Consider the following 285,458-nt stretch of genomic DNA (forward strand, 5'->3'; position numbering starts at 1 on the left):
CAGCAACATGTGTGGGGTATAAATAACAGATTATTATTATTATTATTATTATTATTATTATTATGGTGGACATTTTTACAGCTTGGGGTCGTTTTGACAGCTTAGGGTAAGCTTGGAAGTCACAGGCGGGCGGTGCGCCAATGTCACCCCCCTCAGCAAAGATAACCGGGGCAATCTGCCCCCACCGCACCCCCCTGCCTGGAACATGCTCCACAGCCTTCTATATCGAAGCGTATCATCTGTTTGTCACCAGAACCCTCCATTGCAGAAAGCTCCCCACCCCATACCTAACAGGGAAAAGAACAAGCCATAAATTTCCAACAATTTGTTTATTTCGAAGGGTCGGACACATCCAATGCCAGCTTCTAGGAGGATCTGGAAATCGGGGGGAGCCGAAGACGGGAGAGGGCCTCAAATCACTCCCGGGCCCCCCAAGCCAACAGCGGCCCTTGGGACGAGAAAGCCGCTGCCTCGCGCCTCGGAGCGCTCGCCGCAACTGGCAGCTCATTCCTTGGGCTCCATAACTCGCTTGCGCAACAGGAAGCTCTTGAGGGTGGGCTTGACGACGCCTTTGAGGGTTGCCCAGCGCTTGGCTCTCCGGGTTGCCCGGTGCTCTATTGCGGCCTGGGTCTGCAAGGACTCGGTCACCAGGTCCGGGGTGTACGCCTGGAACATGGGCTGGAGGTCTGTGTACTGGATGCAGCGATAGATGCGGGGCTGCAGAGAGAGGAGGACTCAGTCAGGGAGCCCAAGAGAACCATGCGGATCTCCAACCCTGTTTTAGCCCAAATGTGTGTTTTCTTTTTATTTAATTCTTTGTTTTTAAAAATTCAATCGGTTTATCATTGCACGAGCCAAATGCCACAACGATTTCATTGCAATTTTGCAGTACAGAAACCTACAAACCTAGAATTAGGACCCTCGTACCTATGGGGCCGCCTCTCCTGGTACGTCCCACGGAGGACCTTACGGTCTTCAAATAAAAACATCTTGGAGATCCTGGGCCACAGGGAGGTTAGGCTGGCCTCAACCAGAGCCAGGGCCTTTTCGGCCGTGGCCCCAATCTGGTGGAACGCTCTTTCACAAGAGACTAGGGCCCTGCGGGACTTGACATCTTTCCTGCAAGACAGAGCTGTTCCACCAGACCTTTGGCCAAGGCACAGCCTGACCCGCTCCTTTGGTAATCCTCACAGAACTCTAGCCCAACGATTGCCATTAATTTGCTTCTGAATTGATTTTAGAATGAATTGATTTTAGAATGTATTTCAATTAATTGACTGTGTTTTTATGTAAACTGTGCTATTTTTACTGTTGTTAGCCGCTCTGAGCCTGGCTTTGGCTGGGGAGGGCGGGATATAAATTTTAAAAAAAATATTATTATTTATTAATATAATTACACACACACACACACACACACACACACATATATATATATGCATTATATAATTACATCAGTAATATGAGTTGCCAACAACAAGTTCAAACCTAGCTCAGCTTCAGATTAAACCTCAGAATTTCGAAAGCAACTTATGGCAATGCAGGGTGATTCATAATGCAGTATACGGTTTCCAGATGCTGTAAGACAGTAACAGGCGATGACACGGACCACAACTGCAAACCATGAGGGAGATGTGCTCATAAATTTGTGTTCCACTACTGGGGGAAGTGACGTAGGTGATAGCGCGCCTGTCCCATGACTAGTCAGGCAAAATGGCTGCGCCTGCAGTGGAGAGGGCGTTTTGTGTTCTTGAACTGAGCAAAACGCAATCTGTAACTGTTGTGTGACAGCATTTTAGATCGCGATTCAGAAGAAAACATCCAAGCAGAAAATGTATCTACGATTGGCATAAGAAGTTTGAAACTACGGGCTGTTTGTGCAAACTTAGAAGTCCTGGACGACCACGTGTATTGGAAGAAGTCATCAATAGTGTTTGCGCTACCATTCAATGAAGCCCAGGAAAATCAACATGTAGGGTGAGTCACATTTGGGCAGAATTGGATTACTGATTCGATGTGTGTTGTGTGACAAAGGCTGCAGACATAGAACATCTCTGACTGTTTCTAAAAAAAAACTTTAAACATTCCCCTACAATTCTGTTACAGGTAACATAAGATATATTACATTCTTCTTCTTTTTATAGTGCGTTGAAACTGTATACTTCATTAAGAATCACCCTGTATTATCCAACTCTCCCATTCCTCATCTCTTTCTTTCTTTCTTTCTTTCTTTCTTTCTTTCTTTCTCTTTTTGCTGCCAGTGCACAAACAGCCACTTTATGTGTCAAAAAATTATTAGAGTCACTCAAAGCGAACTGAACCTTTTCTGCAGAGTTTACCCATTTCCGTAAATCAGCATATCAACTTACAATCACAGTTCACTGACTTTCAGGTGGAATGAAGACACCCCCAGCAAAGAATGAGAAGCCAGAGGGATAAGGGAAGCTCCCTCCTTGTTGCTGTATTTGAATAATCCATATTATCCATTTTAGCCTCGCCCCAGAGCCACCCGCCCATGTCTTGCCAAACGTTCTGACGCAGCGATGTTCCAGACATTGGGGAAACAAGTGGCAAAGCAGGAAATTCCTAGGCAGTAACTAACTCAGACCTTCCAAGTGTCCCTATTTTCCAGACAATCCTGGATTTAGAGAAGCCGTCCCGGTTTCCGATTTGATCCCGGAATGTCCCGCTCTTCTTTGTTGTTGTTGTTTAGTTGTGTCTGACTCTTCGTGACCCCCCTGGACCAGAGCACGCCAGGCCCTCCTGTCTTCCACTGCCTCCCGCAGTTTGGTCAAACTCATGCTGGTAGCTTCGAGAACACTGTTCCACCATCTCGTCCTCTGTCGTCCCCTTCTCCTTGTGCCCTCCATCTTTCCCAACATCAGGGTCTTTTCCAGGGAGTCTTCTCGTCTCAGGAGGTGGCCAAAGTCTTGGAGCCTCAGCTTCAGGATCTGTCCTTCCAGTGAGCACTCAGGGCTGATTTCCTTCAGAATGGAGAGGTTTGATCTTCTTGCAGTCCATGGGACTCTCAAGAGTCTCCTTTAGCACCAGAATTCAAAAGCATCCATTCTTCGGCGATCAGCCTTCTTTATGGTCCAGCTCTCATTTCCGTACACCACTACTGGGAAAACCATAGCTTGAACCATACTACTTTTTCTTTAGGACGTCGCTATTTTCATTGGAGACATGTTAGAGGGCATGGGGTTATTTGAGCTCCCACCACCCCTTCACCCCGCCGACTCTCATCTTCTCCTGGAGCTCACTTACCTGGTCCTTGTGGGCTACGTAGGCCTTCATTTCCGGGAGCTGCTTCAAGACGGGGCGCGGAAACTTCTGCTTGTAGGCACTGCCCAGGATATCGCTCTTCTGCGCTCACCGAGAGATTTAAGCCAGAGAGGTCACTTAGCTGGGCCCTCCTCCCTTCCCCTGCCTCTGGCTCCCCTCCCCTGAACTACCCAATGGCCCCATCTGCCTTTCCCGCCCCTTCCCTGCCCTGCATGCCTTGGAGCCATAGAACCGCAAAGTTGGAAGGGAACCCCAAAGGCCATCCAGCCCAACCCCGGCAATGCAGGAGCGACAACTAAAGCATCCCTGACAGGTGACTATCCAACCTCTGCTTTGAAAACTCCGACAAAGGAGAGCCCACCACCTTCCACCTTTTGAACTGATTTTAGAATGAATTGATTTTACAATGCATTTCAATTAATTGATTGTGATTTTATGTAAACTGTGTTACTTTTACTGTTGTTAGCCGCTCTGAACCAGGCTTCAGCTGGGGGGGGGCAGGATATAAATAAAATTTTATTTATTTATTTATTTATTTATTTATTTATTTATTTATATTTATATTTATTTATTTTATTATTATTATTATTATTCCAAGCGAGTCCGTTCCACTGTCGAATGGCTTGTAGCGTCAGAAAGCTCTTCCTAATGCTTGGGCTGGAATCTCCTTTCTGTGAGATAGCCAGCGTCCGATAACCAACGTGCTTAAGTCCAATTACTGCATGAAGGGGTTAACCCCATAGAGCAGCAGTTATCAAAGGGTGTGACGTGCCACCCTGGCGTGGCAGCAGAGGATGGCAAGTGTGGCAGGAAGATTCAAGAACAATCAAAGAAATATCTAAACATTTCAGTATAGGTTAGTATCAATAAAAAAAAATGAATTGCAAAAAAAGATACAGAAAAACTTTCTGACCACAAGAACTGTTTGACAGCGCAACAGATTCCCTCAGAGGGTGGTGGGCTTCATTCGGAGGTTTTAAACAAAGATTTAAACAAACCTGCCATGGATGCTGTAGTTGTGAATCCTGCATTGCAGGGGGTTGGTCTAGATGACCCCCAGAGCCCCTTCCAACTCTTCAATTCTATGCCACATCAAGGCCTTCACCTGGAAGCCCTATCCAGCTCTGTTAGCTGCAAGTTTCAGTGGGTAGATGGCATTGACTGACGTTCTAGCGCTCATTGGCTGGGTGTAGCCAGGGGGCAGCTGCCGCCCCCATCAAGTAAATAAATATAAAAACTTAACTAAAAGTGGAAATAATCAGAATATTTGATATTAAAATGCTCAGGCCACTCGGATGCTATTGTGGCGCCTTCTAGCGATGTCACTGACAACCCGACTGAGAGATAGGCGTGGCCATCGTGTCACAGGCAGCTCGGTTCTGGAACAGGACAAACAGGTACCCTGCCCTCTCCCATGTGCTCTGGACACTTTTTAGACAGCAGATGACCCGCCCCACCCTGCCAAGAAGCAAGAGATCTTCCTCACCAGCTTCCCAAACTCTTCCCACTGCTGATAAGAGGCCTCAATTTGCTCGTCTGTGATCTGGATGATTCGCGTCTCTTTATGCATCATTTCATGCATCTTGCTGGCAGCGTCGTGGGACGACTTGACGTGCAGGAAATCCATCAGCATGGACTGCTGCCTCCTCTGCTGGCTCAGCGTCTGCACGATGTTGCGGGTGCTCCTGCAAGCAGAAACGGGGCGGGGGGTAGAAATAATGACCCTGGTGCATGCAAACAAGCACCTCCTCCATGCGCCTCTGTGAGAGGTCCCTCGGTGGCAGCACCAGAACAGGGCCTTTTCTGTGGTGGCTCCTCACTTGTGGAATGCTCTGACACCTTTGTTACCTTTCTTTAGGCACCAGGGGAAAACATTCCGCTTCAACCAGGCCTTTAACTGTTAATCCCAAACCCTCCAAGTGTCCCTATCTTCCAGAAGCCATCCTGCTTTCTGATTTGTGTGGGATGTGATCCATTGGTACAGTCAAATTAACATTCCCTGCATGTGACCTGGGAGATGGGCATGGGCTGGGCTGACTCCATAAAAGAGCCAGGTCACGCAGCTGTTTTAGTCTAGTTTAGTCTTACAGTTTTGTCTTCTTGAAGTTGTCTTGTTCTCTCTCTTGCTGCAATGCTGCTCTCCTGCAGCCATTTTTTATTCTACTAATGTAATTTTGCTGTCTGCTGGCTCTCAGCCAGCAGCACATGAGTTCAGTATCCCTACTGTATGAGATGAACTCACACTGTAACTACCAAGTAAAGCCTGCCTTTCAGGAATCAAATGGTGAACTGAAATGTGAGTAAACTTCTTGTTACAGTGGACCCTCAGGTTACGTTTAGGTAATGTAACTTTCGGTTTGTACCTCTTAAAAATGGGATGCGGGTGGCGTTGTGGGTTAAACCACAGAGCCTTGGACTTGCCGATCAGAAGGTCGGCGGTTCGAATCCCCGTGACGGGGTGAGCTCCCGTTGCTCGGTCCCTGCTCCTGCCAACCTAGCAGTTTGAAAGCACGTCAAAGTGCAAGTAGATAAATAGGTACCGCTCCGGCGGGAAGGTAAACGGCGTTTCCGTGCGCTGCTCTGGTTCACCAGAAGTGGCTTAGTCCTGCTGGCCACATGACCCGGAAGCTGTACATCGGCTCCCTCAGCCAATAAAGCGAGATGAGTGCCGCAACCCCAGAGTTGTCCGCGACTGGACCTAATGTTCAGGGGTCCCCTTTACCTTTACCTCTTAATTGAAAAATCTGCTGCTTGCGGTGGCAGTGTGTGGCTTCGGCTGCCGGGCGTGTTAGAGCTGTGAGCAGACTCAAGCCTCTTCATTCCCCGACGCAGCACCGGCAGCCGGGGGGTTGGATTATGGCGAGTTACCAACGCTCCGCTGGACCTCCGGAGTCCCCACTATTCCGTGGGGATTTGGGGGGGGCACCTAGCCCTGGCACTCACCCCCAAAGCCATGACACCCTGGACCGTGTCCTTCCTTAATAGGATGACACAGAGCTTGCCGCCATTTCCCTTGGCAGCGGACCGGAAGTCCCAAGATTCCCACAATTTGATCCCGGAATGTCTCGCTTTTCCTTTTTTCATTGGAAAAATGTTGGAGGGGATGCTGTTTCTAGCAGCAACTAGCTGCTGTGTTCTCCATAGCGCTCGGGGGGGGCACTATTTTCCGTGCTGCAGGTACAAGATTGCAGCAAAGGGGCCCCTCCGCTGCAGGGCCAAGAAAAGGCGTCCGCCTCTGTTTACTCACTCCCAGTGGGGCTGCCGGCCTTCGTTCAGAACCTTCAGGGTCTGCAGCGAGCCTGTTCGGCGGATGTCCTCAGGCACTTCTGCTGCCATCATGGACTGCAATTCCAGCCTCCACACCGCCTGCCCAAATGTCCCTGTGAGAGAAGCACCTAATCTGAGCACCCTCCCTTTTGCCAAATCACAACCCATAAGCCAAAGCAGAACACGCACACTAGACACTGGATTTTGGTACTGGCTGCAAAAGTCAGCGCCTCGGGAAATCTCAGCCTGGTGTTATTTTTAGCCAGTTTCCCGTCCCTAATGGCCACGGAAAATAGACCAAGGTTTCGAGAGAAGCTTAGAACTTGCCCCTAGTGATATATCCCTGAGGGCAAATTAGAGTCTGAGCACAACTTCCAGTGGTGAAAGGGAGGCTGCCCTACATAGTTCGTTGGCCTAGCTAGCTGAAGACAGTTTGCAATCTAAGAAAACGTATGCAAACTTTCTTTCTTTGCGTTGCATGCATTAGTCAGAGAATCCAGCTGATCTCAGGGCAGAAGAAGGATTGCCTTGCTGTGGAAAGTGTCAAAGGGGTGTGTGTCAGGGGTCCTATCATAGAATCATGGAGTTGGAAGAGACCCTGAGGTCCAGTGCCAAGGGCCTTCTGGTGGTTCCCTCACTGCAAGAAGCCAAGTTACAGGGAACCAGGCAGAGGGCCTTCTCGGTGGTGGCGCCCGCCCTGTGGAACGCCCTCCCACCAGATGTCAAAGAGAAAAACTACTACCAGACTTTTAGAAGACACCTGAAGGCAGCCCTGTTTAGGGAAGCTTTTAATGTTTAATGCTGTATTGTTTTTAACACTTGATTGGGAGCTTTTGATGTTTAATAGACTATTGTATTTTAATATTTTGTTGGAAGCCGCCAAGAGTGGCTGGGGAAACCCAGCCAGATGGGCGGGGTATAAATAAATTATTATTATTATTATTATTATTATTATTATTATTACCCCCTGCGATGCAGGAATATCAACCAGATCATACCTGGCAGATGAGCATCCCCCACCTTATAAAGACTAGGACTAGCCGCTTGAGAAAGAGCATCTATCCAAATGCGATTTTGGTTTTAAACGCAGTGTAAGCTAGTCTCTGTGGGAGTATATTGTATTTAATTATGGGGCATCAGAGTTTTTAGGGGGCTAACCAGGTTGGGATAGATGGGATAGCAGGCTTGTTGGTTTTTGAATGTCTGGTGTAGATTTTCTCAATTTCGTTGTTCTGTATGGGACAATGACAATAAAGATTATCGTATCGTAAATTACTTTGATAAAATACATATTTTGTTATGTGCAAATGACTTTAGGTACCTATTAGGTCCATAAATTACCATACAGCATATATTCAACCCAAAAAACAGCGACAATTTGTTGCTGACAAAAGACAGCTGGACATATAAAGGGCCCCATTACCTCCAGGAGCTGAGGGCCTCATCAAACCTAAATCCGGCCCTGATTCAAAGTGCGGAGAAGAAAACTTCCTGGGCCTCCAGGAATCACTCGCTGTCAGGCCTGGGACCTAAATGTGGCCCTCCCAAACCCTCTATCTGGCCCCTGAAACCTTCCCCAGGCCACACACCTTCCTCCCACCCCAGAGCTACAGGCACATCGACATGGTGCAGGTTTGGAGATGTGGGCAGTTCCTTTTCTTTCTGCTGCCCGACTGCAGCAGCTCAGGGTGAATGGACTTCCGGCATTGCAGCGGGCTGGGCTGGATGATCCTCGGGGTCCCACCCAATTCAATGATTCCGTCGCTCTGCTCCCCTGCCCCGGACCAGCCTCCTGGTCTCCCACGACACCATCCGAGAGAAAATGCCTCACCCACGTGTCTCCCCGAGAGCATCCAGAGCTTGATTGTGCTGTCGTGGCTGGAAGTGAGAATCGCCCTGAATCTCTCCACGTATTTGATGCTGCCCACGTTCTTCAAGTGTCCCCTCCAGGAGCTCAGGCAGACGGGGGGAATCAGAGAGGTGAACCAGCCCTCATGTTCCTGCCGCAGAAAATTAAAGAGGCCCCTGTTACACCGGATGCTGAAGCCCGTCGTCAGGAAGGCGGCAGACCTAAACGGCCTCGGTCCTGTATCCCTGAAGGAGTGTCTCCACCCCCATCGTTCTGCCCGGACACTGAGGTCCACCTCCGAGGACCTTCTGGCGGTTCCCTCACTGCGAGAAGCCAAGTTACAGGGAGCCAGGCAGAGGGCCTTCTCAGTGGTGGCGCCCGCCCTGTGGAACTCCCTCCCACCAGATGTCAAAGAGAAAAATAACTACCAGACTTTTAGAAGACATCGGAAGGCAGCCCTGTTTAGTGAAGCTTTTAATGTTTGATGTATTACAGTATTTTAACATTTTGTTGGAAGCTGCCCAGAGTGGCTGGGGAAACTCAGCCAGATGGGCGGGGTATAAATAATAAATTGTTGTTGTTGTTGTTGTTGCTGGGAATAGTTCCTGGTTTGGAAGGAAATCTTGTGGGGTGAGGGAGGACCCTTCTGAGTCTTGTGGGAGATGGGCTAAAAGCTACCAAAACTTGCAGACTTTATGTCTGGGATGCATGAGTTAAAGGAGTGTTCTGGGGTCAGACGGCGAAGTAGAATCAACAATAAAATGGAGAAAGCTGTCATTATTAAATAATCACACAATCCAACGTGTGCCATGTTGCCCAAACACTTCCTCTCACGCAGTCCCATTGGTACAGCTTAGTACCTCTCTGGAAAAAGGATGTCACGCTTCTAACCTCTTCGGTTATACCGGAGGAACTGAAGTCCGAAGGAATTCTGCAGTAATCAGGGATTAAGCCGCGAAAAGCGTTCTGGCTCAGCTGCGGAAGATTCTCGTCGCTAATCTCTGACTCAGGATCTATCTCCCCTCTCGGTGTGCAGTAATTCATGATATCCCAGATCTAGGAAAAAGGGAGGGAATGGTGAGCAGAGGAGCCTGACTCGGGATCTTTCCGCGCCAGGGGTGCCTCCAGCCTTCTCGGTACGTTGCAGGAGAGATTCAAGAAAATGCCAGAACTTTAGGCTTGCACAGCTAATAGTGGATAAAAAGGCCTCTGTTGTCCTAGCGCAACAAATCAGCTTTTAAAAAAAAGAATAGGACTGTTTGCGGTCTGGAAAGCCACAGGGAAATGTACTGGGAAATGTGCAAAGGACAAGAGGCTAACAGAGAGGTGTGTGAACGACCCGCAAGAAAACCCAGAGGAACGGTACAAAAATTAAAAAGACCAAATATAATGCAAATAAATAATTGTTTTGAAACTGCATCAGGAGGCTTAACCCCAGTCAAGCTGGCAAAAATTTATCATTTGCCCGATAACAAATGTTGGAAATGTAAAGAGATTGAGGGCACATTCTTTCACCTTTGGTGGACATGCCCAAGGATTAAGGCCTTCTGGGAGATGATTTATAATGAAATGAAAAAGGTATTTAAATATACCTTCCTGAAGAAACCAGAGGCCTTTCTCCTGGGCATGGTCGGCCAATTGGTGCGAAGGGAGGATAGAACTTTCTTTATGTATGCAACAACAGCATCAAGAATACTCATCGGAAAGTATTGGAAGACACAAGAATTACCCACCCGAGAAGAATGGCAGATGAAAGTGATGGACTATATGGAATTGGCTGAGATGACTGGCAGAATCCGGGACCAAGGAGAAGAGTCGGTGGAAGAAGATTGGAAAAAATTTAAAGTATATCTTCAAAAATATTGTAATATTAAAGAATGTTAGAAAGATGTTGGAAAAAGAAAATTAGGTAGTTTTGGTAGATATGATATAAAGGATTAAGCAAAAATGAGTTGATGAAATTGATGAAAGAGAGGATGTTAAATTATAATACTTTAAATTAAACTACGTAAATGAAAATAAGGTTGGAAGGACTTGCTGAAAAAACGATCTGAACTAGAATACAAAATTGGGAGGTGTGAGGAGGTCAAGGAAATAAGTAAAGGAAAAAAGTTATGTAAAGGTTTAATCTGTTCTTGTTCTATTTCAATTGAATGTATTTTTATACCTTTTTTTCCCCCTTCCTTTTTTCTTTTTTTTCTTTTTTCTCTCTTTGTTATTGTTATATTCTTTTTTGTATTTTGTATTGTTCTTTTTTCTTTTTGTAACTTTAAACTTTGAATAAATATTATTATTAAAAAAAAAAGAAAGAAACTGCATCAGGAGGAAGGGCAGGATACGAAATACAGTCGTACCTCAAAAGTCGAACGGAATCCGTTCCAGAAATCCATTTGACTTCCAAAACGTTCAGAAACCAAGGCGCGGCTTCCAATTAGTTTCCAATTGTGCAGGTGCACCAGAAACAATAGCGGAAGCAACACCAGACACTCAGCTTCCCAGAAAAGTTCAAAAACCAGAACACTCACTCACGTTTTTCGATCATTCAGGAGCTGGAACATTCGACTCCCAAGGCTTTGGGGAGCCAAGGTACGACTGTATTTCAAAAAGCAGCTTGCAAATTATGACTGTGCATCATTAAAATGCACAACAATTAACATGCACAATGAAAACAATCCCATTAAAATAGAAATGTCTACGGTGTGCTTTGCTCACTCCCTGTCTGGAGCGCATCCACGTGACTCAGCAAGCAAATCGTGGCGGCTTTGTGTTTGCCCCTTGGCTCTGCCACCCTTCTCACAACGCAGAACGTCTGGCATTTTCAAAAAGGGCAGAGCGGCTGCGCAATAGCCACAGGCACCGCCACCCTTGGTGCAAGCCACCTTCCTTTCATTTTCCGCAGGGGACATTCAGAGGGTGGAGCCATGGCCAGTACCTGAGCAAACATTTCATATCCTGCTAACTGCCTTCACAAGGTTACAGTGTTCTCCTGCTAAATTTGCCCGTTTGCCCTCTGACGAAGAAATGGCTAGTCCATAATTTTAATGGTAGGTTTATTGTAGCTGCGAGAGACAGAATGACAACAGGAAAACCCCCCAGAAACCCAGAAGACAAAAGTCAGAGATCGGAGGGCATTATAATGAGTGAAATAAGTATTTGATCCCTTTGCAAAAGATGACTTAGTACTTGGTGGCAAAACCCTTGTTGGCAATTACAGAGGTCAGAAGTTTCTTGTAGGTGGCCACCAGGTTTTGTCATTTCTGGTCATTTCTTCGTCAGAGGGCTAACGGGCAAATTTAGCAGGTGATCAAATACTTTTTTCCCCTTCACTGGATATACCTGAGCAGCTGTGTCAAGCACAGAAACCCAGTGGAGTAGCGAGTGGGGAGGGCAGCAGGGGCCGGGGCCCCGGGCACATTTTGAGGAGGGGTCAGGGATGGCTGCCAGCACCCAGAGCATGGAGGAACGAGCTCCCTTAGCCCCAACCCCATGAGGCATTGTGGCCAAGGGAGCTCATTTCTCCCTCGGCATGCCAGGTGGGCAAGGCTGGGCTGCCTCTGTGGGCTCCTTCACCCTCTGGGCCCCACCCACTGTGGGTTCATGCAACGCCCCTGCAGGAACCCATAGGGAAGCTGTGGGACTGGAGGCAACAAAAGCACCATGGAGTTTGGGAGCAGAGAAAGGACAAGGAGAATTTGATTCTATTCACATTTAAAGGCAAACCTACTTAATTCACACCATGCAAACCGAAAACACAACCATCCTTTGAGATTCGCACTCCTCCGAATTGTCTGAGCTTTCAGTTCTCTGTGTAGGAGATGAAGAAATAACCATTTGGGCTTCAGGTCCCACCAGCCTCAGGCATCACGGCTGCGATGGGAGTTACTGGGAGATCTGCATTGGCTCCCAGTATGTTTCCAATCACAATTCAAAGTGTTGGTGCTGACCTTGAAAACCCTAAACAGCCTCGGTCCAGGATACCTGAAGGAGCATCTCCACCCCCATCGTTCTGCCCAGACACTGAGGTCCAGTGCCAAGGGCCTTCTGGTGGTTCCCTCACTGCAAGAAGCCAAGTTACAGGGAACCGGGCAGAGGGCCTTCTCGGTGGTGGCGCCCGCCCTGTGGAACGCCCTCCCACCAGATGTCAAAGAGAAAAACTACTACCAGACTTTTAGAAGACACCTGAAGGCAGCCCTGTTTAGGGAAGCTTTTAATGTTTAATGCTGTATTGTTTTTAACACTGGATTGGGAGCTGCCCAGAGTGGCTGGGGAAATTCAGCAAGATGGGTGGGGTATAAATAAGTTGTTGTTGTTGTTGTTGTTGCTGTTGTTGTTGTTGTTGTTGTTGTTGTTGTTACAGTCCAGAACATCTGGAGGGCACTGAGGCAAACAGGCAGCCAGGAGTTGGAGGTACCATGCCCAGAATATGGAGCCATCAACTGCCTAGTCCCTAAGCCACAGGGAAGTGGGAGCACTGACCTTCAAGTAGCCCAAGGAATCCCCAGTGAAGAGGACTAGGTTCTTGTCATCTGTGCACATGGAACAGACCACGGTGTCCTGGGCATGTCCGTGGCCTCCTCGGAATTTGCCCAGCATCCCTCCTTTGCCGCCGAACGTCCAAGCGTAGATGTTCCCGTCGGAGCAGCTGGTCAGCAAAATGGCTGTGTGAGAGTCTCGCTCGCGAGCTTTCAGAAAGAGGATCTAGAAAGGCAAAGACGGGTAAAGCGAGAGACCTTTCAGAATCGCAGTGACTGCGGGGGTTTTCCCAGTGTGGTGCTTTGCAGAGGATGTGGTCCAAAACTGCCCACATCCTTGACCACACTGGGTGTGGCCGATGGGAGTGATAGTTCACAGGATCTGGCGGGCACCAGGTGGTTGGTAATTGGTCTCAGGGAGGGGCCCAGTTCTTTGGCTAACACCCTCTTGGAAGCTGCTAGGAAAACTTCTCCAGCTGTGAGTGCACAGGGTTGGACCTTGGAACCCATTGCAACTCTGCGATTCCATGTGACAGTGCCGTACAATGGCGTCAGCCAATGAGAACCGTACGTGTGGAGCTCATTCCTGCACCGTGCGAAATATTCACACCGTTTTGGACACGGCAGGCGTCAATATGATGACGCCTGAAGCAACGAGAGCAATTGCATCTTATCATCATTGCCCAGTGCTTCCATCTGCTTCCAGTTTGACAGCTCTATTGCTGTCCTCGTTGTAAACCTTCCCTTCCTTGATCTCGCCATACATCTCAATCTCAAATTTATGTGGCTGGGCTTCCAACAAAATTTTAAAATACCGTAATGCATCAAACATTAAAAGCTTCCCTAAACGGGGCTGCCTTCAGATGTCTTCTAAAAGTCTGGTAGTTGTTTATCTCTTTGACATCTGGTGAGAGGGCGTTCCACAGGGCGGGCGCCACCACTGAGAAGGCCCTCTGCCTGGCTCCCTGTAACTTGGCTTCTCGCAGTGAGGGAACCGCCAGAAGGCCCTCGGAGGTGGACCTCAGTGTCTGGGCAGAACGATGGGGGTGGAGACGCTCCTTCAGATATACTGGACCGAGGCCGTTTAGGTCTGCCGCCTTCCTGACGACGGGCTTCAGCATCCGGTGTAACAGGGGCCTCTTTAATTTTCTGCGGCAGGAACACGAGGGCTGGTTCACCTCTCTGATTCCCCCTGTCTGCCTGAGGGCGTTCCACAGGGCGGGTGCCACCACCAAGAAGGCCCCCTGCCTGGTTTGGATTTGATATCCCGCCTTTCACTCCCTTTAAGGAGTCTCAAAGTGGCTAACATTCTCCTTTCCCTTCCTCCCCCACAACAAACACTCTGTGAGGTGAGTGGGGCTGAGAGATTTCAAAGAAGTGTGACTAGCCCAACGTCACCCAGCAACTGCATGTGGAGGAGCGGAGACGCGAACAGGGTTCCCCAGATTACGAGTCTATCGCTCTTAACCACTACACCACACTACACCGCCAGAAGGCCCTTGGCGCTGGACCTCAGTGTCAGGGTAGAATGATGGGGATGGAGACGCTCCTTCAGGTTACGAACACTCCATTCAGAGTGAAAAGAAGCATTTAGCGGATGAAGGGGCAAGGTGGAAGACTGTGATGCACTCTGGGGAAATGGCAATCCCACGTTGATAGAAAAAAATATTTCCTTGAGTAAAGAAACGAGCGCAGAAATGAGCGCTATTAAAAATTGGAGTTTGCGCAGGGCTGCTCTTGGCCGAACCCAGACCCCATGCTACTGGACCCGTGGCAGAGGAACCGGCGGCACTAACCTTCTCTACACCAACCCGGCTGGCGATGACTTCTTCCTGCCATGTAGGGGTCTCGGCCTTCGGTGAGCCAGTCTCAGGGGCTGCGTGAGCATGAGAACCAGCGGCAGTCTTGTCGCTTCCTTCGGGTTCCCAGGCTACCTGCAAAGTCGAGAGAAACATCATCAGGCTTTTTCTAAGAAGGTCCGCTAGTGCTCTGGCCTGGCTGCTTGTGAAGACATCTCAAATCCGCAGCATGTGCCTCACCAGGGACCATTGGTGCAGATTTTATAGATTCCACCACATACAGGGTTAACCCTGTTGCACCCTGCCGAGATCATAAAAGTGATATTGGGCTGTTATTAATTTTATTAATTTATTTGCATTGCATTGCGTTTCTCTCCTTCCTTTGATGTTCTTAAGCAGAGGTTGAATGGCCATCTGTCAGAGACACTTTAGCTGAGATTCCAAAATGACCCGTGGGGGTCCCTTCGAATGCTACAATTCTATGATTCCATGAAATTAGAATTCTTCCATGGAAATCTAGCCATGGGAAGAGCAATTAATCAGCTGAAAATAAAGAAGGCAGACGAGAGGAAGGAATCTTGAGGTTAAAAAAACCCACTACCAGCAAAGCCAAAAAGCAGCTGCAGACTCACACACACTCGTGCTTAAGATCTTTAAGGACCAATAGTAAATACAGTGGACACTCGGGTTGCGAACGTGATCCATGCGGGACGCATGTTCACAACCCGCAGCGTTCGCAACCTGCATCTGCTCATCTACGCATGCGTGGGTTGCAATTCAGCGCTTCTGCGCATGTACAAAGCGTGATTTAGCACTACTGCGCATGCGTGACTGCCGAAACCTGGAAGTAACCCGTTCTGGTACTTCCGGGTTTCGGCAGTCCACAACCCGAAAAAATGCAACATGAAGCGGCTGTAACCCGAGGTATGACTGTATACAAGAAGCCAGAGGTGGAGAAGACAATTGGGGGTTGCACAATGCACATAGGTCTGGCTCCAGGCCAAGATAGGAATCGCACTGAGAAGGGAAGGGTGTCTAAGAGAGAAAGACCTGCCTGGGTTCCCTGTCTTCAGGCACAAGCCGGCAGCATAATGCACCATGCCATGTGCTCGCCAACACTTTGCACATTAACTGAGCAGAGAAAAGCAGGGCTGCCCACTCCCCTTGCCCCCCACATCAGCCCCAAGGAGGTTCCCCCCCCCAAAAAAAAAACCTACCTGGGGCTTCATGATGTGGCTTCCGGGAACGGACGTAGCTGGGCGCATGATGCGGTTTCCGGGCATGGCTGAAGCCGGGCGCCTCTGGGGAATAGGAGATGTCACCTGGTGCGACAAAAGAAGAATGGCAGACGAAATTAATGGACTACGCAGAATTGGGTAAAATGACAGGAAGGATTCGAAGCCTGTGGGACCGGAGATTCACAGAAGATTGAAAGAAATTTACGAATTATTTGAAGAGCAACTGTAATCAACAAATTACGCTAGTAGGACCACAAGAAGGAGGAATATATGAAATATTGCAAAGACGAGAAAGAAGAAAGATATTAGTTATGAGATTGAAATGTAATAGTGAAAGTAAGAAATGTAAATTAAGTGGAAAGATTGGAAAATTTTCAGATGTGATTGATGGAAGTCAAAAAAATTGTACAGTGGTACCTTGGGATGCGAACGGGATCCGTTCCGGAGCCCCGTCCGCATCCTGAAGCGAACGTAAGATGCGACTGCGCAAATTGCACAGGTCGCATTTCGCCGCTTCCGCGCATGTGCGCGACATCATTTTGCGCGTCTGTGCATGTGCGAGCGGCAAAACCCAGAAGTAATGCGCTCCGTGACTTCTGGGTCGCCACGGAGCGCAACCCGAAAATATTGTAAGCTGAAGCGTATTCATCCCGAGGTATGACTGTATAAGATATAAAAGTGTGTTTAATAATTGATGGAAATGATACGTTAAAAAACCAATATATATATATATATAAAAGAGATGTCACCTGGTGAGTCTTTGCGCTGGCCGGCCGCTGAGGGATGGCAGTTTTGAAGGCGGTGGCCTTTCTTGAGCAGGCAAAGCACTTCTTCATCGCCTGCCGATGGTTGCAGCCTGTCTTTTTGGGGCTCTTGTTCAGCAAGGGGATGTCTGGGTCCGAGGAGAACTCCTGGTGAAAGGGGATGCCATTTCAGTGCAATCAGGCACACCGCTTGCCCCACCGCCCTCACCCCCAAATATTGTAGGGTGGGAGCAGGCCAGGCCAGCTGCTCTCCCTTGGAAGAGGAGGCCTTGGGATCCCTTGGCCTCATCCCAGCAAAGGGATGTGGTGTTTCTTCCCACCATCAGGAAAGCCCACGTTGGGTCAACAGGTGAACTTTTAAATGGTTGGTGTGAGAGAGAGCATCTTGCCAGATGCATCCCATGACATAGGAAAAGAAATTTCATTTTGGAAAGGGGCCTTCAAGATTTCCAATGTAGAAAGATTAGAAATCCAAATGCAATAGTAGAAGCAATTGTACGGATTTTGTTACTTCCCCCCCCCCTATGAAATCATCTCTATTTACACATTAAAAACTATGCATAATCACACACATTGTTCTGTTACGGAAGAAAAAGAATGTACACAAGGAGAAAATAGAAAAGAAAAACAAGAAAAAAGATGGGGGGGAAATAGAAAGTTTAACTAAAAATATTATCCACGACATACAGGTTTTTAGGAATTACAAACCATCATCGACATTCTTTTAAACATATAAATCTAATAAGAGTTCGTTTTATCTTCACCTTATCAATTTTGTTAAACCATTTTGTTATTGCTAAACAACTGGGATTTGTTTAATGACTTCCTTCTACCACTATGCGGTTCCTACATTCTCATCTCTTAGACTTTCTGTGTCCTTTCCTGTTCTGCGGGAACCTTTTCTCTTATCTCTGTGGAATTTAGTCTATGCTCAACCAAGAGCAATCATTGGAAACATACAACATCATGTAATTTTAAAAAACATCCCATTCTTTCTAAATTTTATTTCTCCAATTTCTTATTGATTCTGTTAGTTTCGCTAGTTCAAGATATTCACATAGCTTTAGACACCATTCTCCTCTTCCAATATTTTGCTACAAGAATCCTGGCAGCCGTATTGGCATAAAGAAAAACTCTTTTATTAACCTTTGGGATGTTTGTTGTAAAAATACCCAATAAAAATAATTCTGGTGCTTTTGTAAATGTGTATTTTAACATTTTCTTCAATTCACCATATATCATGTCCCAAAATGATTTAATTTTGGGACACGTCCACCACATGTGGGAAAAGTTTCCATTTTCATGCTGACACCTCCAACACTTGCTGCTGTTTTATTTTTTATTTTTTTGTTAATCTTTGCCAGTTTTGATGGAGTCAAATACCACCTGTATACCATCTTCATAAAGTTCCCTTTAATCAGGTAGCATTTCAGGTCCCATAGGAATGAGAGACCCGGGCACTTCAGGAGACTTTCTGAGCCCAGGGATTGGTCTTCAGAAATGAAATGAGCTCAGGTGGAATAAACCATGTTGTTATTGCTAAACAACTGGGAGTCAGACGCTCTTGCTGATCTCCGGCAAACCTGCCGCCCAGAGATCTACTCTCAAATCTGTCTCATGGGGCATTTTCCCTGAGCAAAACTGCACAGCAGCCAGCAGTGGCAGGCGGAAAAGGCTACTGCTCTCTGGAGTGGGAGTTTTCACTCCTCTGAAGCCCCAGGGAAATGCCAACCGCCTTGGTAATTTACAAAAGAGAGCCTTTGTGGCGTATGGGGCTTTGAACGTTACCCTTTGGGGAGCAAGGATCAAGGGGCTCTCGGATGCGTTGAATCGGCAGAACGCCTGCCCAGAGTGGACGCTCCACAGGACGATGTCTCCGTTGCAGGAGGCGGTCGCCAAAAGATTCTTGCCATAGCTGTCCATGCACGAGATGTCGTCAGAGTGGTAGGACTTCCAGTGCTTGCACTCAATCACTTTCTCATCTTCCTTGTTGTCTCTGGTTAGGAGAAATTAAGTAGCCCCATCGCAGCTGTCCAGGGAGAGGAGAGGAGCAGGAGGCAGAATCCTCCCCTTACATCACAGAAAAGGGGGGAAGCCAATAATAATAATAATAATAATAATAATAATAATAATAATAATAATAATTTATTATTTATACCCCGCCTATCTGGCTAGGTTTCCCCAGCCACTCTGGGCAGCTTCCAACAGAATATCAAAACACAATAACCTATTAATCATTAAAAGCTTCCCTAAACAGGGCTGCCTTGAGATGTCTTCTAAAAGTCTGGTAGGTGTTCTTCTCTTTGACATCTGGTGGGAGGGTGTTCCACAGGGCAGGTGCCACTACCAAGAAGGCCCTCTGCCTGGTTCCCTGTAACTTGGCTTCTCGCAGGGAGGGAACCGCCAGAAGGCCCTCGGAGCTGGACTTCAGTGTCCGGGCAGAACGATGGAGGTGGAGACACTCCTTCAGCTATACAGGACTGAGGCCGTTTAGGGCTTTAAAGGTCAGCACCAACACTTTGAATTGTGCTTGGAAACGTACTGGGAGCCAGTTTAGGTCTTTCAAGACTGGTGTTATGTGGTCTTGGCAGCCGCTCCCAGTCACCAGTCTAGCTACCGCATTCTGGATTAGTTGTAGTTTCCAGGTCACCTTCAAAGGTAGCCCCACATAGAGCGCATTGCAGTAGTCCAAGCGGGAGATAACTAGAGCATGCACCACTCTGGAGAGACAGTCTATGGGCAGGGAGGGTCTCATCCTGCGTACCAGATGGAGCTGGTAGACAGGTGCTCTGGACACAGAATGGACATGCGCCTCCATGGACAGCTGCGAGTTCAGAATGACTCCCAGGCTGCGCACCTGGTCCTTCAGGGGCACAGTTACCCCATATTAGCTCTTTGTTAAGATCTTAGAGCAGCCTCATGTGCATAATGGGGGAACTGTTATCATCCCTGCAAACGGCACGAAAACAGACAGGGCAAGTACGAACAGGCTTTCATCTGCATGTCATTCTTCCAATCAAAATCCCCCCCCCCCGAAGCCGCTATTGACCTCAGAGGGGAAGAAAAGTATACCAGCAAACGTCTCCTTTCTCATACTGGAGGGTTTTATGCAAATGTTAATTTATACCGTATTTTTCGCTCCATAAGACGCAGCTTTTTCCTCCTAAAAAGTAAGGGGAAATGTCTGTGCATCTTATGGAGCGAATGCGTGGTCCCTGGAGCAGAATTGCCCAGGAGCAAAAAGCAGATCGTGCTTTTTTTTTTTTTTTTTTTTTTTTTAGAAAGAGGGGAGGGGGTGTTGAAACAAAGCCGCTGAGCAGCTGATCGGCAAGCGATCAGGAGGGAGATAAGGGACTCTAGAGATAAAGGAGGTTGCCTTGGAGGAGGGAGGTAAAAGCATATGGATCCTCAGGATTTTTGCATCGGGTCACCCCAAATTCACCATCAGATCGCATAGCCAGTGGCGTAGCGTGGGTTGTCAGCACCCGGGGCAAGGCAAGTAATTTGCGCCCCCTATCCCGTGGATTTTAGCACTCGAGTGCGAGCGCCGCCCCCCCAGATGTTGCGGCCAGTGCGGCCGGCCCCCCCTGCACCCCCCACGCTACGCCACTGCACATAGCATGTCCATGGCTATAGCCTGCACCAAAGAAAATCACGCACACACTGTTTCGTGGGGCTGCAATGGCGCAAAAACGTGGTTACCAAGCACAGATCCACATGGATTGTCAGGATTTTTGCATTGGGCTATCCCAAACTCACCATCAAATCACATATCATGTCAGTGGCCACAGCATGAACCACAAAAATCATACACCCACTGTTTCATTCAGAATATTTTTTTTCTTGTTTTCCTCCTCTAAAAACTAGGTGCGTCTTATGGTCAGGTGCGTCTTATGGAGCGAAAAATACGGTGTTGCCCGGGTCTTTAAGTGTCTAGCAATGGCCTGGCCTTGAAGTGGAGAACATTGGAAAACCCCCATCCCACCAGCACTTGGTCTCTACTTACAGGTACCAGGTCACTCTCTTGCTCCACCCAGCCACGAAAATCTTCTGGTTCATGTACAAGACGCAGCCGATCTATTGAGGAGACGCAAAAGTGCAGAAAGCCGGTTATGCAGACAAACAAGGTGCACACAAAAGCCCGAGTTGAGGCGTTGGAGAGTAAGAATCAGGCTGGGCAGATGAGAGACAGAGCTACGCCTGATTTCTGCTGAAATTTCCAAGGCTTTGGCTATGGGAGAAGCCAGTCCCTTTTGGGGTGTTATTGCATCGTCAGTGCGGGTTGTATACTATAATAATAATTATTTTTATTATTTATTATTTATACCCTGCCCATCTGGCTGGGTTTCCCCAGTCACTCAGGGCAGCTTCCAACAGAATATTAAAATGCAATAATCTATTAAACATTAAAAGCTTCCCTAAACAGGGCTGCCTTCATGTGCAAATAAACCATATATCCTAAAGACACCACAGTCTCCCCTGTCCCTCATTCTGGGGAGATTGGTGTGGCGCACGAGAGTATGGCGGTGCAGTTCAGAGCAGGAATTCCTCACCAGTATCAGCTGCAGTTCTGGGTGTCTCGCTCTGGATAAAGCGCCTTGCCCAACCCCTTCCTCCCTGCCAGGTCAGACCCTGAGGGCAGAACAGAGGGTGCCACTGCTCCTGCTGAGAGGGCAGGGCAGCTCCTGCAAATCAGATCAGCCATTGCCCAGAATACTGCGGGGCATGGACTGGGCAGCGACTTGTAAACGCAGCAGATTCATAGAATCAAAAAAGTGTAGAGTTTGGAGGATTCGTGAAAAGGTTTCCCAGTATCCCCAGAGCACTTGGGAGGGAGTTGTGGCCGAGGCTTATGCCCCTCGTATCTACGGGACCACCTCTCCTGGTATGCCCCACAGAGGACCTGAAGGTCCATGAATAACCATAGTTTAGAGGTCCCGGGCCCTAAGGAAGTCAGACTATCCTCCACCAGGGCCAGGGCCTTCTCAGTGATGGCTCCGACCTGGTGGAATGCTCTGTCCCATGAGACCAGGGCCCTGCAGGATTTAACCTCCTTCCGTCGGGCCTGTAAGAAAGAGCTATTCCACCTGGCTTTTAATTTGAATTCAGCCTGATCTTTTATTTCCCTTCTCTTCCCTCCCCCTCCCCTTTTTATGAACATCACCCGCTCTGAGACCCCACAGCTAATTCTCCCCTGGTCTCCTCACTGGCCCAAATAGGACTGATTTAGCCAGCTAGCCCTGGGGATTCATGTTTTTATACTGTATTTTATGCTGCTTTTACAATTAAATTCGTTGTTAGCTGCCCTGAGCCCGGTTTTTGAACTGGGAAGGGCGGGGTATAAATAAAAAATTATTATTATTATTATCATTATCATTATTATTATTTATTATTCTGAGGTGGCCAGTCACTGCCTTGTGCATCCCCTCCAGAGCAGCAAAGGTTTCTCTGGCTGAGAAGGGTCATCCAACCAGAATTAATGAGAAGATGGCGACTGCCAGCAGCGAAAAGACTTTGGGATTAATTCGGCAAAAAGACCAGTGTGTGAGGAGATGTTGCAACAGACAGAGGGGAATCGTACACCTAAAATCCACACAGAAACGCATCATTTTACTTCAACTCACTTGTGGGAACATCTCAGAGGCCGTGAAAGAAGGAAGGTTAACAACAGGGAGATTTAAAGGAACTATTAGAAACGACTATCAAAAGCAGTAGAGATATAAGATGATCAGTGCCCCCCCGAACTTGAAGCATGGGAAGTCCCAATAAAAATTTTTATAATTCAGCAGAATATTTGGATTATTCGATATGTATAGGTATAATCTGGAATATTTAATGTGATTTGATTGGATTGTTAAAATGGAAAACCTAATAAAAATGATTTTAAAAAGAGAGAGAGAGAAGGGTTATCGAACCAGATTCTCATTTCGCCCCCTGCGCTGACCTCAGCCTTGTCGTCAAAAGGTAGCTCTATCAGGCAGGCGCCGTTGTTGAAGTTCCACAGTTTGATGGTCCCATTTTTCAGGGCTGTGATCAGCCGCCTCTCAGGGGTATCAAAGGTCATTGCCGTGATTTCCACCGGCTGCCCTGACGAGGTGGAAAACTCCATCACTTTCTGCCCGGTCATGATATCCCAAACGGTGATGACCCCGCTGTAGCAGCCGCTGACCACCTGTGGTAGAAAACCAGAGGGGATGGTTAACTCGAGAAGGTTGGTCAGATTCACAATGTGCATTTGCACACCCACTCTCCGTTCGTTGAGAGTTCTCGCAACCAGAAAAAGAATTTAAAGCAAGCAAGGCCATCCACCTTCAGGGACAAACACGCCGGCAGGCCAGCCTTCAGAAATGCACGGCACGGCAATGTTTTGTTGCTCTTCCCAACTCTAGAACGAGAAAAGCAGGAGGATACGAGATAGATGCAATCATCCGGAAAAACTTAAAAGAGCAGCAGGGGACAATTTAAAAGAAATCATTGCAATTCGAAAAGTTGCAAAGCTGTTTCAAGCCTAGGGGAGCAAGCATTGTTCTCCTGACGAATAATAATAATAATAATAATAATAATAATAATAATAATAATAATTTATTTCTACCCCACCCATCTGGCTTGGTTTCCCTGGCCACTCTGGGCGGCTCCCAACAAACGATTAAAAATACAATAAAACATCAGTCATTAAAAATTTCCCTAAACAGGGCTGCCTTCAGGTGTCTTCTAAATGAATGGTAGAGAGGTTGCCTGACTTCTCAGGGAAGTGTATTCCACAAACAGGGACCCGCCACTGAGAAGATGCTCTCTCTATCCTTACACAGCTCTTAAACTGCAGGTAGGTTCATACAGAGAGAAACTGCATTCCACAGGACGTTCCACAGGGCGGGTGCCACTGCCGAGAAGGCCCTCTGCCTGGTTCCCTGTAACCTCGCTTCTCGCAGTGAGGGAACCGCCGAAGGCCTTCAGTGCTGGACCTCAGTGTCCGGGCAGAACAATGGAGGTGGAGACGCTCCTTCAGATATACAGGACCGAGGCCGTTTAGGGCTTTAAAGGTCAGCACCAACACTTTGAATTGTGCTCGGAAACGTCCTGGGAGCCAATGTGGGTCTTTCAGGACCGGTGTTATGTGGTCTCTGCGGCCGCTCCCAGTCACCAGTCTAGCTGCCGCGTTCTGGATTAGTTGTAGTTTCCGGGTCACCTTCAAAGGTAGCCCCACGTAGAGCGCATTGCAGTAGTCCAAGCGAGAGATAATACAGTGGTACCTTGGGTTACCTACACTTCAGATTCCACACGCTTCAGGTTACAGACTCCACTAACCCAGAAATAGTACCTCGGGTTAAGAACTTTGCTTCAGGTAGAGAACACTTTGGACATGCCCCTTTATTGTCCCTCTCCTCTCTGCCACCATTCCTGCTGAGAACGAACCAACCTGCCTTACAGCAGCTCACATCATTGGTCCACCTAGATGGTCCACACTTTTTCCTCCCAGGTAAACATCCCCAGGTGCTTCCCTCTTCCCAGCCAGGTGTTCACCTGCTTAAAGTTCTTGTTGTAGAGTGCACAGCACACCGGCTGGTCCTGGGTCTTGGCATCCAAGTCGACATACTCCACGCCGTAGAAAAAGCCAAGCTGCAGCAAAACGACACAGGAGATTTTCCCAGAGGAGCCAAGCATGGGCAGAGGCACCTCGGAGCAGCTCCCCGACAGGAGAAATTGCCTAGAGGTGACCGTTCGCCATTGGATGCCAACAAGCCCCACCCACCGCGCAAAAACTGTGCCCTGCAAGCAGCAGACAGGCAGCAGAAACCCCAAAATTCTTTCTTCTTTCAATGAAAGAATGGCAAATTACAATTTGTGAATATATATACATCTGGCAAGACTCACAGCATTTATAAGGGGACAATCGTACCAAAAATTATTAAAAGAATGGGGATGTGCTAAAGAGTATATGAAAAAAACATTGTTCTGGAGTAAGTATATCAATATGTAATGAATGATGGTTTGCAGGGTTAAAGAAAGAAAAAAATGGTGCAAAAAGTATAAAGATAGAAGTAATCTACATTAGACACAACAATTTAGAAAGAGTAAAAACTTCGAGGTCTTAGAACAAAAGAATGAAGTCAATATGTGTATATGTACGTAATGATTAGAATGATGATACGGTTTTATTTGTTGATGTGTGTTTTAGTTTTTGGTTTTTTTCTTGTGTTTTTTTTCTTGTTTGTACTGCTCTATTTTGGATTCAACGTTTGTAATTTTTGTTGTAATTTTGCATTGAGAATAAAAAAAATTAAAAAAGAAACCCCAAAATTCAAAATTATGCTAATAACTCAGTTTGCAAACTATGAGGTAGCAGCAGCAGCAGCCCAAGTCGAGAGAGGAGCCATTTCTCGCCTTCTGATCCCACGGTCCTTCACCGGCCCCCTCCTCACCGTGTAAGTGGCGCAAATGATGTAATTGCAGGGCCGGTGGTAGTAGGTGGCCGAGATGGGGTAGTTGCCCAGGGGGACATTCCTGCCGTGGATCGACTGCAGGCAGAAGTGATCCAGCAGATCCCAGACGCGGATGTTCTGAGAGAGAGAGAGGAGAGGGGAAGGCAGAGGGCCTGAAAGGGCTGGAGCAGGGAGTCAATATAAACTCTTTATATCATACAGAACATTGAACCATATGAAATACGTACTCTCTGCAGAACCAAATAAACAGAAACCTTCTAAATCTCTGAAAGTCACAAAATATGCATAGAATGTTTTCTAGAGAATTCATCAAGAGTGCATATTTTGTGACTTAGAAGGTTTCTCTTTATTTGGTTTTGCAGAGAGTGCATATTTCATATATTTCATATTGTTCAATTACAGATAGGTAGCCGTGTTGGTCTGCCATAGTCAAAACAAAAAAATTCCTTCCAGTAGCACCTTAAAGACCAACTAAGTTAGTTCTTGGTATGAGCTTTCGTGTGCAAGCACACTTCTTCAGATACACTGAAACAGAAGTTGCCAGATCCTTCTATATAGTGAGAAGGTGGGGAGGGGTATTACTCAGAAGGGTGGTGGGAATGGGAGATTGGCAGATAGCTGAGATGAGCCTGCTGACGACTCTTAACGACTGCAATAGGTCTTACAGGAAAAAGCAAGGGGTGAGAAGGTGAGAAATGGCTTAGTCATGTATAATGGGATAAGAATCCAATGTCTTTGTTCAAACCAGGTCTCTCCATGGTTTTAAGTTTGGTAATGAGTTGCAATTCAGCAGCTTCTCTTTCCAGTCTATTTCTGAAATTCCTTTGTAGTAAAACAGCTACTTTGAGATTCCCATTTCTATACAAGATCTCAAAGTAGCTGTTTTACTACAAAGGAATTTCAGAAATAGACTGGAAAGAGAAGCTGCTGAATTGCAACTCATTAACAGGCTCATCTCAGCTATCTGCCAATCACCCATTCCCACCACCCTTCTGAGTAATACCCCTCCCCACCTTCTCACTATATAGAAGGATCTGGCAACTTCTGTTTCAGTGTATCTGAAGAAGTGTGCTTGCACACGAAAGCTCATACCAAGAACTAACTTAGTTGGTCTTTAAGGTGCTACTGGAAGGAATTTTTTTGTTTTGATATTGTTCAATGTTCTGCATAGATTATATAAAGAGTTTATATTGACATCGCATTATTGTACTTGGTCATCGCGTTGCCTTTGGATATTACTGATATTTGTTCGCAACACAGGGCTTTAATTGTTTGGCAGTCCTTGGTGGGCAGAGTTGCTCGGGTGCTGCTCGGAGACTTCCCATAATGGGCCCCTGCTCAGCCACTGGGAGCATCAAAAAAGATCCTGGTTGCTGGATGAGGCCAATGGCCCATCTTGTCCAGCATCCTGTTCTCACAGCAGCTGTTGGAACAGTCGAACTCTGCTCCAGGGCGGGTTAAATTAACCTCCAGTTAAAAGCTCTAGGCCTCCAGTCCCACCCTTCCTTTTTTAAAAAAATAAATTTTTTTTATTGATTTTCCATTAAACATGCATGCATACATACATACCTTGTACAAATAAATCTCATATTTATCTAAGCTCTGCCGAACATCGGACTTCCCTCCATTCCTTCGGTAAGTATCATATAGTTTCTAACATTGTGCATTTTGTATATTTTGCTTTGTCTATCATACGCTGTTAGAGTTATTCTAACCCTGCCAGTGTCTTTAATGTTTTACAATTGTCTCTTATATACCTCAAGTATTTACTCCAACTTTCTTGAAACTTCTGTTCATCCTGGTCTCTTAGTTTTCCTGATATTCTAGCCAGCTCTGCATAATTCATCATTTTGACCTGCCATTCCTTAATGGTAGGTATTACATCTGTTTTCCAGTTCTGGGCCAGCATAGTTCTTGCCGCCGTCGTGGCATATAGCCCCACCCTTCCACTTCCTGGGGATGGACGGACAGGGTTCCCCCACATTTCCAAGCAGGTGCAAGGGGCATTCCCTTTCCCTGCCTCTCGCACCCAAACCCCTACTTTGTCTTTGGAGACGCTGACGATGGTGTTCCTCTGCCCGTTGATCATGATGTGGGTGACAGCCGTGGAGTGGCCCTTCATCTGCGTGATGGGGCTGCTGGTTACATAGGGGTTCCAGATGCGGACCAGGGGCTCGTACCCTCCCGTCACTGGCAAAAGACAAAGCGCATCTCAGGAGCTCTGGCGGAATCGCTCCGCTTTTGCCAAATCCTGTATACCAGAAGGAGCATCTCCACCCCCATCATCCAGCCCAGACACTGAGGTCCAGCGCCGAGGGCCTTCTGGCGGTTCCCTCACTGCAAGAAGCCAAGTTATAGGGAACCAGGTAGAGGGCCTTCTCGGTGGTGGTGCCCACCTGTGGAACACCCTCCCACCAGATGTCAAAGAGAAGAACAACTACCAGACTTTTAGAAGACATCTGAAGGCAGCCCTGTTTAGGGAAGTTTTTAATGTTTAATAGGTTATTGTGTTTTGATATCCTGTTGGAGGCCGCCCAGAGTGGTTGGGAAGACCCAGCCAGATGGGCAGGGTATAAGTAATAAATTATTATTATCAGTACTTTTTTTCTTTAAAAAAATGTTAAGGGGTACTCTCATTTTCCTACTCATATTGAAATACTGCCCCTCAATGAGGCCAAACTTAGGTTCACAAAATGTTTAGGGGTATGCGCACCCCCAGAATAAAAGCACTGATGATGATGATGATGATGATGATGATGATATTGTTGTTGTTGTTGTTGTTGTTTTATGTTCTAACTGCAGCACTGAGGGAACATATTTTATAATGCAATGATGTTAGCAGCTAATCATGCCATTGCATTAGAAAATACATCCCATCAGTGGCACCGTTAGCGGGACCTGCAGCCACTTTTAAGGGAGCCCAGCCAGATGGGCGGGGTATAAATATATTATTATTATTATTATCATCATCATCATCATCATCATCATCATTTGCGGGGTGCACTGACTGATCGATCTGCGGAACTGTCTGCATCGCTTTCTTGGGGCAGCCATCGCAAAGCATCAGCTGATGGCAATAGTGCAGAAGGATTGCAGCAGACACATCAGAACAACACTAGTCCCTCATCCCTTATTTAGAGCCTTCAAATTTAAAACAAACACCTTGGATTAGGAACAGAAAGGAGCCAGGAGCCAGTTCAGTTGTTTCAAGGGCAGTGTTTTGCCTCTGCTCTCCATCATCTCAGACCTCCAGAGGGATGCTGAGACATTTGGAGAATAAATTTGCGGTTTTATATTTTGATTTTGTTCTGTGAACCACCCTGAGAGCTCATAGGGCAGTGTATATAAATTCAATAAATAAAATAAAATAATAAACTAACTGGGTCACACCCTTCTTCCCGGTTAACCACCAGGGCAGCAAGGCCGTTTCAGTGCCTCGACTGGGTTAGAAACAAGACTCGACCGGATCCAGGTAAATCGTTGCCAACTGAGGATACCTGAAGGTGCCGTTCTCTCAGGCACCTGGTCCCCAAAGAGGATAAAGGCTCCAGAAGGAGGCGGTTTTAAGGAGCCGTTTCTAAAGAACGTACCGAGGATGTTCATTTCCGAGGAATAGTCAAAGCAAAGGATGCCTTTCTTCAGAACGATCACCGCTGATCTGGGACAAATGGAAGAGCAGAGGTGTCGATTAAGTACGCCCGTCTCTCTTCTTTTTCTTTCAAAAATAAATGGCTGGCTGACTTTCTGAAGGAACGGGCCAGAAAGACATTTGCCCAAAGCATGGTGGGCCGCAGGACGTTTTGCTAGAGACACCCGATCATGATCCAGGAAGGAGCAGAGGCGCAGAGATCAACCTGGATCTCTGCAGCAAGTCTGCAGATTGCAAAGTGCATTAGACCATCTGACCAAGTAGGTTCTTGCCTAAGAAACCTCAAGGCGACGTGAGGCCTGTCCTGTGTTTAGAAACCAAGGGGCCAAACCCTTTCCCTTTCCTGTCTGAAAACCCACTCTTTACTGCTGAATTGGAGCAAACGTCAATCTGAGGAAAATCTGGCTGAAGTTTTCTCTGATTCAGCGGTAGAGATAAGGTTTTCCAAGGGGGAAGATGCAGGGCGAGTGGGAGTCTGGATGAGCTCTAACCCTGCTATCTTTTAAATCAGTGTTTCTCAACCTGTGGGTCCCCAGATGTTGTTGGACTACAACTCCCATCATTCCTAGCCAGCATGACAACATCTGGGGACCCACAGGTGGAGAACCGCTGCTTTAAATGCTTTCATTTCACACTTTTCTACTATGAACTGAAAACAGAGATGTTGGATGCACCCTTGTTAACTATGAAAATCCTTTTCATAAAAACATTAAAAAAACAAAAACAAATTATTGCTCCTAAAGAGAACAATGAAGTGCAACACCACCATCTGCTGTCCAGTTCCTGGAACTGCAACCTTGAACTTTTGGTGATCGTAATTCCTGGCTCTTGCAGGCTGTGAAGGATATCATATGCACAATCTTGTTGCAATCCTTGGAACAACCTTGTAAAGCAGAAGGCCACTGACATTATCCCCCCTTATTTCAAGCCAGGGAGGCGGCTGAGACGGAGCTCGCCTAAGACCGCTGAGTGTGTGGGAAAGATTAGATTCAAACCAGGGAATTTAAGATTCAGAGCTGGCTTAAAGGTAAAGGTAAAGGGACCCCTGACCATTAGGTCCAGTCGCGGCCGACTCTGGGGTTGCGGCGCTCATCTTGCTTTACTGGCCGAGGGAGTCGGCGTACAGCTTCTGGGTCATGTGGCCAGCATGACTAAGCCACTTCTGGCAAACCAGAGCAGCGCACGGAAACGCCGTTTACCTTCCCGCTGGAGCGGTACCTATTTATCTACTTGCACTTTGAGGTGCTTTCGAACTTCTAGGTTGGCAGGACCAGGGACCGAGCAACGGGAGCTCACCCCGTCATTGCGGGGATTCGAACCGCCGACCTTCTGATTGGCAAGTCCTGTGGTTTAACCCACAGCGCCGCCACCACCAAACTCCCTAACCAAGTTTGTCCAAGGGAATCATTTGCCCTGCTTTGCCCATGTAAACCAGAAACAGGGCCGCCCCGGAGGCAAGGTGAGGAGGATGCCTCAGGCGGCAGGCTCCGGAGAGACAGCAGATCCCAAGGTTGATCTCTATTCCCTGCTTGTTCCCAAGGTAGATCTTCAATCACTCCTTCTCCTCATTTTGTGCCCTGACAAGAAAGGTAATGCCTTCTTGCGGAACAGACACCCTTGTCCTGATTTTGCAGAGAAGGGGAGAGGAGAGGGCAGCTCTTCCCACAGGTCCTTTGGGGGCGGGAGGCCAGCTCATGTCTTCTCCCCATAGGAGATGCAAGCATTCCTCAGAGAGAGAATACCAGCACCTTGTCGATTTCACTTCCCCGGCTGAAATCAGTGGAGGAGAACCTGGCTATACCTGCAAATCCTGGGAGGTTCTGTCCTCCCCAAAGTAACGTTAAAAAAAAAGACCTCCAGATTTAAAGATTTAACCTTTAAAGCCCTATGCAGCCTAGGACCCTCGTACCTACGGGACCGCCTCTCCTGGTATGTCCCACGGAGGACCTTATGGTCTTCAAACAAAAACATCTTGGAGATCCCGGGCCACAGAGACGTTAGGCTGGCCTCAACCAGAGCCAGGGCTTTTTTGGCCGTGGCCCTGATCTGGTGGGACGCTCTGTCCCAAGAGACCAGGGCCCTGCGGGACTTGACATCTTTCCGCAGGCCTGCAAGACGGAGCTGTTCCACCAGGACTTTGGCCAAGGCACAGCCTGACCCCCTCTCTCCTTCTGTAAACCCCATAGAACTCTAGCCCAATGGTTGCCATTAATTTGATTTTGAATTGATTTTAAAATGAATGGATTTTAGAATGCTGTGTTACTTTGATTGTTGTTAGCCACTCTGAGCCCGGCTTCGGCTGGGGAGGGCGGTATATAAATAAAATTATTATTAGTATTATTAGTATTATTAGTATTATTATTATTATTTCCCAGGGACCCAGGTTTCCCATTTGAAAGGTCCCTTGGAAACTCTTGTGCATTTACAGCCTCAGCCACAAATTCCTGATGGATACTTCCCATATTTTATGGCTCTCTGAAGTTTCTGACCCTTTCCCTACCCACCTTCCGGTGGAAACAGTAACGGCGTTTCAATCCCACCTTGGGTTCATTTCCAGAGCAGAGAGAAAAAGGCCTCTCTTACTGGGTTTTACCAATGTTATGCAGCGGGAGAGAGGTGAGGGCCATGGCAGTCTTCTCGGCTGGCGTGCAGGAGGCGACCAGGTTGAGCTGCGGGATGTACTTGATCTGTTGGCACCAGTCTCCGTGCAAAGCCTGGAGTGGAGGGAGAGGAAGAAGAGGAGGAGGAGGAGGAGGAGGAAGACGACAACTAAACTTTGCAAAAAAAGAAAGGCCAGAGAGCTGTTAACTAAAAGGAGCGCTCTATCTGCCTGCATGCCATCTTTTGGAAATCCCAAAGGAGATGTGTACGTGTTAACCTGCTTAAAACGCATGCTGGGTCCTTCTTTTTCTCAATTCAGTTCAAAGCTGGTTTGGAGGCAAATGCAACAAAATGCAGTAGTCCATAAGAAAAGACATGCATTGTGGCTAACATCGTGCGTGAGCCTCTTCCCAAACCAGAGAACTGGATGCAGATTACCGGTAATTGAAGTGTGTACACAGCCCTTTAGATTCCTCCCTTGGCCAGAAACCTCTCACTTTCTAAATTAACAAGAAGGAGAAAGGTTGCTGTTTTCATTGTAATGGAAATGCCGTATTTTTCACTCTATAAGACGCACCTAGAGGTGGAGAACAAGGAAAAAAAAATTCTCTCCCTCTCTGCGCAGCACCCCTTCAGGGCTATCCCTGAACGGGCAGCTATCCCTGAAGCCAAGAGAGCAAGAGGGGTCGATGCACACCGCCCCCTCTTGCTCTCCTGCATTCGCTCCATAAGACGCACACACATTTCCCCTTACTTTTTAGGAGGGGAAAAGTGCGTCTTATAGAGCAAAAAATACGGTAAATGCGTCTTCGTCTCCCATTTACCCTCCTGCTTTTCTCCAATGTCATGGCTGGTCATATAGGTTTTGCAGGGTTTTGAAGCAATTCCAGAAGATGCAAAACCCGTATGCCAGAGGCAAGAGTCTCTGCAGAGCATGAGCAAAGATCCCTATTTCAAACTCCCTGGAAGACAGCTATTGTACGTCTCCAGCCTTAATCATCTGTTGTCTCGGCGAATTTGTAAAAGGTGTATTCATTTTGGCTTGAACCGCACAGACATAATAATCAAGATCTTTGAAAACTGGGAGTGGGAGCCTGAACGAGAGACAGAGAGGAGAACTAAGCAAAACTCACTTCCTCAGGACCTTTCCATTATTAGGCAATTCAGATTATAATGGCAAGGCCAGGAGCAGGTACCTGGAATAGCCAAAGCCCCGCAGGTTGGATGAATACTGGCTCCAACCACCACTTGCCCATCAGTGAAAAACTTAGTGGAATTTAAGCCGCCTCTGAGGTACAGCAGATGCCAACATCGTACCTGTTCTTCCAAGATTTTACAGGGAACTTGAATTAGCAAAGAGAACTGCAAAATTTAGTTGTAAGTCTGCCGCCTTATTCTATTTTATTGTGATATTTTAATTGGGGGTTTTATCACACACTTTTTTTTATTTATTTTGACCATTTTCACTGCGGTTCTTAAAAAAAATAAAATTAAAGGTTAGGATAGAAACACGTTTAATAAATCAATATTAAAAGCAGGGAGCGCCTGGCAGAAATCACACTAACTCTGGAGCAGGCAGGTTCATGGGGAAAACTCACAGGGACATGGAAATTCCTGTATTGTTCGGCCTTGTTTTTCAGGAGGATGTGGACGGGGACTCTAGACATGCCACCTGTGAGGACAAGATCCAGGGAAAAACATTGTGCGCCAGCAGAGCCAAAATATAATGCATTGGCTCTACTCCCTCATTTGTGATTGTTAATCCACAACAGATTAGTAGTAATAATAATAATAATAATAATAATAATAATAATAATAATGTATTACTTTTACCCCACCCACCTGACTGGGTTGCCCCAGCCACGCTGAGTACCCTCCAAGAGAATATAAAAGAACACACGATACATCCGAAATTAAACGTTTCCCAATACAGGGCTGCCTTCAGATGCCCACAAAAGGTTGCATAATGGGTTACCTCTTTGACATCCGACTGGAGAGTTGAGAATTGGCTAAAAGCACAAGTTGGAGTTCATAGTTTTCGCACATTCCACTAAGCCATGGTCTGTTTCACAAACTATGAGCTGTCCCACAGCCGACTGAGGAAACATTGGCTTGTTTCTCCAGAGTTTGCTTTGTTTTCCAGCTGCTAAACTACCTTTGTAGTTTAGTTTAGTGAATGTCTGGGGTGGGGTATCTGTGTGGCGTAGGAAGGGGGGTGCGGTAGGGCCGGTTCGCCCCGGGTGTCACCCAGAGGGGGGTGACAAACTGGAAAAATAAGTACAGTGGATGCTCAGGTTGCGAACATGATCCATGCGGGAGGCATGGGCAGGGTTCCCATATGACGTTGGGCCATAGACCTGTAGCTTAGTAAACCATGGGATAGCATTACATGTAAACAAAACGAATCTCTCTCTGAAGGTCTGATCTGGAGTAATGGATCTACAACCTTAACAGAGTCCTTACTTGGCGTTCATTTGCTACCACTGATGCTCAGCATATGAATAAAGCAAATATTGCAAAGGCATCCCTACCGCTCAATCTCTCATCTGAAAGGAAAGCTCTGTCGGTGCTCAGCAAAAGGGGGAGCACCAAAGATCAAACATCGCAATAAGGGTCGACTTGCACCCCTTTTGTGGAGGCTCAGGGACCTGCAGCTCCCCCTCTGCCTGGCCAGTGTTGTGAGCTGTCGCCTGGACCAGCCTGGACCAACTTGGCTCACCTATGTAGCTGCGGACATTGAAAAGCCCGTTCATCACGACATCCGATGAGGTGAAGATCAGGACGTTCCCTTTCACGTCCCCAACAGAGAAGATCGCTTTGCGGCCATCGGTCCTAGTTCAGGTAGGAAAAGAAAAGGGATGAAAACCTGCAGGTGCAGCACAGGTGCAGAACAGGTGAGAGCTTGGCCTACCTGGGAAGCAGGTCAGCCTTGGACAGAAGCTCTGCCTGCTTCTTTGCTCCAGGTAGCAGAGCAGAGCGCTGGAATTGGGATCCAAAATGGGCATCGCTCCAGATTTCCTCTGGCCACAAGGCAGGAGCATAAAGTACTGGGGGGGGGGTGAGTTGTTTTGTTTGTTATTATTATTAAAAAATTGTCCAGTAGCACCTTAAAGACCAACTAAGTTTGTTCTTGGTATGAGCTTTCGTGTGCACACACACTTCTTCAGATACACTGAAACAGAAGTCACCAGACCCTTATATATAGTGGGAGGGTAGGGTTTTTCTCAGGAGGGTGGTAAGAGATGGGTGATTGACTCAATGGGTATGGTAAACCTGTGGACGACTGTTAACGACTGCAATTAGTCCTACAGAAAAAAGGAAGGGATAGTATGCAGATAACCCCACCCTCCCACTATATATACTGGTCTGGTGACTTCTGTTTCAGCATCTGAAGAAGTGTGCATGCACACGAAAGCTTATACACAAAACAAACTTAGTTGGTCTCTAAGATGTTGCTGGACTTTTTTATTATTATTATTTCGACTGCGTCAGACCAACACGGCCACCTACCTGAATCTAGAATCATGTTACGCATTTTTGCATTTCTATACTGTAAACTGACCTATGATCCTTGGGGAAAGGGTGGTATATACATCTTAAAGAATCTTAAAGAGGAATATCAGCATGTAGCTGTTTTACTACAAAGGAATTTCAGAAATAGACTGGAAAGAGAAGCTGCTGAATTGCAACTCATTACCAAACTTAAAACCATGGAGAGACCTGGTTTGAACAAAGACATTGGATTCTTATCCCATTATACATGACTAAGCCATTTCTCACCTTCTCACCCCTTGCCTTTTCCTGTAAGACCTATTACAGTCGTTAAGAGTCGTCAGCAGGCTCATCTCAGCTATCTGCCAATCTCCCATTCCCACCACCCTTCTGAGTAATACCCCTCCCCACCTTCTCACTATATAGAAGGATCTGGCAACTTCTGTTTCAGTGTATCTGAAGAAGTGTGCTTGCACACGAAAGATCATACCAAGAACTAACTTAGTTGGTCTTAAAGGTGCTACTGGAAGGATTTTTTTTATTTTGACTATGGCAGACCAACACGGCTACCTATCTGTAACTGGAAGCATGTTATTGAATCAACCAAATCCACTGATAAGCAGAAGGAAGGGACAAGCCTTGTTCTTCTGTATTGACATGCGCAATAAACTCAAACCAGACTTCTGCAAATCTATCCTTTTTTGCATTGTCCCCTGGAGACGCGTAGTTTGCCGCTCAACTTTTCTAATACTGTAAAGCAAGTTGCCAAACTGTGAAATGCCAAAATGAAATACTGGCTCCATTTAGATCTCTCCTGACATGGGCCATTGCAACTCTAGTGGCCGCGCCCTCCCCCCCCAAAAAAGCAAGAAGGAACAATTAGCTCTTCATTATGTATATTAAGATCAGCTTCCTCAAAAATAGGTAACAGTGTGAGCCGGGGAGAAGGGATAAGACAACAATTTGAAACTTGTATTGATTTCTTTAAAAAAACGCAGAACCGAAGGTTTGTGCTTTTCCCCATTCCCACCGTAAATGAATAGGGGATCCAGCAACTGGGCAGCCCCCGTAATTCTAATTGCCAAGTGTGGTTGCGTCGATGGTTAGCGTGGGCCGGGTCTGGAAACAGGGTGTTGGTTGTGGCTGGGGCTGGTCTAGCCTGTGTCTGGGGAGATGCTGAGAGGGGGGTGAGAGGGGAAACGCCCCCAGGGTCTTCTCTTGACGTACCAGTAGTCCATAGCCGTGGCACACCCTTCCAAGTCGACGAGAGTGAAGATCCGGTCGCATTTATTGCCACCAATGTCAAAGAACTCTGGGTGGAAAGAGGGAAAGCGGAACACTTTATTCGAGGGCCGTGTGTGCATCGCTCCCTTTCCCAGCTACAGATCTGAACTGACTCCACTGAAAGGCATTGCGCTTTGAAGACATAATGGAAGCTGCATCAGAGTTTGACCTCCAGAGTCTCTATTCGCAAACACAAAGCACCACTGGATGCGCCAGTCAAACATCTTCTCCCTTTCCCCGTAACACAGCTTCCCCTGTGAAATTGATGGGAAGTTGACGCAGAAGTCCAGAACATGCAAAAACTAAGTTCCCCTGGACACAGTTTGGAACCAACCTGTGGAACTCATGGCTGCATGGTGCGTATTTTGAGCAAAAGGGTTGCAAGCTCAGCATACAGAGGCACGCACTTGATTTGGGGAAGCAGGGATTGCAAGGCAATTGGGCGGCGGAGGGGACCTTCCCCTTTGCGTTCTGCACTTACCAATATCCTGGTCTGTCGTTGCAACCGCCAGTAAGTTGATATTGGTAAGGCACACCATGTCAATCACCCAGAGTTTCAAACTGTGACGTCTTTTGCTCTGGTCCAGCTGCATAGAGAGAGGGGGGTTCGCAGAGCAAAAAAAGTGATGGGGGAGACAGAAGGAAGGAAGGTTTGCTGTTTGCACATCACGTATTTCATGTCTGGAGCCTCATACTGCTGGCAGGCTCCGAGACAGGAGGAGGAAGATGAAGAAGAACCGGGGGGGGGGCGTATGATGGGGGGGGTGGACCTGGCTCGGAGGGCAAGGAAACGAGGAAGCAGGGATGCTTCCTCCAACCTTCCTGTGGAGCAGAGAACCTCAGCTTCTCGGCTTTCGTTGAAAGATTCAGGACATAGAAATGAAAGTCCTTTCCTTCTTTTTCTTTTTCAAAGATTTTATTGATTTACAAAAGTGTGTGCAATGTCTCTCTCTCTCTCTCTCTCTTTTCCCAAGTAACATTTTTTACAGATCAGTTTCATTTGTTGAGACATTAGGAAGAAAAGGGGAAAGAGGTGGAGGGGGGAAATGTGAGTGGGGATGGGGTCAGGTGGCGACGTTTCTATTTTACTTACTACATGTAGGGTTTGGTGCCAGCGTTTCTTGTGCAGGTTCTCTGCTGTTCACTTGTGTTCCTTTGGTGGTGAGAGAGGCTGGGGTTGGCCAAGGTGTGGTTGTTCATTTGTGGTTGGCTGTGGTGGTCTTTGTTTTCGTGTGTGAGTGGGGTGGGTGGGTGTTTTGGGTCAGGTTAGCCATATTGATCAGTATGCTGTTGGTGGATTTTTGTCATTGTCTTGTTGGGCTGTGTATGTGATAAAGGGGAGTCATACCGGGGTGAAGGCGTCTTCTTCTATTTGTCCCCGTGGCAGTTTCAGTTTATTGGTTAATTTTTCTATTAGGGCTGTTTCCCATACTATTTGGTACCATTGGTCCATGCTTACTCCTGACAGGTCTCTCCAGTGTCTGGCTATGATGCTTCTGGCTGCTGAAAGTAGGTGGATTATGAGTTCTTTGAGGTGTAAGTGGGCATTATTGTCATGAAAGTCCTTCTTCAAGCAGTGCAGCGTTAATCTAGGGAACTCCCTCCCGCAGAAGGCAGCAATGGTCTCTCTCCAACTTGGACAGCTTAAAGAGAGGATTAGACTAATTCATGGAGAAGAGGACTATTGATGGCTACTAGCTGGGATGGTTCTGCTCTGCCTCCACAGATTCTGAATACCAGTTTACCAGAAACCACAGGAGGAGGAGAGAGTTGCTCTTGTGCTCGGATCCTGCTGTGCTGGTTTCCCACTTGCATTTAGGGAGAGGCTAGGTTTGCATATTTAAAGTATATTAAAGCACTTCTATTGCCTTATCACAGCAAATCTGCCTTCTGAGGGTTGCTTTTTAGTTTGTTTTTAAATAATAATAATAATAATAATAATAATAATAATAATAATAATTTATTTATACCCCGCCCATCTGGCTGGGCTTCCCCAGCCACTCTGGGTGGCTTCCAACAAAATATTAAAATACCATAATGCATCAAACATTAGAAGCTTCCCTAAACAGGGCTGCCTTCAGATGTCTTCTAAAAGTCTGGTAGTTGTTCTCTTTGACATCTGGTGGGAGGGCGTTCCACAGGGTGGGCGCCACCACCAAGAAGGCCCTCCGCCTGGTTCCCTGTAACCTCACTTCTCACAATTAGGGAACCACCAGAAGGCCCTCGGCGCTGGACCTCAGTGTCCGGGCAGAATGATGGGGGTGGAGACGCTCCTTCAGGTATACTGAACCAAGGCCGTTTAGGGCTTTCAAGGTCAGCACCAACACTTTGAATTGTGCTCGGAAGCCTACTGGGAGCCAGTGTAGGTCTTTCAAGACCAGTGTTTGGAAAATAAAGGATAAATGTTTTGGCGAGTGCAGGATGACTAACGCAAAGAAGCCTTAAATGCCCCTCATGCAAATCAGGATGGGTAATCATTGTCATGCAACCTTCACACATTCAGATCAGAACAAATGTTCAATAAAGACCAGATGCAAGCTAACTTTCACCTGGGTTTTGTAAGTAGGTCTTCTAGAGGGGTCCTGAGAAACATGTTAAGCCACCGTGTGATTTCATTTGCTCTCCACTCACTCAACTCCACCTTGGAGCAAATCCTGGCTTTAAAATCCTGGCTCTGAATGCCACCAGCCATAGCAGAACATGCCCACTTGGGACCAACTGACCTACAAAATCACCTTGCCCCATATACGACCCCTCAAAGGCTTCGATCGGCGGAAACGGCACGACCGACAGGCCCCACTTGAAACCCTTTTTGTAAGAACTCAGTTGTTTAGTCTGGCAGCACCGAGACTTTGGAACTCCCTGCCTATTGATCTCAAGCCGGTGCCTTCGCTGTATTCCTTTCGGCGTCTGCTAAGAACATTATTGCTCAGACAAGCCTGCCCAGGGGCTTAGAAAGTTGATGTGAATTTTCACCTGCTTTAGTACTTCAACTTTACATTTTTTTTCTTGGCTTTTCTTGGGAGACTCAAGAGAAAAGGAGAGTCCTCCGTACCAAACCACCATCCCAGGCTGGCCAGGCTACCTACCACAACAGTACGAAGCCTTTTAAAGGTGTCGCTCCAGTATTGCAGGATCCCGTCCCTGCTCACGGTCAGGAATCGCCCAGACGGCGATCGGCTTTTCCTCGCCCTCTCCAAAAGCCCCCTGTTCTGGTTTGGGAAAAACTGGATCTTGACAATTTCCTCAGAGTGAGCCCTGGAGGAAAAGGAAGAGGGGAAAGAAAGAAAATGACTACAGACACATATACTGTGCTTAGGAACATAGCAAGCAAACTTAAAACCTTAAACTTAAAACCTTTAAAAAAATATTATTTTTTTATTCCGTCAGGCCTCTGCAGGCAGTTAAGAATACATCTCCTGGCAACAGTTTATTGATGCTTAACCTTTTTTCTACTTTTAAACTGTTTTAAAGTTTGTTTTCATGCTTTTATTGTAGGGCTTCTGTTTTTTAGCACGGTGAACCGCTTTGGTGTGTTTTGTGATTATGGCATATCAATGCTTTTATAAATAAAAAACAAGAGATCTGTACTCCTGTGAGATCAGAAAACCATGCAAGGGCAAAGGTGCATTTGCCATCAGAATTCATAGGTGAGCGTTTTGAGACCTTGGAGAGCACAGGATTCATTTCAGTCCAAGCGGAAAGCAATTCCACCATCCAGGAGAGCTCAGGGCTTGTCTTAACTCACCCCAGGCTAAGTTCCCATCAGTGTGTCCAGTCCCAGCACAGAATCACCTCTTAATGTATTTTATTTTTTTTAAAGCAATTTATTAGGTTTTACAATAAAAATAAACATAATAAGCAATATAACATTGATCTTAACATATTTTCACATTTTCTTTGGACTTCCTCACATCTCCCGCTCCCACTTTCATCGTTGTAACATTTGGTCAGCAATTTATCATCTTATTTAAATTCTTATATCCCTTCTATATTTCATAATCTTATAATTCTCAGAAGGAGCTAAATTTCACAGTCTTACTTATTTTCTTAAAAACTTCTAAATTTAGTGGTGCTCAGTTATTTTGATCTAGCATCTTATTTAGCATTCACTCAGATTACAATACTTTTGTAAATAGTTCTTAAATTTCTTCCAGTCCTCCTCAATCCTCTCTTCTCCCAGGTCACGGATTCTGCCGGTCATTTCAGCCAGTTCCATGTAGTCTATCAGTTGCATCTGCCATTCTTCCAGTGTGGGTAGATCTTGAGTTTTCCAATGTTTTGCGAGAAGTATCCTTGCTGCTGTTGTTGCGTACATAAAAAATGTCTGGTCCTTCTTTGCCACCCCTTGGTCGACAATACCCAAAAGGAAAGCCTCTGGTTTCTTAGTGAAGGTATATTTAAATACCTTTTTCAGTTCATTATAAATCATTTCCCAGAACGCCTTCACTTTAGGGCAAGTCCACCAGAGGTGGAAGAACGTTCCCTCGCACTCTTTGCATTTCCAACACTTATTATCAGACAGGTGGTAAATTTTAGCAAGTTTGACTGGGGTCATATACCATCTATAAATCATTTTCATTACATTTTCTTTCAGAGCGTTACATGCAGTAAATTTCAATCCATTACTCCACAACCTCTCCCAGTCCTCAAACATGATATTGTGCCCAATGTCCTGTGCCCACCTTATCATAGCCGATTTAACCGTTTCGTCTTGTGTATTCCATTTCAACAGCAAGTTATACATCCTTGAAAGTACCTTAATCTTTGGTTCTAGCAATTCTGTTTCTAATTTCGATTTCTCCACCTGGAACCCTAGTTTCTTATCATTTTTAAAAACTTCTTTAATCTGAGCGTAGTGTAACCAATCTCGCACTTTGTCTTTCATTTTCTCCAAACTCTGCAATTTCCAATTGTCTCCATCCTTTTCTAGTATTTCCCAATATTTTGGCCATTTAGCCTCCATATTGGGTCTTTTTCGGGCCTTGGCTTCCAAAGGTGAAAGCCACCTTGGTGTTTTATTTTCCAGCAAGTCTTTATATTTTGTCCAGACATTAAACAATGATTTTCTGACAATATGGTTCTTAAAGGCCTTATTTGCTTTAACCTTGTCATACCATAAATATGCATGCCATCCAAAGGCATTGTTAAACCCTTCCAAATCCAACACATCAGTGTCTTCAAGAAGTAGCCAGTCTTTTAGCCAGCAAAACGCTGCGGCTTCATAATACAACTTTAAGTCTGGCAGGGCAAAGCCCCCTCTTTGTTTTGCATCGGTTAAAATCTTAAACTTAATTCTGGGCTTTTTGCCCTGCCAGACAAACTTAGAAATGTCTCTCTGCCACTTCTGGAAGCACTCCGTTTTGTCCAAAACCTGAAGTGTTTGAAATAAAAACAACATCCTTGGCAATACATTCATCTTGATAGCAGCAATTCGGCCTAGCAAAGAAAGTTTCAATTTTGACCAACTATCTAAGTCTCTCTTAATTTCTGTCCAGCATTTTTCATAATTGTCCTTAAATAGACTTAGATTTTTTACTGAATCACCTCTTAATGTAAATTGGTTATTGTATTTTAATATTCTGTTGGAAGCCGCCCAGAGTGGCTGGGGAAATCCAGCCAGATGGCCGGGGTATAAATTATTATTATTATTTGAACCTTCCTCCGCATGACTGTGGTCAGCCTCCTCAGTTTCTGGTGCCATCAGCCTGCCCCTTTGCCCTTCCACATCACAGACGCAGAATCTCGTCCTCTCTCTTTTATGAGGGTCAACCAAAAAGTCACAAAATAGTGAGTACTGCAAGGACCACAATAGCTCCAGGACCACCTCTCTCCAGATGAACTGGCCCAGACCCTGTGATCAACTTCTGTGGCCTTTCTCTGTGTGCCTCCTCCATGAGAGACCCGGAAGGCTGGCACCACAAGAACAGGGCCTTTTCTGCAGTGGCTCCCTCTTTGTGGAACACTCTCCCCAGGGAAGCTCGCCTGGCACCTTCAGGCGCCAGGCAAAAACGTTCCTCTTCAACAAGGCCTTTGTCTGATTGACACCTGATGCACTTTTAAATGTGATGTGGGAGGGGTTACTGGAATGCTTTGGTTTTTGTTGTGTACTTTGTGTTTTCTACCTTGCATTTTTATGTTGCAATCCGCCCTGAGGTCTACAGACGAAGGACAGTAGACAAATTAAATAAACAGCAAGTGAGATTTCAGGTTCTTGAAATTTTACTATGTTTTGATATTCTGGTGGGGGCTGCCCAAACTGGTGGGGAGGCCCAGCCAGATGGCCGGAGTATAAATAGTGGACTGATGGTGACGTTGATGATGATTTTGTCGTTTGTACCCCACCCATCTGGCTGAGTGTTGCCCCGGCCACTCTGGGAGACTTCCAGCATATATTTGTTGTTGTTTAGTCGTTTAGTCATGTCCGACTCTTCGTGACCCCCTGGACCAGAGCACGCCAGGCCCTCCTGTCTTCCACTGCCTCCCGCAGTTTGGTCAAACTCATGCTGGTAGCTTCGAGAACACTGTCCCACCATCTCGTCCTCTATCGTCCCCTTCTCCTTGTGCCCTCCATCTTTCCCAACATCGGGGTCTTTTCCAGGGAGTCTTCTCTTCTCAGGAGGTGACCAAAGTCTTGGAGCCTCAATTTCAGGATCTTTCCTTCCAGTGAGCACTCAGGGCTGATTTCCTTCAGAATGGAGAGTTTTGATCTTCTTGCAGTCCATGGGACTCTCAAGAGTCTCCTCCAGCACCAGAATTCAAAAGCATCAATTCTTCGGTGATCAGCCTTCTTTATGGTCCAGCTCTCACTTCCATACATCACTACTGGGAAAACCATAGCTTTAACTATACGGACCTTTGTCGGCAAGGTGATGTCTCTGCTTTTTCCAGCATATATATAGAAACATAATTAAACATTAAAAACATGCACAAACCTTCACCTGCCACAGATGTACAGCAGCTACCTTTTTGTGTTTTTATTTTGTAAACTGCCCTGTGGTCTTCGGATGAAAGGCGGTATACTAATTAAATAATTATAATATAATACAGTGGATGCTCGGGTTGCGAATGTGATCCGTGCAGGATGCACATTCGCAACCCGCAGCAGCACGCCTGCACACGCGCGGATTGCGATTTGGCACTTCTGCGCATGTGCAACTGCCGAAGCCCGGAAGTAGCCCGTTCCAGTACTTCTGGGTTTCGGCAGGTCCATAACCCAAAAAAAACACGACCTGAAGCGTCTGTAACCCAAGGTATGACTGTAATGTCTTCAGCAGACTGCATGTCAACCAAAGAAGCGACTGGGGGTAAAGGTAAAAGTAAAGGGACCCCTGACCATTAGGTCCAGTCGTGGCTGACTCTGGGGTTGCGGCGCTCCTCTCGCTTTACCGGCCGAGGGAGCCGGCGTACAGCTTCCGGGTCATGTGGCCAGCATGACTAAGCCACTTCTGGCGAACCAGAGCAGCGCACAGAAACGCCGTTTACCTTCCCGCCAGAGCGGTACCTATTTATCTACTTGCACTTTGACGTGCTTTTGAACTGTTAGGTTGGCAGGAGCAGGGACCGAGCGACGGGAGCTCACCCCGTCGCAGGGATTCAAACCACCGACCTTCTGATTGGCAAGTCCTAGGCTCTGTGGTTTAACCCACAGCGCCACCCATTGCAACTGGAGATACCAACAGAGGGGAAAAAGGTTTGCCATCGACGCCACAAAGTCTGTATTTGTTGGCAGATTTAAGGCGGCGTGTAGGAGGTAATAGCAGAGTTGCACAAGAAACTCAGGGCGGCCTTTTGCAAAGTCATCGAGAGCAGGGCTGGATTTTGCATTCATCCCTAGAGGGCACAGAGCAACATTCCATCAGCATCAGCAACAGGCGGGACAGGAATCCTTTGCTCCTGGGGACCAGGAGTGGCAAATTCTGTCTGAAAGGTGAATGGGAAAACCACCTCCGTCAAGAAGTTAAACCAGGGGTTCCCAAAATGGGAGGTAGCACCCCACAAGGGGGCAGTAGGATTCCCGGGGGCTGGGGGCTGGGGGGGGACAAGGGCAGCAAGTGGGTGGCTTTCAGGTTTTGAAAAGCTGGTCTTGCTGGATCAATTTCTTCAGTTTTGTTAAAGCAATTAAACTGAGTAGTTTCGATTGGGTTTTGAAAAAACGTGCAATTATTTTTTTTAATTTTCAATGCAACATTACAACAAAAATTACAAACATAAAGTCCAAAACAAAGCAGTACAAACAACGGGCAGGGGGGGGAGAGAGAGAACACACATCTACAAAGAAAACCGTATTGTCATATGTACGTAATGATTAGTATGAAAAAAAAGTGCTATTAATCGTTCGTGTCTTGAATTTGATTGTGCTATGATCTTCCTTCAACATCAAAAAAACTAAGATCATGGCCACTGGTCCCATCGCCTCCTGGCAAATAGAAGGGGAAGAAATGGAGGCAGTGAGAGATTTTACTTTCTTGGGCTCCATTACCACTGCAGATGGTGACAGCAGCCACAAAATTAAAAGACGCCTCCTTCTTGGGAGAAAAGCAATGACAAACTTAGACAGCATCTTAAAAAGCAGAGACATTACCTTGCCGACAAAGGGCCCTATAGTTAAAGCTATAGTTTTCCCAGTAGTGATGTATGGAAGTGAGAGCTGGACCATAAAGAAGGCTGATCGCCGAAGAATGGATGCTTTTGAATTCTGGTGCTGGAGGAGACTCTTGAGAGTCCCATGGACTGCAAGAAGATCCAACCTATCCATTCTGAAGGAAATCAGCCCTGAGTGCTCACTGGAAGGACAGATCCTGAAGCTGAGGCTCCAAGACTTTGGCCACCTCAGGAGAAGAGAAGACTCCCTGGAAAAGACCCTGATGTTGGGAAAGATGGAGGGCACAAGGAGAAGGGGACGACAGAGGACAAGATGGTGGGATAGTGTTCTGGAAGCTTTGAGCATGAGTTTGACCAAACTGCGGGAGGCAGTGGAAGACAGGAGTGCCTGGTGTGCTCTGGTCCAGGGGGTCACGAAGAGGCGGACGCGACTAAACGACTAAACAACAACATGTTCTTCCTTAGTGGGTCGTGCAAGCCAGCATTGTGAATTATGCATTTTAATAGGGTAAAGTAGGAGGCGCTGAGGGTGAGTTTATGGAACATGAAGGGCTTTGCCTCAATAAAGTTTAGGAACCACTGAGTTGAAGAGTGCCATTTGCTTCTCTTCTCAGTCTGCAGCCTCCGCCTCGGAATTTGGTCTCCAAATTGACCTCAGGGCCACAGCTTCCAGAATCCTCATTTCAAAGAATCAAGGAGCTGGAAGGGAATCTGAGCATCATCTAGAAGTCCAACTCCCTGAAATGCCGGAATATGCAGCTGCCCCTTACGGGGATCAAACCTGCAACCTTGGCGTTATCAGTGCCATGTTTAACCCGACTGAGCTCTGTACTTAAAAGAAAAATCCTTGCTCCTCCTTCCCCCCAGCCACCCACTCCTTGCTTTGTGTAACGCCTTGACTGATGAAGAGTCCTCTGCCCCATCCTGACTATTCATTTATAGCAATATCATATCACTTTAACCATCATGGCGTCCTCCAAAGAATGGGATCTGCAGCTGGTTAAGATTGCCTTGGCCCAGTATACCTGAAGGAGCATCTCCACCGTCTAGCTCCGAGGGCCTTCTGGAGGTTCCCTCCTTGCGAGAATCAAGGTTACAGGGAACCAGACAAAGGGCCTTCTCGGTGGTGGCACCTGCCCTGCGGAATGCCCTCCCATCAGATGTCAAGGAAATAAACAACTATCTGACTTTTAGAAGACATCTGAAGGCAGCCCTGTTTAGGGAAGTTTTTAGTGGCTGATGTTTTAATGTATTTTTGATATTTTGTTGGAAGCCGCCCAGAGTGGCTGGGGAAACTCAGCCAGATGGGCGGGGTATAAATAATAAATTATTATTATTATTATTATTATTATTATTATTATTATTAGACACACACACACCCCATTCCCCTCCAGAGCTGCAATTCCCAGGGAATTCCCCTGGGAAAAGGGACTGGCTGTTCAGCCACTCTAGGAATTGGCAGCTCCACTTGGCCTTAACCCCTTCCCTCACGCCCAGAGGGCAAAGGGACCCTTACACGGAAACCGGTTTCATGGTCGTCTGGAACTCGGGAAGCATCTTATTTTTCAGCATGTCGTCCTTCCCTCTGTATTCACGCAGCATGTAATTCAGATACTCCTCCTGCAGGGAGAGAAATTGCCGTTGTCATTCTCACTCTCTCCGCCAGCACGGTGCTTTTCCAAGGATTCTCTCGGGCCCGGCTAATATGTAACCCAGCCGATCCCAGTCTCACACGCCACCCCAATCTCTGAGTGGAGAGAGACTGCTGGAGTTCCAGGCCCTCACCCAAGTTTGGTTTCCTTGGGGTGAAGGTCAGCAGAGACTGTGGTATCTATAGGACAGAGTTCCCCAAACTTGAGTCTCCAGCTGTTTCTGAACTACGATTCCCATCATCCCTAGCCAGCATGTCAGGGATGATGGGAACCGTAGTCCAAAAACAGCTGGAGACCCAAGTTTGGGAAATCCTGCTTTAGGAGCATGTGGTGTCTTTATGATTGTTATAGTATTTACACATATATGGAACCTGAGCATAGGATGGGAACAAGCTTGTTTTTGTTGAGATTTCGATTTCGCCTTAAGGAACAGACGTGTGGAATTGTTGCATGTCACATGTCTGTTTACATTCCAGCACAATATGCCAGGAACTTCCGTTGTGTATAGTTTTTGCTTTTCCCGTTGTCTCTGAGATGACATGAGAGAGAGAGACGACATGTTTCTTTGTCCTGATTTATGATTAATAAATCTGTAGTTGTAGTATGCTTCCAGAAGCCTCACGCCTATTCTGTGTGTGCAGTACTCTCTGCTGATAGCGTGCCCTGGCTTTGAAGCCCGGGTCGCTGATTTACGTCGGAGCTGGGGTCAATGGAAGAAGACGGCACAGCTGGGGCTTGCCAGCTGGCCTCCCAGCCCTCTACATGTCGATAGTTTTCTTCTGCTCTGGACGGTAGGACTTGAACCAACGGCTTCAAGTTGCAAGAAAGGAGATTCCGACAGAACATCAGGAATAACTTTCCGATGTCAAGAGCTATTTGACTGTGGAACAGAAGGTTGTGGGCTTACAATCTACAAGGCAGCCATGGGGACAATGTTGGGGAGTCAGCTAAGGCAAGGGTGGGACAGGGAGCTACAAACAGAAAGTCTTGCTGGGAGAGGGGGTTGTAGACCCAAGTGGGAAAAGACTGTAAGTGTTTTGCCAAGCTGGTGCCCTCAAGAGGTTTTGGATGGCAACTTCCATGAGCCGAGGCCAGAGGATAGACCAATCCATTTATAGGATTGTTACAGAAATTATGGGGGGGGGGCACATCTTTAAAGTTAAATGTTACAAATATTACGCCTGAATGTATCCTTTCAACTTGACAGCTCAGGGAAGTTACCTAGCTTTAAAAATAATATAAAATCAACTCCTTTGCCAGTTTCCTCCATTCCAACACTATTTTGCCCTTGAAAATTAGGGACTCCAGGAAGTGCCCAGAGGTGACAATTGCTGAGCTGATTGTTGGCCAAGGAAAGCCTAATCCCATCACTGGACTTGCCAAGGGGCCAGGCATGCAAAGGAAGTTCTCTTGTACTTTGGGTGGTGGGACTTCAGAGGTGTTTGCCTATGCTCATCTTATACCTGGGTCTTGCCCTGACATGTCTACTTATGCTAATCATGTACCAAGGACTTGCCGGGACATGTTCGCCAAGGTTGAACTAGTGTAACCCCTGTCTACCCCTCCCCTTTGGTGGCATGTCAATGATGTAGCAATGATGCGGCACGAACTGTATTCTGGGATATGGTGGGAAAGTTTTAAAAGTCCTTGTCACCCCATCCTCGGGGTTCAAAATTCCTCTTTGAACCTGTTGTGCAATAAACTTTGGTCTACAGCTACAGTGGTGCCTCGCAAGACGAAATTAATCCGTTCCGCGAATGTCTTCGTCTAGCGGTTTTTTCGTCTTGCGAAGCAACCCTATTAGCGGCTTAAGGGATTAGCGCTATTAGCGGTTTAGCGGCTATTAAAGGCTTATCGGCTTAGCGGATTAGCTGCTAAAAGGCTATTAAAGGCTTAGCGGCTTAGATAAAGGGGGGGGAAAGCGGAAAAAAAAATCTCAAGACTCGCAAGACATTTTCGTCTTGCGAAGCAAGGCCATAGGGAAATTCGTCCTGCGAAGCAACTCAAAAACGGAAAACCCTTTCGTCTAGCGGGTTTTCCGTCTTGCGAGGCATTCGTCTTGCGGGGCACCACTGTATTTGCTCCGGTTGGTGGCTGGACTCCTTCCTTTATTCCGAAGGGAGCCGCGGGCTCTGCCCGACCAGCTGGGTGACTGAGCAGCCTCGCACCTAGATTGTTCCATAACAGGATGCTGAGGAGCAGAGGAAAAGCCCAGGGCGTGCAACGCAGGGCGTGCCATTCAGCATCCCGGGAATCTGAGCTACCATTTAAAAACAGCAGAGCGAGTTTCTAGCCCTGAGGGTGGCAATGATATTCTTTACAGCGCGGAGACCAGAAGCCAGAGGGTGGCCAAGTCAGATTTCTCAGGGAGCGCTGAGCATCTGTGCCCTGCAATAACTCCTCGCCCCACCTGTGCCAGCCAAAACCACAGGAGTTATGCAGAATGGCTTCTCAAAACATTGCAGAACAAATGAAAGCAGGCACTTGCCCAGTCCACGGCGCCATCACAGTTGGTGTCCACCTTCATGAAAATCACGTCAATGTCTTCATCGGAAACGTCCCCCATGATCTTCTTCATGGCGCTTCGGAATTCTTCCATGTCCAGACCTGAAAGGCAGGAAAGCAACTGTGTAATTAATTTAATTGTAATAATAATAATAATAATAATAATAATAATAATAATAATAATAATAATTTATTTATATCCCACCCTCCCCAGCCGAAGCCGGGCTCAGGGCGGCTAACAACAATAAAATAGTACAACATTGTAAATTAGTACAGCAGGTATAAGTCGGAAGTTTCTTTTCTTTGCTGATTCAAATAGTGGATGTCATTATGCCTTTATTCACACTTTCATTCTTCTTTCTCTTTGTTTTTTCTTTCTTCTGTTCTTTTCCGTTCTTTTCATTTTACAGTCATACCTCAGGTTACAGATGCTCCAGGTTGCGTTTTTTCGGGTTACGGACGCGCCAAAACCCGGAAGTATCGGAACGGGTTACTTCCGGGTTTCGGGTGTCACGCATGCGCAGAAGCGCTAAAACGCGCTTTGCACATAAGCGCGAATCGTAACCCGTGTGTGCGCAGATGCACCGCTGTGGGTTGCAAACACTGCATGTTGCGAAAATGCATCCCACACGGATCACGTTCGCAACCCAAGTGTCCACTGTATATTTATATTCTCTATAATCTTTATAACATAGTGAATGCTATTTTGTTGGTATTGTATGTATTTTAAGAATCTGTTTGTCTAATAAAAACTTCAATAAAACATGGGAAGAATGGCAAACCAAGATGATGGACTATGTCGAAATGGCACAATTAACCAGAAAGCTCAGAAATCAGACTTCCGGGGTGGCACCATCGGCAATGGCGGACTCCCTCTGAACTGGAGGGACTAGCTCCGCGCGAAATGGGTCTTTTCCGCTACGGCGAAGCGGAGACCCTTTTAAAAATCACAGGCGGATGAAGCCTGTGACCATGGGACTCGGCGGGCACCCTTAGCGCCCCCCCAACCCGCAAAGGAACCCACTAACGGGCTCCGAAGCGAAGAGGGGGAAGCGGCGCGGTGCTGTGAGTCAACTGCTATTTCCGGGGAGTGAAGCCACATAGCCGTTGCCGGAGAGCACTGCCTTTTTCCTGGGACAATTTGGCTTCTAAAATAAGCACCCGTGAGTACTTAAAACTTTGAACAAATTGGACTTTAAACAAGGATTTGCGAGCAGAAAGGAATTGGATTCAAAAATTTACTTCAATTTGGTACTGAAACGGGAAGGTCTAAACAGGAAGTCAGCCTTCCGTTTCTTTGTAGATAGAATAAAGCAAAGACAACGTAAACTAGAGCTTAGAAAATCGCTTCTAAAGGATCGGCTTTCATCATTTAAAATCCTCGAACCCCCCTTCGGCAGCAGGAGAAAAGGGGGAATCTTTTTCGGACTGTTTAAACCTGCAGAAGTGAGTTTAAAGTAAAGTAACTTTCCACTGTCCTGATCCTGGAGCGCGGTGTCAGGACTGATGTTTGAAGCTCATTGACCAGAGACAAACGTTTTTGACAGATAGCTAAAAGAAGAGAAACATAGTGATTCCAATGATTCCTTTCGCATTTTAAAGGAACAAATATTGACAAAATATCTCAAAAAAGAAACTTTGTTGCAAGAACAATTAGCAGTTTTCCCCCTAGAGGGAGACTGGGAAACTGTAACTAATTGCAGGGAGCTTGCAGCTGTCACAGATTACAATCGTGGGAAAAGGCTTGTGACCTTGTAGGACAATGTATTCAGAAGCTCTGTTGTGTGCTCTCTGTAAAATAAATGCTCTACTGGAACAGTTAACCGAGAAGACCGATTTGATGACTAATGCGGCCAGAATTTGTGAACAGGCAGTGGGAAACTATATGGAGCCCACTCAGGAATTAAATCAGGAGTGTGCCCTGACAGAACAGATGAGAGAAGAGGATGTTGCGGAATCTTGGGCGCCAGAGATGGAGGGAGCTGCGGCCCAGCAGGAATATGAGCTTTTGGATTTGACAAATGAACTTGGAAAAAGCCAGATTAGGAAAGATAAAGTTTGGACTGATTTGGAAATGGGGGGTTGGATAGACCCCCCATGCAGGGATGTTTGGACTTTCCGAGTCTGGCAATGGGCCGTGAGATGTTTGGAGCTGTGGGGGCTCTCAATTTTGGAGGGATTCTGAAACATGTCTTTAAATACTACATGGAGTTTAGTCTGGACTATGGAAAAGGAGCTGATTTGTTGAAAAGGGTCAAAAACATTACCAAGCTGGAGTTCCCACGAGTGAAAGGTGAATATGAAGAAGAGCTGCGGAAGGGACATGGAAGAGACTTAAGGGCCTCGGATATAAGGTTACGAGGTTAATGCGATAGATCGATGGGATAAAAAGGACTGACAAAACCCGGGACCAGGAGGAAGGGACGCTGGATGAAGATTGGATTGTTTCTATTTCTTTTTTTTTACTACTAGGATTGTTTTATAAAACTGATGACTGTTAGAAAAATGTTGGAACGAAATTACTTGGCTCTAGCAAAAATGTTTAAAATAAGATTTAAGTTTTAAGGTTTTTTATAAGATAAGATGAAAATAGATAAAGGTAATGTAATGACAGAATATTATGAAATATGGAAAGGATTTGCTGCGATAATTAATAACTGGGATACAAAAAAAGGGAGGAGGAGGAGGTCAAAGAAAGAAGGTAATGAAAGTTGAAGATTTGAGAATGTTGGTTTTATTTTTATATGTTTGTGGTGTATTTTTGTTTTTTGAATTTGTATTGTTGGATGTGGTTTGTTTTTCTTTTTCTCTTTTTTGTTTCTTTTTTCTTTTTCTGCTTTCTCTTTTTTTCGTAATTTTAAAAATTTTCAATAAATATCATTTTAAAAAAAACAGAAATCAAGAAGATAAGAACTTTAAATAAAAAAAGAAGAAGATTGGGGAAAGTTTATCGCTCCCCTTATGGTCTTGATTTATTGGCTACTTTTAAAATGAGGCTGCATTTTAAATTGCATTTTAACCTGTATTTTAAATTGTGCCGTTGGGGTGGCGACGAGATCGCACTGGCCTATCTATTCTGAATGTATTCTGAATGTTCTTATGTGATGCCAATAAAGGTTACTTGTCTTGACTTGAAATTGGTTTTTTCCCCCCATCATGTTTTTTACTGTGATTTTATTTGTTGTTAGCTCTGGCCAGGGAGGGCGGGGTATAAATAAAATATTATTAATTATTATTATTATTATTATTTACTTACGAGGCCACTGCAAGCAGGTTAAAGCATTAGCAGGATTCTAACCACACTTGTAAAGTAACGGAAAGTATGGGTAATTTAGAAGGATAAAAGTTTGGATAAATATTGATATGCAGTTGTAAATATTAACATTAGGACCCATGAAAGGGATTGGGGTGGGGGGAGCCAGGACATTCAAAGCACTCTCGATATTTGGATTTTGAACTGATGTTTGTAATATATTTACATTTTTTAAAAATCGAATAAAAAAATCATTTAAATAATAATAATAAGAGCTCCCCTCCCCAGGCACAGAACGTTACTCTGCAACCAGAAGGGAAAACCAAAAAACGGAGGATCCTGAGGGAAATGCCCCCAATGCTGGTAGGACACCTGCCTTGCCTACCAGATCCTCAGCGTCCCCAGGGGATAGGACTCAGCCTGGAAGCTTAGAGGGCGGCTGAATTTAATCCATCTTAGTGTTTCAACTTCTTGTAAGTTTTAAAGCACTGCTGTAAATCTTTCTCAGGATTTTTCTGTGTTGCCTTTTTGTAAATTGCTTTGAGGTGTTGGTGTATTAGTAGTAGTAGTAGTAGTAGTATTATACATGTTATTACAGTGGTACCTCAGGTTAAGTTCTTAATTCATTCCAGAGGTCCGTTCTTAACCTGAAACTGTTGTTAACCTGAAGCAGCACTTTAGCTAATGGGGCCTCCTGCTGCCGCCGCCGGAGCACAATTTCTGTTCTCATCCTGAAGCAAAGTTCTTAACCCGAGGTACTATTTCTGGGTTAGCGGAGTCTGTAACCTGAAGCGTGTGTAACCCGAGGTACCACTGTATTACTTACTTACTTACTTACTTACTTATTTATTTTTAATTTTCCAAAAGCCAAAGAAATACAAAAAAATACAGAAGAAACAAGAAGTTAAAAAAAGAAATAAAAATACAGAAAAATTAAAAAAAATTCACAGACCAAACCAAACATTCCCCTCCCCTCTTTCCCTCCTTTGAGATGTATGTAATGAATGAAAAAGAAAAATGAATAATTTAAAAAAAAAAAAATGGTTTGTGGGTTTGAAAGGAGCCCACAGAAAGTAGCCTCACCTCCTCCGCCATCGATGTCCGCCTCGCGGAACATGCGCTCCAGCTTCCGCAAGTGGTCATAGTTGATCTGGTCCTCCACCTGCTTGGTGCGAGACTCATCGTACAAGCCGGCAGCCTTCATCAGCTGCCTGTGGGATGAGCACACCGGGCCCAACTTGCTCAGGAGACCAGGAAGCCTGGGCTGGGAGGAAGGAAGGAAGACAGGGGGTCAGTCTGTCACCGAAAACACCAGAATTACGCTGCATGCCCTAGGAAGAAAGGGCCTGAGCAGCCCGCCATTTCCCTAAGTCATTGGTCCATTTCTTCACGTTTGGTGGGAATGCCCTTTCCTTAAAAGCTTTTGGAAGTGAAATAATAAAATTAAGTTTTTATATGTATAATAAGGGATGTGGGTGGCGCTGTGGGTTAAACCACAGAGCCTAGGGCTTGCCAATCAGAAGGTCGGCAGTCCGAATCCCCGCGACGGAGTGAGCTCCCGTTGCTCAGTCCCTGCTCCTGCCAACCTAGCAGTTTGAAAGCACATCAAAGTGCAAGTAGATAAATAGGTACCGCTCCGGCGGGAAGGTAAACGGCGTTTCCGTGCGCTGCTCTGGTTCGCCAGAAGCTGCTTAGTCATGCTGGCCACATGACCCGGAAGCTGCACGTCGGCTCCCTCGGCCAGTAAAGCGAGATGAGCACCACAACCCCAGAGTCGGCCACGACTGGACCTAATTGCCAGGGGTCCCTTTACCTTTACCTATATATTATGAAAATGGCCAATATACACTAAACAAGCAGAAACTGCAACTGCCCTCATTCCCCCATTGGTCAGCATAATTGTTGTTGTTTAGTCGTTTAGTCGTGTCCGCCTCTTCGTGACCCCCTGGACCAGAGCACGCCAGGCCCTCCTGTCTTCCACTGCCTCCCGCAGTTTGGTCAAACTCATGCTGGTAGCTTCGAGAACACTGTCCCACCATCTAGTCCTCTGTCATCCCCTTCTCCTTGTGCCCTCCATCTTTCCCAACATCAGGGTCTTTTCCAGGGAGTCTTCTCTTCTCATGAGGTGGCCAAAGTATTGGAGCCTCAGCTTCAGGATCTGTCCTTCCAGTGAGCACTCAGGGCTGATGTCCTTCAGAATGGATCGGTTTGATCTTCTTGCAGTCCATGGGACTCTCAAGAGTCTCCTCCAGCACCGTAATTCAAAAGCATCAATTCTTCGGCGATCAGCCTTCTTTATGGTCCAGCTCTCACCATAATATATATGCTTTAGTAATATATATGCTTTAGTATATGCTTTCGTCTTGCGAAGCAAGCCCATAGGGAAATTCGTCCTGCGAAGCGCATTGAAAAACAGAAAACCCTTTCGTCTAGCGGGTTTTCCGTCTTGTGAGGCATTCGTCTTGCGGGGCACCACTGTATAATGTATATGTTTCAGGGCTTGTACAGATTCAAGAATGGTGTATGCTACATAGGAGAATATTTTGAGAATAAAATGGCAAAGGCATCTTTTATTATCCAGATGGATACCGATATGATGGAGGGTGGGTGGAGGACCAAAGACATGGAAGTGGCTTTTACTAAAATGTAAGTGGAGACAGATACGATGGATAGTGGTTCAATCACTACAGGCATGGGCAAGGTACATATCTGTATCAGAGCCAAGAGCCACATTCACTCACAGTCAAATCTTCCAGGGTCCGTGCATTGGTGGTGGGTGAAAATGTGGATGGGGCTCTTGCATTTGCACAACAGGCCAAGTTCAAGCCAATTCAGTTCCAGAGCTTTCTGCACACAAATCTCCATCTAGGTAAGTTAAGAGGCATCATCACAGTTCAAGGCCACTTTGCAGCCAGGGGAAAGCACTGGCTGTAAACCAGAAGGTTGATGGTTCGAGCCCAACCAGGGACAGCTGTGGGCAAGATTCCTGAATTGCAGGGGGTTGGACTAGAGGACCCTGGTGGTCCCTTCCAACTCTACAGTTCTATGAAGCATGGCCAGAGAAGGCCTGGCAGAGAGGCCTCAGATATCCCAGATTACAGCTTGCTGTAAACCGCTTTGATATATTTTCATGGCATACGTACATACGACTTTTGACAGATGCATAAATAAACAACAGTACATCTTCCCAACTCATACTTACTGGGGCGGGAGCTGGTGCCGGAGGAAGCTGCTGAGTGGCAGGGTCTTTCTCAAATTCGAGGCCTCCCCTAAAAATATTGGAAAGAAAGCAAAACCAATGAGCACTTTTAAGTATTTGAAAGACAAGGTCCCCACTCCTTTGGATGGATTCAAGGCTGTGGGCTTTCAGCTTCTCTGAGATTTAAGGAGTGGTCTTGGGTGTGTTCCTCGTGCTCTGCCTCAGTGCTTCCTTCTGTAAAATGGGTAATGGTCACTCAACCAGGAAGCTCACACTTAGCTAGGAGCTTTATGGCACGTAAACCGAGGTTATGGGCACAATGATGGAATGTCTAGGTGCACTTTTTAATAACAAGAATGCAAAGCTGAAAATGAATTAACTGCAGCTAAAATATTATGTTCATTTTTTTACATGGTCTAGTCCTTCCCCTGCCCACCCCCCTAATATTCTTAAGAGGGTCTCTTCTCCAGTCTTCAGAAAGTAGCTGGAAGTGGGCAGGCAGAAAAAGGTCCTCCTTTCCTTCCATGCAGCAGTTTTAATCTGAAATCTTAGGCACAGTACTGCACCCAGAGCTCAAAAACTGCTCATGCTACTGAAATTCATTATTGCAAAACGTGCCTAGGACAATGGGAATTTTGAGGGGAAGGGTTGCCAACTGACCTGAGAAAGGCCTCCTCCTGTGCCTTGAAGAACAGCTTGATCAACAGAAATCAGCAAGTGGAGCTTTTCCCAGCTTGCAAGAGAAGCACCAATCCATGTTTCATTACGATCCCACGGCAAATAACCCTCCTTAAAAGTAGTATGAGAGATTGGCACAGTTGCCTGTTAACAACAGCTGATCAAAACTGTTGTGAAAGGCACAGGAGCGGAAGCTGGGAAATAAAGTTGGCAACCTGAGCTGCAAGGGGAGCCTCAAAGAGGAGGCTGCCGGGAGGATGGAGAGCAGGCAGGTGGCAATGGGCACAGGGATGGTTTTCCCAGTAGTGATGTATGGAAGTGAGAGCTGGACCATAAAGAAGGCTGATCGCCGAAGAATGGATGCTTTTGAATTCTGGTGCTGGAGGAGACTCTTGAGAGTCCCATGGACTGCAAGAAGATCAAACCTATCCATTCTGAAGGAAATCAGCCCTGAGTGCTCACTGGAAGGACAGATCATGAAGCTGTCTAAGACTTTGGCCACCTCATGAGAAGAGAAGACTCCCTGGAAAAGACCCTGATGTTGGGAAAGATGGAGGGCACAAGGAGAAGGGGAGGACGGAGGACGAGATGGTTGGACAGTGTTCTCGAAGCTACGAACATGAGTTTGACCAAACTGCGGGAGGCAGTGGAAGACAGGAGTGCCTGGCATGCTCTGGTCCAGGGGGTCACGAAGAGTCGGACACGACTAAACAACAACATGCCAAGCAGAGGCAGGTATGCCAGGTAGTGAAAGCAAGGCCTGGAGTAGCTCGTTGCTGCTCCACAGAAGATGGGCGAGAGGAGGAGGCAGCAAAAAGAAGGCAGAAGCAGATGCTTGAAAACGAAGAAACTTTAAAAGCATTTGTGTGCACAAGTTTGCATCAACTGGAGCAAGAAGTGGTACCTTTCTGTTCAGCTCCGGTCCTTCAAGATGCTACAGCCGCACTCTGTGCAGATCTGCAAATTCTGGGAGATGCTTATGGGTGCCCAGTGATTAATCAGAAACTGATTTTTTTTTCTAACGGCGTTCACTACTGCCCACAGGGACGTAGGATCGCCAGCATGAGCCAGAACTTGCCGCTCTGCTCTGGCCAGTAAAACTGTTTTCTGCCAGGGATCTGAAAAGCCGGTAAACTCCAGGTTCCGTCCCCCCCTCCCAGGCCCCGCCCCTGAGATCCACCTGCCCCTGCTTTGGGCATTCCAGGCAGGCTGCAATCCCCAAGGGCAAGCGGCTTGGATGGGGCCAAAGTTCAGCAGGCAAACAGCAGCTCTGCATGGCAAAAGAGGGGGCTCTGTCCCTGGCACCCCCTGCTAAGCGGGTCAGGGAGCCTGAAACTATGGAGTTCTTGCTGGAAGGAGTAGCGGGCAAAGCCAGGCTCCGTAGACTCCAGATACAAGCACTGCTTCCTAAGCCAGCTCACTGCATCCCTGGTTTCCCTTGACTGCAATCCCTCGCCCTGCTCCTTTTAAACTGTAGAGTTGGAAGGGACCCCAGGGGTCATCTAGTCCCACCCCCCGCAATGCAGGCATCTTTTGCCCAGCATGGGGCTCAAACATATGACCTTGAGAGCAAGTATCTCCAGCGAATGAGCCATCCCAGTCCACATGTTGTTGTTTAGTCGTGTCCGACTCTTCGTGACCCCCTGGACCAGAGCACGCCAGGCACTCCTGTCTTCCACTGCCTCCCACAGTTTGGTCAAACTCTTGCTGGTAGCTTTGAGAACACTGTCCCACCGGACTTCCGGGTTAGCGCCATCGGCGAATGGCGGAGTTCCTCCGACTGGAGGAACTGGCTCCGTGGAAACTGGGTCTTCCCGCCGCGGCGAAGGTGGAGACCCGCTAGAAATCCCAGGTGGAGGAAGCCTGGGAACGTGGGGTTCGGCAGGGCACCAGGAGCGCCCCCCTACTCACGGGGAGCCCCATTTCGGGGTTCTGGAGCGAAGTGGGGTGAGCGGCGCGGTGCTGCGAACTGATTGCTACTTTCACGGAGTGAAGCCGCATAGCCATTGCCGGAGAGCACTGACTTTTTCCTGTGAACAATTGGATTTAAAACAAGTACCTGTGAGTAGAAACGGAAAATTGGATCAAGAAATATCTTAATTTGGCACTGAAGCGGGAAGGTTCAAAACAGGAAGTCCGCCTTCCGCTTTTTGTACATAGACTGAAGCAAAAACCTTGTAAGCTAAAGCCTGGAAAGTCGTTAAAAAAGTCTAAATTTCCTTCATTTATAACTACTGAAACCCCCTTGGAAGCAGGAGAAAAGGGGGGGGGCTTTGTTTAACGCCTGCAGGAGAGGGAGTGAAGAAAGATAAGTTTCCACCGTTTCTAACCTGGGAACGGGGTGTCAGAGACAGAAATTGCTGGAGAGGTTTATTGACTGTGAATGGAATACTTTGACAGATAGCTAAAGAAGAGAAATAAACTTATTACAATGTTGCCTTTTGCATTCTAAAGAAACAAAATATCTGGAAAATGAAAGTAATTTTCCTTTGTTGGACTTGCCTTAAAAAGATGGATACAAATAGAAATTGTCTCCTCTAGAGGGAGCTTGCTAAATTGTTGCTGCAGTCTACTTGAGGACTCTACAGCTGTGAGATTAAGATCGTGGGACCAGTTCCTTTGACCTTGACTAAACATGAGCTGGGAGGAAGTTTTGGTGCTTGCTTTATGCAAGACAAGTGCTTTGTTGGAACAGATGCATGAGAAGGTGGATTTGATGAATGAGAAAATGGATTTGATGACTGTTGTGGTCAATAACTGTGGACAAACAGGGAATATTGATACAGAAATCATTCAGGGACCAAATCAGGAACCTGTATTGATTGGGCAAGCGCAGAAGATAATGGAGGAGGTTGCGGTTCCACCTCAAATAATACAAATGGAGAGACCCGAGGTCCTACAGGAGCATAAGCCGCTGTTCTTGAAGATTGAAGTTGGAGTGGGCCAGGGGGAGTTTGGAGCTGAGGAGGTTCTTAACTTTGGAGAGACTTTGAAATATGCTCTTAAATATTTTTTGGATTACATTGATGACTGTGGGGAGTGGGACTGTGGGGAATGGGCTGGTTTGATGAAGGGAGACGGAGATAATTTTGGGTTGGAACCTCCCAGAGACCTACTCCTCAATGAGAAAGGAAAGAAATTAAGAAAGAGACCAACAAAAGACAAGGAAAAGTGCAGGTATAAACAAGAAGAAGAAGATCTGCAGAAGGGACATGGAAGAGACTTAAGGGCCTCGGACATAAGACTACCAGGTTGCTAGACTAGATGGAATGGACAGTAAGGACTGACATGACCCAAGACCAGGAAGAAGAGACGTTGGATGAAGATTGGAAGAAAATTTATAAAGAAAAATTTTTATTTAGGGAATTAGCCTAAAATTAATGAATATTAGGGAAAATGCTGGAATGAAACTATATGGCTCTAGTAGAAATGATATCTGGAGTTATGTATAATTGAGTATTAAGTTTCAAGCTCTAAGGTATTTTACGGTAAGATAAGGTTAAATAAATTAAGGTAATTTGAATAACAGAATATGGGGAAAAGATGGAAAGGATTTGTTGAGTTAATTAATAGGTTAAATTGTTAAGATAAATTATTTAATAAAAATTGAGAAAGATGGAAAGAATTTGCTGAAATAACTAATTAAACTAGAATACAAAAAGGGAGGTGTGAGGAGGTCAATGAAACAAGCAAATGAAAGTTAAAGATATGTAATATGGGATTTGTGTCTTTTTTCTTCTTCTTTTTTCTTTTTGCTGTATTGTTGTATTGGTTTTTAAGTTTTGCTTTTTTTTCTTTTCTATGTATTGTAGTGTTTTGTTTTTTCTTTGTTTTTTTTCCTGTAATTTTGAAACTATCAATAAATATTATTTTTTTTTAAAAAAGAGAACACTGTCCCACCATCTCGTCCTCTGTCGTCCCCTTCTCCTTGGGCCCTCCATCTTTCCCAACATCAGGGTCTTTTCCAGGGAGTCTTCTCTTCTCATGAGGTGGCCAAAGTCTTAGACAGCTTCATGATCTGTCCTTCCAGTGAGCACTCAGGGCTGATTTCCTTAAGAATGGATAGGTTTGATCTTCTTGCAGTCCATAGGACTCTCAAGAGTCTCCTCCAGCACCAGAATTCAACAGACAAAGAGCATTCGCTGGATCATGCCAATGGTCTGCTCCCATCTGTTGATCAAAGACCCCTCCCAATCTCTGGGCATCTGCTGGATCAGGCCAGTGGCCTGTCTATTCCAGCATCCTATTCTCACAGGGGCCAACCAAGAGGACCCAAAGGGAAACCACCCCCAGCAGGATCTGAACGCAAGAGCAATGAACGTTTCCAGCAATAGGGATCCAAAAGTGTTGCTGCCTCCAGCCGAGGAGGGAAGAAAATATCTTTCACAGCCAGTAGCCATTGACATCCCTTTCCTCTGTGAATTGGTCTAATCCTCATCAAGGGTAGTGGCCCTCACTACCTCCTGCGAGAGTTCCACAGTTTAACTATGTGATGCATAAATAAGTACCGTGGTACCTCGGTTTTTGAATGTAATCCCTTTGTGGAAGACCATTCGACTTCAGAAATGTTTGAAAACCGAGGCGCAAAGGGCGGTCTGTTAATTCAGTCGTGAAAATTGTGAAAAACAACAGGTACACACAGCGGAAGCCGTTCGACTTCCGAGGTGCGTTTGAAAACGGAAGCATTTACTTCCGGATTTTCGGCATTCGGAAACCGAAACGTTTGGCAACGGAGACGTTGGAAAAGCAAGGTACCACTGTACAGTCAAACCTTGGGTTACAGATGCTTCAGTTTGTGCATTTTCGGGTTACGGACGTGCCAAAACCCAGAAGTACCGGAACAGGTTACTTCTGGGTTTCGGCGCTCGCGCATGCGCAGAGACGCTAAATCGTGCTTTGCACATGCGCAGAAGAGCCGAATTGCAACCCACGCATGTGCAGACGTGGCGCTGCGGGTTGCGGACGCTGCAGGTTGTGAACGTGCCTCCTGCACGGATCACTTTTGCAACTCGAGTGTCCACTGTACTTTATTTTATGTCTCCTGTCCACTCAACAAAACTCTCTCACACACAACCCTGCTCCTCCCCATGTGTGAGCAACCCAGGCCCTCCATAAATCTGGGGGTAACTCCAGAACAGATTTGGGGGGCACAGAAGGAGGAGGAGGAGGTCTCATTGCACAAGCGGTGATAGGACGCTTACTTAGCACAGCATTGAAAATAAGCCACTCTCTCTTTAAGACATAGGCTGCATCCTGTTCCTTGGGCAGGGCTCTGTTTTCCAAAGGGGCCTGACAGGCTACATGGACTTCCGAGTGCACTCAGCAAAGCCTTTGATGGGCAGAGGTTCAACAGGTGAAGCGTTGCACAGCTTGGAAGTGCGGCAGATGGGAGAAGCTGCACCTGTTGGTTTCTTTGGCTTGCCATTGACAGCCCTCTCCTCCCTGTGGTGGGTGGGGGCTAACTTGTTAAATCTTTATTTTTTATCTAAATTTAAATCTGAATCTAAATTTTAAAGGATTCATAACCTTGTTTTTATCCTGCCATATACTGCTTTGATGGCCGCAGGCTGTGAAGTGGTTTATAAATTTGTAAAACAAATTATAAATGAATAGCTATTTTCCAGGGAATCTATGTCATCTAGGATGTGCTTGCTGCTCAGGGTACAATGTTCACCTGGCTCTTGTGGGACCGCAACTGTGATAGGAATGTTATGGTCTTAGATATATGGTAATGTTCATAAGTGTACCAACCAAGCACGTACATAGATCAGCACAGGAAGACCAACCTGGAACCATTTTGATTCCTAAACTGAGCCAATGTTTTCTCTGCAAGGTCAAAGTGGGAAACCTCCCATTGTCTCTTTCCTCACAAATCCTGTCTTAAGGGCACATTTAAGATATGAATAGGGTGTGAGCCTGTGACCTGGCTCAGGAACTAAGTATTTATCACTACAAAAGAATGGCCAGGCTCCCCAGGCTATCCAACCAAGTAACCTGCCAGACAGGAGATAAACAACGACAGGAGAAAAACAACATTCAAATTTCTGTTTTAAGACCGCCTTTTCTGTGATGTAGGTATGATGTTTCTGGGGTTGGTCTTGATCTACAGGGTGGGGATTTCAAAAGTCTTTATAAGGCCTTGCACGCCATTTTTCTGGGTTCCTCCTCTCTCCTGCGGGTGAGGGGAGCACCCTGTTGCAACAGATCAATAAAGACCAAGCTTACTAGCTGCTTTGCTTCTCAATATTCTCGGGTTGGCCTCTGTTACTCTCTCCTACCAATAGGGAACCTATGTAAGGACTCTATATGGGCTCTTGGATACCCCATAAGGGGAAAAGGGCAATTTTTGTTTACAACACAACTCTCATAAGTACAGCTGCGTCGGCTTGGGACTGATGAGAGTTGCACTCAGGCAACATCTGGAGGGCACCAGGTTGGCAGACGGTTGGCTGAACGCACAGGATGTGACAACCTTGCAAGGGCAAAGCAGGTCAGAGTCTCAGTTCTGCCTGACACACACACTCAAGATGCTGCCTTCAATCAATCAATCATGTAAGGTAGCCAAGATGGCGGTGTTGGAACTACAACTCCCAGAACCCCCAACTATTGGCTGGGCTAGCTGGGGCTGATGGGAGCTGGAGTCCAACAACACCTGGACACAAAAAGATGAACAGCTTATGAAAGCTGTTTTAAGAGATGCCACGCTACAGCCAGACTTTTGCAGGTTCTGTTTTGCAGGATGTTGTCTTCCTTCACCTGTAGTCAGACTCAACGGGGGCATTGAGGAGCCATTGCTGCTGAGAGAGTTGAGGCATCAGCTGTCATGACACACACACATGTGCTTTCGCATATCATGTCTGGGACAAACAAAACTGTGCCCCGCATCCTTGGCCCATCAAGCCCACTGTATCACCTGGTCTGACTGGCAGCAACGCCCTCTGCAAGGGAATCCCAGGAAGACCAGTGACTCTTTGGCTGGGTCGTTCCCACGTTTGGGAAATTGGTAAGTTACCTGAAGGAGCAAATGCATAGCTTAGAGGTACTCCTGGGAACATCTTTGCTGCTAGAGGCCCAAGTTTCCTCTCTGGCTAGGACTGCCTTTTATCAGCTTTGTTTGGTTTGGCCATTCCCAGACAGGCATAGCCTGACCACTGAAGTCCATGCATTGGTAACCTCAAGGCTAGACTACTGTAATGTGCTCTCCGTGGGGCTGCCCTTGGGCCTGGTTCAGAAGCTCCAGCTGGCGCAGAAGTGAGAGCTTCTGATCAGAAACTTGTGGCACCGTTGTTAAAGCAGCTGCCCTGACTGCCCATCGACTACCAAGCCAGGTTCACAGAATGATAGTATCATAGAATTGTAGAATTGGAAGGAACCGCAAGAGTCATTTAGTCCAAGCCCTGCAAGGCAGGAATCTCAGCTAAAGCAGCTATGGCAGATGACCATCCACCCTCTGCTTAAAAGTCTTCAAGGATGGAGAGTCAACCACCTCCCAAGGGAGACCACTCCACTGTCAAACAGCTCTGACTGCCAAAAAGTTTTTTCCGTATGTCTAGCCGGAATCTCCTTTCCTGCAATTTGAAGCCATTGGTTCGAGTCCTACCTTCCAGAGCAGGAGAAAACAAGCATGTTCCCTCTTCCATGTGACAATCCTTGAGGTATATGAAGATGGCTATCATATCTCCTCTCTTCCAGATGGGTGACACTGTGGTCTAAACCACAGAGCCTAAGGGCTTGCCAATCAGAAGGTCAGTGAGCTCCTGTTGTTTGGTTCCAGCTCCTGCCAACCTAGCAGTTCAAAAGCACGTCAAAGTGCAAGCAGATAAATAGGAAGGTCAACAGCGTTTTCATGCCCTGCTCTGGTTCGCCAGAAGCAGCTTAGTCATGCTGGCCACATGACCCGGAAGCTGTACGCTGGCTCCCTTGGCTATAGAGCGAAATGAGCATGCAACCCCAGAGTTGTTCATAACTAGACCTAATGGTCAAGGGTGCCTTTACCTTTTATCGTATTTCCTCTTCTCCAAGCTAAACATACCCTGTTTCTTCAACCGCTCCTCACAAGGCTTGGTTTCCAGACCCTTGATCATCTTGGCTGCCCTCTTCTGCACACCTTCCAGCTTGTCAATACCCTTGTCTTAATTTATAAAGCCCTGAATAATTTAGATGCAGAGTACCTTAAGGATTGCCTGAGCCATTCTATCCCAGCTCGATCAGGGAGAGAGGGCAGGTAAACAGGGAGTGACTATAATACACAGGGACACCTTATTATCTACCAGTGAGCTTCATAGAGGGTAACAAACAAGCAGCAGAGAGGACCCTGCCTCCAAAGAGCCTACAATCCACATTTAGGACTGCCACCAGCCAGCTGGGTCTAGTGGGTGGGGAGGCTTCTTAAGCACAGAGCACATTCTCCATGCACACATAGGCAGGCATTGGAAGGGGAAGGGAGAGCTTTTCAACAAACGCATAAGCATATTCTGATTTAATGTGAATTTGCATTTCTGCTTGGTACCCAGGTAGGAAGTTGGGAGCAGACAAACACATTAAGGGAAAGATCCGGTGGCCCTGCCCCAACACTCACCAGCTCACGGAGGGGTGGACGCTGAGTTTCCGGGGTGTGCTCAGCAGGGAACTTGTGGGCCTCTCCGTGCTGCTATCTTCATACCTATTGCCCTCCATCTTCAGCAAAGAGCTCAGCAGTCCGCTTGCTTAGTATCCAACCTCTGCAGGACTCTGCAATCAACTTGCAAGGATTCAGCCGCTTGAGTGCCAATAAACTCAACTGTGATGTCACGCTTCAGAATGATTACCTCATTTCACTGAACTTCAGGAAGAGACAGCCGGGGCCTAGAATTCTCTCTGCTAAGCATGCACTTAAAATATTGGTTTGAGATGAGGGTGGGAGGTGTGAGTTCAAGGACTAGTAAATGAATAGAATGTTAAGACAGGGAATGTGCGGGGGTAACAGGCAAAGGCAGGCTGGAATTTTCCCCCAAAGACTATGCTTACAACAGAGGATTTGAGGTGGTGTAGGCCTCTTCTTCAGAGGAGTAGCTCCTGGTAAACAGAAATGGGAGGTGATATTTGGGGCATATGGGCGTGCATAGGGAGAGGGGCAGAGATGCAGCAGCCCAGTTGGAAATGATCTTCCGGAGCACTCAGTAAAACCAGACGACAAAGGAAAGCAGGTGAAATCAGAGGTGGGGCACAAAAATGTGTTATTTGCAAATTATAAAAGGGACACAGAAAGAAGAGGAACCACAGTCAGAGTATTGGTCAGATATTTTAGTATAGATTGTGGTTCCATGTTGTGATGGGTTTGGGGGACGTTGGTGTGTGTGTGTGTTAGATGCCTTAGCAGGGCTTAACCTGAAAGCAAAAAATATTCCAGTAGCTATCAACTACTAGGCAGAATGGCTTTGCTCTAACCTCCACTGTCAAATACCAGTTGCTAGTGATATTCAATTTCTGCTCAGTATAGACCTATTGAAATTAATAGACCCAACTTTGTGGGTTTCGTTAATTTCTTTGGGTCTACCCTGAGTAAAACTTAGTTGACTACCAACCACCCCTGTTATCCCAGGTTCTAGTCAAACACTCAAGTGCTGTACCACATTGACTTTGTGTCCCCATGAATTCTTCCAGTCTTTAAACGGCTTTGCCACACTAGGCAGGGCAATGTGGACGTCCCGTAGACGGGGACAACCAAAACCTACTTCCCAAACTGCAGGTCCCTTTTTCTTTGCGTTCATTTAGGATATCACAACTGGAAGAACTTTGCCCTGGATGACTGCAAACCACATTAGCTAAACTTGAACGTTGCTTGTCCAGATGTTGACCATGGAGCCCAACTATTGAGTGTACATCTGAGAAGGGAAAGTTCTGTCCTTTCGAAATAGGTAGGATTCTATAAGTGCATTCTGTTCCCCCCAGGATGTGCAGGACAGATTGAGATGCTCGTGGGGCAACTTCATGATGTCCTGTACTCTAGGTGAGGGCATCCCTGTACCACATTGTGTTTACCTCTGAAGGCTGCCTTGGCTTGAATACTATCACAGCCACAACAGGAGAAGGGTGGGGTGCAGCCCAAAAAAATGAGGCATGTCACATTCCCAGAGGCTATTATTGCATGGTCTTTTCTCCAGCACTGGGCTTCAATTCTAAAAGCACTGCATTTTTATGTAGTGCCTTCATTTCACTCTCTTAAATGGAGGTGTGTCAATCCTAGATAGCCAAAACAAGTGGGAGGAGAATAGCAAGCTTTAAGAAAAAAAAGGCTATGCATGTTCCACTGTGGTCTAGGAGGCTTATTCTCAAGAAAGTGTGTTCCAATTCAATAGTACTGTGTCCATTTGAAAGCTGGGAAAAGGGAACTGGCTAACCCCGTTAGTTTAGGGAGATTACATTTAATCACTGGGTATCATGGTAGCAAGTGAGTCCCTTTGAGCCAATTCTCAAGTCTCTGGCATTAGGAAGGGCCATGACCTGGCTGTTAGCTTTCTGCCACTGGGAACAGGATGGGCATCTCGTGGCCAAATTCTCTCCATTCCTGGAGTGGAAACATTTACAACCTACTTCAGTGTTGTATGGGCCACGATCTGTAAACTGCTTTGAACACTGCAAGTTTCAAACAAATCTTTACCCAGCCAGAGAAATCACGATTCTGTGAAGACAATATTTTAATTGAAATGCTTGTAGTTTTATTTTAGTCTTGGAACAGTTACAGTAAGAATTGTCATTGCAAGTAAGAAGGTTGACAAGACTGAACAACAAGAGTTAAGAAAAGATATCCTGCAAGCCCACTTGCAAGACCAGACGTACGCTGTGGGGTACAGACAGGTCCATGTCTTAGTTTTTGGTTGTTCTATTTAGTCTGCCTTCCACGTGTCTTCAAAAAAGGCCAAGATTAAGGCAGGCTTGCTTGCATTTTTATTTTTCCCCAAATGAAAGGATCCTTTCAGCAGGAGAGGACTTTGCATCAGGTACTGTACCAGAAGAGCAGATTTACTATCATTTTGGGAGGAGAGGTTGTGGCAGGTCTTGGTCCAGATGACACAATGAAGACTTCTTACATATTACACGCAACTCATTAAAATCTCAACACTTCTCTGGCCAAAAAGTGGGAGTTCTACACGTGAAGCTGCTACACGCCAGATTAGCTATCTTATTCTGGTGAAGACACAGCAAACATCAACTGTACGATGCCATAAAGGCGTCACCTCTAGGACAGCAGCTGAGATTGTCACAGTTCACCAGGTAAACTGACCCACCTGCCTCTCTCCCTCCACCCCCCTTCAGCAAAGACAACCCTGTGGCACAAACACAGCCAAAATAATGATGTTGTCCTTGTGAGATAGGTATGAACTAGGCGGAGCCTCCTACTATCAGAGCATCAATACCTTGCAGACAATACATTTTCCTTCACGTGTGCAGGCAGCCAAACAGCAAAAAGATTTGGTGTGTCATTTTTAAAAACCCCAGCTAACTTCAGTGGATTGCTACGTATCATTTGCAAAGAGCTGTTACTCTTATAGTAGTCTTCAGAACCAGAGAAGGTATCTTGGGCAGTTATAAATGAAGAGTTGTCTCGTGGAACAAGCAGCCTCCATTGCCCATCTGTGCAGGCACTCAAAAAGTTTAACATGTGATAAGACATCACAGCAAGCAACTGCCTCTACATGAGGCTGCTTGTCAAAGACACTGACAACACACAGACAGAACTATCTACATGAGTAATAAGGTAACCCGGTGTTTTGTGGGCAGCAAGCCGCCACAGAGCAAGCACACAGAGTCACAGCAACTTTTGTTGAACAACCCTATTGCTAGCAAGGGATATCGGGAGGAACACGCTGAAGCTCATCCTCAAGACGTTCTTTCACAAAATTGGTACAAATTGTGTCCACAGGGTTGCAGTGTGGTGCCCTTAGTAGCAATCTGATGCTGGGCAACTTCCAAGCAAAGAAACTGGGATCTTTGGGGGCCCAGAACAGAACCAGACCCACAAGAACATGACACTCCAGCAGACAGTTGCATTCTTGAAATAACAGAACTTTATTTAGAAACTGTTTAAAAGTAGAAAAAACCCTGTCAAGAGGAGTCTGGGTGGAATATGGTTTAGGGCACAAAGTATCTAGAAGGCCACAAGAGAAATAGCACCTCTGATGTTTTAAATAATGGCTTGCTTTTTTTGGCATTTGATGAATTTGGGTCTTCCTCTGAATTTCCATAGGGATTCATGCACTACACAACAGTTACCATAAAATGCTTTGCTTTCTACACACATTTAGAACACATAACCACTGGAAGCAAATGAACAAGAGCACACCAAGCCCAGAGGCTCAGTCTTAGCTGTGGCTGTGGGCAAGATCTCAAGAGGGCCCTCCCCAAAGAGCAGCAATCGACCGGGGGGGGGGTAGGTGGGCGGGATTTGCTCCACGTAAGAGGGACAGGGTCAAGCATGAAATACTGTAATCGAGACTCATCTGAGCGCTGTATTTTCTGCAATATTGGATTTCCTATTTAATGCACACCAATCAGTGTTCTTTGCCAGGAGCACTGGCAAAGGCTTAAACGTTGGGAGGCTAACTCAAGGAGGACACACACAAACAGAGAGACAGTCTGGAGATCAAGACTGGCCTCAGTGCAGCACTGCAAAACAAAACTACCCAAATCAATACAGTTTAGTCAGCAGGCTTGGAAGAGGAGGAGGAGGAAGGGGGCGCAGAGAGGAATAGGACCCACAAAATTCAATGGACCAGAGACACAAAAGCAGGTGGTGGGTGAGGGAGGGGGCTGGATGCAGGCTGCGAATTAGGTGAAGAGTTTCAAAAGGGATAGCCTTTTTGGTTTGGAAGACACCACATGCCATTGGCCACAGTACAGCAAAACCGAGAGGCCTTCAAGCACATCCGTATCTTACGCATTCTAGTCTTGCAACAGGCTACATACAGTAAAGTCTTTCCCCCTTACGACAGTCAGTGATCAGGAGGGCAGCTCTGAATAGATATTGGGCTGTTCTAATTACCCCTTACAGAGCCCTTACTGACTTGAGGCGCCAAGCAAGTCCTTCCAAAACAAGAAAGCCAGATGCTCAAACCCTAATATAGAACACACAAAATCTCTCATCACATTACTTCAATTTGGCATCTGGAAGCACATTTTAAGCCCCCTTAAGGCATCTCTTTAATTGCAGAACACATTTCATATTTGCTCAACCTTCCTGCGAAAAAGTCAATCCTGAAATTGCTCCACTACATACTCCCCACAGCCCACAAAAAGAAAAGAAAAACAGTATAGCAAACTCTCCACAAATCAGTGCCTTACCAGCAACCAAGCAACTCTGCAAACTCCAAATATTCAACCCCTTGCTTCCAAATTACACCAACTAGATGTTAATACTGCTCTGCTACAAAAGTGAGAAAAGAGCTCTCAAATTAAACCCATTGGAGGGGGGGAAGTATTAAAACTTACGCAAAGTGCACTTCAAGAGGTACTTTTTACTTATGAAAAGAATAAAATGGAGTATTTTAAGCACATGATTGGGGAAAGCTGATTTCTGAATTCTGCTATTGCTGCTCTGCTGGTACAGTCGGTGGACCACTAATACTCCTCTTGCTCCTCTGGTGGCGCTCCTTCATCTGGTATGACAAAACCTTCCTGAAAGGGAAAACAGAGATGCAGAGACCACTGCATTAATCAACAAGGAACAGGGGGCAAAGGCAGGATGCCACCTTCCCTTAGAACAGGGGTTGCCAACCTTTCTAAACCAGTGGGCACACTGAGATTTTTTAAGTGCACTGTGGGCACCAGTCACAAAATGGCTGCCATGGTGCAACATAAAATTAGAGACGAGTACTGTGCTGGTAGGTCTTTCCTCAAAACTGCATACTCAAAGAGGTGTAACCTACTGAATTTCTGCCTGCCACGCAGTTGCTAATGGCACAAGAGTCCTATTTTTCCCCAGTGCCAACCCTAAAACAGAGCCTAGCCTGGGCAGATGTGTATACCATTGTACTGCAAACTGACAACACAGTGAATCCTTAATGAGTGGCCGGCTTTTGGTTCTACACAACAAGAGACTCACATAAGCTTCCCTGCAAAATCTGCGCATTTTGCATTTGCCACTTTGCCTTTTTTGTAAAGTGGGTGAGAAGGACACCTTTTCTGTTGTGGCGCCCGCTCCACGGAACCACCTCCTTTCTGAATTATGCTGGGCGCTCATATGAATAGTATTTTAGCACCTGCTGAAAATTCATTTATTCCCAAGTCTCTGCTAACAATTAACACGTCTGTTTGTTTGGGTTTTAGTATCTACATGGTTATTGTTTAGGTGTTGGTCTTGTAATTTTTGTACTGTGCTGTATACCACTTTGTGGTTTTCAAATGGAAAGTGGTATATTATTATTTTAAAATAATAGTTAAATAACCCCCACTGAAACCAGTGAAAACTGTACAAGAATACTTCTGAGTGGTTGAGGAGCTGAACTTCTCAGTGGGGTTTGCACAGGAGGGATCTTCCTAACTAAACTGTGTCCCAAACGCTGCTGCAGGAGCAAGCATAGGCATGATCTGGAATGTCTAAGCCAGAAATTGGGGAAAGCATTCACCAGATACTTACATCCGTGGCATAAAGAATCTCCACAATCCTTTGAAGAACAGGGTCACTCTCTCCTTCATTCTCCTGACAGATCAGCTCAATGTTCCTCAGTTTTCCAAAGTAGAAGTCTCTTTCCTTCTCCAAATCTTCCACAGTCATCTTTAATACATTGATCTGCCAGAGAACAATTCACAGTGCTTCTTACAGAGAAAATGCTTGTGCCCAAGAAGGAACAAAGGGGAGGGCTTGCACATTTAAGGCTGCAATCCTAAGTCTCATTAAACTCAATAGGGCTTGTTACCAAGTAGATGTGAATAGGATTGCATTGCAATGTTGCTCTACCAATGAAATGCAAGCGGTTTTTGTGGGTGGGTAACTAAGAGACAACTTTGTATGTTTTGAGGTTTTAAGCAACACTGTACTCCTCTTAAGTTAGATGAACCAATGGTGTGCAGTGTAATGGGTGGGCAGTTTAAGCAGCAGTTTTCAGCACAGCTCTTGTGGTAAGAATGGCGTGGAAACAACTTCACCAAGGTCCAGTCCCAAAGCAACATCTGTAAGGCAGCCAGGGCAGTCACCATATCATGTGGTTCTACTTACCAAGACCAATTTGAGCAACATAACCACTGCCAACAACTCTCTTCCGCTACACATTTGGAGTCTATAGCTCATGAATGTAGATTATGGGTGGAATTCAATGTCACGCTAAGGCATTTTTGCTTGTCAGGTAGAACAATCTTACTTCTCCCCCCATATGCTATTCTGGGGGGGGGGGGGGGTTGTTTCCTGATCCTCCCAAGATTTGGGGAGCGCATGGGGGTGGAGGCAAAGGGGACTACTGTTGCACTAGCAGTACTTGTGCTGGCTTCTAAGAGCACAACCACTTAGCTGAATCTGGCCCGATGTCTAACAATACTGTTCACATCTCCATTACAAAGACGTGATCAGCACAGAAAACTCCAAAGTATCTCTCCCACAATCATGTTACTTTGTGATAATACACTGCAGTGCATTTGAGAGTCAAGACCACCCATGCCGTGAGCCTCTGCTGATCGGTGCAGCCTACTTGCTGGAAGCCCACCTGCTGGATCAGTTCAGCCGATTCTTCTTCCCCAATTCCTCCAGGAGCCTTTTTAACCATCGCAGGTCCAGTTTTATTAGCCACTGTTGTTCTCTGTGCAACCATGGGCCTCGCTGGAGCTGCAACACAGAAGGGTATTAGCTGCAGTTCCAAAATGCCCATTCCACACACCTGTGCTCCACATATTGGCCAACTAAAGTGAGACAGCACCCAAAGTGTACCATCCGGTGTGCAGGAAAGCACCTTAACCCTATAGCCTCAAAGAATGCCACCTCCCTGTGAAGTGCTAAGTACCGAACACAGGCTTTACAACCGCTTTCTGTAAGGAAGCAGGGCGCTCTACTCTTGCTGCCTTCAGTTCTTGAGTTCCCACAAAACTGTGATCTACAAAAGGAAAGCATTTCTAGCTGTTATATGCTGAACTGAATTACACAGTATACCACCAGATTAGGAGCACCTGGTCACAGGTAAGACACAAGGCAATCCCCTTCCTGCTGGGGAGGAGCAGGATTAAAGGGCAGTCTCAAGCAAAGGGTGTTTGTTTCCTGACTGGAGACTGGCACACCCTTGTGAAATATAGGAAGCGACAAGTTTCAACAACAGCCTGGATTTCAACAGTGACTCGCAGGCATACATTAAAAGGGCTGTGCAAGTGCCAGAGTGTGAACACATCTTCACACAAGCACAACCTTGCACCACCTCTCAGTGCTAAGCATAACTCCAGATATGAACCTGGATGGCACGTGGATGCTCATGCTATGTATTCATACTGGCACAAGAGGCATGAGGAGACAGAGCACACAACAGTGAGTCTCTGCCTCCAACAGAGACTTCCTCTCCAGGCTGCCACCCAATCCTCAGGTTCCTTGCTAGCAGCCTCTGGGCAAAAGCAGCCAAAGAATCTGGATCCCGCAAGCCCCTCACCCATACACAACGCGAAGGCATCCGATTATGAGAGCCCTGAACCACGAAGCTGGCCTGGTCAGACAGATTTGTCAAGAGCTTGCCTTACCTGTGCCAGTAGAGCTAAGATTCTTTTTGGGTTTGTTGAGCAGGGGTACGACAAGAGCAGGGGCTGGTGCCGTCTCCTGGCCTTGCCGAGCTGCCACGGGGTCATAGTCTTTCCCATCGTAGTTTGCATCAAAGAATTTTTTGAACCACTGAACAAATTCAAAATTATCCTGGAATTTTCCTTTCACTAATTTGTCCACAGGAATTATCTGAGGGAAGAGAGGAGTATATTTAGTCCAATGAGAAAAACAAAACACTCAAGATGTTTCTGAGATGAGTGGACAGAACTTGCCGGCTCCCGTTCAAGAGATTCCTCCAGAAACTTGAGCCAGGGGTGAATAGGTAGGCCCAAGGTTTTCTGCACAGAGGTCATATTCCAACAAACTCTGGAGTGCATGCAGAACGCCAATAAGGAAGCAAGCACGGGAATGATATCAAAATAATGTTACAACAAGGAAAGCCGGTTTTTATAATATTCTCTCCCATTCAGAGTTTAAAAATTGTGATGCAACAATTGTGTCTGATGTTCTTCTGGCCCTGTCAGCCTCTTACCTGCAGTCTTCAATACACACTGTACATGTTTGAATATGCTATTCTGCCATTTTTCTGCTTTAAAGTCAGGTGCAATTGGTAATTTTAAAGTGATAATTTAAAATAGTGGTACCTCGGGTTACAGATGCTTCAGGTTATGCGTTTTTGGGTTGTGCACTGCGCCGAACCCGGAAGTACCAGAACAGGTTACTTCTGGGTTTCGGCAATCGCGCTTTGTGCCAAATAGCAACCCGCGTGTGCACAGACATGGCACTGCGGTTTGCAAACGTGCCTCCCGCACGGATCATGTTCGCAACCCGAGGTTCCATTGTAACGCAATTTTAAATTATGATTAAACTCAATCTGCCTTGCTCTCCACCACCATCGGCCACAGTCTCTCTGCACTCTCCTCCACCTCTTATTCTTTCCCCACCACAGAAGTCTCTGCACCTCTTCCCTGTTAAGCCCCAAGGGAATCCAACTGCGGCTGAAAGCAGCACATCAGGGTAAAGCACAAAATTCAATCACCATACGACATCACAAAGCGGACAGGTGGGCAAGGCTGGCCCCAAATGGCCTGGTGGGTCTAATTAGGCCTGTGGGCCAGAGGTCCCCCATAGTTACTTTTCCGCATGTATACTGGTATAGTTTATGTGTATGTCTGGAAAAGCACAGTACAATGTTAACACAGATTTTTACAGAGTGAGGTAGGAACGGGGATTTGGAATTTTCTCCTGAGGCCACAAATCATTTCAGAGTTGGTTGGCGCACAGCCTTTCATGTTCTGCATAACTGATACAAAAGGAAAAGTGCCAGAAACCTTTAGAAAATGGAACCATTTAGCCTTTGGTAGTGGGCTGAGTCAGGGTGGGCCGAGATGGTGCAAACTATCCACAGCCCTCATGGGGAAGCGAGCAGTCTTCCATTGCTATTTTCATCGGTACAAAAGGGGCCTACTTGGCATATCACACATGCCCTAACGAAAGCTCAACAGCTAATTTTTTTTCCCCTAAGGAAAAGCAGCTTAGAGGAAGGTGCTCCCCCCCCCCCGACATTTCTCTGCTACAAAGTGCTCTTTTCTCCCACCGATTTCCTCCTGTGGGGCATCAAAATGCATCTGTTCTTACACAGTTTTGGAAGCCGTGTGTGTGCTGGGTTGGTGGAGGGAAGCATATTTCACAACCAAAAAATAGGCAGAAGCCAAAGAGCCTCCTTTCCCTCCACCACCTTCCCCCTCTCTTGCATGCATGTTCGCTTCATGCAAGTAGCCTCAAAGGCTGGTTCCCACTGAGGGAAAGCAACCGCTTCCAGGCAAGTCATACGGGGATCTTTCGCTTAAATCTACACTATGACAAGGACACCTTCAAGACAAGCGGAGGCAGTTTTGCTGTTGTAGGCTGACTAGTGTTTTTGCACTTGTCTGACAAGTTGCAAAAAGGGAGAGTTTGGATGTTCTGCCCTTCTATAGAAGACTATGAATTATTAGTCCATGCATAGTAGACCAGGGAAATGTAATTCTGCTGCTTCTTGGAATTTTCCATTATTTCAGTGCTCTTATAGTTTTAATTCAACAGCAACTATTGTATTTATAGATCTTTTCTGTACAAATCAGGAAACAGCTTTAAAAGACAAGAACTGCAACTGAGACCAAGATATGGTTAGTTAAATGCAGATGGCATTCAGCATTATCTGAAGAAATGCACCTAGTTTAGGCTGACCAATACTGTTAGGCGACAGAACCCCTGATTTATCAACTTTAATGAGAAACTGAGCAAGTAAACACTGCCTGATGAGTGGCAGCTACCAAGAATAAGTAGAAAAGATCAGCAATTTAGGACAAAAGCAACACCAAGACTGTAAAAGAAACGGAATATTTTAAGCCATCATCCTGAAAACTGCATTTTTCCATAAAGGTGATTCAAAGCAAGTGCATTCCAAGACAAAAGAGCTTACTTTGTCAACACCCATTCGTTTAAAACCTGCTTGTAGGACCTTGTAGTTTTGGATGTATTCGTGTTCCAACTTTGCCTGGAATTTTACTTTCTTCAGTGTTACAGAACCAGGGAACAGCATATCCATAAACTGACAATAAGCAGCACCTGAAAGGATAAATAAAAACAGGCACACTTGTGAAAAATTGAACTCGAGCAAGTGGAATGTGACGAAGACAAGAAGTAATAGAAATGCTAGCATATTCACAATAGTAGCAATTGCCCTCCTGCAACCACATTTCAACAAGCCTGTGGGAGTGCAGTATGACCAGACATCCACTACAGCTGTCTCTGGGATGGCAAACCCTTAGAGCAGTCACTAACAAAGTTTTAAGTTTTGCAAGAAAATCCATTCTTCCATCTCCCACTCAATTCAACAAATAAGACAGGGGAGATCATGAGTTCTACCGCCTTTACAGTTCCTGGTTAGCAAAACCAGACCACTGGTAAGTCACTAGTCAACACACTGCATGGCATTATGGACAAACACTTCCAAGCTGTGACAATAAATTTGTCTCTTTGCTTGCTTTAGCAAGAGGTGCCTTTCCTCAACCCATGCTACTGCCACAATAAGACAACCACCCTTCGTTCAGGGATAGATATACCCTATTACATGGGTAGGCAAACTAAGGCCCAGGGGCCAGATCCAGCCCAATCACCTTCTAAATCCGGCCTGCGGACGGTCTGGGAATCAGCGTGTTTTTACATGAGTAGAATGTGTGCTTTTATTTAAAATGCATCTCTGGGTTATTTGTGGGGCATAGGAATTTGTTCATTTTCCCCCCAAAATATAGTCCAGCCCCCCACAAGGTCTGAAGGTCAGTGGACCAGCCCCTGCTGAAAAAGTTTGCTGGCCCCTGCCCTATTATCATTGGCATTCAGCTGCTCCCCACAAACTGGGACATGTCCAAGCAACAGCCCTTCTTCAACACATGCTAAGTAAAGGCGGTGCTATAAGCCTGCAATATTGCTACTGAACAGCTACCTCATTGCTGAGAACCTGTTACTGTGGAATATGCAGGCGCCAACATTTCCACTTCTCCCAACACCTTAACACTTAAATCAAGCCCATGATCAAAGTCAGTCACAGATTCTAAGAGAACAGATACCACAATAGAAAAAGCAGACATCTTCTGCAGGAAGGTAGTATGGAACTTTAGCATCCCGGACTGTAACATTCCCTGTACCTAAACACAGTGGGCACATTCCACATGGAATATTACCTACACAAGGAAATTTATAAGCGGCTTGAATGAAAAAGAATTCTCCAAGTTGTGCACAGATAAAATGATAGACAAAGCATAGCTGCCCTTCCACATTCTCATAAGGATGTCAGCCTTCCCCAAAAGCAAAATACTTCAGGAGTTGAAAACAAATTCAATGGAATCACAACATAAGGTAATTGTTATGCATGACTGTTATGTTACACTTACTTCTGAAAAATCTGAAAAATGGCTTCTGAAAAATCACTTCACTTGCTGCATTTTTTTGTTGTGTTAACAAAGCTCCACAGGTGGTACAATGAGGAAATTACTGTGACTGACCAGTTTGCTTCAGACAGTACAGGAGAATGGTAGTTAAAGCAGTCTGCAAATAACCATTAAGGACAACATCTCTCAAAGTCTAGTTCTCCTCAAGCATAACAAAGGTGTTTCCGATCACCCTGATGAATCTAGAAGATTTTATTGTGATTACTCAATGACTGTTAACCTTCAAGAATGAGAATTCCTCAGTTCCCATTTCCTTACATCTTGATCCTATTGCTTCCTCAATCACTTCTGTTCTGTGGCAGCCATCAAGGTGACTACTCCAAAATTAACACAACACTTTATTTTTCCACTTTGTCAAAGCAGAATTTTTATCTTAGTGCCAATTCTTCTTCACTCTGAGCTCATCATCAGTACCCCCTCAACAGCACACATGTAGCCATGGATGAGGGCAGCACTGCTCCCCATTGCAGGTAATAAATGTTATGTATTATTAACCCTCTCAGTACATTTGCCCGGCCATGTATTCACTTATCTCATTCTTTACACCCTCCTTTTCCATCAATCAATTTTTCACAATGACCATCACTGCCTGCACTGTGTAGTTCCTAATTCAGATGTGACTTGAAAGCCCTCCTAGATCTTCAACAATTACTGTGTCTGCACTAAGATATGCCTCATTCTCCCTTTGCTTTTCCTATTTGTACTGTACATTACAAGTCCACAAACTCAGTTTAACATTAAAAACAAAAACAAAACAAACAAGCAGCATTACAGCTTTGCAACACAGAAGCTCTGCTACCATCGCTATGGATTCATCTCCTTTGAGGTTTATCCACAGTACAGAGGTCTTGTGCAAGCATTGCTAACACCAGGCAACCTTCCATAGGGATTAATATAGGATTTGCAAAAACAGAACCTAGTTTTATCTTCTGCAAAGCTTAGAAATTCCCTTAAACAGAGGTGGCCCACATTGGAATTCAGGTGTGGAGCCCAGATGGATTCAGATTGTTCCACTGGCTACATCTCTGCTAGAGATGGATGATATATAAATATTTTGTCTCTTACTGGCATGAACTCCAGAACATGATAAAGGTTTAGAAATTTTTCACCCTGTAATATATAGAGAATGCACTGCCCTAGTGACCCGACAGGCAGGAAGCGGCACTTTACTGCAAAGTAAATGGCCATTTCCTGCCTGCCCGCAATATCAAGGCATAAGCCCTTGCCTCCTCTCAGCTGGCATTGCAGAGTAAAGGGCTTTACTTTGCAGTAAAAGGTGCTTTATGCCTGCACAATCTACAAGGCCATGGCTTTGCTCTTTAGTTATGCAGGTTCAAGGCACACACGTCATGTCTTTAAGGCACACACTTAAAGAGTAGACTCAGCACCAAATCAGGCTAAGCACAGAAATCAGGCTAAGCAGGATACCAAGGTCTCTACTCTGCCTGGTTTGTGCCTTAAAGCCCCGTAGATCTTGGGCTCCTGCTTCTGTTCAGGAAATGATGCATCACTTTTGCAGTAAAGACGTTACACATTTGGAAACTAAGGTGCAGACAATGCTGAAAGTCAAGGCACGACTGACAGGTATGAGGAACCTTTGGGCTTCCAGATACTACTGAAAGTACATCTCCCATCATTCCCAGCCACTGACCACGCTTGCTAGGCTTGAAGAGAGTTGTAGTTCAGCAACACCTGGAAGGCTATATAGCATCTACCACAAAAACCCTTCCATGCCACAAGCAAGGGATAAGAAGCTGAATGTACCTGTAGAAATGCATACATATTAAAAGCAGATGGTTCAAACAAGCATGCCACACCCTACACAGAAAGGCACAAAAACATTTGTACTCACTTGGCTGTGGAAATTTATTCTGAACTCAATATGAGAAGCAATTAAGACAAGGCAAGCAAAGCAAAAACCTATCAAGACAGCCTTCTAGCACCCACCACTGATTTTTCAAAGGAAAATAGTAATGCTTTGGAAACCTCAAGCAGCAAGTTCCTCCGCTCTCAGCACTTTTCTTACCTGAGCAAAGCTGCTCTATCTTTGTCAAGTTCAATTGTAAGGACTCATTGATCCAGGCGAGCATGTCATGTCGACTCAAGTTATCGCTTGTCACCGAAGTGGAATACACATTAACGGCCATTTTCTGCAAGGGGAAATAACCAAGAAGGGATTTCGTTTATACACAGGCTAGTGAACCAGCACCTGCACATCGCATGCTCCAAGGAAGCCTTTTCCAGACATCAAGAGCACAGTCACATCTGTTGGATATAGGCCATCTCCTTAGTAAAACGTTTACTGGAGACAGTCTGGTTATTTATCAGAAATCTACTGTCTGAGTAATGTGATGAGACTATATTTATACATAGCTGGATGCAAATGCTGTACTCACACTCAGGCACATCAAGTAAACTTACTTTATTGTACCAGGAAATATACTGCAATAGGCATAACGATCCACTGCAGGGAAGAGTACTGTAACCCATTCAATTTAACAACTGGCTCAGAAACATTCTCTTTTACCAATAATGCTTATTCTCTTTCCACAAAATAGATAAAAGAGTAGAGATGAGATTTAAGAAGAACTCAGAGATGAATAAATAAGTAAATGAAGAGGCAGAAAGAGATTAGGAAAGGCTGAACGGATGCACTGGGTCTTCAAGGAAGATGAGGTGCTTCATTTTAGGCAAATACATGTCACAGGAAAGTTTAGTGGTAGATTCTGAACACTGGAGGAAGAGGAGGAGATGGCAAAATGCAGCGCATTGGTGCATTTTTATGCCCAATATGAAGTCTGAAGCAGCTGTTTCAAGAGAGGGCATGAACTGTTTGTTCCCATTTCACCCAAAATTAAATGGCAAGGTGCTTTTACACTAATGAAATTTAACTTGTGTGGTCAAAATAAAACAAACACAGTCTGGTTCAGAAACACATAGCAAAGCAGACATCCTCCTAATACAGTGGAACCTCAGGTTAAGTACCGGTACTTAATTCGTTCCGGAGGTCTGTTCTTAACCTGAAACTGTTCTTAACCTGAAGCACCACTTTAGCTAATGGGATCTCCCGCTGCCGCCAGAGAATGATTTCTGTTCTCATCCTGAAGCAAAGGTCTTAACCCGAGGTACTATTTCTGGGTTAGCGGAGTCTGTAACCTGAAGCGTATGTAACCCAAGGTACCACTGTACTGGCAATGAACTCTAAGGGCCTAGCCAGTCACTTTGGTTTAGCAGGCCATATAATGAGGCTGCATTGACTACAATGGCAAGGGATTACAATGGTCCCTCTGGTTGCAAACGGGATCCGTTCCGGAGGCCCATTTGCAACACGAAAAGAGCGAGCGCAACCTGCAGCGGCACATCTGCGCATGCGCAGGTTGCGATTCGCCGCTTCTGCGCATGCCTGTGACATCACTTTGTGCGTCTGCGCATGCGCGAGTGGCGAAACCCGGAAGTAACCCTTTCTGGTACTTCCGGGTCGCCGCGGGTTGTAACCTGAAAGAACGTAACAGGAAGCAAACGTAACATGAGGTATGACTGTACATGGAAGCATCAGTCTTGCTACAGATGCGTATCTATTTTATGAACAGGAGAGCACCCCCAACCTAAGGATCGTGTTCCACACAGGCTTGGGCGAGCTCTGCTTTCCAGATAAAAAATGTGGCATTGCTGCTTCAGGAGGCATCCTGGAGGGGGAAGTTTTCCAGAAACACCTCCGGGAGTCCCTGCAGGCGCGCCTGTGCTACAGTTCCCTTTCCCTTCTCACAGGGGAAGTGGCCCGACACCCCCAGCCCCCTCCCAGGCATGCGAATTGCCCGTGAAACTCGAGTTCCCCATGAGTGGGAGGGAACAAGCCTTGAACGGGGGCCAAAAATCAGTAGCTATGTGCTCTTCTCAGGAGCAGAGAGAGAAGCTTGGAGGAGCAAACTAGGCCAAGGCTGAAGGAGAGGGCGAGCGGGACGGGGGGGGGACCCTTGCAAGGAGGGCTACCGGGGGGCTTTGCTGGGCAAGTGCCCCCCGTTCCTTGCCAGGGGGGTCCCCGACATTTCCGCAACCGACCTATCCTCTCAAGTGCGGGGAACCCAGAGGTCCTCTAGACGGGCCAGGACCTACACCTGCCCCCTCATCATCGTGGCGATGGGAGCCGGCGAGCCCAAGCCCCCCGGGGGGAAACACGCCGGCGGAGCGAGGCCGCCCCCAAGTCAGCCGCCCGCCTGGCCCGGTCCCCGGGGCGGGTCCCATTCCGGGGGTCCCACCCAGCCACCCACCGGCAGGCGGGCGCCTCTTCCGCGCAGAAGCGAGACTGAAAAGAGGCGCTGCCCCATTTGCATAAAAACCGCACTCATCTGCATATGCAAATAGCACGCGGAAGGTTCGGTTCCCCCCACCCCCACCCCGCGCGAGACGCGGCCTTTCGCTCGCGGCCGGAGCCAGGAGGGCGGGGCCCGGCCCGCCTCAGACTCGCCTCGCCGCCTGGCCAGGCCCAGCCCAGCCGGCCGCCGCCGCCCTCCCTTTCTCCTCAGCCGCCACCCACGGAAGGACGGACGGACGGAGGGGTCTCCGTCTCCTTCGCCGCCGCGCCCTCAGAGCCCGTTACCTCAGTCGCTCGCCGTTCAAACCGGCCCCGCCCGCCTCGCCCGGGATATAGCGTCACGCGGCTACGCCGGCGGGCTGACGTCACTTCGGGGGAGAGCGGAGGAAAGAGGAAGGAGAGGCGCGTACGGCCGCGGGGAGGGGCTTCCCGAGGGGAAGGGGCGGGGTCGGTTTCCGCGCCCGCCCTCCGTTGCTGGGAGACGGCGTTTCTTGCCCGCCTCCCGGCTTGAAAGACAGAGCGAATTGGCCAATTGGCGCGGCGGTGAGGAAAAGCGCGTAACGACCCCGCCTCCTTTCACAAAGCAACAAGCTTCAGGGTCGTAGGTTCGAGTCCCGCGTTCGGCTCAAAATTCCTGCGTTACAGGGGGTTGGACTAGATGACCCTCGGGATCCCTTAGATTCTATAAATCTAAGATTTGCTGTTTCCCTCAGAGGGCCACGCCCCCTTTGTACCCAACTCTCTTCAGAGACTTTATGACGGCTGGTTTTTGTAACGCGTGTCAGGGAGACGTCAGGCCTGCGCGTGTGAACGCTCCCTGCTTGCGCGTCCGGAGAGGCGCTTCAAGAAAGCGCCCGCGGCTTCCCCAGCCGTCGACTCTTAACCGCGCCCCCTCACGCAGCAGGGACTACATTTCCCAGCGTGCCCCGAGGGGCGCACGCATTTCTCGGTTACGCGAGTCCGTCTTTCCTGCCGTGCATGCTGGGTAATGTAGTCCATCTGGGGAAAGCGACCCCATGTTGCACGTGGGGTGATGACGCGCCGGCGGCCGGAAGTAGTTCCCGAGGGATGCTGGGTAGTGTAGTCCGATTCATCTCTATGGAAACCATACATACCACCACCCCGCTTCGGGCCTTTGAGCATCCGCTGCCACCATTTCTCCGATGGAAATAGGGACGTCCTATTCCATCATCATAATAAAAAATTGTTATTTATATGCCACCAATTAAACATTAAAAATCAGATGGAAGGCAGGATAGCTGTTGATCTCCTCAAGGTTGCATGGTTGTCTCCTTGGCTCAGGGGTCAGATAACTCCATTCCCTCCAGCATTTCTCCAATGGAGAAGTGCAAGCTGGATTTAGAAGAGGCAGAGGAACCAGAGACCAAATTGCAAACATGCGCTGGATTATGGAGAAAGCTAGAGAGTTCCAGAAAGACATCTACGTCTGCTGCATTGAGTATGCAAAAGCCTTTGACTGTGTCAACCACAGCAAACTATGGCAAGTTCTTAAAGAAATGGGAGTGCCTGATCACCTCATCTGTCTCCTGAGAAATCTCTATGTGGGACAAGAAGCTACAGTTAGAACTGGATATGGAACAACTGATTGGTTCAAAATTGGGAAAGGAGTACGGCAAGGCTGTATATTGTCTCCCTGCTTATTTAACTTATATGCAGAATTCATCAAGCGAAAGGCTGGGCTGGATGAATCCCAAGCCGGAATTAAGATTGCCAGAAGAAATATCAACAACCTCAGATATGCAGATGATACAACCTTGATGGCAGAAAGTGAAGAGGAATTAAAGAACCTTTTAATGAGGGTGAAAGAGGAGAGCGCAAAATATGGTCTGAAGCTCAACATCAGAAAAACGAAGATCATGGCCATTGGGCCCATCACCTCCTGGCAAATAGAAGGGGAAGAAATGGAGGCAGTGAGAGATTTTACTTTCTTGGGCTCCATGATCACTGCAGTTGGTGACAGCAGTCACGAAATTAAAAGACGCCTGCTTCTTGGGAGAAAAGCGATGACAAACCTAGACAGCATCTTAAAAAGCAGAGACATCACCTTGCCAACAAAGGTCCGTATAGTTAAAGCTATGGTTTTCCCAGTAGTGATGTATGGAAGTGAGAGCTGGACCATAAAGAAGGCTGATCGCCGAAGAGTGGATGCTTTTGAATTCTGGTGCTGGAGGAGACTCTTGAGAGTCCCATGGACTGCAAGAAGATCAAACGCATCCATTCTTAAGGAAATCAGCCCTGAGTGCTCACTGGAAGGACAGATCCTGAAGCTGAGGCTCCAATACTTTGGCCACCTCATGAGAAGAGAAGACTCCCTGGAAAAGACCCTGATGTTGGGAAAGATGGAGGGCACAAGGAGAAGGGGATGACACAGGACTAGATGGTGGGACAGTGTTCTCGAAGCTACCAGCATGAGTTTGACTAAACTGCGGGAGGCCGTGGAAGACAGGAGTGCTCTGGTCCAGGGGGTCACGAAGAAGCAGACACGACTAAACGACTAAACAACATTCCATCACCATCATCATAAATTATTATTCATATGCCACCCATTAAACATTAAAAATCAGATGGAAGGCAGGATAGCTGTTGGTCTCCTCAAGGTTGCATGGTTACTTGTCTCCTTGGCTCAGGGGTCAGATTGATAACTCCATTCCCTCCAACATTTCTCCAATGGAAATATATGGAGCAAAACCATGTCACCAGATTGGCTAAGGATGGCACACAGTACCGTGGATTGATGCCACGTGCATACAAACTTAAGGAAATTTTAATGCTTCTTCTTACCTGCCAGCTAAGAAGTGAATTTTGTATAAGTTTTGTTAAATAGTTACATCGTTTCACGCATTGACTTCCCACCAGCACATCCAGTGTGTTTGCTCAGACCCTTTTCTACTGAGTTATATATCAAGCTCTTATATGTTACAGAAGAATAAGGAAATCGTAAGGCTTCTCCTTACCCACCAGCTAATAAGTGAATTTTGAATTCATGGAAGCTTATGCCAGAACAACTGTGTGTTTAAGTCTTTTAAAGTGCTGTAAACTGCTTTTTAGGAGTGTTGTGGAGATTGCAACTAAACAGGGAACACTAAGCCGTTTGATCACCTGAAAATGTGGTAGAGTGGTACCTCGGGATGCAAACGGGATTCGTTCCGGAGCCCCGTTCACATCCTGAATGGAACGCAAGACGCGACGACGCATCTGCGCGTGCCCTGTTTCGCCGCTTCCGCGCATGCACGTGACATCATTTTGAGCGCCTGCGGCAAAACCCGGAAGTACCGTGCTCCGTTACTTCCGGGTTGCCGCGGAGCGCAAATTGAATGCGCTCATCCCGAAGTACATTCAACTCGAGGTATGACTGTATTAACATTAAGCGTTATTATATTGTGCCAATCTTTGTTACTAATCATTCAGTCGTATTTTTGAAAATGAGCAGGGTGCTTTGCAATCTTACTTTTGACAACTTGCTCTTGGTTTCATTTTACAGATGGGGCAACTGCACCTGCGATACAGTCATGGCTGGATTTGAGAGCAATTCAAGAAACTGAATTCGGCTATGGGAAGCCCACCAGCATGACAGAACTCTCCCCACCTCCGATTCCCAGCAACATCCCTCCTGCATCCTACAGATTTCTCCAGGCAATATGGTCCTTAGCATGAAATAACAGAGACCGGATCTGCAGTTCATTTCCCTTCTTTTCAACATTCTCATGGAATGCCAAACTCTTGTGGCTGGACCAACTTTAATCCTATTGCCAACAAAGATGCAAACTTGTGTGCATTCCCAATATCCCCCCAGCCCCCCACTCCTCCAGGGTGAGAAGTAAGACACATCATTAAATAAAGAGAGAACGAACAAGTGGGTGCTCAGTTATAGAACACTGACTTTAATTAAACAATGGAAAATGTTCGAGGTAAACTCTTTAGTAACCAATTGTTTTCATTTCCAGTAAAAAAAAAACAAAAAAAAAAACACACAAACACAGAAAAACACAACAGCACCCAATTTCCCCCTTGCAAAGGCTCAGATGTTCACTTTGGTACTGAGCTTCCACTTCACAAAGCTCATAAAAATGAAAACAATAGAAACAAACAAAAAGAGAAAAACAAGTTTGTCATATGTTTTTATAAAAACGATAGTATAAAAAAACAGTTTTGGCATCAAAAATTCTAAAAATATAGCACCAACGAGAGACAGGAAAACCTTATAAAACATTGTCACAAGAACATGCCTGAAATGCATCTTTAAAAAGAGGCAAAAATGCAGTAAAATAGTGGATTTTGCCCAGCAACAGACATCATAGTTATTGCTGCTTTTTGTGCAAGTTTCACAAGTAGACAGTCGCCTCAGTTTCTTTTTCTACCTTGCTTCCTACAACTTGTCCTCCTCTGACAAGTCTTTCAAGTCTTACTGTTTTTAGCAAAGAAGCCTAAACTTGTTGAAACGGCAGATCTGCTATTGTGGTCTGGAAAACAAAATAATAAAAGAAAATAAAGGACAAGAAGGCACATATGGTTAACTCCCTTTCTTGAGTTACGTACATTTCCATTTCCATTCCAGCTGTTTGGTTTTCATGGACAAAGCTTGGGGTCAGAGGAACCCATGTACTTTCTGATCAGTGGCTCACTTGCTACTTGTTTATCTTAAGATCCATTCATGTGGCAGGAAAATCAGTGGAATTCCAGCACATGGGAGGGTCATGGTTTCAAGTCCAGGTATTCCAAATAAGCCAGACCTGGTACCCCCTCCTGTAATGTGTCTTCCGAGGCATCTCTGCTCAAGATTACTGGCGTTCATTCTCAAGCAGAAAGTAGAGGCTCCAGCTTAGTGTAGGACCAATTCACTACTCCAGTGTTGGCAGTTTCTTCAGCGGTGGCACAGATGAGAGAGATGATACCTGGGTCAAGCAAAAAGTAGAGAAGGAGGAGGAAAGCTTCCTTCTCTGGTTTGAATTGGCTTCCCTGAGCTGTTCCTTCCTGAAGGACCGAGGCAGTGAAAGAGAACTTCCAGCCAACAGCCCAATTTGATGCAATGCCTGCTGGAGATAAATCTGGGCAAAGCTGACATTGCTGCAGCTATGCTGGGAAGCAGAGGAGGGCATCTCTGCCATACTTAGTATGTTCCCCGAGCAACAGGTTTTTGGCTTGTTTTCCAGCTTGGACCTGGACCTTAAAATACTGATGGCGTGTGGGGAACAATCTTGAACAATCTGCAACATGTCCACTAAGAAGGTCTCCTGCTCACAAGCCAATGGAACGAATGCGAGGAGTGTGTGCCCACAGTCGTGCCCTTCTGCTTGCTCTCATTCCTATCAGTGGAGCTTCCTTTTCCCCCTGAATGATTCTTGGCCAACCTGCTACCCATTCTGCTTGACATCAAGTCAAGTGCTATGGCAACCTCCATAGCAGTCTTCCCCAACGAAGAAGCCACCAGGTTAGGGAAGACTGCTCTAGGAGTTGTGGGCTAGAAAAGCACGTCCCCACAGCTGCCTGATCCGAAAAAGGTCTCCTTTCTTTGGCAAGTGGCACAGAACCAGGAGGCATGTGAAAGGATCTCTCCAGCTCCATCCTCCATGGGAAAGAACCCATTGAGTTGCATCGTATCCACTGTATCAAATGCTGCTTCTTAGCACATGGCAGTGCCCTGATGGGTGGAAAGAGAGACAATCTACAAAAACAAGTTGCCCCGGCAGACGGATGTCATTTCCTTTCCATAACAAAGCCAGTGGTACAAGGTAATGCCAACGGAGGGGTGGGGGAACAAAGCTAACATTCATGAGGAAAATAGCAGCATCAATAAGTTTCGGACCTGATGTCCCTCGGCATGAAGTCCTGTTGGGGACATTGCAAACAAAGATCAACGTGTCCTACAGGTTTTGAGTCCACAGCAGCATAGGCATTTGTAGAATTTTTTGGAGGGTGGGGGCCAAATGTGACGCTCTTATTCCCCTTTGCTCAACCCCAAAGGCCAAGAGATCTTCTCTGCCCCTCAGGTGAAACAAGAATTTGTGGAGAAGCTCAGAGGGGCTCTTGCAAGGGGCTCTGGGTCACTTCAATGGGTCTGTGCAAGAAAAATCCAGGCGGACTGTATGTTAACAGCATATTTTTTAAAGATAGATTAGTAGTTTAAAAGTATACCTGGATGCATTTGGCAGAGTTGGTTGTTTGGTTTTCTTTTCCTCTAGCTACAATAATTATCCCACACTTGTGTTTCAGCTAAATTCCTCTTGAGGAATTTCCACCATTCACACATAACGCTGAAAAAAGCAGCAGCCAAGTGTCTTGCTTTTTAAAAAAAGTTTTGTTCTATATATTTATATATATTTTAGAAGTTTAAAAAGAAGGATAAAAAGGAGAAGAGTCTCCTCGTCTTATCCTGATTGTTCCAGTGTACAAAAAGCAGCAAGGCAGGATTGTTGCTGCAATTTTGGTTTCTTCATGATTGTCCCTGGAGAGATTCTGTCGCTCATCCTTTTAAAAGTTATTTTTCAAGTTTGTGGGGTTTTCGTACAGCCCGTCAGAAAACTGCCTCTCAGTCGGGCAGCGACTGACATTGATCTTAGGGGGGAAATGCTTGGCTAATGCTGCAGTCGTGTCCCTCCATGGACACAACAGTGTTTTGCACGGTGAGTAAACAGAGGTCTTTTGACCTTTTAGAAATGTCAGTATTGATGGAAAGGAACATTCCCATCCTTCCAGTCTCCATGGTGGCGCTTGCAGATGGTGGCGAAGGGGAGATGCTGTGCTGTGGGTCGCACCTGCAGGAGGGTATCGTTTCAAGCTCCTTCCCGCCCTGCTCTCCCAAGGCTGCTTGCTCCAAGGAGACCTGGGCACCCCACCTGCTCCCTAGTCGCAGGCAAAATAATCCTTGAGTGGAGCAAACAGGTGGCGGATGACCGGGACACTCCATGCCCTGCCAAGCAGCTTCTGGCGAGTTCCACGCCCCATGTTGGACAAGTCGGTGTAATGGTGGGGGAAGCCAAAGATCCTGTGGTAGCAGCAAAGAGAGTGGTTAGTTTAGTTTCTCTGATTTGCCTTAACAAAAGGAAGCCTCAAAGCAACGTACAGTGGAACCTCGGGTTACATATGCTTCAGGTTACATACACTTCAGGTTACAGACTACACTAACCCAGAAATAGTACCTCGGGTTAAGAACGTTGCTTCAGGATAAGAACAGAAATCGTGCAGCAGCGGCGCGGCGGCAGCGGGAGGCCCCATTAGCTAAAGTGGTGCTTCAGGTTAAGAACAGTTTCAGGTTAAGAACGGACCTCCGGAACAAATTAAGTTCTTAACCTGAGGTACCACTGTACACTGTAAACTATAATAAAATTACATAAGCAATATGAAACCTAGCAACAAGACTATCGTATGCCGGGGAAACAAGACGTCTCTGCCTATTGCAGAAACGTCGTTGAGGGTGGTGCCCAGATAGCAGGGCTGGCCCAAGACACTTTGGCACCGCAAAATGGCATCCACCAGCCCCATGAGGGAAGAAGAGGCGTGCAAAGATGTACACCTGCAACAAGACGGGAATAAAGATTTACACTGGGAAGAATGGTGGGAGGAAACTGGTAGAGCCTCCTAATATTCACCAAGATGTCACTTTCCAGGTGCTACGGGTCAGATCCTGCCTCCAAGGATTGTGCCGCAAGTGCTGCTGTGGTGGTAGCAGCATGCAACACAGTCCTTGGAGGCCGGAATTGCTGCCCCATGGATAGTGCCGCCCAAGGCGGTTGCCACATCTTGTCTCTTGGATGGGCTGGCCCTGCAAGAGGGCCTCCCCAAAGAGAGCGCTCCACAGGCAGGGAGCAATGGCGGAGAAGGCCCAATTTCTCCTCAACGCCCTTTGGATGTGACGTGCAGAGAAGGGTCTCCGCGTATGGTGATGATTCCAGGGTCTGGGCAGGTTCACATGAGGAAATGTACTGTGGTCTCAAGCCATTAAAGCCATTAGAGGGGAAACCAGAGCCTTGAATTGCTGAAAACTTTTCTATTCTATTCTATTATGCCATTAATTTGATTTTAATTAATTTTTATAATGAAATGTTTTTAGAATGTTGGATTATTTGATTGTTTGATTATTTGATTGTTGTTAGCTGCCCTGAGCCCGGCTTCGGCTGGGGAGGGCGGGATATAAATAAAAAAAAATTTTATTATTATTATTATTCTGCCAGGCCTATGCAGAGTGGCTGGGACAACCCAGCCAGATGGATGGGGTATTATTATTATTATTAGTCAGACAATTAAGAATACACCCATACCCCACACCGGTCCACTGATGTTTCTTTTTAATTCTTTTGGTTATAACTTGCTTTTAACATTTATGATTTTACTGTATGGTTTTATATAATTTTAAACTACTGTGATTATGATGCCAAGGCATAGATAAATATTATTCTCAAATAAATTAAATTGTTTTGCCTCCCCCTGTGGTGTAATGCATTTACATTTATGTTATCAAACGTAAGTCACCTGGAGTCCTAGTTAGGTAACATGCAACTGATAAGTCTAATAATGAATAACAACAGGAAGAAGTCATAACAATTGAAAAGAGTGGTAGAAGTAATGACTCCATGACAAATAATCTTTAACATGCACCCCTTTGCAGGAAAACAAATATTTGCTCCTCTTGAAGAGAGGCTGAAGCCCCAACTGCTCTAAAGAAAAGCCTTTCCTGGGCAGCCCCTGCCTGTTTCCTTTCATCTCTCCCCCCCCCCCCCACGCCATTATCCCACCCCACCCCCCTTGTATCCCACCTTTCCAATTCAGTGCACCACAAATTGTCGTCCTTGCCATTCATCCGCACTGGGAAAGTCTGGGCTTTCCCCTGCCTGATGGAATTAGACTTTGTGGTGATGGTCTGGACCTTTTTCAACTGAAAGAGAAGAAAAGCAAACATTTTTAAAACACACACACACAAATGACCACCCTAAAGGACCCCTGACCGTTAGGTCCAGTCGTGGCCGACTCTGGGGTTGCGGCGCTCATCTCGCTTTATTGGCTGAGAGAGCTGGCGTACAGCTTCCGGGTCATGTGGCCAGCATGACTAAGCCGCTTCTGGCGAACCAGAGCAGCGCACGGAAACGCCGTTTACCTTCCTGCCGGAGCGGTACCTATTTATCTACTTGCACTTTGGCGTGCTTTCGAACTGCTAGGTTGGCAGGAGCAGGGACCGAGCAACGGGAGCTCACCCCGTGACGGGGATTCGAACCGCCGACCTTCTGATCGGCAAGTCCAAGGCTCTGTGGTTTAACCCACAGCGCCACACGCGTCCCTACAAATGACCACACACACCCCAAAAATACAAGCACTCAGTGTGAAGGTTTCCAGAAAGTGGTAGTATTAATGCCGTTCAGCAGAGGAAGGGAGCGAGGCTGGCTCTGTCCAGTGATTTTAGGCTTCTCATCCATCAGCCAGAAATGCGCTTAGATGTCACTGGTATGCCTTCAAGTGGCGGGGGGGGGGGGGGGGAGGTATTTTGCCCAGAAGGCAGCTAAAAATATCCAGATGAAAAGCAGCCGCTGGGAGGTCACTGCCGGGCCCTCAGGAATGCGAAAGAGGGTCTTTGCATCTCTTCCTCAGAGGGGACAATGTCCCCTTAATGGCGCATCCGCCCCCTCCAACTGAGAGATCCATTTTGGGCTTCATTTTGTCATATCTGTGGAATGTCTGGGTTCCTTGCTCACAAGTAGAGAAGGGGAGAGACAGAAGGGAGAGTGTCTCGCCATTTCGTTCGGCATAAAGAGCCTCACATGGGGGGGGGAGGGCAGCAGGAAAGAGGAGCACCCCAGGGTCCACTAGAGATATAATACAGGCAATGTGGGACGTGATTTGCAGGACGAGAGACCCAGGGGGCATTCCATAGCCCAGCCCTTTGCCAACCTGGACCTTCTGGCCAACAACATCTGGAGGTCACTGGGTTGGCAAAGGTTGTCGTTACCTTTCTTCCCCCCTGGATCATTCATAAGAATGGAGGGGGGCGAATAAGAATGGAGGAACTACCGTATTTTTTGCTCTATAAGACTCACTTTTTCCCTCCTAAAAAGTAAGGGGAAATGTGTGTACATCTTATGGAGCGAATGCAGGCTGCGCGGCTATCCCAGAAGCCAGAATAGCAAGAGGGATCGCTGCTTTCACTGCGCAGTGATCCCTCTTGCTGTTCTGGCTTCTGAGATTCAGAATATTTTTTTTCTTGTTTTCCTCCTCCAAAAACTAGGTGCGCCTTGTGGTCTGGTGCGTCTTATAGAGCGAAAAATACGGTACTTGAAATGGGGAAAGTACCAAAAGTACCTTGGCTGTTCTGCCATACTCCAAGCAGTCCTGAAGTTCAAGTTTATCCGTCGTCGAAGCTACCAGGGGCCTAAGAAAAGACAAAGCAAATTACTCTCTAAGCCACTGCCCCATTGTCCTCCAAGCTCATAATTTTAGAGCAATGTGGGGGAACTTTGGCCCTCTATATGTTGCTGAGCGCATGTTGTGGTGGTTGTAGTAGGTTCAGTAGAGGGCTCCCGAAATGATCAAGGGCATGGAGCGAATCAGCTACAAAGGTTGCAGCATTTGGGACTTTTTAGTTTACAGAAAAGGCAAGTAAGAGGCAACAGGGCAGAATTTATAAAATGACGCATAGCATACGGGATTTCCCAAACTTGGGTCTTCGGCTGTTTTTTTGGACTACAGTTCCCATCATCCCTGACCACTGGTCCCGCTAGCTAGGGATGATGGGAGTTGTAGTCCAAAAACAGCTGAAGACCCAGGTTTGGGGAACCTGGGAGAGGGATGTTTTTCTCCCTCATCACACTGGAGTTTGTGGACATCCGATGAAGCTGAGCGATGGAATATTTGGGACAGAGAAAAAGAAGTCCTTCTGCACTGGCTCCCAGTGGAGTATCGGGTCAGGTTCAAGGTGCTGGTTTTGACCTTTAAAGCCCTTTGTGGCTTAGGGCCCTCGTATTTGCGGGACCGCCTCTCCTGGTCTGCCCCCGCAGAGGACCTTAAGGTCCATAATCATAGTTTAGAGGTCCTGGCTCCTATGGAAGTCAGATTATCCTCCACCAGGGCCAGGGGCTTCTCAGTGATGGTTCCAACCTGGTGGAATGCTCTGTCCCAGGAGACCAGGGCCCTGCAGAACTTAACCTCCTTCCGCAGGGCCTGTAAGACAGAGCTATTCTGCCTGGCTTTCAGTTTGAACTTAGCCTGATCTTTCATTCCCCTTCCTTCCCTCCCCCTCCCCTTTTTATGAAGATTACCTGCTCTGGGATCCCACATCTAATTCTCCCCTGGTCTCCTCGCTAGCCCAAATAGGACTAATTTAGCCAGCTAGCCCTGGTGATCATCTACTGTTTATTGGATGGATTTTCCCCCTAAATTGATTTTTGAATTCTGAATTTATTGCTATTCACGTTTTATACTGTATTTTATGCTGTTTTTCGTTGCATCAATTAAGTGTTTTGAATTTGTTGTTAGCCGCCCTGAGCCCGGTTTTTGAACCGGGAAGGGCGGGGTATAAATAAAAATTATTATTATTATTATTATTATTATTATTATTATTATTATACAGTGCAAGACTTAAACTATGGAGCTCCCTCCCACAAGGGGCAGTGATCGCCACCAAATTAAATGGCTTTCAATGAGGATTGGACAAATTCGAGGAGGAGGAGAGGGCTATCGGCGGCTACTAGCCAGGCTGGCGATGTTCTGCTCCCACGATCAGAGGCACTAATGCTTCTGAATCCGTGTTGCTGGAAACGACAGGAGGAAAGAGTTGCTCTTGTGTTCAAATCCTGCTTGTGTGCTTCCCTTGGGGGCAACTGGCTGGCCACTATGAGAACAGAGCGCTGGGCCAATGGGCCCCCTTTGGCCAAGGATTGCAGCTTGACTTTGCTGCCTCTTGGGAAGGGATATCGGGTCCACGGCGTGGCCCCTAGAGGTGCTTCTACATTACCTGTTCATCCCAGGAAGATTCCCCCAGAAGTATCGGGCCCGGTGTGCAGCCGAGACTTTGACGGCATCAATCATAATAGGGTTACACTGAAGACAAAAAGGGAGGGCAGTTAGAGACGAAGCGGCAGAAGGACTATTTCACAATTCCTTTGACAGCAGGATTAGGTGCAGCTTGGGGAAAAGAAGCAACTCCAAAAGTCAGAAAGATGAATTACAGGATGCCACATGCGCTGCCATGTTTAGGATAGTAGTAGCGGCGATGACAACAATAGTACTAATTCTAGTACTATGCTGTGAATGGCCTGTGATCTTCGGATGAAGGGCGAGATGAGCGCCGCAACCCCAGAGTCGGCCACGACTGGACCTAATGGTCAGGGGTCCCTTTACCTTTATCTTTATACACGGAAAAAATACAGTAGATAGGTTCCTAGAATCGGTTGTACGCCAATTGTGAACAGTCCGCTGCACGGTCATCAGAGCGAGGCCCCGCAAAGGGGCTGAGCAAGGTCCTTAAGTGCAGGGGCACCAATTATGAAAAGGGAAATGGAAAAGAGGTGGACAGTACAACAAAGTTACAGATAGGTAGCCGTGTTGGTCTGCCATAGTCAAAATAAAAAAAATCCTTCCAGTAGCACCTTTAAGACCAACTAAGTTAGTTCTTGGTATGAGCTTTCGTGTGCAAGCACACTTCTTCAGATACACAAAGAAGTGTGCTTGCACACGAAAGCTCATACCAAGAACTAACTTAGTTGGTCTTAAAGGTGCTACTGGAAGGATTTTTTTTATTTTGAGTACAACAAAGATCATTTAAAGGGATTTGGATGAAACACGGGCACAGGAAGGCCTTACACAACAGGGCCTCCCGCTAATGGGCATTCACTTAACACCCCAAAAGCCTTGTTCTACCTTCTAAGGTAAAGGTAAAGATACCCCTGACCATTAGGGCCAGTCGTGACCAACTCTGGGGTTGCGGCGCTCATCTCGCTTTCTTGGCCGAGGGAGCCAGCGCACAGCTTCCAGGTCATGTGGCCAGCATGACTAAGCCGCTTCTGGCGAACCAGAGCAGCGCACGGAAACGCCGTTTACCTTCCCACTGGAGCAGTACCTATTTATCTACTTGCAACTTTATGTGCTTTCGAACTGCTAGGTTGGCAGGAGCAGGGACCGAGCAATGGGAGCTCACCCCGTCGCGGGGATTCGAACCGCCGACCTTCTGATCGGCAAGTCCTAGGCTCTGTGGTTTAACCCACAGCGCCACCCACGTCCCGGTTCTACCTTCTAGTCTGCCCCTATTAGAACCCACCCATGCGAAAGCAGGATCCATGCCTTCAATTAAATAATTGCAAACACATTTTGCAGAGGTCAAGGGCATTCTCAGTCATCCTCTAATTTTTTCCTTTTGTTTTTCATAAGCTTCTTGCCCTTGAGGAAAAAACTGAACCCCCAGGCCTTTACCTCCAAGAAACGAGAGATGTCCCTCTTGTCGTTGATGCGCATGGCCACGACGTTCTCAAACAGCCAAAAGAAGGGGCGCTCCTCCCCGGCTTTGGGGCGCGTGTAATTGAGAAGGTGGTAGAACTCAAAGAAGAGTCGTCCGGTCCCCTCTGCAAGGAGGAAGACGGGTGGGTCAAAGGAATGTAGGACATTAAAAAAAAATAATAACTTCTGGGTTGAGGAGCCAAGCTGAGAGTCCCCATCCTTGCAAGGGCTGCTTACCATACAGGCCCTTCCTGGCAGGGTTCACGATGGAGAGGTCGTTGCAGGGGCTTCCGCCAATCACCAGGTCAAAAGGGCCCCATTCGTCAATCTGCAACGGGCAAGCAGAGCAATGGGTTTTGCAAGGTCAAGTGCAAAGTCATGTTGCCTGTCTTGTTTGTAAATCCCAGGCTTCTGGGGCTTCACAAAATCAGCGCCGGATTTACGTATAAGCTAAACAAGCTATAGGGAAGTTTAGGGAAGCTTTTAGTGTTTAATAGACTATTGTATTTTAATATTTTGTTGGAAGCCGCCCAGAGAGGCTGGGGAAACCCAGCCAGATTGGCGGGGTATAAGTAATTTATTTGTATTACTACTACTACTACTACTACTACTACTACTACTATTATAGCTTAGGGCCCCACTCTCTTGCGGCCCCCCAAAAAAATTAAAGGGGGGGGGGACTGGGTGTGCATTTCCAAAATATAAGATAGAAAACAAATAAAATAAAACCTACATACAGCAACAGTGTTTTGGGTTGTGTAGGCTCCTATGATGTAAGTAATGGGCCCCCAATCATTTTATGTTAGAGCTTAATAATTATTTCACTTTTAATATACTTCTTCTTAATTGTATTTCAGTTCAACAATTACTTTGATGTACAAATGGCTTTAGATACCTACTAGGTCCATAAATCACCATATAGCATATATTAAACACGAAAAAACAGTGACAATTTGTTGTTGACAAAGGACAGCTGGACATATAAAGGGCCCCATTACCTTCAGTAGCTTAGGGCCTCATCAAACCTAAACCTGGCCCTGCACAAAATGACCACATCGCAGAAGACCCCAGAAGAGTCAGACAGCTGGATCAGGCCCAAAGGAGCCCAGCATCCTCTTCTCACCGTGGTTATTTATAATAAAATAAACATCTTTTAAACCACAATCAAGCACTATATCAATTCTTTTCAATAAATAAATGTATTATCTGAGGCTTTTCTTTGTGTGTCTCATCCACGTGAGGTCATAGCTGTCAACTTTTCCCTTTTCTTGCGAGGAATCCTATTCGGAATAAGGGAATTTCCCTTAAAAAAGGGAAAACATTGACAGCTATGCGTGAGGTCCAGATGCTGGCAGTACAGGAACAGACCTTTGCTGCAGGGGCTCTCCATTTGTGAGATGCTCTCCCCAATTAGGTTTGCTTGGCACCTGGGTTACACATCTTTAGGTGCCAGGCAAAAGCATTTGTCTTCTCCAAAACCTTTGGCTAATTAAAAAAAGATGACCTTTTAAAGTGGAGTGGGGAGGTATTTGTCTTTTCCCCCCTTGTTCTATTATTATATTATGTACTTGATGTTTTATGTTGTAGACCACCGTATGGTCTCTTTATGAAAGGCAGTATATAAATTTAATAAATAATAACAAACATTTTGACCCAGCTTCCAATACAACCAGCCAGCCGCCTCAGCCAAGAAGCCTCAACTAGACCACAGGGAATCCCCTTACATTTTTCTTGGTTATGTTCCTGACGTCATGCACGTATTTGATGCTCCCTTCGTGCCGCACAGTTCCCACAGCTATGGACTCCTCGCAGATCTCAGAGGCGACATACTTCTCCACCTGGATGCCAAGATCCCGCAGGACGAGGTAGCCTAAAGAGTCAAAGCACCACGGGTGAGCAGATGGGAGAGGTGGCCCTTGAGATCTCTCGTGATTCCCTGGCAAACAGCTCCAACTGTGGGAGCAAAGATGCGCAGGGTGTCCACATCCCGACAGAAACAAGAGACTCTCAGGAGCTGCAGTGTTGATGCGCATGCTCTGGCTGCTACTGTGGCATGGAGAATGACAATTTCCCAGTGCACGTTTTGTTCACACACACACACACACACACACACACACGTCATGCATGCGCAACATCGTTTGATGAGGAACAACACTGCCAACAAAAGATCGGTGGTGGGACCAAAACAAATCACGAATGTCATGGGACAGCCTGGAAGATGCAGGACAGGGGAAGGGAGATGGACAGAGATAGACATGGGGTCAAATGAACCAGACTGGCCTTAAGGAAGGAGGGTACAGGCTCGACCACCACTGTGGGATGAGCTGTCCTTTAGCGGTGATGATGGCTGTTCTCGTCCATCCTCACTATGACCTAGCAAGGCAGAGCAGCATTTTTTCTCAAGGGTTATCAACGAACATTTTTCACAGTGCCATTACTATGCTAAAGCCTGTGCCCAGCGCAGGACCACCAGGGCGTTCTCTGCACAGGGGGCGGAGATACACTCGTGGTTTTTAACCTTAAAGAATGGTTTTGATAACTATGGCTGGATCTCCACTGATCTAAAAAAAAAAACGCTAAGAAAAAGGAGTTGTAAAGCTCTCAACGCAATTTTCCATTGACTGATGTACAGCACCCCGGTGTCACACTTTTATAACGCATTTATAATGTTATAAGGTGCCAGTATAGATTAGTCCTGCATGGACACATGACATCCTACTTTTAACATTCATAATGCGTTAATAATAATAATAATAATAATAATGATAATAATAATAATTTTATTTATATCCCGCCCTCCCCAGCCGAAGCCGGGCTCAGGGCGGCTAACAGCAATCAAATAATCAAACAATCAAATAATCCAACATTCTAAAAACATTTCATTATAAAAATTAATTAAAATCAAATTAAAGGCAATCGTTAAGCAAAATTCTGTGCAGGTTGCCAGAGGAGGGAGTCAGGCTGTGCCCTGACCAAAGGCCTGGTGGAACAACTCTGTCTTGCAGGCCCTGCGGAAAGATGTCAGGTCCCGCAGGGCCCTAGTCTCTTGTGACAGAGCGTTCCACCAGATTGGAGCCGCTGCCGAGAAAGCCCTGGCTCTAGTTGAGGCCAGCCTAACCTCTCTGTGGCCTGGTGAGATTGACACAGTGAATGATGGACCTGCCCATCAGCTAAATGACCTACTCACTGCCCTAGCAAACCTGTGATTTGAACCCAGCTTCTAGCATATTGGTGTGTGACCCTTTGGATGTTTCGTTGTGTGGCTGGGGCAACCCATTCAGATGGGCAGGGTGCGAGAAATACTTCTATGATTCTCAGACATCAGAGTTCGTTGAAGTGCTTGGGGGGTCTCTCACCTGTTGCAATTCCATCAAAGAGAGACAGCACTCTGATTGGCCTCCTGTTTGCCGCTGGGATGGCAGGGTAGATTTTTGGTGGCTCCTGTGAGAAGAGACGGGGAGGGAGAGAGAGAAGGAAATGGCACCACCACATGCAAGAAGTGTGAATCCTATCCATTAAGAAAATTAAATGCACAAGTTTCACATCACCAACTGGACATAAGAACGTAGCGTAACAATAGCCTGCAGGATCAGGCCAATGGCCCATCTAGTCCGGCATCCTGTTCTCAGAATAGAATTTTATTATTACGGTCACAGACCAGTTCCGGGTCACTTACAATATCAGGAAAATCATAAAACACAACAGGAATACATTGAATTGCAATTGGGTATAATAGAGACAATTCAGATATAGCGGCGGTTAAAAAAATATATTAAATCTCAATCACTAAAATACAACCTAAAATTGTCATTTAAAACCTTAATCATTTTGGTAGTACAGCTTGTTCCCTAAGTTTTTATGGCACTCACACAGAATTTGGCCACCCTTAGCATGATGTCTGGATCCTCGTCCTCTACCAGGAGTTTTAGACATTGAAATTCAGACCCATTTTGAGATTTTTGTATAACAGGAGTGCATCCTGTTCTCACAGGCAGCAGCCAGATGTTTCAATGGGAAGCCAAAAAGCAGGATCCGAACATCAGAGCATCTCTACAGTTCTATAATTCTACTTTAGGGCAGGTGGGCTACGCTGCCACCCTTTAACAACACCCCTGTTTCCTTACGTATTCAAGCCCCTTCTCGTCTGTGAAGAACTCCTTCAGGCGGGTGTTCCAGTCGCCCCTCCTCTGAAGCATCCCGTGACGCTCTTGCGGCTGGCACATGTAGCAGCTCCAGGGGTCCTCCTTCCTGGCTGCGTCGGCCGCCCCGCGACCCACTAGCAGGTTCAGGCAGTCCACACAGAAGCACCTGCACGAAACAAGGGAAGAGGAACGGGGGGTGTCCGTAAGGCTGGGCAGCTCCTCTGTTCCTCCACGGCCAGGAGGTAGAAATTCTGCAAAATGCATTCTCAGTAAAGCCGGTATTACTATGCAAGAGTGCGGCCTGACCACAAAACTGGAAGGAACCAATTAAAGGAGAACCTAACGGCCGAATGCTACAAAGAAAAACAACTCCAGATAAAGCACAAGGAGAGTTCTGCATGTACAGCAAAAAAGGGGGTATCTGAGGCATTTTCTTCCATACAGTGTGCATTAGTAGTAGTAGTAGTAATAATAATAATAATTTATTATTTGTAGCCCGCCCATCTGGCTGGGTTTTCCCAGCCACTTTGGGTGGCTTCCAACAAAGATTAAAAATACGTTAAAATGTCACACACTAAAAACTTCCCTGAACAGGGCTGCCTTCAGATGTCTTCTGAATGTAAGATAGTTGTTTATCTCTCTGACATCTGATCAGAGGGCGCCACTACTGAGAAGGACCTCTGCCTGGTTCCCTGTAGCTTTGCTTCTCAGCACTAGACCTCAGCGTCCTGGCAGAACGATGCGGGTGGAGTAAAGGTAAAGAACCCCTGGATAGTTAGGTCCAGTCAAAGGCAACTATGGGGTGCAGCACTCATCTCACTTTCAAGCCAAGGGAGCCGGCGTTTGTCCGCAGACAGCTTTTTCCAGGTCATGTGGCCAGCAGGACTAAACCGTATCTGGCACAACAGAACACCATGACAGAAACCAGAGAGCACGGAAACATTGTTTACCTTCCCGCTGCAGCAGTACCTACTTATCTACTTGCACTGGTGTGCTTTCAAACTGCTAGGTTGGCAGGAGCTGGGACCGAGCAATGGGAGCTCACCCCGTCACGGGGATTTGAACCGCCGACCTTCTGATCAGCAATACAATCGCAGCTAGCTCAGGCTTTTGATTCCAAGGGTTCTGTCATGGATGCTGTAGTTTAGATTCTTGAGACAGGTGAGGTCTCTCACCTGAAGCAGTTGGCATTGTCGCAGAGAAGCAGCTCGTTCCCCGCGCAACAAATGCTGCAGTAAGCCTGGTACCCGTCTTCATCGTACATGTAGAAAAATTCTAGGAACTGAACCTGCAAGGAAAAGAGATCCGTGGCAGATTTAAACAGTTTCCGATTTCCTGGGTGTCCCTAGCCCCAAACTAAGTATCAGAAGCCGCAGAGAAGGCCAGCCACCCCCAGCCTGGCCCCGTCCACATTTTTCGAACTACAGCTGAGGCTGATGGGAACTGTAGTCTGAACAATCTGGAAGGGGCAAGGCTGGGGACATCTGCAGTATTTTTTTATTTAGCAAAATGTACATCCTGCTTGGTTGTACAAAAAAACTCAAAGCGGTTTAACAAAAAGAATAAAAGGATAGTGAAAACAATTAAAACAATGGCAGATTTATTTTTTTTAAAAAAAGTTAATATTTCAATTGGACCAATCACATATTAAAAAATATTTATTCGGTGGTTGGGACATACCAAATTTAAGTAGCTATTGTGAAGCAAGCCAACTCAGCCATCCAGTAAGAGAATGCAGTAGTCAACACTGGAGAATATAGAAATTGATGGTGATCCTATAAGGGTATTAGCTTTAATGAAAAGTAAGCTTTGATTATTGAGTTAAGTTTACAAATCCCAGTGCAGTGGTACTGTGGTTCTCAAACTTAATCCATTCCTGAAGTCCGTTTGACTCCTGAAACCATTCAAAAACCAAGGCGTGCACTCAAGCGGAAGATGCATTGGAAGTACGGCTTCTGAAAAGTGTTCACAAACCGGAACACTTACTTCCGGGTTTGTGGCGTTCGGGAACCAATTTGTTCAGGAGCCAAGCCGTTTGACAGCCAAGGTACCACTGTTCACACGCATGATTTAGAATATGGTAAAATAAAACGGGCAAAAGTTTTAGCTCCAGGACTGTCACCTATAATTCCAATACAGCATCGTCCTCTATTTCAAAATAAAAACAGATTATATAATGTGAATGTTGCAAGGACACCATTTATATTTGAAAGATTATTATAGGAAAGGACAACTTCTTACAGCAGCCAATATGAAAGTCCTTTTAGAGAACAATCAAATTTCATGGCTATTATGGTATCAGTGGAGATCAGCTCTTACAAATGCACAAATTAAGAACGAAGCGACAAGGAAACTAACAGAAGTCCCCTCAGACTGTGGTGGACTCCCCTTCATTGGGAGTTTTTAAGCAGAGGTCAGGTGGCCATCTGTCATGGCTGCTGTAGTTGAGATTCCTGCATTGTAGGGGGCTGGACAATCCTATGTCTCTATGACTTCTTACAAATGTGGAACAGTGCCAGTTCCGCAAATTGAAGCGGCTTTTGTGGGGTAAGGCGATATCGCAGGTAAACTAGTCCCGTGTTGTTAAGTAGGGCAATGGCCATGCATGAAATAGATTGGAGGAACCCCTCCCCCAAATCACCTGGACGCTCACCTGGCAAGTCTCGCAGAGGCCCCCTTCGAACAGGGGGTGGGTGGTCACCGGATTCTTCTTCCCACACGACAAGCAGCTGTCTGTTCAACGAGAGAAGGACAGGTCAGTAGAGTTTTAATAAGCACATAAGGCAAAATGGTGCCAGCGTTCAGTCTAGAGAGATTCTACCAATCCTGGTAGAGAGCAGTGAGCTAGAGGGGCCAACAGTTTCACACAGCATTCATTGATTGATTGATTGATTGATTGATTGATTTCTATACTGCTTAATATGTTAAAAATATCTCTAAATAGAGTGCAGAGAACTGTGGCAACAGCAGCCCTTCCGACTCCACAGTTCTATGATTCTAAATAAAATATTACAAAATACAGTTACGTATAACAACATGGCATTGATACAAAGTTAGTAACATATATAAATCGATTATCAATTCATTTTCCAATATCAATTCACCCATCCCACTCAGCCTCCTCTCACCCACAAAAGTCTCACAATGGGAAGAGTTCCTGGAACAGAGGACATCTCCTAGGCTCCAACTCTAGACTTGTTTTTCGTGTAGGGTTGCCATACGTCTGGAATTTCCCTGACATAACCAGAATATGGCACTGGGTAACAGTGTCCAGACCGAAATCACTAAAAATGTCCAGGAAAATCCCATGTTGGCGAAGTAGCTCAAAAACAAAAAGCTCAACAACTTTGCGTCCAGATCTTTGCTTTTTGAAATATGGCAACCCTATTTTCATGGGCAACTCAAGATAGATGACCCTTCCTCTTCCATCAATTTCTCCAACCCTCTTTTCAAGTCATCCAGGTTGGTAGCCATCCCTGCCTCCAGTTTACCTACACGCTGTGTGGTCAGCATCAGCAACCTGAATATTATTCCTTTCCATCTGCTACTGACACATCCACAACTACATGGGCGAGTCTCAAATCTGCCCTGTCTATTGACAGGGAGTATCTGCAGGTGGGGGTGCAGTCCACTGGGCCTGAATCAGGCCAGATTTTGATGCTGAAGATGCTCTTTACCTTCCAAGCTCTTCTTGTTGTGCCTGACTTCAGAAGCCATCGACTCTGGAAAGAAAGCGGCAAAGACGAGTTAGCGAGTGAAGTGCCTCTCCTCAGAGAGGCCAGGACACAAACCCACAGGCAGCAAACTGTGCCTCCTTAGAAGTTTCAGAGTTCTACGAAGAGCCAGCTTTCTATGTTCTGTCGGATTAAATGGCACATACACACTCCATATCCCCACGTACTGACATCAGGGAGGAACCTGGATGGTACTCTTCTCGACACGTTTAGACACTCCGATCCAGATATGCAGAACACTGACATCTGCTTTAATCTGCTTCTAGCTTATCGCTTATTGTAATTATGATCTGAATGCTATTTTTACTTTTGTTGTATTCCTTTTGTAAACCACTATGAGTTCGTTCATTTCTCTGCGGTCGAGTGATATATAAAATTTATGAAATAATTCTTTTTTATAAAAACAAATCTCCCTGCACATAGAACACTAGCATGTCAGGGATTTTAGCCTTATACACTTTTATTATGTGCAGTAAGGGTTGTCGTTGTTGTTTCAATAAAATTGTACCTCTGCAGGTGCCTCTCCCTCCCTCCCTCCACACACCCCAATCCCAATCCGGCCCCAATCCTACCTCTGCTCTGGTTCTCCTCCGCCTGCTCCTTGTTGCTCCCATTGCAGACATTAGTCTTGAGCCGCTTGGCTGGGGGGGCAGGTTCAGGGGAAGGCAGTTCGGGAGCGGCAGATTCTTCAGAGCTTCTCTGGCTGAGGAGACTGCTGTCTGCAGAGAAAGGACAGCTGGCTTTAGTCGGGACGGACATCTTCTTTGGAAGGCAGAAAGGGGAAAGGGGAATGGTTTGCGGGCAGGTTGGGGGTCCTGGATTGCGGGGTTCGCCATCCCCAAAAGGAGCCGCAGGGGCCTTCTTCAAAGATTGCATCCTGCACAGGGAAAGCTAGTAGGAATGTCCAGCATAAGCAAGCCTACGCTGAAGACAAGATGGTCAGGCTCCCTGTCAAATATTCAAGCTGTGAACCCCATAATTCTGCACTGTGGACAAATCAGGAGAATTTGTGTGTAGGCAGCAGGCCACAATGTGATAAGAATTTTAAGGTCTTAGATATATAATAAATGTACCAACCAAGCATGTACATAGATCAGCACAGGAAGACCGACCTGAAACCATTTTTGATTCCCAAACTGTCCCAAAATGACCAAATGTTTTCTCTGCAAGGTCAAAGGAAAATGGAAAAGCCTCCCCATTATCTTTTCCTTCACAAATCCTGTCTTAAGGGTATGTCTGTGTTTGAATAGGGTGAGCCTGTGACCTGGCTCAGGAACTAAGTATTTATCATTACAAAAGACTGGCCAGGCTCCCCAGGCAATCCAATCAAGTGACCATTAAACAGGTAACCTGGCAGACAGGAGGTAAACAAAGCACTCAGATTTCTGCTGTAGACCACCCTTTCTGTGATGTAGGTATGATGTATCTGGAGGTGGTGAGTGAGGACCCTGTTGCAACAGATCAATAAAGATCAGGCTTACTAGCTGCTTTGCTTCTCGATATTCTCTGGTTGGCCTCTGTTATTTTCTCCTACCAATAGGGAACCCACGTAAGGACTCTATATGGGCTCTTGGACACCCCATAAGGGAAAAGGGGCAGATGTATAACAGCTCTCCGAGGGACCGGGCTCCCACTGCCCTCCTTGCTGGGTTTCCTCGCCCAAGCCCCCCCCCGGCCAGCTCCTTACCTGAGGTCTTGGGGGGCTTCAGTCCTTTCCCTCCGGTGGGCCTGAAGCCATTCATGGCCCACTCCACCATGGGCTTCAGCTTGTCTTCAAGAGAATCCCCCGGGGCGCTCGAGAACGACTTGCCTGCTCGGCTGCTTGCCACCTGCCAGGAGGAAGAGGAGAAGGCCTTACGAAGGTGTCGCAGAGCAGGTGGGCATCCAGGATTGTGCTGCCTAAATTCCTGCCCCTGGCTGCTTCACAGCAGAGCGGGATGTGCAAGGCTCCTTGCAGCTCCTACCTGATATAGGTTAGGACCTATAAAGTCCCATATGCCCTGGGCCCAGGCTACCCAAAAATGTTGGTCGGCATCCGTCTGTCTCGGGAGACAATGGAGTGTACCTCCGGGGGTGTCAGCAATACTGAAGTGGCCTCTTCAGGGCACAAGCCTGGCTAGTGTGTGTGGAAGTCCTGGGCTGTTCCTGTTAGGATACTGATGTTCCGTTCCACCTAAACAGATGTGTGGAGCTGTGCTATATCACATACAGTGGTACCTCAGGTTAAGTACTTAATTTGTTCCAGAGATCCGTTCTTAACCTGAAACTGTTCCACTTTAGCTAATGGGGCCTCCTGCTGCCACCGAGCCGCCGGAGCACGATTTCTGTTCTCATCCAGAAGCAAAGTTCTTAACCTGAAGCACTATTTCTGGGTTAGCGGAGTCTGTAACCTGAAGCGTATGTAACCCGAGGTACCACTGTATCTATTTACATTCCAGCACAGCTTGCTGGGAACTTCCGTTTGTGTATAGCTTTTGCTTTATGCTTCTTGCCTGGACGTGAAAGGGAGAAGACATGTTTTTTCCCCCTTTGTCCTGTTGTATGCTGAATAAACTGGTTGTAAATACGCTGTAAAGGTAAAGGGACCCCTGACCATTAGGTCCAGTTGTGGACAACTCTGGGGTTGCGGCGCTCATCTTGCTTTACTGGCTGAGGGAGCCGGCGTACAGCTTCCGGGTCATGTGGCCAGCATGACTAAGCCGCTTCTGGCGAACCAGAGCAGCGCACGGAAATGCCGTTTACCTTCCCGCCGGAGCGGTACTTATTATTCAAAAAGTGAGCTCCTATTCACGTGGAGGAAGCCTAAAAGGCCATTAACTGTTAATAACTCATTCTCGAATTGCCCCCCTTAAAAATCAAATTGACCTGCTGTGGGGCGTGTGCCCCACGTTGGGAACCACAGTTCTAGTCCCACCCTAGGCAATTCAGGAATAACAGCTACACCACAGACCTTCAGGATGCTTTTACCCTCATCCTTAGAAGACAGACAGGAGGTCCATTGAAGAAAGGTGGAGGGAGACCAGGACCCTCCCGCTTTTTCCTTGAGAAAGGTGTATTGTAAGGTTATTCCCGCGGCTCCCTCCTCGCGCCAGGCCCTGCTAGCCAAGCTCCCCGTCTCTCTGCCTGCCCCTTACCTCCAAGACATGAAGGATGGCTTGCCGATACGAAACCAACTTGTGGAACGTGGTGGAGTTGAAATGCTCCTGGAACGCCAACAGCCCCACCAGCTTGTCTACCGAGACCTGCGGTGGAAACGGCAAAGCTCAGCCACAGGAACAAGAGGGCTTCCCCCGCGATCAGGACAGGTCCACGGGGCTGCTTTGAGGAACATCACCCACCCACCGCCCCCTGCAAAACTCCTCAAGAGGAGGGAGAGGGGATGCTGGGCTGGGAGGCAGTTACAGGGCCTTTTCAGTGGTGGCTCCGACCTGGTGGAATGCTCTGTCCCAGGGAGACCAGGGCCCTGCAGGATTTAACCTCCTTCCGTCAGGCCTGTAAGACAAAGCTATTCCGCCTGGCCTTTAATTTGATCTTTTATTCCCCTTCCTTCCCTCCCCCTCCCTTTTTTATGAAGATCACCTGCTCTGAGACCCCACAGCTAATTCTCCCCTGGCCTTCTCGCTGGCCCAAGTAGGATCAATTTAGGCAGCTAGCCCTGGGGATTATCTAACTGATTTTTGAATTTTATTGTTATTAATGTTTTTATACCGTATTTTATGCTGCTTTTATAAAAGTGTTTTAAATTGGTTGTTAGCTGCCCTGAGCCACGCGTATATATACTGGATGAGTGCAGGTGATTTTCCTGGTGCCCACTGAAAGCAATTCCTTTGTGTATTCTTCATTTTACCTCGGGGGCAAGATACCAACGCCCCCCCCCCCAGCATCCATCGGCAGCCCTCCCCCTCCTTTCCCCTCACCTCCGAAAACTTTCCATCGCCAAACCACTGAACCCAACGTATCCCAGGGGCCGCCTTGCGGTTGAATGTGGCCCTCCATGACACGACAATGGCGGGCCACCAAGCAAAGCCCCTGATCTTCCCCCAGACGAGCTCGCCGATTCGAAAACCCTTGCTGTCCTGGAAAAAACCAAATAAGATTGAAGGTAAGCAAGCGGAAAGAAATGGGGTGCTAACGGGGAGTTTTCAGGGAGCCCCCGTGGCCTGTCAGTGGCTCTTGAATGAGTGGCTCCATGAAGCCCCCAGGGTCACCAACAACAACAACAACAACAACAACAACAACAATAATAATATAGTTTATTATTTGTACCCTGCCCATCTGGCTGGGCTTCCCCAGCCACTCTGGGGGGGCTTCCAATAAAGATTAAAAATACATTAAAATGTCACACGTTCAAAACTTCCCTGAACAGGCTGCCTTCAGATGTCTTCTAAATGTCAGGTAGTTGTTTATCTCTTTGACATCTGGTGGGAGGGCGTTCCACAGGGCGGGTGCCACCACTGAGAAGGCCCTCTGCCTGGTTCCCTGTAACCTCACTTCTCGCAGTGAGGGAACCGCCAGAAGGCCCTCGGCACTGGACCTCAGTGTCCGGGCAGAACGATGGGGTTGGAGAAGCTCCTTCAGGTATACAGGACCGAGGCCGTTTAGGGTTTTCAAGGTCAGCACCAACACTTTGCATTGCACTGAGAAACCAGTGTAGGTCTTTCAAGACTGGTGTTATGAGGTCTTGGCGGCCGCTCCCAGTCACCAGTCTGCCATATTCTGGATTAGAGCGCATTGCAGTAGTCCAAGCGGGATATAACTAGAGCATGCACCACTCTGGCAAGACAGTCCACGGGTAGGTAGGTTCTCAGCCTGTGTACCAAACCATATTTGAAACCATTTAACGAACAAAACGCTCCTCTTTTTGAAATCCGGCTGCTGTACATTTAACCTGCTGTCCTGCATTCGTTTTGCTTCGCTGTCGCCGTCTTTTGAATCCGTTATCCACCCCGAGAGCACTTGGGCAACAGTGGGGGTCTCCAGCACAGTTTGCACAGCCACCGTTGTGGATTCAATAAATCCACAAGGCTCCAGGGACAGTTTGCTCTCCCTCAAATCCAATCCAAATCCAAATCCAATCAATCTCAAATCTCAAATCCAAATCCAATCCAAACTCCTTCTCAGTTCCTGCTCCCACTAGTCACCCACTTCAACAGGCCCAAACGTCTATCTCTGTTTTCAGACAGGGCAGCCATTTTGCATGATGACACGTCCCCCGCGGCAGCCATTTTATGACTGGCGCCCAATGCGCTCTCTCAAGATCCCAAAAAGTTTGGCCCCAAAAAAGTTTGGAGACCCCGAGCTAGAGTCTGGGATCAAAATCCTTTTGATAATAAAAACAAACTAAAAAATATATAGTATAGGGCGGTATATAAATTCAATCAACCAATCAATCAATCAATCAATCAATAAAATTAATTAAATAATTAATTAAAAAATAGTCACATAAGCGAAATCCATCTGCAATGCTTTGCCCCGAAACCAGGGCCGGGAAACCCCAAAAAAGAGGTCATGGTGGTTAGAGTTCCAGGCGAGAACCAAGGAGCATAGCTGTCGACCATCCCTTATTTGGCGGGGAACTCCCTTATCCCAGCGCTGTGTTCCGCTGCTGTCCCTTATTGATGATGTCCCTTAAATTTCCCGGGTTTCAAAGGAAGCAGCTCCTCTCCTTCCCTCCCTGCTGGCCAGGGAGGAGGGAGGCTCCAACTGTGTTGCTTGGCTGTGTTGCTCACCCAACAAGGAGTCTAAGAACGACTGGGGGGTGGAGCTTGCATGCCTTGTGCTGATCAAGTCAGCCGCCTTGCCTGGGGACTCGCCTTTGCTCAGCGCTTCCCAGCGGAGAGGTGACGGTGGTTTTCCTTGCTGCATCCCCTTTGTCGGGTTGCTGCGCTGTGGGAACCACCACTTGAGGCTTTGTTTGGCTGCTGGCTGGGCTTTCTGCCTTTGGCTTGGACGGGCTCAGAAGTTGAACATACCTGTGCTCCAAAAATCCCTTATTTTGGCTGCTGATACCTTATTTTTGAGGCTGCTGGTCCCTTATTTTCAAATCTGTAAGTTGACAGCTATGCCAAGGAGAGACCAGGGTTTGAATCCCCACCGGCAAACGTGAAGCTCACGGTGTGATTTGGGGGGCCAGTCGCTCCCTCTCAGCCTAGCCTACCCCACAGGGTTGTTGTGGGGTTTGAGCTGGAGAGCCACATAAATTGCTTTCATCTCCATTGAGGGAAAAGGGGGGACATCTCTAATTCTATGATTCTATAAATGCAATGCATAAATGAAAATAAGAAGGATGCAGGTGGGATTTTAGTCATTATACTGTAATCTTTCCCCCCAAATAATCCATGTGTGCTGCTCCAGAATGCAACCCCTTCTTCTGACCACCCTGGGTTTCAGAGCTGTCCACTCCCTTGCTAAGCTTCAGCCAGGTAGCCACGCCAGCCCCCTCCCCACCAGGCAAAAGCGGCCCCACCTGGTATTCCTCTGCATCTCTCGGGGTCCCTGTCAAGAGGCAGCCATTTGGTACCCCAATATTGCTGTTGCCGCCACTCTGGCCGGACTGCACAAAGTTCTCCTCTGAGTAGTCCACTTGGGCAGATGCAGAGATTCTCCTGGAAAACTGGTAGAGAGGAAGAAAAGAGCTGAGCTCCTTGAGAAAAGAGATGGATGATGCCCATGAGATTTCTGCCAGGCTCGTTTTTGGTGAGGCACCGGTGACACATGTGCAAAAAGGCCTGGCCCCCCAAAAAACTGGTAAGAACCATTTATGGAGGTACTAGATGGCTAGATGTAAAGGGGGGGAAACAACTCTGGGTGAGGTACAAGGAGGGTTCTAATATGTGAAGTAAAGACAAAATGGGTTGAGTAAGTGTTTCTAAGGACTGTGGTTTTATGAGAGTGGGGTGGTGGGGTGGTTGGATAGAGGATGCACCCCCAAGATGACATCTATTTGGCCATACAGTGGTATCTTGGGTTAAGTACTTAATTCGTTCCAGAGGTCCGTTCTTAACCTGAAACTGTTCTTAACCCGAAGCACCACTTTAGCTAATGGGGCCTCCTGCTGCCACCGTGCCGCCGGAGCAAGATTTCTGTTCTCATCCTGAAGCAAAGTTCTTAACCTGAAGCACTAGTTCTGGGTTAGCGGAGTCTGTAACCTGAAGCATATGTAACCTGAAGCATATGTAACCTGAAGCATATGTAACCTGAGGTACCACTGTATACTGTGGGTCCTAATATAAGGTTACCAGATGTCCCCATTTCCCAGGGACAGTCCCCAGATTTAGAAATCAGTCCCCATACAAAATCTATTGAAGTTGAAAAGTGTCCCCAGATTCATTGAAAAAATTCTGGTAATCTTATCCTAACGGAAATGCTCTCGCAAACACCTTGGACTCTGTCCAGTAACGAGTTATATCTGCCCATGCGATGCGCACCTGGTGGAAATTCTAGCTCACATGGCCCTTGAATGTAAAATGTATGATGATCTCCACCAACAATTTCTAGACCATCTATGTATTCCAACATGGAAACCAGAGATGGAGGTTATGCGCTTATTACAGGGGAGAGACCAGGAGCTCACCAAGACAGTAGCTAAGCTCCTCTATTTGATTTTTTGTCACTGAAGCATGCCACAGGATCCTGCCCTTGCTGGAAACCCACAGAGATGAGGCGGATTGCTCGCCTCTTCTGCCCTTTGGCAAGTGACTGTGTCGTTCGGGTGGCGACAACATCGCACTGGCCTATCTATTCGGAATGTATTCGGAATGTTCTTATGTGATGCCAATAAAGGTTACTTGACTTGCCTTGAGTAATGAGTTATGAAATGAAGCCTGAGCAATAGGGAATTTTGTGTGAGCCTCTGTCCTTGAACCCCCAAGGGGAATTTCCCCTCGCAATGTTCACGAGGTGAGGAGCAAATGTATCACCCGTGCATATTATGGTCCAGAAATCGTGGCTGAAAGCTACCTGATGTGTACAACCCTCTTCCCTGCTCATGAGGACTAGTGTAATGAGTTTGTGATAGACACATACCAGCCGGGTTGGAAGAGGATGGGCTGGTCTGACTTCTCCCAATTTGGGATTGTCCGTTAGTTAATGAATTTTGGAAACAGATTGGTATAGAAATATCAGGAATTGTGGGTAGGAAGGTGGGAATATCTAAATTAATGGTTCTTATTAGTCTGAGTAGCACCGAGTTAAAAACAAAAGAGGAATGTAAAAGGGTAAAATTGATGGTAACTGCAGCCAGACAAGTTATAGCCAGTAATTGGAAAAATGCAGAAGAGCTAAGGGTGAACCAATGGAGGAAAAAAACTGAATATTATAATTTTACAATATCTAACTGTGAAGATACACAGAATGAAGGGGTTTAAGGTCAGTGAGAAAGAGGAGGATTGGTTTGAGAAGATATTGAATTATTTGGGTGGGTTTGAACAATTTGGGGCAATTAAAATGTTAAAAGTTAAATAAACCTTGTGGACGGAGGAGTATTAACATATATAAAATTGTACATATGGTTGATTGAATATGTCATTATTGATTATGTATACCCAATGTATCAGTCACCTAGGGGGGTTTCACTGTGTTTTGGTGGTTGGTAAAAAAATAAAAAATTTAAACACCAAAAAAAGACTTCTCCCAATTTGGCGGTTCAAAGGACTGCCAGCCCAGCTTTGATTCCCCCATCTGCTAAATCAGGGGGTGAAATCTGGGGTGCAACAGCAGATGACGAGGGCTGGCAAAGGGGTCATTTTCCAGATCACAAGTTGACCAACTCCACTACCTCCCTGGAAAGGGCCAGTCGACAGGCTACAATATCCTTAGACCACCACAGACAGACAGACAGACAGACAGACACTGCAACCCAAACCTCACCCTGATTTTGTGTCGCTCCTTGAAGCTCTCCACGCTCTCCACTTCGTCTTTCACATTCTTCTCCTGCGCAACGGGTCCGGCCTGGAAGACGATGCGAGGAGGGGGTTTCTGCCGCAAACTGTTCTCCCAGCCAGCGGATCCGCGCCTCCGCACCTGGGAATCGAAAAGGATTGGTGTCGCTCACTGCCTGGGTTTGTCAGGGGCAAGCGGGACAGAGGAAGGTGACAGCCTGCCCTCGTTTCATTGGGGAAGGGGTGACGTGATCCTGCCATCAAAGCTGGCACAGCGATGGAAATTCAGGGGTAGAGCGATGACCACCAATTGAGACAGCGTGAAAAGAGGATTTGACAGATTCGTGGAAGGCAAAGCTTTCAAGGGCTATTAGCCGCAATGTCTATGTTGAGCCTCCATATCAGCATGTCTTTGAAGCGGCTGGAAATCGAAAGCAGGGAGAGTATTGCTACCCCACTCAGGCCCATATCAACTTTTCCCTTTTCTTGTGAGGAATCCTATTCGGAATAAGGGAATTTCCCTTAAAAAGGGGGGAAAGTTGACAGCTACGCTCAGGTCTTGATTTGGGGCACCCGGCTGGTTATGGCTGCCCCCGACAGTTTATACCACTGGTTCCCAAAGGGGACGTGGGGATAAGCTGGGGGGTGCTAAGAGGCAAGGGGGCAGCAGGGGGGCATTGGAGGTGTCCATGACTATCACGCTTTGATAGTCAAGGGGTCAGACTAGATGATCCTCGTGGTCCCTTCCAACCCTACAAGTCCAAACTCATCGGTTTTGTTGAATTAATTAAACTGAACAGTTTTAATGGACTTTCAAATGAATGTGCAATTAATTGTTACTGCATTGAATTTTATTATCATATGTGGTGGGAATGTAGAGAAATTTTTTTAAAAATGGGGAATGATATATAATGAATTGAAGAAAATGTTTAAAATGACATTTGTAAAAAAAAATCCAGAAGCATTTTTGTTAGGGATTGTAGGACAAGACCTGCCAAGGGAAACAAAGAATTTATTTATGTATGCTACAACAGCGGCAAGAGTCTTGATAGCACAAGGATGGAAGAATGAGGAAACCCCAACAAAAGAACAGTGGCTAGAGAAATTGATGAACTATGTAGAGTTGGCTAAATTGACATACAAACTGCATGATAAGGACAACTGTGACTTCAAAGAAGAATGGGAACTTTTTACAAATTACTTAATTTTATGGTGCTACTGTTTTCCTTATACTGGGTTGTGCAATCCGCTGTTCTGAGTTACACTTTTTATAAGGGAGGGTGGGGGGAACAGGGGGTGAGTTTATGGAACCAAAAGACAGGTGGCCCACAAATGTTTTGGGAGCCGCTGGTTAGTATTGCGAGCAACTGCTAAACGTGATGTGACATTCAGGGTTTGGAAAAAGATCTCACCTCCTCCTGGCCTTCTTTGGGGACCTCCTCATCCTGTTCCTTCCACTTCGCCTTGCGAGGCACTTTCTCTGCTTCATCGACATCTGCACAAGAGGAAACGGGGCCTCGAGTCAGCTTCCTCCCATTTGGGCCAAGCCCCTGGGGAACCCCCCACCCCAGAACCTGCTCACCTAATACCGTGGTACCTCGAGTTAAATACTTAATTCGTTTCGGAGGGCCGTTCTTAACCTGAAACTGTTCTTAACCTGAAGCACCACTTTAGCTAATGGGGCCTCCTGCTGCCACCGGAGCACGATTTCTGTTCTCATCTTGTACTGAAGGGACAAGATACCCAAATCCTGTCTGAAATCACCCCAGGCTTCAATAATCACCCCTGGCCTCAAAACTGTCCAAAACTCCTTTTGTCTTCTAAAAATCCAAAACAGCTTTTCTCTGCTTGTGTCTGCTTATTTTCACAAGATGCTGTGCATAGGCAAAATGTTACTTTTAAAGGCTCATTGCCTAGAATACTCAGGCCTGAGAAACGAATCTTATCTCATTGGGTTGCAACATCTTGGACATGCTGAACCACCAGCTCCTCGACCCCTCGGCTCTCATTCCCCCTTTCCTGCCAAGAGTCCAATAGTCCCAAGACAGCTTTCTGTTCATGCTCAGAGGAACTCATGGGGCAGGACTCCTGAGGGAGGAGAAAAGGGGGAGGGAACTGGAAAGGGGTATATATGCTTGTGCACATGACTGTGGACTTCGTGCATGCTTTTTGTGAACTATCACACTTGCTCCTTCTACCAGTTCATGGATGGTAGAAATAAAAGCCTTTTCTCCGAAACTATTCCTTGAGTGTCTGTTGACTCCCACTTCCCTTTCCCGGGCGCAATATTTTTCCCACCCGAGGGCAAAGCCTCATAAGGCTACAGTACCACAGTACAACTGATAGAATTCTACAGGATGTGAAAACATTCAAGATCCAAGTGTGTGAAAACATTCAAGATCCAAGGATCCCAGGTTTGCACCTCCCGGTGCTGGTGATGGGCTTAGGCATCACAACACCACCGCTGGCAACCCACTAGACCCCTAAAGCAGCTTCAGTGCCCTCTATTTTAGTGCCCTTCTGAGACGCAGGAGCTTCAGCCAAGACCCAACTGCTGCCCACCAAGCCTGGCTCCACAGTCCCCTTGGGATATATACTGGGGTGGTCAGAGCTCCTCATAATAATAATATGATTTATACCTCACCCTCCCAAGACTGGGCTCAGGGCGGCTAACACCAAATATAAAAACAATTGATTGAAATACTGCTTAAAATACAAGATTAAAATACAAGATTAAAACATTAAAATGCAGCCTCATTTCAGTGGAAACTCAATCAAAAACTTTTTTGCACCTCCTCAGCCAAAGAGGTGCCAAACCACCAGCCTCGTGAGGGAACAGGAGGCAGATTTCCAAGGATACCTGAATTCTTCTGCTTCCTTTTGACTTTCAAGGTAGGCTCGGCCTTGTCCTTGGCTGGGTCACCGCAGCTTCCATTGACCAAGACCAGGTTCTCCTCCTCGCTGTCCATCGTCCACTGGACCACCTTCTCCTTCTTCATGTTAACCTGCAGGATGGGAGGCACAGGTGCTTTAGTTGAGATACCTGCATTGCAAGGGGTTGGACTAGATGACCTGCGGGGGTCCCACACAACTCTGTGGCCACAGGAGCCTCAGACAGGGCTGCCAAACGCCTGGATTTGCCTGGACATTACCAGCATTTCAAAGGCAGGGGGGATTTCCGAAATGTGGTGCTTTGCCCCTGGCAAAATAAACTACGAGGTTATGTAGAATTGGTGAGACTATCAGCAAGGCTATGAGGCGTTACAGAGGAAAAAATTGCCAGAGAGTGGAATATATACAGAGTCTATGTAAAAGAACATTGTCAAAATATCAATCCGTTGGTAGGTCTTGATTAAGCTTCTGTCTGTAAATAGAACAACTTGAAAAATCTTTAAGTACCGGTAAGTTAAATAATAGGTTGAAAACAAAGTTAAGTGCATATTTCAGGAATTTGACTCGGAACACAATGAGAAGATTGAGGTCATGTTAAATTGAATTTCAGAATGACATAAAAAAAACAAGTATCAACCAAGGATTGAATGAATGTTTATTTTTATTTTGATAGCAACCTTTATTGATCATTTCTGTTTTACAGTTTTCAAAAAACCAAGAAAGCAAAAAAAAAAAAATCTTGTTTCTTTGGCGATTTGGTAAAACACAAAACAAAACACACCACAATTATTCAGTTTTCTTTTATTTTTATTTAGTTCCAGGCATACCAACTCTACCAAATGTGAGTCACCCAAGCAATGGGGGATGAGGGAGACTGCAGCCCCCTAGAGAACAGGCACAGTCAATTTCCAGGGAAAGATAGTCCTTTGGTTGCATTTAAATGCTGCAGGGTTAAGAACAAGCAACCGTGGAATAGCGTTGCCTTGTGGAAAGATTCCCCAGTTTTAAAAAAATCACTTCAATTAAATTTGCATCCAGTTCTAAATATTTCAGCATCTGGGCATGAGGAGAGTGGAGCCCCTTTCTACACAAAGGAATAAGGAATAAGAAAACACAGACTGGCTTTTCTCAGTCTTCCTCTACTGAGGCTTCTCTGCTTAATCCTTTGATGTGCATCTTCCTCTGTATCCACCAAACCCCTTTATAACTGCTTTGTTTGCTTTTCATTACCTACCAGGCATTCACCTCCCATCTGCTCAACACGGGACATTGTATTGCATTGTATCGTTATTATAGAAATGAAACCGTGTGCACAGTTTATTTTAGTCGTCCCTATAGCTTGTTTGTACAAACCAGGCTGGCGTTCGCAGTTCGTTCTTTTGAATAAATGAAAATTATCTAACCCCCAAAATTAAATTGAGGCTTTTCTAGGGTAAACTTGTAATCATAGGCAAAACAGGGGGTTTTTTTGCCAACGGCTCATTCTCAATGTAAAATCACATGTAAAAAAAAAGTCATTGGTGTTCAAAAACAACTATTTTTGCTACACAACCTGACTATACCTCTTCCCTTGGTTTTAATGTATCTACGTGGTGCTTATAGTCTGTTTGTTTGTTTGTTTGTTTGTTTGTTTGTTTGTTTGTTTGTTTGAAGGTTGCTTTGGGATAAAGCGACTGACAAATTTAACAAATAAATAAACCCAGTGGCTTTGGACCTGGGTTTCTCCCCAATGCGACACTCTAACCACTACCCCACATTGTCCTTCCACAGCCCCCACCCAACATTACAGAATAAGAACCACCCAAATATTTAGGTGGCCTAAAGTGTGTTGTTGCCCAAGGCAAAAGGTGGGGTGGCACCCTTTCCCCATCATCACAGAATTGTAATAATAATAATAATAATAATAATAATTTATTATTTATACCCCATTCCAGGTTACTTGCTTCCGGAAAAAAATCAATTTGCAAGTTGAGATTCCTACATTGCATGGGGTTGGACTAGATGCCTCTGGGGACCCTTCAACCCTACAATTCGATGCTTCTGTGGACACCTGAAGGGCCAGCGCTTCCACACTCCTGCTATACAGCCTCTTGATTAGTCACAAAAAGAAATTGCCACCCCACCAGCCCAGGCACTGCGCATGTCCATGGCATGCGTTTGGTGTGGCTGCATCAGGTTTAAGGTGCTGGTTTTAACCTTTAAAGCCCTATACGGCCTAGGACCCTCGTACCCACGGGACCGCCTCTCCTGGTATGCCCCACAGAGGACCTTACGGTCTTCAAACAAAAATACCTTGGAGGTCCCAGGCCACAGGGAGGTTAGGCTGGCCTCAACCAGAGCCAGGGCTTTTTCGGCTGTGGCTCCGATCTGGTGGAACGCTCCGTCACAAAAGACTAGGTCCCTGTGGGACTTGACATCTTTCCGCAGAGCCTGCAAGACAGAGCTGTTCCACCAGGCCTTTGGCCAGGGCACAGTCTGACCCCCTCCTTTGGTAATCCTCACAGAACTCTAGCGCAGTGATTGCCCTTAATTTGATTTTGAATTGATTTTAGAATGAATTGATTTTAGAATGCATTTCAATTAATTGATTGTGATTTTATGTAGACTGTGTTATTTTTATCGTTGTTAGCCGCTCTGAGCCTGGCTTCGGCTGGGGAGGGCAGGATATAAATAAAATTTTTATTTTATGATGACGATGATGATGATGATGATGATGATGAGTTTGGTGTGGCTGCATCTAGCACAACTTGTGGCAGACTTGCTGGGGGCGTGGGGGTGTGGAATTGGCCAACATCACCAGGGCTGATCTCTAGACAAAGGTCTTGTGTTGGAAGAAGACTCTGAAAGCCAGCAATGCTCTGTTTGGGAACAGGTGCTTGGCTCCAACCTGAGTCTGGGATGGGCCATGAAAAACACTGTGATTCTTCTATTTAATGAATGCCCTGTGAAGATGACAACAAGCAGAGACAAGGGCCTTTTTGGAGTGGCAGTTTGTGATTGTAGCATTAAGCACATGGGAACATTAAGTCGAGCCGGCTGGGTCAGGCCAGAGAAGCCCACAAGCAGAATCTGAACGCAAGGGCCCTCTCCCGTTCTGTGGGTTCCAGCAACTGGGATTCAAAGCATTGCTGCCTCCAGCTGTGGGAACAGGGCAGAGCCACTGTGGCTGGTAACCATCACAGTCCTCTCCTCCTCCACTGTTTTGTCCAGTCCTCTTTTATAGCCATCTAAGTTGTGGCAGCGAGTTCCGCCGCCTAATTACATTTGCTGCATGTATTAATCCTTTGAGCTCCTTTCCTCTCCCACCTCATCTGACAAATCAAAACACTTGTGCACTTAAAAAAAAACACCACCAGGACCTATTGCAGCAGCTTTCAGGCCCATGAGACTCCAAATTCCAGCATGTCGGAGGTGTTTCATTCTGTCCTTACAGATGACAAAAAAAGGTGAAAAAACCAATCACAAGAAACTGGGGGGGGGGGATATCGCCCTTTTTAGTACAGTGGTACCTCTGGTTGCGAACGGGATCTGTTCCGGAGGCCCGTTTGCAACATGAAATGAATGCAACCCACAGTGGCGCATCTGCGCACGTGCAGGTTGTGATTTGCCGCTTCTGCGCTTGCGCATGACGTCATTTTGCGCATGCGCGAGCGGCGAAACCCTGAAGTAACCCTTTCCGGTATTTCCGGGTCGCCGCAGGACGTAACCTGAAAGAACGTAACATGAAGTGCACGTAACATGAGGTGTGACTGTAATGTCGAACTCACTTCAGCCAAGACAGGCCTTCCTAGGGGGAATTTGTGTTTCCTTGTGGACAATTCAAAAACATCCATTTTGAAACACCCACGTCCTTGCATTTTTCAGGGCGCGTCCTCAGGAGTTCTGCCTACAGTGTTTTCAAAGATGCTTTCAGTTGTCCACAAGGAAACATAAGTGCCCCTGCAGAAAGTCTGTTTTTGGCAGAAATGTGGTAGGAATTAATAAACAGTGCAATACTCTTTATTCAGCGCCTTGATACGGGTTCCCCCTTTTTGGTCTTCCTCATTGGATGCGTATATTGTCTCCCTGCTCATTTAACTTATATGCAGAATTCATCATGCGAAAGACTGGGCTGGATGAATCCCTAGCCGGAATTAAGATTGCCGGAAGAAATATCAACAACCTCAAATATGCAGATGACACAACCTTGATGGCAGAAAGTGAGGAAGAATTAAAGAACCTTTTAATTAGGGTGAAAGAGGAGAACACAAAATATGATCTGAAGCTCAACATCAAAAAAGCTAAGATCATGGCCACTGGGCCCATCACCTCCTGGCAAATAGAAGGGGAAGAAATGGAGGCAGCGAGAGATTTTACTTTCTTGGGCTCCATGATCACTGCAGATGGTGACAGCAGTCAAGAAATTAAAAGACGCCTGCTCCTTGGGAGAAAGGCGATGGCAAACCTAGACAGCATCTTAAAAAGCAGAGACATCACCTTGCCGACAAAGGTCCTTATAGTTAAAGCCATGGTTTTCCTAGTAGTGATGTATGGAAGTGAGAGCTGGACCATAAAGAAGGCTGATTGCCGAAGAATGGATGCTTTTGAATTCTGGTGCTGGAGGAGACTCTTGAGAGTCCCATGGACTGCAAGAAGATCAAACCTCTCTATTCTGAAGGAAATCAGCCCTGAGTGCTCACTGGAAGGAAAGATCCTGAAATTGAGGCTCCAAGACTCTGGCCACCTCATGAGAAGAGAAGACTCCCTGGAAAAGACCCTGATGTTGGGAAGGATGGAGGGCACAAGGAGAAGGGGACGACAGAGGACGAGATGGTTGAACAGTGTTCTCGAAGAGACCAGCATGAGTTTGACCAAACTGCGGGAGGCAGTGGAAGACAGGAGTGCCTGGCGTGCTCTGGTCCAGGGGGTCACAAAGAGTCGGACACGACTAAACAACATTGGATGCCTCCCATTTCTGCGTGTTGTGTGCATCCTTGCAAATGCCAGAATTTCCCCACAAATGCCTGTTCGGCTCTGACCTTCATCTCCAGAGCTCTGCACTCTCTGCAACAAAGGGGAGGCCGGAAGCAGGCAGTTGTGTCCTGGGTAGAGTAAACCTGCCAGCCAGCTGCTTACTGAAATCTCATTGATCCTGCACATCTGCTCCCAGACCCAGGACACAATGGGGGAGGAAGCTGCCTGGGCATGTGGGACCCCACCCTGCTACACACAGCCCCGCCTGTAAATCAGGCAGACGACCAGAAACCGTCTCAAAGGGGCTTTCCTCCAAAGAGAGATGCCTGGTCTGGAATGCAAGGACCAGGACCGAACTCTGTTTTCAGTTCCAGGGCTCAGCCAAATCACGTGTGAAGTGCTGGTTGAGGAAGAGACTACCCCTGACCATGTGCAAAGCGCTGTTCCCCCAAGGGAGAAAACACAAAGCCCTGGATTGTGTGTCCCATGAAAAATGTAAAGAATTAAAGAAAGGCTACTATGTTTAGAAAAGGAGCTGCCCTCTGTATCGCTGCATGATTTGCTGCTCAGGTTTTATTCCTCCAGTTAGTCTCCCTTGCAGAGCAGATAATTCTGCTGCAATCTCTGCCTTTTGCTCCTGATGCAAGTAGTGCAATTGAAGCGCATGGCTTCAGAGGAGGCTGCAGGTAGGGACTCTGTGGTTCAGTTCAGACCATGATGATTTATAATTTCATTTCTATACCGCTTTATCTTTTTAAGAACAACACCTCAAAGCGGTGTACAACCTACATTAAAATATCAAATAAAGCTATCAAGAATAAAACACTGCAGAATAAAGTCAAAAATAAAGCATACATTCAAAGTAACATAATTAACAGGAAACCGAAATATTATCTTAAAGATTCCAAAATGAAACAGTTGCCTTAGCCCATGGGTAGGCAAACTAAGGCCCGGGGGCCGGATGCGGCCCAATCGCCTTCTAAATCTGGCCCGCGGACGGTCCAGGAATCAGTATGTTTTTACATGAGCAGAATGTGCCCTTTTATTTAAAATTCATCTCTGGGTTATTTGTGGGGCCTGCCTGGTGTTTTTACATGAGTAGAAGGTGTGCTTTTATTTAAAATGCATCTCTGGGTTAGTTGTGGGGCATAGGAATTCGTTCATTATTATTTTTTCCAAAATATAGTCTGGCCTCCCACAAGGTCTGAGGGACAGTGGACCGGCCCCCTGCTCAAAAAGTTTGCTGACCCCTGCCTTAGCCCAATAGTTCAGGTGTAGATGACAGACACAAGGCAGCAGGTAGAGGGGTGGTCTGGCCTGCCCAACACCCAAATTGCCCAATTCACACATGCACGCACATCCCTCAAGTTCTTCGCTCAGCAGCTGCTAGGCAAACATGTGGACTGACTCCCCTGGAAAACACAGCTGTGCCTGGGATGCCTGATTTGTGCAGGCACCCACCTGAGAGCGATAACACCTGTGTGCACCAACCTTTTGACTGGAAGGGGTGTGTAGCATTGTCCTCATTTTATCTTTTCATGGAAATCTATTGTATCCTACTCCACCCCATCCCCAAACCCTGCAACAGGTGCAGGCTCAGAGAGCAGTCCTGAAACTTGGCTGGCTCCATCAATGAATCACACGAGAAGAGGAACAAACAGATGTGGGGCGCTCTGGGGAGAAAGAATACAGACAGCTGCCTTCGGGATCAGGTCATCCAACTCCCAAGATGGGATCTATCTTTAAAGGTAAAGGGTAAAGGGTTAGGTCCAGTCGTGGCCGACTCTGGGGTTGCAGCGCTCATCTCGCTTTACTGGCCGAGGGAGCCAGCGTACAGCTTCCAGATCATGTGGCCAGCATGACTAAGCCGCTTCTGGCGAACCAGAGCAGCGCACGGAAACGCCGTTTACCTTCCCGCCGGAGCGGTACCTATTTATCTACTTGCACTTTGACGTGCTTTCGAACTGCTAGGTGGACAAGAGCAGGGACCGAGCAACGGGAGCTCACCCCGTTGCAGGGATTCGAACCGCCAACCTTCTGATCAGCAAGCCCTAGGCTCTGTGGTTTAACCCATGTCCCTTATAACTATCTTTTTTTGAAAAAATTAAGTGACAGGGGCCAGGGGCGGTGTGGGGAGGCACACATGGAAGGACTACAGCTCAGATTCTGGCTTGTTAGTTATTTGATCAAAAAGTGACAGATCCTGAAAGCTGGCTGTTATGGAGCTCGCTTCCACAGGGGGCAGCGAGGGCCACCAACTTTAAAATAATAATAAATAATAATAAATTTTTATTTATATCCCGCCCTTCCCGGTTCAAAAACCGGGCTCAGGGCAGCTAACAACAAATTTAAAACACTTAATTGTAAAAGCAGCATAAAACACAGTATAAAAACATGAATAACAATAAAATTCAAAGTTCAGAAGTCAATTTAGGGGAAATCCATCTAATAAGCATTAGATAATCCCCAGGGCTAGCTGGCTGAATTGGTCCTACTTGGGCCAGCGAGGAGGCCAGGGGAGAATTTGCTGTGGGGTCTCAAAAAAGGGGAGGGGGAGGGAAGAGAAGGGAAATAAAAGATCAGGCTGAATTCAAATTAAAGGCCAGGCGGAATAGCTCTGTCTTACAGGCCCAACGGAAGGAGGTTGAATCCTGCAGGGCCCTAGTCTCATGGGACAGAGCAATCTACCAGATCGGAGCCACCACTGAGAAGGCCCTGGCCCTGGTGGAGGATAGTCTGACTTCCTTAGGGCCCGGGACCTCTAAACTATGGTTATTCATGGACCTTAAGGTCCTCTGTGGGTCAGACCAGGAGAGGCGGTCCCGTAGATATGAGGATTGGACAAATTGGACAGAGAGAGGATTGGACAAATTCATGGAAGAAAGGCAGAGAGGCTTATCAATGTCTCTGCTTTGCTTCCACAATGGGAGGCAGCAATGCTTGTGAATCTCAGTTGCTGGAAACCACAGGAGGCGGAAAGTCTCTGTTGAGCTCATAATAATAATAGTAAAATAATAAAATTTTATTTATATCCCGCCCTCCCCAGCCAAAACTTGCTTGTGGGTTTCCCATTGGGAGCATCCAGTCAACTAGTGTGAGAACAGGATGCTGGCCAAATGGACCACTGGCCTGATTCAGCAGGCTGTTCTTATGGTCTTAGGTTTTGGGGGGAGGGAGCAGCTGCCCCCACCAGCAACCTGGACTGCTGCCTCTTTCTTAACCCGCCTCCTTTCTCCAGAGTTAATCCCAGCCTTTTGTCCTTGCAGAGCTGCCCCCTCTCGATCCTTTCAAAGGGATGCAGAAATAATTGGTTGCCATTTAGCAAGTTCTGGCTGAATTTGTTTAATTGGGGCCCCAACGGAGGAACAAGGGAGGTGCAAGTCGAAGGGAGAGGGTGCAGGTGTTGGAGGAGGAAGAGGGTTGCCCAAACCTTGCCCACCCACCTCCCACCCGCCTCTCTGCATGGCAGGCATAAGTGCCGGAGACCAGATCTTGGGAAAGGGGGCTTCTGCAATGGCCGGGACACCAGAAAACTTCCAACCAGTGTTAAGTAAGAGACTGAGATATGAAAACCAGGAGCTAAAGGGCACCTTTAGAATTGATGCTTTTGAATTCTGGTGCTGGAGGAGACTCTTGAGAGTCCCATGGACTGCAAGAAGATCAAACCTCTCCATTCTGAAGGAAATCAGCCCTGAGTGCTCACTGGAAGGACAGATCCTGCAGCTAAGGCTCCAATACTTTGGCCACCTGACGAGAAGAGAAGACTCCCTGGAAAAGACCCTGATGTTGGGAAAGATGGAGGGCACAAGGAGAAGGGGACGACAGAGGACGAGATGGTTGGACAGTGTTCTCGAAGCTACGAAGATGAATCTGACCAAACTGCGGGAGGCAGTGGAAGACAGGAGTGCCTGGCGTGCTCTGGTCCAGGGGGTCACGGAGAGTCGGACACAACTAAACGACTAAACAACAACAAAGCGCACCTTAAACCGAGGTTATGGGCACAACAACGGAATGTCTAGGTGCACTTTTTTATAGCAAGAATACAAAGCTGGAAATGAATGAACTGCAGCTAAAATATTATGTTCCTTTTTCACATGGTCTAGTCCTTTCCCTGCCCACCCCCCTAATATTCCGAAGAGGCTCCAGTCTTCAGAGAGTAGGTGGAAGTGGGGAGGCAAAAAAAGCCACTGCTAAAGACAAGAGGCTGGGGAGGAATCCACCCCACACGCCCCCAGATCATTTTTTGCCCATGCAGCAATTCTGCATTTGTTCGGTTGTGGAGCTTGCAGAGGCTAGGCTCAAGGTCTGTCTGAGGAAGAAAGGCCTCTGCGCAGGAAGGGGGCAGCACCCCACATTCCTCTCCAAATATCTACCTTTTGGTAGAGAGCACTGCCCGCTCCTGGGATGTAGCGGCGCATGGTGCATTGGGCTCAACAGTACCGACAGCTGGAACCACAGTCCAGCAGGAAAATGGGTGCACGGATCACTTCTAGAAGTAGTTCGGTATTTTAAATGCCTGTAACGTACCGTATTTTTTGCTCTATAAGACACACTTTTTCCCTCCTAAAAAGTAAGGGGAAATGTGTGTGTGTGTTATGGAGCAAATGCAGGCTGCGCAGCTATCACAGAAGCCAGAACAGCAAGAGGGATTGCTGCTTTCACTGCGCAGCGATCCCTCTTGCTGTTCTGGCTTCTGAGATTCAGAATATTTTTTTTCTTGTTTTCCTCCTCCAAAAACTAAGTGCGTCTTGTGGTCTGGTGCGTCTTACAGAGCGAAAAATACGGTATTTAGAAAATCCACTAGCATTCTCCATGTGGGTTATAAAATCATGTCAGTGGTTCCCTAAAATGAACCACTTTCTGCTACTGAATGGCGTTTTCTGCAAACCCTCAGTTTGCTACCACTTTCAGAATAATTGAAAATGTTAAAATGGTGGGGATTTTTGGTGCACAAACAAAATCTGGTTGAGCTGTTGCTTGAAAAATCGATAATACATCTACATGTTTGTTTGTTTTTTCAAAAAATGAAAGTAACTTGATTTATTAGAAACTGGCATTCCAAGTAAAAAGTGGCCAGTTTCACGCATACTAACAGTGCTTATGGGAAAGACAAAGGATGTGGCTCTGTGGTTAACACTCTTCCCTTGCAGGCAAAAAGATCCCAGGTCCGATCCCTGGCTTCTCAAGGTAGAGCTAGGAGAGATTTCCATATGATCCCCCAGGTTAAAGTGCAGCTAATCTGCGCAGACCAGGAACAGGCAAGACTTCAGGCTTGCGGGATCTACTTTGATTTTTACTAGGATCCGCCAACCAGAGCCTGTTGCAAAAGACATACATTTAGAATTAAAGAATCCTGAGCACAGGAATTTACCGTACTTTGAGCACCAGATCTGAATGGAGTTCACAGTGCTCCCACCCAAAAATATATTCCTAATATGTCCCCCCACCCCCCACCCCGAAAACAGCCAGCAGAAGAAAACGATCTGTCAAGGGGGCAGAAATCAGCACAATCCCAGCTTTGGCCTTAATGTCTGAATTAATTTGGTGGGTTTCACTTCATCCCCAAACATCACACACACAATATCCATCACCATCAGCAGTTGAACCCACGCCAACCTCTCCTCCCTTGCCATGGATTATAGGCAGAGACCTTCTCTGGAAACAAGGCCAGGCACTTTAAAAAAAACAAAAACCTCAGCAGCTACAGTCTCATTAAATTGTGCAAATCAGCAACAATTATGCACCTCTTAATTTGCATGCTTTGTTCTGGAACCAAATTAACTAGGCTTTGCAACAGAATTTAGACTCTTTTGACAAGGAGGTGGGGAGGAGGGCAAGCGGGAGTCGGTAGAGGAAAACAGTCAGGCCAGAGACTGTGTTTGGGGGGGCGCACGAAGAAGGGGTGACATGGAGGTTGTGGAAAGGAAAAAGGGAGAGAATCTCAGGAACGCATGTTCTGCTCAGTTGGCCAGGACTGCAGAGGAGGTCCTCCTTGATCAGTGGTCCGCAAGGTTTACTGGCCATAGGCAGGATTACTCCCACAGAGATTGTCCGTGGGCCGGATTGGCGCAGCGTGATGCCAGAAATTGCGTCTGCGCATGCCTGTGGTGCCAGAAATGGCTTCTGCGCATGCCCAGACGCCAAAATGGCATCTGCACATGTCTGCGGTGCCAGAATTTGCTTCTGCGCATGCCCAGATGCTGAAAATCGCGCGTGTGCATGTCCGCGGTGCCAGAAATTGCTTCTGCGCATGCCCAGACGCCAAAAATCATGCCTACGCAGAAGCATTTTTCAGCGTCTGGACATGCGCAGACACAATTTCCAGTATCTGCGCATGTGCAGACACAATTTCCTGCACCACTCGGAGAGTCCCCGTGCCGCGCTGCGCTGGGGGACTCGCTGAGCAGGCGGCTTGGTTTGGGGGCGGCTCGTGGGCCAGTAAAACAGTCTTCGTAGGCCACATCCGGCCCATGGGCCACACGTTGCTGACCCCTGTCCTTGATGCTGAGAGCATTTATGTAGGCAGGCCACAAGTCTTTGCCCTCCTTTCAGAGGATCTCCACTCTGCAACTGCTGCTCCTCCTAGAATACGTCTGTTTATTTGTTTATAAAAGCATTTCTCTACCGCCAGCTCGTTTATTGCTACTGCCATAAAACATAAAACGACTGGTTTAAACAGCTGTATAAGCCCAGTGGCATATAAAGATCTTTCAAGAAACCTTTGGAAGGCAAAGGTGAAGAGGACTCTGCCGAATCTCTGCCAGGAGAGTGTCGCTGGTTGCCCACGGGGCATTTGGTCGGCCACTGTGAGAAGAGGATGCAGACATGAAATACCTGACTCAGGTATCTCAGAGCTGGGCATCTTTAAGGCATCCTGGTCCCATGTTGGTTAACACAGGTGCCTTAAGATGAAAAGAGGATCCTGCTGGTTCAGGCAATGGCTCATCTTGTCCATCATCTTGTTCTCACAGTGGCCAACCAGATGAGCCTTTGGGCCTGATCCACACACGGTTCTTATGTTATAATAATAATAATATTAATAATAATAATAATAATAATAATAATAATAATAATAATAATTTATTATTTATACCCCGCCCATCTGGCTGAGTTTCCCCAGCCACTCTGGGCGGCTCCCAATCAGTGTTAAAAACAGTACAGCGTTACATATTAAAAACTTCCCTGAACAGGGCTGCCTTAAGATGTCTTCTGAGTGTCAGGTAATTATTTATCTCTTTGACATCTGATGGGAGGCCGTTCCACAGGGCGGGCGCCACTACCGAGAAGGCCCTCTATCTGGTTCCCTGTAGCCTCACTTCTCGCAATGAGGGAACCGCCAGAAGGCCCTCGCCGCTGGATCTCAGTGTCCGGGCTGAATGATGGGGGTGGAGACGCTCCTTCAGGTATACTGGGCTGAGGCCGTTTAGGGCTTTAAAGGTCAGCACCAACACTTTGAATCGTGCTCGGAAACGTACTGGGAGCCAATGCAGATCTCTCAGAACCGGTGTTATGTGGTCCCGGCAGCCACTCCCAGTCACCAGTCTAGCTGCCGCATTCTGGATTAATTGCAGTTTCCGGGTGACCTTCAAAGGTAGCCCCACGTAGAGCGCGTTGCAGTAGTCCAAGCGTGAGATAACCAGAGCATGCACCACTCTGGCGAGACAGTCTGCGGGCAGGTAGGGTCTCAGCCTGCGTACCAGGTGGAGCTGGTAAACAGCTGCCCTGGACACAGAGTTAACCTGCGCCTCCATGGACAGCTGTGAGTCCAAAATGACTCCCAGGCTGCGCACCTGGTCCTTCAGGGGCACAGTTACCCCATTCAAGACCAGGGAATCCCCCACACCCGCCCGCTCCCTGTCCCCCAAAAACAGTACTTCTGTCTTGTCAGGATTCAACCTCAATCTGTTAGCTGCCATCCATCCTCCAACCGTTATCATTCTGTTTCCACAGGGGTCAATGAGATGCTGAAATGATGCTCATTGCAACAGAGGAGCAGAAGTCCATTTGTGGAATGCTCTCCCCAGGGAAGTTTGCCTGGCACCATTCCTTATATATTTTTAGGTGCCAGACAAAAATGTTCCTCTTGAACCAGGCCTTTGGCTGATTAATATTCTACAGCCTTCTAATATGTGCCTGTGGGAAGCGGGGTATTATTGTTTTGCCAGTTTTGTTTTAGTTATTTCCTCGTGTTTTTATCTTGTATTTTATTGTATGAATCACCCTGAGATCTTATGATGAAGGTCCAAAATGTACAACTTATTATCTGAATGGGAAAGGAAAGATGAACTGGTAAAATCAGCGATGATTCACTGGGCAAGCGATATAGGTCATAATGTAAGAGTTGTCTGCATGGGAGAAATTATGGGGAAAGGATTTGAAATTTACAGCATGTTACACACTAAGGTAGAATTACATGGAAATGATTTATAGGTGGTATAAGTAAATTAGCAAAAATCTACAAATCCAAAGCAGATATCTGTCGGAAATGTAAATAAAAAGAAGGTACATTTCATCATATGTGGTGGACATGCAAAAAGGTTAAGCCTCACTGGGAGATGATATATAATGAACTGGAAAAAAATGTTTTAAAAATCATTTGTTAAATGCCCAGAATCCTTTCTTCTAGGTCTAACAGATGAAAGTGTATTGAAAGAACAGAAATCCCTCTTTATGTATGCAACTACAACAGCTCGAATGGAATATTCCCAGGTGGAAAGAGGGTATAATATCAACACAGGAAGAATGGCAGACGAAACTGATAGAATATGTAGAAATGGCAAGAATGACAAATAGAATAAGAGATCAAGATGGAAAACTATTTAAAGAAGATAGAAAATGTTTTGTAGATTATTTGGAAAATTAAAGGTAAATGGACCCCTGACCATTAGGTCCAGTCATGGCCGACTCTGGGGTTGCGGCGCTCATCTCGCTTTACTGGCCGAGGGAGCTGGATTACAGCTTCTGGGTCATGTGGCCAGTATGACTAAGCCGCTTCTGGCAAACCAGAGCAGCGCACGAAAACGCCATTTACATTCCCGCCAGAGTGGTACCTATTTATCTACTTGCACTTTGACGTGCTTTCGAACTGCTAGGTTGGCAGGAGCAGGGACCGAGCAACGGGAGCTCACCCCGTCAAGGGGATTCGAACCACCGACCTTCTGATCAGCAAGCCCTAGGCTCTGTGGTTTAGACCACAGCACCACCCGCGTCCCTTCTGGAAAATTACTGTAAGCGTATTAAAAAGTTAACAGTGACAGAGTAAATTCAGCAGTAATAACTAGGGAGATATAGAAAATGAGAAAATGAAAAGATAGGGAATAATTAGAAAATGTAGTAGAAAAGAAAATAATGAAGTGAACCGTGGAAAGGGCAGGGGGGAGTTGAAATTAAATGTGTATTTGGATCATTATTCATTGTCCTTATTGTAAAATGAAAATGACAGATGACTATTAAAAAAGAGATCTTATGATGAAGGATGAAGAAGAAGAAGAAGAAGAAGAAGAAGACGAAGAAGAAGAATTGTATCCCACTCATAGATCAAACGATGTCTTGAAACTTAGCCATCCCCATTGTGCTTTGAGGTGTCTTCCGGAGACTTAAACATTCCAACTGTGGCAAAGCAGGACAGTTCAATCAAGAATTTGGGTCATCGCAGTGGCCAAACAACCTGTGGAACTCACTGCTGGAAGAAGCAGCAATGGTGTCAAACTCCAATATCAGCATCCTCAAAATATCTTTGCAAAAGGTTTGGAATAATTCATAAAAGATCTTGGGTGAATTCGGTGGATATCAGCTACCTATTTGTGTCCACCTTGGTGCAGCCCCCAGGGAAGCCAAGCTTCTCCGCCCCCCCATCAGTGGAAAGAGTTATACTGTTCATATTAAGTGACCTGGGGATAACTAGGAGTGGAATTATGTATGGAAGGAAATTGAGCGCTATTACAAAATTCCTGAAACAAAAATTCCTGAGCTTAGGATCTTTTGCATCAGTCTCTGGGTGACAGATCTTGGGATTCTACCAGATCCAGAAACCTGATTCTTCTTATGCATTTAATTCACATGTTGATCTTTTTTATATACACAGATTATTCAGGTCCCCAGTCACAGCTAAGGATGAGCATACATTACACTGTGCTTTCCTGCAAGATGCATTTGATGGTGGGAAATAAACTTATGAGCAGTGTCTACCGTATTTTTCGTCCCATAGGACGCACCTAGTTTTTTGGGGGGGAAATAAAGGAAATTTTTTTCCCTTTATTTCCCCCCCAAAACCAGGTCGGGGAAACCGAACCAGGTCGAGGAACAGTGGGATGGCGGCGCTGTGCCTCCCTGCTGTCCCCCGAGCTTGTGGGGCTGGCCGATGTCTGCCCGGCGCGAGGGGCGCTCTGCTTCAGGGTGCCCCTCGTGCCGGGTGGCAGGCTGCTATCCGCAGCGTGGGGAGCCCTGCGGGGAACTCCTGCAGGGCTCCCCACGCTGCAGATGTGTTCCCAAAGCACCGGGCGCTCCGGGAAGCAGGCTGCTATCCGCAGCCTATACAGCCCTGCGGGACCTCCCGCAGGGTTGCCTAGGCTGCGGATGTGTTCCCGAAGCGCCGGGCACTCTGCTTTCAGCACGCCCGGCGCTCCGGGAAGCAGGCTGCTATCCGTAGCCTAGACAGCCCTGCGGGACCTCCCGCAGGGCTGCCTAGGCTGCAGATGTCTTCCTGAAGCCTGGAGAGCAAGAGGGGTCGGTGCGCACCGACCCCTCTCGCTCTCCAAGCTTCAGCGAAAGCCTGCATTCGCCCCATAGGACGCACCCAGATTTCCCCTTCATTTTTGGAGGGGAAAAAGTGCGTCCTATAGGGCGAAAAATACGGTAATTTGTTTTTACAAGGAAATGGCGGACAAAAGCATTCTTGTCGCAGATCCTTAACTATCACAAAAATAATTTGGATGTGAGCTCTCCTGCGGTCAGTCACTTTTAATTGCATTCCAGGTTTGTTTGTTCCACTGTATAATTTTGTCTAATTGGTTTTATTGCTGTGGTTCTTAGCTCCCTTCAGGATTTGAAGGGACAGCATTCATATTTCAAACAATGTGTGCTGTCTGGAGTATTCAAAGCATAGCACATGCATTATCCATAATCAATTATCTTCACAACAGCCCTGCAGTATTTTTTGCAGTGGGAGTGGCTGGGACATGATATAATGCACAACCCTCCTAATCCAAGCAGAGACCCTATCTCTGTCCCTCTCTCTTTCTCTGACAAGCAACTTCCCAGAGCCTCACCTCTCGCCACTCTAACAGAGGATGTGGCTCCATTCCTATCCACCTTCCCTCCTTCACCCTCTTTCTTTAATTACATCATTACCGGAAGGCCTCAAGCGCCAGGAAACTTCTGTTTTATAACTGAACGTTTGGAGAACTCCCGTCTCCTCTTCCTTCCCCTAACTCAGGAATGGCTCACTGCCTCTAACCACCAGCTAATATCTGCTCAAGACACACATTCTGCTCCCAAAGAATGGGAGATGCTATCTAAGTCAAGCAGCTTAGACTCAGGTTGGCATAACCAGTCCTTTTATAAAAGGTACGCGTGGCGCTGTGGTCTAAACCACAGAGCCTAGGACTTGCCAATCAGAAGATCGGCGGTTTGAATCCCCGCCATGGGGTGAGCTCCCGTTGCTCGGTCCCTGCTCCTGCCAACCTAGCAGTTCGAAAGCACGTCAAAGTGCAAGTACAGTGGTACCTTGGGTTAAGAACTTAATTCGTTCTGGAGGTCCATTCTTAACCTGAAACTGTTGTTAACCTGAGGTACCACTTTAGCTAATAGGGCCTCCTGCCGCCGCCGCACGATTTCTGTTCCCATCCTGAAGCAAAGTTCTTGACCTGAGGTACTATTTCTGGGTTAAAGTAACAGTAAAGGGACCCTTGACCATTAGGTCCAGTTGTGGCCGACTCTGGGGTTGCGGCGCTCATCTCGCTTTATTGGCCGAGGGAGCCGGCGTACAGCTTCCGGGTCATGTGGCCAGCATGACTAAGCCGCTTCTGGCGAACCAGAGCAGCGCACGGAAGTGCCATTTGCCTTCCCGCCGGAGCGGTACCTATTTATCTACTTGTGCTGGTGTGCTTTCGAACTGTTAGGTGGGCAGGAGCAGGGACTGAGCAACGGGAGCTCACCCCGTCATGGGGATTTGAACCGCCGACCTTCTGATTGGAAAGTCCTAGGCTCTGTGGTTTAACCCACAGCGCCACCCGCGAGGAGTCTATAACCCGAAGCATCTGTAACCTGAGGTACCACTGTAGATAAATAGGTACCACTCCGGCGGGAAGGAAAATGACGTTTCCGTGTGCTGCTCTGATTTGCCAGAAGCAACTTAGTCATGCTGGCCACATGACCCGGAAACTGTACGCTGGCTCCCTCAGCCAGTAAAGTGAGATGAGCGTCGCAACCCCAGAGTCGTCCGTGACTGAACCTAATGGTCAGGGGTCCCTTTATCTTTAAGAGTAGCCTGCTGGATCAGGCCAATGGCCCATCCAGTCCAGCAACCTTTTCTCACAGTGGCAAACCATGCCTGGGGGAAGCCCACAGGCAGGATTTGAACACAGGAGCGGCCCTCTCCCCTGCAGTGGCTTCCAGCAACTGGTATTCAGAAACATTGCTACTTCTGGCTGTTGATGCACAGAAAACATACACAGAACAACCACCCAGAGCCAGATTTTCAGGTAAAATGGGTGTTGAAAGCTTGCAGGCCCATTTGAAGGGCTATCTAGCCTCAAGACCAATTCCCTCAGGCCCTTTGTAAGGGGAGGGCCATTGTATTGGGCCTCCCGCATGGACAAGGCCACATCCACATCGGCCTGGACAAACAGTGCAACCTGGCTGAGAAGATAAGGAAGGGGGAGGTCTCAAACGCACACACGGCACCCAGACTTCTCTGAGCGTTAGAAAGGTCCTGGTGGGCTTAAAACCCAATTCAGACATACATTTCCAGGTGGGATTGCAACCCTGGAGTCACAACATGGTGCATGCATTGCACATCTCTTTGTCCAAAGCGACACCCCCAGCGCCAACACACTCCTTTTCCATATTTTGCAGTTGTGGAGTTTAAAACACCACAACCCAGCGAGGAATCGCTGCGGCACAAGCAGGCTGCTTCACAACACCGAAAGGGGCATGCGTGAATGCGCCGCTGGCGGGCAAGGCTTTCATGCGTTCTCACATCACGTCAGGCGCCACCATTTCCCAGGTGCAGCTGTCAATCCCCCAGCATATAGAGGAGAGAAACCCAGGGACATTTGCAGCAGCCTTAACCACCTGGCCTGCAAAGGTAAAGCCCAGCCGCAGTGGCAAGCTCTCTTAAGCAAGATGGTAGCCGCTTGGACCAGCCGCTGCAGCTTTGCCATGTTTGAGTCAGCGCCCCCCCCCCCCCCCGGTTATTCCGCAACCGTTTGTCCTCTGGTCACAGAACAGCAGCAACGGAAAAGTCTCAGATGGATGGAGAGTTGTGTAAATAATGCCCAAAAGATAGGCAAAATATGTGGGTTGTAATATCCAGATAAGTCAGTGGTTCCCAAGGCAGCCAGTCGTAAGATGGGGGCTGTGGGATTATCCGCGGGGGGGGGGGGTGCTAAAAGGCAAGAGGCAGGCACTGAAGGGGGGGTAAGTGCTGGAGGTGTCAATCACTCTCAGACTTTTAAAAGCTGGTATCTCTGGACCAAGGTGATCAGTTTTGTTGAATTAAATTAAACTGACTAGTTCTAATTGGAGTTGGAATAAATGTGCAATTAATGGTTGCTGTTTTGAATTATATTGGGTTGCTATATTTCTTAGGGGGTGGTGCAAATCACTATTTTGAAGAATGCTTTGGGGGGGCAGGGGTCCCTGAGGATGAGCTTCTGCAACTAAGGGGGAGGTGGCCTGAGAAGGCTTGGGAGCCACTGAGCTAATTAGAGCAGACCCAGCAGTTGATATCTAGTCAAATAGTTCCACTAGCACAAACAAGCCACCTTAAAAATTTCTCCAAAGAGTTGCAGGGAAACACATATTGAGGGACATGGGGCTAAAGAAGATGACTAAAAGGTTCGCTAGTGGAATTGTTTAGCTGGATGCCATCCACTGAAATCAATGGGCTTGAGTCGCTCACAACCATTAACGTCAATAGGTCTACTCTGAGTAAGACTAGCATTGTACAGCTGTTTTACCAATATGTGGGTGTAGGATGTAGCCACCCCACTTCTGTGAATAAAAATGTGGTCAAAGGTTTCAAGAGTTAACAAATGCACATTTCGGTATTGTTGAGAATATCAGCCAAAGAGTGATTATATTCTAACTCTCATCAATGTGTCCATTGCAGAAAAGTTAGTAAACAACCAATGCAAGTATGATCTTCTGAGTTACACACAGACACAGACACACACACACACACACACACACACCCCACTTCATTCTGAAATCTTCAGACACTTTCTGCACAGGAAATTTCCATAGACCTCAGTAAGATTCATCAGTAAATGGATGATTTAAAGAACTCTCAATGAATCAGCCATTCTCAAAGGCGTGCATTCCACCTAGGTGTCTTCAAGGGAAGATGGGCCACATCGCAGCCATCTCAAATTGCAAACATGGGTTGTGCACGTGGGCTTCTAACCGTTCTGTGAACTTTCCCCTTGCAGAGGATTGCCAGTGGCATGGCTTAAAAGCCGCCTTCCCCAAGCTAGCGCCCTCCAGCTGAACCACAAATCCCATCAGCCCCATAGACAACATGGTCACTTCATCAGGTTATATCTTGCTAACTCATTTTGAGACCCATTTTTTCTGCGTGATGGAACCTGACAAATATAAATAAATATAAAATGTACATAAATAGGTAAACAACATCTGGAGGGTGCCAGGCTGGGTAAGGCTGGCATAAAATGTAAAAGCTGGGCACTCTAAATGTGCAAGCCCATCATTTCACATGCTATATGAACAAACACCCTTTTACCTAGAACAAAGAAGCTTATTATGTCTCCTTAAAGATGTGCATCCGCCTTCGCCAACCTGGTGCCCCCAGATGTTCTGGACTACAACATCTGGAGGGCCCCAGGTTGGTGAAGGCTGATGTACTGATTTGTTGCATGTGCCAGAAGGGCCCTTTTACCGGCTTCTGCCACAATGAGTCAGTTCCTCTTCAAGCTTCCACTGGGTATCAAACATGTTTAACTTCTGGAAAGGGTAAAAAGTCAGATAAATAGTTTCTGGAGAGCTCACTTGGTCCTCAACTGGGGCAGAACACCAAGCCAGCCCTACTTGGGTTTGGGGGGCTTCTCAATGGAGAGGGGAAGAAAAGATATGGGGCAGCGGTGCTTTTTGCAAAGCTCTTTGATGTTATTTTGAACCAGCCACTTCCCACCTAGAAGCACCGCAGGGGAATCCGCTTCGGGGGACAAAGGAAAGGGGCGGGAGGCTGAGCAGCCCAGCCCAGAGGGCAAAAACGCCAGGCCGGGGGGGGGGGGTCCTACGGTTCCCCCATTGAGTGGAGAAGGGGGTCAGTGCAGGCAATGCGTGGCCCACCACCAAAAAGGACAGAAAGAGGGTCCTGCAGTGCGATCCTACAAAAAACGCATAAGTTCCATGGGACTAAGTTGGAAAGGGGCGCAGCCTCGACGTCACGGCGGGCTTTGGGATACTCAAACCTCCGTCCCCCTTCAGCAAAGGGAGAAAAGAGGGGACCCACCTCACTGGGCTGTTGTGAGAATGGGCTGTACCCCTGCGAGGGGATGGCATTTCCCCCCCACCCCACCCGACGAGGCTACCGCCCTGCGCGCTTTTACTCTAGAGGGAGCTCCGGCGTGGAACGGCGCGCACCGCCGGGCTGCGCATCCCACCTTCCCCGGCGCGCGCGCTTCTTCCTCGTCCCGGGGGCTGCGCCGCCGTCGAGGCAGCCGCGCGTCGGCTGGGAAACTCCACGGGGAGCGAGGAAGGGGGCGAGGAAGCGGGGAGGGGGCGACCCACCGCGCTCCGGTGCCTCTCCAAAGCCACACGCGCCCTCCTCACCAACCCCCAGGCGAGCTCCCCAAGTGAATCGTGGTCGTCGGTGCCTCCCAGTGCCCGGCTTCCTCTTCCCTCCCCACGAGGACAAAGCCCCCGGGAGCTGTTCTCCCAGGGCCCCGATCCCGGGGTGCGCGATCCCGGGGAACCCCCTCCCTCGGGCTCCCCACCGGCCCGCCAGCACGGCGCCCGCGCCCGAGGGCGCTCACCTCGGCGCCCGCCTCCTCGTCCTTTCCGTCGGGGTCTCCGCGGTTCCTGCTGCCGCCGAGGCTGCTGTGCCCGCCCGCTGCCAGGCGTGCCTTTTCCCCCTTTTTTTCCCGGGTCTCGAATCGGAAACTGACAAGCCCCAGACGACGTTTACATGGGCGGGTTAACCCTCCCCGCGCAGCGCTCCGCGGCTCGCTGGCTCCCTTGCTGTCCTGTCGGGCGCCCCTCCTCCCTTCTTGGTTGTAGGGGGGGGGTTATCGGGGGAGGGGATCGGCGCCGAGCACGCCCCCTCCCCCCTCCCAACCCCCAGCCCAAAATCTCCCTAATCCTCTCCGGGCCAGTTGAAAGCGCAGGAGGCGGGTCTCCAGGTGAATGATTTTGCCAGGCCTGGGGGGGAGGGGGAGGGGAGGGAGGAGGAGGCACCGGGCGCCTTCCCCACCCCCAGGCCAGATTCTCCTCCCAGAGGCCCCCCCATCCCCCACCGCATGCTTCTCTCCGGATCCCTCGGCCTCCGGCAGGGCCCGGGTGGCCAAAAGCAAAAGTTTCCAGGGGGTGGGATGGGGGAGGGAGGCGGAGAAAATAGGTGAGGCTGGCGACGCGAAGGAAGGAGGGGAGCGAGGTGGCCTGGCCTGGCCTGAGCGGGGGGTGGGGGTGGGAAGGAGGTGGGGGCCTCGTCGAGGAAGCAACCCAGAGTCCGCACACAGCAGAACCAGGAAATGGACGGGGGTGCTGCTTCCTGGGGTGAATATTTTCCTGGGCAGGCTGGCTCTGGTAACCCCATTGCCTTGCAAAGTAGAAGACACGTCTCCCCGCTGCTTCATTAGCAGCGCGTTTCAGTGATCCCAGAACATCTATGCAAGAGCATTTTGATTTTCAGTGCACAGCGACACTACCCCTATTTTTATTGGTTTCTAGGAAGCATGTGCCACTTTGAGTGCATCCAGCCCCAAGGTCCCTGCCCCTAGGAGATGACAATCTGACATTCGGTATCTGAAGAAGTGTGCATGCACACGGAAGCTCATACCAATAACAAACTTAGTTGGTCTCTAAGGTGCTGCTGGAAGGAATTTTTTTATTTTGTTTCGACTACGGCAGACCAACATGGCTAAAGGTAAAGGTAAAGGTACCCCTGACCATTAGGTCCAGCCATGACCAACTCTGGGGTTGTGCACTCATCTCACTCTATAGGCCGAGGTAGCCGGCGTTTGTCCGCAGACAGCTTCCGGGTCATGTGGCCAGCATGACAAAGCTGTTTCTAGCGAACCAGAGCAGCACACGGAAACGCCCTTTACCGGAGCGGTACCTTTTTATCTACTTGCACTTTTAACGTGCTTTCCAACTGCTAGGTGGGCAGGAGCTGGGACTGAGCAACGGGAGCTCACCCCGTCGCGGGGATTCGAACCGCCAACCTTCTGATCGGCAAGTCCTAGGCTCTGTGGTTTAACCCACAGCGCCACCCGCATCCCTACCTGTAATCTGACATTCAACAGGGGAGCTACACAGGGGTCCCAAAACGAGGCCAGACCAAACTGTGCCAGAGGGAATATGAACACCCAGCACATAGTTAACCTGTGGAACACCCTCCCACAGGAGGCAGTTATGGCCACCAACGTGGATGGCTTTAATTCAGGATTGGAGCAAATTCATGGAGGAAAAGACGCCTATTGATGGCTACTAGTTAGGATGGTTCCGCTCTGCCTCCACAGCAGCGCTTCTGAATCCCAGTTGCTGGAAACTCCAGGAGTGTGTGGGGCTCTCACACTCAGGTCCCTGCATGCAACAGTGAGAGCAGGATGCTGGACTAAATGGGGTCCCCTTTGGCCTAATCTACAGGCTCTTCCTATGTTCTTGACAGGGAGGAGGCAAGTTCCAGGCTTTTAAAAGGCCCCTGTTGAACCCGTGGCCTGGAGGAAGGAGGGCAGGGGTGATGGACAGGGCTGGCTCCATTGCAAGCAACCCAAGAGGCAAAATCCAGGGCATCTCAGCATCTCCTACTGCAACATAGCAAGGGGCTACCTCTCATGGCACAGGATCCATTTTGCAACTACCTTTCCCCAAGCCGGAAGCGAAGATTCTCCAAAACATCTGGATGGCACGGCATTGTGGAAGGCGGCAGATGTTCTGTGTTCCTTCTCAAATCCTGCTTGGCGGAAAGTATCCCTTGAGAGTGTGAGAAGAGCCTGGGTGCTGGATCAGACCAAAGGCCCCTCGAGTCCAGCATCCTATTGTCCCCAGATGCCCACGGGACGCCCAGGGCCAAATTGCCAGAGCACTGCCCTGGCCCACTTGCGATCCCAGAAACTAGTACAGTGGTACCTATGGTTGCAAACGGGATCCGTTCCGGAGGCCCGTTCGCAACATGAAAAGAACGCAACCCGCGTCTGTGCGAGTTGCGATTCGCCACTTCTGCACATGCGCATGACGTCATTTTGCGCGTCTGCGCAAGCGGCAAAACCCAGAAGTAACCCTTTCCAGTACTTCCAGGTCACCGCGGGACGTATCCTGAAAGAACGTAACATGAAGCGGACGTAACATGAGATATGACTGTATACAGAGGCATGTTGCCTCTGGTTTGGAGGTAGCGCATAGCCATTGTGACTAGGAGCCACTGCAAGCCTTATCCTCATCCATTAACACAGTGGTTTTCAACCAGTGTGCCGTGAAGGATGGTCAGGGTTGCCACAGGCAGCCCTGGCCTCTGTCCCCCTTTCTTTCTTTCTTTCTTTCTTTCTTTCTTTCTTTCTTTCTTTCTCTAATGCCCTCTGATGTCTCTGCCTCCCAAAGGCTTGCCCAGCTGTTTGTTGCACCAGCCCTGGCTACAAGCTCTGCAAGCCAATGTGCCTGTGGGGCTGGCCAAGGCGTGCTTCCTAGGCCCCTGTGGGGAAGTGTGAGGATGCACCTCTCTTTGGGGCAGGGGGAGCAGCGAAGAGACCAGGGGCAGCAGCAGCAGCAGCTGCCCAGAGGCCTCCCAAGGAGAGGGGAGAGGAGGCTGAGGGGACACTCCACAAGAGAGGGTGTTTGAAAAGGGGCGAGGGGTGACATAACTGGGCTCCTGAGCCCCACAGGGGTGCCGCAGAAAGCACGTAGCTGGTCAAGGGAGCCGTGGACCCAAAAAGGTTGAAAACCTCTGCATTAAAAAGGAAGACTGGAGGATGAAGTTGATGGACTATGCAGAATTATATTATTATTATTATTATTATTATTATTATTATTATTATTTATACCCCACCCATCTGCCTGGGTTTCCCCAGCCACTCTGAGTGGCTTCCAACAGAACACAAAAATACAGTAAGCTATTAAACATTAAAAGCTTCCCTAAACAGGGCTGCCTTCAGATGTCTTCTAAAAGTCTGGTAGTTGTTTTTCTCTTTGACATCTGGTGGGAGGGCGTTCCACAGGGCAGGTGCCACCACCGAGAAGGCCCTCTGCCTGGTTCCCTGTAACTTGGCTTCTCTCAGTGAGGGAACCGCCAGAAGGCCCTCGGCGGTGGACTTCAGTGTCTGGGCAGAACGATGGAGGTGGAGACTCCATAATTCAAAAGCACCAATTCTTTGGCGATCAGCCTTCTTTATGGTCCAGCTCTCACTTCCATACATCACTACTGGGAAAACCATACCTTTAACTAGACGGCCCTTAGTTGGCAAGATGATGTCTCTGCTTTTTAAGATGCTGTCCAGGTTTGTCATTGCTTTTCTCCCAAGAAGCAGGCGTCTTTTAATTTCGTGGCTGCTGTCACCATCTGCAGTGATCATGGAGCCCAAATAAAAAAATTCCTTCCAGTAGCACCTTAAAGACCAACTAAGTTAGTTCTTGGTATGAGCTTTCGTGTGCATGCACACTTCTTCAGATGTGAGCCCAAGAAAGTAAAATCTCTCACTCATAACTACATTTTGGGAATTATTTGTGTTCTTAAGTAGCTGCATTGCTTCATACTTTCTGGGTGGCCCATGATCATGTAATAAAGTAGCTACGTTCTATGTTAACCAGTCAGGCAGTGCTAGAACTTCCTTTTTTGTTTTCCAGTGCATTTCTTATCAATAAAAAATCTGGTGAAAGTTGTAGCCCAGGAAAAAAAGGGCTTGAGAACCTCTGGCTCAGACAGTATGTAGTTGGCAGGTTTCCATGGAGCTTTGCCTCCATTCTTCTCAAAGGCATCCAGGTCGCCACAATCAATGGCGATTTCTGGGCCATGCATAGGATAGGTGGAATAGCTCAGTGGGTAGAGTGTGAAACTCTCAATTTCGGGGTCTTAGGTTTGAGCCCCACTTTGGATAAGAGATTCCTGCGTTGCAGGGGTTTGGACTTTTGATGACTCTTGTGGTCCGGATAATGTTATCTGCCACATGGCTTTGGTTCCTGCGCTGCAACATGCAAACTTCTAAATAATAATAATAAACGTGTATTGTCACGACATCCTTTGCCTCACCTTTGCGCTCACAATGGGTTACAGTTCCTAGAAAAATGAGCTGGCTGGAAGGTTACCGCTTTTGTTTTTGTTTTCCCCTTTGCTTAAACAAAAAGCACTGGGATTTCTATAAGGCCAATTCTTGCAAAAGACTTTTGGGGAGCCTTCCCTCCCCTCTTCATGGCAAAATGGGCAGAGCCATCTTCATGACAAAAAGTCTTTTCAGGCAGTCGTTTGCAAGATCAACCAGCAACAAAGGGAGATTTGAATATGCAGAGATTACTGGACCTTCTGCATTTCAATGTGCAACTTCCAGGCCATTGGTCAAATCCCATCCCCCTCCTTCCAGCCCATGTAGATGGGAGCATGGGCTTTTTAGAGAATCAGTTGGCAGGGGTCCCTGAGGGTCATCTAGCCCAACCCCTGCAATGCAGGAGGTCAAGACTAAAGTATCCATGACATATAGTCACCCAAACTGCTTAAAAACCTCCAAGGAAGAAGAGTCCACGGCCACCCGAGGGCATCTCTGTTCGACTGTCGAACAACAATCAGAAAGTTTTTCCTAACGTTCAGTTGGGCTCTCCTTTCTTGCCATTTGGATCCCTTCGTTCGGCTCCTACCTTCTGGAACCGAACCAAGCCTGTTCCGTCTTCCACGTGGCAGCCCTTCAGATATTTGCAGGTGAAAGAAAGAAAAAAGGAAATATATATATAACTAAGATCACAGTAAATCATTCTTTTTTCTTTCTTCTCTTTCTTTTTCCTTTTCTTGTTCCTTTCTTTATGAAGAGTTACCTGTATTTGGATATGTATTAGATGTGGATCTCTATTTTTTAATTTTTGATTCTTTCTATTTATGTGATTTGTATGACGATTGTAAGTTTTCTTCTAATCGTCTGTATTTGCAGCATAACTCAAAAAAAATAAGAACAACAAGGTATTTGCAGGTGGCTCTCATGTCCCCACTCAGACTTCCAGGCTTTGAGATTGCTCCTCCCAGACTCCCACCTGTTCTGCAACTTCTCTTGCCTCAGATCCTCTACTCTAAATGCCAAGCAACACCTTCAGTTAATTTCTTTGCAGGCCGGACTCCCTTGCACAAACCGCCTTGCAACACTCGGGACTTAGCCAGGCTGCCAGCCATTCATTCCCCTTGACTTATATTCTTCCCCTTCTTTATGGACTCCCGATGTCAATGGAACGCTAACTCCCCACAAAAGACTTAGCGGCACAGTTGTCTTGGCATTGTTTGTGTTATTGTGGTTGCTTCTGGTGCTGGAGGTACACACCATGGTCATTTGTGGCTGGTAGCAACTGATAGCTTTATCCTGCATGAATCCTCTTTCAAAGCCATCCCAGCTGGTCACAATCACAACATCCTACGGGAGCAAAACCCATAGTTTTAACTTCGCACTGCATGAAGGTGTTCTTCCTTTAGTTTCTCCTGAATCGTCCAAAGTTTGGCTTCAGTGTATGGCTGTTTTTTGTTTTGTTTTAATGCACACTTTTAATTCTTCAGCATATTTCCCTGCATGATTTCCCGTTTTTACAGCTACTTTTCAATGGGTTTTCAGTGTGATTTCACTACATTGTTTTTACATAAAGTGCTCCCAAGGATTTATGGCAATAAAATGGTTTGCATCACTTCAAGGAGCAACATGGCTTTGGAGCTGGATTCAGATAGGGAACATGTGGCCTTCTACAAATCCCATCATTCATGGCCATTGGCTTTGCTGGCTGCTGGGACTGCTGGGAACTGAAGTCCAAAAGCCACTAGTGGACTGCAGCTTCCCCATCTCTAAACTACAGTGGTACCTCGCAAGACGAATGCCTCGCAAGACAAAAAACTCGCTAGACGAAAGGTTTTTCCGTTTTCGAGTTGCCTCGCAAGACGAATTTCCCTATGGGCTTGCTTCGCAAGACGAAAACGTCTCGCGACTTTGTTTCCTTTTTCTTAAAACCGTTAAAACAAAGGGTGCTTAGCTTGAACAGCTGCAGTTGCGACTTGACTTCGAGGAGCAACTGTTAGCACGTGGTTTTGTAGCCTTTTCTCAGACTTTGCTCACTTTTGAAGCTTTTCCAAAACTTTTCCAGAACTTCTCTTGCATCCATTTGGTAAGTTAAACTTTTAAAACTTTTTTGGGGGGTTTTGGATTTTGGGTTGGGGTGTTTGGGATTCAAGGACTTGGTGTTGTGGGGGGGTTTGCAATAATCTGGGAGCTTGTGGGGCTTTTTTTGGAATTTTTATGATTTTCTGTGACCATTGGGCCAGATTGTTTTTTTTCAAAAAAAATTTCCTGAGTTTGAATTTCTGAGTGCTGGCTGGCTGGGGGAACAGTTGGAGAGGTTTCTGTAGGAATCTGGGACCATTGAGCCATGTTGTTATTTTTTGAAATTTTTTTTTTGTCTGGGTGGGGGAACAGTTGGGGAGGGGTTTGCAGCAGTTGGGGAGGGGCTGGGGGAGCAGTTGGGGAGGGGTTTGCAATTTCTGTGTGGTGGGTGGGTGGGTGTCTGTGGGAACAGTTGAGGTTTTTGAAGGCATTGGTGATTTTTGAAGCTTTTCCAAAACTTATTTTGCAGCCATTTGAGGTTTCTGAAGACTTCGGTGATTGATTGTTGAAGCTTTTCCAGAACTTCTCTTGCATCCATTTGGTAAGTTAAACTTTTAAAACTTTTTTGGGGGGGTTTGGATTTTGGATTGGGGTTTTTGGGATTCAAGGACTTGGTTCTGGGTTTTAATTTCTGTGTGGTGGGTGGCTGGGTGCTTTTGAATTTTTTGGATTTGAAGCACATCACTGATTTCTTTTTCTTTTTCTGAGTTTACGAAGGTAAGAGCTGTGCTGCCATGGGACCCAAGAAGACTGCTGCTGCGGTGGCTGGCGAGAGGAAGAAGGAGAAGGTGACGCTGGAAATGAAGAAGGAGATCATCTGGAAGCACGACGGCGGAATGCGTGTGACGGACATCGCCAGGGAGTACGGGAGGAATCCATCAACCATCGGGACCATCCTGAAGATGAGGGAGAAGATCCTGGCGACTGATGCAGCCAAGGGAGTCACCAGGATCGTGAAGAACCGCCCAGCTGTTCTGGAGGAGGTCGAGAAGTTGCTGCTCATCTGGATAGAAGAGAAGCAGCGTGCAGGGGACACAGTGTCTGAGGCCGTCATTTGTGAGAAGGCCAAGGCCTTGCACGATGACCTCATCCGGGAACAGCCAGGAACCTCAGGCGAGCCAGAAGTCTTCAAGGCAAGCAGAGGTTGGTTTGAACGGTTCAAGACAAGATCTGGCATCCACAGACAAGATCTGGCATGCAAGTGGAAGGAGGTGCAGACTTTTGCAGAGCAGCACCACCCTGAGAAGCACGTGGCACATGACGTTGGGAACATTTTTGATACGAGGGTCATGTCGCCTTTCAGGGAGGTGCTGAAAAGGCGGATGAAGCAGCAGACTATGGACAGGTTCTTGAGCAAGAAGCAAAGAGTGGAAGAGGAGCCTTCTTCGAGTGGTCCCCCAGAGTCTTAGAAAATGTACTGTACACTTTGTTGATTTTTAAATGTTTTTCTGTCATGTTTATAAAGTTAATTTATTTTCCCTTCAATTTTTGAACTGCTCTTTACAGTATGTGTGACTTTAAAGAGCAGTTAATAAACTGTTGTTGTACCAAATTTGGCTTTGTTTGGACTTTTTTTGACCATAGGAACGCATTAATTGATTTTCAATGCATTCCTATGGGATTTCGTGATTTGCAAGACGAAAAATTCGCTAGACGACAAAACTTGTGGAACGAATTAATTTCGTCTTGCGGGGCACCACTGTACAGGAAGAGAAAACTAGGATCAGATAAGAAGACACATTTGCAGGGATCACTTTACGGCAAGCTTACTGCCTGAGAAATGACCCAGCAGTATGATTATTGCTTATTTATTAACTTCTGTTCTGCCCCTTAGCCAAAAAGCAGTTTACAAAACAACAGCAGTAAAGGTAAAGGGACCCCTGTCCGTTAGGTCCCGTCGTGACCGACTCTAGGGTTGTGGCGCTCATCTCGCTTTACTGGCCGAGGGAGCCGGCGTTTGTCCGCAGACAGCTTCCGGGTCATGTGGCCAGCATGACTAAGCCGCTTCTGGCGAACCAGAGCAGCGCACGGAAACGCCGTTTACCTTCCCGCTGGAGCGGTAGCTATTTATCTACTTGCACTTTGTGCTTTCGAACTGCTAGGTTGGCAGGAGTAGGACAGTGCTTACCCTCAAACTTACAATCTAAAAGGCATGACACAAGTGGAAATGTGGAAGTGGAGGGAAGAGGAAAGAAGGAAGTTCAGGTATGTGCATATGAAGCTGCTGGGGGAGGTGAATAGCAGGATTGTTAACAGGGACTGGGAGTATGGTCATATGGTGTCAAATTTTTGCATGGCCGTCTCCACTGGCTACCAGTCCATAAAAATGCTGCCATTGACCCTTTTAAAGCCCTGAATGACTCTTAAGAGTCCAGGTTGCCTTAAAGTGTGATTTTCTGGGGCACCTCTCCGGTTCTCCCATGTGGTATAGGCAACAGCTACCAGAGAAGGGCTTTTCAGTGGTGCTGGAACCCTCTGGCAACAGGGGTCTGGCATTGTGGTCCCTTCCCTGCTAATTAAGACCTTCTAAAAAAGTATCCCAGGCTTTTCAATCTTAAAACTTCGTAATGGTTTTTAATCTTCCAGGGACCCTTGAGGACATTTTGATGCTGCTGTGAGTTTTGTTGTGCCAACTGAATTTTCTGCTGCATTATAATTTCTGCTGTTCTATCAGTTTTTATAGGGTGATTCTGTAGTGCATGGGTAGGCAAACTAAGGCCCGGGGGCCGGATGCGGCCCAATTGCCTTCTAAATCCAGCCCGCAGATGGCCCGGGAATCCTTCTGTGTGTTTTTTTGTGTTTTTTTATTAAGGGTTTTCTTGTTTTACAGAAGTAAGTGTAATGTCTTGCGTGTTTTTACATGAGTAAAATGTGTCCTTTTATTTTAAATGCTTCTCTGGGTTATTTGTGGGGCCTGCCTGGTGTTTTTACATAAGTAGAATGTGTGCTTTCATTTAAAATGCATCTCTGGGTTATTTGTGGGGCATAGGAAATCGTTCATTCCCCCCCAGAAAAATATAGTCTGGCCCCCCACAAGGTCTGAGGGACAGTGGACCGGCCCCCTGCTGAAAATGTCTGCTGAACCCTGTTGTCTTTACTTGTTTTAACTCAATTACTTGGTTTCGATTACTTAAATTGCAGCACCAACATCAACAAAACAAACAAGCCATGTTATTCCAGGGGTGATGCTGGTGCTGTGACTGGAGTTTAAAACGCCTGTGCTCAGAGTCATGCAGTGGGTTGGATTAGATGATCCTCAGGGTCCCTTCTAACGCCACAATTTTGTGTTCTTATGAAAATAGTTTGTTTTTATTTTTATTTTGTGCTGCTGTTGCTCTGATAAGAAACAACCTCTTTCTCTGGACTAGACGTGGGACTTTCCCCCACGATCCCTCCAACTGACCCTTACCTCGGAAGTAAGCGGCCGGAAGAAAACCCCACGGGGCTTGTTTCCGAGTAGACCCGATCCGACGGCGGGGCAGGAAAGCGAGGCCTGACACCCGCCCCAATCCACCCCCCAACCTGCCAACTCATGCGCGCTTTTCCTCGGCGAAAGATCTCCCGGCCGGGCTTACTCGCGAGTAATAGCGTCCCCGGGGAGCCAAATCGAAAGCGGCTGCGCCGGCAGGGGCGGAGCGCGGCGGGGAGGAGCCGGGCGAAGGCGGTAGTGGCAGCCGAGGAAGGCGAGCGATCGGGGCGCGCAATGGGGCTGCTGAGCTTTGCGCGCGAGCCGGTGCCGGAGACGCTGAGCTCAGACCTGCAGCAGCTCAACCAGCTGAGCTCCCAGGTGCAGCCACCGGCGGAGCGGGGGGCTTGGGAGCGGGGGACACACCTATTTTCCGAACATTGGGGCGCTGGTTGCCGAAGACCCCCCCCAAAAAAAAACTGGCGCTGGGAGGAGGAACCCTCCGGCCAGTGGGGCTGGCGCGTCGCCACGGGGAAGGAAGCAGGGCGCACGAGCGCGCGCTACACTCCTGCGCTTCGCTGCGCGTCATCCTAAAGAGCGACCCCCCCCTCCTCCCCCGGAGGAGATCCTCTGGACCGGAGTCCCGGCGCGCCCGGAGGCTCCGCGAAGCTGCGTGAGCAGGATCGGGGCCCCCGGCTTGCTTTTAAAAGCCTCGCTGGTCTTGGAGAGGGTTGGAAGGGACCCCCCAAGGCTACGAACTCATAGCTCTTTTAAAATGCGTTTTTAAAGATTCACTCAGGGAAGGAACCAAAAAGCAAAACAGTTGCGATCAGCGTTTTAAAAAATAAATAAAACCCAGACTAGTTATTGGTATCCAGTCTTCCAAAGAAAAGCACATGATTATGGTTAGTTTGATATTCTGCCTTCGGAAACGGCACCTCGCGTTTTATCCGTGTTATTTTAGTTGCCCGTGTAAATGTGGGGTGTAGTACAGTATTTGCAAGATTGTAAATGATCGGTGGAAACTGGATTAGAAGGAATAAACTTTAATTTAGCCATGTGGTACTGCAAAACTGAATCTTAGGCAAGATGCCCCGTAGCTTCCTTTCTCTGTCGGCCTCGCCACAACCTCCACCTTACGACCATGTCTAAATCACTTGATTCCCCATGAATATTTCATCTCCCTGTTTTTTTGAAAAACAAAAACCTGTATCTCTTTGGTCTTCTGATCACCCTGTCTCTCTCTTTACCTAGTCTCAGATAATTCAGAGTCCAAAATCTTTGGCTGCAACTCTTGCCCTCTCCAGGGTGTTGTTGGTGGGGTTTTGTTGTGGTTTTTATTCTTATTTTTGCTGTTGTTGGTGTTACCTTTTTTGTATCTTTATTTTGGATCTTGCAGTGATGGCTGTGTATTTTTAAAAATGTTTTGTTTATGGCTACTTGAACGTTGTAGCTACGTATTTCTTTTCCTGTTGTCAGCCGCCTTGAACATAGTTTGAACTATGGAAAGGCGGCGTTCAAATAAAATTAGGGATGCATGTGTATGTCTTGAGACTCTTGACTGATTCAGTTCAGGAGGGGAGAGTTGCTCTTGTGCTTGAATCCTGTTTGTAGGTTTCCCATCTGGTTGGCCTTGAAAGAATAGGATGCTGGGATAAATACAGATCTAATAACTTTTGTGTTATTATAGGTATACCTCTGATCCAGCTGCAACACTGTCTTCTTTTAATTTTGTCTCCTGACACCATATATTCATTATTTCCAAGATTATAAATGATGCACAGGGACTGGATTCAAAGGAATAATTTTTATTTAGCAGTGTGCTGCTGCAAAACTATACACGACAAACTGCTGCATTCAGCTTCCGTTCCCTGCTGGTCTCACCCAGAATTCCTTCCCCGCATACAACTATTTCTAAATCACTTTAGTTCCTGCTCACGATACATCAGGCTCGCGTTATCCCTCCCTCATTGCACAGCGAGCATATCTGACCAAAGGCACCCAGCGAATTTTATGTGTGCCGCCTCAATAGCTGATGCTCTTAAACGGTTCCTGCTTCTCCTTGGTTCCTGCAAGTCCACTCTTCTGGGGCCACTTTTTATATAACCCCCCCCCAAAATAACTCTTTATTAGTGTTATTATTTTTTAAAAGTTTATACAAAATTCTGCAAAGTACCATGTTATCAAAACAGGATCTGATGGCAACATACGTTGCCCACATACTGTTGAACAAATATAGACATGAAATGAAGCCAGAATAAATAAACCACAGGCATGCTGCGATAGCTCACTTGGTGGAGCATGAGACTCTTCATCTCTGGGTCCTGGGTTCCAGCCTCAAGTTGGGCGAAAGATTCCTACCTGTCGGGGTAGATGATTCTTGTGGTTCTTTCCAACTCTGCAGTTTTATGCGGATGCATGGAAGGCAGCGACATAATGATTAGACAAGACAAGGTTAATTAAACAATGACCCTGCTTTATTGCATTAACCATATTTGTTTGTAGACCAAGCGGGGGTCCTCCTTCCTTACAAATGAAATAAAGTCAAACCAAAGAGGTATGAAATCATCCTTTTTTTCCCTTTAGTGCCTAGGGACTTATTAGTTAGTTTTCCCAGCAGGGTGATATCCCTGTGGCTACCACAGAGGTACCGTATCCTTTTTTCCCCCAAAAAATTTTTTTGTTGGTTTTCACAATATTATAAACAAACAAACAAACACACAAGACAAACAAACAAAACAAACATAAATCATAGCCTTATTAAAAATTACAGTTATTAACTTTGTTAAGTGACTTCCTCACTTCCCCTTGGTTGAATTTCATTGCATGTCCTTTTAACAGTTTTCCAAATCCCAATTTTCATGACATTTAACTTAAACATTAACATTCTTAAATCTTCACCTTATAGAATTAAACATATTAATTCATCACTTAACATAAATAAAATCCTAAGCCTACTAAGTATCTGCAAGCTATTTCCAGTTAGTTTAGCTTAACAAATTTAACTAAATAATCATTAAATTTATTCCATTCTTCCTGATATTCCTCCTCCTTCTGGTCGCGGACTCTTCCGGTCAGGTCGGCTAGCTCCGAAAAATCCACCATCTTCATCTGCCATTCTTCTATTGTTGGTAATTCTTGGGTTTTCCACATTTTAGCCAACAAAATACGAGCAGCAGTTGTGGCATACAAAAATAATTTAACATCTTTCTTGGCCAATTCCAAACCTGTTATTCCAAGAAGAAAGGCCTCTGGTTTCTTTATAAATGTATATTTCAACATTTTTTTCAATTCATTATAAATCTTTTCCCAGAAGTCTTTCAGCTTGAGACAGGTCCACCACATATGATAAAAGGTTCTTACCTTTTCTTTACATTTCCAACATATATTGTCACAATTATGATATATCTTTGCTAATTTTACAGGAGTCAAATACCATCTATACATCATTTTCATTATATTTTCCTTTAGCAAAGTACATGCGGTGAGCTTGACCACTTTCTTCCACAATCTTTCCCAATCCTCAAACATTATATTATGTCCTACATCTCTTGCCCAATCTATCATCACAGATTTAACTTGTTCATCTTTTGTATGCCACTCCAACAATAGCTTTAGCTGGCTGCTAGAACTCTTGAGCCAGGCTCCTGGAGAACTCATGAGCTTTCTGTCTCCACTCCAACCTGGTAGCACAATAAAAAGCGCAGCTGTTAGTCATGCCTTTTTCGCATTCCAGGTATCTCCCTCAAGGTCATGCTTCTGTTTTTGGGGTTATCACCTCATCCAAGAATGCGACCGCTTTGCTCTCCTGGATGCCCTGCCTTCCGACCCTATGGCTGAACTGTTTCGTGATTTATTTACTTTTTTGGGGGGGGGAATGCTTGTAGGATTTTATTTTGATTATTTAGTTCATAATATGTACGCACCGCTTGCAAAAAGGAAAAGAAAACCCTCAGGGTGGTTTTCAAAAAAGGCAAAACAACATCAATAAGAAAAAATGCTAACTTAGGACTTTTGGAAAGGTGAAATAACACGAAACTAAAAACAGATTAAGACTCTCGTCAACTTTCTAAACATCTGTTGTTAGCCGCCCTGAGCCCGGCTTCGGCTGGGGAGGGCGGGATATAAATAAATAAATAAAATTTATTATTATTATTATCTGGGTTGGCTTGTCTAAACAAGAATGCTTTAAGCAGGCGCTGAAAAGAGTACAGCGAAGGTGCCTGCCTGATATCAAGTGGCATGGAGTTCCAAAGGCCCTGCCACACTAAACGGGCGAGTTCCTGCAAATGAGCAACGGGCTTTATGTAGCACCTGTAACAGCACCTGTTCTAAATAGCCGAGTGGTCGTACATGCGGAAAGGCGATCGTGTAGGTAAACTGTTTGCATTCAGTGCTAGTCCTCCCCAGGGTAAAGGTAAAGGTACCCCTGCCCGTACGGGCCAGTCTTGCCAGACTCTAGGGTTGTGCGCTCATCTCACTCTATAGGCCGGGAGCCAGCGCTGTCCGCAGACCCTTCCGGGTCACGTGGCCAGCGTGACAAGCTGCATCTGGCGAGCCAGCGCAGCACACGGAACGCCGTTTACCTTCCCGCTGGTAAGCGGTCCCTATTTATCTACTTGCACCCGGGGGTGCTTTCGAACTGCTAGGTTGGCAGGCGCTGGGACCGAACGACGGGAGCGCACCCCGCCGCAGGGATTCGAACCGCCAACCATGCGATCGGCAAGTCCTAGGCGCTGAGGTTTTACCCACAGCGCCACCCGCGTCCCCCTCCCCAGATTAGACCAACTGAAATCAATGAACATTGCTAGCATAGAACTGAAGAATTGGAAGGGACCCCGGGGTCATCTAGTCCAACCCCCTGCGTTGCAGGAATCTCAACTCAAGCATCCATGACAGGTGGCCATCTGTCTGTCCATTAATTGTAGCAGGTCTACTCTGAGTAAACGTTAGTTGGCTGCAACCCATATTATTATCATTATTGTTTTTTAAAAAAATATTGTTTCTTAATCCTTAGCACTCTGCCAGAGCTCTGTAGGCTCCCTGGTGTGCAAACAGGGCTGCTGCCTCTCTCTGGGGGATTTGGAGAATGCCCAGCGCATGCAAACAGAGGATTCAAGCGCTCCTGTGTGGAGGTCGATACCTTTTAATTGGGCCAGCTCTCCTTATTTGCAAACTTGCAAAATAAAGATAAATTGGACTCCTGGGTGTCACATTTTCCACAGAGCTAGTTTGCTCCTAAGGCTGTAACATTTAAGTCAATAAATTGAATTGATGCATTAAACACTTTTCAGCTTAAAGGCCCAAATTGGGCGGCTGTTTTTAAAATGGTGAATTGTGCTTCATGTGTTGGTGTTGACCTTTAAAGCCCTAAATGGCCTCGGCCCAGTATACCTGAAGGAGCATCTCCACCCCTATCATTCTGCCTGGATGCTGAGGTCCAGCGCCGAGGGCCTTCTGGCAGTTCCCTCACTGCAAGAAGCAAAGCTACAGGGAACCAGGCAGAGGGCCGTCTCGGTGGTGGCGCCCGCCCTGTGGAACGCCCTCCCACCAGATGTCAAAGTGAACAACTGCCTGCCTGCCATTTAGAAGACATCTGAAGGCAGCCCTGTTCAGGGTAGTTTTTAATGTGTGACATTTTTATGTATTTTTAATCTTTGTTGGAAGCCGCCCAGAGTGGCTGGGGAAACCCAGCCAGATGGGCAGGGTACAAATAATAAATTATTATTATTATTACTTGCAAATCCACAGGTGATTCTGGCAGTGGTTGCAGAAGAAGCCCACCATTCAGGAATGAGACCCCCTTCTAAGATGGTGCCCCCAATTTGGCTCCCTCCAGATGTTTCGGTCTACAACTCCCATCAGCCACATCTGGAGGGCACCAAGTTGGAGAACCCTGGCTATAGACACACATGCACACACACACAGAAGCCTGGCCAAACATAAACATACAGTCGTACCCTGGATCCCAAACGCACTGGAACTCGGACGTTTTGGCTCCCGAATGCTGCAACCCCGGGAGTGATTGTTCCGGTTTGCGAACATTGTTTTGGGATCTGAACGTCCCTACGGGGCTTCCGATTGGCTGCAGGAGCTTCCTGCAGCCAATCAGAAGCCACAATTTGGTTTTCAAACATTTTGGATGTCGAACGGACTTCCAGAACGGATTCCGTTCGACTTCCAAGGTACGACTGTATACATGTTCCTTGCAAAGGGAGGGAGGCAGCTGGCTACACTTTTCCTGGACCTTGGAGGTTTAAGCCAGCTGGAAGGGGCTCACCCATAGCTGTCAACTTTTCCCTTTTCTTGCGAGGAATCCTATTCGGAATAAGGAAATTTCCCTTTGAAAAAGGGAAACGTTGACAGCTATGGGCTTGCCACCCTGGGCCTCAGATAAGCTGTGCACCCACCTCTGTTGATATGCAAATATATGCAGAATTAATTAAGCAATTAAAACTCATAACTGTTGTTCAAGGTGGGTAAGATTTATTTAATGAGGCCACCAGCCTCTCCTATTCACTTTCACAAGGAAGCTGGTATTAGAGCAATCTTAGGTTGAATTGGATTACTGCGTAATTGAGTTCCAAGTCTTAAAGGGAAGAGTTTTGGCAAGGGAATCAGGACCTTCGTGTTGTGGGGCAGGATGTGTCCCTCTTCCCAGGTCCATCTAACTTGATGGCTCCAAACCACTGCCTTCGCATACCCAGGCTGAACCACCGAGTGCCTTTTAAAAGCTATATATACAGAGGGAAATTTGGATGATTGTTGTTCTTTTAAAAAAAGGAATAATCTGCATTAGACACGGGAACGAGCAGGAGAGGTGGGCCCAATCCCTGGCAGGTCTTGTGTTGCTGACACCTTCGTTTTGTCTCTCTCCAGCAATTCTCCACTCTCGCGGAAGTGGTTTTCCGATTTCTGCAGGAACCCAAAGAGGTAAGCCGCCCACAGCAATGTCGGCAAGGTAACATCCGAGGGGGTTAGCTGAGGCTATTTTTGCTGTAGTTTTACTCAAGGTGAGCAACTTAGAAGCAGCAGGAGCAGCAGATTTTAATGCTAATCACAGTAGCATTTTTGCATGAGATAAAACGAAAGGCCAGCCACCCTGTCACAAGTCTGCAAGTTCTTTTCAATTCTTTGTAAAGTGTAGATTGTTGTTCTCATTTTATTATTATTAATAATAATATTATTATTGGGCATTGAATTACAAGAGGATCTGTCCTGGAGTGTCAACACAAGGGGGCTTGTGAAGAAGGCGCAGCAGAGACTGTACTTTTTGAGAATACTAAGGAAAAACCATCTTCCGCAGAAACTGCTGCTTGCCTTCTATCACTGTGCCATTGAGAGCGTGCTCACTTATGGCTTATGTGTGTGGTACGGAAGCTGTACTACCCAGGACAGGATGGGGTTGTGCAGGGTTGTTAAGGCAGCAGAGAGCATTTTTGGCTGCCCACTCTCCACCTTAGAGCAGATTTATGCCACAAGGTGCCATAGGAAGGCACTGGACATAGTAAAAGATCCATCGCATCCTGGTCACTGTCTCTTCGAGCTTTTGCCGTCGGGACGGAGATACAGGACGATGAAGACAAGAACGAGCCGTCTTAAGAACAGCTTCTTCTCCAGAGCGATCTCGGCCCTGAATGGGAAGCCCGGACTTGCTGTATTATACTGTATTGATTAATTAGTGTTTTTATGGAGCAGTCAAGTAATTTCGTTGTCCCCGAAGGGGGCAATGACAATAAAGATATTATTATTATTATTATTATTATTATTATTATTATTATTATTATAGCAATGTCATGAAAGTGATTATTATCTCAACCTGAAGGACAAGGTGGGATGCATATTCTGTTAGGGCGCATTCCAAGCAATAGCAGACCATGACATATCAGCAGAGGAGCATGTGTATGTTTAAACATGAGATCCTATATGTTGTTGCTGCTGTTGTTGTTTGTTTGTTTGTTTGTTTGTTTGTTTGTTTGTTTGTTTATAACCTGCCCATCTGGCTGGGTTTCTCCAATCACTCTGGGAAGCTCCCAACAGAATATTAAAAACATGATAAAACAGCAAACATTAACAACTTCCTGATTTTTTAGGGCTGCCTTCAGATGTCTTCTAAAAGTCAGATAGCTGTTTATTTCCTTTACATCTGATGGGAGGGCGTTCCACAGGGTGGGCGCCACTACCGAGAAGGCCCTCTCCCTAAACAAATGCAGTCAGCCACAATAATAATAATAATAATAATAATAATAATAATAATAATATTGCCCTTCATCTGAGAATCACAGGGCAGACTTGCCCCCTTTGCTGACCTCTAGCAATCACACTTTTCTATCGCCAACTCATTCTCATCCCTTCCTTTGGGGCCCTGGGGTTTGGAACAATTTTATTGGACTGTTTGAAAAGAAAGAAAGAAATACTGTGAGTCTGATGGTTTCCTCCTCACCAGATCTTCTCCAAAGTTAGCCATAATGAGCTCTGTGGGGCTTCCTCCCAGGTAAGGGAGAAACAGGTTCTAAAGTCAAGACTATTAAAACGAGGCCTTCCTTAATTTACGACTTGCGCCAGGATCTCGCCCCTTCTTTGTGCCTCTTCCTTTAATGACTGCTCAGCTTTCCCTGCCGAAACAAGTCATAAATTCTGCCCGAACTTGGGCAGACATCTTGGAAACCACCAGATGTTTAGCTAAAATTATGCCCTGCTTTCTCAAACCAATTCCTATAAAAGGAGGGGGGCTCCTGTCTCTAAACATGGACGGAGATGTCGGCTAAAATAAAAAATAACAAAGGTTATAATATTATATTATATTATATTATATTATATTATATTATATTATATTATATTATTATTATGGCAGTAGTCAGACAGCAGAGAAATATGTCATTCATCAACAACACAGGATCCCCAGATTGTTTCTTAAGGCCACTTTTCACCCTGCTGTTTACAAGTTGGGAACTTTTCCTTGAACATCTGATTCTCAGTTCCATCAGAGACTAAGGTTACTTCTAAGCTCTGAACAGGAAATATTCAAAATCAAAAGCTAGCCAAAGGTGGTGGTGGTGTTGTTGTTTAGTCGTTTAGTCGTGTCCGACTCTTCGTGACCCCCTGGACCAGAGCACGCCAGGCACTCCTGTCTTCCACTGCCTCCCTCATGCTGGTAGCTTTGAGAACACTATCCAACCATCTTGTCCTCTGTCGTCCCCTTCTCCTTGTGCCCTCCATCTTTCCCAACATCAGGATCTTTTCCAGGGAGTCTTCTCTTCTCATGAGGTGGCCAAAGTCTTGGAGCCTCAGCTTCAGGATCTGTCCTTCCAGTGAGCACTCAGGGCTGATCCCTTATTTTCGAGGCTGCTGGTCCCTTATTTTCAAATCTGTAAGTTGACAGCTATGCTCCGTGGTCCCTTCGAACTCTACAGTTTTATGATTCAAAGTCCCCGTGAACTCAGTGGAACTGACTTTGGAGTCAGGCAGGCATAGGATTGCGCCAGAAACTCGCACCCGTCTGCAGCTTGGAGGTGTGGATCGCGCTGTGTGCTCTTCTCCTCTTACAGGTCGAAAGGTTCCTAGCTCAGCTCTCTGAATTTGCCACCAGCAATAAACTCAGCCCGGGCCCTTTGAAGAACATTGTTAAAAGCCTCCTGTTGGTGCCAAATGGTGAGTGGCGGCTTGGGGGTCCCTGGCGGTGTGTGGGTGCCGGCCGTACACCAGGGGAATCGAGAGAGGAGCTTCTCCCCTCTTTCGTGATGGGACCCCTCACAAGGGGGGCAGCTGCTCAGTGAAGTAATAATAATAATAATAATAATAATAAAATTATTTATTTACCTACAGGACCGCCTCTCCTGGTATGCCCCACGGAGGACCTTACGGTCTTCAAACAAAAACATCTTGGAGGTCCCAGGCCACAGGGAGGTTAGGCTGGCCTCAACCAGAGCCAGGGCCTTTTCGGCCATGGCCCCGATCTGGTGGAACGCTCTGTCACAAGAGACTAGGGCCCTGCGGGACTTGACATCTTTCCACAGGGTCTGCAAGACGGAGCTGTTCCACCAGGCCTTTGGCCAAGGCACAGCCTGACCCCCTCCTTTGGTAATCCTCACAGAACTCTAGCCCAATGGTTGCCATTAATCTGATTTGAAGTGATTTTATAATGAAATGATTTTAGAATATGGTATCATTTTACTGTTGTTAGCTGCTCTGAGCCCGGCTTCGGCTGGGGAGGGTGGGATATAAATAAAATATTATTATTATTATTAATACCCCGCCCTCCCCAGCCAGAGCCGGGCTCAGGGCGGCTAACACCAGTAAAATTACAATTTAACAAAAAACCAATTTTAAATACAGGTTAGAAAATAATTTAAAATTCAGCCTCATTTTAATAGTAGCCCATAGATCAAAACCATAAGGGGAGGGAAACATAAGGGTCAGACTGAGTCCAGACCAAAGGCCAGGCGGAACAGCTCTGTCTTGCAGGCCCTGCGGAAAGATGTCAAGTCCCGCAGAGCCCTGGTCTCTTGTGACAGAGCGTTCCACCAAGTCGGGGACAGTGCTGAAAAGGCCCTGGCCCTAGTTGAGACCAATCTAACCTCCTTGCAGCTTGGGACCTCCAAAGTGTTGTCATTTGTGGACTTTAAGGTCCTCTGCGGGGCATACCAGGAGAGGCGGTCCCGTAGGTATGTAGGAACATAAGGAGAGCCAGGGTGCAGGATCAGGCCAAAGGCCCACAGAGTCCTGCATTCTGTTCTCATGGTTGCCAGCCAGATACCCACAGGAAGACCCCAACCTAAGCACAATAGCAGCGCTTTTGATTCACAGCTAGGACAGATGCATCAGGACCAAGTAGCCACTTGTCCCCACGGATTTGTTGAAACTCCTTTTAAAGCCATCCACGCTGCTGAATGTCTTGTGGCAGTGAGTTCCAAAGTTAAAACCGTGCGAAAAAGTACCGTATTTTTCGCTCTATAAGACGCACCAGACCACAAGACGCACCTAGTTTTTGGAGGAGGAAAACAAGAAAAAAATATTCTGAATCTCAGAAGCCAGAACAGCAAGAGGGATCGCTGCACAGCGAAAGCAGCAATCCCTCTTGCTGTTCTGGCTTCTGGGATAGCTGCACAGCCTGCATTCGCTCCATAAGACGCACACACATTTCCCCTTACTTTTCAGGAGGGAAAAAGCGAGTCTTATAGAGCAAAAAATACGGTATCTCATCAAGAATCTTCCAACGTCCCATTTTGGCGACTGCCTTATTCCAGCGCTTAACTCCATACAGTAGCGATGTTGTCTAACCAGACTTCTCTCTCTCTCCCCTTTCCCCCCTCCATCTGTCTGTTTTATGCCTTGTTTATCTCAGGTGCCCTAAAGAGAGGTCTGTCGGCAGAGCAGGTTAGAGCAGATCTTATCACCCTGGGTAGGTCTTTTTGAAAAGCCTCCGGCGATTCTGGAAGGTGGACAGTGGCTGCCGGCCTCTCATTTAACCGTCTTGAATTTCTCCTGCAGGGCTGAGCGAGGAGAAGGCCAGCTATTTCGAAGAGCAGGTACTATGAACATTCCTTTCGCTACTGAAATTTTAATTCCGCAGGGGGGAAAGGTGCTTTTCCTCTGCGCTGCCTGTTCTCTGAACTAATTGCACAAATCAAATGAAATACTGTGAAAATCCCTGAAACGAGAAGTAATCGACTAGATATATTATCTAATGGAAATAAACTAAATAATAAGAAATATCAAAATGCTTAAGGAAAAAATTAGAAATTTGAATTTTAGGTTTTTCTATTTTTTTCCTTAAGCTTTTTGATTTTTCTTATTTAGATAAAAAACAAATACCGCATTTTTCGCCCTATAGGACGCACCGGCCCATAGGACGCACTTATTGGGGGGGGGGATAAAGAAAAAAAATATATTTCCCCCCCCCGAGCCCCAAAGAGCAAAGAAGCCATGACAGCGAGCGGGATGGATCCGTTCGTTTTTAGCCTCGGGGCTGGGGGTCCAGGAGCGAAGGCGAGGTTGCGCAATCTCGCCATCACTCCCAGAGCTTGCGGGGCTGGGGGCGGGGGAAGCCCGAGCTTCCCCAGCCCCCAGAACAGGCTGTTGCCCGCAAGCCTTGCGAGCCCGCAGGAACTCCCCCCGGGCGCGCAAGGCTTGCGGACACCTGCATGAAGCACGGGGCGTCCTCCGGAGGGCGCCCTGTGCTTCAGGCTGCAGGCTGCTGCCCGCAAGCCTTGCAAGCCCGCGGGAACTCCCGCCGGGCTCGCAAGGCTTGCGGATAGCTTCCTGAAGCCTGGAGAGGGAGAGGGGTCGGTGCGCACCGACGCCTCTCACTCTGCAGGCTTCAGCGAAAGCCTGCATTCACCCCATAGGACACACACACATTTCCCCTTCATTTTTGAAGGGGAAAAGGTGCGTCCTATAGGGCGAAAAATACGGTAAAACAAAACCTACATACAGCAACAGTCTTTTGTGTTGTGTAGGCTCCTAGGATGTAAGTCATGGGCCCCACCTGCTCCCTAAAATATCACTGGTTTGCTCATTTCTATACACAGTGGTACCTTGGTTCTGAAACTTAATCTGTTCTGGAAGTCCGTTCCAAAACCAAGGCGCGCTTTCCCATAGAAAGTATTGCAAAACGGGAATAAATCCGTTCCAGACTGAAACAGCAATTTAATTTCACTGTTAATATACTTCTTAATTTTATTCCAGTTTGACATTTACTTTGATAAAATACATATTTTGTTATGCGCAAATGGCTTTCGATACCTATTAGGTCCATAAATTACCATATAGCATATATTCAACACAAAAAACAGCGACAGTGTGTTGTTGACAAAGGACAGCTGGACATAGAAAGGGCCCCATTACCTTCAGGAATTGAGAGCCTCATCAAACCTAAATCCGGCCCTGCGTCTTGCGTGTGAAACTCTGGAAGCCAGGCTTCCGCGAAGGTGGTCTTGGGTGGAATGGGGACTCCGGACACACATGCCGGTTTTTGTTTCATTTTGCTTTCTGCAATCTTTCCAGTGGAAGGAGAAATCGCCTACCCTCTCCCGCCTGGCTGTGGGCCAGACCCTGATGGTGAACCAGCTCGTAGACATGGAGTGGAAATTTGGAGGTGAGCGGAGTTGGAAGGGACCCCAAGAGTCATCTAGTCCAACCCCCTATGGCCCCAGGTGCCTCCACCCCACGGAAGCCCCGCCTTCCAGATTCCCCAGGGCACCCACATTGATTTTCTTTGTTCTCTCCGGCAGTTACAGCAGGAAGCAGCGAACTGGAGAAAGCCGGAAGCATCTTCCTGCAGGTGGGTATCGTGCCGTGCAAGAGGCGATGCTGTTTTTGAAAGACCCGCTCAGGTAGAGCCAGGGGCAAAAAATAGGGTGTTGGCACAGGCGCTGGGAAAAGGCCATCCTGTATCCCGCAGACGCTTGTGCCTGAAGAATTCAGCGTCCCAGGAAACTCTGCTTTTGTTTTGGTTTCCAAAAACCAAGTTTCTAGTATGGCAGCAGAGAGAGGCTTGAAAGTGTTTGGGCAGTGCGGTTTGGGGAGGTAGGCGGAGGGCTGAGAGGGCATCCCAGTGGTACGGGACTTCAGCATCTTTGGTCCTCCCCCTGGCTAGCAGAAGCAGCAAAATAGTGAGGTGGTGCAACAGATCTGCCTTGGAGGTGTGCCTTATACAGGTGGCAGAACTGGAGCCCTCCAGCTATTTTGGACTACAGTTCCCATCAGCCCCAGCCAACATGGGACTCAGTGCTCATTTTGGGTAGGGTGATAGGTGCAGATTTCTTCCCCTTCGCAAATCTCCATCCTTTCCTGTGGGTCACAGCCCAGAGTGGCTTGTCTCTGTCCCCCTGTCCAGAAGCATCCATGCACACACCCTAATTCCCAACTCCTCAGCCACTCCATCTACCGCCCTGCAAAAACATTACCGGTGGAAGAATCTCAGGGTTTTCTCTTTGCAGAAAAAAAGCACAGTGTTTTAACATTTCTCGCCTGCTCACTTGGATGCAACTTCCTTTATTCTGACAAAATAAACCTGATTTTTATTTCCAGCTGAAATTGGTGGTTAGGAAAGGAAACAAAGTGGAGCCTTTGTACATGGGTGAGTGAGCCATTATTTTGTCCTGGGGGGCGTTCTGCAAAGAGAGGGAGGCAGTTGAAGCCCCAGGAAGGCTGAAATTGCATCTCCTGCAAAAGACATTGCAAGGGCATGTATTTTGGGATGGGGGGGTGGGGGGAGCTGCTTCTTTCAACTAACTCTAAGGTCAGAGTTTTCTCCCTCGACTTTAGTGCATTCAGTGGTATCCAATTTAATAGTATTATTATTATTATTATTTATATCCCTCATTTTCCACAGACTGGCACTCAGGGCAGCTTGCACAAATTAAAACAACACAGATAAAATGCAAAAAGCTTAAAAAGGTAGCAGTGATAATGGTTAAAAGCATTATTATTATTATTATTATTATTATTATTATTATATTTTGGGAGCTGCAGCTGTAAAAAGAAAACTGCTCAACTAGTCAAGCTCCAGTGGAGATCTCTGGGGATGAACGGACACTTATATCATTTTGCCTCTTACTCTCCTTTTCTCTGAACTTACTAAAAGTCCCAAATGCTTCAGCCCAGCCAGATGGGCGGGGTATAAATAATAAAATCACCGTTGTTATTACTAATCTTTCTTCTGTCCCCTTGATCATTTTGGTTTCCCTTTTCCGAGCAACGATTAACTTGCTGCAGGGAAAACAAAAGTGCTTTTCTTGTTTGGTGAGTCCCGAATCATTTCCGTTTTTCTTTCTTCTCTCTCTCTCTCCCTGCCCGCGGAACCAGAGCTGACGCTGCCTCAGTTTTACAGCTTCCTTCACGAGATGGAGAGGATGAAAACCAGCCTGGAATGCCTCAGCTGAGTTTCCTGTGGGTCATCGGCGCTGCCTGCTTAAAACCAGAGAGTGAAAGCTGAACGTCCACCATCCAAGGCCCCTGGACCAGATCCTCCAACCACCATTTTCCCCATTGAGAGGTTTGGGGTCAAAGACGCACCCCGCTTTTAAAGTCTGGCTCACTTGGGGCTCTAAGACAAGGACTGCGGGGGGGGGGAATGTTTTGTAAAACCTGCAGAAGTCTGGTGTTTTTTATCTCTCTGGCTGCATAAAAGGCTTGTTTAGGGAGCAGATAATGCTCCTTGAAAGAGGCTTGAGGAAGCAAAAATAAAATGGGGGGGGGATGATGTTTTGCTCTCCTTGAGAGGAAAAGGTGGCAGCTATAAAATCTCCTTTAAAATCTTTTTTAAAAGTGTAATTTAGAACATTGGTTTGCATAACCCACTGAGGAAGAGAGTAACACAATAAAATTCAAAACATTAGCAGTTCATTGCATAGTTATTCAAAAACCATCCTTGGAGGTTTTTAAGCCGAAGTTGGGTGGCCTGGATACTTCAGCTGAGATTCCTCCACTGCAGGGGGGGGGGGACTGGATGACTCTCAGGGTCCCTTCCAACTCTTAATGATTCTAAAACCCAGTTTGGTTTAATTAACTTGGCAAAACTGATGAACCGGGTTTCGAAGTCTGATAGTCATTTGCACCTCCAGCACACACACACTCACACCCGCCACCTCCTTGCCTCTTCGTGCCCCCCTGGGCAATCCACACCCCCCCCCCCAGGAGGTGCCAACGCCTATTTCAGAACCACTTTCCCTGAATGGAAGTACAAATTCGCCATAGCCTTGCCCAATGGGATGCGGGTGGCGCTGTGGTCTAAACCACTGAGCCTCTTGGGCTTGCCGATTAGAAGGTTGGTGGTTCGAATCCCCGCGACGGGGTGAGCTCCCGTTGCTCTGTCCCAGTTCCTGCCAACCTAGCAGTTCAAAAGCACACCAGTGCAAGTAGATAAATAGGTACCGGTGCAACAGGAAGGTAAACGGCGTTTCCTTGTGCCAGAAGCGGTTTAGTCCTGCTGGCACATGACCCGGAAATCTGTCTGTGGACAAACGCCAGCTCCCTCGGCCTGATAAGCGAGATGAGCGCCGCAACCCCAGAGTTGCCTTTGCCTGGACTTAACCGTCCAGGGGTCCTTTACCTTTTACCTTTATAACTTTGTCCAGATCCTTGCACTTCTTATCAGTAGCCCCCTTCATTTGCAAATGGATCTTCCAGCATTGCCTAATACTTTTGTGGGATCAGGGATCTCTGAAACCTGCCTCTTTCCATTCCGTGGGATTTTTCCGGCCATGTTCCAGAGACGCTCCAATGCATCCCTGGGTTCTTCCTTTTTTCACCTCACTGAAGGGGGGAAAGGGAAGAAAGTTGTGCAAGTTTGCCCAAAAACGCCTCTCAAAAGAGGAAGGCATTCACCAAAGGCCAGACACCTTGACATGCCACCTTTGGGTGAAGATTGCCAGATGATGGGGGCCACTATTTTTTAAAAAAAAAAATTTTTTAGCCTTCCTACAGAGCAGCTGTCACCAGCCTGTTTCTCTCTAGATGTTTTGGACTACAGTAATCATAATAATTTTATTATTATGTGACAGGGTTGCCCCAGCCACTGGGTGTCTCCTAACAAAATATTTAAAAACACAATAAAACATCACACATTAAAAGCTTCCCTATATAGGGCTGCCTTCAGATGTCAGTGGAAAGTCATGTACAGTGGTACCTTGGTTCTTGAACTTAATCCGTTCTGGGAGGCTGTCCGACTCCCGAAACCGTTCAAAAAGCAAGGCGCAGCTTCTGATTGGCTGCGTGAGCTTCCTGCACTCAATCGGAAGCCGCGTCAGGCGTTCAGCTTCCAAAAAACATTTGCAAACCGGAACACTTTCGGGTTTGCGGTATTCAGGAGCCAAACCTTACAACTACGAAGGTACCACTGTAGTTGTTTGTCTCCCTGACATTGGACGGGAGGGCGTCCCACAGGGTGGGTGCCACCATCTAGAAGGCCCTCTGCCTGGTTCCCTGTAACTTAGCTTCTCGCAGGGAGGGAACCGCCAGAAGGCCCCCAGAGATGGACCCCGGTGTCTGGGCTGAACGATGAGGGTGGAGACGCTCTTTCAGGTATACAACTCCTGTTGTGGGAATTGTCGTCTGAAACTTCTGGAGAGCACCAATGTATCGATGGTTGTTCATTTAGGCAAGCGTCCTTTTCTCAGCTATAGGGGAATCAAATGCTCTTTGGCAAAAACTCAAAATCTTGTGAACCTGCAAGTTGAAAGTGGCAGCAGGTGGGCTTCCTTCTCTCCGGTGATCCAGAATGATGATCTCTTTGGGGGGGGTGCAATCCGTCTTTGAGGTGTGCCCTGCTCACACCTATGTGCATACTTGCACACCTCTCCTATGGCCGCGAGACCAAACTAGCCTTCCATGTGTGTCCTTTCTTCCAACCACACTCTGCACCCCAACAATTTGCATTTTTTTATATTGCAGGGAAATGCATAGCGCCCGAAATGGATTTTCCAGAGTGTTCTGCAGTAGTTGCTTTTCCTGGGACAACCATGTGCCCTGGTATAATTCTTCGTAGACTCTCAGTAAAACCAACAATTGAAATTGGGCGGTTTTTTAATTGACTCTATTACATTAAATTTATACCCTACATTGTTTTTTAAAAAATGGTTTGCAGGAAAGGCAAATGAGTAAGAAAAATAAACGAAAAACTTTCAAAAAGGTAGCTGCGGGTGGTGCTGTGGGTTAAACCACAGAGCCTAGGACTTGCCGATCAGAAGGTTGGCGGTTCGAATCCCTGCGACGGGGTGAGCTCCTGTTGCTTGGTCCCTGCTCCTGCCAACCTAGCAGTTCGAAAGCACGTCAAAGTGCAAGTAGATAAATAGGTACCGCTCCGGCGGGAAGGCAAATGGCGTTTCCGTGCGCTGCTCTGATTCGCCAGAAGCGGCTTAGTCATGCTGGCCACATGACGCGGAAGCTGTACGCCGGCTCCCTCGGCCAGTAAAGCGAGATGAACGCCACAACCCCAGAGTCGGTCACAACTGGACCTAATGGTCAGGGGTCCCTTTACCTTTATAGCTATAGATAGATGATAGATGGATAGATATAGAAGATAGATAGATAAATATATAGACAGACAGATATAAAGGTAAAGGACAATGGACAGTTAAGTCCAGTCAAAGGTGACTCTGGGGTTGTGGCGCTCATCTCGCTCTCAGGCCGAGGGAGCCAGCGTTTATCCACAGACAGCTTTCCGGGTCATGTGGCCAGCATGACTAAACCGCTTCTGGTGCAACGGAACACTGTGATGGAAACCAGAGCGCACAGAAACGGCATTTACCTTCCCCCCGGAACAGTACCTATTTATCCACTTGCACTGCTGTGCGTTCGAACTGCTAGGTTGGCTGGAGCAGGGACCGAACAACGGGAGTGGGGATTCGAACTTCCGACCTTCTGATCGGCAAGCCCAAGAGGCTTGGAAGGTAAATGGCGTTTCCGTGCGCTGCTCTGGTTTCGCCAAAAGCGGCTTAGTTATGCTGGCCACATGACCCGGAAAAACTGTCTGTGGACAAACGTCGGCTCCCTTGGCCAGTAAAGCGAGATGAGTGCCGCAACCCCAGAGTCGTCTGTGACTGGACCTAATGGTCAGGGGTCCCTTTACCTTTAAAATACAGCATTCTAAATATCTGGGCAGGCTTGTCTAAATGAGTGCTTTTAGTGGGCACTGAAAAGAACACAGTAGCTGATGTCAAGAGGCAGCGAGTTCCAAAGTGTACTGTAGGTGCTGCCACACTAAAATACAAAGTTCTTACAAATGTGGAACAGGGATTGTGTGGCACACTGTGGGCATATATTGGGTAAGGCAATCTTCCAGGTAAACTGGTCCCAAGTGGCTAATGGATTTGTATACTAACAGAATTTGGCTTGGCAGGCAGTGCAGACATGTTGAGCTCAGGTGTTGCATGTGACTTGGCCTCTTGTCAGCAACCGTGCTGCAGCATCCTGCGCTAACTGCAGCTTCCGGACCAGGAATTTTGTCTTCAAAGGGTCCCTCCTTTTTTTACAATCTGGGCCCCTGTGCTATCTATCTTTCAGGCCAAAACGGAAAAGAGGACTTTTTGCTTCCTGATCACACTTCCTGAAGGGCACCTTTGCTGCTGCAGACAAGAACTTCCTCATTCCTTTGGGGGCTTCTCTGCACACCAAGGCGGAAGGCTTTTTCAGACAAAATGGGGAGCATCCCAAGTGGTAGAAATTTCGGTTTGGGAAAGGACTATATTAGCGCCAGCCCTAATGAAGTACTAGGTAGAGTTTGGTTTCCTAAGCACGGTATCATTTGTTTGCTTTGCAGAGGGATGATTGTTTTGTTTTGTTTTGTTTTGTTTAGAAAAAGGCAACCTTGGAAGCTCCATCTTTTGATTAACGTTTTATTTCATTTCATGGGATTTATATTCCTCTTGTTTGCAGAAAAACAACAACAACTCAAAAGCGGTTTATTAAACGACCACTAAGAAATTTGCAGCCATAATTTAAAACATACAGAAAGTTAAAACCACAATAGAATAGACTGAAACAATTAAAATTCCCGGGTAGCCTTGTCTAAATAAGAATGTTCTCAGCAGGCAGCTAAAAGAATACAATTGCAGCGCCAGCCTGATATATGGAGCACCATTGGACCAGGACGTGCACATTTTAAGAAAAGAGGGACCTTGGTGTTTTTCTGTTGCAAGCCATCCCGAGATCTGCGGATAAAGGGAGGTTTACAAATTTTAAAAATAAATATACAAATTGAATAAATAATAATAATTCTCGTGTGGGGCGCAAAACCTTGCTGAGGCAGCATGCATATCATCTCACAAACACCATTGAGATGTGGTGCTAGCCTGCTCGTTCAGGATCCCACCCAGCAGCATAGCTGTCAACTTTTCCCTTTTCTTATGAAGAATCCTATTCGGAATAAGGGAATTTCCCTTTAGAAAAGGGAATCGTTGACAGCTATGCCTAGCATAGGGGAGCCCAAGACTCTTCCAAAGGCATCTTCTGGTTCTGCCTTCCTCCTGTTTAAAGAAGCCCTCGGGGCAAGAGCTGCCCCAAAGCACATTGGCAGCCTCTGAGAAATTTAAATGCTCTCTCCTGACAGCAGCCAAGGTTAAGCCAAGCCAGTGTCCCACTGGGACATGGGAGAGGCTAAGGTTCGAATCGCCCCTCAGCCATAAAGCTCACGGAGTGTGACTCTGGGACAGCCAGTCGTTGGCTCTCGGCCGAACCTACCTCACAGGGTTGTTGGAATTAAATGAGGGTTCTGTGGAGATAAAAGGAGAGAGATACATGCAATAAATCAGGGGTAGGCAAACTAAGGCCCAGGGGTCAGATGTGGCCCAATCGCCTTCTCAATCCGGCCCGCGGACAGTCCGGGAAGCAGCGTTTTTTTACATGAGTAGAATGTGTGCTTTTATTTAAAATGCATCTCTGGGTTATTTGTGGGGCATAGGAATTCGTTCATTTCCCCCAAAAAATATAGTCCGGCCCCCCACAAGGTCTGAGGGACGGTGGACTGGCCCACAGCTGAAAAAGGTTGCTGACCCCTGCAATAAATAAATAGTAATGGCATTGCCTCGTCTTCAGCCCCTCACTGTCCTTGCCTCTCTGTCCCCTCCCTGGATTTTCCCACGGTAGATTGTAGGCTCTGTGGGGACAGAGTCCTCTCCAGGTTTGAAATCTGTAAGATACCACATGTGTACCCCTCCCCCCCCCCGTTGAGCTGAAGATGGGGGGAGAGCAGCAGAAACGAGAGCACAGGTGGTACCTATGAAAAGAAACGCAGGAAAGTAAAAATAAATAAAATGCCTGCTTGCATTTTGGGTGGATGTTGCCTCTGCTGCTCTTCTGCATTTCAGAGTTCTAGTTTGTATCGATGCTCAGGAGGAGATCTCGTCGAACTGTTTCACGTTGCTCTAAAACGTGGCATTTGCATTGCGACTTTGCCTTTGCCATTTATCTGTGATGTTTTAGGATGTTTGGAAACCACTTAGAGAACCGTAGAATTGAAGAGTTGGACGGGACCACGAGGGTCTTTTGGCCAACGTGGTACTCGAACCCGCAACCATGAGCATAGAAGTGAAGAAGAAGAAGAAGAAGAAGAGGAGTTTGGATTTGATATCCCGCCTTTCACTCCCCTTCAGGAGTCTCAAAGCGGCTAACATTCTCCTTTCCCTTCCTCCCCCACAACAAACACCCTGTGAGGTGAGTGGGGCTGAGAGACTTCAAAGAAGTGTGACTGGTCCAAGGTCGTCCAGCAGCTGCATGTGGAGGAGCGGAGACGCGAACCCGGTTCACCAGATTACGAGACTACCGCTCTTAACCACTACACCACACTGGCTCACCAAGTGCACCTTGAGCACCCTCTGGAAGCTGTTTAATGGAGCCGCCAGATTCACCTCTGTAGAAAGGCTGTTTTGCAGCTTAGGGGCCACCACAGAAAAGGCCCTCTCCCAGTTATAGAATCATAGTTGGAAAGGACTCCAAGAGGCATCTAGTCAAACCCCCTGCAATGTAAGAATCAGCAAAAGCACCCACCACAAGCCTCTGTAGCTGGAGGAACTAGCAAGAGGACCCCCTCTGCCAACCTCAGCACCCAAGAAGATCTGTGGGGAAGGAAGCCATCTTTCAGGTAAAGGGGACCTGAGTCGTTGAGGGTTTAAGTGGTATATAAATTAAGCAAAGGCCCCTCCAAATGGAATAAATATATGGGTGGTTCTGTGAAAAATCCTTATAAACATGGAGAGAGTTCTCCCTTCCCTTGGAAAGACACCATAAGTATTATAAATAAGTATATAAATAATTTTCACAAAAGTTATGCTGACAATTTTATTTCAAGGCTTGAACCGTATCTGCATACAAAGACAAAATGGAAAATATAGATATACAATAGTGTTTTTTAAAAATACATAGGGAAAAGGATTATTTATGTTTAAAAATGCTTTCCTAGCTTTTTTTCCTGCAAATTCTTGAATTATGCAGGAAAAATCAAGCCACTTTGCCTTATTGTGGTTTATGTTTATCATTGCTAAACCATTTAGGCGTTCTTGAGCCATTGTTGATCGAAAGAAAGACTTAATTCGTTTTAATATATTGAAACTTCTCTCATTGGAGGCCACTGTAGCCGGTAATGATAAGAAAATGCGTAGTGCAATTAGAAGATTTGGAAAAATGTTCGCCCCAGTGCATCCCCTGCGATTGTGAATATGCTGCCTGAGGCCCCCTTTGGAATCAGAGGCCCTGCTTCTTGCTTCCTCCTTGCCCTTTCTCCCTCCTTCAGCACTTGCTTCTCCAAGCTCAGGGCAGCCTCTGCAGGCAAGGCCCCTTCGAGGCTTGAGAGGCAAAAGGCCCAGAGGTGGGTTACACACATCGCATCTTTGTGGGGGGGAATTGGTCGCAGATGTTGGCCACATCGCTGCCTCTTGTGGGAGCAAGCTTGCCTGTGCGCTGCATGAAGAAGGCCTTTTCTCTGCCCTGATTCTCCCAAGACGCAGTTTCATGGGATGCCCACTGACAGAGTTACGACAGAGGAAGAAAACCTTTTCTGTCTGAGCGTTCTCCATGCCATGTGTCCTCTTATAAACTTCTGTCAGTAAACTGTTGCAGGAATTTATGTATAGGTTGGGGGGGGGGTTGCCCCTCCAGCAGATATCATGCACATGCAGCCCACTACCAAAATCAGCACAATCACTTTTGTGACTTTTGTGACTTGTCCCCACAAAACACTTCATCACAATTTCTTCCTGTCTATTCAAAGGGCCTCTGCTGCACATACCAAATGTAAGAATTCACTGATAAATGTATCTATGTACTGGCTCACTGGGAAAACTTCAGAAATTCATATAGACATGTGAGCTCAGCTACTCAGCAGCTCCTCTGCCTGAGTGATAATCCCTGGCATCCTGATACCTGAGTGCCAGAGAGGTAGCCATTCCAGAACTAACAAACCCAGATGAAGACAAAAGGGTGTGATTCACTTGGCTGGGAAACAGGGATGTGTAAAGATCTCTTTTGTTACACTCCATGGGTGTTTGGTGGAGGGCAAGGAGAACCATAGGGCAGGGTCCAGGATGCTCAGATTACTGCCACCAGACCTCCCCTTTCATGATGTAACCATGATGTATGAGTGATGTAGTTTGGGGGGTGTAACATGGGGAATAGCAGCTAATAAAATTTGGGTTCTCTTTTGTTGGGGGCTTCCATCTTGTTCCACCTGGTGGCAGGTGGGAGTCCTGTCGCGACAGTCTTCAATAAAGACCAAGCCTACTGGCTGCTGTTTGGCTCTGGTATTCCTGGCTGGTGTCCTTGTTTTTTGTCCAAGGGAGCCCTCAGATTTTTCCGTTAACTAAACTCAGTAAACTTGCTTTCTTTTTCTCTAAACTGGAAAGTCCCAAATGCTGTAGCCTTTTTTTCAAAAGAGAGGAGTCTCTCCATCCCCTTGATCGTTTTGGGGGCTCTTTTCTGAACCCTTCTTTCCAACTCTACAATATCCTTTTCGAGGAGGAATGCGGTCCTCCTCTGAATGCGGTTTGTGCCAGTGATGTGAACAAACACTCCGAGATCTCCTTCCCTGCCCAGGCAAGGAAGAGAGAGGGAAAGCCATGATAAGCAGGAAAGGGATAAGCTCCAAGTCAATGGCCTGCCTCTCAGTGGGAGAAGCAGCATCTTCTATGAGCAGCAGGGAGCAGGATTCGAGAAATGCAGAAGGAGCAATTAGGAGGATGCAGTTGTGTGTTTTTCAAAGCACAGTTACTAAACTCCAGTTTCGAAAGGTTCGTTTGCTTCCATACCATGTCAAAGAAGCTTATAGATGAATTTAGCAGTCAGTAGGGACACGGGTGGCGCTGTGGGTTAAACCACAGAGCCTAGGACTTGCCGATCAGTAGGTCGGCAGTTTGAATCCCCGCAACGACGGGGTGAGCTCCCGTTGCTCGGTCCCTGCTCCTGCCAACCTAGCAGTTTGAAAGCACGTCCAAGTGCAAGTAGATAAATAGGTACCACTCCGGCGGGAAGGTAAATGGCGTTTCCGTGCACTGCTCTGGTTCGCCAGAAGCGGCTTAGTCATGCTGGCCACATGACCCAGAAGCTGTCTGCGGACAAACACCGGCTCCCTCGGCCAATAAAGCGAGATGAGCGCCGCAACCCCAGAGTCGGCCACGACTGGACCTAATGGTCAGGGGTCCCTTTACCTTTATCTTTAGCAGTCAGCAGGGGACTAGGTAGGGCCGGGCTGGATATGGTTTTAGAAGGGGATTGCATACCCCTCCCCAAATTTAGCAGATAAATATAGGAAAGTCCTATTCTATTGTTCTTATTAGTATTGTTATTATACCCCACACATCTGACTGGGTTGTTGTAGCCACTGTGGGCAGCTTCTAACATATATAAAAACGTAATAGAACATTAAATATAAAAAACCTTCCCTATATAGGGCTGCTTTCAGAGGTCTTCTAAAGCTTGCACAGTTAGTTATCTCTTTGGCTTGGGGGTGGGGTCGCATAACTCCATTTCCTCCAACATTTACAGACACAATGGGCTGAGTAAAATCTCTCGTTAAATTTGCTGAAAATCTTGCTTTCACTCTACCACCCTGCCCTTAAACGTTATTTGGGGCACATTGTGTGAGTGTGCGAGAGCCCCTTGCGCATTCGCAACACCAATTTCTCCCCGTGAACAGGACAAGCTCGTGCATGTTTGCTCACAAATTAAGCCTCGCTGCCTCCTTTGCACGAGGCTTTTCCCTTGGTAAGCTGTGGCTCAGGGTGTCTGCTTGACAGGCGAACCTCCAGGCCTTGCTCTGCTCGCTTCTGCCCGCCTCCCCACCCACCCACGAAACACACACACCCCAAGGACACACTGCAGAAGGCTCTGGGCCTCCTGCTGTGCCAGATTGCATTCATTTACTCTGCGCTGGCTGCTGAAAGCAGAGGGCAGAAGTAATCTCGCCATTAGAAAGGAAAATCAGGGTAATGAGATTAAGCAAATAGGTCACATCCATACCATAAATCTAAGGCACATTGGAAACATATGGCTTCCTTTCTCCCCCCCACACCCCCCCGAAACGCCTGGGAACTGTAGTTGTGTCCCTCCCACAGCATCCTTAACGAACTACAGTTCCCAAGATTCCTTGTGGCGGAAGCCACATGTTTTAAATGTGCATTCTATGATTCTATGATTTTCAATGTGAGGTGTCCAGCTGCTGCCCATGCTTCAAAATAGCTGCAACTCAAACCCATTCACCAACAATTTCCATCCGAAATCGCTGCTGCGGCACACAAATGGGAGTTTAGGATTCCCCGCCATGTGTGCGTTTGTGGGCCTGTAACTTTCTGCTGCTGCTGGAAGTGGCAACATCTTCTGCCATCAGGAAGCGGTTAGTCTTGAAGGTGACACAAGGCGCTTGGGCGTTTTCAGTTAGTTTAGGCTCCCTATCAGGTGCTCTGCGGATTCCAGGCTGCGCCTAGGACTGCTGGGACAATTCTATGTGAAGCTTGAAATAAAAAAAAAATAAGGTCTTACAAATATATAATAAATGTTCATAAATGTACCAAGCAAACACGTACATAAATATATAAAGGCTGATTGCCGAAGAATTGATGCTTTTGAATTATGGTGCTGGAGGAGACTCTTGAGGGTCCCATGGACTGCAAGAAGATCAAACCTCTCCATTCTGAAGGAAATCAGTCCTGAGTGCTCACTGGAAGGACAGATCCTGAAGCTGAGGCTCCAAGACTTTGGCCACCTCATGAGAAGAGAAGACTCCCTGGAAAAGTCCCTGATGTTGGGAAAGATGGAGAGCACAAGGAGAAGGGGACAACAGAGGAGGAGATGGTGGGACAGTGTTCTCGAAGCTACAAACATGAGTTTGACCAAACTGTGGGAGGCAGTGGAAGACAGGAGTGCCTGGCGTGCTCTGGTCCAGGGGGTCACAAAGACATAGCTGTCAACTTTTCCCTTTTCTTGTGAGGAATCCTAAGGGTTTGAGCAGTCACAGCTGGCCAAATAGGCAAGACGCTTGCCTCCATATCTGGCAGAAGAAGCAACTGGCAGCTATGAATATTCCGTGGTTATTAATATGCCAGAATAACTGATGGATACAGGGTCTCCGCCCCAAGGTGCTTACAATGCACAATTCAAAGATGTGGGGATAAAAGTGAAGAGAGGAAGAAGATAGAGAGCTGGGTAAAGGGGTGAAGAATAACTGCCCAGTTTATGTTCTCTGGCATCATTTCAGTAAAGGATTAGGAGTCTGGAGGTGTGCCAGATTCACTCATACATTGTGTTAAGCTGAAAAATCAGCCACCTCCATTTCTCGCAGAAACAAGCCTTCCTCAGAGCTCTGCCCTTCCAAGCTGAGATCCTTCTGTGACAGAAACTGCATAGGACTGAGGAGAAGAATATTATCTCACCAGTCGCCGCCCAACGGAGCGTCAGATCACCCACTTCTTGCGATGGGGAAACGAGAAAATGAAAAGCCCTGATTACCAAACCACACAGCCCAGCTGTCTCTCAGGGCCTGCCTGACCTGGTTTCTAGGTGTGCACGGATTCAGCAGAGGCACAGCGATGCGGAGACCCTGCCACCTGCGACAGTGGCTGTGAGCTCTGATTCTGCCAGTTGCAATCGAGTCACTATGGAAACTTATAGCCATGTCTGAGAGCATATTATGTGCGCGTACACACACGCACACACACACACAGCTTGCATGCACCTATACCAGCCAAGAAGGTGGCACTGTCAAAGGTGATTTCAGTTTTCTCCCTTGCAAGTGAGATGTTAAAACAGTGTAATGAAAGTGTTGTGGGTTCGAGGGGTGAGTCTGGATGGTGCCCTGTGTCTCTTCCAGTTCTTGGGATCCCGTATCTGTGGGAATTGCCAAGCTTGCCAAGCCAGTCCCTTTGCCTAGCTAATGGTTTTGACAAGACAGAAGTGCTGTTTTGGGGGGACAGGGGACGGGCGGGTGTGGGGGACTCCCTGGTCCTGAATGGGGTAACTGTGCCCCTGAAGGACCAGGTGTGCAGCCTGGGAGTCATTTTGGACTCACAGCTGTCCATGGAGGCGCAGGTTAATTCTGTGTCCAGGGAGGCTGTTTATCAGCTCCACCTGTTACGCAGGCTGAGATCTTACCTGCCCTCAGACTGTCTCGCCAGAGTGGTGCATGCTCTGATTATCTCTTGCTTGGACTACTGCAATGCGCTCTACGTGGGGCTACCTTTGAAGGTGACCTGGAAACTGCAATTAATCCAGAATGCGGCAGCTAGACTGGTGACTGGGAGCAGCCGCCCGGACCACATAACACCGGTCCTGAGAGATCTGCATTGGCTCCCAGTACGTTTCCGAGGGCAGGGAACCAGACAGAGGGCCTTCTCGGTAGTGGCGCCCGCCCTGTGGAACGCCCTACCTTCAGATGTGAAGGAAATAAGCCCCTATCTTATCTTTAAAAGACATCTGAAGGCAGCCCTGTTGAGGGAAGTTTTTAATATTTAATGCTGTATTGTTTTTAACACTTGATTGGAAGCCGTCCAGAGTGGCTGGAGACACTCAGCCAGATGGGCAGGGTATAAATAAATTATTATTATTATTATTATTATTATTATTATTATTATTGCTGACTAGTTAAGTACCATGATTTACATAACCAACAAAGTTGCTCTGTGCCACAGAATGAATGGGTGGCAATACTTTTTGCTCCTTGTATATTTTAAATTCAGCCTTGGAGGGTCAGCCTTCATTCCTTCGTAACCAGGGCTGGCTCGAGTCAGGGTGATGCCTTATGCACCTGGGCTGCGCAGTTTAAAAGTTGCAGCCCAGAATCCTTTGCAAAGAGGCATAGAACGCTGGGACACAACCCTAAGATCGTGTGATAATTTTAAGTGCAAGTGCTGGGGGATAAAACCAGGGCTGTGGGTGATATGGGTGTTTAGATTGCTCCTCCTGGTGCACACATGGTCCTTGCAACATCTGAAGGCAGCCCTGTTTAGGGAAGCTTTTAATGTTTGATGTATCATAGTATTTTAATATTCTTTTGGAAGCCGCCCAGAGTGGCTGGGGAAACCCAGCCAGATGGGCGGGGTATAAATAATAAATTATTATTATTATTATTATTATCTACACGGTGCCACTGGCACAAATAGCAGCCTATATCCTCAAAGAGCATCCCTGCGCACACATTAAATTGAGATGTAATATTTCCAGGGGGAAATGGTGATTTTGTTTTAAGTGTTGCCACTTACCTGTTTGCAACATCGTACTAACTCGTTTGCAATTTAAACTCCCATCCCGAAATGCCCTGTGTTCTGCTACTGAGCCAGCCTTTTTCAAACTTTTGCTCTCTCAATGCTCTGGTCTACAAGCCCCATCAGTCCCAGCCAGCAGTCCATAATAATAATAATAATAATAATAATAATAATAATAATAATAATTTATTTATATCTGGCTGGGGTTGCCCAGCCGCTCTGGGCAGCTTCCAACAAAATATTAAAATACAGTAATGCATCAAACACTAAAAGCTTCCCTATACAGGGCTGCCTTCAGAAAATATCTGGAGGGCACCAGGTTGGGGGATGGTGGGGGTGGCTGCGCAGAGCTACAGGATTCTCCTGCTCCAAAGCTTTTTAAAGTTTATAGAATCATAGAATCATAGAGATGGAAGGCATCCTGAGGGTCACTTAGTCCAACCCCCTGCAGATGCAAGAATCTCAACTAGATTATACATGAATTAATGGCACCCAACCTCTGCTTACGGGACGCGGGTGGCGCTGTGGGTTAAACCACAGAGCCTAGGACTTGCCGATCAAAAGGTCGGCGGTTCGAATCCCCGTGATGGGGTGAGCTCCCGTTGCTCGGTCTCTGCTCCTGCCAACCTAGCAGTTCGAAAGCACGTCAAAGTGCAAGTAGATAAATAGGTACCGCTCCGGCGGGAAGGTAAAGGGCATTTCCATGCGCTGCTCTGGTTCGCCAGAAGCGGCTTAGTCATGCTGGCCACATGACCTGGAAGCTGTACGCCGGCTCCCTCAGCCAGTAAAGCGAGATGAGCGCAACAACCCCAGAGTTGGTCACGACTGGACCTAATGGTCAGGGGTCCCTTTACCTTTACCTTTTAACCTCTGCTTAAAGACCTCCAAAGAAGGCAAGTCCACCACCTCTTGTGAGAGTCTCTTCTCTAAACTAAAAAGCTTGCAACAACCTTACCTCCTATGGGATTTGCGCCATCCCCTTGATTGTTTTGGGCGTCCATTTCCAAACCCTTCCCAACTCTGCAATATCTTCCAGAGACAGCCACAAAATATACAAGAGGTCTCGTTCCGAACACAGATCTTAATGGTGTTTCTGGTAAACATAAGGCAGCTGCCATGCTAAATGCCAATTTGGGCATGAACAATGGGGAGAGAGGGCACGGCCCCTTTCATCTGGTCCAAGAAGTGGCTTCCAATCAGGGCCGGATTTAGGTTTGATGAGGCCCTAAGCTATATAATTAATAATAATAATAATAATAATAATAATAATAATAATTATACACTATGGTCAGGGGTCCCCTACCTTTAAACCATCTGCTGATCACAGAATCCTAGAACTGTAGAGTTGGAAGGGACCCCAAAGGCCATCTAGTCCAACCCCATGCAATGATATTCTCTACCTGATTGCACCCCCTTATGTACTGCGACAATTTGGCACCCGTCTGGAGGGTATCAATTGCTCAGTTTGTGGGGCGATGCGGGGTTTTTGCTGCAAAATGCTGCCAAAAAAAATCTGCAAAACTTTGGCACGGGTTTGGAGAGGTCCCCAAATTTGGGGGTTTGCAGTTAATTTTGCTGCTGCGACGTTTACACAGAGAGATAGAGAGGGGGCACACCCACAAGGCCTCTCTCTTTTTGAAACTTCGCACCCAAGTGCTTCTTAGACATGCAGTGTGACCAGGCAGACTGCAGAAGGCGTCCAAGGTCCACGGTTTTTTGCAACAGATCTCCACCAGGAGAAGTAATGTAGCTGCAGTTCAGGCAGTTCATTAACGAGGAAAGTGGGTGGCAGCAATGAATAGCAGGCCCACAAACGCAGGACCACGTGAAACCATTCTGGGCAGATCTCATCACGCTGCACGCGAGCGACCAACTGGACCAGTTGCCAGTAAAGTCTCTTTAAACGTAACGGGGCCACCTTCCCTCCGATGGCCCCCTTCCTGTCATTTTTCACGAGTCCTCTGTGGTTCCTAGAATTACAGTGTTTACTGGAGGCTGAGATGCAATTCCGGGGAAGCAGTAGGGCAGGACAGCAGCTGGGGCAGCAGCGAATGACGGAATTATTTGCAATGCACGACCAGATGACGAGCTCCTAAGAGAGAGAGAGAGAGAGAGAGAGAGAGAGAGAGAGAGAGAGAGAGCGTTTATTTGGAAATCAGAAATGAAATCCGACCCAACAAACCATCTTGATGCCAAGTGGAAGTCTGATTCTAGAGAGAAAATAAAAGAAATACCTGATATTTGAGGAAGGTTTGATTGCACCTTGATTGCGTAGCATTTTGCAACCTGAATCTGCAAAACAGCAGTGTGTTTGCTAGGCAATAGAGACATCCCTGGTGCTGGATTCTGGCTGTCATTAACGGTGAGGAAGTAAAAGACAGATGGGGAAGAATGCAAAAGAGCACATGGACAAGCCTCCCTCAGCCTAGAATCATAGAATGATACGATACGATACGATACGATACGATACGATACGATACGATACGATACGATACAATACAATACAATACAATACAATACAATACAATATCTTTATTGTCATTGTCCCATACAGAACAATGAAATTGAAAATCTACAGAAGACATTCAAAAACCCCTAAAAACACTGAAACCCCATTTTAAAATACAATATACTATAGAGACTCCTCTATAGACTTCCTGGAAAAGACCCTGATGTTGGGAAAGATGGAGGGCACAAGGAGAAGGGGATGACAGAGGACGAGATGGTGGGACAGTGTTCTTGAAGCTACCAGCATGAGTTTGACCAAACTGCGGGAGGCAGTGGAAGACAGGAGGGCCTGGCGTGCTCTGGTCCGGGGGGTCACGAAGAGTCTTCTCTTCTCATGAGGTGGCCAAAGTCTTGAAGCCTCAGCTTCAGGATCTGTCCTTCCAGTGAGCACTCAGGGCTGATTTCCTTCAGAATTGAGAGGTTTGGTCTTCATGCAGTCCATGGGACTCTCAAGAGTCTCCTTCAACACCAGAATTCAAAAGTATCCATTCTTCGGTGATCAGCCTTCTTTATGGTCCAGCTCTCACTTCCATACATCACTACTGGGAAAACCATAGCTTTAACTATACGGACCTTTGTTGGCAGTGATGTCTCTGCTTTTTAAGATGCTGTCTGGGTTTGTCATTGCTTTTCTCCCAAGAAGCAGGCGTCTTTTAATTTCGTGACTGCTGTCACCATCTGCAGTGATCATGGAGCCCAAGAAAGTAAAATCTCTCACTACCTCCATTTCTTCCCCTTCTATTTGCCAGGAGGTGATGGGACCAGTGGCCATGATCTTTGTTTTTTTTATGTTGAGCTTCAGACCATATTTGGTGCTCTCCTCTTTCACCCTCATTAAAAGGTTCTTTAATTCCTCCTCACTTTCTGACATCAAGGTTGTGTCATCTGCATATCTGAGGTTGTTGATATTTCTTCTGGCAGTCTCAATTCCGGTTTGGGATTCATCCAGCCCAGCCTTTTGCATGATGAATTCTGCACATAAGTTAAATAAACAGGGAGACAATATACAGCCTTGTCGTATCCGCTGAAATTGGAGACCCCAAAGTCCACCACTGGGTGGACTCCCCTTCCTTGGAGGTTTTTAAGCAGAGGCCAAATGGGCATCTGTCAGGGATGCTTTAGCTGATTCCTGAATTGCCGCAGGTTGGACTAGATGAACCTAGGTTCTCCTTCTAACCCTACAGTTCTATGGGTCTATAACTGAGGAGGCTTTAAGGTTGGATCTGTTAGGTGTGGCATCTTTCCTGAGCTTTGGTGGCTGTTATTTTGGTTTCTGCCTGGTCCCTGTTCAAAGGAAGAGCAGCCGAACACCTAATGGGGCAGCTTGGGGCAGATTACTGGGGTGCAGAGATCTCAACCAGGTTGGTTCGGGGGGCACACGATGCCTCGCAAGGCTGGAACGTTTTATATCAAGGCATGCTGCTCCCTTCTGCTTTGGCCCCCTTCTGCGCACGAAGCGCCTTCTGATCTCAGCGTGGCCTTGCTCCATAGCAACTGCATTCCATTTGGCACAGAGACTTCCCTTTGCGTGGGGCTCTGGGTGATATCCTGCAGCTGCCAGAGTGAGTCAGATCAAGGGAGGCCACCGCTTACAGCAGTCGGGATCAGGTGTGTCCAAGGTGGGGAGAAGTTAGGGAGCCCAATACACACACTGCCGGGAGGAGATTCAGGGGAAGCGAGGAGAGGCAGTGCGGCACAGTGGTTAGAGTACCAGATTGGAACCCGCTTGGTCATGAAGCTTGCTGAGTGACCCTCGTCCAGTAAGTCACTCTCAACCTAACCTGCCTCACAGCATAGCTGTCAACTTTTCCCTTTTTTTAAGGGAAATTCCCATATTCCAAATAGGAAGGGCAAGTTGACAGCTATGACCTCACAAGGTTGTTGTGGGGATTAAATGAGGAGAAAGGAAGAAACATATACTTCAGGGGGTTGGACTAGAGTCCCAGGGGTCAGTAAACTTTTTCAGCAGGGGGCCCGTCCATTGTCCCTCAGACCTTGTGGGGGGCCGGACTATATTTTGAAGGGAAAAAAATGAACGAATTCCTATGCCCCACAAATAAGCCAGAGATGCATTTTAAATAAAAGGACACATTCTACTCATGTAAAAACATGCTGATTCCTGGACTGTCTGCGAGCCTGATTGAGAAGGCGATTGTGCCGGATCCGGCCCCCGGACCTTACTTTACCTACCCATAGACTAGCCAGCAGTTCTCAATCTGTGGGTCCCCAGATGTTGTTGGACTACAACTCCCATCATCCCTGAGCTCTGGCCTTGCTAGCTAGGGGTGATGGGAGTTGTAGTTCAACAACATCTGGGGACCCACAGGTGGAGAAAGGCTGGACTAGCCTCATGATCCCTTCCAACGCTCAAATTCTATGTATTCTTGAACCCCTTGGAGGAAAAAGAGGAACATAGATGCAATAAAATAAATGAGTAAAATAAGGAGAGGGCCCCATCCGCTGATCAGTGAAGGAGTAGCTGCACCTGCCTTGCTTTCCTCTTCCCTCCTCCTCCTTTTTCCTCTTTTTTTGTCATGTCTATCAGGTGGCGAGCCTGCAGGCAAGGGATGGGCTTATATTTTAATAGGTAAAGAGTGCTTGGAAAAGTGTCGGCACCTTATGCAAGTTAAGTAACAACAGTATGCACACTGACACACACACACACACACACACACACACACACACACAGAGTTCTTGGTATCAGATGATCCCGGAGAGCTATACATAGCTCCGTTCTCTGGCCTAGTTCTCAATGAGGTGGTAGACCTGTATGTAGGTGATGCCATTTCAGAACGGCAGGCAGAAAGGCGGCGGGAGGCAGGGAGGACGAAACGCTCACTAGCAACAACAACAAAAAAATGCCCCCCCCCCAAAAAAAAATGAGTGCACCGGGGAGAAGCAAGGAGAGGGTTATTCTACTCTACCCTTCTTCCTGATATGCTAGTTTTCTGTGTGCAGGAATTTTTTTTTTGTCTAGACAAGTGTTCAGGCATGTCAGACTTCCCCCTGCAGTCTGTGGTTCAGCCCAGACACAGGCTGCCCACCCCTATGAGGACTAGGCGCATGGTAAGTCTCAGTAAGGACAAAGTAAGAGCTGTTTGGTAGGCTCTGTGGGAAGATGGACTGTCCTTCACGGAAGGTTTTTAAGCAGAGGCCGGATGGGATTCCTTAGCTGTGATTCGCGCATTGCAGAGGGTTGGACTAGATGACCCCACGGAACCCCAACTCTAACCATTCTATAATTCTGTAACTCTATGAAAGGTCGACTTTATCATCCAGGAACCTGGCTTTTATTTGCAAAACTCTGGACTCGCTTTTCCTGGGCGGCTTAAAGGCATTAAAAAAGCCACATAGTTAAAAAGTCAAAAACAGCTACCAGAAAAAGAGAAACAGTGCACAAAACACGCAGAAACACAAAACCAGCCAGCGCAACCCCAGTCTCCAAAAGACCCAGGAGAGTCTCCCGTGGCATTTTGAAATTGAGCATCAGGACAGCTTGGCTGGAAATATATTGCAGAGTCAAGAACCAGGCTAAAGGATGAAAGGGGAGGCAGATTTGCATAAAATTTGCTTGTGCTAATCCATATGTATAGAAGCAAATTTAGAATCAGTTTCTAAACAGAAGTACAATACATTTCACTCATCGTTTAGTTAGGTGAGGGCTGCCTGTTGATTGCCTAAAGTCCCTGCAAGTCTCCCTTCTCGCTGTTCTTTAAAAAATCAAAGAACTGGAGAGTTGGAAGGGACCCAGGGGTCATCCAAACCAACCCCCTGCAACCTCCTCAGCTCTGCCTATTGAGACACTGCCCCCAGCAGTCATTCCCCTCTGTTTCCAGTCTGTACAGGACACAGCAAAGACAGCCTGGGCTCTGCATATCTTAGAGACAGTGTCCTCCCATATAAGCCCCCCCCCCCCGAGATTGTCCAGAAATGCTCTGGTCGGAATCCCTCCCTCTCATAGTGGAAATGGGGATTTAAGGGGTTGGGAGCAGGGCCTTTCCAAAGTGGCACCCTCTTCCTGGAACACCTCATTTTTTATTATATATATATATATATATATATATATATATATAAATTTTTTAATATAATTTTTATTAGTTTTTTTAACATATCATTTTCAATAGTAATTAAACATACTTTACATCTTATTCAAATTTTTGACTTCCATCAATCCTGTCTGAAAATTTTCCAATCTAATATCTCAATATGCATTTCTTATCTTCCCTATTACATTTCAAACTCATAACCAATATCTCTATCTTTTTCTACTTTGTAACACTTCGTATATTTCTCCTTACAAAACTTCTTGTAGTCCTACTAGCATGATTTGTTGATTACTGTTGCTCTTCAAATAATTCATATACTTCTTCCAATCTTCTGTGAATCTCTGGTCCCGCAGGTTTCAAATCCTTCCTGTCATTTTGTCCAATTCTGCATAGTCCATTAATTTCATCTGCCATTCTTCTTTCGTCGGAATTTCTTCTTGCTTCCATTTCTGGGCTAACAATACTCTTGCCGCAGTTGTTGCATATAAAAACAATTTAACATCTTGCCTATTAATGTCCTGACCTATAATACCAAGTAAAAATGCTTCTGGTTTTTAAAAAAATGTATATTTCAACATCTTTTTCATCTCGTTATATATCATTTCCCAGAAGTTCTTTACTTTTTTACATTCCCACCACATATGATAAAATGTTCCTTCTTATTCTTTCCTGGAACACCCCATTGAGGGAGCTGAGCTGATTTCCTCCTCGCCATCATTGCCGAACTGACCGGGAGACTCTGAGACCAGAGAGAAGAGACGGTGGAAGAAGACCGGAAGAAGTTTAAACAATATCTGAAAAAAAATGTTAATATTTAAATCTTTGGAAATGGATATAGGCTGTAGGGTTAGAAGTAGAAGATAGCGTATTTTAAAATAGTATTATTTGTAAGTGATAAAATGTGAAGATTTTTTTGGTAAAAGTCAGTGTGATAAATAAATGGTTAAAAATTATGATATATGAAACTGCTAAAGATGAGGTAAAATGAAAATCAGATAGGGGGGACTTGGGGAAGCCCACCTAACAATGTTTAGACAAAATAAGGATAAGACAAGAATTTGTTTGTATTGTTTGTTTTTCTGTTTGTATTGTTTATTTGTGTTATAAAATGAATACTTTTTTTGGTGGGGGAAGAAGTCTAGCAAAGGCCTTCTTACTAGGAGGAGATTTGGGTTGTGAAACCGAGACTCAATTCTGCTGAGTTTTAAGTCATGGCATGGATGTTTCCGGGTTTTATTTCTCCCCTCCTTTCTCCAGAGAGGCTCAAGGAGCCTTCGTCCCCAATTCTTTTTTTTATTTATTTCCAAAACCGAAAAAAGAAAAATTACAAACATCAAATTCAACATCCATATTCGTTCTCTAACATAAGCCTATTATATAGTTAACTAAATTAAAATATACCTAATTGCTCTAGGCTTCTCTTTGCTGTATATAAATACAATGCAATTAGAAATTTTACATTACAAATAATATTATAAATTCCCCTATACTGTATCCCCGTTCCCCTTCACCCATATGTGACCTCAGGTGTTTTTTTTTAACTTCTTCCGTCTTGTTGTGTTGTTTTCGTCCCCAATTCTATAGTCACAACAACCTGCAAAGTTAGACTGAGAGATAGCAACTGGCCCAAGGTCACCCAAAGAGTTTCCCGGCCGGACAGATTTGATCCTAGTTTTCAATGAATACTCTTGCTAGCTCATTCTTATGTTAGATGGTTTGGCTATATCATAAACCACTTCAAGAGCTCGTTCCGTGCCAGTTAACGTGGAATTTGTTTATTTTTTTTAGAAATGAAAACGTTCCATATACCGTATTTTTCGCTCTATAAGATGCACCAGACCACAAGACGCACCTAGTTTTTGGAGGAGGAAAACAAGGGGGGGGGGGGAAATTCTGAATCTCAGAAGCCAGAACAGCAAGAGGGATCACTGCGCAGTGAAAGCAGCAATCCCTCTTGCTGTTCTGGCTTCAGGGATAGCTGCGCAGCCTGCATTCGCTCCATAAGACGCACACACATTTCCCCTTAATTTTTAGGAGGGAAAAAGTGAGTCTTATAGAGCAAAAAATACGGGCTTTCAGATACAGAAATAGATGTCCATGTGGACTCACAAATCGCATATTTTTAAAACAATAGTGACATTTATGAAACCACATTTTGCAGGGAGCTCAGCAGCCAGAGCTTTGACCACTTTTAATTTATTTTTCGTTTATTCATTGCATTTGTATCCAACCTTTTCCTCTAAAGAGCTCAAGGTTCTCCCCATCCTTATTTCATCTCCACAAGAACCCTGTGAGGTAGGTTAGGCTGAGAGGCAGTGACTGGCCCAAGGTGACACCCAGAGAGCTTTGCGGCTGAGCCAGGATTCGAACCCTGGTCTCTCGGGTCCTAGTCCAACGCTCTGAGCACAACGCCACCTTGGGGAAACATTTGGAAGGTGAGATACTCATTCCTTTGTATCCTCTTCCCTTCATTTCCCTGCAAACTCCCCTTCCTTAAACAGCTCTAGCCCCTTATGGGGCGACCCACCTTGCTTTGGGAAACACACAGAGAAATAATTGCTGTAATTTAAGTAGGAATGCCGCACATCACTTCATTATGGGGGAAACTGTGACCAGGTCACTGGTCTCCTAGCTATTGATGGGCAGCTGCAAAGCCCGCCCACCTGCCCCCCAACTCTTGCTCCCAATCCCCCCTCACTCCCCCTTATGATCCTTGATCAGCTTAAGCAGTTTGGAGAGTGAAAAAAGTGAAATAAAATGTAAGGATAAATAAAATCTCAGCTCTACCTCTCTTTCAAATCAGAACCAGTGAAGGTGGTGAAGGTCCTGTGTGAGTGTCTGGAGGCAGTTGGAGGTTGGATGGCGGCTAACAGATTGAGGTTGAATCCTGACAAGACAGAAGTACTGTTTTTGGGGGACAGGAGGCGGGCAGGTGTGGAGGATTCCCTGGTCCTGAATGGGGTAACTGTGCCCTGAAGGACCAGGTGCACAGCCTGGGAGTCATTTTGGACTCACAGCTGTCCGTGGAGGCTCAGGTCCATTCTGTGTCCAGGGCAGCTGTTTACCAGCTCCATCTGTTACGCAGGATGAGACCCTACCTGCCCACGGACTGTCTCGCCAGAGAGGTGCATGCTCTGGTTATCTCGCTTGGACTACCGCAATACGCTCTACGTGGGGCTACCTTTGAAGGTGACCCAGAAACTGCAATTAATACAGAATGTGGCAGCTAGACTGGTGACCGGGGGCGGCTGCCGAGACCATATAACACTGGTCCTGAAAGACCTACACTGGCTCCCAGTACGTTTCCGAGTACAATTCAAAGTGTTGGTGCTGACCTGTAAAGCCCTAACGGCCTCGGTCCAGTATACCTGAAGGAGCGTCTTCACCCCCATCGTTCTGCCCGGACAATGAGGTGCAGCTCCGAGGGCCTTCTGACGGTTCCCTCACTGCGAGAAGCCAAGTTACAGGGAACCAGGCAGAGGGCCTTCTCGGTGGTGGCGCCTGCCCTGTGGAACGCCCTCCCACCAGATGTCAAAGAGAAGAACAACTACAGTGGTACCTCGGGTTAAGAACTTAATTCGTTCTGGAGGGCTGTTCTTAACCTGAAACTGTTCTTAACCTGAAGCATCACTTTAGCTAATGGGGCCTCCTGCTGCTGCCGCTGCGCCACTGCTGCACGATTTCTGTTCTCATCCTGAAGCAAAGTTCTTAACCCGAGGTAATATTTCTGGGTTAGTGGAGTCTGTAACCTGAAGCGTATGTAACCCGAGGTACCACTGTCCCAGACTTTTAGAAGACATCCGAAGGCAGCCCTGTTTAGGGAAGCTTTTCATGTTTAACAGACCACTGTATTTTAATACTTTGTTGGAAGCCGCCCAGAGTGGCTGGGGAAACCCAGCCAGATGGGCGGGGTATAAATAATAAAATAATAATAATAATAACGGTTTGTGAGGAGCCCAGAGGCAAAGCATGACAACAACAGCTCTCCCCAGCCCCCAACTGGCACTCTGAGGTACACTGCTCTTGGCCATGGAGGTTCAATTAGACAGCTGAATCCTTCAAGAATTTGGCTAGTCTTGGACTTTTATGGAAAAAAACTTACAGGGTATGGGGGTAGGCCAAGGTTTTGAAAATGGTATAAGTCCAAGGTTTTGAAAATGGTATAAGTGCAATATATTCTGAACAAAAGGCTAAATTAATTGTAAATAATGTGGTGACGGAAGAATTTAAGATAGAAAAAGGGACACGACAAGGTTGCCCAATCTCCCCATTGCTTTTTATATCGGTCCTGGAGGTTCTGTTGAATATGATAAGAAGGGACCAGTTGGTTAAAGGTATACAGGTCGGAACTAAACAGTACAAATTGAGAGCATTTGCAGATGATTTAGTACTGACGTTACAGGAGCCAGAATCTAGTACCAAAAGGGTTTTAGAACTGATCCAAGAATTTGGTCAAGTTGCAGGATTTAAATTGAATAAGTTAAAGACTAAGGTTTTAGAGAAAAATTTAACACCAATGGAGAGAGAGAGGTTTCAGAATGAGACAGGTTTAACAGTGGTTAAGAAAGTTAAATACCTGGGGATTAACATGACAGCAAAAAATGGGAATTTATTTAAAGACAATTATGAAAAATGCTGGGCTGAAGTGAAAAAAGATTTAGAAATTTGGTCAAATTTGAAGCTTTCACTGCTGGGTCGTATTGCTGCGGTAAAAATGAATGTATTGCCTAGAATGTTGTTTTTGTTTCAAACATTGCAAATTGTGGACAAAATGGACTGTTTCAAGAGGTGGCAGAGAGATATTTCTAGATTTGTCTGGCAGGGCAAGAAGCCTAGAATAAAATTTAAAATATTAACAGATGCAAAGGAAAGAGGTGGATTTGCCCTGCCAGACTTTAAACTTTACTATGAATCAGCAGCTTTTTGCTGGTTGAAAGAATGGCTGCTTCTTGAAAACACTGACATTTTGGATTTAGAAGGTTTTAACAATGTATTTGGATGGCATGCATATCTGTGGTATGATAAGGTCAAAGCACATAAAGCATTTAAAAACCATATTGTCAGGAAAGCATTGTTTAACGTTTGGATAAGCTACAAGGACTTATTGGAAAATAAAACCCCAAGGTGGCTGTCACCAATGGAAGCGAAAGCTCTGAAAAAGCTCAATATGGAGATCAAATGGCCGAAATATTGGGAAATTTTGGAACAAGATGGAGATAGATTGAAATTGCAGAGTTTTGAAAAACTAAAAAACAAAGTGCGAGACTGGCTTCCTTATTATCAGATAATGGAGGCATACAATTTGGATAAGAAAATCGGCTTCCAGGTGGAAAAATCAAAATTAGAAACAGAATTGTTAGAACCCAAAACTAAGATTTTGTCAAAGATGTATAACTTGCTGTTGAAATGGAATACTCAGGATGAAACGGTGAAATCTGCTATGATTAAATGGGCACAAGATGTTGGATATAACATAATGATGGCTGACTGGGAACAGTTATGGACCACAGGTATGAAGTTTACGGCATGCAATGCCTTAAGAGAGAATATTATGAAAATGATATACAGGTGGTACATGACCCCAGTCAAGCTTGCAAAAATCTACCATTTGCCCGATAATAAATGTTAGAAATGTAAGGAAACTGAAGGTACATTCTTTCACCTTTGGTGGACGTGCCCAAAGATTAAGGCTTTCTGGGAGATGATATATAATGAACTAAAAAAGGTATTTAAATATACCTTCTTGAAGAAACCAGAGGCCTTTCTCCTGGGCATAGTCGGCCAATCAGTGTTAAAGAAGGACAGAACTTTTTTTATGTATGCCACAACAGCAGCAAGAATACTTATTGCAAAGTATTGGAAGACACAAGATCTACCCACTCTGGAAGAATGGCAGATGAAGGTGATGGACTATATGGAATTGGCGGAAATGACTGGCAGAATCCAAGACCAGGGAGAAGAGTTGGTGGAAGAAGATTGGAAGAAATTTAAAGATTATTTACAGAAATATTGCAAAATTAATGAATGTTAGAATGATGTTGGATTGAAGTTAAGTGGTTTCTAGCTGTAATGGTATAAAAGAATATGAAAGAATTGGATTTTTAACAGGTAAAAATTTAATGCTATAATATATTAAGATTAAGGATTAGGATAAAATAAGGAGGGAAAGGAATTGCTGAACTAATAAATTGAACTGGAATACAAAAAAGGGAGGTATGAGGAGGTCCGGGAAACAAGCAAATGAAAGATAAGTGACAAAAAGATGGAATTGTTTTTAACTGTTTTTTATTTTGTATTTTTTCTTTTTTCTTTTTCATTATGTAATATTGTGAAAATTTTAATAAATATTTATATTAAAAAAAAAAAGACAGGAGAGCCCCTGGAGCGACTTACTGGCGAGGAAAGCAAACAGCCAGAGCCCAAGTCTGCTTGGTTAATACAGTAGAAGCAGGTTTCAAGAGGATGGTGTCTCGGGTTCCGGGGAAGCAGAATCCCTTGTTACAAATGCACTTGGGGAAGGACGAGCAAGGCATAATAATTTGCAATAAACAAATAACTGGGTGCTAAAGAAAGGGAAAGAAAATACCCAGAGGATGAGATTAAAAGCTAAGCGGCACCGAAACAGAAATAGCAACATGCAATTTTGTTTTTACGCCGAGGTTATCTACCAGTGCATGCTGCCCACAGAACGGTGGTGGTGGTGGGGATTTCCCAGTCAGGCTTACCCCTCCCTCTTCCCTCCCGTCTCCCAGAGGCAGCTCTGCAGCTGCAAAAGCAACAACAACAACAAACAACAAAAGTCTATTTTCATGTTGTGAACCGCCCAGTGATCTTTGGATGAAGGGCGACATACAAATTTAATAAATGAAGTAAATAAAGAACAGGCTGAAAACACAACAGGGAAAGCTTTTCAGGCAGGGAGAAAGCTTTACCTGTTCAGTTTCTGCCTGCGGTGTGCGGTGGCTAAAGCCATAGAGAGCCTTGCCCTGCCCACCAGGGTCTGTGATCTGCCCATAGGCATTGAAGTGGCCCAGGCGATGAAAGCCGGTTGGATCCTTACATAGATGAGTTCCCTTTGGCCTGACCCACATGCAGATGCTCGTCTGATGGTCCCATCTGGCTGCAGTGACTGCACTGCAGGCAGTTGGACTCGATGGCCTTGTGTGTCCCTTTCAACTATACAAATGATAAAATCTCAGAATTGCAGCGTGGGAAGGGGTCATCAGGTCATCTAGTCCAACCCCCCCCCCCCGGCAACACAGGAATCTCAGCTAAAGGACCCCTGACAGATACCCATCCAACCTCTGCTTTAAAATCGCCCGTGAGAGTCCACCACCTCCCAACGGAATCTGTCCCGCTGTCAAACAGCTCTTACAGCCAGAAAGCTCTTCCGAATTTATTTATTTATTAAAGTTCTCCGTCACTTGTCACTCGAAGGTCTCCAAGTGACATAAAAGCAAAGAAAAATATACAATACATAATACCATGGGGGGGATCATATAATACATTAATATTTCCTATAACATAACATTCTGGGGGGGCGGGTATATACTAGCTGTATAGCTAGCGAACAACATTAACAATACTCAAATAATAAACAAAGCAATCCTCTAACCCGCTAATTAGCAAATAAACAAAACCTCAGCCTCCCGCTAGCCCCAAAATCGTTCAAATTGAAGCAACAATTTCCCCCATTTAACCTCCCCATTGGGACGCGGGTGGCGCTGTGGGTTAAACCACAGAGCCTAGGACTTGCCGATCAGAAGGTGGGTGGTTTGAATCCCCGCAACGGGGTGAGCTCCTGTTGCTCGGTCCCTGCTCCTGCCAACCTAGCAGTCCGAAAGCACATCAAAGTGCAAGTAGATAAATAGGTACCGCTAGGGCGGGAAGGTAAATGGCGTTTCCGTGCACTGCTCTGGTTTCGCCAGAAGCAGCTTAGTCATGCTGGCCACATGATCCGGAAGCTGTACACCGGCTCCCTCGGCCAGTAAAGCGAGATGAGCGCCGCAACCTGAGTCGGCCACGACTGGACCTAATGGTCAGGGGTCCCTTTACCTTTTAACCTCCCCATTCCACCCAGAAGCCTGGTGGCAAGGCCAGCTGTGAGAAATCAGTGATGGGGGGGTCCCTTGCCCCCCAACATCTATCCTCTCCTCTCGTGTCAGGAGAGAACAAAGCAGGAAGTTGCTGTCATCCTAGGATGCTATGACTCGCATCAGTTGCGCAGCCCAGTTCTGGGCTTGGCGTCTATCATGCTTTTAGCATCCTTAAGTCTTCCTTCTGCTCCTTTTCTCATTCATTCTCACGACGCCTTTGTGAAACCTCTGGAGGACTGGGCAGACTCGCCGGGCAGCACCCAGAAATCGAGGCCGGAGGGCCTTGCCATTTGTAGGACTGCTGGCTTTCCTCGAGATTATATGCCTCCAAGGGCCCCCATTTTGCAGGGACAGTCCTGGATTTACAAAAGCCATCCTGGATTCTGATTCTTTCTGGAATGTCCCTATTTCCCTCCCGCCAGTGCTGCTGCTGCTGAGCCCAGGGAGGAGGATAATAATAAATAATAATATATATTTTTAAAATTTATACCCCGCCCTTCCCGGTTCAGAAAACCGGGCGCAGGGCGGCTGGCAACAAATTTAAAACACTTAATCGATGCAACAAAGAACAGCATAAAATACAATATAAAACGTGAATAACAATAAATTCAGAATTCAAAAATCAATTTAGGGGGGGAATCCATCCAATAAACATTAGATGATCACCAGGGCTAGCTGGCTAAATTAGTCCTACTTGGGCCAGCGAGGAGACCAGGGGAGAGTTAGCTGTGGGATCTCAGAGCGGGTGATCTTCATAAACGGGGAGGGGGAGGGAAGAGAAAGGGAATAAAAGATCAGGCTGAATTCAAATTAAAAGCCAGGTGGAATAGTTCTGTCTTACAGAGAAGGAAGGAAGTTAAATCCTGCAGGCCCCTGGTCTCATGGGACAGAGCATTCCACCAGGTTGGAGCCATCACTGAGAAGGCCCTAGCCCTGGTGGAGGATAATCTGACTTCCTTAGGGCCCGGGACCTCTAAACTATGGTTATTCATGGACCTTAAGGTCCTCTGCAGGGCTGCTTTTCCCAAGCAGTGGCTGCAGCTGCAAGAAAACACCCTGTGAACTCTCCATCGCCTCTCCATGCCCACCACTGCCAGGCTTGGGCAGCTCGTAGCAGCTGCTGGAGAGTGGAAAGGAGGTGGAGAGGCTGCCATCCCCAAGGCCCAGTTCCATGTGAGATGCCAACCTTTAGGGGCAGGGCAGAGGGCACATCTGCCCTGAGTGGGAAGAAAGGGGGAGCGGAACAGAGCACAAGGTGTCTTGATTTATTAATTTTAAAAAAAAATTATTTGTGCATCTGTGTCTCGTCTTGCTGAAGTGGTCGTGGCACTCACCGTTCTTCTGATAGGAAATGCTCTGGGCGGGGGACACAGAAATGGGGGTTCAAGGAGGGTTAATTGTGGGGGAGGGAGAAATGTCCCTATTTTCCTCTGATGAATCTTGGAGGGTATGAGATTGCTCCTATAGCCCACTGACCCCCAAGGTCCACGCCTTAAGGCCTTGCCCCCCCAAAAAATTCTAACTTCGAGGAGCAGAATTATATATTGTTGTTGCTTAGTCGTTTAGTCGTATCCGCCTCTTCGTGACCCCGTGGACCAGAGCACGCCAGGCACTCCTGTCTTCCACTGCCTCCCGCAGTTTGGTCAGACTCATGTTGGTAGCTTCGAGAACACTGTCCAACCATCTTGTCCTCTGTCGTCCCCTTCTCCTTGTGCCCTCCATCTTTCCCAACATCAGGGTCTTTTCCAGGGAGTGTTCTCTTCTCATGAAGTGGCCAAAGTATTGGGAGCCTCAGCTTCAGGATCTGTCCTTCCAGTGAGCATTCAGGGCTGATTTCCTTCAGAATGGAGAAGTTTGATCTTCTAGCAGTCCATGGGACTCTCAAGAGTCTCCTCCAGCACCATAATTCAAAAGCATCCATTCTTCAGCGATCAGCCTTCTTTATGGTCCAGAATTATATATAGCATGCAAAATAAGTACAGTGGTACCTCTGGTTACGTACTTAATTCGTTCTGGAGGTCCGTTCTTAACCTGAAACTGTTCTTAACCTGAAGCACCACTGGGGCCTCCCGCTGCCGCCGCGCCACCGGAGCACGATTTTTGCTCTCATCCTGAAGCAAAGTTCTTAACCTGAGGTACTATTTCTGGGCTAGCGGAGTCTGTAACCTGAAGCGTCTGTAACCTGAAGCGTATGTAACCCGAGGTACCACTGTAGTGGTTTGCATATTATGTCCACAATTTATTTTTTGTTTCAGAACCAGTACTCTGAACTGGCACAGAACTGGGTGTGTGGCTTTGTTTGCTCGAATAGTGTGCCGAATCCTGATGACACTGACATCTTAAGGACCCGAGGGAGGTGGAAGGAAGGGCGTCCAGCTCTGCCAGCCCTGCTGAGAAGCCATAGGGGATGGCAGCAGAGCCCCTTCTCTCTCTCTGAGTCAGCCCACAACTGTGGGCACTGCTGCAGCTGGCTGGCAGGAATGAGGGCCGGACTGCCTGCCTGCTTGCCTGCCAGCCAGCCGTAAGATCAGCTGCTCTGCGGAGCCCGGAATCAGCTGGCCTCTGGGCTTTGAGCGAGTCCCTCCTGTGCCCCAGTCCCAGTGGGAAAAGTCTGGGTGGCCCTGACCTACCATCTTAAACCCGGCAGAGCTGGCAGTGCCCATGCAACTGTGAGTCATGCCCAGGATGATGTGTATCGAAGCGACACAGTGCGGGGTCACATTTGGCAGACGAGAGCGGGCATGCCTGTCTCGCATGACGCCAGCTCCTCAGATTTGGGGAGACGCAGGAGCAAATAAACAACGTGAGTAAGCCTTCCTCCGGTGGCTGGTGCACAGCCCCCACAGATTTCACGCTAAAAGAATAATAACGGGCACCTCTCTTTGCCACCTACTTAGGGAGGGGACGGCAGCAACCATTTTTGAAAAAAATAAAAATAAAAAACCTCTTTTTTCCTTTTCTGTTTAGCTTCCGGCAAGCTGCAAATTGCTCCGTGTCCTGCCAACCTGGCTCCCAGACAGTGCGATATTCGGGATTTCAGATCTCAGGAGGCCCTTGTGCTATTAAGGGACTAAGGTGGCACTTGGGGCTGAACAGTCACGCTGGCAACCGGTCCAGCAAAGTTGCTGGGTTCAGGGGGAGGAAGTGGAAGGGAAGGTTAAGAGAGAGAAAGGGAACGGTGGTATTTCTCCCAGTTCGGGAGCTGAGCTGGGGGGAAAGAGGCTCCATCCTCCAATCGATTCAGAACCAGGGATGGAGAGAGAGAGGGGGAAAAAACAGCATTAACTGGGTGCAGCGGGAGGCTGTGATCTGTGCCCTGCCTGGATCCAGCTGCCTCCTGCTCTCCAACTTCACCCCCCAGCCCTGCCCAGCTCTCCTCCTCTGCTGCTACAAAGGCTTGCTTGGCTGGTGAGCGAGACTCCAGCTGCCACACATCTGCAAGCTTCTCCTCTCTAATCTTGACATGTACATAGATATGCATGCATATAAATATATATATAAATATACAGAAGAAATGTGCATGTGTTGTTTTGCCACAGAGGGGGGAAATGCGAGGAGTGGGGTGGCATTTTTTATTTTTGCAGGGAGAACACTGGAGAGCACAAGGCAGGAGGAGGGAAGGAGGGAGGAAGGGAGAGGGAGGGAGATGCTTGCAATTATTCTCCAGCCAAACCCTTCCAGCAGATTGCAGTCATAGCAACCGCGATGGGTTGTCCCAGCCAGAGTCTGCAGCGCAGTAAAAGGAGTGTGGGACAGACAAGAGGGAAAGGCAGGCTTGCATCGCTCAGCGCGCTGGGCAAGGGGGGTGGCGCTGCTGGCACTGGCACAGACAAAGAGCAACTGGCAATCCCTGCAGCGCCAAGCTTCACCCTCCCTTCCCTCGCAACACACACACACACACTTTTTGTAAATGCTTCCTGACACACATTTGATCCTAGCCAGGGCTGACTTTGCAAGTTTCCTCGGCTTCCTCTCGCTGACTTCCATGCGACTAAATTATACACGAGGGGAGAGACAGGTTGGGAATTGGAAGAACAAACCCTCAGCAGGTTTAAGAGCCTGGAGAGCTAAGAGAGTGAGCCGCAAAGCCCAGGGTTCAAATTCTGCTTCTCTCACGCACTCACTTATTCGGCGAGGCTTTGCCAAGTCACTCCATCTTCCATCCTTTGCACTGGACTACCTTAAGAGGCTGTTGTCAGTCTGAAAACGTAATATAGAGGTTTCGCTTCTCCATGGTATTCAAGCAAAGGTGATGTGTCCCACTGGTGCCTTTGGTCAAATGGAAGAAGTTGGTTTTTCAGGCGGTACAAAAAAGCAACAACACACTACTAAACCTGTTTACTAACCAGTGAGATGAGTGTACACAAGGGAGATTGAAGAGAGTCCAAGATGGATGGGAGTTTCTTAAAGGTGAAATATTGAAGGTCCAAACGCAGACAAATCCAACAAGAAAGAAAAGTGGGAGGCATCTAAGGAAACTGGTGTGGCTGCATCAGGAGCTTGCAGATGAGCTAAGAAGGGCATGCATAAGAAATGGAAGAAAGGGGAAATCACAAAGGAGCAGTAAACACGAGTAGCCAACAGTTGCAGGGTGAAGGCCAAGCAGGCCAAAGCTCAGAATGAGTTCAGAATGCAAGAGAGAGGGAAAATAATTTTAAAAGGTTTCTTCAGCCATGTCCGAAGCAAGAGGAAGAACAAGGAAGTGGCAGGTCCTCTGTCTGAAGAAGACAGAGAAATGATATTGGGTGACAGAGAGAAGGCAGAACTCCTCAACACCTACTTTGCCTTTGTCTCCACCCAAAAGGAAAGTGATGCCCAGCCTGGAGATAACAGAATAAACGATGCAAGGAGGGAGCTGCAGCCCAAGATAGGGAAAGAGGTAGTAAGGGACCATCGAAGTGCTTTGAATGAATTCAGAGCTCATCAGGGCCTGATGAGCTGCACCCGAGGGTGCTAAAGGAGCTTGCGGATGTAAGCGCAGAGCCTTTCTCTATGATATTTGGGAATTCTTGGAGGTGAAGTCCCTATAGACTGGAGAGAAAATGTCCCCATCTCCAAAAGGGGGGGGGGGAGGAACACCCAAGTAACTACCAACCAGTGAGCTTGACATCAATACAGTGGTACCTTGGGTTACAGATGCTTCAGGTTACAGACTCCGCTAACCCAGAAATAGTACCTTGGGTTAAGAACTTTGCTTCAGGATGAGAACAGAAATTGTGCGGTGGCAGCGGGAGGCCCCATTAGCTAAAGTGGTACCTCAGGTTGAGATTAGTGTCAGGTTAAGAACGGACCTCCAGAATGAATTAAGTTCTTAATCCGAGGTACCACTAACAGTTCCTCATCATCCTGGGGGGAAAATAACAAGTGGGATGCCACAGGGTTCTGTCCTGGGCCCGTTGTTGTTCAACGTCTTTATAAACGACCTGGATGAAGGAATTGAGTGAGGGGATGCTCATCAAATTTGCAGATGGCACCAAACTGGGAGGGGTAGCTAATGTTGCATAAGACAGAATCAGAATTCAAGATGACCTTAACAGATTGGAGAACTGGGCCCAGGGTAACAAAATGAATTTCAGTAGGGACAAGTGTCAGGTTCTGTACTTAGGCAGGAGGAACCAGATGCACAAATATAGGATGGTGGACACCTGGCTTACTAGCAGTACATGTGAAAAGGATATAGAGATCTTGGCGGACCAGAAGCTTAATATGAGTCAACAGTGTGATGCAGCAGTAATAAAAGCTAATGCTATTCTAGGCTGCATAAACAGAAGTATAGTGTCCAGATAAGAAAAGTCATATTCCTGCTTTATTCTGCCTTAGTCAGACCACATCTGGAATACTCTGTCCAGTTCTGGGCACCACAATTTAGCAAGGGTGTTGAGAAGCTGGAAGGATGACCAAGATGATCAGAGGTTTGGAAACCAAGCCTTATGAAGAACGGTTGAAGGAGCTGGGCATATTTAGCCTGGAAAAGAGGAGACTGAGAAGAGATATGAGAGCCATCATCAAATATCTTAAGGGCTGTCACATGGAAGAGGGAGCATGCTTGTTTTCTCCTGCTCTGGAGGATAGGACTTGAACCCATGGCTTCAAGGAAGAAAATTCTGAATAAACATCAGGAAGGAGCTGTTTGACAGTGGAAGTCTCCCTGGGGAGGTTGTGAACTCTCCTTCCTTGGAGGTTTTTAAGCAGAGGTTGGATGGCCAGCTGTCATGGATGCTTTAGCTGAGATTCCTGGATTGCAGGGGGTTGGACTGGATGACCTTTAGAATTCCCTTCCAACTCTGCAATTCTATGATCCTATGATAAGAGAAGGAGAATTCTCTTGCAAGTATTGCTCCTTCTTTTCTCAAAGTCCTGCTCCCTCCCATCCATGGGAAAACCAAATAGCATTACATGGGAGAGGAAAGTACCTCTGCTTATGTAAAGAGTGCCTTTCCTTACACAAGGAGCAACTGTGCAGGGCCCAGTTTCCCCCACCGGAGCCCCTTCTCTTTTCAAAGAGTTAAGAACAGCCCACACCTCCCTTGACAGCATTCTGGTACCCGTGGATTCCTGAAACTTTGGTGGCTTATAGCTGCTCTTCCAGACCAAGGCAAAAACCACCCTAACGTCAGAAACCACCTATGCAGGAACTGCTCCTTTCTCCAGAGTCTCTCTCTCTCTCTCTCTCTCTCTCTCTCTCTCTATATATATATATATGGACTGAAAGTGACTTTTTTGAGCCTTTCTTTCTCTTTGCCCTGCTGTTATCATTAGTCAAACAGGTTTTTCCTGGCCTCTGAAACTACCAGAACCTGTTTAGCAGAGGGGAAAGTGGGATATATATTAACTCCTCTTCTCTTTGCTCAAACTACAACCTTTTGCCATCCAAAGGTCTGCAGTGATGCTAGCCGTATTCAAGCACATTCAAAGCATGCTTTGTTGTTGTTTAGTCGTTTAGTCGTGTCTGACTCTTCGTGACCCCATGAACCAGAGCACGCCAGGCACTCCTGTCTTTCACTGCCTCCCGCAGTTTGGTCAAACGCATGCTGGTAGCTTCGAGAACACTGTCCAACCATCTCGTCCTCTGTCGTCCCCTTCTCCTTGTGCCCTCCATCTTTCCCAACATCAGGGTCTTTTCCAGGGAGTCTTCTCTTCTCATGAGGTGGCCAAAGTCTTGGAGCACTCAGCTTCAGGATCTGTCCTTCCAGTGAGAACTCAGGGCTGATTTCCTTCAGAATGGATACATTTGATCTTCCTGCAGACCATGGGACTCTCAACAGTCTCCTCCAGCACCAGAATTCAAAAGCATCAATTCTTCGGCGATCAGCCTTCTTGATGGTCCAGCTCTCACTTCCATACATCAGACACATTATTTAAGCCCCTTTGAAGAGCCAGCACTCAGTATTGGAGCAGTAGCTTTCCTTCCAGGAGAGCGCCATGGTTCAAGTTCAAAGGACCTGATAGGAAGGGCTTGGGAAGACCTCCTTACAGATAATTTCAGACAGCCTTGAGGCAGATGGACGGAAACTGGAGGGAGTCCTTGTCCTTCTCCAGCCTTTCTCCCTGACCTTGAGCTGAACAATGTCCAAACAATGCTTTCTCTGGGCTCTCCACAAGCCTTCTCTTTCCCAGGCCTTTTTTGTCTGGAAAAATTGGAGGATTAGCTGGTGTCATTTTGCATATTTTAGTTCCTTGTTCTTCAAGCGCCTTCTGTTTTATGGTTGCCTGACCTGTCTTTCTGGTATCTAGTCGGAGATGGCAGAAGGCAGTGAAATGTCCTTCACTGGCGGTTTTCCCCCTCTCTGTTTTATTTTATTAAAGATTTTCTTGATTTACAAAAGTGTTTGCAATGTCTCTCTCTTGTATTTTTCCCCCCATGTAACATTTTTACAAATCAGTTTCATTTATCAACGAAAAGAAAATAACTCACTCTAAAACTCACCTATAGATGGTACCTAACACCAAGAAAACTAGCGCTAATATGCCCAGGAACCTCACCAAAATGCTGGAGAGGATGCACCTCCACAGGTACATACCTCCACATGTGGTGGGAGTGCCCCAAAACCCAACTCTCCTGGACACCAGTTATATAAGAAATAAGCAAAATAACCAAGTAAATATTAGAAGTCACCCCAGAATTGACCTTACTAAACATCTTCCAAGACAATAATGCCCACTTACACCACAAAGAATTCACTGACGGTTTTTAAACAGAGGTTGGATTATCTCTCAGGGATCCTTTAGCAGTGATTCCTGCATTATTGGGGGATGGAGTCAGTGACTTTTAGGAGCAGCGTTCGAAACTCCTTTTGTTTTAGGAGCATTTTGTGACAGGCAGTTTCATTAGAGCAAGCAATTTCTGAGCTCTGGGCGCAGTACTGCGCCTAAGATTTCAGATTTTTTAATTTTTTATTTTTATTCAGTTTTCTTTTTCATTCATTACATACATCTCATATCCATAACATCCACCGTATTTTTCGCTCTATAAGACGCACCAGACCACAAGACGCACCTAGTTTTTGGAGGAGGAAAACAAGAAAAAAAATATTCTGAATCTCAGAAGCCAGAACAGCAAGAGGGATCGCTGCACAGCGAAAGCAGCGATCCCTCTTGCTGTTCTGGCTTCTGGGATAGCTGCGCAGCCTGCATTCGCTCCCTAAGACGCACACACATTTCCCCTTACTTTTTAGGAGGGAAGAAGTGAGTCTTATAGAGCAAAAAATACGGTACTATGCATTCTTTCCTCCCTCCCCTCCTGGTCTTCCCCCAACTTCCGCTTCTGGTTTGTTTCTCCTCTCACCCACCTTCCTACCTCCTAAAAGAAAAAATACTAATAGTATACTTATACAATAACATCTAACCTAAAAACATAAAGATGAAAATAAGTACACCATATTATTTCTCTATCTTCTGCACATTTTCTAATACTAATGATGTGAATGTTTATTTAAATCCTGCCATCAAGCCTATAGACTTTCTTTGTTTCTGCAAATATAATATAAATGGTTCCCATTCTTTTTCAAAGTCACTGTTGTCTTTTTCTCTTAATCTGTCGGTCATTTTTGCCAGTTCTGCATAGTTCATCATCTTCTCTTGCCATTGTTCTTTAGTTGGTATTTCTCCAGTCTTCCAATCTTCTGCTATCACCATTCTCGCAGTAAGATTTCAGATTAAAACTGCCATGTGGAAGCAAAGCAGGACCTTTTTCTGCCTGCCCACTTCCAGCTACTCTCTGAAGACTGGAGAAGAGACCCTCTTAAGAATATTAGGGGGGTGGGCAGGGGAAGGACTAGAGCATGTGAACAAGGAAGATAATATTTTAGCTGCAGTTCATTCATTTCCAGCTTGGTATTTTTGTTATGAAAAAGGCATGCCTAGACATTCCGTTGTTGTGCCCATAACCTCGGTTTAAGGTGCCATTTGGCTCCTACCTTTCATATCTCAGTTTCTAACCCTGCCCTTAGGGGTCCCTTCCAACTCTATGGCGATAATATGGCACATACAGATATTCATTAAACATGAGGGATCACCACGGTTTTGGTCCCGTTTCCTCTTTTCCTTCAATAACAGCGCTTGTCCCGCCCTCCTGCGATCACACAGGTTGGCTCCTCCTGCCTCAGGTCATAGGACAGGCTCCCCAAACTAAGGCCAGCAGGCCAGATAAGGCCCAAGGGACTCGTTTATGCAGCCCGCAGCAACCTCCGCCGCCGGCTGCTGCTACCCGCTCTTACCGGCGCTGCGATGCGCGGCTGCCCACTTCCGGGTCGGAGGAGCAACAGAAATAGCTTGTGCTCATGTGCAAGTGTTTAGGGAAGTGTTATGTACTGAAGTTCTCACCCTGGGCCAGCAGGGGGATCCTGTAGATAGTTATGCAAATGATGGATCGAAAGTTACGTTCAGTGATTGGACAGTTTTAGAAAGTTGCTACAGTAACGTTGTACTGGAGCTGTATATAAGCAGGCTGACTGAGCCCTTCAGCTCAGTTCTGTTCTGGCCTCGGAATAAACAAGATCTGTTTGAAGAATCGCTGTGTTGTCTGGTATGTTCACCCACAACTTAACAGGAAGCTTTTAATGTTCGATGTATTACGGTATTTTAATATTTTATTAGAAGCTGCCCAGAGTGGCTGGAGAAGCCCAGCCACATCGGCGGGGTATAAATAAATTATTATTATTGTTGTTGTTGTTGTTTAGTTGTTTAGTTGTGTCTGACTCTTCGTGCCCCCTGGACCAGAGCACGCCAGACACTCCTGTCTTCCACTGCCTCCCACAGTTTGGTCAGACTTATGTTCGTAGCTTCGATAACACTGTCCCACCATCTCATCCTCTGTCGTCCCCTTCTCCTTGTGCCCTCCATCTTTCCCAACATCAGGGTCTTTTCCAGGGAGTCTTCTCTTCTCCTGAGGTGGCCAAAGTATTGGAGCCTCAGCTTCAGGATCTGTCCTTCCAGTGAGCACTCAGGGCTGATTTCCTTAAGAATGGATACGTTTGATCTTGCAGTCCATGGGACTCTCAAGAGTCTCCTCCAGCACCAGAATTCAAAAGCATCCATTCTTTGGCGATCAGCCTTCTTTATGTTCCAGCTCTCACTTCCATACATCACTACTGGGAAAACCATAGCTTTAACTATACAGACCTTTGTTGGCAAGGTGATGTCTCTGCTTTTTAGGATGCTGTCTAGGTTTGTCATTGCTTTCCTCCCAAGAAGCAGGCGTCTTTTAATTTCGTGACTCCTGTTTAATATTTTGTTGGAAGCTGCCCAGAGTGGCTGGGGAAGCCCAGCCAGATGGGCGGGGTATAAATAAATTATTATTATTATTATTGTTGTTGTTTAGTCGTTTAGTCGTGTCCGACTCTTCGTGACCCCATGGACCAGAGCACGCCAGGCACTCCTGTCTTCCACTGTCTTATTATTATTATTATTATTCATTTTTTTCCTTCAAAATATAGTCTGCCCCCCCCCCCCATATGGTCTGTGGGCGGTGGACCGGCCCACGGCTGAAAAAGGTTGCTGACTCCTGGACTGGATGATGCTCAGGATCCCTTCCAGCTCTACACTTCTATGGTTCTGTCTGAAAGCATCCCGGTTCTGCCTCTGCAACGCTGCCCTGCCACCAGAGCACTAGAAATTGTGTTGGGCTGGATGGAGTTGGCACAGGGCTTCCCCTTCTTCCTCCATCATTTTGCTGCACAGAGGAGAGACTGTGGCTCTCCTTGCCATCTTAGCATTCAGCGCTGCTTGCTTGGTTTCCCCGGATAAGCGCTGCCCAGGGCCTCCATAATCCTGCAGGGCAAAAGGTGCAGAGCAGGACCCAGCGGTCCTGGGCACCTTCCCCGCCCTGTGAAGGGGTTTCTCTCCCTCCAGGCCCTTCTGTCCCTCACTTCTTGTTTGGGAGAGAGAGAGAGAGAAAGAGAGAGGGAAGGGGGGGCAGGAAGTAGCAGAATGGATGCTTGCAATAATTATCCAAGCAGCCCCTTCAAGTATAGTGCAACCATAGCAACAGACACATGTTCCGTCCCAGCCAGGGAGAGGCGCACAAAAATTAACCTCTTCCAGGCTACAGAAAGCCAAAGCACCCTTTTTTCTGGACCCCGCCAGGGAGAAGGGCTTCTGTGCCCCCCCCCCCCGGACCTGGTGCAAGCTGAAAGGCAAAGTGTCCAGGCCCTCCGAGTGTCCCAGGGGCAGTCCCGGATTTGCAGAAGCCATCTCGGTTTCTGATTTGATCCCAGAATGTCTCGCTTTTGCTTAGGACGTCCTTGTTTTTAGAGGGTAGGGAGTTATCCAACTCCTGAGCCATCTGAAGGCTGCCCTGTACAGGGAAGCTTCTTTTAAAAAATGTTTTTATATATGTTGCGAGCTGCCCAGAGCTGCTGGGGCAACCCAGTCAGATTATTATTATTATTATTATTATTATTATTATTATTTATACCCCGCCCTCCCCAGCCAAGACCGAGCTCAGGGCAGCTAACACCAAATATAAAGCAATTGATTGAAATACAACTTAAAAACAAGATTAAAATACAGTAGTACCTCGGGATGCGAACGGGATCCATTCCGGAGCCCCGTTCGCATTCTGAATAGAACGTAAGATGTGACTGCGCGTCTGCGCATGCGTAGGTCGCGTTTCGCCACTTCCGCGCATGCACGTGACATCATTTTGACCATCTGCACATGTGTGAGCGGCGGAACCCAGAAGTAACCGGGTCGCCATGGAGCGCAACCCGAAAATACTTATCCTGAAGCATATTTATCCCGAGGTATGACTGTACAACATTAAAATGTAGCCTCAGAAACTCAAAAACTTTTTTGGTTGGGGTATAAATAGTGAAATAATACCAATACCAATATAATAATAGGATGCCCCTATTTTAATTTAATACAGGACCGCCTCTCCTGGTATGCCCCACAGAGGACCTTAAGGTCCATAAATAGCAACACCCTAAAGGTCCCGGGCCCTAAGGAAGTCAGATTAGCCTCAACCAGAGCAGGGCCTTTTCAAAACTGGCCCCGGCCTGGTGGAACGCTCTGTCTCATGAGACCAGGGCCCTGCAGGATCTGATTTCTTTCCGCAGGGCCTGTAACACAGAGTTGTTCCGCCTGGCCTTTGGCGTGGAATCAACTTGATCCCCTCTTTCCTTTTTCCTTTCTCCTTCTGTTATGGAACTCCTATTTGGGGACTTCCCTGGCTTTTTTCTGGCCCACGCAGGACCAGTCTGGATAGTTGGCCTTGGTGAAGATTTGAATGTTTTCATCCCCCCAAAAAGTTTTTGATTTGAGTTTCTGCTGGAATGAGGCTGCATTTTAATGTTGTACTTAATCTTGTTTTTAAGTTGTATTTTAATCAATTGTTTTTATACCTGGTGTTAGCCGCCCTGAGCCCAGTCTTGGCTGTGGAGGGCAGGGTATAAATAAAATTTATAATTATTATTATTATTATTATTATTACTATTACTATTTATTATGATTTGGAGAAATGTTGGACGATATATTGCAGCCTGCAAAGCCACCGCAATGTCCAAAGATTCAGAGCCAAAGAAAGGAAGTCCTTCTTCATCCGGCGCATGGATAAACTGTGGAACTCCCTCCTGCAGGGGACAGATTCATGGCGGGGAGGGCTATCAATGGCCACTTGCCAGGGTGGCTGGGCTCTGTGCCCGGAGGCAGCAATGCTTCTGAATGCCAACTGCTAGAAACCACAGCAGTGGAGAGTTGCTCTTGTGCTCAGATTCCCATGGGGACATCTGGTTGGCGAATGTGAGAACAGGCTGCTGGACTAGACGGGCCATTGGCCGGATCCAGCAAAGTTCTTCTGTCCTTACATCACATTTGCACAAGATATGCATAGATTAGCCTTTGGCCAACTCATTGCCTCACTCCAAATGTTCCTGTAGTCCAAAACAGCAAGGCAAAGGCTGACATAGACTAGACAAGACCTACATTGGCTCCCAGTACGTTTCCGAGCACAATTCAAAGTGTTGGTGTTGACTTTTAAAGCCCTAAACGGCCTCGGTCCTGTATATCTGAAGGAGCGTCTCCACCTCAATTGTTCTGCCCGGACACTGAGATCCAGCGCCGAGGGCCTTCTGGCGGTTCCCTCCCTGCCAGAAGCCAAGTTACAGGGAACCAGGCAGAGGGCCTTCTCGGTGGTGGCACCCCCCCGTGGAACGCCCTCCCACCAGATGTCAAAGAGAAAAACAACTACCAGACTTTTAGAAGACATCTGAAGGCAGCCCTGTTCAGGGAAGCTTTTAATGTTTGATGCATTACAGTATTTTAATATTTTGTTGGAAGCCGCCCAGAGTGACTGGGGAAGCCCGGACAGATGGGCGGGGTATAAATAATAAATTATTATTATTATTATTATTATTATTATTATTATTATTTGTGTGTGTTCTTTCTGAGGTTTTCAGGGCGAGTGTGGTCAGAGCACCCTCACTTCTGCTCCTATGTGTGTGTTAATTAATGTGCACATACACAGATTAGAGCACCCTGGTTCCACAGATGTGCTTAAAAAACAACCCTCTGAGCAGAACGCAGCAAACATCTTCAGTCTGGCTGCTCAGAAGCACCCCCAGCCTGGCAGCTCTGAAATTTCTGGATGTGGATTTCTGCTTCCTTGTGCCCAGAGCTGTGTGGGCGCTGAGTTCAGTGACCGCCAAGATGTAGAGCCGTGTGCCTCGTTGCCAGGGCTCGGGGGGGGGGGATGACGACGACTTGATGGGCGCCCTCCTGCCTCACACCTGGCCTATAGAGTCTGCAGCTGCCAGGCCTGCCCTCCGTTTTTCAAAGATGCAGTTTTCAGAAAAAGGAGGAACCTAAGAGCCTGAGGAAGTCCTGGAACATTTGGGGCATGTTTTGTGGGTTAATGGGGGGGGGCGGGTTTCCTGGGGAGGTAAAGGCCTCCCGTTACAATGCTTCAGAAATACCCATCTTCAAGCCAGGTTTTTTTGCTGTTTTCCCCCCTCCCATGAATTAAAAAAAAGAAGGAAGCTGAGCTTGTCAAAAATAGTTCTATAGTTTGGGAAGTGAAACTTTGCCGGCGGTTGCATCTCAAGGGTCCAGCCAGCCTGCTATAAGGTATCAGGTTATGTGTGGCTAACCGAGAACCAGGATTGGTGGCCCACTTCACTCGTGGGTGGGTGGTTGTGCTCTCTTCCTCTCCTTCAAGACTGAGAGGCAGTGTGGTGCAGTGGTTAGAGTGTTGGACCGGGGAGACCTGGGTTCTGTTCCTCACTTGGCCATGAAGTTCGCTGGGGTGACCTTGGGCCGACAGCCACCTCTTAGCCTAACCTAACCTGTGAAGGGGAAAATGGGGAGAGCAATCAATCAATCAATCAATCAATCAATATCAAATATGCCACCTTGAACTCTTCGGAGGAAAGGTGGGATACAATTATAACGAAATAAATTAATATTCCTATCCATTGATGAAGGGCAGGCCTGGATAGTACCATCCCAGGATAGTGATAGTAGTAGTAGTAGTAGTAGTAGTAATAATAATAATAATAATAATAATAATAATAATAATAATAATAATTTATACCCCACCCATCTGGCTGGGTTTCCCCAGCCACTCTGGGCAGTTTCCAACAAAATATTAAAATACAATAACCTATTAAACATTAAAAGCTTCCCTAAACAGGGCTGCCTTCAGATGTCTTCGAAAAGTCTTATAGTTGTTGTTCTCTTTGACATCTGGTGGGAAGGCCCCACCACATTGGGTGTATGGCCCAGTTTAGTCACAGATGAGGAACTTCAGACGGTACCTGGAATACTGTGTCCAATTCTGGGTTCCCTAATTTAGGAAGGATGTTGACAAGCTGGAAGGTGTGGAGAGGAGGGCGACCAAGATGGTCACGGGTCTGGAAGCCAAGCCTGATGAGGAACGGTTGAAGGAGCTGGGTATGGTTAGCCTGGAAAAGAGGACACTGAGAAGAGATAGGATGTTGTTGTTGTTTAGTCGTTCAGTCGTGTCCGACTCTTCGTGACCCCCTGGACCAGAGCACGCCAGGCCCTCCTGTCTTCCACTGCCTCCCACAGTTTGGTCAGACTCATGTTTGTAGCTTCGAGAACACTGTCCAACCATCTCGTCCTCTGTTGTCCCCTTCTCCTTGTGCCCTCCATCTTTCCCAACATCAGGGTCTTTTCCAGGGAGTCTTCTCTTCTCATGAGGTGGCCAAAGTACTGGAGCCTCAGCTTCAGGATCTGTCCTTCCAGTGAGCACTCAGGGCTGATTTCCTTCAGAACGGAGAGGTTTGATCTTCTTGCAGTCCATGGGACTCTCAAGAGTCTCCTCCAGCACCAGAATTCAAAAGCATCAAAGAGATAGGATAGCCACCTTCAAATATCTGAAGGCCTGTCACATGTTAGAGGGAACAAGCTTGTTTTCTCCTGCTCTGGAGAGTAGGACTCAGCGGCGTAGCGTGGGTTGTCAGCACCCGGGGCAAGGCAAATAATTTGCGCCCCCTAACCCGGGGCAAGGCAAGTAATTTGCTCCCCCTAACCCCTAACCTGCTGCCGCTGCCAGCTTCTTCTTGCTGCTGCCTGGTCTGGTCTGGTGTGGTTCTCTCCTGCGCTCAGCGCTGCTCTGGGTGGCCGCTGCACTGTCCCTGCCCCAGATAGTCCCTCACTCTCTCTCCGCACCGCACGCCTGGCACCCACTCCCTCCACAGTGGGCGGCGACCCAGCGGCTCGGATCGGATTCGCACAGCCAGCACTGCAGTGAGAGAGAGTGAGCGAGCCAGGTAGGGGCAGAGAGCTGCGAGTGCGAGCACGCCCCCCCCCCCCCAGATGTTGTGCCCAGTGCGGCCGGCCCCCCCTGCACCCCCCACGCTACGCCACTGGTAGGACTCAAACCAATGGCTTCAAGTTGCAAGAGAGGAGATTCCGACTCAACATCAGGAATAATTTTCTGACAGTAAGAACTGTTTGACAGTGAGAGAGTCTCCCTCAGGAGGTCGTGGACTTTCCTTCCTTGGAGGTTTTAAAGCAGAGGTTGAATAACCATCTGTCTTGGATGCTTTAGCTGAGATTCCACTGACAAAACAACAACAAACAAACCTCTGGTCACATATGGACCTTATGCATGAACTGACTAGAGAATGATCTGATCCGCTGGGTCTTCTGCTTTGTTCGTTTGTTGAAGTTTACGAGTTACTTCTGTTGAAATTTACAATTTGATACGATGAATAGTATACCTTGTTTATCTAAGAACGCAGCCGGTTACGTCTCGTGTGTTTATTGGGGATTATTCAGCTGAGATTCCTGCATTGCAAGGGTTTATCATAGACTCACAGAATCACAGAAATGTAGAGTTAGAGGGGACCCCGAGGGTTATCTAGTCCAACCCACTGCATTTTACACGACCCAAGTATATTTTGTGCCCTGCTCCTCCCACCACCCCTAGGTATGCCTCAGCCTGCGCAGGATCGCTCTCCCCTCCTGTGTCTTCTAGCCACTGACACGCAGAAGCTTTTCTGCCTCCAACTGGGGAGGCAGAGAATAGATGTCATGGATAGCAGCTCTTGAAAGCCCTCGCCTCCTCCATGAATTTCCTAATCCTCTTTAATGTCTTTTTATTAAAGATTTTCTTGATTTACAAAGGTATGTGCAATGTCTCTCTCTCGTATTCCCCCCCCCCACGTAACACTTTTGTTTTGTTTTGTTTACAAATCAGTTTCATTTGTTGAGACATTAGGAAGAAAAGGGGGAAAGAGGTGGAGGGGGGGAGAGATGAGTGGGGATGGGGTCTGGTGGCGATGTTTCTATTTTACTTACTATATGTAGGGTTTGGTGTCAGCGTCGCTTGTGCAGGTTCTCTGCTGTTCGCTTGTGTTCCTTTGGTGGTGAGAGAGGTTGGGCTTGGCCTAGGGTGTGGTTGTTCATTTGTGGCTGGCTGTGGTGGTCTTTGTTTTCATGTGTGAGTGGGGTGGGTGGGTGTTTTGGGTCAGGTTAGCCAGATTGATTTGTATGCCGTCGGTGGATTATTGTCGTTGTCTTGTTGGGCTGTGTATGTGATAAAGAGGAACCAAACCGGGGTGAAGGCGTCTTCTTCTATTTGTCCCCGTGTCAGTTTCAGTTTTCGCAAGACGAAAAACTCGCTAGACGAAAGGGGTTTGCGTTTTTTGAGTCGTTCTGCAAGACGAATTTCCCTATGGGCTTGCTTCGCAAGACGAAACGTCTTGCGAGTTCTTGCGAGTTTGTTTCCTTTTTCTTAAAGCCGCTAAGCCGTTAATAGCCGCTAAGCCGCTAATAGCCGTGCTTCGCAAGACGAAAAAACCGCAAGACGAAGACTCGCGGAACGGATTAATTTCGTCTTGCGAGGCACCACTGTATTGGTTGATTTTTCTAGTAAGGCTGTTTCCCAGACTATTTGGTACCATTGGTCCATGCTTACTCCTGACAGGTCTCTCCAGTGTCTGGCTATGATGCTTCTGGCTGCTGAGAGTAGGTGGGTTATGAGTTCTTTGTGGTGTAAATGGGCATTGTTGTCTTGGAAGATGTTTAGTAGGGCCATTTCTGGGATGATTTCTAATATTTGCTTGGTTATTTTACATATTTCTTGTATGGCTGTTGTCCAGAATAGTTGGATTGTGGGGCACTCCCACCACATGTGGAGGTATGTGCCTGTGGAGGTGCACCCTCTCCAGCATTTTGGTGAGGTTCCTGGGCGCATTAGCACTCATTTTCTTGGTGTTAGGTACCACCTGTAGGTGAGTTTCAGAGTGAGTTCTTTTCTTTTTGTTGATATGGATTTAAAGGGGGGTTTAGTCCACATCCTGGTCCATTGAGTGGGGTTAATCTCATAGCCTATGTCATCCTCCCATTGTTTTTTGATTGTGTCTAGGGAGTTTGTGGGAGCCTAATCCTCTTTAAAAGTCATCCAAGTTGGTGGCCATCACTGCCTCTTGTGGCAGGGAGTTCCACAGTTTGTGCTGCATAAAGAAGCACGTCTTTTGATGTGTCCTGAATCTTCCAACATTCAGCTTCATTGGATAGCCATGAGTTCTGGTGTTGTGAAGAGAGAGAGAGAGAGAGAGAGAGAGAGAGAGAGAGGCTTTATGCACTTTCTCCATGCCAGGTATAATTTCATAAATTTCTATCATGCTACATCTTTCTGACCTTCTCTGTGGCATCCCAGCCCCTGGCTCTTTGAGAAAGACATTTGCTGAATTTTCTTTGTTGGGTAAAGCCCTGAGCTCTCTCATGGGCCGAGCAACAGAGCTGGGATCCCGCCTTTTGCGGAGGGGCAGCCTGCATGGCTAGCCAGCTGGAATAATTAGCAGAAAGGAGCCAGATGGAAATAGGACCACAAAGGTAGTGGGGCTACCTTTGAAGGTGACCCAGAAACTACAACTAATCCACAATGCGGCAGCTAGACTGGTGACTGGGAGCGGCCACCGAGACCACATAACACTGGTCTTGAAAGACCTACATTGGCTCCCAGTACGTTTCCGAGCACAATTCAAAGTGTTGGTGCTGACCTTTAAAGCCTTAAACGGCCTCGGTCCAGTATACCTGAAGGAACGTTTCCACCTCCATCGTTCTGCCTGGACACTGAGGTCCAGCGCCGAGGGCCTTCTGGAGGTTCCCTCCCTGCAAGAAGCCAAGTTATAGGGAACCAGGCAGAGGGCCTTCTAGGTAGTGGCGCCCGCCCTGTGGAACACCCTCCAGCCAGATGTCAAAGAGAAAAACAACTACCAGACTTTTAGAAGACATCTGAAGGCAGCCCTGTTTAGGGAAGCTTTTAATGTTTAATAGACTATTGTATTTTAATATTCTGTTGGAAGCTGCCCAGAGTGGCTGGAGAAACCCAGCCAGATGGGCGGGGTATAAATAATATATTATTATTATTATTATTATTATTATTATTATTATTAGGAAAGCTGGGGTGAGGAGGAGTCAGCTTAGGTTCAAAATCTAAGCGAATAAAATCACAAAGCAAACAGAATCTTCCAAAGGCAGCCAATTTTCAAACTGATGTTTAGCAAAGGAAACTGCAGGCAGTGAAATGCACCTCCCCCCCCCCCCAGAATTATTATGATATTTACTTCATGTCCCAGAGCGATCATCCAGTTAGCATCTTTTCCAGTCATGCATGCTGCATGGGAACTGCTGCAAAGGCCAAAAGAGCAAGCAAAAGGCACATTTTCATTCATTCGTTTAAATCGTTTGCCTCTTTATCTTGCCCAAAGAGACTTACAACCAAACACATTCCTTTTTTTGTTTATATATCATCTATTTCCTTCAAAGAGCTCAAGGGGAACAGATGGTTCTCCTTCTTCCCATATTATCCTCACGTCAACCCTGCGAGGTAGGTGAGCAAGGAACTGGCCCTGTGAGCTTCATGGCTGAGCGGGGATTCGAACCCTGGTCTCCCAGGTCATGGTCCAACACTCTAACCCAGGGGTCAGCAAACTTTTTCAGCAGGGGGCCAGTCCACTGTCCCTCAGAACTTGTGGGGGGCTGGACTATATTTTTTTGGGGGGGGGATGAACGAATTTCTATGCCCCACAAATAACACAGAGATGCATTTTAAATAAGAGCACACATTCAGTCTTTCTCAACCTGTGGGTCCCCAGATGTTGTTGAACTACAACTCCCATCATCCCTACCTAGCAAGGCCAGAGCTCAGGGATGATGGGAGTTGTAGTCCAACAACATCTGGGGACCCACAGGTTGAGAACCGCTGGCTCATGTAAAAACACCAGGCAGGCCCCACAAATAACCCAGAGATGCATTTGAAATAAAAGGACACATTCTACTTATGTAAAAACACGCTGATTCCCGGACCGTCCGTGGGCTGGACTGAGAAGGCGGTTGGCCCGGATCCGGCCCCCAGGCCTTAGTTTGCCTACCCATGCTCTAACCATTACACCACCACGGGTTCTCATGCTGGCACAGATGCTCAAGACAGACAACACCAATCTTACGGCTGAGGGGGAACCAGCATGCTGCTGTCTGTCTGTTTCTTGTTTATTATTCTAAGCCCGAATTGCAACGCACTGTGCATGCGAAAAGGTGGATATCTGAATCTTGCATCGCAAGCATGAATTGTCGCATGGCTACACCAATCCTCAACCCAGGGAGATGGGAAGGGCCATAGGTCTGTGGCAGAAAGACACTGGCTCATTTGACAAGGGCATCTCCAGACTGGACTTAGAATGACCCTTGCCTGCGATCCCAGAGAGATGCTGCCAGCCCGTGTCTACAGTATGGAGCCTCAGCACAAGACAGCTCCATATGTTGTTCCTAAGCTGACGCAGAGGATAGCTCAACTCTGAAATAAAATAAATAAATAGATTTTATTTATACCCTGCCCTCCCCGGCCAGAGCCGGGCTCAGGGTGGCTAACACCAGTAAAATTACAGTAAAAACATAATGGGGGGAAAAAACCAATTTAAAATACAGGTTAAAATGCAATTTAAAATGCAGCCTCATTTTAAAAGTAGCCGATAAATCAAGACCATAAGGGGAGGGAAACATAAGGGTCAGACTGAGTCCAAACCGAAGGCCTGGTGGAACAGCTCTGTCTTGCAGGCCCTGCGGAAAGATGTCAAGTCCTGCAGGGCCCTGGTCTCTTGTGACAGAACATTCCACCAAGTTGGGGCCAGTACTGAAAAGGCCCTGGCCCTAGTTGAGACCAATCTAACCACCTTGTGGCCTTGGTACTTTCCAGAGTCTTTTTTAGGAGAGAGGATTTTGGCCGACGTTGCAGGCTCTGCGAGGGTTTGGCAGTGTCTCCAGGAGGCAGGTGAAGTTGCCAGCTGAGGAAGGTGAGGCAGGAAGAGCTCTTCCCTAGTATGGCAATCTGACCAGAAGACATTAGCAGGTGACAATGCTAATTTCTTCTGTGCTGCGGAAAGTTTCACCAGCTCCTTTCTGTGACTCGGAGGTGCAAGAGCAAGCCAGACTGTTCGTCTTCTGGTAGGCTGACAATGCTACCTCCAAATATTTGGGGGTGGGGGATAGAGTCCTGTGCCCAAAGCCCCTGCCCTGAGTCATAGCTTTTTCCAGCGCAGAAAATCTATTTATTTATTTCCAAATTTTCTTATTCATTTTATAACACAAATAAAAAACACAAACAGAAAAGACAAACAATACAAACAAATTCTTGTCATAGCCTTATTTTTCTAAATATTGTTAAGTGGGCCTCCCCAAGTCCCACCTATCTGATTTTCATTTTACTTCATCTTTAGCAGTTTACATATATCATAATTTCTAACCATATTTTTTCCACCACTTAAAATAACTTCACATTTTATCACTTACAAATAATACTATTTTAAAATCCCCTATCTTCTACTTCTAACCCTACAGCCTATATCCACTTCCAAAGCTATTCTAAGGTTTAAATATTAACATATTTAAAAAAAATATTCCTTAAACTTCTTCCAATCTTCTTCCACCGTCTCTTCTCTCTGGTCTCGGAGTCTCCCGGTCAGTTCGGCAAGTTCCATATAGTCCATCATCTTCAACTGCCATTCTTTGATAGTTGGTAAAACTTGTTTCTTCCAATTCTTCGCTAACAATATTCTCACAGCTGTTGTGGCATACAGAAAAAAATAACATCCTTTTGGGGGATTTCACCCCCCCCCCCGGCGCAGAAAATTGAAAGACTTCAGTGCCTCTATTGGCACTTGCTACCTCTCAAGCAACCTGTGAAATGTATATACAAATCTCTCTCAGACTGACCTGAACTTCTCGCTTGCCCTCAAGCATCCCAGCAGATCAGAAGTTAAGTATCACAGACTCATAGAATCATAGAATTGTAGCCAAAGCATACATGGCAGGTAACTGTGTTCTTTTATTTTATTTATAAAGGCCGTTATAAAGCGTCACAAGCTGGTATGCAAGTTTAAAAGGTTTCGAAAAAGCAGGAAAATCACAATGCACTAATGTAAATCCCAAAGGCACCATTTAATAACTCCTGAACACCAGAAAAGGCTTGTGTGCACAAGTATGGGGTTTTTTTTAAATTATTTTTTAATTAATGATTTATTTACGTCATCAAACAAACAAATGAACAAAGAAAAGTACATGTAGCATCTCCATTTTCAATTCATAGATTCTTTTTCACAGTTTGTTTATATTCTGCATGAGACATATTTGTCATAGACATTGGGGGGAAAGAGAGGGAGGGAGGGAAGGGGATGGGGAGGATAATGATCTTTCGATCTATTGCATGGTGTTTGTGCTGTGTTTCTGTGTCAGCATCATGTGGGTACGTCCTTTATTAAAATATTTATTTATTTTTATTGGCGAGAGATTGGAAGGTACAGAGCTTGCATGGTTGTGTTCGGCAGGTTGCAGTGTGGCTGGTTGGTTTGTTTGTGTGAGGGGGGAGGCACAAGTATGTTTTTAACCAGTGCTGACAGTTTCTTAGATTCCATTGGAGGGGCCACCACAAAGAAGGCCCCGCCCCTGGTTGCAGGCACATCCAGTAGGGCATCTGTAGTGGAGCATCGTGTTGGGATATGGCAACAGGGAGATCCGCTCATCTCATAGAGAGAGAGGCCCATCTCTTGGAAGATTCAGGATAGAAAAAAAGAAAGTCTTTCTTCCCGCAGCACAGAGTTAAACGGTGGAACTCACTGCCACAGGAGGCAGGGATGGCCACCAACCTGGATGACTTTAAAAGAGGGTTGGACAAATTCATGGAGGACAATTTTTTTAAAAAATATTTTTTATTAGGAATTTCAGCATAGCAAATTATCAAAACATATCATCTTCATTATTTCCCCCTTTATTCCCCCTCCCCAAGAAAAACCCTCCCTCCCTCCCCCCCCAGACTTCCCTCAGCTCCTCTCTCTGATTTTTCAATACATGTTTTTCTCTGCATATTGTAAAGATCCTCAAATTATCGGTCTGTTATATTAAAAAATCAATAAATTTGTGTATGCTTATTCAAACCCTGCCAAGGAGTCCATTTTGTTGTTTTTTTAAGTAGTTTGTAAAAAGTTCCCCTTCTTCTTTAAAGCCACAGTTGCCCTTGTCTCGCAGTTTGTATGTCAATTTCGCCAGTTCTGCATAATCCATCAATTTCCCTTGCCACTGTTCTTTTGTTGGTATTTCCTTATACTTCCATCCTTGTGCTATTAAGACTCTTGCCGCCGTTGCAGCATACATAAATAAATTCTTTATTTTCCACAGCAGGGGAGAGTTGGTCTTGTGCTTGCGGGTTTCCCACTGGCATTTGGTTGGCCACTGTGAGACCAGGATGCTGGCCTTGATGGGCCATTGGCCGCATCCAGCTGGGTTCTCAGCTTCCATAATCTTCATGGTGCTGTGTTGGCTTAGGGCAAAAGCCAGGGCAATTTATCTCAACCCAAAATCTGGCATCTGTCTTAACTTTCAGTGCTTCTCAGATATGACAGTCCCACCTGGGCAAATCGACGTGGCAAGACGGGCAGGGCAACTTCTGTTTCCTGAAACGCTTGGCTTTGGATGGTTCCTTTAAATCCCCTTTTGAAGTGGGAGGCAAACTGGGTGCTCTTTCTTTCTCCCCTTCCTTCCTCATTCCTTTGGCTGCCTTCCCGCAGCCAAACTCCAAACACACCTGGAGCCTTGCTGGCTGAAGCAGCAGGTAGTAAAAGAAAAGGGTCAGCAACAAAGGAGTAGGTAGATGATGTTACAGAGGCCTCCTCTCCTCCCAGTTCAAGGGTGGATTCAAAGGCCCGGGAGGAACCGCCAAGCCATTGCCTGCCCATCCTGGCACCCAAAGAAAGCAGCAGCAACCAGGGGTGGGGGGTGGGGGCGGGTTGCCCCAGGTTCCATCATGGAGGGGGTTGACAAATTATCAAGGAACAATTACTGCCCTACTAGGGCGGTTCATAAAAAACTTTAAAAAAAAAAAAGCCTGCTCCAAAGGTCTTCTCTTACTACACTAGGGATTATATAGCTATATTTGAAATTTCATGCCTATCAGTTAATATCTTGACCTTCCTCCACGAATATAGCTGTTTACTTGGCCGTTTTCCTATGTCGTGAAGGCTGAAATTTCAACAAAGCACATGCCTTGAGACCTGCGGGCAGTATACAAAATTTAACAGCAGCAGCAGCAGCAACAACAACAACTGCTTTAAAGGAATGGGGAACTGGCATTGCTGGTGTGGGGTAGAAAAGCAGGCCTTAAAAAATGACCAGTTTTGCTTGTTGTTTTAAAGGGCTGGATCTTAAGTAGCAATCTGAGCAACGGAAATCAGCAGGCAAAGCTTTTCATGACATGGCAACATTTATTTCACCTGCTAATGTCTGCTGACCAAGCTGCTTTCAGCAGGAAACGTAACGGGTAAAAAAAAAGTTGGCAACCTTAGTTTTGGGTAACTACGTTTTCCTTGCTTCGCTTTCCACTAATGACAGAAGAAACCAAAGTGCCTTGCAAATGTGTGCAGGGAGCGAAGTCGTTCTGGGAAGCATCAGAAGAGAAGGGTGCCCAGCGACCATTTTGTGACTAGGTATTTTAAGACTTTTACAGTACTGAGTAAAGCTTTGTTCGGTCCATGTTTCATCATTCCACGTGACATCATTTTAAAAAGTTTGCTGCTGCAAACGTGACCATCTTCATAGCCATTTGCTCCCAGTGGTCCACGATTTCTAACTGGTGGACTGAGCCCAAGATCAGTTTCCATCTCTCTGATCCGAGGGCCAATACATTGGGCCTCGCTCCTTTTTGCCTCAAGATATCTGATTTGTACAATTGATTTGTTGGGGCAAAAACTCATGCCCTTCAGAGGACGTGCTAACAGGGGCTTCTGGGAATTGTAGTCCTCAACATCTGGAGAGCACTAAATTGGTGAAGGCTGGCCTACATGATAATCTCACACAAGTGAGCATTCTGATGAAAGAGTACACAATTTCTGAACTACGCTGTGTTTGTCTTCGAAGCACCTCACAAATTTGGCTGTTTATTTTTTGCTTCAGCAAACCAACACAGCTGCTTTCCAGAATCTTTCTCATCTGAGGTCAAAACCCTGAATAGCAGCATTTAAGAGCCAGCAAACCAAACCTGGATCTTTCCTATCAATTAACACAGCATGACCCTTTCGCCTGCCAGAGACAGAACTCGATGGTTTCATCATGAGGATTTGCATTTCTCTGTTTGCTTGGGCAATTTGTTTGCAATTCGCACATGAAAATGGGGACTAACTTATAACATACCTAACTTATAACACACCTAATCTTCCAAGGATGCATGTCTGAGCCCCAGTCTTTGCACCCCACTGAACATTGGAGAAGACAGAATCACGGAAGTGCAGAGTCGGAAGGGACCCCGAGGGTCATCTAGTCCAACCCTCCACAATGCAAGAATCTCAACTTAAGCATCCATGACACGTAGCCACCCAACCTCTGCTTGAAAATTTCAAATGAAGGAGAGAGCCCTCCACTTCCTGAGGGAGATAATTCCACTGTCGAACAGATCTCTACTCATTGACTTTGCAAATGCCTGGCCTGCAGTTTTGAAAGACAAGAGGGTGTTTTGTCCTGTGATCTGTATTCAGTCTACTGGGTGAACTTTTAGGCCAAGCACGATGCAATTCCTTGGTTGTTCACTAGTGTACATTCACATGTATGCAGACCCTGCAAGTGTCCCTATTTCCCAGGGACATCCCTGATTTAGAGATGCCATCCCGGTTTCTGATCTGATCCCGGAATGTCTCACTTTTCCTTAGGATGTCCCTGTTTTCACTGGAGAAATGTTGGAGGGTATGGAGTAATCATCATCATCATAATAATAATAATCATAATTTATTTATACCCCGCCCATCTGGCTGGGCTTCCCCAGCCACTCTGGGTGGCTTCCAACAAAATATTAAAATACCATAATACATCAAACATTAAAAGCTTCCCTAAACAGGGCTGCCTTCAGATGTCTTCTAAAAGTTTGGTAGTTATTTTTCTCTTTGACATCTGGTGGGAAGGCGTTCCACAGGGCGGGCGCCACCACCGAGAAGGCCCTCTGCTGGTTCCCTGTAACTTGGCTTCTCGCAGCGAGGGAACCGCCAGAAGGCCCTCAGAGCTGGACCTCAGTGTCCGGGTAGAAAAATGGGGGTGGAGACGCTTCTTCACATATACTGGACCGAGGCCGTTTAGGGCTTTAAAGGTCAGCACCAACACTTTGAATTATGCTCAGAAACGTACTCAGAGCCAATGCAGGTCTTTCAAGACCGGTGTTACGTGTTCTCGGCAGCCGCTCCCAGTCACCAGTCTAGCTGCTGCATTCTGGATTAGTTGTAGTTTCCGCGCCACCTTCAAAGGTAGCCCCACGTAGAGCGCATTGGAGTAGTCCAAGTGGGAGATAACCAGAGCATGCACCACTCTGGCGAGACAGTCTGCGGGAAGGGAGGTTCTCATCCTGCATACCAGATGGAGCTGGTAAACAGCTGCCCTGGACACAGAATGGACCTGCGCCTCCATGGACAGCTGCGAGTCCAGTATGACTCCCAGGCTGCGCGCCTGGCCCTTCAGGGGCACAGTTACCCCATTCAGGACCAGGGAGTCCTCCACACCTGCCCACCTCCTGTCCCCCCAAAACAGTAATTCTGCATTGTCAGGATTCAGCCTCAATCTGTTAGCCGCCATCCATCCTCCAACTGCCTCCAGGCACTCACATAGGACCTTCACTGGTTCTGGTTTGAAAGAGAGGTAGATCCCCGAGCTGCCTGAAGGCAATCCTGTATAGGGAAGAGGTTTTTTTAAAAAAAGTTTAATGTTTTATTATGTTTTTATATATGTTGGAAGCTGCCCAGAGGGGCTGGGGCAACCCAGCAAGATGTGTGGGGTATAAATAGTAAAATTATCATTATGGAATGGGATGTCCTTATTTTCATCGGAGAAATGTTGGAGGGCGTGTGCATTAAAGAAAGGCAAGACAGGTTCATACTGAGCCAGAGATCTGCCTCCATGAGCTACTCAGAGGGCGACTGAGTACTCAGACATTTACACATGCAAATAGTTAAGAAGGGAAAGGAAACAAGGGACAAGGGTTCTTGGTGAACATCAAGGCTGCCAGACTCAAAAGAAAGCAATCTGTCACAATTAAGATATTTGTCACTAAAAGGAACTGTATGACGCCTCCTGCTGACATCACTGTGGAAATAAGCAGCCTTAGCTTTACCAGGGGAAGCAAAGCAAAGCTCCTTCCTGTGACAAAATCTGTAGCATTTTTAAAAATCCAGGTGTCGATTAGATCCCGAAATGAGAGCCTCGCCCCATTAAGAGTTCACAGCAGAAATGCACAACCCCTTCTCGGTCCCCACTGAAGCTTCCAAGCAGCATCTTGGCTCCTACAAAGCTCATATTAAATGCCCACATTTGTTTATAAGTCATAGAATGATAGAATTGTAGAACTAGTCCAACCTCCTACAATGCAGGAATGCCTCCACGGAAGGCAATTAAGGCCACTTTGCAGAATTCTGGATGAAATTCCCCATAACGAAAGCGAAAACGAGGTGTGATAAACTTCAAGGGTTATATAATTCCAAGTGGTTTTGACCAAAGAATGGAATTAAAATTACTCATTGTTTAAACGTCTCAGTAAACACACAGAGACTGCATGAGTGATACAGTAGGTCTAATCTTTCACTGGGTTGTTGGTAGGAGACCATGGAGGAGGGAGCCTTTGGGGCTGAAGGCAAACCTCTGGAGAGTTACAGCGTCTGCTATGCTGTGGCTGTACAGTCAGACCTCGTGTTACGTTTGCTTCATGTTACGTTTTTTCAGGTTGCGTCCCGTGGCAACCCGGAAGTACCGGAAAGGGTTACTTCCGGGTTTTGCCGCTCGCGCATGCACATAAGTGCTAAATCGTGCTTCGCGCATGCGCACAAGCGCCAAATCATACTGCGCAGGTACAGCGCTTCAGGTTGCGAACTTTTCATGTTGCGAACGGGCCTCCGGAACGGATCCCGTTCGCAACCAGAGGTACCATGGTAGTACATTAGGTATGTAAGACAGAGAGAAGCATATTATGGGAACGAAGTGGGATAATAATTGTAAAGCACCCAACATAGGGAAACATATTAAGAAGAAGAAGAGTTTGGATTTGATATCCCGCTTTATCACTACCCAAAGGAGTCTCAAAGCGGCTAACATTCTCCTTTCCCTTCCTCTCCCACAACAAACACTCTGTGAGGTGAGTGGGGCTGAGAGACTTCAGAGAAATGTGACTGGCCCAAGGTCACCCAGCAGCTGCATGTGGAGGAGCGGGGAATCGAACCCAGTTCACCAGATTACGAGTCCACTGCTCTTAACCACGACACCACACTGGCTCTCCCTAAATGAACATACTTCTTCCTTAAAGGTTTTTAAGCAGAGGTTGGATAGTCATCTGTCATGGATGCTTTAGCTGACATTCCTGCATTGAAGGGCTCCAGGTTGTCAACATCCTTCTTAAATTGTGGTGCCCAGAACTGGACACAATATTCATTGTGCGGTCTGGCCAAGGAAGAACAAAGTGGGACTATAGGACTTCCCTTGGTCGGGACACTATACTTCTGCTGACACAACATAGAATAGCATTAGTGTTTTTTGCTGCTGCATCACACTGCTGACTCATGTTAAGCTTGTGGTCTACTAAGCCCTCTAGATCCTTTTCACATGTACTACTGGCAGGCCACGTGTCGCCCATCTTATATTTGTGCAGCTGGTTCTTCCTGCTTAAGTGCTGTGGGGATTAAATGAGGAGGGGGAAGAACCATGCCTGCTGCCTTGACCTCCCTGGAACTTAAGGTGGTATTATTGTTATTATTGCTTATTAATTTATATATAAATGCAATACATAAATACATAATAAACTGGGAAGGTCCAACTCAGGTCTTGCCATTTGGAATGCTCCACATTCCCTGGTGCTCACGACAGTTTGCCCATGATAAGAACACATCTGTTGGATTTCTTTTTATTTAACATAATTGTTACATTATATAAGCAAAACCCTGCAAATACACATACACATATACACTTCAAATAAGCACATATACATGAAAAAGGAACAAAAGAGAAAAGAAGAAAAGAGAAAAGAAGAAGAAAAGAGAAAAGTTGGAAGAATTTCTTCCAAATTTATTTTACAAATATCTCAATATGAAAATAATAAAAAAAATTCATTGATTGACTTCCATCGCTTACACATCTGTTGGATTTTTAAGGGTAAATGAAACTAATTCTAAGAGGGCTGATTTTAAAAGTGGGTGGGGGTCTTCTTTAAATTTCTAGAGCAGCTTCAGTCTTGGGGGGGGGGGGGGAAGGATTTGCACTTGAGCGGTGCAATCCTGTCCATGCCTTCCCTATTGTTTTCAAAGGCGTGTGTAGAGGATTGCAAACTTTGAAATGAGCCCGCTACACCCAGAGAAAGTTGAAAGGGAGGTGTAGGAGAAGTGGGGAAACCCGCTGGATGGGAATTGTAGAGCAGAGGGAGTGGTGCTTTTTGAAGGGCAGTCCATATCTCCATCATTTGCCTTGTGGGGCTGGGTATGGGGGGGCTGGTTTGCCTTGGGGCCCAGAATACTCTCTCGGAGCCTGGCCTGGCCTCCAGGCAATTTCCTACTGCAGGGCTGGCCACAGGACAGTGATGTATCTGTCTGTCTGCTTGGAAAGGGAAGTTAAATGGAGAAGAGGTGGGTGGAGGAAAGGCCTTTGGCCAGTTTACTAAACGACTTAGCAGTGGCCATTATTATCTGGGAGGAAGGGAGGGGTTGCAGACCGAAGGCCGTAGCTCCTCCAGTGGGTCACAGCTGTTCAGTTTGAGAAGTGTTGAGAACAGCCCTGAGATCTGCAGGTATAGGAAGAAGAAGAAGAGTTTGGATTTGATATCCCGCTTTATCACTCCCCTTCAGGAGTCTCAAAGCGGCTCACAATCTCCTTTCCCTTCCTCCCCCACAACAAACACTCTGTGAGGCTGAGAGACTTCAGAGAAGTGTGACTGGCCCAAGGTCACCCAGCAGCTGCATGTGGAGGAGCGGGGAATTGAACCCGGTTCACCAGATTACGAGTCCACTGCTCTTAACCACTACACCATACTGGCTGTTGGGGTTATACACATTTTATTAATTATTATTATTAATAATAATAATAATAATAGAAGTGAGCAGTAAAGCACCTCACAACCCTTTATGTCCTTGCTCTATTTCCCCAACTCTCCAATTCCAAACTCACTAGTGAGGAAAATGTACTCTGCACATGCACAGAGTGTGTGTATGAACTTAACAACACTTAGCTTTATACTTTAAAGTGATTATTTTGTTAACGTTATTAATGTTGTTTTATAGATTATAAATGCTGCATTGATTTGTTAATCATATGAGTTTTGCTGTAACTGTGACATTTAGCTTATTTTTATTGCTGTTTTATTAATGGTTTTTTATATATTATAATTGTTTTATTGATTTGTTAGTTACTTTGTATTATTTATGCTGTATTTAGAATCAAAAAATCATATATGTTCTGTTATTGCTATTTATTGTTTGTAAGCCGCTCTGAGACTCATTTGAATGAAAAGTGGCGTGGAAATTCAGTAGGTCAAATCGGAGAGCCACTGACAAGGTGATGATGAAAAAACCACATGGTTTTCAACGGGGCTTGCTGCCTGGTAATTATGCACAGGATCGCACCGCAACCAAAGTACCGTATTCACAATCCCAAAATCAATGCTGAGCGGCGTTCGGCACAGATTCAAGGGCACTGTGTCTTTTAATCCGTCACGCGTTGAGAAGTGGGCCCCTAACCATTTCACTCTCTCCCCACTCTGCACATGCTCAGACACCCCTCTTTTCTCCTTTCCCACGTGCTGGGGCGACGCCACGCCCCCGGCCCGCTAGTCAGTGGCGAGGGCATTCTGCACATGCTCGTCGGCACCGGCTGCGTTTCGCCGGTCGCAAATGAGGTCAGCGCGAAGCTGCTGCAGGTCTCTAACCTCGGTCGGGAAAGCGGTGCACCTGCCTGCGACCCAGCAGCGCCCTCGGGGCGGCGTCTGCCGGCCTCGTCCGGGTCCGCCTCCCCGCCGCCCAGCTGCGCGCCCGGGCGGGCCCGCTTGGCAGCGTGTCCGGCTCTCTCCCGGGCGCCCTCCTCCCGGCTCGCCAGGCCCGGAGCGCCCCCTGTGGCCGCCTGGCTGCCCCCGGGGCGCCCCTCCCTCGCCGCCCGCCTGCCTCCTTCCCCGGCCGCCTCGTCGCCGGGCAGCCGCGCCGTCCTTGCCCCGGCTCCGCATCGCGTCCTTGGCCCGCCGGCGCGCCCCGCCCCGTCCCTCGCCGGCCAGCAGAAGCAGAAGCAGCAGCAGCAGCGCCGGCGGCGGCAGCCCGTCGTTGCGCGCGGCGCCCCGGGCGAGGACGAGCCGAGGCGGCGGCTCTAACAGGTGGGATCCCGCGGCGAGGGGGCGGAGGAGCCAGCGGGCGGGGGCAAAGGAGGAAGGAGCGGCCGGCCCCAGCCCCAGCCGCCGACACCGACGCCGCCTGCCAGGCGAACTGGTGCCCGCGCCACACCAGCGCCTGCTGCCGCCCCAGCTCGCCGGTGCCTTCCCAGCGCCGCCGCTGTCCCGGCCGCCCCCGTCCGTCCCGCCTGCCCCCCGCCCGCCCGCCGCGGCGCCGGCCTCGCCCGCCCGCCCTCGGGGCTCCTCCTTCCGCGCTCGCCTTGGCCACGCCACGCCAGGCAGGGCGCCGCGCTCGGCGCTCGCTCGCGCTCTCCGCCCGGGACAGGGGCTGCTCCGCCGCCGCCGCCGCCGCGATGCCGAAGCCGACCCAGCCGCCGCCGCTCCTGCTGCGCTCGGCCAGCGGCGGCGGAGGCAGCCGCCCCGGGGACAGCGAGCTGGGCCGGCAGTTCCGGGACTGGTGCCTGCGCACCTACGGCGACTCGGCCAAGACCAAGACGGTGACCCGGAGCAAGTACCAGCGCATCGCCGAGGTGCTGCAGGGGGGAGCCGGCGCGGGCGGCGGAGGCGGCGGCGGAGGAGAGAAAGGCAAGTTCCAGTTCTGGGTGCGCTCCAAGGGCTTCCGCCTGGGCAACGGCGCTCGGGAGCCGCCGGCCGCGGCGGCGAAGATGGGTCAAGTGGTGGTCTATGTGCCGGTGAAGACGGGAACGGTTAGTGCGCCCCAAGCCTGTCTGTGCGTCCGTCCATGTGCCGTGTCTGTGTTTTCCCGGGTGGGTGGGTGCCATGGGGGGGGGGGGTCCGGCACCGCAATGCCCCGGAGGGTGTGTGGGAAAGAGGGTGTGTTGGTGCCCCGGCCCAGCCTATCCCGCCACCCCCCCTGCCCTGTCCCGTCCTGTCCCGTCGCACCCTGTCCCGTGCCGCATGGCCAAGAGGGCGCGCCGGAGCCAGACAGATGCCCGCGCCTCCAGCCGCGCCCCCTCCCGCTGCCCTCCCCTCTCCCTTGGCACAGCAGGAGGTCATTTGGGGGTGGGAGCAAAGTGGGGGCGGCGGCGGCGGCATGGCTGCGCTCTCATGTCTCCAGCGCTCTCCTCCACGGGGTCGGGACAGTCCCTGCTGCCAAGACCTCCCCCCTCTCTCCCTCCCCGCCCCGGGAGGTCATTTTTTTGGGGGGGGGGGAGAGCGGAGACGCTGGGGAGGGGGAGGTGCCCCGCCTCCTCCTTCCACCCCCCCGCCTCCTCCTCCTCCTCCTCCAAATGTCCCACTTCCTCGAGCTCAGCAGGCGCCGGAGCGGGGCGGGGAGCGGGGTCGCCTTTGCGCGGGGCAGCCTCTCTCCCCGCGCCCCTCCCGGCCCAGCCAGCTGCAGCTTCAACCCCCCCCCTCCCACCACCTCCACCGCCTTCCTCGTGCCAACGGATTGGGGGCCAAATCGCCCCCTCCCCCGGGCAGGCGCGCGCGCGGAGAAGCGCGATGGAGAAGGGACCCCCAGCCAGCGCCTTCCCCGCTGGCCCGCTCCCGGCCGGGCGCCCCTCCACCTGCTCCCCCTCGACTGCCTTGTCCCGGGGAAGAAAAGAGGGAGAGGGGGGAGCCAGCCTTCCCCTCCCCTCCCCCTTTGCCCCCCGAGGGGAGGGGGCGGCCGGGGCTGCGCCGGGCAGGTTGCGTTGCGCGGCGCCGGCTGCGCTCGGGGGTCTCCGCCGCTTGCCGCCTGTCCCGCCGAGGCGCCCTCATTGTTCCGCGCCTGTCCGGCGGGCCCAGGACGCCGCGCCGCCCGCCCGGCCTCCGCACACCCCCTCGGCCTCGCCTCCGTCCCAGCAGGCTGCTTGCCCGGGAAGGCGCAGCCAGCCAGCCGAGCCGCCCCCCTGCCGCTCCCGCCCAGAGCCCGCATTGTTCCCTTGGCGAAGGCCGGGGCGCTTTCTCCAACCCCCCCTCCAAAGCGCACCCCCCAATTTAAACTTTCCGCCGGGGTGCGCGGACGGGGCGGGGCAGCCAGGAGCCGCCTCGTGCATTTGGACATTGGCGCCCGTCCCCTCCCTGGGACGCCCCCGGCCCGTCCGCATCCATCCATCCATCCCTCCATCCTCCCTCCCTCTGCTCAGCTGGCTGTGCCAGGGTGGGCTTGGGCACGCTGGGAAATAGAGGGGGCGCGCGCTCTCTTTCTCGCTCCCCCCCCCCAGCTCTCTCTCTCTCTCCAGCTCGCGTCTCTCTCCCCCCACCCCACCCCGCCCCGGCGAGCCAGCCCGTCCCTTGCACCATCTGCCCAGGAGATTGGGCGCCTGGCAGACAATTGCTCGGAGGTGGCCTTGCTGGAAAAGTGCACTTCTGTGTGCGCGCCTGCTCCCCTCCCCTCCCCTCCCCAAGCAAGGAGGCACCAGCTTAGCTCTGCTGCTGCTGCTGAGCTCAAGGGCTGGCAGGGAGAATATTCTCCACGGGGAAGAAAAGTGTCTAGCAGAGGAGAGGAGGAGGAGGGATTACTTATTTATTTAATATTTCCCCCTCCTTCCTTCTCCAGCGCTGCTCCTCGCAGGCTTGCTGCTGCCATCAGGAGGGCACAGGAGGGGTTTTTCTTTTCCAGGCTGGGGGGAGGATGCCATGAGGGCAGCCCATCTGTGTGAAATGGGGCACGGCTTGCCTCCCATCTGGCCTCCCTGGTTATGGGGGGAGGAGGACGGCCATTCTCTTTCCCCTTGCCCCCCTTTACGCAGAGAGCAATTTTTAGTGGATTTTAGTGCTGGAGCTAAATTTGGAGAGGTATTCTGACTCGAATGTTGCAAACACCCACTGAAAGTACCAGAAACCCTGCTTCTCTTTTCTGCTTTGTGCATCCTGCTTTTCTCAAATGATGTGCTTGTTTGGGGGTGCCCCACGGGGCCTGGGCTGCCTCCTTCCCCAGAGTTTTTGTGTTGTGAGTTCTCTCTCTCTCTCACACACACACCCTTAACCAGTCGCTGTGTGGTTTGGGACACCCTGGGGCCCCCCAGAGTCTGCCTTGCACAGTGACTAGCAGAAGCCAGGGAAATCCTGTGTGTGTGTGTGTGTGTGTGTGCCTCTGGGCCCAACACTTGCTTCCCTTTCCTGCGGGACCCACTGCACACCCCATGGCTTCTCCAAATCAACAAGCCACACCTTGGCCTCGTGAGGTTCAGAGGAGGGACCCAACAAGCTCCAGTTCAGTCCCCAGAGATCGCAGTACCTGCCGGGGCAGCGGAACTGACGTCTGCTGGGGAAGAAGGAAGCCCAAAATGGCTCCAGCCCCTCTGCCATCTGCCTCAAACCCACCTGACCAGTTTTTCTGCTGGCCACATGGCTCCCAACTCCCCCTCTCCCAATATTTGTGTGTGTGTCTCTTTTTGTTTGCTTTTGGTTTAGCCTTTACCTTAGTCAGTGGACCTGTAGCCATTTTTTTGCATGCAATTATAAAATAGTTTGCATGCGCAGAGGAAGTGCCATCTCTTGCCTGATGGGACTGTCCTGGGACAGACCAGGGCATGAGTAGGGAAAGTCAAGGAGTGCCCCCCCCTCCATCTTCCTCCCCAGTGTTAGAAATTAGCCAGGCACTTTTGGCAACTGGCACGGGTCCAATTGCTACCATGGGGAAGTCTCTGGATGATTAGCAGATGAACTCTCCATTTGGCTGGGCCCTAAAGCTTTCTGCAGCAGGTAAAGCAGAAGAGGTTATGTATTGCAATTATAGTCCACCTTTCTCTCCAAGAAGTACATGGTTCACCCCCGCTCCTCAGTTAACCCCTACAACAACCTTGCGAGGTAGGTTAAGAGGCTACGACCCAAGGTCACCCAGTGAGCGTCATAGCTTAAATGGGGATTTGAACTCTGATCTCCCAGGTCCTAGTCCAACTCTTGAACCACTTCTTTATTTTATTAAATTTGTATACCACCCTGTGCCCACAGGCCTCACACTACACCCCACTGGCTTCCCAGAGTACGTCTGCTATAGGGCAGCTCTATGAATTAAGTAGGTAAATAAATATGGGGAAAGCAAACTGTCACTTAGAGAAGGAACGGAAATATTCTCCTTGAAGCTTGGATTTATTTTATTCTGGATTGTTTTGTTTTATGTGCTAATGTGTTGTGAACCACTTTGAGATTTTTATTCTTTAAGCTGTAAAGTGGTGTAGAACTGAAATGCATAATAATAATAATAATAATAATAATAATAATGTTCATTGCAAGGGGGGAAATGGTGCCTAGTTATTCCGTTGTGGCCACTGTAGCCTAGGTTTAAAGGTGCCATTTGGCGATTAGCTTATATACCTGAGTTTGTAACACCGTTCCTCCCTCTTAAACACTGGTGGGGGGGCGCATAGTTCCTGCATTCTCCTGCACAACCCCAAAGAGATGAAAAGTAGGGTTCTTGGCATAGTCACTGTTTATTCCAGAGGAGGCTTGCATAGGAGGATGTCCCAGTTGTGGCCTAAGGGCTGGATCTGCCCCCCTCCAACTCCAGCACCTTTAATGCCCCCCAAACTCCAGCCCCCCACCTCTGGCCCCTGTCCCCCAAAGCACGAAGGGTTCCAGAGGCTGTTTTCTGCCCTCCCAACCCTATGGCCATTTCCCTGCCTGGACTTCATGGGATCCTGCACAAGACAGTCCTGGGAGGAAGTGCATTTATCCTTTATGATAACACCCTTTGCGTGTCCGTGTTTTGAGAGGAGGTACTGTAGATTGACAAAGCCAACATTAGAGAAATGCGTGGAGCAGAGGGCCATTGATGGCTGTGCCCTGCCCTCTGAATACCAGCTGGTGGAAACTGCAAGAGGGCAGAGTTGCTTTTGTTCCCGAACCTTCTTGTGGATTATTTTCCTTTGGGGTGTCTGGTTGGCTACAGTGGGAGCCGGAGGTGGGCTAGACAGGACCCCTTTGCCCTGATATTGCATGCTCTTCTTATGATCTTATGTAATTCCATTACTATTCCTTCCTTCCTTTTTTCTCCCCTAAAAGGGCCACCCTCCCCGTGTCTTGTGGGTGCTGCTGTTTTTGCAATGCCTCTCGCCTCCGCTTTTCCACCTGGGCCTGGAACTGGGGGGGGGGGGGGAATTGCAGGCAGGCAAACGCCTTTCCTTTGCAGTATATTCAATATTGCGCTTCTCTTCCTAGGCTTGGGTTTCTGACTAAGACGTCTGCCTCTTTCTCCCTGGCTGGGGAGGGGGGCGGCGGCGGAGGCAGCATTCCTTGGTCAGCAGCGTCTCCTTACATCCTGTCCCATCCTCCTCTGCCAAAAATGTGCAGTGACCTTGCTGGGTGGTTGCCGTGGGGCGCCCCGCTCGCTGACCTGTTGCTCCAGCCGTTGCATTTGCCTTTTGCTCACTGGGGGGGGGGGGCAGGGAGTGAGGGGCGGAGGGGAGAGGAGAGGAGGCCCCGCCAGCTAGCCAGGGCAAAAAACCCGCTGCTGCCGAGATGCTTCTAACTGGGGCAATTAGCTCTGCCAATTAGTAGGGCAAATGCTTCCCAGCCAGTTCCTCTCCTTCCCGCCCCCTGCTCCACCCCAGGGGCTTTTTGGAAGTGGGGGGGGGGCACATTCCCACTGTTGGCACTGCAGGTTGTGTGATTGTGTTTGGAGGAGAAGCACTCTGCTCCCCAAAACGTCCTTGGCTTTTGCAGACAAAGGGTTTGGGAATCGAGGCGGGTCCGCTCAGCAGGGAGGAGACCCTCTGCGAGGTCCTGTTCAGTGTCTGCCGGTTGCCGGGGGAGAAATCTGAAGTCCAAAGAGATAGCAGAGGAGCGGAAGAATGTGCAAGGGATCCCGGCGGCAGGGATAAGATCTCGCCTCCTCATGACAGCTCTGGCCTTGCTTGCGGGCAGAGAGGAGATTGTCCTGGGCTCTTGCTCGCTGGGCCTAACTTTCCCCTTGCCCTCCTCCCCGAGCCCGGCCCTAATCGGCTTCAGGTGGATTGGGACGTTGCTGCTGGCTGTCTGCTGTTCCCGTCCGTCCCCCCCCCCTCCTGGCAGAGGGACGGAGGCACCAGATGGTGCCGTGCTTTTGGAGAGCCGAGGTGGGACAGGCGGCCAGGCCTGCGTCTGGCACTGGAAAACTCCCTGCATGTCAGTTTTCCAGGCGAAGGTCTTTCTCGTGTGAGAGCACCAGACAAAGGCCTGGCCTGGGCTGCGGGAGGCTTCGCTCTCCCCTCTCCCCCCAGCCCCCCAGAGAGGGTGTGGGCTTGGTAACTGGCGCAGAGAGGTCCACGGGAAGCCTCTGGGCCGTCCGGCAAACGCGCCAGCCCCTCCCAGCCAGGGCTTGGCGTTGGGTGAGTGGCAAAAGGCCACCTTCCCTTTCGGCCCCCTGTCCTTCCATTTAATCTTCCGTTGGGGTTCCTGCATTGCAGGAGGGTTGGACTACATGATCCTTGGGGTGCCTGCCTGCTTTAGAGTTCTTTGAGTCTATGATTTATTGCAGGCATAGGCAAACGCTGGCCCTCCAGATGTTTGGGGACTACAATTCCCATCATCCGTGACTGCAGGTCCTGTTAGCTGGGGATGATGGGAATTGTAGTCCCAAACATCTGGAGGGCCGGAGTTTGCCTATGCCTGATTTACTGTTGTTAGCCGCTCTGAGCCTGGCTTCGACTGGAGAGGGTGGGATGTAAATAAAATTGTATTTATTGTTGTTGTTGTTGTTACATCTATCTAGCGCCTTTTTCTCCCAGGCAATGGAGGTGGTTCTCATTTAACCCCCACAACAACCCCTGAGAGGTAGGCTAGGCTCAGAGGCGGTGACCAGCTGCCAAGGTCACCCAGTGAGTTTGAACCCTGGTCTCCTGGGTCGTAGTTTGACACTGCGCCACACCTAGGTTTTTTTGTTAATGGGGTTCTCCGTGCTGTTTGGCCAGATCAACGCAGTACTTCAGCCGGTCGGGTCTCGTCTTCGTCTTGTCATGGTTACAGAACCCAGGCCAGCCCAGCGGGAGAGATTCGCATCTCTGGCCGGCTGCGGCACAGACTCTCAGGGTGAGTCAAAGCTGCGCTGCGAGATGGGCCTTGATTTACGACGGGCTTCGTGGACTTCAGGGCTTGAGAGTCCCTGTTGTTTGTTGCTGGCTCTGGTTTTCCTGCCTCCAGAGCTCTCTGTGGACGCCACAGAGGCTCAGGGCTGTTGATGGATACTCGCCAGGGTGGCTAGGCCTCTCGTCACAGGTGGAGTCATCAATGCTTCTGTATGCCCGTTGCTGGAAAAGAAGAGGGAGGGAGAAAGGGGTCTTGTGTTCGAATCCTGCTTGGGAGTTTCCCACAATAGGCATGAGGTTGGACACTGCGAGAACAGGGATGCTGGCTTCCGACTTCCTATTAACATTTCGCCTCTTTATGTGTAAATCAAGTCCTTATATTCACTTTAATAATAATAATTATTATTATTATTATTTATACCCCGCCCTCCCCAGCCAAGACCGGGCTAAGGGTGGCTAACAACCAATAATAAAAACAAGTTGACTGAAATACAACTTAAAAAACAAGATTAAAAGACAACATTAAAACATTAAAATGCATACCAGGAGAGGCAGTCCCGTAGGTACGAGGGTCCTAGGCAAAACATTTCAGCTCAAACCTACAAACGTTTTCAAATGTTTACAATTTTCTTTCATATAAAATATAAATTTGCTCCAGTCCTTTTGAAACAGTTCGTCGCGTCGGTTGCAGAGACGCTAAGAATTTACTAAAGATGTTTGGAAGTCAGAAAGAGGGAGGGAAGGAAGTTGGTGCAATATTTAAGGTTATTGTTGTATGTAACAAATGTGATCGTGATAATCATGGAAAACTCAATAAAAATCAATTATATATATATATATAGAGAGAGAGAGAGAGAGAGAGAGCAGGGATGCTGGGCTGGATTGGCCGCCGGCCTGATCCGGAGGGCTTTTCTTGTGTTCAGTGACAGCTGACGGATGGTCACCTGCCATGGATGCTCTAGTTGAGATTCCTGCATTCCAGGGGGTTGGACTAGATGACCCTTGGGGTCCCTTCCAGCTCAATGATTCTAAAGATCCATTTTGGGGGCTGGAGAAGGGGAGACTATAAGTCAGTGGGGAGCTGCAAGACTCCCTAAGTTACGCATAGTCTGTGCCTCCAGGCACAGAGGCAGTCTATCTGGCAAAATCTAGGAGGCCCTCCTTCTGTTCTTCTGGGGGCTTAAGGTCTGCTTGCTGCTTTCCCATGGTGGGTGCTGGGAGGACAGGGTAGTGGCCTGTCCAGCAGGGTCATATGGTGCCCTGGTGGAACTTCCAGTGCCAGACGCAGTCTACCTCCCTTTGCAGGTGCTTAGGCTCAGGTTACATCCTTAGAGAGACTCTTGTATAGATCCAATCTTGTATAGAGGGGATTTCATTACTCTTCCATTTTGCTGCGATCAAAACTCTTGCTGCCGCCGTCGCATATAAAAAGATTGGATCCAAAAGCTGACGGAATATGCCGAATTAGATGGTCTATCAGAAAAAATAAATAATAAATCAAAACAGGAATTTGTTTCAAAATGGGAGGTTTTCAAAGAATATCTGAAAAATAAATATAGTAGTTTAAATTCTGTTGCAGCAGTCGAGGAACTTCAGTAATAGTTGCAAGGTAGATATAAGAAATTAGATTTATTAAGGATAAGTTTAATTATGATAAAAGTGTGTATTGGCAATAAGTAATATGAAATTGAAATATGGAATAGACGGGAGGTTGGGTCTTTAGTGTTAAGACCAATATATGTTTTATTGTTTGCTAAGAAAATTATGTGTCTATGGTTATTCTTGTGTGTAATTTGGTATTTGTGTGTTTTTTTTCTTGTTGTATCAATAAAAATCTTTTTAAAAAATAAAAATAAAAATACATCCTTAGAGATCCTCCAGCGTCAGAGGCAGTCTACCATGCCTTGTAGGTTCTCAGGCTCCTATTTCCATCCTGAACCCTATCAGTGGTTACTTTGCAGTGGGGTGTTTGCTGAGGAAAGGTGGGGTGTTCAGGGAGCTGGAATCCTCTCCCACCTGCCCTACAAATTGGACTTTAAAAAGATAAGCTGCACGCCTCTTTTCAGCAACAGGAGTAGCAGCTGAAGGCCCAAGGACAAATCCAGCCCATTGACAAGGATCTGCTGGGGTGGAATACAATATTCCAGTCCACATTAAGGCAAAGCACAGATTGAGGTTCAGGCGGTGGAAGAGGATGTTATTTTGTGTCTTTTTCCCCCCAAAATTTTTTTATTCATTTTATAACACAAATAAAAAACACAAACAGAAAAGACAAACAATGCAAACAAATTCTTGTCATAACCTTATTTTTCTAAACATTGTTAAGTGGGCTTCCCCAAGTCCCACCTATCTGATTTTCATTTTACTTCATCTTTAGCAGTTTACATATATCAAAATTTCTAACCATCTTTTTTTTCTTCACACTTAGTTTAACCATAAAAAACTTCACATTTTATCACTTATAAAATACACTATCTTCTACTTCTAACCCTACCGCCTATATCCACTTCCGAAGCTATTCTAAGATTTAAATATTAACATATTTTTTTCAAATATTCCTTAACTTCTTCCAATCTTCTTCCACCGTCTCTTCTCTCTGGTCTCAGAGTCTCCCGGTCAGTTCGGCAAGTTCCATATAGTCCATCATCTTCATCTGCCATTCTTCGATAGTTGGTAAATCTTGTTTCTTCCAATTCTTTGCTAGCAATATTCTCGCAGCTGTTGTGGCATACAGAAGAAAAGTAATATCCTTTGGGGATTTCACCCCACTATACCAAGTAAAAAGGCTTCTGGTTTTTTAATAAATGTGTTTTTCAACACTTTTTTCAATTCATTATAAATCCTTTCCCAGAAGTCTTTTACCTTGGGGCATGTCCACCACATGTGGTAAAAGGTTCCTTCTTTTTTTATATTTCCATTGAGTCTTGTGGCTGTGCTGCTGTTTTCCGAAGCCATGCCTCTACTTGCTCTGCCCTTGCCGTCCCCATCAAAAAGCACCACAACTGTATTACCCTTTTCATGGAATCATAGAGTCGTAAGGGCCCCCAAAGGTCCTGTAGTCTACCCCTCTGCAATTTCTGCAACGAGGTCACAAATGGCTGTGCTGTCAGGAGCGGATGGGAGATGCACTTCAGAACACCCGGGGGCAACACCAGCTTGGCAAAGGCGGATTTCGTGGATTAATTGCTCCAAAAATCAATGGCTCAGGCAACATGCTTCTTAGAAGCAATTATAATTGCTTACAATGCAAGTACATGAAATCCATGGGCGAGAACCACCCTGGTTCTCTCACCCAGGAGACTACCTTTTCTGCTATGAAGCTTTGGAAGTTGCCTGAGAGATGCCAGATGAGCTTTGTCCATCTCGCCCAGCTTTTGCCAACCTGGTGCCCTCCAAATTTTGCACAATTGCCAGCAGCTCCAGCCAGCACAGATGGAGGATGCCAAGGTTAAACCTGAGACCTTCTGCATGTTCTTCTGCATTCTGAGTTCTTCTATTGCTCCCATTGAGCAATAGTTCCTCCCCTGACATGTGCACGCATCTGCTAAGGAACAAAAGAAGGAACGCTTGTTTCTTCCAGAGCCAGTGTTTTATTCATATGCAAATATATGCAATCCAATCAATTCAATTTGTTAAGATAATATTAATTGCCTAAGATTTCTTTTCATCTTGTGACCTCCCTAGACTGACTCTCTGTCTTCTGCGCTCTTGTAGTTGTCCTGTGTAGGGTTTGGCGTCCTAAGAACTTTGCTCGTTTTTGAGAGATATCAAGTTCTTAGTCCTCATGGGGCAGCCTTTCCCAACCATGTGCTCTCCAGGTTGCTCAATGGCCACACTGGCTAGGACTGATAAGAATTGGGAACTCAGGAGGGTACCAGGTTGCAGAAAGGCTGAACGGAGAGACGCCTTTGAATGTTGGAAGATTGGGGACAGATTAAAAAAAGTTTCCACGCAGTGCTTTGTTAAACTGTGGAACTCCCTGCCACAGTAATGGCCACCAACCTAGATGGCTTTAAAAGAGCATTAGATCCAGCAGGGCTTTCTTACGTTTGTATGTATTTATGCTGGCTGCGGCTGATGGGAGTTGTAGTCTCATCTGCAATATCACCTCACACTTTATATACTCAGCTGATCATTGCAGTCTGCAGGAGAGGGCGTTCTGCAAGAAGTTTTGTAAGGAGAAATATATGAAATATTGCAAAGAAGAGAGATATTAGTTAAGAGAGTTAAATGTAATAGTGAAAATAAGAAATGTAAATTAAGTAAATAGATGGGAAAATTTGCAGATGTAATTGATGGGAGTCAAAAAAAATTGTATAAGATGTAAAAGTATGTTTAATTATTGTTGAAAAACTAATAAAAATTTATAAAAAAAGAAAGAAAGAAAGAAAGAGGAAAGTCTTCCGCCGAAGAGACGGCGCCTTTCTAATATTCAGAAGGAGGGGATTCCCAAAAGTAGGGGCCATCACTCTAAAGACCCCGTACCTGTAGAAGGGATCTCCTGACAAAGATGGTATTTGTAGTCCTACTAGCATAGTTGATTACAGTTGCTCTTCAAATAATTCGTATATTTCTTCCAATCTTTTGTAAGTCTCTGGTCCCGCAGGTTTTGAATCCTTCCTGTCATTTTATCCAATTCTGCGTAGTCCATTAATTTTGTCTGCCATTCTTCTTTCGTCAGAATTTCTTCTTGCTTCCATTTCTGAGCCAACAATACTCTTGCCACTGTTGTTGCATATAAAAACAATTTTACATCCTGTCTATTAATAGCCTCACCTATAATGCCAAGTACGTAAAAATGCTTCTGGTTTTTTTAGAAATGTATATTTCAACATCTTTTTCAACTCATTATATATCATTTCCCAAAAGTTTTTTTTTACTTTAGAAGACTTTCCTCTTTCAACAAGCCGTTAAAGTTGAGGTATTTCCAGGACTGCATCTGCATTGGAATCATTTTTGAGAAGTTTTTAATTCCAATTTTAATTTAAATTATCCTTTGCTTGCCATTCCGAGCTCCTTTGTTGGGGAGATTTAAATAGAATACAGGAAATAAAATAAATAGCAAATGGCTCAAAGCGTCTGGAAGGCACAGGGTTGGTGAAGTCTTCCCTGCTGTAAGGGGCAAGAAATGAAACTCGCCTTTCCTAGAGTTGGAAGGGGGACCCCAAAGGTCATCTAATCCAGCCCCCTGCAATGCAGGGATCTTTTGCCCATTTTAGGGCTTGAACTCATGGGATCAAGAGTCTTGTGCTGTATTGGCTGAGCCGTCCCAATCAGAATAACTCTGGGCGTCATTTGGCTCCTGTCTGCAAAGTGGGGATGATAAACTTTGGCTTACCTTACAAGGTTCCTTTTGGAATGGGAGACCAAAGATGAAGAAGTAAAATCAGTATTTAATTTTATTTTTAGGTTTGATGTTATGTTATTAATAACCTTTTCTGTTGAGAGATAGCAAAGCAGGGGAAAATAGAAACAAACCAGAAAAGCCAGTTGGGGGAATTCTTGGAGGGGAGGGAGGGAGGAATATATAGGAAACGTTAAGAATTTGAGATGCATGTAATGAATGAAAATGAAAAATGAATTTTTTTTTTTAATTAAAAAAAGGTTCTTGCAAGCATTGCCTAGATCAGGGGTTGGCAACCTGCGGCCCTTGGGCCACAAGCGGGCCAAGGGGGTCGTTTAAGTGGCCCCCGAGCCGCCCACTGGGCGAGTTCCCGTGCGCTGCGCTAAACAGGTGCAGCGCGGAGCGGGGACTCGCTTCCGCGGTGCCGGAAATCGCTTCTGCGCACGGAGCGATCTCCGCTGGAGTGAACCAGCCCAGGCGAGGTAAACCTCGCCAACCCCTGGCCTAGATAATGTGCACAAAGCGGTTTCAGCATTTCAGAAGTCTGTCAGGTGTTTCTTCAGCCTTCTCTCGTGGTTCCTGTGTCTGCCCCGTCCTTCTCTTGAGACAAGAGCCCCGCATGGAAGGCGAACTCCCATGTGTCCGGGAGAGAGATCGAGAGAGATCTTCGCTGTGCTATTTTTGCAATTAGCTCGGTAGAAGCCACACTGGCAGGGTGGGTGGAATGAAGGAGATAAAATGGCCTTTCCTCGATTATTTGCACATAAGAGCTGACATGACAGAAGCCTGTGAAATTATGCATGACGTGGGGATAGCATGAGAACTTGTGGACGTCCAGGAAAGCTGAATGTTGGAAGAGTGTCTGGAGGCGGTTGGAGGATGGATGGTGGATAACAGATTGAGGTTGAATCCTGACAAAAGAGAAGTGCTGTTTTGGGAGGACAGGAGGCGGGCAGGTGTGGAAGACTCCCTGATCCTGAATGGGGTAACTGTGCCCCTGAAGGACCAGGTGCGCAGCCTGGGAGTCATTCTGGGCTCACATCTGTCCATGGAGGCGCAGGTCAATTCTGTGTCCAGGGCAGCTGTTTACCAGCTTCACCTAGTATGCAGGATGAGACCCTACCTGCCCGCGGACTGTCTCGCCACAGTGGTGCATGCTCTAGTTATCTCCCGCTTGGACTACTGCAATGCGCTCTACGTGGGGCTACCTTTGAAGGTGACCTGGAAACTACAACTAATCTAGAATGCGGCAGCTAGACTGGTGACTGGGGGCAGCCGCCAAGACCATATAACACCGGTCTTGAAAGACCTAAATTGGCTCCCAGTACGTTTCCGAGCACAATTCAAAGTGTTGGTGTGGACCTTTAAAACCCTAAACGGCCTCGGCCCAATATACCTGAAGGAGCGTCTCCACCCCCATCGTTCTGCCCGGACGCTGAGGTCCAGCTCCGAGGGCCTTCTGGCGGTTCCCTCCTTGCAAGAAGCAAAGCTACAGGGAACCAGGCAGAGGGACTTCTCAGTGGTGGCGCCCGCCCTGTGGAACACCCTCCCATCAGATGTCAAAGTGATAAACAACTAGCTGACATTCAGAAGACATCTTAAGGCAGCCCTGTTCAGGGAAGTTTTTAATGTGTGACATTTTAGTGTATTTTTGGTCTCTGTGGAAGCCGCCCAGAGTGGCTGGGGAAACCCAGCCAGATGGGCGGGGTACAAATAATAAATTATTGTTATTATTCAGGACAGGTGAAATACTTTTTCCGCGCAGCGCATTGATACGATCCATTTGGGGACGCCAAATTTTGGGCTCTCCGTATTGCGACAGATTACCAAAGTCTGCCTTCAGGGAAAGTGTTGTGTTATTGCAGGGTGATGGCTGGTGTTAAGGATATGAAATGCCCTTTCCCTGATTATCGGAACATAAGGATTCCTCATGCATGGTCAGACTTAACCGCCAGTCCAAATCTGCACCGGGGGCGAGGTTCACACGCAAGGTTCACACGAAGGTGGAAACTAAGATGCATCCGTTGTTCCTGGTCCGAGCGAATGAACATTATTAGATGATGAGTTTCTAGCTCTTGGGGTTTCCCTGCCTCCTTACTGAATATTTCCTTAATAGGTATTCACTCTGAGTGCGTGTTTCCAAATCCTGTAATGTAGGTTAGACTGAAAGGCGGTCACTGGTCAAAGGTCACCCAATGAGCTTCTTGGCTGAGCGGGGATTTGAACTGTGGTCTCCCAGGTCACGCAATCCAACACTCCAATCGTTACACCACAGCAGCAAGCCCAGTTACTACTGCTACTAATTTTACTATTTATACGCCACCCATCTGGCTGGGTTTCCCCAGCCACTCTGGGTGGCTACAGCACATATAAAAACAAGGTAAAATGTCAAACATTCAAAACTTCCCAATATAGGGCTGCCTTCAGATGTCTTCTAAAAGTTGTGTAGTTGTTTATCTCCTTGACATCTGATGGGAGGGCGTTCCACAGGGCGGGTGCCACTACCGAGAAGGCCCTCTGCCTGGTTCCCTGTAACTTGGCTTCTCGGAGCTGGACCTCAGTGTCCGGGCAGAACGATGGGGGTGGAGACGGTCCTTCAGGTATACTGGGCCGAGGCCATTTAGGGCTTTAAAGGTCATCGCCAACACTTTGAATTGTGCTTGGAAATGTACTGGGAGCCAGTGAAGATCCTTCAGGACCGGTTATATGGTCCCAGCGGCTGTTCCAGGTCACCAGTCAAGCTGCTGCATTCTGGATTAGTTGTCTAAACCTAAGAGTCCCCAAGCCATTTGAGATTGATAAACATAAAACCATAGTAAAAAACAAAGCAAAAATAAATTATTCCATTAAATTTGTATACCGCCCTTCATCCATAGACCTCACGGCGGTTTGCAACACAGAAGTACAAGATAAAAACACAAAATGCATAATAAAAACTCCAAATTATTTGCACTAGCCTTCTCCCCAACCAGTTGCCCTTCCAGATGTTTTGGACAACTCCCATCAGCAGCAGCCAGCATTTGTAGTCTGGAGGGGTACCTGGTTGGGGAGAAGGAAGACCCAGACCCCGTATGAAGATGTGCTTCCTGGCTGTTGCCGTAAACTAAGAACCTGCCTGTCGCTTTGAGCCGATGCGCCCAGGTCTTTGCATCTGTAAAGTGAAATCTCTTCTCTGCTTGTTTCCTCTCGCCCATCACGGTTTATTAAAACCTCTCGTCATCTTTCTCCCCACCGAAATAAAAGAGCCAAGAGTGCCAATTGCGAAGCCATCCTTTGTAGGAAAAGACTGCTTTCCCCACATTACCCTTGCGCTTGCTGTCTGTTGTGACTCTTTTTGATGTGTGTTGACTAGGAAAGCAGCGCGTACCAGATTCTAGAGGCTGATGCACAATAGACTTCTGTCTTGACATCCTAATGATGATTTCAGCCGGAGCACAGCTCAGGTCTCTGCGTGAATCCGGGAGCGGAGAGATCATAGGAAGAGACCCCACCCCAGTGTCTCGTCCTTCCCCTCTCCTTTTTCCTTCTGCTTGAAAAAGAAGTGGCTCGGCCAGTTGCTTCAGGCAGCAAAATGTCTGGGGTGGCTCTAAAAGAGGACTTGGGGGGGCTAAGGCTAGCGGTGGCTACTGTCTTCTGCTTTCATGGTGGCAGGCAGAGTTTCTCTCAAGGCCAGTGGCTGGGAATCAGAAGGCAGGAGAATTGCTGCAGCTGCTACACTCATCTCCTGCACGTGGGCTCCCCACGGGAGTTTATGGTTGGCCACTGTGAGAACAGGATACTGGACTCGATGGGCCGCTATCCTGATTCACCAGGCGCTTGTGTTTTTGGGTTGGCACCAGCTTCCTTGTTCTAAGGCGGCGGAGGAATCTTGTTGCGAACCACCCTGTGGTTTTCAAACCAGTCTAATAAATTGAATTACTGTGTTTTTCGCCCCATAGGGCGCACCGGCCCATAGGGCGCACCTAGTTTTTTGGGGGGGAAATAAAGAAATTTTTTTTATTTGCCCCCCCAGGTGCGAGGCTGGGGCGGGGGAAGCCTGAGCTTCCCCCAACCCCAGCCCCCAGAACAGGCTGCTATCCGCAAGCCGTGGGAGAGCTGCCCGAAGCCCGAAGCCTGGGGTGTGCTGAGCTCAGCGCGCCCCAAGCTTCTGGGTGCCGGCCAGCTTCTGGGTGTGACTTCGCGCAGCTCTCCCATGGCTAGCGGATACCTTCCTGAAGCCTGGAGAGCGAGAGGGGTCAGTGCGCACCGACCCCCCTCGCTCTCCAGGCTTCAGCGAAAGCCTGCATTCGCCCCATAGGATGCACACACATTTCCCCTTCATTTTTGGAGGGGGAAAAGTGCGTCCTATAGGGCGAAAAATACGGTAAATCAATTGATCCCCCGCGATGGAGGAGTCGCAGCTAGAGAACCCCAAACAGAATGGCCACACAGCCTCTGTTCAGAAACCTCTAATGAAGGAGAGTCCCTCGCCTTCCGTTTCAGTGAAAGTTCTTCCTGACGTTTAGTCAGAATCGCCTTTCCTGAACCCAGCTGTTTGGGTCCTGCCCTCCGGAGCGGCAGCAAACAAGCTATCTCCTTCTCCTCCATCCAGCCCACCTGCCCCAGATTGGACCACTGCTATGCAAACCGCAGCAAAGAGCCACGGGGATTGGATTCTGCCCTAAAACCAAGCCTGCCTGCTCACTGCTTCCTTTGTCTAGCTTCCCTGCGGCCTCCCTCTCTCCTCCACCTCCTCCTCTGATGCTGTGAGCATCGCTCCCTTTGTTGCTTAGATGCCAGGGATGGGCAGCAGTGCCATTCTGCACCCCCCACCCCGATGCTCTGCGGCGAGGCTGCCTCCCCCCCCCCAAGCTCTCTCTTTGTGCAGAAATGCTTTTAAGGCCCTTTTATTCTTTCCACCTCCTCTTCTCCCAAGACCCATGGGACAGCTTCCCTCGCCGGAAGTGCACAGCTTTGCATTGGGGATTTTAGCCAGCCGCCTAGATGAACCATCCTTTGGTCTCCTGGCTCTTTACCTGCGCGAGTATTTCTCTGCTCCGGCAGAAGCCCTGGAGCTTGCGGCGGGTATTAAAGGTCAGTGTGGGCTGGCATGCACAGCCCTGTCTCTTAGCAACCGGGTCCTTCCTCCGAGCTGGACACTGAGGTGGTGCATCCTTTAAACACTGCTGCTGCTGCACCAGGAAAAAAACCACAGTGATGTGCAGAGGAGGCGGGTGGAAGGATCAGGCCAGGATCTCTCCCTCTCCTGCTTTTCAGGCACTTAAGAAAGCTCAGAGCCGTCCTAATCAAAGCTGCCCTTTAATTGCTTCTCTCTCCTGCCTGAGCTGCCTCTTCCAAGGTAAACAGATAGGCCATTGGCTGGCGGCAGCAGGAGGCCTCGTTCCAGATACCTGGAGAGGAGCAACGCTGCATTATTGATTCTCCTCTGGTCCTAGCAGGCAAGGGGTGCTGCCTGCATCTTCCCAGAAAGCTCCTCTTTTGGGGTCCTCCTCTCCCACTCCTTTGCATGCAGCTGCCCCTTTCTGCCTCTTTGCAAGCCCGAAAGCTGTTTCCTCTGCTTGGGGGAGCAAGGGTTTGACTCCAGAAAACAAGGTCTTCATTCTGAAACCTTGGACACCTCCAATTCCTCCTCCCTGCCCAATCCCTCACTTTGTTCCTCTAATTAATAACTGCAATTGGTCCCACAGGAGCCTCGGCTTCTGTTTGCGTCAAAGTGCAACCTGTTGGTTGCTGACTTCCCCCTCCTCACCCCCGAATTGTGGGTGGGAGGGAGGGAGCAAGGCAGATGGCTGAACGTCTCCTCCGCCTTTCCACACCGGCCTCTTCCTCCAAACAGTGCATCTCGCTTTCTTCCAGCAAAGTTTTGCTGCTCGGAAACATTGGTTCGGTTAAATTATCTACCTGCTGCAAGACCACAGGAAGAGGCAGGTCCTGGTTCACCGGCAGAGCATCTCTTTTGCAAGTTCCCAGGGTCAGTCTTTGGCAACCTTTCCAGGTGGGGTTGCAAGGGACTCTGATCTGTAACACTGGATAGCTGCTGCTGCTGCCGGTTTGTGTTGAAGACAATATTGAACAACATGGACTCTGGCAACGTCCTGAGTGCCAGGACCTGGTAGTTGACACACATCTCTCCCCACAGAAGAGCTTTTTAATGGCAGCTTGAACTGCAGACTTTGTCAGGTTACCTTGCTCATTCTGTCTCCGTGTGAAAACATTTAATGTAGAGAAGAACATAATAGTAATTATTATTATTATTATTATTATTATTATTATTATTATTTATACCAGAGCAGGGCTCAGGGTGGCTAACACCAATAAAATCACAGTAAAAACATAATAGGGGGGAAAGAGAAGGGGGTGGAAAGAAAAGAGAGAAAAAAACCAAATTTAAAATACAGGTTAAAATGCAATTTAAAATGCAGCCTCATTTTAAAGTAGCCCATAAATCAAGACCATAAGGGGAGGGAAACATAAGGGTCAGACCGAGTCCAAACCAAAGGCCAGGCAGAACAGCTCTGTCTTGCAGGCCCTGCGTAAAGATGTCAAGTCCCGCAGGGCCCTAGACTCTTGTGGCAGAGCGTTCCACCAGAATCTCAGATTGGCGTATGACACATTAAAACGTCAAATAAAACAATCCAGAATAAAATAAATTTAGGCTTCATGGGAAATATTTCAGATCCTTCTTTAAGTGACATTTTGCTTTCCCCATATTTATTTACCTTCTTAACTTGTCTGTCGCACAGCACAAGTACTCTAGGGAGCCAGGGTGGTGAAGTGGTTCAAGTGTCGGACTAGGACCTGCAAGATCAGGGTTCAAATCCCCACTCAAGTCAGGAAGCTCACTGGGTGACCTTTGAGTCAGCTGCAGCCTCTTAACCGACCTCACAGGGACGTCGTGGGGATTAACTGAGGAGGGGGACAAACCATGTACTCCTTGGATCAAAAAGGTGGGATAAAGGCAAAGGGATCCCTAACCATTAGGTCCAGTTATCTTCCCGCCGGAGTGGTACCTATTTATCTACTTGCACGTTGACGTCCTTTCGAACTGCTAGGTTGGCAGGAGCTGGGACTGAGTCCTTAAAAAGGTGGGATATAAATGCAATAAATAAGTTATTCTGCTTACCTGCTTAAAAAAGTTGGAGAGGCCAGCCAGATGGAGATGTCAATCACCAACTTGGCACCCAGAGATCTCCAGTGGTCGCCATTGGACCCACGCCGGTTGCAAAACGCACCTGGCACCTTGCTAATTTCTAACGCTGCTTGAAAGTAAGTTCTCAGCAGACATCTAAAGGTCAAAGCAGAAGGCGCCTGCTGAATCTCTACTGGCGGAGCGTATTCCACAGGGCTGGGTTTCTTGTTGATGTCAGATGAGCCTCACCAACTCAGGGGATGACTAATGGTACTTCTGCAGATGAGCTCAGAGATGGAGCTGGGATATAAAGGTTCAGGCTGGAGCTGGACCAAATTTGTTCAGAGGTTTGTAGATGAATACAAGGACCTTGAACCTGGCTTGGCCGGAAGTGGGCAGTCAGTGCAGGCGTTACAACCATGACCGCTTCATAAAGATGTTAAATGGCACTGGGGAGGGGTTAGTATCCTTCTGTAGCCTGCAGTGCAATTGCCAGGGGCTCAAGGAGCATTTACCCAGCGCTTCTGTCTGAACACGGACCTGATGGAAAGAACAGAACAAACACAATATGGTGGTTCTGATGCCAATCCAACTGAGTTGGTTCCAGAGGACTCAACAGCACAAAAATCTGAGAGATCAAGCAGAAGTAACGGGCACTTTTCCTTCTCTTTCCTCGTCAGGGCGACTTAAGACTGAGTTGGTTCTGAAACTGAGTCTGAACCCAGATTGGTGTGGATCTGGATAATTAGTTGCACCCAGGAATACCGGTTCAGGGTGCTGAGTGCTGTTAGGAGACGCCTATACCTCTCTCGGGGGACGCGGGTGGCACTGTGGGTTAAACCACAGAGCCTAGGACTTGCTGATCAGAAGGTCGGCGGTTCGAATCCCCGTGACGGGGTGAGCTCCCGTTGCTCGGTCCCTGCTCCTGCCAACCTAGCAGTTTGAAAGTGCAAGTACATAAATAGGTACCGCTCCGGCAGGAAGGTAATCGGCGTTTCCGTGTGCTGCTCTGGTTTGCCAGAAGCGGCTTAGTCATGCTGGCCACATGACCCGGAAGCTGTACGCCGGCTCCCTCGGCCAGTAAAGTGAGATGAGCGCCGCAACCCCAGAGTCGGTCACGACTGGACCTAATGGTCAGGGGTCTCTTTACCTTTACCTATACCTCTCTCGGAGCTTATATTTCCAGAGTGTTTCAATTGCTCTTCCAGGGATCTCTGGGAACTGTAGCTCTGTGAGGGCGCTAGGGGTCTCCCAACAGCTCTTAGCACCCTTGACAAACTCCCAGGATTCTTTGGAGCGGGGAAGCCATGGCTGTTTAAAAGAGGTATGATACTGCTTTTAAGTATAGCGCAGGTGAGGTCGGAGTTGGAAGAGAACTGCTGAGGAATAGACCTGGTAGGTTTAGGTAGCAGAATTTATGGGTTGGCTTTGCTCATCCTAGAAAGTGGCTTTCATTGGCTTCTGCTAATAGAGCTGTGAGCCAATTAAAGATTTTTCATCAACTAAGTCGCCGGCCTTCAAATGATTAATCGATGAATTTAAAATGTATGCACTGGAAAATAGCGGTGAAGGTGAGGAAGCATTTTTGCTCTTTTAAGATTCGCAGTAGGCCGGTTCCTGTTGTTTTGCTGACAAATGTTGATTCTTGGGGAGTCGGCGTGGCCTTTTTCCTTGGTGTGTGATTTTCGCAGAGGAGAATCTATACCTGTTGACTTTCTTCCTGCCTTGCACATGTTAAAGGCAGGAAGTAAAGAAAAACGTGGCAACCCCAGACAAAAGCCTCATTTATCTCCATGGGACTAATCAAGGGTAAGTGCTTTTGGGATGGCAGATCTTCCATATCCCTGAGGTTTAATAATAGCTAGCTGCCTCCTGGTGGGTGCAGTGTTGATTAATCAGATAATACCTTGAGCTCAGCCCTGCTCACTCAGGTCAGTTTTTAGCAGACTGCCTCTTTCTCGCAGTACTTTCAAAATGCTTTGCACTGCGCAAGTTTTAAAGACAGCAGGGCTTAAATGTGTGAAAGTGAGCTCTGAAAGGGCCAGAACCATTTGCAAAACCCAGCGCGATGCGTACGCCTTCACTGAATTAAAAACTGCACTTAATCTGGTTATTATTTCTCTTCAGCTGGCTCCCAGATTTAATAATAATAATAATAATAATAATAATAATAATAATAATTTTTATTTATACCCCACCCTCCCCAGCCAAGACCGGGCTCAGGGCGGCTAACACCAGGTGTAAAAACAACTAATTAAATTACAACTTGAAAACAAGATTAAAATACAACATTGAAATGCGGCCTCATTTCAGTAGAAACTCAAAAACTTTTTGGGGATGAAAACGTCAAATCTTCACCAAGGCCAACTATCCAGACTGGTCCTACGTGGGCCAGAAAAAAGCCAGAGAAGTCCCCAAATAGGAGTTCCATCACAGAAGGAAAAAGGAAAGAGGGAAAGGGGATCAAGTTGATTCCAAGCCAAAGGCCAGGCGGAACAACTCCAGGTCCTAAAACACACCTTAAATGGAGTTAGTTCTGCATCCAACAACTTCTCCTCTGCCTTCGAACTAATAACATATATATACCTGTCCTGTTTCCTGTTGGGTTGGGATCACACCTTTTGCAGAAGGAGCAGCCGCTGCTTATTTGCATTAAAGCCCATTGCTGTCCTCCTCTGCTGAATTGTTTCTGACCTGCCACTGTCTTCATCTAACTGTGATGGGCTGTCGTGGTTATTGATCAAACAGTCCCAAGGAGTGCACGATAATAGGGTGGGGTTTTTTTGGCGGGGGGCAGATGGAAGATACGACAGGCATGGGGAGACGCCGCAAGGGTCAAAAGGGATGGAAGGAGGAGGCAAGACAAGGCAGTGACGTGTTTGGTAGTTTTAATTTTAGCTGGAAAAAAGCACATAAGAGCCTGCAGGATGAGGCCAATGGCCCACCTAGTCCAGCATCCTGAACAGTTGCCTGTGGGAAACCAGCAATCAGGATTCGAACACAAGACCCCTCTCCCCTCCTGGGGTTTATTCCTTTCCTTGTCCCGTTAGAAAGACATGGCTTTGTGAAGTTTAGCACAGGGGTTAGCAAGGTTTATCTTGTCTGAGCCGGATCGGTCCCTCTGCGGTTTTCAGCGTCTGCGCATGGTTGAGTGCAGCGTGTGAGCGGGCAGCTCAGTATACTGGATGGCCTCTGTCCAGTATACCTGAAGGAGCGTCTCCATCCCCATCGTTCTACCTGGACACTGAGGTCCAGCTCGCTGCAAGAAGCCAAGTTACAGGGAACCAGGCAGAGGGCCTTCTTGGTAGTGGCACCTGCCCTGTGGAACGCCCTCCCACCAGATGTCAAAGAGAACAACAACTACCAGACATTTAGAAGACATCTGAAGGCAGCCCTCTTTAGGGAAGTTTTTAATGTTTGATGTATTATGGTATTTTAATATATTTTTTGGAAGCTGCCCAGAGTGGCTGGGGAAGCCCAGCCAGATGGGCGGGGTATAAATAATAAATTATTATTATTACTATTATTATTATTATTCAGGGGTGGCTCGTGGGCCGGTCAAACGACCTCCGCGGGCCACTTCAAGCCCATGGGCCTTAGTTTGCTGACCCCTGGGTTTAGCAGATTCTGTTGCAAAAGTTGCTTTCACCCTATAGCTCAACACGAGCAGCAGTGAATCTCCATGCAAAAGGCAGTCAAGGACCAGCTTCCTGACGATATGGAAGAATTGAGAACTAATTTAGCTCAAAACATCTCACCAGAAGTGGCCCTCTTTTCACCTTGACACGGGATGCAGTCCTGAATTCTGCTAGGAGAAAATGTTTTCATTATACGATAGACTGGCATGGCACTAAGGTGGGTGGTAAGGAGGAAGACCTTGCGGGCATCGGGAGGAATTGTGATAACTGCTCTGCCCTTCGGAAAACGGACTTTAAACTTTTTAATGCTGGCTGTGGTGTTACAAATAGAGCTGGCTTCATTTTCACTGGTGCCTTTGATAAATCACAAGTGGATTCTAGCAATCAAGCACAACTGACAGCACCCCCCAATATCTAACAGCATTTAAATTATTTTCTTGATGCTTATATGTGTGTGTGTGTGTTTTCTCCAATGCCTAAAGCAATAAGATTAAACTGAAGACGTCCTAAAATAGCAATTAATGAAACACGCTTAAAGAAAATGAGCACAATGAATTTTTTGGTCCTAAATTCGTACGGCAATTGACACAAATATTTATGCCTTGCAATACTGGGTTGGTGGAGTAGATATGTGCACGTGTTTACTCAGAAGTAAGACCCACTGACTTTCCATGGGACTTACACTCAAGTAAGTGCTGAGAGGACTGTAAAATAATAATAATAATAATAATAATAATAATAATAATATTTATACCCCGCCTATCTGGCTCTGCTGCAGAGTTAACTGTACCTACATCAGGTATGGGGAAAGTTCAGCTATTCAAGCAGAGAGTTCAATATTTATTTTCTTCTAGGGCAAGTTTGGGGTCATGGGATGGGATGGCAAGCACAAACCAGGCCGTTCCTTTAAGGGCAGGTTTTTCGGGACGTGATTCTGTGCCATTTGATTGAGCCATCTGTTCCTCTGGCCTCAGAGCTGGGCCTATGAATGACTCTTTGTTACCCCTTCTCCATTCCAGTTGCTGAAGGGAATTTTCACACATCTTCCCCGCCAACCCTAAAATGCACCAGCAACCAGATTAAATATTATGGCGGAAAACTCAAAATGTGGATTTTGTGAAGCAATTGAAGGTGTTTACACCCACATACACACACTTCTTGAGGGGTCACTTGGCATCGTTTTTGCTGTGTTACCATTCTTTCGTTTATTTATAAAAGGGGTCTGAAATTTGCTAGGTCAATGCAATGATTGCTTTTAAAAACGACAGCCACACGTGAGATATATATGATAAATCAGACTTTTTCTTTATGTAGTAAAATGTTCGGGATGACAGCTGCTCAGTGGGGGAAAGCTCTGGTCCTCAAACATCTTGATAAACAGGTATTAGTGCTTACTACAAATTTGGCAGCCCTCAAATGCCTGAATGGTGCTGATAGACACGGATCATCTCTTGCAAAACCCTATACTCCTGGGTGGCAGTCAAGTGGCAGAGTAATGAGGTGTGAATTTGGTGTGTTCACAAGAGCACATAGGCAAGGGCTCTCGGCACTTCAAAAACTGGGCATTCCAAATGGCTGTAACCATTATATTAAAAATGATAGTAAGAAAGAGCAGGGGTAGCTTTCTCATAGTGCTAGGTGATAAAAAATGAGGCCGGATGTTGTAGTCATAAGGTCAGAATGGAAATTTGGCTCCAAGATGGAGACTGCAGGCCGAACATGATGTTGTTGTTGTTTACCTGCTCTTCACCAACAGGTCCCAGGGCAGGTTGTTGTTGTTGTTTAGTCATTTAGTTGTGTCCGACTCTTCGTGACCCCCTGGACCAGAGTACGCCAGGCCCTCCTGTCTTCCACTGCCTCCCGCAGTTTGGTCAAACTCATGTTTGTAGCTTCGAGAACACTGTCCAACCATCTCGTCCTCTGTCGTCCCCTTCTCCTTGTGCCCTCCATCTTTCCCAACATCAGGGTCTTTTCCAGGGAGTCTTCTCTTCTCATGAGGTGGCCAAAGGATTGGAGCCTCAGCTTCAGGATCTGTCCTTCCAGTGAGCACTCAGGGCTGATTTCCTTCAGAATGGATAGGTTTGATCTTCTTGCAGTCCATGGGACTCTCCAGAGTCTCCTCCAGCACCAGAATTCAAAAGCATCAATTCTTCGGCGATCAGCCTTCTTTATGGTCCAGGGCAGGTTACAATGATTTAAAATTCCTTGCTACAGGCATCAGATCACACACCTGGGATTCTTGGAGGGTGCAGCAGTGGCTGAGGCCCCCATTTCTGATAAAGTGAAGTCTGGCTTGCAACCCACATCTTCCCCAGGCCTTAAATGAAGCACCCAGTTTTCTAGGCAGGCTGAAAGCAGAAGAGAAAATAAGGCAGTCTTTGGGTTACTTCCAGTGCCACAACTCTATGAGCCTAACGATAAATATCAGTACTGTAACAGTTAAAATTTATGTCCTACCTTATGGCCTCAGCAGGAACCTCAGGTAGACACAAACACATAAGATTTCGGTCCACAATGATAATACCACCACAGGTTTCTGAGATTCAGAATTTTTTTGTATTATGGTGATGACCAAAGTATCCAGCTGTATAGGCCATTGTTCTTGCTCTGGCTAGGCTGCTGGTGTCTGCTGCATTTGTTCCTTGCCCTGGACACTGCCACCCCTTGATTCTGTTGTGGGATGGTGCTATCCGAATTCGGAAGGGAATTTGGCCACTTTCCTTGTAGGCACTGACAGCCCATAAATGTGAAAATGTGTTCTCTGCGCTGTTGGGTAGCGTGGATTTTGTCAGCATTTCAGAATGACTTGGAAACAGGCAGGTCACCAGATCTGCTTGATCACTACTGCGTTTCGAAGGCGGAGCGTGTAGGCCGTGTTCAAGCCCCCCTGCCAAACGTTGGAAGCTGCGTAGAGATCATAAGGAGTGCCTCTGAGGATGCGCAGAGAGTGGCTTCCCCTTGCCCCAGAAAAATCCATTCACCAGAAAGGTAGATTGGAAATTGAGGTTTTGTGGGTCAGAGACTGGCTGTGCAATGTCCCCTGCTTACTCTGCACATGGCGGAACATAGGAATGTCAGGAGCTTCCATGTACTGAGTCAGACCATTGCTCCATCTAGTTCAGTGTTGTCTACACTGACTGGCAGCAGTTCTGCCCCAGCGTTACCTGGAGATGCCAGTGATATAATAATAATAATAATAATAATAATAATAATAATAATAATAATGTATTATTTATACCCCGCACATCTGGCTGGGTTTCCCCAGCTGCTCTGGGCAGCTTCCAACAGAATATTAAAATACAATAACCTATTAAACATTAAAAGTTTCCCTAAACAGGGCTGCCTTCAGATGTCTTCTAAAAGTCTGGTAGTTGTTTTTCTCTTTGACATCTGGTGGGAGGGCGTTCCACAGGGTGGGTGCCACTACCGAGAAGGCCCTCTGCCTGGTTCCCTGTAACTTGGCCTCTCGCAGCGAGGGAACCGCCAGAAAGCCCTCGGAACTGGACCTCAGTGTCCGGGCAGAACGATGGGGGTGGAAACGCTCCTTCAGGTATGCTGGACCAAGGCCGTTTAGGGCTTTCAAGGTCAGCACCAACACTTTGAATTGTGCTCGGAAACGTACTGGGAGCCAGTGTAGGTCTTTCAAGACTGGTGTTATATGGTCTTGGCGGCTGCTCCCAGTCACCAGTCTAGCTGCTGCATTCTGGATTAATTGTAGTTTCCGGGTCACCTTCAAAGGTAGCCCCATGTAGAGCGCGTTGCAGTAGTCCAAGTGAGAGATAACTAGAGCATGCACCACTCTGGAGAGACAGTCTGCGGGCAGGTAGGGTCTCAGCCTGAGACTGCAGGCAAAGTAGAGGCTGTAACCTCTGGTGCACATGTGCTTTTAGCCGCAACCCCTACCAGTCTTGTTGTTTCTGGAGAAATGCATTTCGATGCATTTCCCTGTAAACTGGCTTTGGTCTGCATTGGGAAGAGGAGCAACCTTGCTGTATTTTAAGCTCCTCATGGGTGCATGCAGCCTCTGCGGCTTCTTCCAGGCATGTTTGAGCGTCTTCACCTTTCGTTGCAAAGACCCACAGCTGTGAGACTGAGGAGGAGCGAGCGCCTTTGCCCCCTGCTCCTGTGATGGGAGCCTTTGCAGAGGGGGAGAGGCCAGTTATATGGAACAGCCAGGCATGCTTCTAGGGCAGCCGGCTGGGTTTGCCGAGCTGCTCCCTCCCCGGCAGAGTGATGGGCGTTTGAAATGTGGTCAGAAAACAAGGGCGCCCGTTCACTGCCAGGAAGCCTCTTTGCACCGGCAGGAAGTGGAATCCAGCTGGCATCAGCCCCTCCTCGCCTGAGGGCCAGAAAGCGCTCTATCTGGAGCCCTGCAGAGGGGAGGCCAGGATTGGGAGAGCTGCAAGCCCCTTCCCCCCCTGTGCCTTAACCCGTGCCCTGGCCCTGCTAAGCCTCTTAGGGCAGACCTCTTCTCTTCCCAGCCCTCTCTAAGTGGGCTGGAGCTGGCTGAGGGCTCCCCTCCTCAGTCCCTAGGGAGAGTTGCCATCTGTGCCCCAAGATACACCGTTTGCAATGTGCCCGCCCGCCCTGGGCAGTGGGGCAGGAGCCCCTCCAAGACATGGTGCGTGCTTGTGGCTCCAGTTCTACTGCTTGTTGTCCCCCCAAAAAAGAATGCAAATAACTGAGCCTGTTTTGCAGATTTGATCTGGCGTGGAAAGGTGGGGTCTTTGGCCCATAGTTACTCATTGACGCAAAGGTTGCCTCCACACACCACATTTCTCGCTTTCGGGAGATGCTCTGGGCTTGGGGAATTGAAAGGGGGGTGTCTTGTTACGCCTGAAAACGAGGTGCGGGGCTGTAATCTGTGCAGGGTCAGGGTAGAGGTTACTGGCGGACCAGCACTGTGCAGATCAGATGGCAGTTGCCGGCACATTTTGGAGGAAGGCGTGCTCTCATTTTCCAGCATCTAAGGCCATGTTCACATAAACAAAAGCACCAGTTGCTCCTGCAAGAGCTAGTTCAGGAGGAGGTGTGTGCCTGGCTGCTGTGTTGTGCTCTTATTACATAAAATTCCCACAAGGAGGAGCATGTTCGACAAAACACAGGCAGTTGTTCTTCGGGGCTTTTGCTTTCCAGACAGTAGCTGGTTCTTCTCTCTGTGGTAGCCAGGGAGATCCCAGGAAGAGGAGATGGTCCTATATACAAGCAGTTCAGGAGCCCAGGCTGCTTTGCTCTTTGAAAGAGGAGCCTGCAATTTTGTTACGCCCCTCTCAGGGGATATCCAGAGCCCTTTCTTATTTTGCAGCTTCTGTGAGGGGAGGATGCTGAAAAACAACCTTTCCCCAATGCAGTTAAAGGAAGAGGTCAGGATTCTGTGCAGATGACAGTCATCAATGGGAACCTGAGTTGGGAGAGTCTTTAGCTCCTCCTGACTCTGTTGGGCTCTGGGTAGCTGGTGCCCATTTCCAAAGGCACATCACATTGTGGTTCCCAGTGGAAGTCTGCAAAATGCGTATTTTCATCAACGCACTCATGTTTGCAAAGTGGGAGTGGCTAAAGGAACATTAAAAGGGCAAGTGTATATTGCTCTTGCCGAGATAGTTTTAAAAGTGGAGCGGTGATTCGGATTAACACCTTGAACTTGGCCTGGTAGCAAATTGACAGCTGGTGCAGATCTCTTTTAAAATTTCTGCCCCTCATGCAAAAGGCACAGGAGCCTTGTCAGAAGAAACAGTGGCAGCCTTAGAAATCACTGGTGAGGGGAAAGGCACCCTACACATCCTCAGTTAACCACATCACATGTTCATTCATTTAGTACATTAGTATTATGCTGTCATGGATCTGAAGGTGATGTGCAAGGGTGGATTACCGAGCTGCGCATACATTTCCCACAGATTCATTACAGGGCCATGGGCCATTTCATATATTATATTTGTTGGTGTATACCTAAAGGGACGCGGGTGGTGCTGTGGGTTAAACCACAGAGCCTAGGGCTTGCTGATCATAAGGTTGGCGGTTCGAATCCCTGCGACGGGGTGAGTTCCCGTTGCTTGGTCCCTGCTCCTGCCAACCTAGCAGTTCAAAAGCATGTCAAAGTGCAAGTAGATAAAGAGGTACCACTCTGGTGGGAAGGTAAACGGCGTTTCCTTGCGCTGCTCTGGTTCGCCAGAAGCGGCTCAGTCATGCTCGCCACATGACCTGGAAGCTGTACGCCGCCTCCCTCGGCCATAAAGCGAGATGAGCGCCGCAACCCCAGAGTCGGCCACGACTGGACCTAATGGTCAGGGGTCCCTTTACCTTTACCTAAAGGCCACGAAATATATAGGGACCTTCAGAGAAATCTCCTCCTCACACTTTAAAAGCTTAATCTCGTCCCTTATTGGACTTGGTGCACACACATAAAGAGCGCAGTGAATATACTGCAGGGAGGAAATCTGCACGGGGACCTTTCCCAGGCAGACCAAACGCACAGCTGGTGGGGAAGGAGGCCAGTGTACCTGACAGGGGTGGTGGCGGCGCACATAGGTGCTATGCGCTCTCCCAACACGTGAGGGGAGTTTTTGTCAACAGCAGTGCAGCTAGGTAATTTTAGACTCTGGACTTAATAGTCTTGCAGAGCAACACCTGCACTCCCCAGCCATGTGCGTTTAATGGCCGCAATTTAAGGTGGGCTGTGCACGAGAGCCTACAGGCTCTAAGGCCCCCTCCAAACCCAGAAATCTTATTAACTTGCCATAAATTAAGTTGTTGCAATATTCTAATGTAGCTTTGTCAGGTCAGGCCAATTAATATGACACATAAAGATGCTTCTGTAATTGGTGTGCATCCTGAGTTTATGCACTTCGTATTTACCTAAAGTTATTCTCTATAACGTTTCCTCTCCGATCAGAAGGTGTGTAATTGGATACTATCAGACTAAATGGGGAGGGGCCTCCTACAGAAGGTATTTTGCACAAGGGCTAACAAGGAAGTATGGTTGCGTCTCTGTGCATTCTTTTAAGTTGTGAAGCACACAACTGACATTACTTTCCTACTGCCTTGCATTGCATGCTTTCCAGCTTTGTCTATTTTTGTGCTTTGTTACAGAAGCAAAGAACAAAAAAAGTAGTTTGGCAGGAAAAATAACAATAAAAAAGAAATACTCTGAGCATGTGCAGTTTTGCCTTTCAAAAGCTCACTTTAAATCATAGCGCCATCAATGGCGACAGGACTGAAATGTGGTTTGTTTCTGCTGCCTGATCCTAAATCGCATTTGCTCTGGAATTATTTATTTACTTATAAAAATATTTGTATACCGCTCTCTCTGTATGTTTACAGAAAGTGGAAACATAAAACAATACGATAAAACTATTAAAAGTTTTTTAAAAGACATCAATAAACCATCATGGAAGGATCTATTCTTAGGCATCATTTGGGTGTGTGTGTTAAAAAATACAATAAAAATTTAAGACAAAAATACATGTAATAGAATGAGGATTTGTAACCATGTACATGCCAGGGGGCATGTGACTGAACTAGAACATAATTTTGTTTTGGTTTGATTAAGGAGAGAGAAAGGGGGCTACATCTGTCCCACTGGGTGAAGGCATTCCCAGGACAGGGGCAGCAGTGCTTCTGAATGCCAATTGCTGGAAACTGCATAGCTTCTCACAGGCCTCTGGCTGGTCCCTGTGAGAACAGAATGCTGGACTAGATGGGCCTATGTTTTTATGGTTCAAATGTTGAGGTTGTGCCTGTTTGCTGCTGCCTCCACCAAATAATAATAATAATAATAATAATAATAATTTATTTATACCCCTCCCATCTGGCTGGGCTTCCCCAGCCACTCTTGGTGGCTTCCAACAAAATATAAAAATAAAGTAATACATCAAACATTAAAAACTTCCCTAAACAGGGCTGCCTTCAGATGACTTCTAAACGTCAGGTAGTTGTTTATTTCCTTGACATACAACGGGAGGGCGTTCCACAGGGAGGGTGCCACCACCAAAAAGGCCCTCTGCCTGGTTCCCTGTAACCTCACTTCTTGCAGGGAGGGAACGGCCAGAAGGCCCTCAGAGCTGGACCTCAGTGTCCGGGCTGAACGATGGAGGTGGAGACGCTCCTTCAGGTATACTGGGCCTTTGAGGCCGTTTAGGGCTTTAAAGGTCAGCACCAACACTTTGAATTGTGCTCGGAAACGTAGTGGGAACCAATGTAGGCCTTTCAAGACCGGTGTTACGTGGTCTCGGCAGCCGCTCCCAGTCACCGGTCTAGCTGCCGCATTCTGGATTACTTGTAGTTTCCGGGTCACCTTCAAAGGTAGCCCCACATAGAGCGCATTGCAGTAGTCCACCCAATCCCTGGGTGCTCATTTGGTGGTGAGGGTAGCATGCAGGTCTCTGGCTTCTGGTTTGGCCCAAGCTGCACCCCTGTTTGCATGTGAGTGTGGCAAACCAGGCATTTGAAAACCTGCCTCCTCTAGAGAGCGAGGATCAGTGGCGGCGACTCCTTGAACTCCCCTGCCAGGCAAACCCGAGTTTGTTGCCTGGTAACGTGTGAAGCGCCCCTTTCTTTTGTTCCTGCACAACAATATTCCCAATCCCACTTGGGCCGCTTGGAGGATAATTGGGGGTGGGGGCGCGTTGATGCAGGTGGAGGGGACTTGTTGGGTCTGATGAAACTCACGCACAGGAGCCCCATTAAGGAGGAGGGGGAAGCGCCACCCGAGCCGAGGCTGCATACGTTCGAGAGCAGAGCATAACAAAGGGCAGGTGGCTGGCGCGGCAGGTGCGCCTGGGCAGGCGGGTGCGTAATTGGAGACGCCACGGAGGGGGCCCACCTCGCTCCGAGTCACGCGGGGCGGGGGAGGAGCGGAGGGTCTCTATCCCGCCGCGAGAGGCCTCTCCGCAGCTGCCTGCCCTCCCCTCCCCGCGCCCTGGCCTGCCTCGCTTTGCCCTGCCCTGCCCTGGCGCTGCCAGCTGGCGAGTGCCTCCTTCCTGCGCGCAAAGGAGGGGCAGCCCAGGACGGCCGCCGGCTTGCCTGCCTGCCTGCCTGCCCCAGGCGAGGACAGCCCGGGGAGGGATCGCTGTGCCAGATCTCTTCTCCTCTCTCCTTCCCACTCTCCCCCGCCCCGGTTCCCATGGTTACCTTCAATACCTGCTTGGCAAAGGCTTTGGGGTGGCCCTGCCCAAGCGGTCCCGCGGGGCTTTTGCGCGGGGGATTGGCAGCGGGAAGCTCGCCTCGCCTTGCAGCCAATGGGGCCTCCGGCGGCGGCTCGCTTTCCCTCCCCGGCGAGGCTCGGGCTGCTCCTCTCCGGGCGTCGCGCCTGCCCTTCCCAGCTGCAGGGCGCTGCGCTTGCATCTGAGCCTCTTAGCCCCGTTTGGGACGCCCCGGCGGCGCTCGGCCTTGCGCTTCGGGAGCTGGCTAGAAGGAAGGATGCCCTGAGCAGCCCTCCAGGCAGAGGGCCCGCGCCCCCACCCCGCGGAGCTGGGGCGGGGAGCGTTGCAGGGGGGCGCGAAGAACCAGGGCATCTCTTGAGATGGCGAATGTGCATCTGGCCAGATGTGCATGGCGGGCTGCGCAGGAACGCTGACCCTGAACCCCGAGGCTTAGGGGCTGGTTGTGTTTACTCAGTGGCAAGCCCCATTGAATCGTAGGGTTGGAAGGGTCCCCAAGAGTCATCTAGTCCAACCCCCCCCCCCCCAGTGCAGGAATCTCTGCCATTCTGCAAATGCCTAGACTAGGAACATTAGAGCAGTGCTTCCCAAATGGTGGTTCACAGACCATTGGTGGTGCACCAGTTTCATTCAGCTTGCCCACAGCACGTCCACATTAGATATTCATTTTGCTCTTTAATTGTAGTTTTACTGCTTTTGTCCTTTATTATATTGTACTTTAAGTATTGTATTGCAAGTTGGATTCTGTGGAATGCGAATTATGATACAATATAAGAAAGGGGGAAGCAATAAAAATACAATTTAGAATCACACAGCATCTAGCACTACATTTTCCAATTGCCACAAGAAGCAGAAAAAAAATCATTAAGTGGTCTGCCAGGAAGGACCCTTCACAACTGGACCATTGGGGAAAATGTTTGGGAGCCCTTGCATTAAAGGAAGGGAAGATATTGAGTTATGGGTGCGTCTGTGTGTCAGCAGCAGTATTCCTATCTGCCCCTGTTTTCTGTTCTATTTGTAGCTTGATCCTGATTTTTAGGAGGACGAAAGTATCACTTCTTGTTGTTTAGTCGTGTCCGACTCTTCGTGACCCCATGGACCAGAGCACGCCAGGCACTCCTGTCTTCCACTGCCTCCCGCAGTTTGGTCAAACTCATGCTGGTATCTTCAAGAACACTGTCCAACCATCTCGTCCTCTGTCGTCCCCTTCTTGTGCCCTCCATCTTTCCCAACATCAGGGTCTTTTCCAGGGAGTCTTCTCATGAGGTGGCCAAAGTCTTGGAGCCTCAGCTTCAGGATCTGTCTTTCCAGTGAGCACTCAGGGCTGATATCCTTCAGAATGGATCGGTTTGATCTTCTTGCAGTCCATGGGACTCTCAAGAGTCTCCTCCAGCACCATAATTCAACTCCATGGACAAAGGCAACAGGCATATAAAAGTATCACTACTAACTCTGATATATCTTAGGCCCAAGGGCTGCAGATAACTGCAACCTTCATTCAGTTTTCCCCAACCTGGTGCTCTCCAGAGGTTTTGGACTGCATCTCCCATCAGCCCCAGCTAGTGCAGCCACACTGGCAGGAACGGATGGGAGTTGTAGTCCAGAACATCTGGAGAGCACCAGGGTGGCGAAGGCTTCCTTGGTAGGTCTAGGACTCCAGAGGAGCAGCCATGACTTTCCTGCCCATAGGTTTTCCCCAAAGCCTCTGACACGCAGTGGAAAATTTTGAAGCAGGGGTGGTGGAGCTTTGGGGCAGGAAACCCAAAGAGGTGGAGAGGGGTTTAAGTTCTGCACCAGCCATATTTGGGGCTGGAGGCTCCTGGTCTTCTCTGTTACTACAGTAAGTGTTCTGTGACTGAATCCTTGTTCAGGTTAAGCCCAGGTAGGAGTAGCCCTCTTTAGACCTGTGGGGTTAGCTCCAAGTGAAGCATGTGGTCCAATGGGAAAGAGGAAGTCTGCTTGATCCCCATCTCCCCCAGTCCTGCTCCGCACACCCTCTTCTCTCCAGCAGGCTTCTTAATCTGTTGCTCTCGTTGCACCTTAAAGTATTTTGGCACAAGCCTTCATGGACCAGAGCCTGCTTCGTCAGTTGCCCAAAGCGTTATTCTCAGTTGGCAGATGGGTACAGAGAACATGTTCCGCCTGCTAGACACCGGGGCCCAAAGCCATGATCTGCAAGTCTTCTTTTTTTAATGCAGAGCTGAAATGTACACAGACAGGAACAGAGCGGTCTGTTCACAGCAGCAGCCATTGGTGATAATACTGCCTTTCTAGCTGCAGTATGCTAGTTTAACACCTGGAAGGGAAGAAATGGGATTTCCCTGCTATAAGGGGGGAAACCAACAATGGAGGGCACTGTGGTTGCCCTGGGGGCGGCGGCAGGGGGAGCATATACCCTGGATGATGGGTGGGGAATTAGCAATGTGTTTGCTGGGATAGGGAAAAGGAGGAGGATTTGTGAGTACCACCCACTTGGGAACAGGAAATAGGACACTGGTATCCCTGAGGGGAGGAGAGTGCTTTTTTGTTGGAGGCCCTGGTGACTCAAGAGGAAGGGAAAAACAAGGCACTGGAATAACTGGTAATGCAGGAGAATGGGGAACTGGCACCACATGTGTGTAAGATTGTCACATTTGTCTGCAGACATTATCTGACCCTAGGCCGGCCTTCTCAGTGTTGCGCCCTCTAGGTTGTACTGGTTTGGGGCTGATGGGATTTGTAGCCCAAAATATCCAGAGAGAACCAAGTTGGGGAAGGCTGTTGTCGTCTGAGCGTGTGCAGAGTTCTCTCCCCTCACATACCAAGGAGAACGGTGGGGGGAAAAAACCCATCAGGGCAAAGAAACAGTGGAATGTTTCAGACTCGGCTTGTCCACACTAATGTCCCATGCCTAAAGAACATGGGTCCGAGAGGTTTTCTGTTTGCCTCGCTGATTTTCCTGGGGAAACCCCCGCTTTACCACTGAATTGAAACAAACACTAGGAAACCTGATTGACGTTTGCTCCGATTCAGCAGTAAGGATTGGGTATCCCTGGGGGAAAGTGGTGGGACGAGTGTGGATGAGCCCTTGGACGGGGGAAACCTGGATTCAGTTCCCCATTCACCCATGAAATTTACTGGGGGACATTTTTTTACCAGTTTAACCTATATCACAAGGTGACTCTGAGCATAAACATGGGATAGTGAAAGCTATGGTTTTCCCAGTAGTGATCTATGGAAGTGAGAGCTGGACCATAAAGAAGGCTGACTGCCGAAGAATTGATGCTTTTGAATTCTGGTGCTGGAGGAGACTCTTGAGAGTCCCATGGACTGCAAGAAGATCAAACTTCTCCATTCTGAAGGAAATCAGCCCTGAGTGCTCACTGGAAGGACAGATCCTGAAGCTGAGGCTCCAATACTTTGGCCACCTCAGGAGAAGAGAAGACTCCCTGGAAAAGACCCTGATGTTGGGAAAGATGGAGGGCACAAGGAGAAGGGGGTGACAGAGGACGAGATGGTTGGACAGTGTTCTCGAAGCTACCAGCATGAGTTTGACCAAACTGCGGGAGGCAGTGGAAAACAGGAGTGCCTGGTGTGTTCTGGTCCATGGGGTCACGAAGAGTTGGACACGGCTAAACGACTAAACAACAACAACAACTTTAGGGGAAGTAGGGAAGGCGGTGTGTGTGAATTTGTCAGGTGCCATTGAGCATTTGCAGAGTGCCTACGTTCTGCTTTGGCAGGACCTCATGTGCGAAAGCTGGGTAGATCAAGGAATGTGTGCCTTTATCAGTCCCATCCAGCAAAATAGTGCCGGTGTGGGTCTCTGTTTGCAGTCTCAACCCACAGCCTTCACAAAGCACCCCTGCACCCCACATGTGTGCTGTGCTGTGTACATGTGTGCCTTGTGCACTGTGATAACTCACACATACACTAGGACAACAAGTGGGGTGAACACTTTTTGGGGTTTAATCCTCCCACACTTATGGTGAAGAGACAAGAAGGCAAATGTGCGGTTGCATCTGTAACATTGGGGCCAGGTGGGAGCTCCCTACAAGGGAGAGAACAGTGGCTAACTTGTGAGATGGTGTTAAGTTGCAGAAAGGTGGCATGGCGGGGCAGTCAGTCGGAGAAAAGCAGCCAGTTTAGGCAAGGGTCACCCTGTGAGGTTGAAAGAGGAGCATTTGTTTTGTTTTGTAATTTTTTTTATTAGGAATTTCAAAATAACAATCCATCAAAAATACATCATTCTCATCCCCCCCCATTTTCCCCTCGCCCTCCCCAAAAAGAGAAAAGCCCTCCCTCCCACCCCCTAGACTTTCCTCAGCTCCTCTCTCTGGTTTTTCAACACATGTTATTCTCTGCATCTTATAAAATTGTAAAGATCCTTAATTTATCTATATATATGTTACCAATAAAAAGTTTGTGTATGTTTATTCAAAACCTGCCAAGGAGTCCAATTCAGAGGAGCATTTGTTTTGGGGGATGCAGAGCTGAGCATCAGTCGGGGGTCTGTTAAAGGCCATGGGAAACAGGACCTGCAACAAAATGTTGCAGCGTGAAGCGATCCTGCCAGCCAGCCAGCCAGCCGTGCCTTCCTCCGGGACAATACTCCATTACATCCTGCCTCCCCAATGCATGAGAGGGGCATTAGGAGGAAGGGAATGGGAGGGGGAAAGCGAGACTCTGGGGGAAACATGAAATGGTGAAATGGCATGATACAAGATAAGGAAAGAGGCGAGAGGGAGAGAGAAGGCTGGCTGGGAGGAAAGGATAAGGGGAAGAAGAGGCTTTGGGGCCTGAGCAGGGGAGATGGCTGGAGGTTGCGGGGGGAGGACGGAAAAGGCTGCGGTGCCGTAATGCTGCAGTGCTGCGCTCGCAAGATGGTATCTGCTTGTTGCATTGCATTCTGCTTTAAACAAGCAAGTGCTTAAAACAAGAGGGGAAAAAAAGAAAAGTGGCTGTGGACAACATGAAACACTAAATAAGTAAAAATTCATTAAAACCTAACAAGCAGGTCATGAATATTATTTTGTTTTACGTTGGTCCTGCGGAGCAGCTGTCGTTCCCTCACGTTTTTGTGCTGGGCAAAGGCTGAGCGAGCCCCTCCTTGGCCCATAAATACAAGGGAAAATATCAATCAATTAATTGCTTTTTCAATTACCGTAGCAGTTCGTGCAATGGAGCAGTTTAATAATAATAATAATAATAATAATAATAATAATAATTTTTAAATTATTTATTAAGCTTGTTATCTTTAAAAAAATGAACTAAATTCACTAAAGTGAAGTGTTTTGGGAATGCACCCCCCACAATGGCATGTTATAAACTGAGGTGAATATTGCCCCCTCCAATTTTCAGATTTGGAAGGGGGAACAAAATAGGGGATTGCCCATCCCATCGTCTGGCAAGGGGGCTGGTTGTGTGTGTCAGGAAAATGGCCGCTCTTGCGCCACAGTTTGGCTAGGCCTTGAAGGAGGCCTACCATGGTAGTTTTTTTGGCTGCTTCCTCAGAGTGCGCACAGCTCATTCTTCTGAGGTAAAGGCAGCTTCTCATTTTCCAAGATGACTTTCTGGGAAGCGTGGTCTCGCCACCATCGCTGCCATTTTTTATTAAAAAAGAAGAAGAGCCCCTTTTGAAGAACATGGCTGCCGGGTCCCTGTCTCCGATGTGCAGCCATTTGCCTCCCGTCTCCTGGGCCTGCAATAGAAAGCAGCCGGAGTTTTGCAGAAGAGGCAGACATTTCCAGAAACGCCGGGAGACGCTGGAATTTTCTGTTGCATTGTACCCTCAGCTTCAAGTTTATTTTAGTTAATTTACGACTGTAGTGTAACAGCGTACGTTACTTATGGAGGACACAAAAATTAAAATACAGTATTTAAAAAGCAAAAAAAAAAACCCCAATGAAGTACTTTTAAACTGATAAGGTTTCCTACAGGTTCTGGATTTTTCCGTGTGGTACAGCATTCAGTCACTGAAGTGGTACAGGCCTGATACCAGTTTTGAGCCTCAGTCGTGACTGAGAATTATTATTATTATTATTATTATTATTATTATTATTATTATGCCAGGCTGCTAGATCAGCCCATCTTTGTAAACCACTTTGAGTTGTTGTTGTTTTAAACAAGTAGTGTATAAATTCTATGAAATCAGGAAATACATGTGGGGCCTGTCTTTGCAAACTGTTTTGAGATGATTGGGCTTTTCCCCTTGTTTGTTAGTTTGTTTTTAACAATCGAGCATCGCATAAATCTTACAAGATTATAAAATAAACCTAGCCCAGCAACTTGTTCTCACACGCTGCCTGAGTGACTCCCTGCCAGGAAAAAAGGCAGGATATAAATAAATATATAATAATAAGTCCAAAATCGAACAGTGCGCCCCCCCCAAATAAAACCCACCCAAAATGGCTGCCATGGTCTGCATGTAGCAGTGAAACAACTGTCGCCATTCAATATGCCTCTCGCTTTCTGCCGTATTTTAATTTATCGCCTTGGGAGCCTGCATGCAATTCAGCCTATTTTCTTCCTCACACCAAGTCCACCCCGTGGGTTTCCTGCCTAGTCAGGGACTGGGATGTGGGCCTGCCAGATTCCTCAATTCAGTGTGCACCGTCTGCGGCCCGAACCATGCTGGTTCCTTCACAATGAAATGGAGTCTGGGTACAAATAGCTGTCAGCCTAGATTTAGCTGAGATTCCTGCATTGCGGGGGGTTGGACTAGATGACTCCTGGGTCCCTTTCCCACTCTTAAGATTCTCTGATTGGAGGGGAAATGTGGGGAGACGTAGGGTGTTGAAGCAAAGAGAGGGACGGAGGCGACTGGGGAATCCATCCAGGGCATGTCTAGGTGCAAGAAACAGGAGCCATTTCAGCTGCCTGCCATGTCCTGGAGCCTAAAGACTTACAATAGCAAGTGAGGGAGGCTAGGCTTGTTTATTCAGAAGTGAGCCCAGTGGGGCAGACTCTATGTCCTAAGCGCATTTCCTATTCCCTTGAACTTGGGGATTTACTTATGAGTAGACATGCTTGGGTGGGTGGCAGGGTCACATTTATAATTGAAACGCCATTCCCTCACCAAATATATATATGTATATATATGTATATGTATATGTATTTTTTGTATATATATGTATATGTGTATATATGTATATATGGCGGCACTGCAGATGGTGACAGCAGTCATGAAATTAAAAGACGCCTGCTTCTTGGGAGGAAAGCAATGACAAACCTAGACAGCATCTTAAAAAGTAGAGACATCACCTTGCCAACAAAGGTCCGTATAAGTTAAAGCTATGGTTTTCCCAGTAGTGATGTATGGAAGTGAGAGCTGGACCATAAAGAAGGCTGATTGCCGAAGAATTGATGCTTTTGAATTATGGTGCTGGAGGAGACTCTTGAGAGTCCCATGGACTGCAAGAAGATCAAACCTCTCCATTCTGAAGGAAATCAGCTCACTGGAAGGACAGATCCTGAAGCTGAGGCTCCAATACTTTGGCCACCTCATGTGAAGGGAAGACTCCCTGGAAAAGGGAAAGATGGAGGGCACAAGGAGAAGGGGACGACAGAGGACCAGATGGTTGGACAGTGTTCTCGAAGCTACTAACATGGGTTTGACCAAACTGCGGGAGGCAGTGGAAGACAGGAGTTCCTGGCGTGCTCTGGTCCAGGGGGTCATGAAGAGTCGGACATGACTAAACAGCAACAACAACATATATATAGCGAGTGCCCATTGTTCCCCAGAGGCAGGGATATCCAACTCCAGATAAACTGCGATCTACTCATAGTATTAAAAAAACTGGCAGTTGGTTCCCCTCCCCCTTTTTTGGGGAGGGAGAAGGAGATAACTGACGGACCAGAGATCTACCAGGAACACCCCGTGATCTACCAGTAGATCTCCCTCTTGGACATGCCTGCCCAGAGGGAAGCCACGAATGTGAAAGTAGTTGAATGCTAGTTTAGGTTTGGTGATTATATATAATATGTACATTTGCGTGTGTGTGGAGCCTGTGGGTGGTGGAAAGAAGAAGCGTGTTCTGTGTTGGCAGTGGAGGGGCTGCAACAGAAAGAAACAGCCAGATGGAAAGATGCGAAAGGCAGTGTAGATGAAAGGGAAAGAATACGAGAGCTGGAGGCAGGCGCTTCTAGGAAGCTGCTGTTTTCGGGTGGTATTCCATCATAAACTGGCAAATTGAGGTTGCACGATTATAGTTGGTTGGGAGGTCTTGTGCTTTTTGGATTTTTTGCTGTAAGGGAAGTGATGGGGAAATGGGTTCCAAGCTTCGAGTGCTCTTGCGTTCCCTTTCGGAGTAGTAGTCCTAAAGACTGTTTGGCTTTGGGCAGCTCAGCACTAATAATCTGTGGCAGAGTTCCCCCATTTCTACTCTCTTAGTGTTTTCACTCCCCATATGGTTCTGCAAGAGCCAAGCAGCCCACAATTTGCCCACATGAGCTGAGAGGGAAGGAAGCCCCCCAGCCTCCCCCTCCAATATATTCCCCTTTCGGGAATGCAAGTGAAAAAGATGTCCATACATTTTTTCCATAAATAAACAAAATGGATAGTTGCTGCTGGTATGGAGCCTATTGATACTGCTGCTACATGCAGAGGGGGACTCAAATCCACTCCGCCGCCCCTCCATCAAGGAAATGATAGTGCTATTCCTGAGAACACCCTTCCTACAGCCACCCAGCACACAGGCTTTTGCTTGAGGCTTGCTGGCCATCCCAGGATCAGCTATGGTGATGTGCTGCCCAAAACTACCAGGATTAATGCCAGTCATGGGGATGTCTGAATTCTTACGTATTTTCGTATAATGCAAAAGGTCTCACACTTGCACACTGAGCTGCAGATGGGAGCTGGAGAGGGTGGGGCAAGAGGAGGCTGGACTAATTTGGGTGCTGGGCAGTTCCTTTATAGGTTTAGAAAGTGCCTGGCAAGAGTTGGCAGTTCTCCACTGTTTGGTATGTGAGAGGCCTCAGCAGAGATATCTGTTGATTTTCACTAGAAAACCAAAGTAGAGCGTGTGTTCAGCTTAGAGCCAAAAGAGAGACATGTTAGGTTTTTTTTTTTATAATGTGAAAGGCAGCGGTGAAGAAGAGAGAGAACGGCAGATTGCAAGGGTCTGTTGAAGGAAAGTTTAATGGGTTCCAATAGTAGCCAGGGGAGATACCTTACCAAAAAAAAAAAAAAAAAACAAAACAAAAAAAACCACCCCAAAACTGCCCCTGAGCCTTTGACGGTAGCCTGACATAGAAATTGAACAAGTGCTGCTACCACTTATTTCCAAGCCAGGGGAAAATTGAGCTTGTTAAATTTCTGGATGTCAGGCTCTGTTAAAGGCAGAGAAGCGGGGCCAGGGAGACTGCATTTAACCCTGACTGTAGCAAATTAACAGCCTTCTACACTCAGAAGCAAGTTGCATTGAGTTCAATGGGTCTTACTCCCAGCTGAGGGGATAGCATTGCAGCCTAAGCTGGAAATAGGGACACATAGCTGGGCTTCCATGGAACAGGCTTAGCTAGTTGTGGAATCTTCTGGAGACCTTTAAGGAGAGACAAAAAAATATGTCTTGCAAGGTACGATTTATGTGTAGGGTGTCCAGGAGGAGGTTGGGCTTAGAGAAGTGTCTTTAAGGTCCGAGGCAAGACTGAAGCCTGAGTGACCGCTATTCTTACCCACCAATTTTTTTATCAGGAATGGTAACTTGTTGTGGGAGGGGAGGGATACTGACAAGTGAACAGCATCTGATCTGATAATTTACAGAGGGACTTGGGCCAAAAAAAGAAGTTGGGTTCCTGCCCTCAAGGTCTTAAAGTCAGTTAGGTTGTCAGGGAGGAAACACTAAGAGTGTGTGTGTCCGTCTGTTTTCATTTTGTGACACTTTGTCATTCCTCTTAGACTGAAATTGCTAATGAGGGGCAGAAAATAAGCCCAAGAATGAAGAAGCAGACGTTGAAGAGGCAGGCAGATAGAGGAGGTGCAGATGCTGGAAGCTCAATTGCCACCTCCAAGGATTCAGAAAAGGTAACAGGTTCAAGCAGCGGCCTGTAAAACTGTCAGCATATTTGTCTGTCACCCTAACCCTGCCTCACCACCCAGAAGTAGTACTGAATGGTATCTAAGAACCCAGAAAGTTCCCTGTTCAGACCTCTTTTCTGCCCACACCTGCACAAAGGGCATGATAATATTACTAGCAAGACGCTATCATCATCCCCCCATCCTCTTGGTGCAAGGTATGGGCTTGCCTGAGAGATAACCTAGTGAAATGGCAGGGAGCTCAGGATTCTTTCTACCTCTATTCAACAACAAAATAATAAAATAATATTTAAAACAGTATAATAAATTTAAAATTGGCAGCGTTTTTACTGGTCCTACTTCTTTTAGAAGTAGAAGTATTCATATATCTTTTGTGCAAGTTTCTCGGTTGCACAGAGAATGTAAATACAGCTAAGTAGTCAATGCTGTTAAGGGTTAGGTGTGCTGAAGTCTATTGAGGTCACTGGACTTGAGGTCACTCTGCATAAGACTAGCCTGCAAATCTTCCTTAGAGTGCTGAGAAAGAGAATGTCCAGAAGCTCCCATTTGAAAACATGAGGTGGGATTAGTTTTGCCCTCATCTATGACACAATTTGCTTCACTTTATACTGAAATGAAAGATTTCTTGCATTAAGCACTGATCTTAAAAAGAAATCTCTCAAGGGTCTGGTTACAGCAGGGGTTTGTTAAGTACATAAGGAGGAACGTAGAAGCTCCTTTATAGTGTGTCAGGCCGATGACATCCTTCATGCAGTATTGTCTACGTTGATTGACAGTGGTTCTTTAGAGTTTCAGATCGGGCTCTTTCCCTATGAAAGTACAAAGGCTTGTTAGAAGAGTAATTAAATATGTAGTTGTGTACGCAGTTGCATGACTGCATGAGAGCCCTTGTGGATTAGGCTAAATACAAGACTTTGAGAAGTGCAAAAACAGTATAAATGCAGCAGTCTTCCCTTGCTGTTGTCTCCAGTGTCTGGTATTCAGAGGTATACTGACTCTGAATATGGAGGTTCTATTTAGATATCATGGCTAACAGTTATTGGTTGACACCCTCCATCAATTTGTTCAGCTTTTGTTTTTAAAGCCATTGTAAGCCAGTGGCTATCACCACATCTCAGCAGTGAATTCTGTGTAATTTTTGTGAATGAGTGGTTTCTGTGATTGCAAACAACAGCACACTCACATGTGTGCACAAACTCTGAGCCAGCTGTAGTTGACAGCCAGTGACACCTTAATTGCATATTTTCTATGAGCTCCTCAGCACCCTTGTCTGACGTGTTGAAAAATCCGCACTGTAACTGCATGATTTCCAAACTTTAGACAAAGTATGCTTGCCTCATTCCTTCAAGATCTCGTTTTCCACCAGCTTTCGTGGCGCACGAGCTGTGGGTGTGGCACAAATAACTAGCTAGGGAACAAGGTAGGCCTCCTTTCCCTTGGCAAGTCTTGCCAGGATGAGCCAGCGCCCTTTATGTCAGACAGATAAGATGCTCAGTGGCATTCGCCTCTTCTGTCCTGCTGCCACGTGGCTGGTTTAGAGCATCCTGTACTTGCACTCCAAGCTTAGCTGCACAGCTACTGTTTGGCTGTATGTCAGAGAGAGAAAGAAAATGAATGTGAAATCTGGGAAAGGTCAGAGGCGGGGAGGAGGGTGACTCAGTCCTGTTCCTCCAGGGATCCTGGCCTCAAGGTGAAAAAGGTGCCCTGCTTATTGGTCTAGACGGCATGTGTGTGTGCACATGTGTGTTGATGGATGCACCTGTCTAGCCTGCTCCCTGCCCTAGCTCTCCTTCTGCAAGCTGAAACATCCGCTCATTCAGCACACTGGACATTTGCAGTACACATGGGGAATGTGTGACACTTAGCGCTCTAAATGGCCAGGCAACGAGTCAGGTCAGTAGTGTAGTAATGAGAAGGACACCCAGGCACCTTTCTCGAAATTGCAGCTTTCTTTTCTTTTTTGCCATAAAACAAGTTTCTAGCCCTCATGTTTACAAGGAACAACACGTGGAGAATGTTCTGCCCCATCAACCAGCTTTCAAGATTTGTCCAGTGAGTGCTAAGACTTCAGAACAAAGTTGTGGGCAGTTGGCTTACATGTATACTTTTTTTGTATTGATTTATGATGCCCTTTATTTCTCTTCTTCCCAGACACTACAGAATTTCTAGCTGAGCAGGGTTCATGCTGGTGGCACATTGTTAAAGGAGGGGGTTGAGAGTTCAGAACACTTAGCAAATAGATTTAGAGTTGATAGGTTAATCACCAAAAGTTTTCATTGATTTCGTGAACTGAATCCAGTATGAATTTGTAAGGGCAAAATGTTAATTGTGCAACTACCGGTATTTTTTTTAAGACAGGGTTGGGGAACCACTGTGAACAATCACATAACATCATAGGAGATCAGGTGGATCCGTCCCTTCTAGGAAGCAGTGGGACTTGCATTTGGCACTGCATTTAAGCAGTGTTGGACACAAGCTCCCTTTGCAAGGAAACAATTGGGAGTGCACTCTTTAAGCCAATGGTCCCTTGCAAGACTCCTTGCATTTGGCGCTATGTAAAATCAGCACCAAGTACAAATCCTGCTGTTTCCGGCGGGAATAGGATCCCTCCAGGAGCTCTTGTTTTAAATGCATCTGTCAATTTTTGTGAGTATGGTGTGTGTGCTGGTGGAGAGGCTGTGGTATGCTTCTGTATTAAATAATGAAGAAAACCTTAATAAATATGTCACCTATCTTCTAAGCTCGAGTGGTAGATGCTTACTTAATAAATTCTACATAATTTTACGTTTCTTTCAATATATCAGGAAGTTGCTTCTCTTGATAATGTGCAACTTTGTTGAAATTGCTCGATTAAAAGGCAGGTGTTTAACAACTAGCAGTTCTTTTGCTGATTGATAGCCAGCATTGTGTAGCCAGCAGGGGGGCGATGGAGGTGGCCCAGACAAAAAACAACAACCCAGTCTGTTGATGAGATTGCTATAAATAAGAAGAGGAGGATTTCTTCATGGGTTCTCCTGCTTTCACCTCTCCCATTTTGGCTTTGGTCTCTGGTGGCGGCAGCAGCAGCAGCAGCAGCAGCAAATATCACACTCCTTGCCCTGATAGGAACCTCCTCAGACACCCCTTCTCCTTACATGTTCAGACCTTGGCAGGAGTGGGATTCTGTGTTTCTCCCTTTCCCTCCCTCCGCTCATATTATCCTGCAGCCCTTTTCTTCACCTCTGTCACCCATTCCTGAGACTAACTTGACTTGCCTGCGCTGTTGTAGGGGGCAGATGGTCTGTCGGAGCCCGAGGGCATCGCTCTCAAGCGCGTCGCTGTGGTGGAAGATTTCTTTGACATCATCTACTCGATGCATGTGGAGAGCTCGGCGGAGCCAGGCAAAGCACCCAAACATGCCGGGCAGAAGAAGACATACCGGGCGGTGAGATTCCTGTCTTTGTACTACTGACAGAGGCCCCCAATGGGCCAGTGGCCACATCCCACTATGCCCCCCTTTTCACACACCCAGAGGGGGGCTGACTAGGGAACAGGCTCCTGCATGTGAGAAGGACTGGCTAAGAGGGATCAGAGTGGGCATCAGTGGAAGAAGGGTGGGGGGAGAGGAGATGGCCATGGCAGATGTGCTTAGAGAAGGGAGGGGCCAGGCATGAGCATCAAGGCACAGGGAAGGCAGTGACCAGCCATGCAGGATGAAAAGGAAATGCTCCTTAAACAAAGGAAGGACTCCGCCACTCAGCGCATGCTCAGCCTATGGAACCTCTTGCCACAGCTTAGCAATACTTAAGAGATATATAATGTTTCCTGAGCACTCAAAGGTGTTTCACGGGCATTGTCTCGGGTCCTTACAACAGCCCTATGATGTAGATCATCATCATCAGTAATATTAAAGCAATACGGCGAATGGAATTGGGTAGGAGGCCGAAGCTGGAAAGATGGTAGATTGCCTAAGACCGCCTCATGCATTTATGGTGGTCTTTTGCAGCTCATACACTGCTCTGGCTCTGCTGTAATGGATTTTGTGATAGGTTATTAGCATAAACAGCTTTAAAAAGAATTAGGACAAATGCTAAAGAGGCCTAGTAGCTCTTGGGCTACTGTGATAACCGTACATGCAAACTTCATATTCTGAGACTGGGAAGGTATTTTGAGACAGGCCAAGTATGTTTTTTCTGCTTCACATTTGGTGTTGGCTGTAGAATGCCGGTTGCTGGTTTGTTTGTTTTTTAAAAAGCAGGTGTCTAGTCCTCAGTGCTGCAGACCTAGCTTAGATCTGAATGTGTGATCATGGTATCTTCTCAGAAGCTCAGAAGTTGAGCACACATCTGGAACGCAGAAGGTTCCAGTCTTCTTAAGCCAGAAATCAGAAGGCAGGACGTCAAAAACTCTTAGCTAACTTTTTGCCCTTCCCCTTCATAAGCAGAAGAAGATGATGGCGTCCCCAGAATAAGCAAATCCATATAGATTGGCTTGAGGTTTTAAAAGTTATTTTTATTAACTGCAAAATTAAGCATAAACAGAATCACCACAGGTTAGAAATATTGAAACAGACACAGAAAGGGGGCCAGAGACATCAGTAATATATTCCAAACTTTTGGTATAATGAAAATAATAACAAGTCTCTAGAACTAAAAACACCACTAACATGGGAATAGATTGGCTTAATTGACATTTTTATTCAAGATGCAGAATTCAGTTTTCCTTGGCCCAGACTGTTAGTTTTCCTAGGACATACAGTCCTCCGTATTGCCATCTCCTACAGCTTGCAGAATCTCCCAGAGGTTCCTGTAGGATGCTGACTAGAGGGACAGGTGGCTTGGTTGTGCACATTAAAATTATACGCCAAGCAAATTTGGACAACAGATTGGGAGAATCCAGCAGTTGTCATGCCTGTACTCCTGAAATGAATGTTTCATTTAAATTTTGATGTAACATTTTATGCTTGCTTCTCGGCTTTCATTGCTAAATGCTCCTGTGTGGTGGGCTATACATTTATGTTATTCATTGAAGTATTTATCAGATTGAATGACTATTATTCAATTGAATGAATGCTATTTATTCAGTTGTTATCATTAGTAATAACACATGCTTCCCTGTCCCTTCCCATGTAACATGCTCAATCTCTTTCCATATATCCCTATTTCAGTCACATTAGCTAGACTGGAGATAAATTGGCCCCCGGGGTCTTGCTAGTAGGAGAACATTGGGGCAGCTTCTGCCTCTCCATTCTCTTTCTTTACTTGGGGCCTACAATCTCTTGCCTAATTCTTTGCTGCTCTGTTTATTCCTGGGGCACCAAGCAACTGAATGCAGCAAGCGAGGCGTTCTGAGGGCTTCACAGCTTGCAGCTTTTGCACTGTGGTTTCCTGTGACATTTGGATTTCTGCTTGCTTGAAAAATTGCAAGGCGGCCATGGCCCCCCTACCTCTGCCAGCAATTTGGTTGCTGCTGGAGATCCAGGGGGCTAAATGTGCAGCTGAAGACTCAGCTTCTCTCTCTCTCCCTCCCTCTCTCTAACCTCTTCACCAGAGCCCATCCTCCACAGGGCACATGGCTGCCTGACTTCCTGCAATGCAGGCCTGTCCCTCTCTTCCCCAGCTGGGCTCTGTTTGCCTCTGGCATATTTCCCAGGGAGCAAAGAGCTCCTGTTCATATTCCCTGTCCCCTAACAGCAGCGGCAGGTTGGGCAACCTGGAGGCTGCCCCTGCCGTTGCCTCTGCACGCAGCCAGCAAAGCTATTGTCTGTGCCGATTTTCTCTGCCTATCGGCGGATGACCTCTCCATAATGGAAGAGGGCAAGGCCACCAGTACAACTACAATTCAGGAAACTTTCTGCTTGTTTCGACAGTAGACAGCTCTGGCCCTCCCCCAATTCCTTCAATTTGGCTCCGGGGAGTGCTAATCTATGCCTTTCAGAGCCTCAGGGGAGCAGGCTGGATCTGCCTGCTTTTCTCAGGCCAGCAAAGCCGCAGCTCTGCTGCGCTCCACCCCTCTGCTTGAGCTGATCTCATCACATTAGCAGGCCTGTATCCCCTCCTGACCTGGGAGGGCTCTGAGCCATCTTCCCTTTCTGGTGCCCCCATCGGGGATGCCGCACTGGACCAGAATTAATATTGAGATGCCAGATTCAGGGGTGAACCCTGTCTCGGTGGTGCTTGCCCGCCCCAGCACTGTGTCTCTGGGTTGAACCACTTCAGAATGCAGGTGAGGGGTCTGCGTGATAAAATGAGCCCCCATACCAAAATGGTAAAATTAAATTCAAAAGTACCCTGAACATAAAAAAGCTAGGGAAGATTTTAAAAAAGGCCTAGCCTTCTATGCAATAGGCTACATTTGTGCATGTAGGGATTTTCTTGGCAGAGGGAGCGTTTGGTGTGAGTTCCTACCTGCAGTCTGAAGTGGCACACCCCAAGACGCAGGTTTACTATCTCTGTGAGAACTAGGCCAGATTCAGCAGAGAGTTCGTCTTTGTCTTCCACTTCCAGAGGGCAGCCAATCAGGTTGATAATTTGGAGCTGGAGGTAATTCTCTGCTTGCTTAGGTAGGCTATCAGAAATAAATTAGCTGACTGTTTGCAAGAAAGGGCCCCATGGGGACTGCCAGAGTGCTGCAGTCTGGTGTCCCTAATATGGGGAAGTGCAAGAAAGGTACTTCTTCAAAAGAAATTAAAGAGGTGGCAGAGAAATCATTGTACTACATAGCTACCTGCCTCAGGAGTGGGCTTTGTGATAAACTACATAAACACAGTGAACTTAACCCTTCCTCACGCAATCCAGCTGCCTCCTGCATAGGATGACACTTAACACTGTGCTTAGTTTCTGAAAGGGTCCTGGGACTCAACAGAGTGACCACTTAAGCCCCATCACAGATTTGCATAAATTAGCATATATAGCAGTTTACAAACGTATTTGCTAATTTATAAGTAAAGGTGCATCATGTACTGTTTGGGTTCTATCCAAAGTAGTGCTGAGTAATGCATCCCATCGGCACAATGATTTCTGCTTGTGCAATGTTGGGACTTCCCTGCTCCCCTCCCCACCCTCAAATTTGTTCTAGGGGTTCAATCTATTCCTGAGTTTTCAAAACATTCACAGTGCAGGGGACTCTCTGCCTTCTAATCCATGCAAGGAATCTTAAAGCCTGGCAGAAATCTCAAATCAGTGCAGATTTGGACACATGGGGGGGGGGGGGTTGTACAAAAGGAAATCCTTGCACTGACAGAACACCTTAGTTGGATACCAACTTGTGGAATAATAGCTGATGACTAGAAATACAGTGCATCTCACCGCAGTGGGGAAAACATGATCCGCAATCCTGCTTAGTCGGCTGTCCAGGTATTAACTGATGACCAGCAATTTCAAGCCCCCCATTCTTATGGTTGTTTATCTTTAAACTGCCTTGGACTAGACAGCCTTTCAAGTAGAGGACTCATTGAAACAGACTGCCCACTGTAAGGTAGTATACATGGCCATCCTAGGACTCAGAAGACCAGCTAGAGTCATGCTCTCCAGTCTGGAAGCCCCTTCCCTTAATTCCAGCAAGCATTCTGCACATGCTCAAAGCAGCAAGCAGTTCTGCACCTGTTCTAGGACTCAGCCCTGGAACTGAAAATCGTTTTGGGCCTGAGCCATTCTTAGATCTGTCTGTCCCCATACCTGAGCAGGTATTTCAGGACAGCGGCATTCTCACCACAAACAGCTCTTAGTCCGCGCTAAGGAACTAACTTCCTAAATGAGATCACAACATGAAAGTGGCGACGTTTGTAGTACTGCTTCAGAACCACCAGGGGTAACTTCCCACCTGCTTTCCAGATATGGCCATGTTGTAGACAGGTAGCAGGGAGGAAGAGTTATTAATATGGCAGCTAGAGGAGCTAGCAGTTATCAGTTGCTTGTTTACCAGTTCACTGAGTTTACCAAGACTGAGTTGGGACACATTAAAGAAAGACCATTGCTGTCATTCCCTGCTTCAGGTGGTTGAGATTCCTGTGGAAATCCTGTGGGATTTCATCAGGCCAGGCACATGAGGTGCATGAAGTGGTGGACTTGAACCTGAGGGTTCTGGTTTCAGATCGCCCCCCTGCCCCCAGGCATGAGGCTCAGTGTGAATGAATTTGGACTGCACTTTCTCTCAGCCAAACCTACATCACAGGGTTGTCAGGAGGCTAAGAAGAGGGTGTATCCTTATCTACTAACCCAGGCTGCTTGGAAGAAGGGGGTATATAAACATGCTGATGTAATTAATAGCAGATTTGGTAGGTTGAGCTTCATGCCAGGGTTTAAGGGTCAATTCATACACCAACTCTACTTGCTCTCTTTTCCTAGCACGTGAGTGGCTGACACCCAGCAAGAAAAGTGTGCTAATGAGCTGGAAACTGGAGAGTTTCAGCCAAAGCAACTATTGTGGTCTGTTGTCGTTATTATTTTTTGTATTTTTTCTGATAATGGAAGCTGCTATAGGCTACCGCCCAAGTAAGCCAAATCCCAGCTGCTACCACATTGCTCTCAAGAACAGGTTGCTCCTGCAAGGGGGAAAAGAGAAGATGCAAGTGGCAGAAAGCAGCATGTGAATTTGCTCAGATCTCCACATTTGGGATCAGAAGAGTTCGGGGTTGTTTTTTTCCTCCTCCTCCAGATCAGGATGGCTTCCCCAACGGCTCATGAAACTCACTGCTGCTTTTGCCACACTTTCAACTAAAAAATGGAAGGAGCAAGATGAGGCACTGCTGGGATGCAGTTTTCAGCTCATTTTCCGATTAGCCAAGCAGCCTCCTCTGAATTGCATCCCTTCTTTGGGCAGCTCCTGAAAGGGGAATTGCTGACAAATGACTCCTGGGGTCCTTGAGAGAAGGAGGTGAGGCAGGGTGGCCACTCAGCCAAAAGGGGCTCTAGGAGGCCTTGGCAAGTGCTTAGGGAACAACCCTCTTAGCATCTCCAAAGCAGTGTGGGACCAGGTCGCCCCCCCCCTTGCTCTTTGCCCTGCTGCTTCCTAGCCTGCCAGCAAAAATTGGGTTGTGCTGCCACTTAGTGGAGATAGGTATCTTTATTATTTTTTTTAAAGAAAAAACCAGGGTGCCTTGTTTCTTTGAAAAAAATCACTCTTTTAAAATCACTGAGGGTTTTTTTTTTTTTAGTTCTCTCTCTTCTAGAAAGGTTCAGGTCTCTTTTCCTTCTCTGTTTTGATTTTTAAGAGTGATCTCATGTGATATGTGTCCTAAAGTTCTTTTCATTTTTTAAAAAAAACCATACAGTGGTACCCCGGGTTACATACGCTTCAGGTTACGTACGCTTCAGGTTACAGACTCCACTAACCCAGAAATAGTACCTTGCGTTAAGAACTTTGCTTCAGGATGAGAACAGAAATTGTGCTCCGGCAGCGCGGCAGCAGTAGGAGGCCCCATTAGCTAAAGTGGTGCTTCAGGTTACGAACAGTTTCAGGTTAAGAACGGACCTCCGGAATGAATTAAGTACTTAACCCGAGGTACCACTGTACACATATATGTTTTTCTCAGCGCACAAACTGAAAAGGGTTAATTGGAACAGGAAACCGAGGGTGTTTTCTCCAGTGTTGCTAAGAATGTTTAGTCTCTAATATGACTTTCTCCCTACTCCTCCTCTCCATCCCACCTTTTTTTTAAACTTAGCAATATGGTTAATGCCACAGCTATTTATTTATTTGAATAACATCCCATCCTATAATGTAGCTATTTAATCTGAAAGATCTGGCAGAGGATCTTCATATTTTTTTTGGATCCTGAGAAGAGACACAAACTTAATGATACACATTATCATGTGCTCTTGCCCAATTTTGCCACAGAGAAACAGGCCATTATCTGAGCTCTCCTGCCGGAGGCATGGTTCTCCTACTATGAAAAATGAGGCCCGTTGTGTGTGGTTTTGTAAGGCTGCAGTTCAGATCATATAAATCTGTTTTACAGTGAGACAAAGAGTGAGGCCACTGGTGTGTTTAGGCCCGTGTTCTCTCCTTTGCCTGACATCCTCTCTTCAGGTTTTCCTTTATACCTGAGAACCTTTTAGCTGAAGGTGCCAGAACGTGTAGCCCCTTCCTAAAGTAAAATCTGTCTTTCTTCCCTATTACCTGGCTTGAAAATATGAAGCATACTTGAATATGATTTTTGAAGCTGCCTTAACATGTGAAGCATACTTATTTATTTACATTGTTTGTATGCTGTACAATTAGCAATGTCTCCTGGGCGGCAAACAGTAAAAGTAAAAAACAAACAAACCTAACAACAATCAGCAAGCCGAGTAAATATATTTAGAACCAGGGTGTGAGAGTATGACAATGTTCGGGCCAACTTTACATTTTACATCATTATTTGTGTTGATATTTTAAAATTGCAAACCACCTTGGGTCCCTTGTCAGAAAGGTATATAAGTGCAATAAATAAATTATGTCAACATGCCTAATGCATGATGTTGTTGTGCAGAAACAGGGAATACTGGCATAGGGCAGGATTCGCTTAACCAGCCCTGTCAGTGGAAATGGAAGCTCAGCGACTTGTGCAACAGGGCTCCTCCCCCCATGTGCCCCTTGAAATTAGCTTGGGGTGGCGGCAGTCATGAGAACCCACAGAACAGTTTACAGGGGGAAGAGAGGAGGTGCCGTTGCAGTGCTTGCGCAGATGAAATGACTAGAAGAGCGTGATGTTGAATTCCACTCCTGGACTTAAGCCTCTTTTAAGCAACAATGGATGGAAATTGATTGGCAGTAAGTTCAGGACTGGCACACCACAGATGTGGAATTGATTATGCTCAGAGGTGGAGGTAGCTTCTGTCTGAGGAGGCTTTTAAGACGAATTGGTGGAGTGGCAAGGGTGGTAAATGGCCATTAGTTGTGAGGGCTAAATGAAGCCTCCATGTTCAGAGACAGTGTATACCTGACTATCAGATGCTGAGGGCAGGCAAGAAGGGGCGACTATTTCTGTTTTGTTCTGCCCTTGCATTTCATGGGGCATCTGGTGGGCTACTCCATTCCTGGAACTAGTCCTGGACTAAACGGATCCTCGGCCTGATCTCTTACGCTTTTGTTTGTGAAATCAGACAAAGAGACCCTTCTTCCAAGGCTTTGTTCTTGACATTGCTGATCTCTTTTCCAGAACGTGATCTCAGACAGTTCATGCGGTTCTGTGTTTTCAAATGTGCTAAAACCTTGATTTGCTGCTGAGACATGAAATGCCCCACGCTTCTGTCATGGGACCCGCTGGCATTCGCAGCAGCACAAGGAGGCCACTTTGGCAGGGAATCAGGAGGGGGAAACTGAAAAGGCTTTTCTAACCCCACAATGTGTGTGCCTGGGAAGGGCCAGAGCTCAGTCTTGTAGAGCACATGCCTTGAGCATCCAGGGTCCCAAGTTCAGACTCCCTAGGTTGCAAAGAGCTCAGGTAGTGGGGTTGGGAATTGCCACCTTGTTTGAAGCACTGGAGAACTGCTGCCAGTGAGTTACAGGAGACAATACTGGGCTCCACAGAGGCGGTATAAGGCAGCTTCCTACATGGTCCCGGTTCAGTTCAGTCATGACTTTGCTTAATGGCCTTGGGTGCAAGTTGCTGCCCCTTTAGTCACACTTCTCTACCTGTAAAATGAGGATAGATGGAAGCATCAGGGATCTTATATGATTCCTGTGAGCACTGGAAGAGTTGTGAATTTCTTACTGATGATAAATATATTCTATAACAATAGCAACAGAAGCAGAAGATGTCTGTTTTCAGGGCTTTGTGCTGGCACTGGAGGTTAGACTAAGCCTGGCACTCTTGCCACAACCATAGTTAATCAGTTTTGGAAATATTACAATGGACCAAATGCAGAAAGAACAGGAATGACACAGAACAGCCTCTGGCCAATTGAGCAGCTTCCGCGAGGCTACTCTGGGCAGTCAAGACTTTGAGCATGCTCATGCTCAAAACCTGCTCTCCAGTCTTTCATGAAAAGCTATGGTAAGAGTATCACAAAGTACTTGGGTGTAGGTCCTGGGAATGACTATGGTGCTTCCATTTTTAAAATCAGCATGTTTGAACTGTTGATGCTGATGTGATGCTTGTTCTTCTATAGTTCTTCAGACATTTAACTGCACAAAACCTAGCATAGATTTGGGCCTTGGAAATGTCAGCCTTATCTAGCTATCATCTATCTATCATCTATCTATCATCTATCTATCTATCTATCTATCTATCTATCTATCTATCTATCATCTATCTATCTCTATCATCTATCTATCTAAGTTTATTTACATCTTGATTTTTTAAAAAGCCCTCTAAGTGGTTTACAAAAATACAAAATAAAGCGTTAACATTCTTCAGATGCCGTCACAGAAATAATGGAAGCCAGCCAGATTTTTCAGAATTTCATATTCTAACTATCACGTTGGCAGAGGGGCAGTTGAAAATATGTCAATTTTATTTTGAGCATGGACTTTTTTGCTTCTTTCTCACAAAATTAGGATTTCCTTATTGAGGTTTGTTTGTTGTGGCTTTGTTTTTTTGGGTAGAGTGCAAATAACCCTGCCTGTTGTTAATATTTGTTAAAGTGTTATCAGTTCCCTGCAGAAAGCATGCTGTCATTGTTAGCCATAACCTTGGTAGGGAGAATAATGGATTGTTCTTGGAAGGGTGAGTAGGTTGAAATGATGAGAGAAATAAATAAATTTGAACTGGTTCCCCTGTTCTGAGACTTTCTAAGCAGTTGCAGATATTGGGCCTGAAGAAGTGCTGGGTATTTGGGAAGTGGCAATTGGAGACCTGCACCCTGAAGGGGATCTTACAAAAGTATTGTTTGCAAAACTGGCTAAAGAACAGAGAGCCATTGGGTCTGGGTACAACCTCTTGCTGTCACAGCTGCTATGACTTCCACACGTACCATTTACAGGCAGTGTTGTATTTGGTGTTGCTTGAGAATTCTAAGAACCTCCCAAAATAAGGACAGGTTTGAAACCAGTTGGTTAAAGTAAGCGCCGTTTTGCATCTTGATTCAAAATGATAACCAACTGTAACCAAACATAGATGAAAACCTGGTCCTTGATCTCAGGAATCATCATGCGAAATTTGATCACGATAGCTTAAGAGGTGGTCAAATGTGCAGTGAGCAACTTTCCAAAATATAAGCACAGATTACATTATATTTTGCATTTCTACAGAAACTGTACTCAAGGCAGCTAATGACAGAATTACAAATAGAACAGTATATTATTCAAACAGTAACAATGAAAATGTAAACAGAGTTTGTCTAAAAGCATGCTGGAAATTTGTGGGCAGTGACACCGCCCCGTCCTGCCAGAGGCTGTTCCAAAGTCTGGGGGCTGCAGCTGAGAAGGTCCTCCCACCACACCCCAGAGGGGAAGTAGCCATGGAAGAGGGCCTTCGGAGTGGAATGGGGTTCTTAGGCAGGATCATACTGGGGGAGGCGGTTCTGCAGATACCTTGATCTAAGGCCATTCGGCGCTTTAAAGGCTGAAGCCAGCATCTTGCATTTATATCACACCAGCAGTGTGCATGGTGCTGTACAGCTGGGCACTGAAGCGAATGAGCATTCTGTTTTCTCCATCAGTGAAGGCCAGGTTCTGGAATATGGCTGGGTTTTGCTGGAGGGACCAGCGAAACCCACAGTGGTGGTGGGGGACACCCGTAGCAGCAGTGGGGCTGCCCATGGCAGAGGAGGCAGCGGTGTGTGCGTTCCTGTGACAGTGCCGTGGCTTGCTGACGGAGGCAGGGACATGGCAGGGACAAGTGGTGTCCTCTTCAGGTCCAGATCTACTGCCTAAGGCGACTGTCTCACCTCATCTCATGGGCCTGGGAGGGACCAGGAATGAAATAATATTAGTTCTGGAAGGACAGTCAGCATCATCAAGCCTATCTCCTGCACCTACCTAAAATGTCTTTGTTAGGTAAAGCTGGGAATGTTCATTTTCCTCTCCAGTGACAGAGCTTCTTGGGAACTGCCTTAGGAAATAGATCAGTGAGTGCTGCTTCTCTTTAGCCTGGAGAAGAGAGGATTGAGGGGGTGACATGATAGCTGTCTTCAAATATTTGAAGGGCTGTCATGCAGAAGAAGGAGCAGACTTGTTCTCCGTTGCTCTAGGGGGGCAGGAGTAGAACTAACAGAAAGCAATGCCAGGGAAGCAGAATTTGGTAAACTTTAAGGGGAACTGTCTAACCAGGGATGGGGAACCCTTTCCAGCTCAAGGGCCACTTTCCCTTCCAGGTAACCTTCTGGAGGCCACCTCCCAGAGGTGGATGGGGCCAGATGCAAAAAAAAGGGGGGGGGAACAAGTATAATTTTTACCTTTGTACAGTTGGCTAGTTTCTACATGTTTTACTCCTCCCTGCAAGTCGCTCTGAGACATATAGTGAAAAGCAGAATATACATTTCTTAAATACCGTATTTTTCGCTCTATAGGACGCGCCCGACCATAGGACGCACCTTGTTTTAGAGGGGGAGAACAAGAAAAAAAAAAATCTCCCCCTCTCTGCTCAGTGCCCCTTCAGTGAAGTGGCAGGAGAAACGGAGCCCCTTCCATTTCTCCTCCCGCTTCACTGAAGGGGCGCCGCGCAGCTCTCCCTCTCTGCTGAAGCCGGGAGAGTCTTGCTCTCCCAGCTTCAGCAAAAGGAACCCGAAGCCTTTGGAGCGCAGCGCGAGGTCCCGCTGCGCTCCAAAGGCTTTAGACGGCTATTCCTGAAGCCTGGAGAGCGAGAGGGGTCGGTGCACACCCACCCCTCTCGCTCTCCAGGCTTCAGCGAAAGCAAAGCGTAGCCTCCGGAGCGCGGAGGGAGTGCTCCTTCTGCGCTTTGGAAGCTCCACGTTGCTATCGCTGAAGCCAAGGAGCCTGTATTCACTCCCTAGGATGCACACATATTTCCCCTTAATTTTTGGAGGGGAAAAAGTGCGTCCTATAGAGCGAAAAATACGGTAAATAACAAATAAATTGACATTTTCTGTACAACCTGCACTAAAACAGCAAAGCAAAATATGCTCATGTGGGGCTGACTTACGCATCCAGGATGTGGACCAATGTCATCTTCTTGTTTCTCCTCCAGATTGCTGAAACTTACGCCTTCCTTCCAAGAGAAGCTGTGACCAGGTTCCTGATGAGCTGCACTGAGTGCCAGAAAAGGATGCATTTCAATTCCAATGGGGTGGAGCCCAAAGGTAGGACTGGTAAGGTTCCCTCCTTGAAACCCTGTAGAACTGCTGCCAGTCGGTATTGCTGGAAGCCACCCAGAGTGGCTGGGACAACTCAGCCAGATGGGTGCTGTATAAAGAAAAAAATATATCATTATTATTATTGACAGCACTGGGTTAGATGAACCACTGGTCTGTATCAATGGTCTGACTTGATACAAAGCAGCTACAGGCTGCATACCAGTGATTTCCAAACTTCTTAGTCGATGGACCACTTGAAAATCGCTGATGGTCTTGGTGGATCACTTCATGATTTGTTTGCCTCTTGAAGCAGTAGTAATGCACTGTTCTAGATTATGTGTTATTTTTTAATTGTATTCTTATTGCTTCTTTTCTTTCTTACGTTGTGTTTTATTGTATTACGATTTGCGTTCCATAGAATTCAAATTGTCTTACAATAAAATACAATATAAGAAAGAAAAGAAGCAATAAAAATACAATTAAAAAATCAGTATGAGTATTTAATGGAGAGATGCCACGGGCCACCTAAATGAAGCTTGCAGACCACTGGTAGTGCATGGGCCACAGTTTGGGAATCCCTGCCCTATGCATTGGGGTGTCACTTTCCAATCCTTTAGTGCGGAATACATTTCCTAAGACCTTTTCTGCATGCTTCTGTGTTTGTAATCACCCATAGCAGCTTAAATGGGCAACACTGGCCAAGGAAGACTAAGTGGCCTTCTGTTCATTGCCCATTGGCTTCATGAAGGTGGCTGAATATTTTTTACAGAGCAGTCCTAAACATGGGAAGCTGGTATAGCTTACACCAGCGTAAGTGACCCCTATTCTACACTCTGTTGAGGAGCCACTGGAAGGGGCTACTGTCATCTAATCTGGAAGGGGTGGGGCTTGAGTTTTGAGGATCAGGCACTTGGTCACATGACTGGAGCAGGTGACTCTCCTTGCCTTCCCCCCACAATACCCCCATCTCAGGGACTTACGCAGGTGTAAGTTTCTCTGGCTGAGCCCCTGCTTGAACCAGGGTGAGGGACTGAGCTTTGGCTCAGATCGGAAAGCCCAAGATCCACCAGATCCAAACTCACTCATCCCCGGTTGGTCTTGGGTTTAGATTGCACTATGAGCCTCATACTCCTCTTAGTTTAGCAATGATCTTGGCGTCCTGTACCCAGGGTGGTGGCACGTGTCTGCTGCAATTCCGCGGAGGGCAGGGAAAACCTCCTGTATGGTATTAGGCACAGAATTCAGCTAGCAGAGAACTTCGGCTCTCAGGGTAGGAGCTAAGGAGCAGGCTCTGAGCCATGGTGCCTGTGAACAGATGCTTGGAATTGTGTGGGCTGAAACCTCAGAAGCCAGGGCCATGGGGGGGGGGAGAGGTGGGGGGGAGGGGCACAGGTACCTTGCAGAACTCCCGGTGGCCTCTCCCCGAGGCTAGCTAAACCAGAATGGAAAATATGAAAATAGTAAAAGCTGCAGAATAAAAGCGTGCAGAAACTCAGTTTGCATAATTTGTACACAAGTTGCAATATCCTGTTTGGGTGTTGTAGGCACAGAACTTAAAACTTTTTAAGCACAGGGTATGCAAAGGCCTACTCATACTATAAAAATGTGTAGCAAGAGGGTCGATCAGAGCTACTTTTGTGGAGGCTGCTATCGGAAATATTGGTAATCTCTGCTTCCTAGCCAGGCACAATTAAAATTATAATCTAGAGGCAAGTTTGAACATTTGATTCTCCCTCCCATAAAACACGTAATAATCAGGAGGTCAGTTGAAAACCCACCTAACTGCATTATTTATTTTAATTTCCATTTTCAAGAGTTAGAAAGCTCAGGTTCAACATTAGCATGGGTTCACACAGTCATCTTGGGCATGTTACAACTTCTCAACCTCAGTTTTCTACCTGTGAAATGGGAATAGTTATTTTTGTTTGTTTGTTATATTTTAAACTCATCCTTGGTTCCATAGGATCACAGGATGGTTTTCAGCACCACATAAAATGTGTCATAGGTAAAGGTAAAGGGACCCTTGACTACTAGGTCCAGTCGTGGCCGACTCTGGGGTTGCGGCGCTCATCTCGCTTTATTGGCCGAGGGAGCCGGCATACAGCTTCCGGGTCATGTGGTCAGCATGACTAAGCCGCTTCTGGCGAACCAGAGCAGCGCAGGGAAACGCTTCTTTACCTTCCCGCCGGAGCAGTACCTATTTATCTACTTGCACTTTGACGTGCTTTCAAACTGCTAGGTTGGCAGGAGCAGGGACCAAGCAACAGGAGCTCACCCCGTCATGGGGATTCGAACCGCCGACCTTCTGATCGGCAAGTCCTAGGTTCTGTGGTTTAACCCACAGCGCCACCCACGTCCCTTAAAATGTCTCATAAGTACACGTAAACCAATAAGTAAAATGATAAAACCAATCAGCCGCTGCCCCTTAACTATGCATATGCTCCCCAAAGTGCCTGCCTAAAGTTGTGTGTCTTCAGCTGTTGGCCAATGTAATCGATAAAGGGGACAGCTGTTTTGCCACAGGGAGAGAGTTCCATATTGGGGTCCTCCGTGGATCACCATGTAATGAAGCATAGTAATTGCTGGAACAATGGAAAGGGCCTTCTGCGCAGATCATAAGGCTGAGGCTGTCAGATATGGAGGAGATACTACTCCAAGTATTTGGGACCTAGGGTGTTTATGAACGTCAGAGTCAATTTATTTAATTGGGTCCAGTGGCAATTAAATAGCCAGCATACTGATGATACCATGCCTCAGAGCCCTAGGTGAAATGCTTCCAGCAGCATCTTCAGGAGGGAATCCTGTGGCACTTTGTGCCTTAAAACCCAAGGGGCTTAGCAAAAGTTGCCTACTGCTAACAGACCTGACACTAGGAGTGGAAGGAATCCTCATAATACCATGCCTCTGACTCCTAGCCTACAGAGCTGATCCAGAAGGATCCTGTGGACATTGATCTCTAAAGCCACCAGAAGAGCCATAAAAACTACATGGCACAGGGGTGCTGCAAAACAAAAGCAAATAAAGCTTGTAAAGGCTTTTGGAAACTGAAAGTGCTATAGAAAGTGTTCATGGCTAATAATATTGAAGTCTTAGATATCAGGATTTTCTGAGGCCCTGGTCAGTAGCCAATTTTCCTTAAGAGCCATTGTGAAAGCAGAATGAGGATTTGTGGGACCAGTACCTAACACCAAAAGTGGCCTTGACAACAAGCTCTCTTAGTTTTTCCTCTGCATCTTTTTTCATTCCCAAGTTGGCCCAGGTATTAACTCCTATTTGAAGGGCTGACTCAGATGTTAAGATTTTGAAGGCTGCAAATTCTGAAGAAGAATATTTGTGCTGAATGCTCACCTGCCAACAGCAATCTGGCATTTGCCAGGTTCATGAAAACAATTTGCAGTTGATTTTGAAACATGTCCCTTGTTAATCTGCTAAATAACAATGGCCTTCTGCCTTGTGATATATTTTTTCCAATGTGCTCCTTGGCTCTGAGCAAGCATTGCGTCCTTGCTCTGCTTCTTCCCCGCTTTGCACTGAGAATTTGGCTGCAGAGGTTACGGCCAGATGGGGGCTACATGGATTGTATCCTGCACAGTATGAATGAAGGTCCTTGTCAATAGCGCCTGTTCCACAATATCCAGAAGGGTAACCATGTTAGCCTGTTGCAGCAAAAACAACGAAGCGCCTAGGTGCCAGAAGACTCTTTTGTTGTTCCTTCACAATAGGTACCCTTAAAAATAATCTACACAAGCCAAACTTTTTTCTTTTTTCTTTAATCCTTCATATGCAAGCCTTTTACCACTTTGCCAGGAGGGGCAGGGAAAACAAATGGCCCTTTTGTTCCAAAGCTTCATTCTCTCTGTGCAGGGAGAGGGTGGTGATGGAGGCAGCCTTGTCACCTATGAAGGAGAGATGGATTAGATTATACTTGATCAACTTTCACAAAGGACATGGGCCAACTCTAGTTACATGAATCTATTGAAAAAAAACCTCCATGGAATTGCAGGTAGACGCAAAACTTAACCCTCTCCGTTGGGAATAGGTAACCTTTGGCCCTCCAGGTGTTGCTGAACTACAACTCCCATCAGACCCAGCAAGCATGGCCTGAAGAGCATCAGGCATAAAGTACAAGGAAGGAGGATCAGACTCCTGTTGTCTATAATAAGCCTGGCCAATCCAGAAGCTTCATACTCCCTACCAGTCAGAGATGCTGGTATTGCACAGCTGAGCCCACTTCTGCGCCTAAAGTCCACTCTTGATTCCTGAGCATATACTCTCTACAGTTACTCATTAGCCTTGGAAGCATTCAGCTCCCCTTGTGCACCTTTCATTGCAACAAATAGACCTAATCAACCCACTCCATTCCTTTTATATAGGAGCAGGAAATGTGTGCACTCACTGGGTCTTGTTTGGGCCTTAGTTTGGGGAAAAGGTGGACAGATGTTGTTTGGGCTTCTAACTTCCAAATGACTCCCCTCTTCCTTTCTATTTATTTACAGAAAATGAACCTCCTTCCTCTCTGGTCTCTGGCATCATTGACTACAACATGCCTCTCACCTCCACCTACCTGAAGCAGATGAAGTTGCGTGTCATGAATTCCCAGGAGCAGGTGAGCTTCTTTCTTCATAATTTATCAAATCAGTCTTAATCTAGCAGGCGTACAGTGCAAAGCGTACAGTGGTTTTTAAATGCTGCCTTTGTCAAGACCAAACTCTGTTTCACAAAGCAGTGCATCATCTTTTTGAATGACACAAAACTCTCTTTCAGGCTGGATATAGTGAATAAATAAAACCAGGGAGGAGGCTAGTGAGGGGTCTCTGGGTGAAGGCATTTTGTTTAAAGCCTAGCCTTAAATTGGTAAATGGAGGACACTCTTGCCAGCTAAACAGGTTAGAACTGTGCTTTGTGCAAAAGATCTTGGGCTCCACCAAGAAGAGAAGCAAACGAAGGTTGTTGTTTTTTCCTTTGGCAACATGAAAGTGAGCAGGAATCTGAATCTCTCTCTAGTGGAATTCATGCATGTAAGGCTGAGCACAGAAATAAGGAAAGACGTACGGTGGTCCAACAAAGCTGGAAAATAATTTTAGAAAATGTTTTAGGTTAGCAGACTTAAGCTGAATTAGTTGGCAGTTGGAGGGCTGAATGTTGTTCTGCGGACCAATACTGCAACCCACTTGCCTGGAAGAAAGCCCTATTGAGCACAATAGCCTCTGAGTTGTCATTTATAGGATCGTACTATTAGTCCCATCTCTCTGTGGAGTAGAAAGTCTGGATAACATATGTGTCTTGACTATTTTGTCTATTTTCTCAGCTCTGCTGTAGCTGCTAAGTCTGTGTTTAAATCTAGTCTAAAGCTAAGTATGAAAGTGCTAAAGATAAAGTGCTAAAGTGAAGGGTGCAGCTTTGGCTGAGGAACAGAACAAATTTTAGCTATGTTACCTGAGAAGAAGAAAGGGAAGGAAAGGTTTTAAACTGAAGTGTAATTTCACCAAGTTTGAAGCAGGCCAGGGCCAAAACTGCCAAGTTATGAGTGGTTCTCTGATTTGGAGCAGAGGACCAATGGAGGGGAAGAGCTCCAAACCCTTTCTTTTACTTTGTCTACCCAGCTGTTCTTCTCCCCATAGTGAGAAAATAGTTGTGTTCATTGCAAGGGAACTGCAGAATCTTGCAGTGCCTTAAAGACTAACAAATTTATGATTTGGGTGTGTTGGATTGTATGTATGTGTGTGTGTTTGAAGGGGATGAGAAAGGGGTTGTTTTCTTTAACTAGAATTTGTTGTATCTGAAAACATGCTGTAGAGCGGGAGAGGACTTGCATGTCCCAGTTTTTTAATTTGATGGATCTGACCGCAATGACTGAAAGCAAACAGGACTTGGGCAAGTTTTTGGTTTTTTACCTGATGGGGACTGGCAAAGATGTTAAGTGTAGGTTTTTGAAGGAATATGGTTCTTTCCAATGAGGCTTCATATTTGCTTGTAGGAAGAGAGAGGACATTCACCTTATTTTTGAAACAGAGCAAGCCAGGCCAGGCAAAGAAAGGATCATTTTGTTTAGGATGAAGAGAGCAGGAAGTGTCAGGGGGGTAATCTGTTAAAATGGACTAATCCCTCACAATCGCTTTGACCTGAGATTCAACCAAATGTTTGTAGTGTTGTCGTTTCTCATAATCTGCAATTGGTAACCTGTCCAAGTGGTAACCTTCCCCTCTTCAAATGACTGTTGTGCTCAAGACAGAGTGGGACAAAAAATGGGGAGGGTACCATGACCTTCCTACTCTGATTGTGGGCTTCCCAGAGATAGCTGACTGCCACTGTTGAAAAAAAGAATACAGTACTAGAGGGACCTGAAGAGTCATATATTCCTACAACTGCACAAGCATAAACAAAGAATAATATTTATTAGGCTCATGTTCAGTGTCCGACTGAAATATTGCACCTGTGGTGTTGAAGGTATTGTCCTGCCAAGCCGGTCACTTGCGATATGCACCTTGGTTTCTTTACCTGAGACATTTAATCTTAATTTCCCTTTACCACAGAAAATCCAACACATAAAAATACCCCGTTATACATCTTCAGTCACTGATGGGGTGTGGTGGGAAGTTTGTCACATGGTGTGGTGATGTTTCAGTGGGTGGTCTCTATTGCAACTCCTCTGTTTCTGTTTGCTCCATACCTGAGCACCACCTAGCTGCTTTCTTTGTGGTAGCCCCCAACACCCATTTTCATTTATCACTGCATGCTGAATGCATGCCTACTTTGGAACAGTTCTCTGAAGATCCCCGTACACTCAGTTGGGGGCGATTATGCTGGAGACGGTAATTGTGGTGCAAATGTTGGACTTTTCTCTTTTAATTTTTAGTACGGATGTCTTGTGCAAGACCTCATTATCATAATTTGGTATTTTATTGCTGCTGTATTTTTTGGGTGGTGGTGGTGGGGAATGCATGGTTGAAGTTTTAACTCTTATGGTGGCCTGTGGAGCATTCCTAAATGTTTGGGATATTGCCACCACCCCTGATCCTGCAAAGAGTAGTTTGCTGTAGCTGAATATTACTCTTGTGCAGGACATCTGTGCTAAGAACAAAGCAAAACAAAATCAGGTTGAAACTGAAACCTACCTGTCTTGCAAAGGGCACATGTTTTCATTATGCTTTTGCATACTACCTTGGGGGAAAATTCACATGCACAGGTATCAAAATAGCTTTGTGCATGCCCAAAGTAACTCTCAACAAAGAGACAGGGATGCATTTCAAGCAAACACTACAAAAACTATTTCATCATAACATAGCGAAACAAAAATACAATAATATACAAAACCCATATTTCAATACTATATAACAACAAGATTATTAAACAACATATCCAAGTCCAAAAAAAGGGAATGCGTGGACAGTTGTGGACACAGCAAAATCAGATCTGAACTACCTGTTTGTGATATAAAGCCCCTAGCCTTGTTTTGGTGTGGGGTCCAGCAACCAAAGTTAAAGGGAGTACTGGAACATTTTTGAAACCTTCCTGGGCAGCAGCCCAAGAGGAGGTCATTTTGTCAGCGTAGAACACGGCGGTAGCTGCCGTTGGAACTCTGATACCACATGTCCCTGTTAGGCTTCGTGCTGGTTGCTATGGATTTGCAAGACCCATTAGAGCTATTTTAAGAGACAGAGTTGCCATGGCAGGACCCAGCCCTTCCTCTCTTGCATATCCCAAACTCTCCCCTGACTTCCGTTGGAATTTGAGGTGTGTGAGGAATGGAGCAGGCGGTCACACCTGGTGCAGGCGCCCAATTTAGAGAATATCTTCAAGAGGCATTTTTCTTCAAACCAAAGGCATGAGGGCAGGGTGGTGGGAGTAGCAAGACTGGATATTATAGAAAGCTATTGAAGTGAGTGGGAGCTGAACATTGCTTTGTGCTGGGGAGGATTTGTGCCCTGTGCTCATCTCTCCTCTTCCCATTCCTGAAAGGCTAAAGGTAGTTGGGTGGCCTGTGGGTCTTGAATCTGCTATTCATGCTAAACGTTTCCTGGTCCCATCTGTGTGTTGGGGCTGCAGAGAACACAGATGAAAACAGTCGTCATTGCTGGGACACAAAACATGAACTCCCATTCCCCCTACATAATATCATGATCTTCCAACAATAAGGTTTTTTTTTTAAAAAAGTACTGTTTATTTGATTCACATCCTGCCTTTCACATATGG

At 47.2% G+C, this 285,458-nt stretch overlaps 6 protein-coding genes and 4 long non-coding RNA genes across 16 annotated transcripts in view; 7 read left to right on the plus strand and 3 right to left on the minus strand.

The window, feature by feature from the left end:
• Positions 1–314: 314 nt before the first annotated feature.
• On the minus strand, positions 315–64,747 carry EFCAB8 (EF-hand calcium binding domain 8). 2 transcript variants are annotated; one of them, XM_081011027.1, is made up of 28 exons: positions 64,608–64,747; positions 55,355–55,421; positions 53,236–53,416; positions 48,883–49,001; positions 46,259–46,362; positions 39,228–39,396; positions 36,620–36,725; positions 36,082–36,166; positions 34,082–34,194; positions 32,961–33,034; positions 31,345–31,475; positions 28,703–28,770; positions 27,154–27,302; positions 25,092–25,229; positions 24,193–24,288; positions 22,616–22,843; positions 20,678–20,748; positions 18,460–18,667; positions 16,657–16,818; positions 15,883–15,991; positions 14,667–14,800; positions 12,875–13,096; positions 9,290–9,454; positions 8,381–8,549; positions 6,530–6,662; positions 4,769–4,967; positions 3,265–3,363; positions 315–717 (listed from the first exon to the last, which is right to left on the minus strand). In XM_081011027.1, exons 1-28 carry the CDS (start codon positions 64,703–64,705, stop codon positions 505–507), a joined length of 3,810 nt encoding a protein of 1,269 aa, XP_080867153.1. In that variant the 5' UTR covers positions 64,706–64,747; the 3' UTR covers positions 315–504. The 2 variants fall into 2 exon arrangements, with proteins under 2 accessions (XP_080867153.1, XP_080867154.1); XM_081011028.1 differs by lacking the exon at positions 64,608–64,747 and adding an exon at positions 56,934–57,169.
• Positions 48,899–64,667, plus strand: LOC308480317. Its single transcript, XR_013988032.1, has 3 exons — positions 48,899–49,024; positions 52,441–52,625; positions 64,543–64,667. It is a non-coding gene; the product is annotated as an uncharacterized lncRNA (long non-coding RNA).
• Positions 64,748–65,101: 354 nt separating the features above from the next.
• LOC308480286 lies at positions 65,102–66,907 on the plus strand. The gene is made up of 2 exons (XR_013987995.1): positions 65,102–65,241; positions 65,783–66,907. It is a non-coding gene; the product is annotated as an uncharacterized lncRNA (long non-coding RNA).
• Positions 66,704–81,458, minus strand: MAPRE1 (microtubule associated protein RP/EB family member 1). 2 transcript variants are annotated; one of them, XM_081011578.1, is made up of 7 exons: positions 81,324–81,458; positions 78,753–78,876; positions 75,199–75,344; positions 72,716–72,923; positions 71,704–71,822; positions 70,644–70,796; positions 66,704–69,682 (listed from the first exon to the last, which is right to left on the minus strand). In XM_081011578.1, the coding sequence occupies exons 2-7, from the start codon at positions 78,871–78,873 to the stop codon at positions 69,626–69,628; spliced, it is 804 nt and encodes a 267-aa protein (XP_080867704.1). In that variant the 5' UTR covers positions 78,874–78,876; positions 81,324–81,458; the 3' UTR covers positions 66,704–69,625. The 2 variants fall into 2 exon arrangements, with proteins under 2 accessions (XP_080867704.1, XP_080867705.1); XM_081011579.1 differs by having other exon boundaries at positions 81,192–81,328.
• Positions 72,930–75,046, plus strand: LOC308480327. Its single transcript, XR_013988044.1, has 2 exons — positions 72,930–74,438; positions 74,806–75,046. It is a non-coding gene; the product is annotated as an uncharacterized lncRNA (long non-coding RNA).
• On the plus strand, positions 81,433–84,972 carry LOC308480261. Its single transcript, XR_013987965.1, has 2 exons — positions 81,433–81,581; positions 84,541–84,972. It is a non-coding gene; the product is annotated as an uncharacterized lncRNA (long non-coding RNA).
• Positions 84,914–135,661, minus strand: DNMT3B (DNA methyltransferase 3 beta). Its single transcript, XM_081011136.1, has 21 exons — positions 135,290–135,661; positions 114,088–114,232; positions 112,640–112,722; positions 111,217–111,369; positions 108,815–108,961; positions 106,266–106,424; positions 105,483–105,590; positions 104,036–104,177; positions 102,921–103,067; positions 102,292–102,336; positions 101,268–101,347; positions 99,790–99,902; positions 98,597–98,780; positions 97,829–97,913; positions 96,197–96,342; positions 94,710–94,800; positions 94,449–94,597; positions 92,995–93,080; positions 91,344–91,413; positions 89,810–89,928; positions 84,914–88,041 (listed from the first exon to the last, which is right to left on the minus strand). The coding sequence occupies exons 2-21, from the start codon at positions 114,224–114,226 to the stop codon at positions 87,900–87,902; spliced, it is 2,388 nt and encodes a 795-aa protein (XP_080867262.1). The 5' UTR covers positions 114,227–114,232; positions 135,290–135,661; the 3' UTR covers positions 84,914–87,899.
• A 5,837-nt stretch (positions 135,662–141,498) lies between these two features.
• On the plus strand, positions 141,499–143,354 carry LOC308480188 (putative CENPB DNA-binding domain-containing protein 1). Its single transcript, XM_081011624.1, has 2 exons — positions 141,499–141,806; positions 142,272–143,354. The coding sequence occupies exon 2, from the start codon at positions 142,537–142,539 to the stop codon at positions 143,209–143,211; it is 675 nt and encodes a 224-aa protein (XP_080867750.1). The 5' UTR covers positions 141,499–141,806; positions 142,272–142,536; the 3' UTR covers positions 143,212–143,354.
• Positions 143,355–143,779: 425 nt separating this feature from the next.
• Positions 143,780–160,548, plus strand: COMMD7 (COMM domain containing 7). Of its 2 annotated transcripts, none has more exons than XM_081011589.1 (9): positions 143,780–144,007; positions 152,088–152,141; positions 154,757–154,859; positions 156,553–156,609; positions 156,699–156,736; positions 158,214–158,304; positions 158,441–158,490; positions 159,240–159,288; positions 160,017–160,548. In XM_081011589.1, exons 1-9 carry the CDS (start codon positions 143,795–143,797, stop codon positions 160,091–160,093), a joined length of 732 nt encoding a protein of 243 aa, XP_080867715.1. In that variant the 5' UTR covers positions 143,780–143,794; the 3' UTR covers positions 160,094–160,548. The 2 variants fall into 2 exon arrangements, with proteins under 2 accessions (XP_080867715.1, XP_080867714.1); XM_081011588.1 differs by lacking the exon at positions 143,780–144,007 and adding an exon at positions 145,320–145,589.
• Positions 160,549–220,232: 59,684 nt separating this feature from the next.
• NOL4L (nucleolar protein 4 like) overlaps positions 220,233–285,458 on the plus strand; it is a gene marked incomplete at its 5' end in the record, with an annotated part of 131,212 nt that continues 65,986 nt past the window's right edge. Inside the window, 5 exons of one of the 4 annotated variants that reach the window (XM_081011128.1) lie at positions 220,233–220,586; positions 261,973–262,098; positions 265,379–265,534; positions 277,160–277,280; positions 281,762–281,871. In XM_081011128.1, coding sequence (XP_080867254.1) covers positions 220,233–220,586; positions 261,973–262,098; positions 265,379–265,534; positions 277,160–277,280; positions 281,762–281,871 — 867 coding nt within the window. Of the gene's footprint in view, positions 220,587–256,770; positions 257,063–261,972; positions 262,099–265,378; positions 265,535–277,159; positions 277,281–281,761; positions 281,872–285,458 lie in introns of those variants that run through there. The other 3 variants (XM_081011130.1, XM_081011129.1, XM_081011127.1) reach the window with 3 other exon arrangements.

This window comes from Podarcis pityusensis (genome assembly GCF_964106645.2).
Source record: "Podarcis pityusensis genome assembly, chromosome: 6".
NCBI classification, from domain to species: domain Eukaryota; kingdom Metazoa; phylum Chordata; class Lepidosauria; order Squamata; family Lacertidae; genus Podarcis; species Podarcis pityusensis.

Coding starts and splice junctions, on each gene's coding strand:
- EFCAB8 (XM_081011027.1), bottom strand. CDS start 64,705: ATGGAGGGCAATAGGTATGAAGATAGCAGCACGGAGAGGCCCACAAGT. Junction 20,749..22,615: donor CTTTTGACGACAAGGCTGAG/GTCAGCGCAGGG, acceptor TCTCCTCAATAG/ATCGGCTGCGTCTTGTACAT. Junction 9,455..12,874: donor ATTCCTTGGGCTACTTGAAG/GTCAGTGCTCCC, acceptor CCTTTTTCCTAG/ATCTGGGATATCATGAATTA.
- MAPRE1 (XM_081011578.1), bottom strand. CDS start 78,873: ATGGCCGTTAATGTGTATTCCACTTCGGTGACAAGCGATAACTTGAGT. Junction 75,345..78,752: donor GATAGAGCAGCTTTGCTCAG/GTAAGAAAAGTG, acceptor TTATCCTTTCAG/GTGCTGCTTATTGTCAGTTT. Junction 70,797..71,703: donor CGGCTGAACTGATCCAGCAG/GTGGGCTTCCAG, acceptor GTTCTCTGGCAG/ATCAATGTATTAAAGATGAC.
- DNMT3B (XM_081011136.1), bottom strand. CDS start 114,226: ATGAAGAAGGAGAAGGTGGTCCAGTGGACGATGGACAGCGAGGAGGAG. Junction 108,962..111,216: donor AGGAGCGACACAAAATCAGG/GTGAGGTTTGGG, acceptor CCTCTCTACCAG/TTTTCCAGGAGAATCTCTGC. Junction 98,781..99,789: donor GACAATGCCAACTGCTTCAG/GTGAGAGACCTC, acceptor TGTTTCGTGCAG/GTGCTTCTGTGTGGACTGCC.
- LOC308480188 (XM_081011624.1), top strand. CDS start 142,537: ATGGGACCCAAGAAGACTGCTGCTGCGGTGGCTGGCGAGAGGAAGAAG.
- COMMD7 (XM_081011588.1), top strand. CDS start 145,335: ATGCGCGCTTTTCCTCGGCGAAAGATCTCCCGGCCGGGCTTACTCGCG. Junction 156,737..158,213: donor CCAGCTATTTCGAAGAGCAG/GTACTATGAACA, acceptor CAATCTTTCCAG/TGGAAGGAGAAATCGCCTAC. Junction 158,305..158,440: donor CATGGAGTGGAAATTTGGAG/GTGAGCGGAGTT, acceptor TCTCTCCGGCAG/TTACAGCAGGAAGCAGCGAA.